Raw genomic sequence first — 213574 nt, forward strand, 5'->3', positions numbered from 1 at the left:
GACTGAAGAAAAAAACAAAAAAGGAAGTCTTCCGGCATACGGCATCATTTTACCAATATGCAAGGCACGTAAAACTCACAATAATTCCTTTATGCATTAAAAAGACGCTCACAGCATCAGCATGTCCTCACTACCTTACAGTGGGAGACTGTGCCTGAACATAATTTCTATCAAGATGAGAGTAATATGGATCACATTGTGTTGGTCATGATAGTTCATAAAAGTCTGGCTGCCTCCAACGCTACTAAAGCCTGCTTTATATCCTGGAACTAGCAATGTTGCAGAGAAGTATGTGAGGTTAAAAACTAAAATTGAGATTTGATTTTCTAATGAGCTGTTGATTTTCACAATAAAAGACTCCATAGTATTGATCTGTTTACGCTTTCTAAAAATCAAGATTTTTTTTGTATTGCTTATAGAAAATGTGCTAACAGTGGACTTTTCCATCTGCAAATTATACTGAATGACCAGAGGTGGCAGTGTTTCACAACCGAGTTTCTCTGAATTGCCGAGACTGAAGAAACAAAAAAAAGGAAGTCTTCCGGCATACGGCATCATTTTACCAATATGCAAGGCAAGTAAAACTCACAATAATTCCTTTATGCATTAAAAAGACGCTCACAGCATCAGCATGTCCTCACTACCTTATAGTGGGAGACTGTGCCTGAACATAATTTCTGTCAAGATGAGAGTAATATGGATCACATTGTGTTGGTCATGATAGTTCATAAAAGCCTGGCTGCCTCCAACGCTACTAAAGCCTGCTTTATATCCTGGAACTAGCAATGTTGCAGAGAAGTATGTGAGGTTAAAAACTAAAATTGAGATTTGAATTTCTAATGAGCTGTTGATTTTCACAATAAAAGACTCCATAGTATTGATCTGTTTACGCTTTCTAATCATCAAGATTTTTTTTGTATTGCTTATAGAAAATGTGCTAACAGTGGACTTTTCCATCTACAGATTATACTGAATGACCAGAGGTGGCAGTGTTTCACAACCGAGTTTCTCTGAATTGCCGAGACTGAAGAAAAAAACAAAAAAGGAAGTCTTCCGGCATACGGCATCATTGTACCAATATGCAAGGCACGTAAAACTCACAATAATTCCTTTATGCATTAAAAAGACGCTCACAGCATCAGCATGTCCTCACTACCTTACAGTGGGAGACTGTGCCTGAACATAATTTCTATCAAGATGAGAGTAATATGGATCACATTGTGTTGGTCATGATAGTTCATAAAAGTCTGGCTGCCTCCAACGCTACTAAAGCCTGCTTTATATCCTGGAACTAGCAATGTTGCAGAGAAGTATGTGAGGTTAAAAACTAAAATTGAGATTTGATTTTCTAATGAGCTGTTGATTTTCACAATAAAAGACTCCATAGTATTGATCTGTTTACGCTTTCTAAAAATCAAGATTTTTTTTGTATTGCTTATAGAAAATGTGCTAACAGTGGACTTTTCCATCTGCAAATTATACTGAATGACCAGAGGTGGCAGTGTTTCACAACCGAGTTTCTCTGAATTGCCGAGACTGAAGAAACAAAAAAAAGGAAGTCTTCCGGCATACGGCATCATTTTACCAATATGCAAGGCAAGTAAAACTCACAATAATTCCTTTATGCATTAAAAAGATGCTCACAGCATCAGCATGTCCTCACTACCTTATAGTGGGAGACTGTGCCTGAACATAATTTCTGTCAAGATGAGAGTAATATGGATCACATTGTGTTGGTCATGATAGTTCATAAAAGCCTGGCTGCCTCCAACGCTACTAAAGCCTGCTTTATATCCTGGAACTAGCAATGTTGCAGAGAAGTATGTGAGGTTAAAAACTAAAATTGAGATTTGAATTTCTAATGAGCTGTTGATTTTCACAATAAAAGACTCCATAGTATTGATCTGTTTACGCTTTCTAATCATCAAGATTTTTTTGTATTGCTTATAGAAAATGTGCTAACAGTGGACTTTTCCATCTACAGATTATACTGAATGACCAGAGGTGGCAGTGTTTCACAACCGAGTTTCTCTGAATTGCCGAGACTGAAGAAAAAAACAAAAAAGGAAGTCTTCCGGCATACGGCATCATTTTACCAATATGCAAGGCACGTAAAACTCACAATAATTCCTTTATGCATTAAAAAGACGCTCACAGCATCAGCATGTCCTCACTACCTTACAGTGGGAGACTGTGCCTGAACATAATTTCTATCAAGATGAGAGTAATATGGATCACATTGTGTTGGTCATGATAGTTCATAAAAGTCTGGCTGCCTCCAACGCTACTAAAGCCTGCTTTATATCCTGGAACTAGCAATGTTGCAGAGAAGTATGTGAGGTTAAAAACTAAAATTGAGATTTGATTTTCTAATGAGCTGTTGATTTTCACAATAAAAGACTCCATAGTATTGATCTGTTTACGCTTTCTAAAAATCAAGATTTTTTTTGTATTGCTTATAGAAAATGTGCTAACAGTGGACTTTTCCATCTGCAAATTATACTGAATGACCAGAGGTGGCAGTGTTTCACAACCGAGTTTCTCTGAATTGCCGAGACTGAAGAAACAAAAAAAAGGAAGTCTTCCGGCATACGGCATCATTTTACCAATATGCAAGGCAAGTAAAACTCACAATAATTCCTTTATGCATTAAAAAGACGCTCACAGCATCAGCATGTCCTCACTACCTTATAGTGGGAGACTGTGCCTGAACATAATTTCTGTCAAGATGAGAGTAATATGGATCACATTGTGTTGGTCATGATAGTTCATAAAAGCCTGGCTGCCTCCAACGCTACTAAAGCCTGCTTTATATCCTGGAACTAGCAATGTTGCAGAGAAGTATGTGAGGTTAAAAACTAAAATTGAGATTTGAATTTCTAATGAGCTGTTGATTTTCACAATAAAAGACTCCATAGTATTGATCTGTTTACGCTTTCTAATCATCAAGATTTTTTTTGTATTGCTTATAGAAAATGTGCTAACAGTGGACTTTTCCATCTGCAGATTATACTGAATGACCAGAGGTGGCAGTGTTTCACAACCTAGTTTCTCTGAATTGCCGAGACTGAAGAAAAAAAAAAGGAAGTCTTCCGGCATACGGGATCATTTTACCAATTTATAAGGCAAGTAAAACTCACAATAATTCCTTTATGCATTAAAAAGACGCTCACAGCATCAGCATGTCCTCACTACCTTACAGTGGGAGACTGTGCCTGAACATAATTTCTGTCAAGATGAAAGTAATATGGATCACATTGTGTTGGTCATGATAGCTCATAAAAGCCTGGCTGCCTCCAATGCTACTAAAGCCTGCTTTATATCCTGGAGCTAGCAATGTTGCAGAGAAGTATGTGAGGTTAAAAACTAAAATTGAGATTTGATTTTCTAATGAGCTGTTGATTTTCACAATAAAAGACTCCATAGTATTGATCTGTTTACGCTTTCTAAAAATCAAGATTTTTTTTGTATTGCTTATAGAAAATGTGCTAACAGTGGACTTTTCCATCTGCAAATTATACTGAATGACCAGAGGTGGCAGTGTTTCACAACCGAGTTTCTCTGAATTGCCGAGACTGAAGAAAAAAAAAAAAGGAAGTCTTCCGGCATACGGCATCATTTTACCAATATGCAAGGCAAGTAAAACTCACAATAATTCCTTTATGCATTAAAAAGACGCTCACAGCATCAGCATGTCCTCACTACCTTACAGTGGGAGACTGTGCCTGAACATAATTTCTGTCAAGATGAGAGTAATATGGATCACATTGTGTTGGTCATGATAGTTCATAAAAGTCTGGCTGCCTCCAACGCTACTAAAGCCTGCTTTATATCCTGGAACTAGCAATGTTGCAGAGAAGTATGTGAGGTTAAAAACTAAAATTGAGATTTGAATTTCTAATGAGCTGTTGATTTTCACAATAAAAGACTCCATAGTATTGATCTGTTTACGCTTTCTAAAAATCAAGATTTTTTTTGTATTGCTTATAGAAAATGTGCTAACAGTGGACTTTTCCATCTACAGATTATACTGAATGACCAGAGGTGGCAGTGTTTCACAACCGAGTTTCTCTGAATTGCCGAGACTGAAGAACAAAAAAAAAAGGAAGTCTTCCGGCATACGGCATCATTTTACCAATTTATAAGGCAAGTAAAACTCACAATAATTCCTTTATGCATTAAAAAGACGCTCACAGCATCAGCATGTCCTCACTACCTTACAGTGGGAGACTGTGCCTGAACATAATTTCTATCAAGATGAAAGTAATATGGATCACATTGTGTTGGTCATTATAGTTCATAAAAGCCTGGCTGCCTCCAACGCTACTAAAGCCTGCTTTATATCCTGGAGCTAGCAATGTTGCAGAGAAGTATGTGAGGTTAAAAACTAAAATTGAGATTTGATTTTCTAATGAGCTTTTGATTTTCACAATAAAAGACTCCATAGTATTGATCTGTTTACCCTTTCTAAAAATCAAGATTTTTTTGTATTGCTTATAGAAAATGTGCTAACAGTGGACTTTTCCATCTACAGATTATACTGAATGACCAGAGGTGGCAGTGTTTCACAACCGAGTTTCTCTGAATTGCCGAGACTGAAGAACAAAAAAAAAAAAGGAAGTCTTCCGGCATACGGCATCATTTTACCAATATACAAGGCAAGTTTAACTCACAATAATTCCTTTATGCATTAAAAAGACGCTCACAGCATCAGCATGTCCTCACTACCTTATAGTGGGAGACTGTGCCTGAACATATTTTCTGTCAAGATGAGAGTAATATGGATCACATTGTGTTGGTCATGATAGTTCATAAAAGCCTGGCTGCCTCCAACGCTACTAAACCCTGCTTTATATCCTGGAACTAGCAATGTTGCAGAGAAGTATGTGAGGTTAAAAACTAAAATTGAGATTTGATTTTCTAAAGAGCTTTCTGATTTTCACAATAAAAGACTCCATAGTATTGATCTGTTTACCCTTTCTAAAAATCAAGATTTTTTTGTATTGCTTATAGAAAATGTGCTAACAGTGGACTTTTCCATCTGCAGATTATACTGAATGACCAGAGGTGGCAGTGTTTCACAACCTAGTTTCTCTGAATTGCCGAGACTGAAGAAAAAAAAAAGGAAGTCTTCCGGCATACGGGATCATTTTACCAATTTATAAGGCAAGTAAAACTCACAATAATTCCTTTATGCATTAAAAAGACGCTCACAGCATCAGCATGTCCTCACTACCTTACAGTGGGAGACTGTGCCTGAACATAATTTCTATCAAGATGAAAGTAATATGGATCACATTGTGTTGGTCATTATAGTTCATAAAAGCCTGGCTGCCTCCAACGCTACTAAAGCCTGCTTTATATCCTGGAGCTAGCAATGTTGCAGAGAAGTATGTGAGGTTTAAAACTAAAATTGACATTTGATTTTCTAATGAGCTGTTGATTTTCACAATAAAAGACTCCATAGTATTGATCTGTTTACCCTTTCTAAAAATCAAGATTTTTTTGTATTGCTTATAGAAAATGTGCTAACAGTGGACTTTTCCATCTGCAGATTATACTGAATGACCAGAGGTGGCAGTGTTTCACAACCGAGTTTCTCTGAATTGCCGAGACTGAAGAAACAAAAAAAAGGAAGTCTTCCGGCATACGGCATCATTTTACCAATATGCAAGGCAAGTAAAACTCACAATAATTCCTTTATGCATTAAAAAGACGCTCACAGCATCAGCATGTCCTCACTACCTTATAGTGGGAGACTGTGCCTGAACATAATTTCTGTCAAGATGAAAGTAATATGGATCACATTGTGTTGGTCATGATAGCTCATAAAAGCCTGGCTGCCTCCAATGCTACTAAAGCCTGCTTTATATCCTGGAGCTAGCAATGTTGCAGAGAAGTATGTGAGCTTAAAAACTAAAATTGAGATTTGATTTTCTAATGAGCTGTTGATTTTCACAATAAAAGACTCCATAGTATTGATCTGTTTACGCTTTCTAAAAATCAAGATTTTTTTTGTATTGCTTATAGAAAATGTGCTAACAGTGGACTTTTCCATCTGCAGATTATACTGAATGACCAGAGGTGGCAGTGTTTCACAACCTAGTTTCTCTGAATTGCCGAGACTGAAGAAAAAAAAAAGGAAGTCTTCCGGCATACGGGATCATTTTACCAATTTATAAGGCAAGTAAAACTCACAATAATTCCTTTATGCATTAAAAAGACGCTCACAGCATCAGCATGTCCTCACTACCTTATAGTGGGAGACTGTGCCTGAACATAATTTCTGTCAAGATGAAAGTAATATGGATCACATTGTGTTGGTCATGATAGCTCATAAAAGCCTGGCTGCCTCCAATGCTACTAAAGCCTGCTTTATATCCTGGAGCTAGCAATGTTGCAGAGAAGTATGTGAGGTTAAAAACTAAAATTGAGATTTGATTTTCTAATGAGCTGTTGATTTTCACAATAAAAGACTCCATAGTATTGATCTGTTTACGCTTTCTAAAAATCAAGATTTTTTTTGTATTGCTTATAGAAAATGTGCTAACAGTGGACTTTTCCATCTGCAAATTATACTGAATGACCAGAGGTGGCAGTGTTTCACAACCGAGTTTCTCTGAATTGCCGAGACTGAAGAACAAAAAAAAAAAGGAAGTCTTCCGGCATACGGCATCATTTTACCAATTTATAAGGCAAGTAAAACTCACAATAATTCCTTTATGCATTAAAAAGACGCTCACAGCATCAGCATGTCCTCACTACCTTATAGTGGGAGACTGTGCCTGAACATAATTTCTGTCAAGATGAGAGTAATATGGATCACATTGTGTTGGTCATGATAGTTCATAAAAGCCTGGCTGCCTCCAACGCTACTAAAGCCTGCTTTATATCCTGGAACTAGCAATGTTGCAGAGAAGTATGTGAGGTTAAAAACTAAAATTGAGATTTGATTTTCTAATGAGCTGTTGATTTTCACAATAAAAGACTCCATAGTATTGATCTGTTTACCCTTTCTAAAAATCAAGATTTTTTTGTATTGCTTATAGAAAATGTGCTAACAGTGGACTTTTCCATCTACAGATTATACTGAATGACCAGAGGTGGCAGTGTTTCACAACCGAGTTTCTCTGAATTGCCGAGACTGAAGAAAAAAAAAAAAAAGGAAGTCTTCCGGCATACGGCATCATTTTACCAATATGCAAGGCAAGTAAAACTCACAATAATTCCTTTATGCATTAAAAAGACGCTCACAGCATCAGCATGTCCTCACTACCTTACAGTGGGAGACTGTGCCTGAACATAATTTCTATCAAGATGAGAGTAATATGGATCACATTGTGTTGGTCATGATAGTTCATAAAAGTCTGGCTGCCTCCAACGCTACTAAAGCCTGCTTTATATCCTGGAACTAGCAATGTTGCAGAGAAGTATGTGAGGTTAAAAACTAAAATTGAGATTTGATTTTCTAATGAGCTGTTGATTTTCACAATAAAAGACTCCATAGTATTGATCTGTTTACGCTTTCTAAAAATCAAGATTTTTTTTGTATTGCTTATAGAAAATGTGCTAACAGTGGACTTTTCCATCTACAGATTATACTGAATGACCAGAGGTGGCAGTGTTTCACAACCGAGTTTCTCTGAATTGCCGAGACTGAAGAACAAAAAAAAAAAGGAAGTCTTCCGGCATACGGCATCATTTTACCAATTTATAAGGCAAGTAAAACTCACAATAATTCCTTTATGCATTAAAAAGACGCTCACAGCATCAGCATGTCCTCACTACCTTACAGTGGGAGACTGTGCCTGAACATAATTTCTGTCAAGATGAAAGTAATATGGATCACATTGTGTTGGTCATGATAGCTCATAAAAGCCTGGCTGCCTCCAATGCTACTAAAGCCTGCTTTATATCCTGGAGCTAGCAATGTTGCAGAGAAGTATGTGAGGTTAAAAACTAAAATTGAGATTTGATTTTCTAATGAGCTGTTGATTTTCACAATAAAAGACTCCATAGTATTGATCTGTTTACCCTTTCTAAAAATCAAGATTTTTTTGTATTGCTTATAGAAAATGTGCTAACAGTGGACTTTTCCATCTACAGATTATACTGAATGACCAGAGGTGGCAGTGTTTCACAACCGAGTTTCTCTGAATTGCCGAGACTGAAGAACAAAAAAAAAAAAGGAAGTCTTCCGGCATACGGCATCATTTTACCAATTTATAAGGCAAGTAAAACTCACAATAATTCCTTTATGCATTAAAAAGACGCTCACAGCATCAGCATGTCCTCACTACCTTATAGTGGGAGACTGTGCCTGAACATAATTTCTGTCAAGATGAGAGTAATATGGATCACATTGTGTTGGTCATGATAGTTCATAAAAGCCTGGCTGCCTCCAACGCTACTAAAGCCTGCTTTATATCCTGGAACTAGCAATGTTGCAGAGAAGTATGTGAGGTTAAAAACTAAAATTGAGATTTGAATTTCTAATGAGCTGTTGATTTTCACAATAAAAGACTCCATAGTATTGATCTGTTTACGCTTTCTAATCATCAAGATTTTTTTTGTATTGCTTATAGAAAATGTGCTAACAGTGGACTTTTCCATCTGCAGATTATACTGAATGACCAGAGGTGGCAGTGTTTCACAACCTAGTTTCTCTGAATTGCCGAGACTGAAGAAAAAAAAAAGGAAGTCTTCCGGCATACGGGATCATTTTACCAATTTATAAGGCAAGTAAAACTCACAATAATTCCTTTATGCATTAAAAAGACGCTCACAGCATCAGCATGTCCTCACTACCTTACAGTGGGAGACTGTGCCTGAACATAATTTCTGTCAAGATGAAAGTAATATGGATCACATTGTGTTGGTCATGATAGCTCATAAAAGCCTGGCTGCCTCCAACGCTACTAAAGCCTGCTTTATATCCTGGAACTAGCAATGTTGCAGAGAAGTATGTGAGGTTAAAAACTAAAATTGAGATTTGATTTTCTAATGAGCTGTTGATTTTCACAATAAAAGGCTCCATAGTATTGATCTGTTTACGCTTTCTAAAAATCAAGATTTTTTTGTATTGCTTATAGAAAATGTGCTAACAGTGGACTTTTCCATCTACAGATTATACTGAATGACCAGAGGTGGCAGTGTTTCACAACCGAGTTTCTCTGAATTGCCGAGACTGAAGAAAAAAAAAAAAAAGGAAGTCTTCCGGCATACCGCATCATTTTACCAATTTATAAGGCAAGTAAAACTCACAATAATTCCTTTATGCATTAAAAAGACGCTCACAGCATCAGCATGTCCTCACTACCTTACAGTGGGAGACTGTGCCTGAACATAATTTCTATCAAGATGAGAGTAATATGGATCACATTGTGTTGGTCATGATAGTTCATAAAAGTCTGGCTGCCTCCAACGCTACTAAAGCCTGCTTTATATCCTGGAACTAGCAATGTTGCAGAGAAGTATGTGAGGTTAAAAACTAAAATTGAGATTTGATTTTCTAATGAGCTGTTGATTTTCACAATAAAAGACTCCATAGTATTGATCTGTTTACGCTTTCTAAAAATCAAGATTTTTTTTGTATTGCTTATAGAAAATGTGCTAACAGTGGACTTTTCCATCTACAGATTATACTGAATGACCAGAGGTGGCAGTGTTTCACAACCGAGTTTCTCTGAATTGCCGAGACTGAAGAACAAAAAAAAAAGGAAGTCTTCCGGCATACGGCATCATTTTACCAATTTATAAGGCAAGTAAAACTCACAATAATTCCTTTATGCATTAAAAAGACGCTCACAGCATCAGCATGTCCTCACTACCTTACAGTGGGAGACTGTGCCTGAACATAATTTCTGTCAAGATGAAAGTAATATGGATCACATTGTGTTGGTCATGATAGCTCATAAAAGCCTGGCTGCCTCCAATGCTACTAAAGCCTGCTTTATATCCTGGAGCTAGCAATGTTGCAGAGAAGTATGTGAGGTTAAAAACTAAAATTGAGATTTGATTTTCTAATGAGCTGTTGATTTTCACAATAAAAGACTCCATAGTATTGATCTGTTTACGCTTTCTAAAAATCAAGATTTTTTTTGTATTGCTTATAGAAAATGTGCTAACAGTGGACTTTTCCATCTACAGATTATACTGAATGACCAGAGGTGGCAGTGTTTCACAACCGAGTTTCTCTGAATTGCCGAGACTGAAGAACAAAAAAAAAAAAGGAAGTCTTCCGGCATACGGCATCATTTTACCAATATACAAGGCAAGTTTAACTCACAATAATTCCTTTATGCATTAAAAAGACGCTCACAGCATCAGCATGTCCTCACTACCTTACAGTGGGAGACTGTGCCTGAACATAATTTCTGTCAAGATGAAAGTAATATGGATCACATTGTGTTGGTCATGATAGTTCATAAAAGCCTGGCTGCCTCCAACGCTACTAAAGCCTGCTTTATATCCTGGAACTAGCAATGTTGCAGAGAAGTATGTGAGGTTAAAAACTAAAATTGAGATTTGATTTTCTAATGAGCTGTTGATTTTCACAATAAAAGGCTCCATAGTATTGATCTGTTTACGCTTTCTAAAAATCAAGATTTTTTTGTATTGCTTATAGAAAATGTGCTAACAGTGGACTTTTCCATCTACAGATTATACTGAATGACCAGAGGTGGCAGTGTTTCACAACCGAGTTTCTCTGAATTGCCGAGACTGAAGAAAAAAAAAAAAAAGGAAGTCTTCCGGCATACCGCATCATTTTACCAATTTATAAGGCAAGTAAAACTCACAATAATTCCTTTATGCATTAAAAAGACGCTCACAGCATCAGCATGTCCTCACTACCTTACAGTGGGAGACTGTGCCTGAACATAATTTCTATCAAGATGAAAGTAATATGGATCACATTGTGTTGGTCATGATAGTTCATAAAAGCCTGGCTGCCTCCAACGCTACTAAAGCCTGCTTTATATCCTGGAGCTAGCAATGTTCCAGAGAAGTATGTGAGGTTTAAAACTAAAATTGAGATTTGATTTTCTAATGAGCTGTTGATTTTCACAATAAAAGACTCCATAGTATTGATCTGTTTACCCTTTCTAAAAATCAAGATTTTTTTGTATTGCTTATAGAAAATGTGCTAACAGTGGACTTTTCCATCTACAGATTATACTGAATGACCAGAGGTGGCAGTGTTTCACAACCGAGTTTCTCTGAATTGCCGAGACTGAAGAAAAAAAAAAAAAGGAAGTCTTCCGGCATACGGCATCATTTTACCAATATGCAAGGCAAGTAAAACTCACAATAATTCCTTTATGCATTAAAAAGACGCTCACAGCATCAGCATGTCCTCACTACCTTACAGTGGGAGACTGTGCCTGAACATAATTTCTATCAAGATGAGAGTAATATGGATCACATTGTGTTGGTCATGATAGTTCATAAAAGTCTGGCTGCCTCCAACGCTACTAAAGCCTGCTTTATATCCTGGAACTAGCAATGTTGCAGAGAAGTATGTGAGGTTAAAAACTAAAATTGAGATTTGATTTTCTAATGAGCTGTTGATTTTCACAATAAAAGACTCCATAGTATTGATCTGTTTACGCTTTCTAAAAATCAAGATTTTTTTTGTATTGCTTATAGAAAATGTGCTAACAGTGGACTTTTCCATCTGCAAATTATACTGAATGACCAGAGGTGGCAGTGTTTCACAACCGAGTTTCTCTGAATTGCCGAGACTGAAGAAACAAAAAAAAGGAAGTCTTCCGGCATACGGCATCATTTTACCAATATGCAAGGCAAGTAAAACTCACAATAATTCCTTTATGCATTAAAAAGACGCTCACAGCATCAGCATGTCCTCACTACCTTATAGTGGGAGACTGTGCCTGAACATAATTTCTGTCAAGATGAAAGTAATATGGATCACATTGTGTTGGTCATGATAGTTCATAAAAGCCTGGCTGCCTCCAACGCTACTAAAGCCTGCTTTATATCCTGGAACTAGCAATGTTGCAGAGAAGTATGTGAGGTTAAAAACTAAAATTGAGATTTGAATTTCTAATGAGCTGTTGATTTTCACAATAAAAGACTCCATAGTATTGATCTGTTTACGCTTTCTAAAAATCAAGATTTTTTTTGTATTGCTTATAGAAAATGTGCTAACAGTGGACTTTTCCATCTACAGATTATACTGAATGACCAGAGGTGGCAGTGTTTCACAACCGAGTTTCTCTGAATTGCCGAGACTGAAGAACAAAAAAAAAAGGAAGTCTTCCGGCATACGGCATCATTTTACCAATTTATAAGGCAAGTAAAACTCACAATAATTCCTTTATGCATTAAAAAGACGCTCACAGCATCAGCATGTCCTCACTACCTTACAGTGGGAGACTGTGCCTGAACATAATTTCTGTCAAGATGAAAGTAATATGGATCACATTGTGTTGGTCATGATAGCTCATAAAAGCCTGGCTGCCTCCAATGCTACTAAAGCCTGCTTTATATCCTGGAGCTAGCAATGTTGCAGAGAAGTATGTGAGGTTAAAAACTAAAATTGAGATTTGATTTTCTAATGAGCTGTTGATTTTCACAATAAAAGACTCCATAGTATTGATCTGTTTACCCTTTCTAAAAATCAAGATTTTTTTGTATTGCTTATAGAAAATGTGCTAACAGTGGACTTTTCCATCTACAGATTATACTGAATGACCAGAGGTGGCAGTGTTTCACAACCGAGTTTCTCTGAATTGCCGAGACTGAAGAAAAAAACAAAAAAGGAAGTCTTCCGGCATACGGCATCATTGTACCAATATGCAAGGCACGTAAAACTCACAATAATTCCTTTATGCATTAAAAAGACGCTCACAGCATCAGCATGTCCTCACTACCTTACAGTGGGAGACTGTGCCTGAACATAATTTCTATCAAGATGAGAGTAATATGGATCACATTGTGTTGGTCATGATAGTTCATAAAAGTCTGGCTGCCTCCAACGCTACTAAAGCCTGCTTTATATCCTGGAACTAGCAATGTTGCAGAGAAGTATGTGAGGTTAAAAACTAAAATTGAGATTTGATTTTCTAATGAGCTGTTGATTTTCACAATAAAAGACTCCATAGTATTGATCTGTTTACGCTTTCTAAAAATCAAGATTTTTTTTGTATTGCTTATAGAAAATGTGCTAACAGTGGACTTTTCCATCTGCAAATTATACTGAATGACCAGAGGTGGCAGTGTTTCACAACCGAGTTTCTCTGAATTGCCGAGACTGAAGAAACAAAAAAAAGGAAGTCTTCCGGCATACGGCATCATTTTACCAATATGCAAGGCAAGTAAAACTCACAATAATTCCTTTATGCATTAAAAAGATGCTCACAGCATCAGCATGTCCTCACTACCTTATAGTGGGAGACTGTGCCTGAACATAATTTCTGTCAAGATGAGAGTAATATGGATCACATTGTGTTGGTCATGATAGTTCATAAAAGCCTGGCTGCCTCCAACGCTACTAAAGCCTGCTTTATATCCTGGAACTAGCAATGTTGCAGAGAAGTATGTGAGGTTAAAAACTAAAATTGAGATTTGAATTTCTAATGAGCTGTTGATTTTCACAATAAAAGACTCCATAGTATTGATCTGTTTACGCTTTCTAATCATCAAGATTTTTTTGTATTGCTTATAGAAAATGTGCTAACAGTGGACTTTTCCATCTACAGATTATACTGAATGACCAGAGGTGGCAGTGTTTCACAACCGAGTTTCTCTGAATTGCCGAGACTGAAGAAAAAAACAAAAAAGGAAGTCTTCCGGCATACGGCATCATTTTACCAATATGCAAGGCACGTAAAACTCACAATAATTCCTTTATGCATTAAAAAGACGCTCACAGCATCAGCATGTCCTCACTACCTTACAGTGGGAGACTGTGCCTGAACATAATTTCTATCAAGATGAGAGTAATATGGATCACATTGTGTTGGTCATGATAGTTCATAAAAGTCTGGCTGCCTCCAACGCTACTAAAGCCTGCTTTATATCCTGGAACTAGCAATGTTGCAGAGAAGTATGTGAGGTTAAAAACTAAAATTGAGATTTGATTTTCTAATGAGCTGTTGATTTTCACAATAAAAGACTCCATAGTATTGATCTGTTTACGCTTTCTAAAAATCAAGATTTTTTTTGTATTGCTTATAGAAAATGTGCTAACAGTGGACTTTTCCATCTGCAAATTATACTGAATGACCAGAGGTGGCAGTGTTTCACAACCGAGTTTCTCTGAATTGCCGAGACTGAAGAAACAAAAAAAAGGAAGTCTTCCGGCATACGGCATCATTTTACCAATATGCAAGGCAAGTAAAACTCACAATAATTCCTTTATGCATTAAAAAGACGCTCACAGCATCAGCATGTCCTCACTACCTTATAGTGGGAGACTGTGCCTGAACATAATTTCTGTCAAGATGAGAGTAATATGGATCACATTGTGTTGGTCATGATAGTTCATAAAAGCCTGGCTGCCTCCAACGCTACTAAAGCCTGCTTTATATCCTGGAACTAGCAATGTTGCAGAGAAGTATGTGAGGTTAAAAACTAAAATTGAGATTTGAATTTCTAATGAGCTGTTGATTTTCACAATAAAAGACTCCATAGTATTGATCTGTTTACGCTTTCTAATCATCAAGATTTTTTTTGTATTGCTTATAGAAAATGTGCTAACAGTGGACTTTTCCATCTGCAGATTATACTGAATGACCAGAGGTGGCAGTGTTTCACAACCTAGTTTCTCTGAATTGCCGAGACTGAAGAAAAAAAAAAGGAAGTCTTCCGGCATACGGGATCATTTTACCAATTTATAAGGCAAGTAAAACTCACAATAATTCCTTTATGCATTAAAAAGACGCTCACAGCATCAGCATGTCCTCACTACCTTACAGTGGGAGACTGTGCCTGAACATAATTTCTGTCAAGATGAAAGTAATATGGATCACATTGTGTTGGTCATGATAGCTCATAAAAGCCTGGCTGCCTCCAATGCTACTAAAGCCTGCTTTATATCCTGGAGCTAGCAATGTTGCAGAGAAGTATGTGAGGTTAAAAACTAAAATTGAGATTTGATTTTCTAATGAGCTGTTGATTTTCACAATAAAAGACTCCATAGTATTGATCTGTTTACGCTTTCTAAAAATCAAGATTTTTTTTGTATTGCTTATAGAAAATGTGCTAACAGTGGACTTTTCCATCTGCAAATTATACTGAATGACCAGAGGTGGCAGTGTTTCACAACCGAGTTTCTCTGAATTGCCGAGACTGAAGAAAAAAAAAAAAGGAAGTCTTCCGGCATACGGCATCATTTTACCAATATGCAAGGCAAGTAAAACTCACAATAATTCCTTTATGCATTAAAAAGACGCTCACAGCATCAGCATGTCCTCACTACCTTACAGTGGGAGACTGTGCCTGAACATAATTTCTGTCAAGATGAGAGTAATATGGATCACATTGTGTTGGTCATGATAGTTCATAAAAGTCTGGCTGCCTCCAACGCTACTAAAGCCTGCTTTATATCCTGGAACTAGCAATGTTGCAGAGAAGTATGTGAGGTTAAAAACTAAAATTGAGATTTGAATTTCTAATGAGCTGTTGATTTTCACAATAAAAGACTCCATAGTATTGATCTGTTTACGCTTTCTAAAAATCAAGATTTTTTTTGTATTGCTTATAGAAAATGTGCTAACAGTGGACTTTTCCATCTACAGATTATACTGAATGACCAGAGGTGGCAGTGTTTCACAACCGAGTTTCTCTGAATTGCCGAGACTGAAGAACAAAAAAAAAAGGAAGTCTTCCGGCATACGGCATCATTTTACCAATTTATAAGGCAAGTAAAACTCACAATAATTCCTTTATGCATTAAAAAGACGCTCACAGCATCAGCATGTCCTCACTACCTTACAGTGGGAGACTGTGCCTGAACATAATTTCTATCAAGATGAAAGTAATATGGATCACATTGTGTTGGTCATTATAGTTCATAAAAGCCTGGCTGCCTCCAACGCTACTAAAGCCTGCTTTATATCCTGGAGCTAGCAATGTTGCAGAGAAGTATGTGAGGTTAAAAACTAAAATTGAGATTTGATTTTCTAATGAGCTTTTGATTTTCACAATAAAAGACTCCATAGTATTGATCTGTTTACCCTTTCTAAAAATCAAGATTTTTTTGTATTGCTTATAGAAAATGTGCTAACAGTGGACTTTTCCATCTACAGATTATACTGAATGACCAGAGGTGGCAGTGTTTCACAACCGAGTTTCTCTGAATTGCCGAGACTGAAGAACAAAAAAAAAAAAGGAAGTCTTCCGGCATACGGCATCATTTTACCAATATACAAGGCAAGTTTAACTCACAATAATTCCTTTATGCATTAAAAAGACGCTCACAGCATCAGCATGTCCTCACTACCTTATAGTGGGAGACTGTGCCTGAACATATTTTCTGTCAAGATGAGAGTAATATGGATCACATTGTGTTGGTCATGATAGTTCATAAAAGCCTGGCTGCCTCCAACGCTACTAAACCCTGCTTTATATCCTGGAACTAGCAATGTTGCAGAGAAGTATGTGAGGTTAAAAACTAAAATTGAGATTTGATTTTCTAAAGAGCTTTCTGATTTTCACAATAAAAGACTCCATAGTATTGATCTGTTTACCCTTTCTAAAAATCAAGATTTTTTTGTATTGCTTATAGAAAATGTGCTAACAGTGGACTTTTCCATCTGCAGATTATACTGAATGACCAGAGGTGGCAGTGTTTCACAACCTAGTTTCTCTGAATTGCCGAGACTGAAGAAAAAAAAAAGGAAGTCTTCCGGCATACGGGATCATTTTACCAATTTATAAGGCAAGTAAAACTCACAATAATTCCTTTATGCATTAAAAAGACGCTCACAGCATCAGCATGTCCTCACTACCTTACAGTGGGAGACTGTGCCTGAACATAATTTCTATCAAGATGAAAGTAATATGGATCACATTGTGTTGGTCATTATAGTTCATAAAAGCCTGGCTGCCTCCAACGCTACTAAAGCCTGCTTTATATCCTGGAGCTAGCAATGTTGCAGAGAAGTATGTGAGGTTTAAAACTAAAATTGACATTTGATTTTCTAATGAGCTGTTGATTTTCACAATAAAAGACTCCATAGTATTGATCTGTTTACCCTTTCTAAAAATCAAGATTTTTTTGTATTGCTTATAGAAAATGTGCTAACAGTGGACTTTTCCATCTGCAGATTATACTGAATGACCAGAGGTGGCAGTGTTTCACAACCGAGTTTCTCTGAATTGCCGAGACTGAAGAAACAAAAAAAAGGAAGTCTTCCGGCATACGGCATCATTTTACCAATATGCAAGGCAAGTAAAACTCACAATAATTCCTTTATGCATTAAAAAGACGCTCACAGCATCAGCATGTCCTCACTACCTTATAGTGGGAGACTGTGCCTGAACATATTTTCTGTCAAGATGAGAGTAATATGGATCACATTGTGTTGGTCATGATAGTTCATAAAAGCCTGGCTGCCTCCAACGCTACTAAACCCTGCTTTATATCCTGGAACTAGCAATGTTGCAGAGAAGTATGTGAGGTTAAAAACTAAAATTGACATTTGATTTTCTAATGAGCTGTTGATTTTCACAATAAAAGACTCCATAGTATTGATCTGTTTACCCTTTCTAAAAATCAAGATTTTTTTGTATTGCTTATAGAAAATGTGCTAACAGTGGACTTTTCCATCTACAGATTATACTGAATGACCGGAGGTGGCAGTGTTTCACAACCGAGTTTCTCTGAATTGCCGAGACTGAAGACAAAAAAAAAAAAGGAAGTCTTCCGGCATACGGCATCATTTTACCAATTTATAAGGCAAGTAAAACTCACAATAATTCCTTTATGCATTAAAAAGACGCTCACAGCATCAGCATGTCCTCACTACCTTACAGTGGGAGACTGTGCCTGAACATAATTTCTGTCAAGATGAAAGTAATATGGATCACATTGTGTTGGTCATGATAGTTCATAAAAGCCTGGCTGCCTCCAACGCTACTAAAGCCTGCTTTATATCCTGGAGCTAGCAATGTTGCAGAGAAGTATGTGAGGTTAAAAACTAAAATTGAGATTTGATTTTCTAATGAGCTGTTGATTTTCACAATAAAAGACTCCATAGTATTGATCTGTTTACCCTTTCTAAAAATCAAGATTTTTTTGTATTGCTTATAGAAAATGTGCTAACAGTGGACTTTTCCATCTACAGATTATACTGAATGACCAGAGGTGGCAGTGTTTCACAACCGAGTTTCTCTGAATTGCCGAGACTGAAGAACAAAAAAAAAAAAGGAAGTCTTCCGGCATACGGCATCATTTTACCAATATACAAGGCAAGTTTAACTCACAATAATTCCTTTATGCATTAAAAAGACGCTCACAGCATCAGCATGTCCTCACTACCTTATAGTGGGAGACTGTGCCTGAACATAATTTCTGTCAAGATGAGAGTAATATGGATCACATTGTGTTGGTCATGATAGTTCATAAAAGCCTGGCTGCCTCCAACGCTACTAAACCCTGCTTTATATCCTGGAACTAGCAATGTTGCAGAGAAGTATGTGAGGTTAAAAACTAAAATTGAGATTTGATTTTCTAATGAGCTTTTGATTTTCACAATAAAAGACTCCATAGTATTGATCTGTTTACCCTTTCTAAAAATCAAGATTTTTTTGTATTGCTTATAGAAAATGTGCTAACAGTGGACTTTTCCATCTACAGATTATACTGAATGACCAGAGGTGGCAGTGTTTCACAACCGAGTTTCTCTGAATTGCCGAGACTGAAGAACAAAAAAAAAAAAGGAAGTCTTCCGGCATACGGCATCATTTTACCAATATACAAGGCAAGTTTAACTCACAATAATTCCTTTATGCATTAAAAAGACGCTCACAGCATCAGCATGTCCTCACTACCTTATAGTGGGAGACTGTGCCTGAACATAATTTCTGTCAAGATGAAAGTAATATGGATCACATTGTGTTGGTCATGATAGTTCATAAAAGCCTGGCTGCCTCCAACGCTACTAAAGCCTGCTTTATATCCTGGAACTAGCAATGTTCTAGAGAAGTATGTGAGGTTAAAAACTAAAATTGAGATTTGATTTTCTAATGAGCTGTTGATTTTCACAATAAAAGGCTCCATAGTATTGATCTGTTTACGCTTTCTAAAAATCAAGATTTTTTTGTATTGCTTATAGAAAATGTGCTAACAGTGGACTTTTCCATCTACAGATTATACTGAATGACCAGAGGTGGCAGTGTTTCACAACCGAGTTTCTCTGAATTGCCGAGACTGAAGAACAAAAAAAAAAAAGGAAGTCTTCCGGCATACGGCATCATTTTACCAATATACAAGGCAAGTTTAACTCACAATAATTCCTTTATGCATTAAAAAGACGCTCACAGCATCAGCATGTCCTCACTACCTTATAGTGGGAGACTGTGCCTGAACATATTTTCTGTCAAGATGAGAGTAATATGGATCACATTGTGTTGGTCATGATAGTTCATAAAAGCCTGGCTGCCTCCAACGCTACTAAACCCTGCTTTATATCCTGGAACTAGCAATGTTGCAGAGAAGTATGTGAGGTTAAAAACTAAAATTGAGATTTGATTTTCTAAAGAGCTTTCTGATTTTCACAATAAAAGACTCCATAGTATTGATCTGTTTACCCTTTCTAAAAATCAAGATTTTTTTGTATTGCTTATAGAAAATGTGCTAACAGTGGACTTTTCCATCTGCAGATTATACTGAATGACCAGAGGTGGCAGTGTTTCACAACCTAGTTTCTCTGAATTGCCGAGACTGAAGAAAAAAAAAAGGAAGTCTTCCGGCATACGGGATCATTTTACCAATTTATAAGGCAAGTAAAACTCACAATAATTCCTTTATGCATTAAAAAGACGCTCACAGCATCAGCATGTCCTCACTACCTTACAGTGGGAGACTGTGCCTGAACATAATTTCTATCAAGATGAAAGTAATATGGATCACATTGTGTTGGTCATTATAGTTCATAAAAGCCTGGCTGCCTCCAACGCTACTAAAGCCTGCTTTATATCCTGGAGCTAGCAATGTTGCAGAGAAGTATGTGAGGTTTAAAACTAAAATTGACATTTGATTTTCTAATGAGCTGTTGATTTTCACAATAAAAGACTCCATAGTATTGATCTGTTTACCCTTTCTAAAAATCAAGATTTTTTTGTATTGCTTATAGAAAATGTGCTAACAGTGGACTTTTCCATCTACAGATTATACTGAATGACCAGAGGTGGCAGTGTTTCACAACCGAGTTTCTCTGAATTGCCGAGACTGAAGAACAAAAAAAAAAAAGGAAGTCTTCCGGCATACGGCATCATTTTACCAATATACAAGGCAAGTTTAACTCACAATAATTCCTTTATGCATTAAAAAGACGCTCACAGCATCAGCATGTCCTCACTACCTTATAGTGGGAGACTGTGCCTGAACATATTTTCTGTCAAGATGAGAGTAATATGGATCACATTGTGTTGGTCATGATAGTTCATAAAAGCCTGGCTGCCTCCAACGCTACTAAACCCTGCTTTATATCCTGGAACTAGCAATGTTGCAGAGAAGTATGTGAGGTTAAAAACTAAAATTGACATTTGATTTTCTAATGAGCTGTTGATTTTCACAATAAAAGACTCCATAGTATTGATCTGTTTACCCTTTCTAAAAATCAAGATTTTTTTGTATTGCTTATAGAAAATGTGCTAACAGTGGACTTTTCCATCTACAGATTATACTGAATGACCGGAGGTGGCAGTGTTTCACAACCGAGTTTCTCTGAATTGCCGAGACTGAAGACAAAAAAAAAAAAGGAAGTCTTCCGGCATACGGCATCATTTTACCAATTTATAAGGCAAGTAAAACTCACAATAATTCCTTTATGCATTAAAAAGACGCTCACAGCATCAGCATGTCCTCACTACCTTACAGTGGGAGACTGTGCCTGAACATAATTTCTGTCAAGATGAAAGTAATATGGATCACATTGTGTTGGTCATGATAGTTCATAAAAGCCTGGCTGCCTCCAACGCTACTAAAGCCTGCTTTATATCCTGGAGCTAGCAATGTTGCAGAGAAGTATGTGAGGTTAAAAACTAAAATTGAGATTTGATTTTCTAATGAGCTGTTGATTTTCACAATAAAAGACTCCATAGTATTGATCTGTTTACCCTTTCTAAAAATCAAGATTTTTTTGTATTGCTTATAGAAAATGTGCTAACAGTGGACTTTTCCATCTACAGATTATACTGAATGACCAGAGGTGGCAGTGTTTCACAACCGAGTTTCTCTGAATTGCCGAGACTGAAGAACAAAAAAAAAAAAGGAAGTCTTCCGGCATACGGCATCATTTTACCAATATACAAGGCAAGTTTAACTCACAATAATTCCTTTATGCATTAAAAAGACGCTCACAGCATCAGCATGTCCTCACTACCTTATAGTGGGAGACTGTGCCTGAACATAATTTCTGTCAAGATGAGAGTAATATGGATCACATTGTGTTGGTCATGATAGTTCATAAAAGCCTGGCTGCCTCCAACGCTACTAAACCCTGCTTTATATCCTGGAACTAGCAATGTTGCAGAGAAGTATGTGAGGTTAAAAACTAAAATTGAGATTTGATTTTCTAATGAGCTTTTGATTTTCACAATAAAAGACTCCATAGTATTGATCTGTTTACCCTTTCTAAAAATCAAGATTTTTTTGTATTGCTTATAGAAAATGTGCTAACAGTGGACTTTTCCATCTACAGATTATACTGAATGACCAGAGGTGGCAGTGTTTCACAACCGAGTTTCTCTGAATTGCTGAGACTGAAGAACAAAAAAAAAAAAGGAAGTCTTCCGGCATACGGCATCATTTTACCAATATACAAGGCAAGTTTAACTCACAATAATTCCTTTATGCATTAAAAAGACGCTCACAGCATCAGCATGTCCTCACTACCTTATAGTGGGAGACTGTGCCTGAACATAATTTCTGTCAAGATGAAAGTAATATGGATCACATTGTGTTGGTCATGATAGTTCATAAAAGCCTGGCTGCCTCCAACGCTACTAAAGCCTGCTTTATATCCTGGAACTAGCAATGTTCTAGAGAAGTATGTGAGGTTAAAAACTAAAATTGAGATTTGATTTTCTAATGAGCTGTTGATTTTCACAATAAAAGGCTCCATAGTATTGATCTGTTTACGCTTTCTAAAAATCAAGATTTTTTTGTATTGCTTATAGAAAATGTGCTAACAGTGGACTTTTCCATCTACAGATTATACTGAATGACCAGAGGTGGCAGTGTTTCACAACCGAGTTTCTCTGAATTGCCGAGACTGAAGAACAAAAAAAAAAAAGGAAGTCTTCCGGCATACGGCATCATTTTACCAATATACAAGGCAAGTTTAACTCACAATAATTCCTTTATGCATTAAAAAGACGCTCACAGCATCAGCATGTCCTCACTACCTTATAGTGGGAGACTGTGCCTGAACATATTTTCTGTCAAGATGAGAGTAATATGGATCACATTGTGTTGGTCATGATAGTTCATAAAAGCCTGGCTGCCTCCAACGCTACTAAACCCTGCTTTATATCCTGGAACTAGCAATGTTGCAGAGAAGTATGTGAGGTTAAAAACTAAAATTGAGATTTGATTTTCTAAAGAGCTTTCTGATTTTCACAATAAAAGACTCCATAGTATTGATCTGTTTACCCTTTCTAAAAATCAAGATTTTTTTGTATTGCTTATAGAAAATGTGCTAACAGTGGACTTTTCCATCTGCAGATTATACTGAATGACCAGAGGTGGCAGTGTTTCACAACCGAGTTTCTCTGAATTGCCGAGACTGAAGAAACAAAAAAAAGGAAGTCTTCCGGCATACGGCATCATTTTACCAATATGCAAGGCAAGTAAAACTCACAATAATTCCTTTATGCATTAAAAAGACGCTCACAGCATCAGCATGTCCTCACTACCTTATAGTGGGAGACTGTGCCTGAACATATTTTCTGTCAAGATGAGAGTAATATGGATCACATTGTGTTGGTCATGATAGTTCATAAAAGCCTGGCTGCCTCCAACGCTACTAAACCCTGCTTTATATCCTGGAACTAGCAATGTTGCAGAGAAGTATGTGAGGTTAAAAACTAAAATTGACATTTGATTTTCTAATGAGCTGTTGATTTTCACAATAAAAGACTCCATAGTATTGATCTGTTTACCCTTTCTAAAAATCAAGATTTTTTTGTATTGCTTATAGAAAATGTGCTAACAGTGGACTTTTCCATCTACAGATTATACTGAATGACCGGAGGTGGCAGTGTTTCACAACCGAGTTTCTCTGAATTGCCGAGACTGAAGACAAAAAAAAAAAAGGAAGTCTTCCGGCATACGGCATCATTTTACCAATTTATAAGGCAAGTAAAACTCACAATAATTCCTTTATGCATTAAAAAGACGCTCACAGCATCAGCATGTCCTCACTACCTTACAGTGGGAGACTGTGCCTGAACATAATTTCTGTCAAGATGAAAGTAATATGGATCACATTGTGTTGGTCATGATAGTTCATAAAAGCCTGGCTGCCTCCAACGCTACTAAAGCCTGCTTTATATCCTGGAGCTAGCAATGTTGCAGAGAAGTATGTGAGGTTAAAAACTAAAATTGAGATTTGATTTTCTAATGAGCTGTTGATTTTCACAATAAAAGACTCCATAGTATTGATCTGTTTACCCTTTCTAAAAATCAAGATTTTTTTGTATTGCTTATAGAAAATGTGCTAACAGTGGACTTTTCCATCTACAGATTATACTGAATGACCAGAGGTGGCAGTGTTTCACAACCGAGTTTCTCTGAATTGCCGAGACTGAAGAACAAAAAAAAAAAAGGAAGTCTTCCGGCATACGGCATCATTTTACCAATATACAAGGCAAGTTTAACTCACAATAATTCCTTTATGCATTAAAAAGACGCTCGCAGCATCAGCATGTCCTCACTACCTTATAGTGGGAGACTGTGCCTGAACATAATTTCTGTCAAGATGAGAGTAATATGGATCACATTGTGTTGGTCATGATAGTTCATAAAAGCCTGGCTGCCTCCAACGCTACTAAACCCTGCTTTATATCCTGGAACTAGCAATGTTGCAGAGAAGTATGTGAGGTTAAAAACTAAAATTGAGATTTGATTTTCTAATGAGCTTTTGATTTTCACAATAAAAGACTCCATAGTATTGATCTGTTTACCCTTTCTAAAAATCAAGATTTTTTTGTATTGCTTATAGAAAATGTGCTAACAGTGGACTTTTCCATCTACAGATTATACTGAATGACCAGAGGTGGCAGTGTTTCACAACCGAGTTTCTCTGAATTGCCGAGACTGAAGAACAAAAAAAAAAAAGGAAGTCTTCCGGCATACGGCATCATTTTACCAATATACAAGGCAAGTTTAACTCACAATAATTCCTTTATGCATTAAAAAGACGCTCACAGCATCAGCATGTCCTCACTACCTTATAGTGGGAGACTGTGCCTGAACATAATTTCTGTCAAGATGAAAGTAATATGGATCACATTGTGTTGGTCATGATAGTTCATAAAAGCCTGGCTGCCTCCAACGCTACTAAAGCCTGCTTTATATCCTGGAACTAGCAATGTTCTAGAGAAGTATGTGAGGTTAAAAACTAAAATTGAGATTTGATTTTCTAATGAGCTGTTGATTTTCACAATAAAAGGCTCCATAGTATTGATCTGTTTACGCTTTCTAAAAATCAAGATTTTTTTGTATTGCTTATAGAAAATGTGCTAACAGTGGACTTTTCCATCTACAGATTATACTGAATGACCAGAGGTGGCAGTGTTTCACAACCGAGTTTCTCTGAATTGCCGAGACTGAAGAACAAAAAAAAAAAAGGAAGTCTTCCGGCATACGGCATCATTTTACCAATATACAAGGCAAGTTTAACTCACAATAATTCCTTTATGCATTAAAAAGACGCTCACAGCATCAGCATGTCCTCACTACCTTATAGTGGGAGACTGTGCCTGAACATATTTTCTGTCAAGATGAGAGTAATATGGATCACATTGTGTTGGTCATGATAGTTCATAAAAGCCTGGCTGCCTCCAACGCTACTAAACCCTGCTTTATATCCTGGAACTAGCAATGTTGCAGAGAAGTATGTGAGGTTAAAAACTAAAATTGAGATTTGATTTTCTAAAGAGCTTTCTGATTTTCACAATAAAAGACTCCATAGTATTGATCTGTTTACCCTTTCTAAAAATCAAGATTTTTTTGTATTGCTTATAGAAAATGTGCTAACAGTGGACTTTTCCATCTGCAGATTATACTGAATGACCAGAGGTGGCAGTGTTTCACAACCTAGTTTCTCTGAATTGCCGAGACTGAAGAAAAAAAAAAGGAAGTCTTCCGGCATACGGGATCATTTTACCAATTTATAAGGCAAGTAAAACTCACAATAATTCCTTTATGCATTAAAAAGACGCTCACAGCATCAGCATGTCCTCACTACCTTACAGTGGGAGACTGTGCCTGAACATAATTTCTATCAAGATGAAAGTAATATGGATCACATTGTGTTGGTCATTATAGTTCATAAAAGCCTGGCTGCCTCCAACGCTACTAAAGCCTGCTTTATATCCTGGAGCTAGCAATGTTGCAGAGAAGTATGTGAGGTTTAAAACTAAAATTGACATTTGATTTTCTAATGAGCTGTTGATTTTCACAATAAAAGACTCCATAGTATTGATCTGTTTACCCTTTCTAAAAATCAAGATTTTTTTGTATTGCTTATAGAAAATGTGCTAACAGTGGACTTTTCCATCTACAGATTATACTGAATGACCAGAGGTGGCAGTGTTTCACAACCGAGTTTCTCTGAATTGCCGAGACTGAAGAACAAAAAAAAAAAAGGAAGTCTTCCGGCATACGGCATCATTTTACCAATATACAAGGCAAGTTTAACTCACAATAATTCCTTTATGCATTAAAAAGACGCTCACAGCATCAGCATGTCCTCACTACCTTATAGTGGGAGACTGTGCCTGAACATATTTTCTGTCAAGATGAGAGTAATATGGATCACATTGTGTTGGTCATGATAGTTCATAAAAGCCTGGCTGCCTCCAACGCTACTAAACCCTGCTTTATATCCTGGAACTAGCAATGTTGCAGAGAAGTATGTGAGGTTAAAAACTAAAATTGACATTTGATTTTCTAATGAGCTGTTGATTTTCACAATAAAAGACTCCATAGTATTGATCTGTTTACCCTTTCTAAAAATCAAGATTTTTTTGTATTGCTTATAGAAAATGTGCTAACAGTGGACTTTTCCATCTACAGATTATACTGAATGACCGGAGGTGGCAGTGTTTCACAACCGAGTTTCTCTGAATTGCCGAGACTGAAGACAAAAAAAAAAAAGGAAGTCTTCCGGCATACGGCATCATTTTACCAATTTATAAGGCAAGTAAAACTCACAATAATTCCTTTATGCATTAAAAAGACGCTCACAGCATCAGCATGTCCTCACTACCTTACAGTGGGAGACTGTGCCTGAACATAATTTCTGTCAAGATGAAAGTAATATGGATCACATTGTGTTGGTCATGATAGTTCATAAAAGCCTGGCTGCCTCCAACGCTACTAAAGCCTGCTTTATATCCTGGAGCTAGCAATGTTGCAGAGAAGTATGTGAGGTTAAAAACTAAAATTGAGATTTGATTTTCTAATGAGCTGTTGATTTTCACAATAAAAGACTCCATAGTATTGATCTGTTTACCCTTTCTAAAAATCAAGATTTTTTTGTATTGCTTATAGAAAATGTGCTAACAGTGGACTTTTCCATCTACAGATTATACTGAATGACCAGAGGTGGCAGTGTTTCACAACCGAGTTTCTCTGAATTGCCGAGACTGAAGAACAAAAAAAAAAAAGGAAGTCTTCCGGCATACGGCATCATTTTACCAATATACAAGGCAAGTTTAACTCACAATAATTCCTTTATGCATTAAAAAGACGCTCACAGCATCAGCATGTCCTCACTACCTTATAGTGGGAGACTGTGCCTGAACATAATTTCTGTCAAGATGAGAGTAATATGGATCACATTGTGTTGGTCATGATAGTTCATAAAAGCCTGGCTGCCTCCAACGCTACTAAACCCTGCTTTATATCCTGGAACTAGCAATGTTGCAGAGAAGTATGTGAGGTTAAAAACTAAAATTGAGATTTGATTTTCTAATGAGCTTTTGATTTTCACAATAAAAGACTCCATAGTATTGATCTGTTTACCCTTTCTAAAAATCAAGATTTTTTTGTATTGCTTATAGAAAATGTGCTAACAGTGGACTTTTCCATCTACAGATTATACTGAATGACCAGAGGTGGCAGTGTTTCACAACCGAGTTTCTCTGAATTGCCGAGACTGAAGAACAAAAAAAAAAAAGGAAGTCTTCCGGCATACGGCATCATTTTACCAATATACAAGGCAAGTTTAACTCACAATAATTCCTTTATGCATTAAAAAGACGCTCACAGCATCAGCATGTCCTCACTACCTTATAGTGGGAGACTGTGCCTGAACATAATTTCTGTCAAGATGAAAGTAATATGGATCACATTGTGTTGGTCATGATAGTTCATAAAAGCCTGGCTGCCTCCAACGCTACTAAAGCCTGCTTTATATCCTGGAACTAGCAATGTTCTAGAGAAGTATGTGAGGTTAAAAACTAAAATTGAGATTTGATTTTCTAATGAGCTGTTGATTTTCACAATAAAAGGCTCCATAGTATTGATCTGTTTACGCTTTCTAAAAATCAAGATTTTTTTGTATTGCTTATAGAAAATGTGCTAACAGTGGACTTTTCCATCTACAGATTATACTGAATGACCAGAGGTGGCAGTGTTTCACAACCGAGTTTCTCTGAATTGCCGAGACTGAAGAACAAAAAAAAAAAAGGAAGTCTTCCGGCATACGGCATCATTTTACCAATATACAAGGCAAGTTTAACTCACAATAATTCCTTTATGCATTAAAAAGACGCTCACAGCATCAGCATGTCCTCACTACCTTATAGTGGGAGACTGTGCCTGAACATATTTTCTGTCAAGATGAGAGTAATATGGATCACATTGTGTTGGTCATGATAGTTCATAAAAGCCTGGCTGCCTCCAACGCTACTAAACCCTGCTTTATATCCTGGAACTAGCAATGTTGCAGAGAAGTATGTGAGGTTAAAAACTAAAATTGAGATTTGATTTTCTAAAGAGCTTTCTGATTTTCACAATAAAAGACTCCATAGTATTGATCTGTTTACCCTTTCTAAAAATCAAGATTTTTTTGTATTGCTTATAGAAAATGTGCTAACAGTGGACTTTTCCATCTGCAGATTATACTGAATGACCAGAGGTGGCAGTGTTTCACAACCGAGTTTCTCTGAATTGCCGAGACTGAAGAAACAAAAAAAAGGAAGTCTTCCGGCATACGGCATCATTTTACCAATATGCAAGGCAAGTAAAACTCACAATAATTCCTTTATGCATTAAAAAGACGCTCACAGCATCAGCATGTCCTCACTACCTTATAGTGGGAGACTGTGCCTGAACATATTTTCTGTCAAGATGAGAGTAATATGGATCACATTGTGTTGGTCATGATAGTTCATAAAAGCCTGGCTGCCTCCAACGCTACTAAACCCTGCTTTATATCCTGGAACTAGCAATGTTGCAGAGAAGTATGTGAGGTTAAAAACTAAAATTGACATTTGATTTTCTAATGAGCTGTTGATTTTCACAATAAAAGACTCCATAGTATTGATCTGTTTACCCTTTCTAAAAATCAAGATTTTTTTGTATTGCTTATAGAAAATGTGCTAACAGTGGACTTTTCCATCTACAGATTATACTGAATGACCGGAGGTGGCAGTGTTTCACAACCGAGTTTCTCTGAATTGCCGAGACTGAAGACAAAAAAAAAAAAGGAAGTCTTCCGGCATACGGCATCATTTTACCAATTTATAAGGCAAGTAAAACTCACAATAATTCCTTTATGCATTAAAAAGACGCTCACAGCATCAGCATGTCCTCACTACCTTACAGTGGGAGACTGTGCCTGAACATAATTTCTGTCAAGATGAAAGTAATATGGATCACATTGTGTTGGTCATGATAGTTCATAAAAGCCTGGCTGCCTCCAACGCTACTAAAGCCTGCTTTATATCCTGGAGCTAGCAATGTTGCAGAGAAGTATGTGAGGTTAAAAACTAAAATTGAGATTTGATTTTCTAATGAGCTGTTGATTTTCACAATAAAAGACTCCATAGTATTGATCTGTTTACCCTTTCTAAAAATCAAGATTTTTTTGTATTGCTTATAGAAAATGTGCTAACAGTGGACTTTTCCATCTACAGATTATACTGAATGACCAGAGGTGGCAGTGTTTCACAACCGAGTTTCTCTGAATTGCCGAGACTGAAGAACAAAAAAAAAAAAGGAAGTCTTCCGGCATACGGCATCATTTTACCAATATACAAGGCAAGTTTAACTCACAATAATTCCTTTATGCATTAAAAAGACGCTCACAGCATCAGCATGTCCTCACTACCTTATAGTGGGAGACTGTGCCTGAACATAATTTCTGTCAAGATGAGAGTAATATGGATCACATTGTGTTGGTCATGATAGTTCATAAAAGCCTGGCTGCCTCCAACGCTACTAAACCCTGCTTTATATCCTGGAACTAGCAATGTTGCAGAGAAGTATGTGAGGTTAAAAACTAAAATTGAGATTTGATTTTCTAATGAGCTTTTGATTTTCACAATAAAAGACTCCATAGTATTGATCTGTTTACCCTTTCTAAAAATCAAGATTTTTTTGTATTGCTTATAGAAAATGTGCTAACAGTGGACTTTTCCATCTACAGATTATACTGAATGACCAGAGGTGGCAGTGTTTCACAACCGAGTTTCTCTGAATTGCCGAGACTGAAGAACAAAAAAAAAAAAGGAAGTCTTCCGGCATACGGCATCATTTTACCAATATACAAGGCAAGTTTAACTCACAATAATTCCTTTATGCATTAAAAAGACGCTCACAGCATCAGCATGTCCTCACTACCTTATAGTGGGAGACTGTGCCTGAACATAATTTCTGTCAAGATGAAAGTAATATGGATCACATTGTGTTGGTCATGATAGTTCATAAAAGCCTGGCTGCCTCCAACGCTACTAAAGCCTGCTTTATATCCTGGAACTAGCAATGTTCTAGAGAAGTATGTGAGGTTAAAAACTAAAATTGAGATTTGATTTTCTAATGAGCTGTTGATTTTCACAATAAAAGGCTCCATAGTATTGATCTGTTTACGCTTTCTAAAAATCAAGATTTTTTTGTATTGCTTATAGAAAATGTGCTAACAGTGGACTTTTCCATCTACAGATTATACTGAATGACCAGAGGTGGCAGTGTTTCACAACCGAGTTTCTCTGAATTGCCGAGACTGAAGAACAAAAAAAAAAAAAGGAAGTCTTCCGGCATACGGCATCATTTTACCAATATACAAGGCAAGTTTAACTCACAATAATTCCTTTATGCATTAAAAAGACGCTCACAGCATCAGCATGTCCTCACTACCTTATAGTGGGAGACTGTGCCTGAACATATTTTCTGTCAAGATGAGAGTAATATGGATCACATTGTGTTGGTCATGATAGTTCATAAAAGCCTGGCTGCCTCCAACGCTACTAAACCCTGCTTTATATCCTGGAACTAGCAATGTTGCAGAGAAGTATGTGAGGTTAAAAACTAAAATTGAGATTTGATTTTCTAAAGAGCTTTCTGATTTTCACAATAAAAGACTCCATAGTATTGATCTGTTTACCCTTTCTAAAAATCAAGATTTTTTTGTATTGCTTATAGAAAATGTGCTAACAGTGGACTTTTCCATCTGCAGATTATACTGAATGACCAGAGGTGGCAGTGTTTCACAACCTAGTTTCTCTGAATTGCCGAGACTGAAGAAAAAAAAAAGGAAGTCTTCCGGCATACGGGATCATTTTACCAATTTATAAGGCAAGTAAAACTCACAATAATTCCTTTATGCATTAAAAAGACGCTCACAGCATCAGCATGTCCTCACTACCTTACAGTGGGAGACTGTGCCTGAACATAATTTCTATCAAGATGAAAGTAATATGGATCACATTGTGTTGGTCATTATAGTTCATAAAAGCCTGGCTGCCTCCAACGCTACTAAAGCCTGCTTTATATCCTGGAGCTAGCAATGTTGCAGAGAAGTATGTGAGGTTTAAAACTAAAATTGACATTTGATTTTCTAATGAGCTGTTGATTTTCACAATAAAAGACTCCATAGTATTGATCTGTTTACCCTTTCTAAAAATCAAGATTTTTTTGTATTGCTTATAGAAAATGTGCTAACAGTGGACTTTTCCATCTGCAGATTATACTGAATGACCAGAGGTGGCAGTGTTTCACAACCGAGTTTCTCTGAATTGCCGAGACTGAAGAAACAAAAAAAAGGAAGTCTTCCGGCATACGGCATCATTTTACCAATATGCAAGGCAAGTAAAACTCACAATAATTCCTTTATGCATTAAAAAGACGCTCACAGCATCAGCATGTCCTCACTACCTTATAGTGGGAGACTGTGCCTGAACATATTTTCTGTCAAGATGAGAGTAATATGGATCACATTGTGTTGGTCATGATAGTTCATAAAAGCCTGGCTGCCTCCAACGCTACTAAACCCTGCTTTATATCCTGGAACTAGCAATGTTGCAGAGAAGTATGTGAGGTTAAAAACTAAAATTGACATTTGATTTTCTAATGAGCTGTTGATTTTCACAATAAAAGACTCCATAGTATTGATCTGTTTACCCTTTCTAAAAATCAAGATTTTTTTGTATTGCTTATAGAAAATGTGCTAACAGTGGACTTTTCCATCTACAGATTATACTGAATGACCGGAGGTGGCAGTGTTTCACAACCGAGTTTCTCTGAATTGCCGAGACTGAAGACAAAAAAAAAAAAGGAAGTCTTCCGGCATACGGCATCATTTTACCAATTTATAAGGCAAGTAAAACTCACAATAATTCCTTTATGCATTAAAAAGACGCTCACAGCATCAGCATGTCCTCACTACCTTACAGTGGGAGACTGTGCCTGAACATAATTTCTGTCAAGATGAAAGTAATATGGATCACATTGTGTTGGTCATGATAGTTCATAAAAGCCTGGCTGCCTCCAACGCTACTAAAGCCTGCTTTATATCCTGGAGCTAGCAATGTTGCAGAGAAGTATGTGAGGTTAAAAACTAAAATTGAGATTTGATTTTCTAATGAGCTGTTGATTTTCACAATAAAAGACTCCATAGTATTGATCTGTTTACCCTTTCTAAAAATCAAGATTTTTTTGTATTGCTTATAGAAAATGTGCTAACAGTGGACTTTTCCATCTACAGATTATACTGAATGACCAGAGGTGGCAGTGTTTCACAACCGAGTTTCTCTGAATTGCCGAGACTGAAGAACAAAAAAAAAAAAGGAAGTCTTCCGGCATACGGCATCATTTTACCAATATACAAGGCAAGTTTAACTCACAATAATTCCTTTATGCATTAAAAAGACGCTCACAGCATCAGCATGTCCTCACTACCTTATAGTGGGAGACTGTGCCTGAACATAATTTCTGTCAAGATGAGAGTAATATGGATCACATTGTGTTGGTCATGATAGTTCATAAAAGCCTGGCTGCCTCCAACGCTACTAAACCCTGCTTTATATCCTGGAACTAGCAATGTTGCAGAGAAGTATGTGAGGTTAAAAACTAAAATTGAGATTTGATTTTCTAATGAGCTTTTGATTTTCACAATAAAAGACTCCATAGTATTGATCTGTTTACCCTTTCTAAAAATCAAGATTTTTTTGTATTGCTTATAGAAAATGTGCTAACAGTGGACTTTTCCATCTACAGATTATACTGAATGACCAGAGGTGGCAGTGTTTCACAACCGAGTTTCTCTGAATTGCCGAGACTGAAGAACAAAAAAAAAAAAGGAAGTCTTCCGGCATACGGCATCATTTTACCAATATACAAGGCAAGTTTAACTCACAATAATTCCTTTATGCATTAAAAAGACGCTCACAGCATCAGCATGTCCTCACTACCTTATAGTGGGAGACTGTGCCTGAACATAATTTCTGTCAAGATGAAAGTAATATGGATCACATTGTGTTGGTCATGATAGTTCATAAAAGCCTGGCTGCCTCCAACGCTACTAAAGCCTGCTTTATATCCTGGAACTAGCAATGTTCTAGAGAAGTATGTGAGGTTAAAAACTAAAATTGAGATTTGATTTTCTAATGAGCTGTTGATTTTCACAATAAAAGGCTCCATAGTATTGATCTGTTTACGCTTTCTAAAAATCAAGATTTTTTTGTATTGCTTATAGAAAATGTGCTAACAGTGGACTTTTCCATCTACAGATTATACTGAATGACCAGAGGTGGCAGTGTTTCACAACCGAGTTTCTCTGAATTGCCGAGACTGAAGAACAAAAAAAAAAAAAGGAAGTCTTCCGGCATACGGCATCATTTTACCAATATACAAGGCAAGTTTAACTCACAATAATTCCTTTATGCATTAAAAAGACGCTCACAGCATCAGCATGTCCTCACTACCTTATAGTGGGAGACTGTGCCTGAACATATTTTCTGTCAAGATGAGAGTAATATGGATCACATTGTGTTGGTCATGATAGTTCATAAAAGCCTGGCTGCCTCCAACGCTACTAAACCCTGCTTTATATCCTGGAACTAGCAATGTTGCAGAGAAGTATGTGAGGTTAAAAACTAAAATTGAGATTTGATTTTCTAAAGAGCTTTCTGATTTTCACAATAAAAGACTCCATAGTATTGATCTGTTTACCCTTTCTAAAAATCAAGATTTTTTTGTATTGCTTATAGAAAATGTGCTAACAGTGGACTTTTCCATCTGCAGATTATACTGAATGACCAGAGGTGGCAGTGTTTCACAACCTAGTTTCTCTGAATTGCCGAGACTGAAGAAAAAAAAAAGGAAGTCTTCCGGCATACGGGATCATTTTACCAATTTATAAGGCAAGTAAAACTCACAATAATTCCTTTATGCATTAAAAAGACGCTCACAGCATCAGCATGTCCTCACTACCTTACAGTGGGAGACTGTGCCTGAACATAATTTCTATCAAGATGAAAGTAATATGGATCACATTGTGTTGGTCATTATAGTTCATAAAAGCCTGGCTGCCTCCAACGCTACTAAAGCCTGCTTTATATCCTGGAGCTAGCAATGTTGCAGAGAAGTATGTGAGGTTTAAAACTAAAATTGACATTTGATTTTCTAATGAGCTGTTGATTTTCACAATAAAAGACTCCATAGTATTGATCTGTTTACCCTTTCTAAAAATCAAGATTTTTTTGTATTGCTTATAGAAAATGTGCTAACAGTGGACTTTTCCATCTGCAGATTATACTGAATGACCAGAGGTGGCAGTGTTTCACAACCGAGTTTCTCTGAATTGCCGAGACTGAAGAAACAAAAAAAAGGAAGTCTTCCGGCATACGGCATCATTTTACCAATATGCAAGGCAAGTAAAACTCACAATAATTCCTTTATGCATTAAAAAGACGCTCACAGCATCAGCATGTCCTCACTACCTTATAGTGGGAGACTGTGCCTGAACATATTTTCTGTCAAGATGAGAGTAATATGGATCACATTGTGTTGGTCATGATAGTTCATAAAAGCCTGGCTGCCTCCAACGCTACTAAACCCTGCTTTATATCCTGGAACTAGCAATGTTGCAGAGAAGTATGTGAGGTTAAAAACTAAAATTGACATTTGATTTTCTAATGAGCTGTTGATTTTCACAATAAAAGACTCCATAGTATTGATCTGTTTACCCTTTCTAAAAATCAAGATTTTTTTGTATTGCTTATAGAAAATGTGCTAACAGTGGACTTTTCCATCTACAGATTATACTGAATGACCGGAGGTGGCAGTGTTTCACAACCGAGTTTCTCTGAATTGCCGAGACTGAAGACAAAAAAAAAAAAGGAAGTCTTCCGGCATACGGCATCATTTTACCAATTTATAAGGCAAGTAAAACTCACAATAATTCCTTTATGCATTAAAAAGACGCTCACAGCATCAGCATGTCCTCACTACCTTACAGTGGGAGACTGTGCCTGAACATAATTTCTGTCAAGATGAAAGTAATATGGATCACATTGTGTTGGTCATGATAGTTCATAAAAGCCTGGCTGCCTCCAACGCTACTAAAGCCTGCTTTATATCCTGGAGCTAGCAATGTTGCAGAGAAGTATGTGAGGTTAAAAACTAAAATTGAGATTTGATTTTCTAATGAGCTGTTGATTTTCACAATAAAAGACTCCATAGTATTGATCTGTTTACCCTTTCTAAAAATCAAGATTTTTTTGTATTGCTTATAGAAAATGTGCTAACAGTGGACTTTTCCATCTACAGATTATACTGAATGACCAGAGGTGGCAGTGTTTCACAACCGAGTTTCTCTGAATTGCCGAGACTGAAGAACAAAAAAAAAAAAGGAAGTCTTCCGGCATACGGCATCATTTTACCAATATACAAGGCAAGTTTAACTCACAATAATTCCTTTATGCATTAAAAAGACGCTCACAGCATCAGCATGTCCTCACTACCTTATAGTGGGAGACTGTGCCTGAACATAATTTCTGTCAAGATGAGAGTAATATGGATCACATTGTGTTGGTCATGATAGTTCATAAAAGCCTGGCTGCCTCCAACGCTACTAAACCCTGCTTTATATCCTGGAACTAGCAATGTTGCAGAGAAGTATGTGAGGTTAAAAACTAAAATTGAGATTTGATTTTCTAATGAGCTTTTGATTTTCACAATAAAAGACTCCATAGTATTGATCTGTTTACCCTTTCTAAAAATCAAGATTTTTTTGTATTGCTTATAGAAAATGTGCTAACAGTGGACTTTTCCATCTACAGATTATACTGAATGACCAGAGGTGGCAGTGTTTCACAACCGAGTTTCTCTGAATTGCCGAGACTGAAGAACAAAAAAAAAAAAGGAAGTCTTCCGGCATACGGCATCATTTTACCAATATACAAGGCAAGTTTAACTCACAATAATTCCTTTATGCATTAAAAAGACGCTCACAGCATCAGCATGTCCTCACTACCTTATAGTGGGAGACTGTGCCTGAACATAATTTCTGTCAAGATGAAAGTAATATGGATCACATTGTGTTGGTCATGATAGTTCATAAAAGCCTGGCTGCCTCCAACGCTACTAAAGCCTGCTTTATATCCTGGAACTAGCAATGTTCTAAAGAAGTATGTGAGGTTAAAAACTAAAATTGAGATTTGATTTTCTAATGAGCTGTTGATTTTCACAATAAAAGGCTCCATAGTATTGATCTGTTTACGCTTTCTAAAAATCAAGATTTTTTTGTATTGCTTATAGAAAATGTGCTAACAGTGGACTTTTCCATCTGCAGATTATACTGAATGACCAGAGGTGGCAGTGTTTCACAACCTAGTTTCTCTGAATTGCCGAGACTGAAGAAAAAAAAAAGGAAGTCTTCCGGCATACGGCATCATTTTACCAATATGCAAGGCAAGTTTAACTCACAATAATTCCTTTATGCATTAAAAAGACGCTCACAGCATCAGTATGTCCTCACTACCTTATAGTTGGAGACTGTGCCTGAACATAATTTCTGTCAAGATGAGAGTAATATGGATCACATTGTGTTGGTCATGATAGTTCATAAAAGCCTGGCTGCCTCCAACGCTACTAAAGCCTGCTTTATATCCTGGAGCTAGCAATGTTGCAGAGAAGTATGTGAGGTTAAAAACTAAAATTGAGATTTGATTTTCTAATGAGCTGTTGATTTTCACAATAAAAGACTCCATAGTATTGATCTGTTTACCCTTTCTAAAAATCAAGATTTTTTTGTATTGCTTATAGAAAATGTGCTAACAGTGGACTTTTCCATCTACAGATTATACTGAATGACCAGAGGTGGCAGTGTTTCACAACCGAGTTTCTCTGAATTGCCGAGACTGAAGAACAAAAAAAAAAAAGGAAGTCTTCCGGCATACGGCATCATTTTACCAATATACAAGGCAAGTTTAACTCACAATAATTCCTTTATGCATTAAAAAGACGCTCACAGCATCAGCATGTCCTCACTACCTTATAGTGGGAGACTGTGCCTGAACATAATTTCTGTCAAGATGAGAGTAATATGGATCACATTGTGTTGGTCATGATAGTTCATAAAAGCCTGGCTGCCTCCAACGCTACTAAACCCTGCTTTATATCCTGGAACTAGCAATGTTGCAGAGAAGTATGTGAGGTTAAAAACTAAAATTGAGATTTGATTTTCTAAAGAGCTTTTGATTTTCACAATAAAAGACTCCATAGTATTGATCTGTTTACCCTTTCTAAAAATCAAGATTTTTTTGTATTGCTTATAGAAAATGTGCTAACAGTGGACTTTTCCATCTACAGATTATACTGAATGACCAGAGGTGGCAGTGTTTCACAACCGAGTTTCTCTGAATTGCCGAGACTGAAGAACAAAAAAAAAAAAGGAAGTCTTCCGGCATACGGCATCATTTTACCAATATACAAGGCAAGTTTAACTCACAATAATTCCTTTATGCATTAAAAAGACGCTCACAGCATCAGCATGTCCTCACTACCTTACAGTGGGAGACTGTGCCTGAACATAATTTCTGTCAAGATGAAAGTAATATGGATCACATTGTGTTGGTCATGATAGTTCATAAAAGCCTGGCTGCCTCCAACGCTACTAAAGCCTGCTTTATATCCTGGAGCTAGCAATGTTGCAGAGAAGTATGTGAGGTTAAAAACTAAAATTGAGATTTGATTTTCTAATGAGCTGTTGATTTTCACAATAAAAGACTCCATAGTATTGATCTGTTTACCCTTTCTAAAAATCAAGATTTTTTTGTATTGCTTATAGAAAATGTGCTAACAGTGGACTTTTCCATCTACAGATTATACTGAATGACCAGAGGTGGCAGTGTTTCACAACCGAGTTTCTCTGAATTGCCGAGACTGAAGAACAAAAAAAAAAAAGGAAGTCTTCCGGCATACGGCATCATTTTACCAATATACAAGGCAAGTTTAACTCACAATAATTCCTTTATGCATTAAAAAGACGCTCACAGCATCAGCATGTCCTCACTACCTTATAGTGGGAGACTGTGCCTGAACATAATTTCTGTCAAGATGAAAGTAATATGGATCACATTGTGTTGGTCATGATAGTTCATAAAAGCCTGGCTGCCTCCAACGCTACTAAAGCCTGCTTTATATCCTGGAACTAGCAATGTTCTAGAGAAGTATGTGAGGTTAAAAACTAAAATTGAGATTTGATTTTCTAATGAGCTGTTGATTTTCACAATAAAAGGCTCCATAGTATTGATCTGTTTACGCTTTCTAAAAATCAAGATTTTTTTGTATTGCTTATAGAAAATGTGCTAACAGTGGACTTTTCCATCTGCAGATTATACTGAATGACCAGAGGTGGCAGTGTTTCACAACCGAGTTTCTCTGAATTGCCGAGATTGAAGAACAAAAAAACAAAAAGGAAGTCTTCCGGCATACGGCATCATTTTACCAATATGCAAGGCAAGTAAAACTCACAATAATTCCTTTATGCATTAAAAAGACGCTCACAGCATCAGCATGTCCTCACTACCTTATAGTGGGAGACTGTGCCTGAACATAATTTCTGTCAAGATGAAAGTAATATGGATCACATTGTGTTGGTCATGATAGTTCATAAAAGCCTGGCTGCCTCCAACGCTACTAAAGCCTGCTTTATATCCTGGAGCTAGCAATGTTGCAGAGAAGTATGTGAGGTTAAAAACTAAAATTGAGATTTGATTTTCTAATGAGCTGTTGATTTTCACAATAAAAGACTCCATAGTATTGATCTGTTTACCCTTTCTAAAAATCAAGATTTTTTTTGTATTGCTTATAGAAAATGTGCTAACAGTGGACTTTTCCATCTACAGATTATACTGAATGACCAGAGGTGGCAGTGTTTCACAACCGAGTTTCTCTGAATTGCCGAGACTGAAGAAAAAAAAAAGGAAGTCTTCCGGCATACGGCATCATTTTACCAATATGCAAGGCAAGTTTAACTCACAATAATTCCTTTATGCATTAAAAAGACGCTCACAGCATCAGCATGTCCTCACTACCTTATAGTGGGAGACTGTGCCTGAACATAATTTCTGTCAAGATGAGAGTAATATGGATCACATTGTGTTGGTCATGATAGTTCATAAAAGCCTGGCTGCCTCCAACGCTACTAAAGCCTGCTTTATATCCTGGAACTAGCAATGTTGCAGAGAAGTATGTGAGGTTAAAAACTAAAATTGAGATTTGATTTTCTAATGAGCTTTTGATTTTCACAATAAAAGACTCCATAGTATTGATCTGTTTACCCTTTCTAAAAATCAAGATTTTTTTGTATTGCTTATAGAAAATGTGCTAACAGTGGACTTTTCCATCTACAGATTATACTGAATGACCAGAGGTGGCAGTGTTTCACAACCGAGTTTCTCTGAATTGCCGAGACTGAAGAAACAAAAAAAAGGAAGTCTTCCGGCATACGGCATCATTTTACCAATATGCAAGGCAAGTAAAACTCACAATAATTCCTTTATGCATTAAAAAGACGCTCACAGCATCAGCATGTCCTCTCTACCTTATAGTGGGAGACTGTGCCTGAACATAATTTCTGTCAAGATGAAAGTAATATGGATCACATTGTGTTGGTCATGATAGTTCATAAAAGTCTGGCTGCCTCCAACGCTACTAAAGCCTGCTTTATATCCTGGAACTAGCAATGTTGCAGAGAAGTATGTGAGGTTAAAAACTAAAATTGAGATTTGATTTTCTAAAGAGATTTTGATTTTCACAATAAAAGACTCCATAGTATTGATCTGTTTACCCTTTCTAAAAATCACGATTTTTTTGTATTGCTTATAGAAAATGTGCTAACAGTGGACTTTTCCATCTGCAGATTATACTGAATGACCAGAGGTGGCAGTGTTTCACAACCTAGTTTCTCTGAATTGCCGAGACTGAAGAAAAAAAAAAGGAAGTCTTCCGGCATACGGGATCATTTTACCAATTTCTAAGGCAAGTAAAACTCACAATAATTCCTTTATGCATTAAAAAGACGCTCACAGCATCAGCATGTCCTCACTACCTTACAGTGGGAGACTGTGCCTGAACATAATTTCTATCAAGATGAAAGTAATATGGATCACATTGTGTTGGTCATTATAGTTCATAAAAGCCTGGCTGCCTCCAACGCTACTAAAGCCTGCTTTATATCCTGGAGCTAGCAATGTTGCAGAGAAGTATGTGAGGTTAAAAACTAAAATTGAGATTTGATTTTCTAATGAGCTTTTGATTTTCACAATAAAAGACTCCATAGTATTGATCTGTTTACCCTTTCTAAAAATCAAGATTTTTTTGTATTGCTTATAGAAAATGTGCTAACAGTGGACTTTTCCATCTACAGATTATACTGAATGACCAGAGGTGGCAGTGTTTCACAACCGAGTTTCTCTGAATTGCCGAGACTGAAGAACAAAAAAAAAAAAGGAAGTCTTCCGGCATACGGCATCATTTTACCAATATACAAGGCAAGTTTAACTCACAATAATTCCTTTATGCATTAAAAAGACGCTCACAGCATCAGCATGTCCTCACTACCTTATAGTGGGAGACTGTGCCTGAACATATTTTCTGTCAAGATGAGAGTAATATGGATCACATTGTGTTGGTCATGATAGTTCATAAAAGCCTGGCTGCCTCCAACGCTACTAAACCCTGCTTTATATCCTGGAACTAGCAATGTTGCAGAGAAGTATGTGAGGTTAAAAACTAAAATTGAGATTTGATTTTCTAAAGAGCTTTCTGATTTTCACAATAAAAGACTCCATAGTATTGATCTGTTTACCCTTTCTAAAAATCAAGATTTTTTTGTATTGCTTATAGAAAATGTGCTAACAGTGGACTTTTCCATCTGCAGATTATACTGAATGACCAGAGGTGGCAGTGTTTCACAACCTAGTTTCTCTGAATTGCCGAGACTGAAGAAAAAAAAAAGGAAGTCTTCCGGCATACGGGATCATTTTACCAATTTATAAGGCAAGTAAAACTCACAATAATTCCTTTATGCATTAAAAAGACGCTCACAGCATCAGCATGTCCTCACTACCTTACAGTGGGAGACTGTGCCTGAACATAATTTCTATCAAGATGAAAGTAATATGGATCACATTGTGTTGGTCATTATAGTTCATAAAAGCCTGGCTGCCTCCAACGCTACTAAAGCCTGCTTTATATCCTGGAGCTAGCAATGTTGCAGAGAAGTATGTGAGGTTTAAAACTAAAATTGACATTTGATTTTCTAATGAGCTGTTGATTTTCACAATAAAAGACTCCATAGTATTGATCTGTTTACCCTTTCTAAAAATCAAGATTTTTTTGTATTGCTTATAGAAAATGTGCTAACAGTGGACTTTTCCATCTGCAGATTATACTGAATGACCAGAGGTGGCAGTGTTTCACAACCGAGTTTCTCTGAATTGCCGAGACTGAAGAAACAAAAAAAAGGAAGTCTTCCGGCATACGGCATCATTTTACCAATATGCAAGGCAAGTAAAACTCACAATAATTCCTTTATGCATTAAAAAGACGCTCACAGCATCAGCATGTCCTCACTACCTTATAGTGGGAGACTGTGCCTGAACATATTTTCTGTCAAGATGAGAGTAATATGGATCACATTGTGTTGGTCATGATAGTTCATAAAAGCCTGGCTGCCTCCAACGCTACTAAACCCTGCTTTATATCCTGGAACTAGCAATGTTGCAGAGAAGTATGTGAGGTTAAAAACTAAAATTGACATTTGATTTTCTAATGAGCTGTTGATTTTCACAATAAAAGACTCCATAGTATTGATCTGTTTACCCTTTCTAAAAATCAAGATTTTTTTGTATTGCTTATAGAAAATGTGCTAACAGTGGACTTTTCCATCTACAGATTATACTGAATGACCGGAGGTGGCAGTGTTTCACAACCGAGTTTCTCTGAATTGCCGAGACTGAAGACAAAAAAAAAAAAGGAAGTCTTCCGGCATACGGCATCATTTTACCAATTTATAAGGCAAGTAAAACTCACAATAATTCCTTTATGCATTAAAAAGACGCTCACAGCATCAGCATGTCCTCACTACCTTACAGTGGGAGACTGTGCCTGAACATAATTTCTGTCAAGATGAAAGTAATATGGATCACATTGTGTTGGTCATGATAGTTCATAAAAGCCTGGCTGCCTCCAACGCTACTAAAGCCTGCTTTATATCCTGGAGCTAGCAATGTTGCAGAGAAGTATGTGAGGTTAAAAACTAAAATTGAGATTTGATTTTCTAATGAGCTGTTGATTTTCACAATAAAAGACTCCATAGTATTGATCTGTTTACCCTTTCTAAAAATCAAGATTTTTTTGTATTGCTTATAGAAAATGTGCTAACAGTGGACTTTTCCATCTACAGATTATACTGAATGACCAGAGGTGGCAGTGTTTCACAACCGAGTTTCTCTGAATTGCCGAGACTGAAGAACAAAAAAAAAAAAGGAAGTCTTCCGGCATACGGCATCATTTTACCAATATACAAGGCAAGTTTAACTCACAATAATTCCTTTATGCATTAAAAAGACGCTCACAGCATCAGCATGTCCTCACTACCTTATAGTGGGAGACTGTGCCTGAACATAATTTCTGTCAAGATGAGAGTAATATGGATCACATTGTGTTGGTCATGATAGTTCATAAAAGCCTGGCTGCCTCCAACGCTACTAAACCCTGCTTTATATCCTGGAACTAGCAATGTTGCAGAGAAGTATGTGAGGTTAAAAACTAAAATTGAGATTTGATTTTCTAAAGAGCTTTTGATTTTCACAATAAAAGACTCCATAGTATTGATCTGTTTACCCTTTCTAAAAATCAAGATTTTTTTGTATTGCTTATAGAAAATGTGCTAACAGTGGACTTTTCCATCTACAGATTATACTGAATGACCAGAGGTGGCAGTGTTTCACAACCGAGTTTCTCTGAATTGCCGAGACTGAAGAACAAAAAAAAAAAAGGAAGTCTTCCGGCATACGGCATCATTTTACCAATATACAAGGCAAGTTTAACTCACAATAATTCCTTTATGCATTAAAAAGACGCTCACAGCATCAGCATGTCCTCACTACCTTACAGTGGGAGACTGTGCCTGAACATAATTTCTGTCAAGATGAAAGTAATATGGATCACATTGTGTTGGTCATGATAGTTCATAAAAGCCTGGCTGCCTCCAACGCTACTAAAGCCTGCTTTATATCCTGGAGCTAGCAATGTTGCAGAGAAGTATGTGAGGTTAAAAACTAAAATTGAGATTTGATTTTCTAATGAGCTTTTGATTTTCACAATAAAAGACTCCATAGTATTGATCTGTTTACCCTTTCTAAAAATCAAGATTTTTTTGTATTGCTTATAGAAAATGTGCTAACAGTGGACTTTTCCATCTACAGATTATACTGAATGACCAGAGGTGGCAGTGTTTCACAACTGAGTTTCTCTGAATTGCCGAGACTGAAGAACAAAAAAAAAAAAGGAAGTCTTCCGGCATACGGCATCATTTTACCAATATACAAGGCAAGTTTAACTCACAATAATTCCTTTATGCATTAAAAAGACGCTCACAGCATCAGCATGTCCTCACTACCTTATAGTGGGAGACTGTGCCTGAACATAATTTCTGTCAAGATGAAAGTAATATGGATCACATTGTGTTGGTCATGATAGTTCATAAAAGCCTGGCTGCCTCCAACGCTACTAAAGCCTGCTTTATATCCTGGAACTAGCAATGTTCTAGAGAAGTATGTGAGGTTAAAAACTAAAATTGAGATTTGATTTTCTAATGAGCTGTTGATTTTCACAATAAAAGGCTCCATAGTATTGATCTGTTTACGCTTTCTAAAAATCAAGATTTTTTTGTATTGCTTATAGAAAATGTGCTAACAGTGGACTTTTCCATCTGCAGATTATACTGAATGACCAGAGGTGGCAGTGTTTCACAACCGAGTTTCTCTGAATTGCCGAGATTGAAGAACAAAAAAACAAAAAGGAAGTCTTCCGGCATACGGCATCATTTTACCAATATACAAGGCAAGTTTAACTCACAATAATTCCTTTATGCATTAAAAAGACGCTCACAGCATCAGCATGTCCTCACTACCTTATAGTGAGAGACTGTGCCTGAACATAATTTCTGTCAAGATGAGAGTAATATGGATCACATTGTGTTGGTCATGATAGTTCATAAAAGCCTGGCTGCCTCCAACGCTACTAAACCCTGCTTTATATCCTGGAACTAGCAATGTTGCAGAGAAGTATGTGAGGTTAAAAACTAAAATTGAGATTTGATTTTCTAAAGAGCTTTTGATTTTCACAATAAAAGACTCCATAGTATTGATCTGTTTACCCTTTCTAAAAATCAAGATTTTTTTGTATTGCTTATAGAAAATGTGCTAACAGTGGACTTTTCCATCTACAGATTATACTGAATGACCAGAGGTGGCAGTGTTTCACAACCGAGTTTCTCTGAATTGCCGAGACTGAAGAACAAAAAAAAAAAAGGAAGTCTTCCGGCATACGGCATCATTTTACCAATATACAAGGCAAGTTTAACTCACAATAATTCCTTTATGCATTAAAAAGACGCTCACAGCATCAGCATGTCCTCACTACCTTATAGTGGGAGACTGTGCCTGAACATAATTTCTGTCAAGATGAGAGTAATATGGATCACATTGTGTTGGTCATGATAGTTCATAAAAGCCTGGCTGCCTCCAACGCTACTAAACCCTGCTTTATATCCTGGAACTAGCAATGTTGCAGAGAAGTATGTGAGGTTAAAAACTAAAATTGAGATTTGATTTTCTAAAGAGCTTTTGATTTTCACAATAAAAGACTCCATAGTATTGATCTGTTTACCCTTTCTAAAAATCAAGATTTTTTGGTATTGCTTATAGAAAATGTGCTAACAGTGGACTTTTCCATCTACAGATTATACTGAATGACCAGAGGTGGCAGTGTTTCACAACCGAGTTTCTCTGAATTGCCGAGACTGAAGAACCAAAAAAAAAAAGGAAGTCTTCCGGCATACGGCATCATTTTACCAAAATACAAGGCAAGTTTAACTCACAATAATTCCTTTATGCATTAAAAAGACGCTCACAGCATCAGCATGTCCTCACTACCTTACAGTGGGAGACTGTGCCTGAACATAATTTCTGTCAAGATGAAAGTAATATGGATCACATTGTGTTGGTCATGATAGTTCATAAAAGCCTGGCTGCCTCCAACGCTACTAAAGCCTGCTTTATATCCTGGAGCTAGCAATGTTGCAGAGAAGTATGTGAGGTTAAAAACTAAAATTGAGATTTGATTTTCTAATGAGCTTTTGATTTTCACAATAAAAGACTCCATAGTATTGATCTGTTTACCCTTTCTAAAAATCAAGATTTTTTTGTATTGCTTATAGAAAATGTGCTAACAGTGGACTTTTCCATCTACAGATTATACTGAATGACCAGAGGTGGCAGTGTTTCACAACCGAGTTTCTCTGAATTGCCGAGACTGAAGAACAAAAAAAAAAAAGGAAGTCTTCCGGCATACGGCATCATTTTACCAATATACAAGGCAAGTTTAACTCACAATAATTCCTTTATGCATTAAAAAGACGCTCACAGCATCAGCATGTCCTCACTACCTTATAGTGGGAGACTGTGCCTGAACATAATTTCTGTCAAGATGAAAGTAATATGGATCACATTGTGTTGGTCATGATAGTTCATAAAAGCCTGGCTGCCTCCAACGCTACTAAAGCCTGCTTTATATCCTGGAACTAGCAATGTTCTAGAGAAGTATGTGAGGTTAAAAACTAAAATTGAGATTTGATTTTCTAATGAGCTGTTGATTTTCACAATAAAAGGCTCCATAGTATTGATCTGTTTACGCTTTCTAAAAATCAAGATTTTTTTGTATGGCTTATAGAAAATGTGCTAACAGTGGACTTTTCCATCTGCAGATTATACTGAATGACCAGAGGTGGCAGTGTTTCACAACCGAGTTTCTCTGAATTGCCGAGATTGAAGAACAAAAAAACAAAAAGGAAGTCTTCCGGCATACGGCATCATTTTACCAATATACAAGGCAAGTTTAACTCACAATAATTCCTTTATGCATTAAAAAGACGCTCACAGCATCAGCATGTCCTCACTACCTTATAGTGAGAGACTGTGCCTGAACATAATTTCTGTCAAGATGAGAGTAATATGGATCACATTGTGTTGGTCATGATAGTTCATAAAAGCCTGGCTGCCTCCAACGCTACTAAACCCTGCTTTATATCCTGGAACTAGCAATGTTGCAGAGAAGTATGTGAGGTTAAAAACTAAAATTGAGATTTGATTTTCTAAAGAGCTTTTGATTTTCACAATAAAAGACTCCATAGTATTGATCTGTTTACCCTTTCTAAAAATCACGATTTTTTTGTATTGCTTATAGAAAATGTGCTAACAGTGGACTTTTCCATCTGCAGATTATACTGAATGACCAGAGGTGGCAGTGTTTCACAACCTAGTTTCTCTGAATTGCCGAGACTGAAGAAAAAAAAAAGGAAGTCTTCCGGCATACGGCATCATTTTACCAATATGCAAGGCAAGTTTAACTCACAATAATTCCTTTATGCATTAAAAAGACGCTCACAGCATCAGTATGTCCTCACTACCTTATAGTTGGAGACTGTGCCTGAACATAATTTCTGTCAAGATGAGAGTAATATGGATCACATTGTGTTGGTCATGATAGTTCATAAAAGCCTGGCTGCCTCCAACGCTACTAAAGCCTGCTTTATATCCTGGAGCTAGCAATGTTGCAGAGAAGTATGTGAGGTTAAAAACTAAAATTGAGATTTGATTTTCTAATGAGCTGTTGATTTTCACAATAAAAGACTCCATAGTATTGATCTGTTTACCCTTTCTAAAAATCAAGATTTTTTTGTATTGCTTATAGAAAATGTGCTAACAGTGGACTTTTCCATCTACAGATTATACTGAATGACCAGAGGTGGCAGTGTTTCACAACCGAGTTTCTCTGAATTGCCGAGACTGAAGAACAAAAAAAAAAAAGGAAGTCTTCCGGCATACGGCATCATTTTACCAATATACAAGGCAAGTTTAACTCACAATAATTCCTTTATGCATTAAAAAGACGCTCACAGCATCAGCATGTCCTCACTACCTTATAGTGGGAGACTGTGCCTGAACATAATTTCTGTCAAGATGAGAGTAATATGGATCACATTGTGTTGGTCATTATAATTCATAAAAGCCTGGCTGCCTCCAACGCTACTAAAGCCTGCTTTATATCCTGGAGCTAGCAATGTTGCAGAGAAGTATGTGAGGTTAAAAACTAAAATTGACATTTGATTTTCTAATGAGCTGTTGATTTTCACAATAAAAGACTCCATAGTATTGATCTGTTTACCCTTTCTAAAAATCAAGATTTTTTTTGTATTGCTTATAGAAAATGTGCTAACAGTGGACTTTTCCATCTACATATTATACTGAATGACCAGAGGTGGCAGTGTTTCACAACCGAGTTTCTCTGAATTGCCGAGACTGAAGAAAAAAAAAAGGAAGTCTTCCGGCATACGGGATCATTTTACCAATTTATAAGGCAAGTAAAACTCACAATAATTCCTTTATGCATTAAAAAGACGCTCACAGCATCAGCATGTCCTCACTACCTTACAGTGGGAGACTGTGCCTGAACATAATTTCTATCAAGATGAAAGTAATATGGATCACATTGTGTTGGTCATTATAGTTCATAAAAGCCTGGCTGCCTCCAACGCTACTAAAGCCTGCTTTATATCCTGGAGCTAGCAATGTTGCAGAGAAGTATGTGAGGTTTAAAACTAAAATTGACATTTGATTTTCTAATGAGCTGTTGATTTTCACAATAAAAGACTCCATAGTATTGATCTGTTTACCCTTTCTAAAAATCAAGATTTTTTTGTATTGCTTATAGAAAATGTGCTAACAGTGGACTTTTCCATCTACAGATTATACTGAATGACCAGAGGTGGCAGTGTTTCACAACAGAGTTTCTCTGAATTGCCGAGACTGAAGAACAAAAAAAAAAAAAGAAGTCTTCCGGCATACGGCATCATTTTACCAATATACAAGGCAAGTTTAACTCACAATAATTCCTTTATGCATTAAAAAGACGCTCACAGCATCAGCATGTCCTCACTACCTTATAGTGGGAGACTGTGCCTGAACATAATTTCTGTCAAGATGAAAGTAATATGGATCACATTGTGTTGGTCATGATAGTTCATAAAAGCCTGGCTGCCTCCAACGCTACTAAAGCCTGCTTTATATCCTGGAGCTAGCAATGTTGCAGAGAAGTATGTGAGGTTTAAAACTAAAATTGACATTTGATTTTCTAATGAGCTGTTGATTTTCACAATAAAAGACTCCATAGTATTGATCTGTTTACCCTTTCTAAAAATCAAGATTTTTTTGTATTGCTTATAGAAAATGTGCTAACAGTGGACTTTTCCATCTACAGATTATACTGAATGACCAGAGGTGGCAGTGTTTCACAACCGAGTTTCTCTGAATTGCCGAGACTGAAGAACAAAAAAAAAAAAGGAAGTCTTCCGGCATACGGCATCATTTTACCAATATACAAGGCAAGTTTAACTCACAATAATTCCTTTATGCATTAAAAAGACGCTCACAGCATCAGCATGTCCTCACTACCTTACAGTGGGAGACTGTGCCTGAACATAATTTCTGTCAAGATGAAAGTAATATGGATCACATTGTGTTGGTCATGATAGTTCATAAAAGCCTGGCTGCCTCCAACGCTACTAAAGCCTGCTTTATATCCTGGAGCTAGCAATGTTGCAGAGAAGTATGTGAGGTTAAAAACTAAAATTGAGATTTGATTTTCTAATGAGCTTTTGATTTTCACAATAAAAGACTCCATAGTATTGATCTGTTTACCCTTTCTAAAAATCAAGATTTTTTTGTATTGCTTATAGAAAATGTGCTAACAGTGGACTTTTCCATCTACAGATTATACTGAATGACCAGAGGTGGCAGTGTTTCACAACCGAGTTTCTCTGAATTGCCGAGACTGAAGAACAAAAAAAAAAAAGGAAGTCTTCCGGCATACGGCATCATTTTACCAATATACAAGGCAAGTTTAACTCACAATAATTCCTTTATGCATTAAAAAGACGCTCACAGCATCAGCATGTCCTCACTACCTTATAGTGGGAGACTGTGCCTGAACATAATTTCTGTCAAGATGAAAGTAATATGGATCACATTGTGTTGGTCATGATAGTTCATAAAAGCCTGGCTGCCTCCAACGCTACTAAAGCCTGCTTTATATCCTGGAGCTAGCAATGTTGCAGAGAAGTATGTGAGGTTAAAAACTAAAATTGAGATTTGATTTTCTAATGAGCTTTTGATTTTCACAATAAAAGACTCCATAGTATTGATCTGTTTACCCTTTCTAAAAATCAAGATTTTTTTGTATTGCTTATAGAAAATGTGCTAACAGTGGACTTTTCCATCTACAGATTATACTGAATGACCAGAGGTGGCAGTGTTTCACAACCGAGTTTCTCTGAATTGCCGAGACTGAAGAACAAAAAAAAAAAAGGAAGTCTTCCGGCATACGGCATCATTTTACCAATATACAAGGCAAGTTTAACTCACAATAATTCCTTTATGCATTAAAAAGACGCTCACAGCATCAGCATGTCCTCACTACCTTATAGTGGGAGACTGTGCCTGAACATAATTTCTGTCAAGATGAAAGTAATATGGATCACATTGTGTTGGTCATGATAGTTCATAAAAGCCTGGCTGCCTCCAACGCTACTAAAGCCTGCTTTATATCCTGGAACTAGCAATGTTGCAGAGAAGTATGTGAGGTTAAAAACTAAAATTGAGATTTGATTTTCTAAAGAGCTTTTGATTTTCACAATAAAAGACTCCATAGTATTGATCTGTTTACCCTTTCTAAAAATCAAGATTTTTTTGTATTGCTTATAGAAAATGTGCTAACAGTGGACTTTTCCATCTGCAGATTATACTGAATGACCAGAGGTGGCAGTGTTTCACAACCGAGTTTCTCTGAATTGCCGAGACTGAAGAAACAAAAAAAAGGAAGTCTTCCGGCATACGGCATCATTTTACCAATATGCAAGGCAAGTAAAACTCACAATAATTCCTTTATGCATTAAAAAGACGCTCACAGCATCAGCATGTCCTCACTACCTTATAGTGGGAGACTGTGCCTGAACATAATTTCTGTCAAGATGAAAGTAATATGGATCACATTGTGTTGGTCATGATAGTTCATAAAAGCCTGGCTGCCTCCAACGCTACTAAAGCCTGCTTTATATCCTGGAACTAGCAATGTTGCAGAGAAGTATGTGAGGTTAAAAACTAAAATTGAGATTTGATTTTCTAATGAGCTGTTGATTTTCACAATAAAAGACTCCATAGTATTGATCTGTTTACCCTTTCTAAAAATCAAATTTTTTTTTGTATTGCTTATAGAAAATGTGCTAACAGTGGACTTTTCCATCTACAGATTATACTGAATGACCAGAGGTGGCAGTGTTTCACAACCGAGTTTCTCTGAATTGCCGAGACTAAAGAAAAAAAAAAAAAAAGGAAGTCTTCCGGCATACGGCATCATTTTACCAATATGCAAGGCAAGTAAAACTCACAATAATTCCTTTATGCATTAAAAAGACGCTCACAGCATCAGCATGTCCTCACTACCTTATAGTGGGAGACTGTGCCTGAACATAATTTCTGTCAAGATGAGAGTAATATGGATCACATTGTGTTGGTCATTATAATTCATAAAAGCCTGGCTGCCTCCAACGCTACTAAAGCCTGCTTTATATCCTGGAGCTAGCAATGTTGCAGAGAAGTATGTGAGGTTAAAAACTAAAATTGAGATTTGATTTTCTAATGAGCTGTTGATTTTCACAATAAAAGACTCCATAGTATTGATCTGTTTACCCTTTCTAAAAATCAAGATTTTTTTTGTATTGCTTATAGAAAATGTGCTAACAGTGGACTTTTCCATCTACAGATTATACTGAATGACCAGAGGTGGCAGTGTTTCACAACCGAGTTTCTCTGAATTGCCGAGACTGAAGAAAAAAAAAAGGAAGTCTTCCGGCATACGGGATCATTTTACCAATTTATAAGGCAAGTAAAACTCACAATAATTCCTTTATGCATTAAAAAGACGCTCACAGCATCAGCATGTCCTCACTACCTTACAGTGGGAGACTGTGCCTGAACATAATTTCTGTCAAGATGAAAGTAATATGGATCACATTGTGTTGGTCATGATAGTTCATAAAAGCCTGGCTGCCTCCAACGCTACTAAAGCCTGCTTTATATCCTGGAGCTAGCAATGTTGCAGAGAAGTATGTGAGGTTAAAAACTAAAATTGAGATTTGATTTTCTAATGAGCTGTTGATTTTCACAATAAAAGACTCCATAGTATTGATCTGTTTACCCTTTCTAAAAATCAAGATTTTTTTGTATTGCTTATAGAAAATGTGCTAACAGTGGACTTTTCCATCTACAGATTATACTGAATGACCAGAGGTGGCAGTGTTTCACAACAGAGTTTCTCTGAATTGCCGAGACTGAAGAACAAAAAAAAAAAAAGAAGTCTTCCGGCATACGGCATCATTTTACCAATATACAAGGCAAGTTTAACTCACAATAATTCCTTTATGCATTAAAAAGACGCTCACAGCATCAGCATGTCCTCACTACCTTATAGTGGGAGACTGTGCCTGAACATAATTTCTGTCAAGATGAAAGTAATATGGATCACATTGTGTTGGTCATGATAGTTCATAAAAGCCTGGCTGCCTCCAACGCTACTAAAGCCTGCTTTATATCCTGGAGCTAGCAATGTTGCAGAGAAGTATGTGAGGTTTAAAACTAAAATTGACATTTGATTTTCTAATGAGCTGTTGATTTTCACAATAAAAGACTCCATAGTATTGATCTGTTTACCCTTTCTAAAAATCAAGATTTTTTTGTATTGCTTATAGAAAATGTGCTAACAGTGGACTTTTCCATCTACAGATTATACTGAATGACCAGAGGTGGCAGTGTTTCACAACCGAGTTTCTCTGAATTGCCGAGACTGAAGAACAAAAAAAAAAAAGGAAGTCTTCCGGCATACGGCATCATTTTACCAATATGCAAGGCAAGTTTAACTCACACTAATTCCTTTATGCATTAAAAAGACGCTCACAGCATCAGTATGTCCTCACTACCTTATAGTTGGAGACTGTGCCTGAACATAATTTCTGTCAAGATGAGAGTAATATGGATCACATTGTGTTGGTCATGATAGTTCATAAAAGCCTGGCTGCCTCCAACGCTACTAAAGCCTGCTTTATATCCTGGAACTAGCAATGTTGCAGAGAAGTATGTGAGGTTAAAAACTAAAATTGAGATTTGATTTTCTAATGAGCTTTTGATTTTCACAATAAAAGACTCCATAGTATTGATCTGTTTACCCTTTCTAAAAATCAAGATTTTTTGGTATTGCTTATAGAAAATGTGCTAACAGTGGACTTTTCCATCTGCAGATTATACTGAATGACCAGAGGTGGCAGTGTTTCACAACCGAGTTTCTCTGAATTGCCGAGACTGAAGAAACAAAAAAAAGGAAGTCTTCCGGCATACGGCATCATTTTACCAATATGCAAGGCAAGTAAAACTCACAATAATTCCTTTATGCATTAAAAAGACGCTCACAGCATCAGCATGTCCTCACTACCTTATAGTGGGAGACTGTGCCTGAACATAATTTCTGTCAAGATGAAAGTAATATGGATCACATTGTGTTGGTCATGATAGTTCATAAAAGCCTGGCTGCCTCCAACGCTACTAAAGCCTGCTTTATATCCTGGAACTAGCAATGTTGCAGAGAAGTATGTGAGGTTAAAAACTAAAATTGAGATTTGATTTTCTAATGAGCTGTTGATTTTCACAATAAAAGACTCCATAGTATTGATCTGTTTACCCTTTCTAAAAATCAAAATTTTTTTTGTATTGCTTATAGAAAATGTGCTAACAGTGGACTTTTCCATCTACAGATTATACTGAATGACCAGAGGTGGCAGTGTTTCACAACCGAGTTTCTCTGAATTGCCGAGACTAAAGAAAAAAAAAAAAAAAAGGAAGTCTTCCGGCATACGGCATCATTTTACCAATATGCAAGGCAAGTAAAACTCACAATAATTCCTTTATGCATTAAAAAGACGCTCACAGCATCAGCATGTCCTCACTACCTTATAGTGGGAGACTGTGCCTGAACATAATTTCTGTCAAGATGAGAGTAATATGGATCACATTGTGTTGGTCATTATAATTCATAAAAGCCTGGCTGCCTCCAACGCTACTAAAGCCTGCTTTATATCCTGGAGCTAGCAATGTTGCAGAGAAGTATGTGAGGTTAAAAACTAAAATTGACATTTGATTTTCTAATGAGCTGTTGATTTTCACAATAAAAGACTCCATAGTATTGATCTGTTTACCCTTTCTAAAAATCAAGATTTTTTTTGTATTGCTTATAGAAAATGTGCTAACAGTGGACTTTTCCATCTACATATTATACTGAATGACCAGAGGTGGCAGTGTTTCACAACCGAGTTTCTCTGAATTGCCGAGACTGAAGAAAAAAAAAAGGAAGTCTTCCGGCATACGGGATCATTTTACCAATTTATAAGGCAAGTAAAACTCACAATAATTCCTTTATGCATTAAAAAGACGCTCACAGCATCAGCATGTCCTCACTACCTTACAGTGGGAGACTGTGCCTGAACATAATTTCTATCAAGATGAAAGTAATATGGATCACATTGTGTTGGTCATTATAGTTCATAAAAGCCTGGCTGCCTCCAACGCTACTAAAGCCTGCTTTATATCCTGGAGCTAGCAATGTTGCAGAGAAGTATGTGAGGTTTAAAACTAAAATTGACATTTGATTTTCTAATGAGCTGTTGATTTTCACAATAAAAGACTCCATAGTATTGATCTGTTTACCCTTTCTAAAAATCAAGATTTTTTTGTATTGCTTATAGAAAATGTGCTAACAGTGGACTTTTCCATCTACAGATTATACTGAATGACCAGAGGTGGCAGTGTTTCACAACCGAGTTTCTCTGAATGGCCGAGACTGAAGAAACAAAAAAAAGGAAGTCTTCCGGCATACGGCATCATTTTACCAATATGCAAGGCAAGTTTAACTCACACTAATTCCTTTATGCATTAAAAAGACGCTCACAGCATCAGTATGTCCTCACTACCTTATAGTTGGAGACTGTGCCTGAACATAATTTCTGTCAAGATGAGAGTAATATGGATCACATTGTGTTGGTCATGATAGTTCATAAAAGCCTGGCTGCCTCCAACGCTACTAAAGCCTGCTTTATATCCTGGAGCTAGCAATGTTGCAGAGAAGTATGTGAGGTTTAAAACTAAAATTGACATTTGATTTTCTAATGAGCTGTTGATTTTCACAATAAAAGACTCCATAGTATTGATCTGTTTACCCTTTCTAAAAATCAAGATTTTTTTTGTATTGCTTATAGAAAATGTGCTAACAGTGGACTTTTCCATCTACAGATTATACTGAATGACCAGAGGTGGCAGTGTTTCACAACCGAGTTTCTCTGAATTGCCGAGACTAAAGAAACAAAAAAAAGGAAGTCTTCCGGCATACGGCATCATTTTACCAATATGCAAGGCAAGTAAAACTCACAATAATTCCTTTATGCATTAAAAAGACGCTCACAGCATCAGCATGTCCTCACTACCTTATAGTGGGAGACTGTGCCTGAACATAATTTCTGTCAAGATGAGAGTAATATGGATCACATTGTGTTGGTCATGATAGTTCATAAAAGCCTGGCTGCCTCCAACGCTACTAAACCCTGCTTTATATCCTGGAACTAGCAATGTTGCAGAGAAGTATGTGAGGTTAAAAACTAAAATTGAGATTTGATTTTCTAAAGAGCTTTTGATTTTCACAATAAAAGACTCCATAGTATTGATCTGTTTACCCTTTCTAAAAATCACGATTTTTTTGTATTGCTTATAGAAAATGTGCTAACAGTGGACTTTTCCATCTACAGATTATACTGAATGACCGGAGGTGGCAGTGTTTCACAACCGAGTTTCTCTGAATTGCCGAGACTGAAGACAAAAAAAAAAAAGGAAGTCTTCCGGCATACGGCATCTTTTTACCAATTTATAAGGCAAGTAAAACTCACAATAATTCCTTTATGCATTAAAAAGACGCTCACAGCATCAGCATGTCCTCACTACCTTACAGTGGGAGACTGTGCCTGAACATAATTTCTGTCAAGATGAAAGTAATATGGATCACATTGTGTTGGTCATGATAGTTCATAAAAGCCTGGCTGCCTCCAACGCTACTAAAGCCTGCTTTATATCCTGGAGCTAGCAATGTTGCAGAGAAGTATGTGAGGTTAAAAACTAAAATTGAGATTTGATTTTCTAATGAGCTTTTGATTTTCACAATAAAAGACTCCATAGTATTGATCTGTTTACCCTTTCTAAAAATCAAGATTTTTTTGTATTGCTTATAGAAAATGTGCTAACAGTGGACTTTTCCATCTTCAGATTATACTGAATGACCAGAGGTGGCAGTGTTTCACAACCGAGTTTCTCTGAATTGCCGAGACTGAAGAACAAAAAAAAAAAAGGAAGTCTTCCGGCATACGGCATCATTTTACCAATATACAAGGCAAGTAAAACTCACAATAATTCCTTTATGCATTAAAAAGACGCTCACAGCATCAGCATGTCCTCACTACCTTACAGTGGGAGACTGTGCCTGAACATAATTTCTATCAAGATGAAAGTAATATGGATCACATTGTGTTGGTCATGATAGTTCATAAAAGCCTGGCTGCCTCCAACGCTACTAAAGCCTGCTTTATATCCTGGAGCTAGCAATGTTGCAGAGAAGTATGTGAGGTTAAAAACTAAAATTGAGATTTGATTTTCTAATGAGCTGTTGATTTTCACAATAAAAGACTCCATAGTATTGATCTGTTTACCCTTTCTAAAAATCAAGATTTTTTTGTATTGCTTATAGAAAATGTGCTAACAGTGGACTTTTCCATCTGCAGATTATACTGAATGACCAGAGGTGGCAGTGTTTCACAACCGAGTTTCTCTGAATTGCTGAGACTGAAGAAACAAAAAAAAGGAAGTCTTCCGGCATACGGCATCATTTTACCAATATGCAAGGCAAGTTTAACTCACACTAATTCCTTTATGCATTAAAAAGACGCTCACAGCATCAGTATGTCCTCACTACCTTATAGTTGGAGACTGTGCCTGAACATAATTTCTGTCAAGATGAGAGTAATATGGATCACATTGTGTTGGTCATGATAGTTCATAAAAGCCTGGCTGCCTCCAACGCTACTAAAGCCTGCTTTATATCCTGGAACTAGCAATGTTGCAGAGAAGTATGTGAGGTTAAAAACTAAAATTGAGATTTGATTTTCTAATGAGCTTTTGATTTTCACAATAAAAGACTCCATAGTATTGATCTGTTTACCCTTTCTAAAAATCAAGATTTTTTGGTATTGCTTATAGAAAATGTGCTAACAGTGGACTTTTCCATCTGCAGATTATACTGAATGACCAGAGGTGGCAGTGTTTCACAACCGAGTTTCTCTGAATTGCCGAGACTGAAGAAACAAAAAAAAGGAAGTCTTCCGGCATACGGCATCATTTTACCAATATGCAAGGCAAGTAAAACTCACAATAATTCCTTTATGCATTAAAAAGACGCTCACAGCATCAGCATGTCCTCACTACCTTATAGTGGGAGACTGTGCCTGAACATAATTTCTGTCAAGATGAAAGTAATATGGATCACATTGTGTTGGTCATGATAGTTCATAAAAGCCTGGCTGCCTCCAACGCTACTAAAGCCTGCTTTATATCCTGGAACTAGCAATGTTGCAGAGAAGTATGTGAGGTTAAAAACTAAAATTGAGATTTGATTTTCTAATGAGCTGTTGATTTTCACAATAAAAGACTCCATAGTATTGATCTGTTTACCCTTTCTAAAAATCAAAATTTTTTTTGTATTGCTTATAGAAAATGTTCTAACAGTGGACTTTTCCATCTACATATTATACTGAATGACCAGAGGTGGCAGTGTTTCACAACCGAGTTTCTCTGAATTGCCGAGACTGAAGAAAAAAAAAAGGAAGTCTTCCGGCATACGGGATCATTTTACCAATTTATAAGGCAAGTAAAACTCACAATAATTCCTTTATGCATTAAAAAGACGCTCACAGCATCAGCATGTCCTCACTACCTTACAGTGGGAGACTGTGCCTGAACATAATTTCTATCAAGATGAAAGTAATATGGATCACATTGTGTTGGTCATTATAGTTCATAAAAGCCTGGCTGCCTCCAACGCTACTAAAGCCTGCTTTATATCCTGGAGCTAGCAATGTTGCAGAGAAGTATGTGAGGTTTAAAACTAAAATTGACATTTGATTTTCTAATGAGCTGTTGATTTTCACAATAAAAGACTCCATAGTATTGATCTGTTTACCCTTTCTAAAAATCAAGATTTTTTTGTATTGCTTATAGAAAATGTGCTAACAGTGGACTTTTCCATCTACAGATTATACTGAATGACCAGAGGTGGCAGTGTTTCACAACCGAGTTTCTCTGAATTGCCGAGACTGAAGAAACAAAAAAAAGGAAGTCTTCCGGCATACGGCATCATTTTACCAATATGCAAGGCAAGTTTAACTCACACTAATTCCTTTATGCATTAAAAAGACGCTCACAGCATCAGTATGTCCTCACTACCTTATAGTTGGAGACTGTGCCTGAACATAATTTCTGTCAAGATGAGAGTAATATGGATCACATTGTGTTGGTCATGATAGTTCATAAAAGCCTGGCTGCCTCCAACGGTACTAAAGCCTGCTTTATATCCTGGAGCTAGCAATGTTGCAGAGAAGTATGTGAGGTTTAAAACTAAAATTGACATTTGATTTTCTAATGAGCTGTTGATTTTCACAATAAAAGACTCCATAGTATTGATCTGTTTACCCTTTCTAAAAATCAAGATTTTTTTGTATTGCTTATAGAAAATGTGCTAACAGTGGACTTTTCCATCTACAGATTATACTGAATGACCAGAGGTGGCAGTGTTTCACAACCGAGTTTCTCTGAATTGCCGAGACTGAAGAAACAAAAAAAAGGAAGTCTTCCGGCATACGGCATCATTTTACCAATATGCAAGGCAAGTAAAACTCACAATAATTCCTTTATGCATTAAAAAGACGCTCACAGCATCAGCATGTCCTCACTACCTTATAGTGGGAGACTGTGCCTGAACATAATTTCTGTCAAGATGAGAGTAATATGGATCACATTGTGTTGGTCATGATAGTTCATAAAAGCCTGGCTGCCTCCAACGCTACTAAACCCTGCTTTATATCCTGGAACTAGCAATGTTGCAGAGAAGTATGTGAGGTTAAAAACTAAAATTGAGATTTGATTTTCTAAAGAGCTTTTGATTTTCACAATAAAAGACTCCATAGTATTGATCTGTTTACCCTTTCTAAAAATCACGATTTTTTTGTATTGCTTATAGAAAATGTGCTAACAGTGGACTTTTCCATCTACAGATTATACTGAATGACCGGAGGTGGCAGTGTTTCACAACCGAGTTTCTCTGAATTGCCGAGACTGAAGACAAAAAAAAAAAAGGAAGTCTTCCGGCATACGGCATCTTTTTACCAATTTATAAGGCAAGTAAAACTCACAATAATTCCTTTATGCATTAAAAAGACGCTCACAGCATCAGCATGTCCTCACTACCTTACAGTGGGAGACTGTGCCTGAACATAATTTCTGTCAAGATGAAAGTAATATGGATCACATTGTGTTGGTCATGATAGTTCATAAAAGCCTGGCTGCCTCCAACGCTACTAAAGCCTGCTTTATATCCTGGAGCTAGCAATGTTGCAGAGAAGTATGTGAGGTTAAAAACTAAAATTGAGATTTGATTTTCTAATGAGCTTTTGATTTTCACAATAAAAGACTCCATAGTATTGATCTGTTTACCCTTTCTAAAAATCAAGATTTTTTTGTATTGCTTATAGAAAATGTGCTAACAGTGGACTTTTCCATCTTCAGATTATACTGAATGACCAGAGGTGGCAGTGTTTCACAACCGAGTTTCTCTGAATTGCCGAGACTGAAGAACAAAAAAAAAAAAGGAAGTCTTCCGGCATACGGCATCATTTTACCAATATACAAGGCAAGTAAAACTCACAATAATTCCTTTATGCATTAAAAAGACGCTCACAGCATCAGCATGTCCTCACTACCTTACAGTGGGAGACTGTGCCTGAACATAATTTCTATCAAGATGAAAGTAATATGGATCACATTGTGTTGGTCATGATAGTTCATAAAAGCCTGGCTGCCTCCAACGCTACTAAAGCCTGCTTTATATCCTGGAGCTAGCAATGTTGCAGAGAAGTATGTGAGGTTAAAAACTAAAATTGAGATTTGATTTTCTAATGAGCTTTTGATTTTCACAATAAAAGACTCCATAGTATTGATCTGTTTACCCTTTCTAAAAATCAAGATTTTTTTGTATTGCTTATAGAAAATGTGCTAACAGTGGACTTTTCCATCTTCAGATTATACTGAATGACCAGAGGTGGCAGTGTTTCACAACCGAGTTTCTCTGAATTGCCGAGACTGAAGAACAAAAAAAAAAAAGGAAGTCTTCCGGCATACGGCATCATTTTACCAATATACAAGGCAAGTAAAACTCACAATAATTCCTTTATGCATTAAAAAGACGCTCACAGCATCAGCATGTCCTCACTACCTTACAGTGGGAGACTGTGCCTGAACATAATTTCTATCAAGATGAAAGTAATATGGATCACATTGTGTTGGTCATGATAGTTCATAAAAGCCTGGCTGCCTCCAACGCTACTAAAGCCTGCTTTATATCCTGGAACTAGCAATGTTGCAGAGAAGTATGTGAGGTTAAAAACTAAAATTGAGATTTGATTTTCTAAAGAGCTTTTGATTTTCACAATAAAAGACTCCATAGTATTGATCTGTTTACCCTTTCTAAAAATCAAGATTTTTTTGTATTGCTTATAGAAAATGTGCTAACAGTGGACTTTTCCATCTGCAGATTATACTGAATGACCAGAGGTGGCAGTGTTTCACAACCGAGTTTCTCTGAATTGCCGAGACTGAAGAAACAAAAAAAAGGAAGTCTTCCGGCATACGGGATCATTTTACCAATTTATAAGGCAAGTAAAACTCACAATAATTCCTTTATGCATTAAAAAGACGCTCACAGCATCAGCATGTCCTCACTACCTTATAGTGGGAGACTGTGCCTGAACATAATTTCTGTCAAGATGAGAGTAATATGGATCACATTGTGTTGGTCATGATAGTTCATAAAAGCCTGGCTGCCTCCAACGCTACTAAACCCTGCTTTATATCCTGGAACTAGCAATGTTGCAGAGAAGTATGTGAGGTTAAAAACTAAAATTGAGATTTGATTTTCTAAAGAGCTTTTGATTTTCACAATAAAAGACTCCATAGTATTGATCTGTTTACCCTTTCTAAAAATCACGATTTTTTTGTATTGCTTATAGAAAATGTGCTAACAGTGGACTTTTCCATCTACAGATTATACTGAATGACCGGAGGTGGCAGTGTTTCACAACCGAGTTTCTCTGAATTGCCGAGACTGAAGACAAAAAAAAAAAAGGAAGTCTTCCGGCATACGGCATCTTTTTACCAATTTATAAGGCAAGTAAAACTCACAATAATTCCTTTATGCATTAAAAAGACGCTCACAGCATCAGCATGTCCTCACTACCTTACAGTGGGAGACTGTGCCTGAACATAATTTCTGTCAAGATGAAAGTAATATGGATCACATTGTGTTGGTCATGATAGTTCATAAAAGCCTGGCTGCCTCCAACGCTACTAAAGCCTGCTTTATATCCTGGAGCTAGCAATGTTGCAGAGAAGTATGTGAGGTTAAAAACTAAAATTGAGATTTGATTTTCTAATGAGCTTTTGATTTTCACAATAAAAGACTCCATAGTATTGATCTGTTTACCCTTTCTAAAAATCAAGATTTTTTTGTATTGCTTATAGAAAATGTGCTAACAGTGGACTTTTCCATCTTCAGATTATACTGAATGACCAGAGGTGGCAGTGTTTCACAACCGAGTTTCTCTGAATTGCCGAGACTGAAGAACAAAAAAAAAAAAGGAAGTCTTCCGGCATACGGCATCATTTTACCAATATACAAGGCAAGTTTAACTCACAATAATTCCTTTATGCATTAAAAAGACGCTCACAGCATCAGCATGTCCTCACTACCTTATAGTGGGAGACTGTGCCTGAACATATTTTCTGTCAAGATGAGAGTAATATGGATCACATTGTGTTGGTCATGATAGTTCATAAAAGCCTGGCTGCCTCCAACGCTACTAAACCCTGCTTTATATCCTGGAACTAGCAATGTTGCAGAGAAGTATGTGAGGTTAAAAACTAAAATTGAGATTTGATTTTCTAAAGAGCTTTCTGATTTTCACAATAAAAGACTCCATAGTATTGATCTGTTTACCCTTTCTAAAAATCAAGATTTTTTTGTATTGCTTATAGAAAATGTGCTAACAGTGGACTTTTCCATCTACAGATTATACTGAATGACCGGAGGTGGCAGTGTTTCACAACCGAGTTTCTCTGAATTGCCGAGACTGAAGACAAAAAAAAAAAAGGAAGTCTTCCGGCATACGGCATCTTTTTACCAATTTATAAGGCAAGTAAAACTCACAATAATTCCTTTATGCATTAAAAAGACGCTCACAGCATCAGCATGTCCTCACTACCTTACAGTGGGAGACTGTGCCTGAACATAATTTCTGTCAAGATGAAAGTAATATGGATCACATTGTGTTGGTCATGATAGTTCATAAAAGCCTGGCTGCCTCCAACGCTACTAAAGCCTGCTTTATATCCTGGAACTAGCAATGTTGCAGAGAAGTATGTGAGGTTAAAAACTAAAATTGAGATTTGATTTTCTAATGAGCTGTTGATTTTCACAATAAAAGGCTCCATAGTATTGATCTGTTTACGCTTTCTAAAAATCAAGATTTTTTTGTATTGCTTATAGAAAATGTGCTAACAGTGGACTTTTCCATCTGCAGATTATACTGAATGACCAGAGGTGGCAGTGTTTCACAACCGAGTTTCTCTGAATTGCCGAGACTGAAGAAAAAAAAAAAAAAAAGGAAGTCTTCCGGCATACGGCATCATTTTACCAATATGCAAGGCAAGTAAAACTCACAATAATTCCTTTATGCATTAAAAAGACGCTCACAGCATCAGCATGTCCTCACTACCTTATAGTGGGAGACTGTGCCTGAACATAATTTCTGTCAAGATGAGAGTAATATGGATCACATTGTGTTGGTCATGATAGTTCATAAAAGTCTGGCTGCCTCCAACGCTACTAAAGCCTGCTTTATATCCTGGAACTAGCAATGTTGCAGAGAAGTATGTGAGGTTAAAAACTAAAATTGAGATTTGATTTTCTAATGAGCTGTTGATTTTCACAATAAAAGACTCCATAGTATTGATCTGTTTACGCTTTCTAAAAATCAAGATTTTTTTGTATTGCTTATAGAAAATGTGCTAACAGTGGACTTTTCCATCTACAGATTATACTGAATGACCAGAGGTGGCAGTGTTTCACAACCGAGTTTCTCTGAATTGCCGAGACTGAAGAACAAAAAAAAAAAAGGAAGTCTTCCGGCATACGGCATCATTTTACCAATATACAAGGCAAGTTTAACTCACAATAATTCCTTTATGCATTAAAAAGACGCTCACAGCATCAGCATGTCCTCACTACCTTATAGTGGGAGACTGTGCCTGAACATAATTTCTGTCAAGATGAGAGTAATATGGATCACATTGTGTTGGTCATGATAGTTCATAAAAGCCTGGCTGTCTCCAACGCTACTAAAGCCTGCTTTATATCCTGGAACTAGCAATGTTGCAGAGAAGTATGTGAGGTTAAAAACTAAAATTGACATTTGATTTTCTAATGAGCTGTTGATTTTCACAATAAAAGACTCCATAGTATTGATCTGTTTACCCTTTCTAAAAATCAAGATTTTTTTGTATTGCTTATAGAAAATGTGCTAACAGTGGACTTTTCCATCTACAGATTATACTGAATGACCGGAGGTGGCAGTGTTTCACAACCGAGTTTCTCTGAATTACCGAGACTGAAGACAAAAAAAAAAAAGGAAGTCTTCCGGCATACGGCATCATTTTACCAATTTATAAGGCAAGTAAAACTCACAATAATTCCTTTATGCATTAAAAAGACGCTCACAGCATCAGCATGTCCTCACTACCTTACAGTGGGAGACTGTGCCTGAACATAATTTCTGTCAAGATGAAAGTAATATGGATCACATTGTGTTGGTCATGATAGTTCATAAAAGCCTGGCTGCCTCCAACGCTACTAAAGCCTGCTTTATATCCTGGAGCTAGCAATGTTGCAGAGAAGTATGTGAGGTTAAAAACTAAAATTGAGATTTGATTTTCTAATGAGCTTTTGATTTTCACAATAAAAGACTCCATAGTATTGATCTGTTTACCCTTTCTAAAAATCAAGATTTTTTTGTATTGCTTATAGAAAATGTGCTAACAGTGGACTTTTCCATCTACAGATTATACTGAATGACCGGAGGTGGCAGTGTTTCACAACCGAGTTTCTCTGAATTGCCGAGACTGAAGACAAAAAAAAAAAAGGAAGTCTTCCGGCATACGGCATCATTTTACCAATTTATAAGGCAAGTAAAACTCACAATAATTCCTTTATGCATTAAAAAGACGCTCACAGCATCAGCATGTCCTCACTACCTTACAGTGGGAGACTGTGCCTGAACATAATTTCTGTCAAGATGAAAGTAATATGGATCACATTGTGTTGGTCATGATAGTTCATAAAAGCCTGGCTGCCTCCAACGCTACTAAAGCCTGCTTTATATCCTGGAGCTAGCAATGTTGCAGAGAAGTATGTGAGGTTAAAAACTAAAATTGAGATTTGATTTTCTAATGAGCTTTTGATTTTCACAATAAAAGACTCCATAGTATTGATCTGTTTACCCTTTCTAAAAATCAAGATTTTTTTGTATTGCTTATAGAAAATGTGCTAACAGTGGACTTTTCCATCTACAGATTATACTGAATGACCAGAGGTGGCAGTGTTTCACAACCGAGTTTCTCTGAATTGCCGAGACTGAAGAACAAAAAAAAAAAGGAAGTCTTCCGGCATACGGCATCATTTTACCAATATACAAGGCAAGTTTAACTCACAATAATTCCTTTATGCATTAAAAAGACGCTCACAGCATCAGCATGTCCTCACTACCTTATAGTGGGAGACTGTGCCTGAACATAATTTCTGTCAAGATGAAAGTAATATGGATCACATTGTGTTGGTCATGATAGTTCATAAAAGCCTGGCTGCCTCCAACGCTACTAAAGCCTGCTTTATATCCTGGAACTAGCAATGTTGCAGAGAAGTATGTGAGGTTAAAAACTAAAATTGAGATTTGATTTTCTAATGAGCTGTTGATTTTCACAATAAAAGGCTCCATAGTATTGATCTGTTTACGCTTTCTAAAAATCAAGATTTTTTTGTATTGCTTATAGAAAATGTGCTAACAGTGGACTTTTCCATCTGCAGATTATACTGAATGACCAGAGGTGGCAGTGTTTCACAACCGAGTTTCTCTGAATTGCCGAGACTGAAGAAAAAAAAAAAAAAAAGGAAGTCTTCCGGCATACGGCATCATTTTACCAATATACAAGGCAAGTTTAACTCACAATAATTCCTTTATGCATTAAAAAGACGCTCACAGCATCAGCATGTCCTCACTACCTTATAGTGGGAGACTGTGCCTGAACATAATTTCTGTCAAGATGAGAGTAATATGGATCACATTGTGTTGGTCATGATAGTTCATAAAAGCCTGGCTGCCTCCAACGCTACTAAAGCCTGCTTTATATCCTGGAACTAGCAATGTTGCAGAGAAGTATGTGAGGTTAAAAACTAAAATTGAGATTTGATTTTCTAATGAGCTGTTGATTTTCACAATAAAAGACTCCATAGTATTGATCTGTTTACCCTTTCTAAAAATCACGATTTTTTTGTATTGCTTATAGAAAATGTGCTAACAGTGGACTTTTCCATCTACAGATTATACTGAATGACCGGAGGTGGCAGTGTTTCACAACCGAGTTTCTCTGAATTGCCGAGACTGAAGACAAAAAAAAAAAAAGGAAGTCTTCCGGCATACGGCATCATTTTACCAATTTATAAGGCAAGTAAAACTCACAATAATTCCTTTATGCATTAAAAAGACGCTCACAGCATCAGCATGTCCTCACTACCTTACAGTGGGAGACTGTGCCTGAACATAATTTCTGTCAAGATGAAAGTAATATGGATCACATTGTGTTGGTCATGATAGTTCATAAAAGCCTGGCTGCCTCCAACGCTACTAAAGCCTGCTTTATATCCTGGAACTAGCAATGTTGCAGAGAAGTATGTGAGGTTAAAAACTAAAATTGAGATTTGATTTTCTAATGAGCTGTTGATTTTCACAATAAAAGGCTCCATAGTATTGATCTGTTTACGCTTTCTAAAAATCAAGATTTTTTTGTATTGCTTATAGAAAATGTGCTAACAGTGGACTTTTCCATCTGCAGATTATACTGAATGACCAGAGGTGGCAGTGTTTCACAACCGAGTTTCTCTGAATTGCCGAGACTGAAGAAAAAAAAAAAAAAAAGGAAGTCTTCCGGCATACGGCATCATTTTACCAATATACAAGGCAAGTTTAACTCACAATAATTCCTTTATGCATTAAAAAGACGCTCACAGCATCAGCATGTCCTCACTACCTTATAGTGGGAGACTGTGCCTGAACATAATTTCTGTCAAGATGAGAGTAATATGGATCACATTGTGTTGGTCATGATAGTTCATAAAAGCCTGGCTGCCTCCAACGCTACTAAAGCCTGCTTTATATCCTGGAACTAGCAATGTTGCAGAGAAGTATGTGAGGTTAAAAACTAAAATTGAGATTTGATTTTCTAATGAGCTGTTGATTTTCACAATAAAAGGCTCCATAGTATTGATCTGTTTACGCTTTCTAAAAATCAAGATTTTTTTGTATTGCTTATAGAAAATGTGCTAACAGTGGACTTTTCCATCTACAGATTATACTGAATGACCGGAGGTGGCAGTGTTTCACAACCGAGTTTCTCTGAATTGCCGAGACTGAAGACAAAAAAAAAAAGGAAGTCTTCCGGCATACGGCATCATTTTACCAATTTATAAGGCAAGTAAAACTCACAATAATTCCTTTATGCATTAAAAAGACGCTCACAGCATCAGCATGTCCTCACTACCTTACAGTGGGAGACTGTGCCTGAACATAATTTCTATCAAGATGAAAGTAATATGGATCACATTGTGTTGGTCATTATAGTTCATAAAAGCCTGGCTGCCTCCAACGCTACTAAAGCCTGCTTTATATCCTGGAGCTAGCAATGTTGCAGAGAAGTATGTGAGGTTTAAAACTAAAATTGACATTTGATTTTCTAATGAGCTGTTGATTTTCACAATAAAAGACTCCATAGTATTGATCTGTTTACCCTTTCTAAAAATCAAGATTTTTTTGTATTGCTTATAGAAAATGTGCTAACAGTGGACTTTTCCATCTACAGATTATACTGAATGACCAGAGGTGGCAGTGTTTCACAACTGAGTTTCTCTGAATTGCCGAGACTGAAGAACAAAAAAAAAAAAGGAAGTCTTCCGGCATACGGCATCATTTTACCAATATACAAGGCAAGTTTAACTCACAATAATTCCTTTATGCATTAAAAAGACGCTCACAGCCTCAGCATGTCCTCACTACCTTATAGTGGGAGACTGTGCCTGAACATAATTTCTGTCAAGATGAGAGTAATATGGATCACATTGTGTTGGTCATGATAGTTCATAAAAGCCTGGCTGCCTCCAACGCTACTAAAGCCTGCTTTATATCCTGGAGCTAGCAATGTTGCAGAGAAGTATGTGAGGTTTAAAACTAAAATTGACATTTGATTTTCTAATGAGCTGTTGATTTTCACAATAAAAGACTCCATAGTATTGATCTGTTTACCCTTTCTAAAAATCAAGATTTTTTTGTATTGCTTATAGAAAATGTGCTAACAGTGGACTTTTCCATCTACAGATTATACTGAATGACCAGAGGTGGCAGTGTTTCACAACTGAGTTTCTCTGAATTGCCGAGACTGAAGAACAAAAAAAAAAAAGGAAGTCTTCCGGCATACGGCATCATTTTACCAATATACAAGGCAAGTTTAACTCACAATAATTCCTTTATGCATTAAAAAGACGCTCACAGCCTCAGCATGTCCTCACTACCTTATAGTGGGAGACTGTGCCTGAACATAATTTCTGTCAAGATGAGAGTAATATGGATCACATTGTGTTGGTCATGATAGTTCATAAAAGCCTGGCTGCCTCCAACGCTACTAAACCCTGCTTTATATCCTGGAACTAGCAATGTTGCAGAGAAGTATGTGAGGTTAAAAACTAAAATTGAGATTTGATTTTCTAATGAGCTGTTGATTTTCACAATAAAAGACTCCATAGTATTGATCTGTTTACGCTTTCTAAAAATCAAGATTTTTTTTGTATTGCTTATAGAAAATGTGCTAACAGTGGACTTTTCCATCTACAGATTATACTGAATGACCAGAGGTGGCAGTGTTTCACAACCGAGTTTCTCTGAATTGCCGAGACTGAAGAACAAAAAAAAAAAGGAAGTCTTCCGGCATACGGCATCATTTTACCAATATACAAGGCAAGTTTAACTCACAATAATTCCTTTATGCATTAAAAAGACGCTCACAGCATCAGCATGTCCTCACTACCTTATAGTGGGAGACTGTGCCTGAACATAATTTCTGTCAAGATGAAAGTAATATGGATCACATTGTGTTGGTCATGATAGTTCATAAAAGCCTGGCTGCCTCCAACGCTACTAAAGCCTGCTTTATATCCTGGAGCTAGCAATGTTGCAGAGAAGTATGTGAGGTTAAAAACTAAAATTGAGATTTGATTTTCTAATGAGCTTTTGATTTTCACAATAAAAGACTCCATAGTATTGATCTGTTTACCCTTTCTAAAAATCAAGATTTTTTTGTATTGCTTATAGAAAATGTGCTAACAGTGGACTTTTCCATCTACAGATTATACTGAATGACCAGAGGTGGCAGTGTTTCACAACCGAGTTTCTCTGAATTGCCGAGACTGAAGAACAAAAAAAAAAAAGGAAGTCTTCCGGCATACGGCATCATTTTACCAATATACAAGGCAAGTTTAACTCACAATAATTCCTTTATGCATTAAAAAGACGCTCACAGCATCAGCATGTCCTCACTACCTTACAGTGGGAGACTGTGCCTGAACATAATTTCTGTCAAGATGAAAGTAATATGGATCACATTGTGTTGGTCATGATAGTTCATAAAAGCCTGGCTGCCTCCAACGCTACTAAAGCCTGCTTTATATCCTGGAACTAGCAATGTTGCAGAGAAGTATGTGAGGTTAAAAACTAAAATTGAGATTTGATTTTCTAATGAGCTGTTGATTTTCACAATAAAAGGCTCCATAGTATTGATCTGTTTACGCTTTCTAAAAATCAAGATTTTTTTGTATTGCTTATAGAAAATGTGCTAACAGTGGACTTTTCCATCTACAGATTATACTGAATGACCAGAGGTGGCAGTGTTTCACAACCGAGTTTCTCTGAATTGCCGAGACTGAAGAAAAAAAAAAAAAAGGAAGTCTTCCGGCATACCGCATCATTTTACCAATTTATAAGGCAAGTAAAACTCACAATAATTCCTTTATGCATTAAAAAGACGCTCACAGCATCAGCATGTCCTCACTACCTTACAGTGGGAGACTGTGCCTGAACATAATTTCTATCAAGATGAAAGTAATATGGATCACATTGTGTTGGTCATGATAGTTCATAAAAGCCTGGCTGCCTCCAACGCTACTAAAGCCTGCTTTATATCCTGGAGCTAGCAATGTTCCAGAGAAGTATGTGAGGTTTAAAACTAAAATTGAGATTTGATTTTCTAATGAGCTGTTGATTTTCACAATAAAAGACTCCATAGTATTGATCTGTTTACCCTTTCTAAAAATCAAGATTTTTTTGTATTGCTTATAGAAAATGTGCTAACAGTGGACTTTTCCATCTACAGATTATACTGAATGACCAGAGGTGGCAGTGTTTCACAACCGAGTTTCTCTGAATTGCCGAGACTGAAGAAAAAAAAAAAAAGGAAGTCTTCCGGCATACGGCATCATTTTACCAATATGCAAGGCAAGTAAAACTCACAATAATTCCTTTATGCATTAAAAAGACGCTCACAGCATCAGCATGTCCTCACTACCTTACAGTGGGAGACTGTGCCTGAACATAATTTCTATCAAGATGAGAGTAATATGGATCACATTGTGTTGGTCATGATAGTTCATAAAAGTCTGGCTGCCTCCAACGCTACTAAAGCCTGCTTTATATCCTGGAACTAGCAATGTTGCAGAGAAGTATGTGAGGTTAAAAACTAAAATTGAGATTTGATTTTCTAATGAGCTGTTGATTTTCACAATAAAAGACTCCATAGTATTGATCTGTTTACCCTTTCTAAAAATCAAGATTTTTTTGTATTGCTTATAGAAAATGTGCTAACAGTGGACTTTTCCATCTACAGATTATACTGAATGACCAGAGGTGGCAGTGTTTCACAACTGAGTTTCTCTGAATTGCCGAGACTGAAGAACAAAAAAAAAAAAGGAAGTCTTCCGGCATACGGCATCATTTTACCAATATACAAGGCAAGTTTAACTCACAATAATTCCTTTATGCATTAAAAAGACGCTCACAGCCTCAGCATGTCCTCACTACCTTATAGTGGGAGACTGTGCCTGAACATAATTTCTGTCAAGATGAGAGTAATATGGATCACATTGTGTTGGTCATGATAGTTCATAAAAGCCTGGCTGCCTCCAACGCTACTAAAGCCTGCTTTATATCCTGGAGCTAGCAATGTTGCAGAGAAGTATGTGAGGTTTAAAACTAAAATTGACATTTGATTTTCTAATGAGCTGTTGATTTTCACAATAAAAGACTCCATAGTATTGATCTGTTTACCCTTTCTAAAAATCAAGATTTTTTTGTATTGCTTATAGAAAATGTGCTAACAGTGGACTTTTCCATCTACAGATTATACTGAATGACCAGAGGTGGCAGTGTTTCACAACTGAGTTTCTCTGAATTGCCGAGACTGAAGAACAAAAAAAAAAAAGGAAGTCTTCCGGCATACGGCATCATTTTACCAATATACAAGGCAAGTTTAACTCACAATAATTCCTTTATGCATTAAAAAGACGCTCACAGCCTCAGCATGTCCTCACTACCTTATAGTGGGAGACTGTGCCTGAACATAATTTCTGTCAAGATGAGAGTAATATGGATCACATTGTGTTGGTCATGATAGTTCATAAAAGCCTGGCTGCCTCCAACGCTACTAAACCCTGCTTTATATCCTGGAACTAGCAATGTTGCAGAGAAGTATGTGAGGTTAAAAACTAAAATTGAGATTTGATTTTCTAATGAGCTGTTGATTTTCACAATAAAAGACTCCATAGTATTGATCTGTTTACGCTTTCTAAAAATCAAGATTTTTTTTGTATTGCTTATAGAAAATGTGCTAACAGTGGACTTTTCCATCTACAGATTATACTGAATGACCAGAGGTGGCAGTGTTTCACAACCGAGTTTCTCTGAATTGCCGAGACTGAAGAACAAAAAAAAAAAGGAAGTCTTCCGGCATACGGCATCATTTTACCAATATACAAGGCAAGTTTAACTCACAATAATTCCTTTATGCATTAAAAAGACGCTCACAGCATCAGCATGTCCTCACTACCTTATAGTGGGAGACTGTGCCTGAACATAATTTCTGTCAAGATGAAAGTAATATGGATCACATTGTGTTGGTCATGATAGTTCATAAAAGCCTGGCTGCCTCCAACGCTACTAAAGCCTGCTTTATATCCTGGAGCTAGCAATGTTGCAGAGAAGTATGTGAGGTTAAAAACTAAAATTGAGATTTGATTTTCTAATGAGCTTTTGATTTTCACAATAAAAGACTCCATAGTATTGATCTGTTTACCCTTTCTAAAAATCAAGATTTTTTTGTATTGCTTATAGAAAATGTGCTAACAGTGGACTTTTCCATCTACAGATTATACTGAATGACCAGAGGTGGCAGTGTTTCACAACCGAGTTTCTCTGAATTGCCGAGACTGAAGAACAAAAAAAAAAAGGAAGTCTTCCGGCATACGGCATCATTTTACCAATATACAAGGCAAGTTTAACTCACAATAATTCCTTTATGCATTAAAAAGACGCTCACAGCATCAGCATGTCCTCACTACCTTACAGTGGGAGACTGTGCCTGAACATAATTTCTGTCAAGATGAAAGTAATATGGATCACATTGTGTTGGTCATGATAGTTCATAAAAGCCTGGCTGCCTCCAACGCTACTAAAGCCTGCTTTATATCCTGGAACTAGCAATGTTGCAGAGAAGTATGTGAGGTTAAAAACTAAAATTGAGATTTGATTTTCTAATGAGCTGTTGATTTTCACAATAAAAGGCTCCATAGTATTGATCTGTTTACGCTTTCTAAAAATCAAGATTTTTTTGTATTGCTTATAGAAAATGTGCTAACAGTGGACTTTTCCATCTACAGATTATACTGAATGACCAGAGGTGGCAGTGTTTCACAACCGAGTTTCTCTGAATTGCCGAGACTGAAGAAAAAAAAAAAAAAGGAAGTCTTCCGGCATACCGCATCATTTTACCAATTTATAAGGCAAGTAAAACTCACAATAATTCCTTTATGCATTAAAAAGACGCTCACAGCATCAGCATGTCCTCACTACCTTACAGTGGGAGACTGTGCCTGAACATAATTTCTATCAAGATGAAAGTAATATGGATCACATTGTGTTGGTCATGATAGTTCATAAAAGCCTGGCTGCCTCCAACGCTACTAAAGCCTGCTTTATATCCTGGAGCTAGCAATGTTCCAGAGAAGTATGTGAGGTTTAAAACTAAAATTGAGATTTGATTTTCTAATGAGCTGTTGATTTTCACAATAAAAGACTCCATAGTATTGATCTGTTTACCCTTTCTAAAAATCAAGATTTTTTTGTATTGCTTATAGAAAATGTGCTAACAGTGGACTTTTCCATCTACAGATTATACTGAATGACCAGAGGTGGCAGTGTTTCACAACCGAGTTTCTCTGAATTGCCGAGACTGAAGAAAAAAAAAAAAAGGAAGTCTTCCGGCATACGGCATCATTTTACCAATATGCAAGGCAAGTAAAACTCACAATAATTCCTTTATGCATTAAAAAGACGCTCACAGCATCAGCATGTCCTCACTACCTTACAGTGGGAGACTGTGCCTGAACATAATTTCTATCAAGATGAGAGTAATATGGATCACATTGTGTTGGTCATGATAGTTCATAAAAGTCTGGCTGCCTCCAACGCTACTAAAGCCTGCTTTATATCCTGGAACTAGCAATGTTGCAGAGAAGTATGTGAGGTTAAAAACTAAAATTGAGATTTGATTTTCTAATGAGCTGTTGATTTTCACAATAAAAGACTCCATAGTATTGATCTGTTTACGCTTTCTAAAAATCAAGATTTTTTTTGTATTGCTTATAGAAAATGTGCTAACAGTGGACTTTTCCATCTGCAAATTATACTGAATGACCAGAGGTGGCAGTGTTTCACAACCGAGTTTCTCTGAATTGCCGAGACTGAAGAACAAAAAAAAAAGGAAGTCTTCCGGCATACGGCATCATTTTACCAATTTATAAGGCAAGTAAAACTCACAATAATTCCTTTATGCATTAAAAAGACGCTCACAGCATCAGCATGTCCTCACTACCTTACAGTGGGAGACTGTGCCTGAACATAATTTCTGTCAAGATGAAAGTAATATGGATCACATTGTGTTGGTCATGATAGCTCATAAAAGCCTGGCTGCCTCCAATGCTACTAAAGCCTGCTTTATATCCTGGAGCTAGCAATGTTGCAGAGAAGTATGTGAGGTTAAAAACTAAAATTGAGATTTGATTTTCTAATGAGCTGTTGATTTTCACAATAAAAGACTCCATAGTATTGATCTGTTTACCCTTTCTAAAAATCAAGATTTTTTTGTATTGCTTATAGAAAATGTGCTAACAGTGGACTTTTCCATCTACAGATTATACTGAATGACCAGAGGTGGCAGTGTTTCACAACCGAGTTTCTCTGAATTGCCGAGACTGAAGAAAAAAACAAAAAAGGAAGTCTTCCGGCATACGGCATCATTTTACCAATATGCAAGGCACGTAAAACTCACAATAATTCCTTTATGCATTAAAAAGACGCTCACAGCATCAGCATGTCCTCACTACCTTACAGTGGGAGACTGTGCCTGAACATAATTTCTATCAAGATGAGAGTAATATGGATCACATTGTGTTGGTCATGATAGTTCATAAAAGTCTGGCTGCCTCCAACGCTACTAAAGCCTGCTTTATATCCTGGAACTAGCAATGTTGCAGAGAAGTATGTGAGGTTAAAAACTAAAATTGAGATTTGATTTTCTAATGAGCTGTTGATTTTCACAATAAAAGACTCCATAGTATTGATCTGTTTACGCTTTCTAAAAATCAAGATTTTTTTTGTATTGCTTATAGAAAATGTGCTAACAGTGGACTTTTCCATCTACAGATTATACTGAATGACCAGAGGTGGCAGTGTTTCACAACCGAGTTTCTCTGAATTGCCGAGACTGAAGAACAAAAAAAAAAAGGAAGTCTTCCGGCATACGGCATCATTTTACCAATATACAAGGCAAGTTTAACTCACAATAATTCCTTTATGCATTAAAAAGACGCTCACAGCATCAGCATGTCCTCACTACCTTATAGTGGGAGACTGTGCCTGAACATAATTTCTGTCAAGATGAAAGTAATATGGATCACATTGTGTTGGTCATGATAGTTCATAAAAGCCTGGCTGCCTCCAACGCTACTAAAGCCTGCTTTATATCCTGGAGCTAGCAATGTTGCAGAGAAGTATGTGAGGTTAAAAACTAAAATTGAGATTTGATTTTCTAATGAGCTTTTGATTTTCACAATAAAAGACTCCATAGTATTGATCTGTTTACCCTTTCTAAAAATCAAGATTTTTTTGTATTGCTTATAGAAAATGTGCTAACAGTGGACTTTTCCATCTACAGATTATACTGAATGACCAGAGGTGGCAGTGTTTCACAACCGAGTTTCTCTGAATTGCCGAGACTGAAGAACAAAAAAAAAAAAGGAAGTCTTCCGGCATACGGCATCATTTTACCAATATACAAGGCAAGTTTAACTCACAATAATTCCTTTATGCATTAAAAAGACGCTCACAGCATCAGCATGTCCTCACTACCTTACAGTGGGAGACTGTGCCTGAACATAATTTCTGTCAAGATGAAAGTAATATGGATCACATTGTGTTGGTCATGATAGTTCATAAAAGCCTGGCTGCCTCCAACGCTACTAAAGCCTGCTTTATATCCTGGAACTAGCAATGTTGCAGAGAAGTATGTGAGGTTAAAAACTAAAATTGAGATTTGATTTTCTAATGAGCTGTTGATTTTCACAATAAAAGGCTCCATAGTATTGATCTGTTTACGCTTTCTAAAAATCAAGATTTTTTTGTATTGCTTATAGAAAATGTGCTAACAGTGGACTTTTCCATCTACAGATTATACTGAATGACCAGAGGTGGCAGTGTTTCACAACCGAGTTTCTCTGAATTGCCGAGACTGAAGAAAAAAAAAAAAAAGGAAGTCTTCCGGCATACCGCATCATTTTACCAATTTATAAGGCAAGTAAAACTCACAATAATTCCTTTATGCATTAAAAAGACGCTCACAGCATCAGCATGTCCTCACTACCTTACAGTGGGAGACTGTGCCTGAACATAATTTCTATCAAGATGAAAGTAATATGGATCACATTGTGTTGGTCATGATAGTTCATAAAAGCCTGGCTGCCTCCAACGCTACTAAAGCCTGCTTTATATCCTGGAGCTAGCAATGTTCCAGAGAAGTATGTGAGGTTTAAAACTAAAATTGAGATTTGATTTTCTAATGAGCTGTTGATTTTCACAATAAAAGACTCCATAGTATTGATCTGTTTACCCTTTCTAAAAATCAAGATTTTTTTGTATTGCTTATAGAAAATGTGCTAACAGTGGACTTTTCCATCTACAGATTATACTGAATGACCAGAGGTGGCAGTGTTTCACAACCGAGTTTCTCTGAATTGCCGAGACTGAAGAAAAAAAAAAAAAGGAAGTCTTCCGGCATACGGCATCATTTTACCAATATGCAAGGCAAGTAAAACTCACAATAATTCCTTTATGCATTAAAAAGACGCTCACAGCATCAGCATGTCCTCACTACCTTACAGTGGGAGACTGTGCCTGAACATAATTTCTATCAAGATGAGAGTAATATGGATCACATTGTGTTGGTCATGATAGTTCATAAAAGTCTGGCTGCCTCCAACGCTACTAAAGCCTGCTTTATATCCTGGAACTAGCAATGTTGCAGAGAAGTATGTGAGGTTAAAAACTAAAATTGAGATTTGATTTTCTAATGAGCTTTTGATTTTCACAATAAAAGACTCCATAGTATTGATCTGTTTACCCTTTCTAAAAATCAAGATTTTTTTGTATTGCTTATAGAAAATGTGCTAACAGTGGACTTTTCCATCTACAGATTATACTGAATGACCAGAGGTGGCAGTGTTTCACAACCGAGTTTCTCTGAATTGCCGAGACTGAAGAACAAAAAAAAAAAAGGAAGTCTTCCGGCATACGGCATCATTTTACCAATATACAAGGCAAGTTTAACTCACAATAATTCCTTTATGCATTAAAAAGACGCTCACAGCATCAGCATGTCCTCACTACCTTACAGTGGGAGACTGTGCCTGAACATAATTTCTGTCAAGATGAAAGTAATATGGATCACATTGTGTTGGTCATGATAGTTCATAAAAGCCTGGCTGCCTCCAACGCTACTAAAGCCTGCTTTATATCCTGGAACTAGCAATGTTGCAGAGAAGTATGTGAGGTTAAAAACTAAAATTGAGATTTGATTTTCTAATGAGCTGTTGATTTTCACAATAAAAGGCTCCATAGTATTGATCTGTTTACGCTTTCTAAAAATCAAGATTTTTTTGTATTGCTTATAGAAAATGTGCTAACAGTGGACTTTTCCATCTACAGATTATACTGAATGACCAGAGGTGGCAGTGTTTCACAACCGAGTTTCTCTGAATTGCCGAGACTGAAGAAAAAAAAAAAAAAGGAAGTCTTCCGGCATACCGCATCATTTTACCAATTTATAAGGCAAGTAAAACTCACAATAATTCCTTTATGCATTAAAAAGACGCTCACAGCATCAGCATGTCCTCACTACCTTACAGTGGGAGACTGTGCCTGAACATAATTTCTATCAAGATGAAAGTAATATGGATCACATTGTGTTGGTCATGATAGTTCATAAAAGCCTGGCTGCCTCCAACGCTACTAAAGCCTGCTTTATATCCTGGAGCTAGCAATGTTCCAGAGAAGTATGTGAGGTTTAAAACTAAAATTGAGATTTGATTTTCTAATGAGCTGTTGATTTTCACAATAAAAGACTCCATAGTATTGATCTGTTTACCCTTTCTAAAAATCAAGATTTTTTTGTATTGCTTATAGAAAATGTGCTAACAGTGGACTTTTCCATCTACAGATTATACTGAATGACCAGAGGTGGCAGTGTTTCACAACCGAGTTTCTCTGAATTGCCGAGACTGAAGAAAAAAAAAAAAAGGAAGTCTTCCGGCATACGGCATCATTTTACCAATATGCAAGGCAAGTAAAACTCACAATAATTCCTTTATGCATTAAAAAGACGCTCACAGCATCAGCATGTCCTCACTACCTTACAGTGGGAGACTGTGCCTGAACATAATTTCTATCAAGATGAGAGTAATATGGATCACATTGTGTTGGTCATGATAGTTCATAAAAGTCTGGCTGCCTCCAACGCTACTAAAGCCTGCTTTATATCCTGGAACTAGCAATGTTGCAGAGAAGTATGTGAGGTTAAAAACTAAAATTGAGATTTGATTTTCTAATGAGCTGTTGATTTTCACAATAAAAGACTCCATAGTATTGATCTGTTTACGCTTTCTAAAAATCAAGATTTTTTTTGTATTGCTTATAGAAAATGTGCTAACAGTGGACTTTTCCATCTGCAAATTATACTGAATGACCAGAGGTGGCAGTGTTTCACAACCGAGTTTCTCTGAATTGCCGAGACTGAAGAACAAAAAAAAAAGGAAGTCTTCCGGCATACGGCATCATTTTACCAATTTATAAGGCAAGTAAAACTCACAATAATTCCTTTATGCATTAAAAAGACGCTCACAGCATCAGCATGTCCTCACTACCTTACAGTGGGAGACTGTGCCTGAACATAATTTCTGTCAAGATGAAAGTAATATGGATCACATTGTGTTGGTCATGATAGCTCATAAAAGCCTGGCTGCCTCCAATGCTACTAAAGCCTGCTTTATATCCTGGAGCTAGCAATGTTGCAGAGAAGTATGTGAGGTTAAAAACTAAAATTGAGATTTGATTTTCTAATGAGCTGTTGATTTTCACAATAAAAGACTCCATAGTATTGATCTGTTTACCCTTTCTAAAAATCAAGATTTTTTTGTATTGCTTATAGAAAATGTGCTAACAGTGGACTTTTCCATCTACAGATTATACTGAATGACCAGAGGTGGCAGTGTTTCACAACCGAGTTTCTCTGAATTGCCGAGACTGAAGAAAAAAACAAAAAAGGAAGTCTTCCGGCATACGGCATCATTTTACCAATATGCAAGGCAAGTAAAACTCACAATAATTCCTTTATGCATTAAAAAGACGCTCACAGCATCAGCATGTCCTCACTACCTTATAGTGGGAGACTGTGCCTGAACATAATTTCTGTCAAGATGAGAGTAATATGGATCACATTGTGTTGGTCATGATAGTTCATAAAAGCCTGGCTGCCTCCAACGCTACTAAAGCCTGCTTTATATCCTGGAACTAGCAATGTTGCAGAGAAGTATGTGAGGTTAAAAACTAAAATTGAGATTTGAATTTCTAATGAGCTGTTGATTTTCACAATAAAAGACTCCATAGTATTGATCTGTTTACGCTTTCTAATCATCAAGATTTTTTTTGTATTGCTTATAGAAAATGTGCTAACAGTGGACTTTTCCATCTGCAGATTATACTGAATGACCAGAGGTGGCAGTGTTTCACAACCTAGTTTCTCTGAATTGCCGAGACTGAAGAAAAAAAAAAGGAAGTCTTCCGGCATACGGGATCATTTTACCAATTTATAAGGCAAGTAAAACTCACAATAATTCCTTTATGCATTAAAAAGACGCTCACAGCATCAGCATGTCCTCACTACCTTACAGTGGGAGACTGTGCCTGAACATAATTTCTGTCAAGATGAAAGTAATATGGATCACATTGTGTTGGTCATGATAGCTCATAAAAGCCTGGCTGCCTCCAATGCTACTAAAGCCTGCTTTATATCCTGGAGCTAGCAATGTTGCAGAGAAGTATGTGAGGTTAAAAACTAAAATTGAGATTTGATTTTCTAATGAGCTGTTGATTTTCACAATAAAAGACTCCATAGTATTGATCTGTTTACGCTTTCTAAAAATCAAGATTTTTTTTGTATTGCTTATAGAAAATGTGCTAACAGTGGACTTTTCCATCTGCAAATTATACTGAATGACCAGAGGTGGCAGTGTTTCACAACCGAGTTTCTCTGAATTGCCGAGACTGAAGAAAAAAAAAAAAGGAAGTCTTCCGGCATACGGCATCATTTTACCAATATGCAAGGCAAGTAAAACTCACAATAATTCCTTTATGCATTAAAAAGACGCTCACAGCATCAGCATGTCCTCACTACCTTACAGTGGGAGACTGTGCCTGAACATAATTTCTGTCAAGATGAGAGTAATATGGATCACATTGTGTTGGTCATGATAGTTCATAAAAGTCTGGCTGCCTCCAACGCTACTAAAGCCTGCTTTATATCCTGGAACTAGCAATGTTGCAGAGAAGTATGTGAGGTTAAAAACTAAAATTGAGATTTGAATTTCTAATGAGCTGTTGATTTTCACAATAAAAGACTCCATAGTATTGATCTGTTTACGCTTTCTAAAAATCAAGATTTTTTTTGTATTGCTTATAGAAAATGTGCTAACAGTGGACTTTTCCATCTACAGATTATACTGAATGACCAGAGGTGGCAGTGTTTCACAACCGAGTTTCTCTGAATTGCCGAGACTGAAGAACAAAAAAAAAAAAGGAAGTCTTCCGGCATACGGCATCATTTTACCAATATACAAGGCAAGTTTAACTCACAATAATTCCTTTATGCATTAAAAAGACGCTCACAGCATCAGCATGTCCTCACTACCTTACAGTGGGAGACTGTGCCTGAACATAATTTCTGTCAAGATGAAAGTAATATGGATCACATTGTGTTGGTCATGATAGTTCATAAAAGCCTGGCTGCCTCCAACGCTACTAAAGCCTGCTTTATATCCTGGAACTAGCAATGTTGCAGAGAAGTATGTGAGGTTAAAAACTAAAATTGAGATTTGATTTTCTAATGAGCTGTTGATTTTCACAATAAAAGGCTCCATAGTATTGATCTGTTTACGCTTTCTAAAAATCAAGATTTTTTTGTATTGCTTATAGAAAATGTGCTAACAGTGGACTTTTCCATCTACAGATTATACTGAATGACCAGAGGTGGCAGTGTTTCACAACCGAGTTTCTCTGAATTGCCGAGACTGAAGAAAAAAAAAAAAAAGGAAGTCTTCCGGCATACCGCATCATTTTACCAATTTATAAGGCAAGTAAAACTCACAATAATTCCTTTATGCATTAAAAAGACGCTCACAGCATCAGCATGTCCTCACTACCTTACAGTGGGAGACTGTGCCTGAACATAATTTCTATCAAGATGAAAGTAATATGGATCACATTGTGTTGGTCATGATAGTTCATAAAAGCCTGGCTGCCTCCAACGCTACTAAAGCCTGCTTTATATCCTGGAGCTAGCAATGTTCCAGAGAAGTATGTGAGGTTTAAAACTAAAATTGAGATTTGATTTTCTAATGAGCTGTTGATTTTCACTATAAAAGACTCCATAGTATTGATCTGTTTACCCTTTCTAAAAATCAAGATTTTTTTGTATTGCTTATAGAAAATGTGCTAACAGTGGACTTTTCCATCTACAGATTATACTGAATGACCAGAGGTGGCAGTGTTTCACAACCGAGTTTCTCTGAATTGCCGAGACTGAAGAAAAAAAAAAAAAGGAAGTCTTCCGGCATACGGCATCATTTTACCAATATGCAAGGCAAGTAAAACTCACAATAATTCCTTTATGCATTAAAAAGACGCTCACAGCATCAGCATGTCCTCACTACCTTACAGTGGGAGACTGTGCCTGAACATAATTTCTATCAAGATGAGAGTAATATGGATCACATTGTGTTGGTCATGATAGTTCATAAAAGTCTGGCTGCCTCCAACGCTACTAAAGCCTGCTTTATATCCTGGAACTAGCAATGTTGCAGAGAAGTATGTGAGGTTAAAAACTAAAATTGAGATTTGATTTTCTAATGAGCTGTTGATTTTCACAATAAAAGACTCCATAGTATTGATCTGTTTACGCTTTCTAAAAATCAAGATTTTTTTTGTATTGCTTATAGAAAATGTGCTAACAGTGGACTTTTCCATCTGCAAATTATACTGAATGACCAGAGGTGGCAGTGTTTCACAACCGAGTTTCTCTGAATTGCCGAGACTGAAGAAACAAAAAAAAGGAAGTCTTCCGGCATACGGCATCATTTTACCAATATGCAAGGCAAGTAAAACTCACAATAATTCCTTTATGCATTAAAAAGACGCTCACAGCATCAGCATGTCCTCACTACCTTATAGTGGGAGACTGTGCCTGAACATAATTTCTGTCAAGATGAAAGTAATATGGATCACATTGTGTTGGTCATGATAGTTCATAAAAGCCTGGCTGCCTCCAACGCTACTAAAGCCTGCTTTATATCCTGGAACTAGCAATGTTGCAGAGAAGTATGTGAGGTTAAAAACTAAAATTGAGATTTGAATTTCTAATGAGCTGTTGATTTTCACAATAAAAGACTCCATAGTATTGATCTGTTTACGCTTTCTAAAAATCAAGATTTTTTTTGTATTGCTTATAGAAAATGTGCTAACAGTGGACTTTTCCATCTACAGATTATACTGAATGACCAGAGGTGGCAGTGTTTCACAACCGAGTTTCTCTGAATTGCCGAGACTGAAGAACAAAAAAAAAAGGAAGTCTTCCGGCATACGGCATCATTTTACCAATTTATAAGGCAAGTAAAACTCACAATAATTCCTTTATGCATTAAAAAGACGCTCACAGCATCAGCATGTCCTCACTACCTTACAGTGGGAGACTGTGCCTGAACATAATTTCTGTCAAGATGAAAGTAATATGGATCACATTGTGTTGGCCATGATAGCTCATAAAAGCCTGGCTGCCTCCAATGCTACTAAAGCCTGCTTTATATCCTGGAGCTAGCAATGTTGCAGAGAAGTATGTGAGGTTAAAAACTAAAATTGAGATTTGATTTTCTAATGAGCTGTTGATTTTCACAATAAAAGACTCCATAGTATTGATCTGTTTACGCTTTCTAAAAATCAAGATTTTTTTTGTATTGCTTATAGAAAATGTGCTAACAGTGGACTTTTCCATCTACAGATTATACTGAATGACCAGAGGTGGCAGTGTTTCACAACCGAGTTTCTCTGAATTGCCGAGACTGAAGAACAAAAAAAAAAGGAAGTCTTCCGGCATACGGCATCATTTTACCAATTTATAAGGCAAGTAAAACTCACAATAATTCCTTTATGCATTAAAAAGACGCTCACAGCATCAGCATGTCCTCACTACCTTACAGTGGGAGACTGTGCCTGAACATAATTTCTGTCAAGATGAAAGTAATATGGATCACATTGTGTTGGTCATGATAGCTCATAAAAGCCTGGCTGCCTCCAATGCTACTAAAGCCTGCTTTATATCCTGGAGCTAGCAATGTTGCAGAGAAGTATGTGAGGTTAAAAACTAAAATTGAGATTTGATTTTCTAATGAGCTGTTGATTTTCACAATAAAAGACTCCATAGTATTGATCTGTTTACGCTTTCTAAAAATCAAGATTTTTTTTGTATTGCTTATAGAAAATGTGCTAACAGTGGACTTTTCCATCTACAGATTATACTGAATGACCAGAGGTGGCAGTGTTTCACAACCGAGTTTCTCTGAATTGCCGAGACTGAAGAACAAAAAAAAAAAAGGAAGTCTTCCGGCATACGGCATCATTTTACCAATATACAAGGCAAGTTTAACTCACAATAATTCCTTTATGCATTAAAAAGACGCTCACAGCATCAGCATGTCCTCACTACCTTACAGTGGGAGACTGTGCCTGAACATAATTTCTGTCAAGATGAAAGTAATATGGATCACATTGTGTTGGTCATGATAGTTCATAAAAGCCTGGCTGCCTCCAACGCTACTAAAGCCTGCTTTATATCCTGGAACTAGCAATGTTGCAGAGAAGTATGTGAGGTTAAAAACTAAAATTGAGATTTGATTTTCTAATGAGCTGTTGATTTTCACAATAAAAGGCTCCATAGTATTGATCTGTTTACGCTTTCTAAAAATCAAGATTTTTTTGTATTGCTTATAGAAAATGTGCTAACAGTGGACTTTTCCATCTACAGATTATACTGAATGACCAGAGGTGGCAGTGTTTCACAACCGAGTTTCTCTGAATTGCCGAGACTGAAGAAAAAAAAAAAAAAGGAAGTCTTCCGGCATACCGCATCATTTTACCAATTTATAAGGCAAGTAAAACTCACAATAATTCCTTTATGCATTAAAAAGACGCTCACAGCATCAGCATGTCCTCACTACCTTACAGTGGGAGACTGTGCCTGAACATAATTTCTATCAAGATGAGAGTAATATGGATCACATTGTGTTGGTCATGATAGTTCATAAAAGTCTGGCTGCCTCCAACGCTACTAAAGCCTGCTTTATATCCTGGAACTAGCAATGTTGCAGAGAAGTATGTGAGGTTAAAAACTAAAATTGAGATTTGATTTTCTAATGAGCTGTTGATTTTCACAATAAAAGACTCCATAGTATTGATCTGTTTACGCTTTCTAAAAATCAAGATTTTTTTTGTATTGCTTATAGAAAATGTGCTAACAGTGGACTTTTCCATCTACAGATTATACTGAATGACCAGAGGTGGCAGTGTTTCACAACCGAGTTTCTCTGAATTGCCGAGACTGAAGAACAAAAAAAAAAGGAAGTCTTCCGGCATACGGCATCATTTTACCAATTTATAAGGCAAGTAAAACTCACAATAATTCCTTTATGCATTAAAAAGACGCTCACAGCATCAGCATGTCCTCACTACCTTACAGTGGGAGACTGTGCCTGAACATAATTTCTGTCAAGATGAAAGTAATATGGATCACATTGTGTTGGTCATGATAGCTCATAAAAGCCTGGCTGCCTCCAATGCTACTAAAGCCTGCTTTATATCCTGGAGCTAGCAATGTTGCAGAGAAGTATGTGAGGTTAAAAACTAAAATTGAGATTTGATTTTCTAATGAGCTGTTGATTTTCACAATAAAAGACTCCATAGTATTGATCTGTTTACGCTTTCTAAAAATCAAGATTTTTTTTGTATTGCTTATAGAAAATGTGCTAACAGTGGACTTTTCCATCTACAGATTATACTGAATGACCAGAGGTGGCAGTGTTTCACAACCGAGTTTCTCTGAATTGCCGAGACTGAAGAACAAAAAAAAAAAAGGAAGTCTTCCGGCATACGGCATCATTTTACCAATATACAAGGCAAGTTTAACTCACAATAATTCCTTTATGCATTAAAAAGACGCTCACAGCATCAGCATGTCCTCACTACCTTACAGTGGGAGACTGTGCCTGAACATAATTTCTGTCAAGATGAAAGTAATATGGATCACATTGTGTTGGTCATGATAGTTCATAAAAGCCTGGCTGCCTCCAACGCTACTAAAGCCTGCTTTATATCCTGGAACTAGCAATGTTGCAGAGAAGTATGTGAGGTTAAAAACTAAAATTGAGATTTGATTTTCTAATGAGCTGTTGATTTTCACAATAAAAGGCTCCATAGTATTGATCTGTTTACGCTTTCTAAAAATCAAGATTTTTTTGTATTGCTTATAGAAAATGTGCTAACAGTGGACTTTTCCATCTACAGATTATACTGAATGACCAGAGGTGGCAGTGTTTCACAACCGAGTTTCTCTGAATTGCCGAGACTGAAGAAAAAAAAAAAAAGGAAGTCTTCCGGCATACGGCATCATTTTACCAATATGCAAGGCAAGTAAAACTCACAATAATTCCTTTATGCATTAAAAAGACGCTCACAGCATCAGCATGTCCTCACTACCTTACAGTGGGAGACTGTGCCTGAACATAATTTCTATCAAGATGAGAGTAATATGGATCACATTGTGTTGGTCATGATAGTTCATAAAAGTCTGGCTGCCTCCAACGCTACTAAAGCCTGCTTTATATCCTGGAACTAGCAATGTTGCAGAGAAGTATGTGAGGTTAAAAACTAAAATTGAGATTTGATTTTCTAATGAGCTGTTGATTTTCACAATAAAAGACTCCATAGTATTGATCTGTTTACGCTTTCTAAAAATCAAGATTTTTTTTGTATTGCTTATAGAAAATGTGCTAACAGTGGACTTTTCCATCTGCAAATTATACTGAATGACCAGAGGTGGCAGTGTTTCACAACCGAGTTTCTCTGAATTGCCGAGACTGAAGAAACAAAAAAAAGGAAGTCTTCCGGCATACGGCATCATTTTACCAATATGCAAGGCAAGTAAAACTCACAATAATTCCTTTATGCATTAAAAAGACGCTCACAGCATCAGCATGTCCTCACTACCTTATAGTGGGAGACTGTGCCTGAACATAATTTCTGTCAAGATGAAAGTAATATGGATCACATTGTGTTGGTCATGATAGTTCATAAAAGCCTGGCTGCCTCCAACGCTACTAAAGCCTGCTTTATATCCTGGAACTAGCAATGTTGCAGAGAAGTATGTGAGGTTAAAAACTAAAATTGAGATTTGAATTTCTAATGAGCTGTTGATTTTCACAATAAAAGACTCCATAGTATTGATCTGTTTACGCTTTCTAAAAATCAAGATTTTTTTTGTATTGCTTATAGAAAATGTGCTAACAGTGGACTTTTCCATCTACAGATTATACTGAATGACCAGAGGTGGCAGTGTTTCACAACCGAGTTTCTCTGAATTGCCGAGACTGAAGAACAAAAAAAAAAGGAAGTCTTCCGGCATACGGCATCATTTTACCAATTTATAAGGCAAGTAAAACTCACAATAATTCCTTTATGCATTAAAAAGACGCTCACAGCATCAGCATGTCCTCACTACCTTACAGTGGGAGACTGTGCCTGAACATAATTTCTGTCAAGATGAAAGTAATATGGATCACATTGTGTTGGTCATGATAGCTCATAAAAGCCTGGCTGCCTCCAATGCTACTAAAGCCTGCTTTATATCCTGGAGCTAGCAATGTTGCAGAGAAGTATGTGAGGTTAAAAACTAAAATTGAGATTTGATTTTCTAATGAGCTGTTGATTTTCACAATAAAAGACTCCATAGTATTGATCTGTTTACCCTTTCTAAAAATCAAGATTTTTTTGTATTGCTTATAGAAAATGTGCTAACAGTGGACTTTTCCATCTACAGATTATACTGAATGACCAGAGGTGGCAGTGTTTCACAACCGAGTTTCTCTGAATTGCCGAGACTGAAGAAAAAAACAAAAAAGGAAGTCTTCCGGCATACGGCATCATTTTACCAATATGCAAGGCACGTAAAACTCACAATAATTCCTTTATGCATTAAAAAGACGCTCACAGCATCAGCATGTCCTCACTACCTTACAGTGGGAGACTGTGCCTGAACATAATTTCTATCAAGATGAGAGTAATATGGATCACATTGTGTTGGTCATGATAGTTCATAAAAGTCTGGCTGCCTCCAACGCTACTAAAGCCTGCTTTATATCCTGGAACTAGCAATGTTGCAGAGAAGTATGTGAGGTTAAAAACTAAAATTGAGATTTGATTTTCTAATGAGCTGTTGATTTTCACAATAAAAGACTCCATAGTATTGATCTGTTTACGCTTTCTAAAAATCAAGATTTTTTTTGTATTGCTTATAGAAAATGTGCTAACAGTGGACTTTTCCATCTGCAAATTATACTGAATGACCAGAGGTGGCAGTGTTTCACAACCGAGTTTCTCTGAATTGCCGAGACTGAAGAAACAAAAAAAAGGAAGTCTTCCGGCATACGGCATCATTTTACCAATATGCAAGGCAAGTAAAACTCACAATAATTCCTTTATGCATTAAAAAGACGCTCACAGCATCAGCATGTCCTCACTACCTTATAGTGGGAGACTGTGCCTGAACATAATTTCTGTCAAGATGAGAGTAATATGGATCACATTGTGTTGGTCATGATAGTTCATAAAAGCCTGGCTGCCTCCAACGCTACTAAAGCCTGCTTTATATCCTGGAACTAGCAATGTTGCAGAGAAGTATGTGAGGTTAAAAACTAAAATTGAGATTTGAATTTCTAATGAGCTGTTGATTTTCACAATAAAAGACTCCATAGTATTGATCTGTTTACGCTTTCTAATCATCAAGATTTTTTTTGTATTGCTTATAGAAAATGTGCTAACAGTGGACTTTTCCATCTGCAGATTATACTGAATGACCAGAGGTGGCAGTGTTTCACAACCTAGTTTCTCTGAATTGCCGAGACTGAAGAAAAAAAAAAGGAAGTCTTCCGGCATACGGGATCATTTTACCAATTTATAAGGCAAGTAAAACTCACAATAATTCCTTTATGCATTAAAAAGACGCTCACAGCATCAGCATGTCCTCACTACCTTACAGTGGGAGACTGTGCCTGAACATAATTTCTGTCAAGATGAAAGTAATATGGATCACATTGTGTTGGTCATGATAGCTCATAAAAGCCTGGCTGCCTCCAATGCTACTAAAGCCTGCTTTATATCCTGGAGCTAGCAATGTTGCAGAGAAGTATGTGAGGTTAAAAACTAAAATTGAGATTTGATTTTCTAATGAGCTGTTGATTTTCACAATAAAAGACTCCATAGTATTGATCTGTTTACGCTTTCTAAAAATCAAGATTTTTTTTGTATTGCTTATAGAAAATGTGCTAACAGTGGACTTTTCCATCTGCAAATTATACTGAATGACCAGAGGTGGCAGTGTTTCACAACCGAGTTTCTCTGAATTGCCGAGACTGAAGAAAAAAAAAAAAGGAAGTCTTCCGGCATACGGCATCATTTTACCAATATGCAAGGCAAGTAAAACTCACAATAATTCCTTTATGCATTAAAAAGACGCTCACAGCATCAGCATGTCCTCACTACCTTACAGTGGGAGACTGTGCCTGAACATAATTTCTGTCAAGATGAGAGTAATATGGATCACATTGTGTTGGTCATGATAGTTCATAAAAGTCTGGCTGCCTCCAACGCTACTAAAGCCTGCTTTATATCCTGGAACTAGCAATGTTGCAGAGAAGTATGTGAGGTTAAAAACTAAAATTGAGATTTGAATTTCTAATGAGCTGTTGATTTTCACAATAAAAGACTCCATAGTATTGATCTGTTTACGCTTTCTAAAAATCAAGATTTTTTTTGTATTGCTTATAGAAAATGTGCTAACAGTGGACTTTTCCATCTACAGATTATACTGAATGACCAGAGGTGGCAGTGTTTCACAACTGAGTTTCTCTGAATTGCCGAGACTGAAGAAAAAAAAAAAAAGGAAGTCTTCCGGCATACGGCATCATTTTACCAATATGCAAGGCAAGTAAAACTCACAATAATTCCTTTATGCATTAAAAAGACGCTCACAGCATCAGCATGTCCTCACTACCTTACAGTGGGAGACTGTGCCTGAACATAATTTCTATCAAGATGAGAGTAATATGGATCACATTGTGTTGGTCATGATAGTTCATAAAAGTCTGGCTGCCTCCAACGCTACTAAAGCCTGCTTTATATCCTGGAACTAGCAATGTTGCAGAGAAGTATGTGAGGTTAAAAACTAAAATTGAGATTTGATTTTCTAATGAGCTGTTGATTTTCACAATAAAAGACTCCATAGTATTGATCTGTTTACGCTTTCTAAAAATCAAGATTTTTTTTGTATTGCTTATAGAAAATGTGCTAACAGTGGACTTTTCCATCTGCAAATTATACTGAATGACCAGAGGTGGCAGTGTTTCACAACCGAGTTTCTCTGAATTGCCGAGACTGAAGAAACAAAAAAAAGGAAGTCTTCCGGCATACGGCATCATTTTACCAATATGCAAGGCAAGTAAAACTCACAATAATTCCTTTATGCATTAAAAAGACGCTCACAGCATCAGCATGTCCTCACTACCTTATAGTGGGAGACTGTGCCTGAACATAATTTCTGTCAAGATGAAAGTAATATGGATCACATTGTGTTGGTCATGATAGTTCATAAAAGCCTGGCTGCCTCCAACGCTACTAAAGCCTGCTTTATATCCTGGAACTAGCAATGTTGCAGAGAAGTATGTGAGGTTAAAAACTAAAATTGAGATTTGAATTTCTAATGAGCTGTTGATTTTCACAATAAAAGACTCCATAGTATTGATCTGTTTACGCTTTCTAAAAATCAAGATTTTTTTTGTATTGCTTATAGAAAATGTGCTAACAGTGGACTTTTCCATCTACAGATTATACTGAATGACCAGAGGTGGCAGTGTTTCACAACCGAGTTTCTCTGAATTGCCGAGACTGAAGAACAAAAAAAAAAGGAAGTCTTCCGGCATACGGCATCATTTTACCAATTTATAAGGCAAGTAAAACTCACAATAATTCCTTTATGCATTAAAAAGACGCTCACAGCATCAGCATGTCCTCACTACCTTACAGTGGGAGACTGTGCCTGAACATAATTTCTGTCAAGATGAAAGTAATATGGATCACATTGTGTTGGTCATGATAGCTCATAAAAGCCTGGCTGCCTCCAATGCTACTAAAGCCTGCTTTTTATCCTGGAGCTAGCAATGTTGCAGAGAAGTATGTGAGGTTAAAAACTAAAATTGAGATTTGATTTTCTAATGAGCTGTTGATTTTCACAATAAAAGACTCCATAGTATTGATCTGTTTACCCTTTCTAAAAATCAAGATTTTTTTGTATTGCTTATAGAAAATGTGCTAACAGTGGACTTTTCCATCTACAGATTATACTGAATGACCAGAGGTGGCAGTGTTTCACAACCGAGTTTCTCTGAATTGCCGAGACTGAAGAAAAAAACAAAAAAGGAAGTCTTCCGGCATACGGCATCATTTTACCAATATGCAAGGCACGTAAAACTCACAATAATTCCTTTATGCATTAAAAAGACGCTCACAGCATCAGCATGTCCTCACTACCTTACAGTGGGAGACTGTGCCTGAACATAATTTCTATCAAGATGAGAGTAATATGGATCACATTGTGTTGGTCATGATAGTTCATAAAAGTCTGGCTGCCTCCAACGCTACTAAAGCCTGCTTTATATCCTGGAACTAGCAATGTTGCAGAGAAGTATGTGAGGTTAAAAACTAAAATTGAGATTTGATTTTCTAATGAGCTGTTGATTTTCACAATAAAAGACTCCATAGTATTGATCTGTTTACGCTTTCTAAAAATCAAGATTTTTTTTGTATTGCTTATAGAAAATGTGCTAACAGTGGACTTTTCCATCTGCAAATTATACTGAATGACCAGAGGTGGCAGTGTTTCACAACCGAGTTTCTCTGAATTGCCGAGACTGAAGAACAAAAAAAAAAAAGGAAGTCTTCCGGCATACGGCATCATTTTACCAATATGCAAGGCAAGTAAAACTCACAATAATTCCTTTATGCATTAAAAAGACGCTCACAGCATCAGCATGTCCTCACTACCTTACAGTGGGAGACTGTGCCTGAACATAATTTCTGTCAAGATGAGAGTAATATGGATCACATTGTGTTGGTCATGATAGTTCATAAAAGTCTGGCTGCCTCCAACGCTACTAAAGCCTGCTTTATATCCTGGAACTAGCAATGTTGCAGAGAAGTATGTGAGGTTAAAAACTAAAATTGAGATTTGAATTTCTAATGAGCTGTTGATTTTCACAATAAAAGACTCCATAGTATTGATCTGTTTACGCTTTCTAAAAATCAAGATTTTTTTTGTATTGCTTATAGAAAATGTGCTAACAGTGGACTTTTCCATCTACAGATTATACTGAATGACCAGAGGTGGCAGTGTTTCACAACCGAGTTTCTCTGAATTGCCGAGACTGAAGAACAAAAAAAAAAGGAAGTCTTCCGGCATACGGCATCATTTTACCAATTTATAAGGCAAGTAAAACTCACAATAATTCCTTTATGCATTAAAAAGACGCTCACAGCATCAGCATGTCCTCACTACCTTATAGTGGGAGACTGTGCCTGAACATAATTTCTGTCAAGATGAAAGTAATATGGATCACATTGTGTTGGTCATGATAGTTCATAAAAGCCTGGCTGCCTCCAACGCTACTAAAGCCTGCTTTATATCCTGGAACTAGCAATGTTGCAGAGAAGTATGTGAGGTTAAAAACTAAAATTGAGATTTGAATTTCTAATGAGCTGTTGATTTTCACAATAAAAGACTCCATAGTATTGATCTGTTTACGCTTTCTAAAAATCAAGATTTTTTTTGTATTGCTTATAGAAAATGTGCTAACAGTGGACTTTTCCATCTACAGATTATACTGGATGACCAGAGGTGGCAGTGTTTCACAACCGAGTTTCTCTGAATTGCCGAGACTGAAGAACAAAAAAAAAAGGAAGTCTTCCGGCATACGGCATCATTTTACCAATTTATAAGGCAAGTAAAACTCACAATAATTCCTTTATGCATTAAAAAGACGCTCACAGCATCAGCATGTCCTCACTACCTTTCAGTGGGAGACTGTGCCTGAACATAATTTCTGTCAAGATGAAAGTAATATGGATCACATTGTGTTGGTCATGATAGCTCATAAAAGCCTGGCTGCCTCCAATGCTACTAAAGCCTGCTTTATATCCTGGAGCTAGCAATGTTGCAGAGAAGTATGTGAGGTTAAAAACTAAAATTGAGATTTGATTTTCTAATGAGCTGTTGATTTTCACAATAAAAGACTCCATAGTATTGATCTGTTTACGCTTTCTAAAAATCAAGATTTTTTTTGTATTGCTTATAGAAAATGTGCTAACAGTGGACTTTTCCATCTGCAAATTATACTGAATGACCAGAGGTGGCAGTGTTTCACAACCGAGTTTCTCTGAATTGACGAGACTGAAGAAAAAAAAAAAGGAAGTCTTCCGGCATACGGCATCATTTTACCAATATGCAAGGCAAGTAAAACTCACAATAATTCCTTTATGCATTAAAAAGACGCTCACAGCATCAGCATGTCCTCACTACCTTACAGTGGGAGACTGTGCCTGAACATAATTTCTGTCAAGATGAGAGTAATATGGATCACATTGTGTTGGTCATGATAGTTCATAAAAGTCTGGCTGCCTCCAACGCTACTAAAGCCTGCTTTATATCCTGGAACTAGCAATGTTGCAGAGAAGTATGTGAGGTTAAAAACTAAAATTGAGATTTGAATTTCTAATGAGCTGTTGATTTTCACAATAAAAGACTCCATAGTATTGATCTGTTTACGCTTTCTAAAAATCAAGATTTTTTTTGTATTGCTTATAGAAAATGTGCTAACAGTGGACTTTTCCATCTACAGATTATACTGAATGACCAGAGGTGGCAGTGTTTCACAACCGAGTTTCTCTGAATTGCCGAGACTGAAGAACAAAAAAAAAAAGGAAGTCTTCCGGCATACGGCATCATTTTACCAATTTATAAGGCAAGTAAAACTCACAATAATTCCTTTATGCATTAAAAAGACGCTCACAGCATCAGCATGTCCTCACTACCTTATAGTGGGAGACTGTGCCTGAACATAATTTCTGTCAAGATGAGAGTAATATGGATCACATTGTGTTGGTCATGATAGTTCATAAAAGCCTGGCTGCCTCCAACGCTACTAAAGCCTGCTTTATATCCTGGAACTAGCAATGTTGCAGAGAAGTATGTGAGGTTAAAAACTAAAATTGAGATTTGATTTTCTAATGAGCTGTTGATTTTCACAATAAAAGACTCCATAGTATTGATCTGTTTACCCTTTCTAAAAATCAAGATTTTTTTGTATTGCTTATAGAAAATGTGCTAACAGTGGACTTTTCCATCTACAGATTATACTGAATGACCAGAGGTGGCAGTGTTTCACAACCGAGTTTCTCTGAATTGCCGAGACTGAAGAAAAAAAAAAAAAAGGAAGTCTTCCGGCATACGGCATCATTTTACCAATATGCAAGGCAAGTAAAACTCACAATAATTCCTTTATGCATTAAAAAGACGCTCACAGCATCAGCATGTCCTCACTACCTTACAGTGGGAGACTGTGCCTGAACATAATTTCTATCAAGATGAGAGTAATATGGATCACATTGTGTTGGTCATGATAGTTCATAAAAGTCTGGCTGCCTCCAACGCTACTAAAGCCTGCTTTATATCCTGGAACTAGCAATGTTGCAGAGAAGTATGTGAGGTTAAAAACTAAAATTGAGATTTGATTTTCTAATGAGCTGTTGATTTTCACAATAAAAGACTCCATAGTATTGATCTGTTTACGCTTTCTAAAAATCAAGATTTTTTTTGTATTGCTTATAGAAAATGTGCTAACAGTGGACTTTTCCATCTACAGATTATACTGAATGACCAGAGGTGGCAGTGTTTCACAACCGAGTTTCTCTGAATTGCCGAGACTGAAGAACAAAAAAAAAAAGGAAGTCTTCCGGCATACGGCATCATTTTACCAATTTATAAGGCAAGTAAAACTCACAATAATTCCTTTATGCATTAAAAAGACGCTCACAGCATCAGCATGTCCTCACTACCTTACAGTGGGAGACTGTGCCTGAACATAATTTCTGTCAAGATGAAAGTAATATGGATCACATTGTGTTGGTCATGATAGCTCATAAAAGCCTGGCTGCCTCCAATGCTGCTAAAGCCTGCTTTATATCCTGGAGCTAGCAATGTTGCAGAGAAGTATGTGAGGTTAAAAACTAAAATTGAGATTTGATTTTCTAATGAGCTGTTGATTTTCACAATAAAAGACTCCATAGTATTGATCTGTTTACCCTTTCTAAAAATCAAGATTTTTTTGTATTGCTTATAGAAAATGTGCTAACAGTGGACTTTTCCATCTACAGATTATACTGAATGACCAGAGGTGGCAGTGTTTCACAACCGAGTTTCTCTGAATTGCCGAGACTGAAGAACAAAAAAAAAAAAGGAAGTCTTCCGGCATACGGCATCATTTTACCAATTTATAAGGCAAGTAAAACTCACAATAATTCCTTTATGCATTAAAAAGACGCTCACAGCATCAGCATGTCCTCACTACCTTACAGTGGGAGACTGTGCCTGAACATAATTTCTGTCAAGATGAAAGTAATATGGATCACATTGTGTTGGTCATGATAGTTCATAAAAGCCTGGCTGCCTCCAACGCTACTAAAGCCTGCTTTATATCCTGGAGCTAGCAATGTTGCAGAGAAGTATGTGAGGTTAAAAACTAAAATTGAGATTTGATTTTCTAATGAGCTGTTGATTTTCACAATAAAAGACTCCATAGTATTGATCTGTTTACGCTTTCTAAAAATCAAGATTTTTTTTGTATTGCTTATAGAAAATGTGCTAACAGTGGACTTTTCCATCTGCAGATTATACTGAATGACCAGAGGTGGCAGTGTTTCACAACCTAGTTTCTCTGAATTGCCGAGACTGAAGAAAAAAAAAAGGAAGTCTTCCGGCATACGGGATCATTTTACCAATTTATAAGGCAAGTAAAACTCACAATAATTCCTTTATGCATTAAAAAGACGCTCACAGCATCAGCATGTCCTCACTACCTTATAGTGGGAGACTGTGCCTGAACATAATTTCTGTCAAGATGAGAGTAATATGGATCACATTGTGTTGGTCATGATAGTTCATAAAAGCCTGGCTGCCTCCAACGCTACTAAAGCCTGCTTTATATCCTGGAACTAGCAATGTTGCAGAGAAGTATGTGAGGTTAAAAACTAAAATTGAGATTTGAATTTCTAATGAGCTGTTGATTTTCACAATAAAAGACTCCATAGTATTGATCTGTTTACGCTTTCTAAAAATCAAGATTTTTTTTGTATTGCTTATAGAAAATGTGCTAACAGTGGACTTTTCCATCTACAGATTATACTGAATGACCAGAGGTGGCAGTGTTTCACAACCGAGTTTCTCTGAATTGCCGAGACTGAAGAACAAAAAAAAAAAGGAAGTCTTCCGGCATACGGCATCATTTTACCAATTTATAAGGCAAGTAAAACTCACAATAATTCCTTTATGCATTAAAAAGACGCTCACAGCATCAGCATGTCCTCACTACCTTACAGTGGGAGACTGTGCCTGAACATAATTTCTGTCAAGATGAAAGTAATATGGATCACATTGTGTTGGTCATGATAGCTCATAAAAGCCTGGCTGCCTCCAATGCTGCTAAAGCCTGCTTTATATCCTGGAGCTAGCAATGTTGCAGAGAAGTATGTGAGGTTAAAAACTAAAATTGAGATTTGATTTTCTAATGAGCTGTTGATTTTCACAATAAAAGACTCCATAGTATTGATCTGTTTACCCTTTCTAAAAATCAAGATTTTTTTGTATTGCTTATAGAAAATGTGCTAACAGTGGACTTTTCCATCTACAGATTATACTGAATGACCAGAGGTGGCAGTGTTTCACAACCGAGTTTCTCTGAATTGCCGAGACTGAAGAACAAAAAAAAAAAAGGAAGTCTTCCGGCATACGGCATCATTTTACCAATTTATAAGGCAAGTAAAACTCACAATAATTCCTTTATGCATTAAAAAGACGCTCACAGCATCAGCATGTCCTCACTACCTTACAGTGGGAGACTGTGCCTGAACATAATTTCTGTCAAGATGAAAGTAATATGGATCACATTGTGTTGGTCATGATAGTTCATAAAAGCCTGGCTGCCTCCAACGCTACTAAAGCCTGCTTTATATCCTGGAGCTAGCAATGTTGCAGAGAAGTATGTGAGGTTAAAAACTAAAATTGAGATTTGATTTTCTAATGAGCTGTTGATTTTCACAATAAAAGACTCCATAGTATTGATCTGTTTACGCTTTCTAAAAATCAAGATTTTTTTTGTATTGCTTATAGAAAATGTGCTAACAGTGGACTTTTCCATCTGCAGATTATACTGAATGACCAGAGGTGGCAGTGTTTCACAACCTAGTTTCTCTGAATTGCCGAGACTGAAGAAAAAAAAAAGGAAGTCTTCCGGCATACGGGATCATTTTACCAATTTATAAGGCAAGTAAAACTCACAATAATTCCTTTATGCATTAAAAAGACGCTCACAGCATCAGCATGTCCTCAGTACCTTATAGTGGGAGACTGTGCCTGAACATAATTTCTGTCAAGATGAGAGTAATATGGATCACATTGTGTTGGTCATGATAGTTCATAAAAGCCTGGCTGCCTCCAACGCTACTAAAGCCTGCTTTATATCCTGGAACTAGCAATGTTGCAGAGAAGTATGTGAGGTTAAAAACTAAAATTGAGATTTGAATTTCTAATGAGCTGTTGATTTTCACAATAAAAGACTCCATAGTATTGATCTGTTTACGCTTTCTAATCATCAAGATTTTTTTTGTATTGCTTATAGAAAATGTGCTAACAGTGGACTTTTCCATCTGCAGATTATACTGAATGACCAGAGGTGGCAGTGTTTCACAACCTAGTTTCTCTGAATTGCCGAGACTGAAGAAAAAAAAAAGGAAGTCTTCCGGCATACGGGATCATTTTACCAATTTATAAGGCAAGTAAAACTCACAATAATTCCTTTATGCATTAAAAAGACGCTCACAGCATCAGCATGTCCTCACTACCTTACAGTGGGAGACTGTGCCTGAACATAATTTCTGTCAAGATGACAGTAATATGGATCACATTGTGTTGGTCATGATAGCTCATAAAAGCCTGGCTGCCTCCAATGCTACTAAAGCCTGCTTTATATCCTGGAGCTAGCAATGTTGCAGAGAAGTATGTGAGGTTAAAAACTAAAATTGAGATTTGATTTTCTAATGAGCTGTTGATTTTCACAATAAAAGACTCCATAGTATTGATCTGTTTACGCTTTCTAAAAATCAAGATTTTTTTTGTATTGCTTATAGAAAATGTGCTAACAGTGGACTTTTCCATCTGCAGATTATACTGAATGACCAGAGGTGGCAGTGTTTCACAACCTAGTTTCTCTGAATTGCCGAGACTGAAGAAAAAAAAAAGGAAGTCTTCCGGCATACGGGATCATTTTACCAATTTATAAGGCAAGTAAAACTCACAATAATTCCTTTATGCATTAAAAAGACGCTCACAGCATCAGCATGTCCTCACTACCTTATAGTGGGAGACTGTGCCTGAACATAATTTCTGTCAAGATGAGAGTAATATGGATCACATTGTGTTGGTCATGATAGTTCATAAAAGCCTGGCTGCCTCCAACGCTACTAAAGCCTGCTTTATATCCTGGAACTAGCAATGTTGCAGAGAAGTATGTGAGGTTAAAAACTAAAATTGAGATTTGAATTTCTAATGAGCTGTTGATTTTCACAATAAAAGACTCCATAGTATTGATCTGTTTACGCTTTCTAATCATCAAGATTTTTTTTGTATTGCTTATAGAAAATGTGCTAACAGTGGACTTTTCCATCTGCAGATTATACTGAATGACCAGAGGTGGCAGTGTTTCACAACCTAGTTTCTCTGAATTGCCGAGACTGAAGAAAAAAAAAAGGAAGTCTTCCGGCATACGGGATCATTTTACCAATTTATAAGGCAAGTAAAACTCACAATAATTCCTTTATGCATTAAAAAGACGCTCACAGCATCAGCATGTCCTCACTACCTTACAGTGGGAGACTGAGCCTGAACATAATTTCTGTCAAGATGAAAGTAATATGGATCACATTGTGTTGGTCATGATAGCTCATAAAAGCCTGGCTGCCTCCAATGCTACTAAAGCCTGCTTTATATCCTGGAGCTAGCAATGTTGCAGAGAAGTATGTGAGGTTAAAAACTAAAATTGAGATTTGATTTTCTAATGAGCTGTTGATTTTCACAATAAAAGACTCCATAGTATTGATCTGTTTACGCTTTCTAAAAATCAAGATTTTTTTTGTATTGCTTATAGAAAATGTGCTAACAGTGGACTTTTCCATCTGCAGATTATACTGAATGACCAGAGGTGGCAGTGTTTCACAACCTAGTTTCTCTGAATTGCCGAGACTGAAGAAAAAAAAAAGGAAGTCTTCCGGCATACGGGATCATTTTACCAATTTATAAGGCAAGTAAAACTCACAATAATTCCTTTATGCATTAAAAAGACGCTCACAGCATCAGCATGTCCTCACTACCTTATAGTGGGAGACTGTGCCTGAACATAATTTCTGTCAAGATGAGAGTAATATGGATCACATTGTGTTGGTCATGATAGTTCATAAAAGCCTGGCTGCCTCCAACGCTACTAAAGCCTGCTTTATATCCTGGAACTAGCAATGTTGCAGAGAAGTATGTGAGGTTAAAAACTAAAATTGAGATTTGAATTTCTAATGAGCTGTTGATTTTCACAATAAAAGACTCCATAGTATTGATCTGTTTACGCTTTCTAAAAATCAAGATTTTTTTTGTATTGCTTATAGAAAATGTGCTAACAGTGGACTTTTCCATCTGCAAATTATACTGAATGACCAGAGGTGGCAGTGTTTCACAACCGAGTTTCTCTGAATTGACGAGACTGAAGAAAAAAAAAAAGGAAGTCTTCCGGCATACGGCATCATTTTACCAATATGCAAGGCAAGTAAAACTCACAATAATTCCTTTATGCATTAAAAAGACGCTCACAGCATCAGCATGTCCTCACTACCTTACAGTGGGAGACTGTGCCTGAACATAATTTCTGTCAAGATGAGAGTAATATGGATCACATTGTGTTGGTCATGATAGTTCATAAAAGTCTGGCTGCCTCCAACGCTACTAAAGCCTGCTTTATATCCTGGAACTAGCAATGTTGCAGAGAAGTATGTGAGGTTAAAAACTAAAATTGAGATTTGAATTTCTAATGAGCTGTTGATTTTCACAATAAAAGACTCCATAGTATTGATCTGTTTACGCTTTCTAATCATCAAGATTTTTTTTGTATTGCTTATAGAAAATGTGCTAACAGTGGACTTTTCCATCTGCAGATTATACTGAATGACCAGAGGTGGCAGTGTTTCACAACCTAGTTTCTCTGAATTGCCGAGACTGAAGAAAAAAAAAAGGAAGTCTTCCGGCATACGGGATCATTTTACCAATTTATAAGGCAAGTAAAACTCACAATAATTCCTTTATGCATTAAAAAGACGCTCACAGCATCAGCATGTCCTCACTACCTTATAGTGGGAGACTGTGCCTGAACATAATTTCTGTCAAGATGAGAGTAATATGGATCACATTGTGTTGGTCATGATAGTTCATAAAAGCCTGGCTGCCTCCAACGCTACTAAAGCCTGCTTTATATCCTGGAACTAGCAATGTTGCAGAGAAGTATGTGAGGTTAAAAACTAAAATTGAGATTTGATTTTCTAATGAGCTGTTGATTTTCACAATAAAAGACTCCATAGTATTGATCTGTTTACCCTTTCTAAAAATCAAGATTTTTTTGTATTGCTTATAGAAAATGTGCTAACAGTGGACTTTTCCATCTACAGATTATACTGAATGACCAGAGGTGGCAGTGTTTCACAACCGAGTTTCTCTGAATTGCCGAGACTGAAGAAAAAAAAAAAAAAGGAAGTCTTCCGGCATACGGCATCATTTTACCAATATGCAAGGCAAGTAAAACTCACAATAATTCCTTTATGCATTAAAAAGACGCTCACAGCATCAGCATGTCCTCACTACCTTACAGTGGGAGACTGTGCCTGAACATAATTTCTATCAAGATGAGAGTAATATGGATCACATTGTGTTGGTCATGATAGTTCATAAAAGTCTGGCTGCCTCCAACGCTACTAAAGCCTGCTTTATATCCTGGAACTAGCAATGTTGCAGAGAAGTATGTGAGGTTAAAAACTAAAATTGAGATTTGATTTTCTAATGAGCTGTTGATTTGCACAATAAAAGACTCCATAGTATTGATCTGTTTACGCTTTCTAAAAATCAAGATTTTTTTTGTATTGCTTATAGAAAATGTGCTAACAGTGGACTTTTCCATCTACAGATTATACTGAATGACCAGAGGTGGCAGTGTTTCACAACCGAGTTTCTCTGAATTGCCGAGACTGAAGAACAAAAAAAAAAAGGAAGTCTTCCGGCATACGGCATCATTTTACCAATTTATAAGGCAAGTAAAACTCACAATAATTCCTTTATGCATTAAAAAGACGCTCACAGCATCAGCATGTCCTCACTACCTTACAGTGGGAGACTGTGCCTGAACATAATTTCTGTCAAGATGAAAGTAATATGGATCACATTGTGTTGGTCATGATAGCTCATAAAAGCCTGGCTGCCTCCAATGCTGCTAAAGCCTGCTTTATATCCTGGAGCTAGCAATGTTGCAGAGAAGTATGTGAGGTTAAAAACTAAAATTGAGATTTGATTTTCTAATGAGCTGTTGATTTTCACAATAAAAGACTCCATAGTATTGATCTGTTTACCCTTTCTAAAAATCAAGATTTTTTTGTATTGCTTATAGAAAATGTGCTAACAGTGGACTTTTCCATCTACAGATTATACTGAATGACCAGAGGTGGCAGTGTTTCACAACCGAGTTTCTCTGAATTGCCGAGACTGAAGAACAAAAAAAAAAAAGGAAGTCTTCCGGCATACGGCATCATTTTACCAATTTATAAGGCAAGTAAAACTCACAATAATTCCTTTATGCATTAAAAAGACGCTCACAGCATCAGCATGTCCTCACTACCTTACAGTGGGAGACTGTGCCTGAACATAATTTCTGTCAAGATGAAAGTAATATGGATCACATTGTGTTGGTCATGATAGTTCATAAAAGCCTGGCTGCCTCCAACGCTACTAAAGCCTGCTTTATATCCTGGAGCTAGCAATGTTGCAGAGAAGTATGTGAGGTTAAAAACTAAAATTGAGATTTGATTTTCTAATGAGCTGTTGATTTTCACAATAAAAGACTCCATAGTATTGATCTGTTTACGCTTTCTAAAAATCAAGATTTTTTTTGTATTGCTTATAGAAAATGTGCTAACAGTGGACTTTTCCATCTGCAGATTATACTGAATGACCAGAGGTGGCAGTGTTTCACAACCTAGTTTCTCTGAATTGCCGAGACTGAAGAAAAAAAAAAGGAAGTCTTCCGGCATACGGGATCATTTTACCAATTTATAAGGCAAGTAAAACTCACAATAATTCCTTTATGCATTAAAAAGACGCTCACAGCATCAGCATGTCCTCACTACCTTATAGTGGGAGACTGTGCCTGAACATAATTTCTGTCAAGATGAGAGTAATATGGATCACATTGTGTTGGTCATGATAGTTCATAAAAGCCTGGCTGCCTCCAACGCTACTAAAGCCTGCTTTATATCCTGGAACTAGCAATGTTGCAGAGAAGTATGTGAGGTTAAAAACTAAAATTGAGATTTGAATTTCTAATGAGCTGTTGATTTTCACAATAAAAGACTCCATAGTATTGATCTGTTTACGCTTTCTAAAAATCAAGATTTTTTTTGTATTGCTTATAGAAAATGTGCTAACAGTGGACTTTTCCATCTGCAAATTATACTGAATGACCAGAGGTGGCAGTGTTTCACAACCGAGTTTCTCTGAATTGCCGAGACTGAAGAAACAAAAAAAAGGAAGTCTTCCGGCATACGGCATCATTTTACCAATATGCAAGGCAAGTAAAACTCACAATAATTCCTTTATGCATTAAAAAGACGCTCACAGCATCAGCATGTCCTCACTACCTTATAGTGGGAGACTGTGCCTGAACATAATTTCTGTCAAGATGAAAGTAATATGGATCACATTGTGTTGGTCATGATAGTTCATAAAAGCCTGGCTGCCTCCAACGCTACTAAAGCCTGCTTTATATCCTGGAACTAGCAATGTTGCAGAGAAGTATGTGAGGTTAAAAACTAAAATTGAGATTTGAATTTCTAATGAGCTGTTGATTTTCACAATAAAAGACTCCATAGTATTGATCTGTTTACGCTTTCTAAAAATCAAGATTTTTTTTGTATTGCTTATAGAAAATGTGCTAACAGTGGACTTTTCCATCTACAGATTATACTGAATGACCAGAGGTGGCAGTGTTTCACAACCGAGTTTCTCTGAATTGCCGAGACTGAAGAACAAAAAAAAAAGGAAGTCTTCCGGCATACGGCATCATTTTACCAATTTATAAGGCAAGTAAAACTCACAATAATTCCTTTATGCATTAAAAAGACGCTCACAGCATCAGCATGTCCTCACTACCTTACAGTGGGAGACTGTGCCTGAACATAATTTCTGTCAAGATGAAAGTAATATGGATCACATTGTGTTGGTCATGATAGCTCATAAAAGCCTGGCTGCCTCCAATGCTACTAAAGCCTGCTTTATATCCTGGAGCTAGCAATGTTGCAGAGAAGTATGTGAGGTTAAAAACTAAAATTGAGATTTGATTTTCTAATGAGCTGTTGATTTTCACAATAAAAGACTCCATAGTATTGATCTGTTTACCCTTTCTAAAAATCAAGATTTTTTTGTATTGCTTATAGAAAATGTGCTAACAGTGGACTTTTCCATCTACAGATTATACTGAATGACCAGAGGTGGCAGTGTTTCACAACCGAGTTTCTCTGAATTGCCGAGACTGAAGAAAAAAACAAAAAAGGAAGTCTTCCGGCATACGGCATCATTTTACCAATATGCAAGGCACGTAAAACTCACAATAATTCCTTTATGCATTAAAAAGACGCTCACAGCATCAGCATGTCCTCACTACCTTACAGTGGGAGACTGTGCCTGAACATAATTTCTATCAAGATGAGAGTAATATGGATCACATTGTGTTGGTCATGATAGTTCATAAAAGTCTGGCTGCCTCCAACGCTACTAAAGCCTGCTTTATATCCTGGAACTAGCAATGTTGCAGAGAAGTATGTGAGGTTAAAAACTAAAATTGAGATTTGATTTTCTAATGAGCTGTTGATTTTCACAATAAAAGACTCCATAGTATTGATCTGTTTACGCTTTCTAAAAATCAAGATTTTTTTTGTATTGCTTATAGAAAATGTGCTAACAGTGGACTTTTCCATCTGCAAATTATACTGAATGACCAGAGGTGGCAGTGTTTCACAACCGAGTTTCTCTGAATTGCCGAGACTGAAGAAACAAAAAAAAGGAAGTCTTCCGGCATACGGCATCATTTTACCAATATGCAAGGCAAGTAAAACTCACAATAATTCCTTTATGCATTAAAAAGACGCTCACAGCATCAGCATGTCCTCACTACCTTATAGTGGGAGACTGTGCCTGAACATAATTTCTGTCAAGATGAGAGTAATATGGATCACATTGTGTTGGTCATGATAGTTCATAAAAGCCTGGCTGCCTCCAACGCTACTAAAGCCTGCTTTATATCCTGGAACTAGCAATGTTGCAGAGAAGTATGTGAGGTTAAAAACTAAAATTGAGATTTGAATTTCTAATGAGCTGTTGATTTTCACAATAAAAGACTCCATAGTATTGATCTGTTTACGCTTTCTAATCATCAAGATTTTTTTTGTATTGCTTATAGAAAATGTGCTAACAGTGGACTTTTCCATCTACAGATTATACTGAATGACCAGAGGTGGCAGTGTTTCACAACCGAGTTTCTCTGAATTGCCGAGACTGAAGAACAAAAAAAAAAAGGAAGTCTTCCGGCATACGGCATCATTTTACCAATTTATAAGGCAAGTAAAACTCACAATAATTCCTTTATGCATTAAAAAGACGCTCACAGCATCAGCATGTCCTCACTACCTTACAGTGGGAGACTGTGCCTGAACATAATTTCTGTCAAGATGAAAGTAATATGGATCACATTGTGTTGGTCATGATAGCTCATAAAAGCCTGGCTGCCTCCAATGCTGCTAAAGCCTGCTTTATATCCTGGAGCTAGCAATGTTGCAGAGAAGTATGTGAGGTTAAAAACTAAAATTGAGATTTGATTTTCTAATGAGCTGTTGATTTTCACAATAAAAGACTCCATAGTATTGATCTGTTTACCCTTTCTAAAAATCAAGATTTTTTTGTATTGCTTATAGAAAATGTGCTAACAGTGGACTTTTCCATCTACAGATTATACTGAATGACCAGAGGTGGCAGTGTTTCACAACCGAGTTTCTCTGAATTGCCGAGACTGAAGAACAAAAAAAAAAAAGGAAGTCTTCCGGCATACGGCATCATTTTACCAATTTATAAGGCAAGTAAAACTCACAATAATTCCTTTATGCATTAAAAAGACGCTCACAGCATCAGCATGTCCTCACTACCTTACAGTGGGAGACTGTGCCTGAACATAATTTCTGTCAAGATGAAAGTAATATGGATCACATTGTGTTGGTCATGATAGTTCATAAAAGCCTGGCTGCCTCCAACGCTACTAAAGCCTGCTTTATATCCTGGAGCTAGCAATGTTGCAGAGAAGTATGTGAGGTTAAAAACTAAAATTGAGATTTGATTTTCTAATGAGCTGTTGATTTTCACAATAAAAGACTCCATAGTATTGATCTGTTTACGCTTTCTAAAAATCAAGATTTTTTTTGTATTGCTTATAGAAAATGTGCTAACAGTGGACTTTTCCATCTGCAGATTATACTGAATGACCAGAGGTGGCAGTGTTTCACAACCTAGTTTCTCTGAATTGCCGAGACTGAAGAAAAAAAAAAGGAAGTCTTCCGGCATACGGGATCATTTTACCAATTTATAAGGCAAGTAAAACTCACAATAATTCCTTTATGCATTAAAAAGACGCTCACAGCATCAGCATGTCCTCACTACCTTATAGTGGGAGACTGTGCCTGAACATAATTTCTGTCAAGATGAGAGTAATATGGATCACATTGTGTTGGTCATGATAGTTCATAAAAGCCTGGCTGCCTCCAACGCTACTAAAGCCTGCTTTATATCCTGGAACTAGCAATGTTGCAGAGAAGTATGTGAGGTTAAAAACTAAAATTGAGATTTGAATTTCTAATGAGCTGTTGATTTTCACAATAAAAGACTCCATAGTATTGATCTGTTTACGCTTTCTAATCATCAAGATTTTTTTTGTATTGCTTATAGAAAATGTGCTAACAGTGGACTTTTCCATCTGCAGATTATACTGAATGACCAGAGGTGGCAGTGTTTCACAACCTAGTTTCTCTGAATTGCCGAGACTGAAGAAAAAAAAAAGGAAGTCTTCCGGCATACGGGATCATTTTACCAATTTATAAGGCAAGTAAAACTCACAATAATTCCTTTATGCATTAAAAAGACGCTCACAGCATCAGCATGTCCTCACTACCTTACAGTGGGAGACTGTGCCTGAACATAATTTCTGTCAAGATGAAAGTAATATGGATCACATTGTGTTGGTCATGATAGCTCATAAAAGCCTGGCTGCCTCCAATGCTACTAAAGCCTGCTTTATATCCTGGAGCTAGCAATGTTGCAGAGAAGTATGTGAGGTTAAAAACTAAAATTGAGATTTGATTTTCTAATGAGCTGTTGATTTTCACAATAAAAGACTCCATAGTATTGATCTGTTTACGCTTTCTAAAAATCAAGATTTTTTTTGTATTGCTTATAGAAAATGTGCTAACAGTGGACTTTTCCATCTACAGATTATACTGAATGACCAGAGGTGGCAGTGTTTCACAACCGAGTTTCTCTGAATTGCCGAGACTGAAGAACAAAAAAAAAAAAGGAAGTCTTCCGGCATACGGCATCATTTTACCAATATACAAGGCAAGTTTAACTCACAATAATTCCTTTATGCATTAAAAAGACGCTCACAGCATCAGCATGTCCTCACTACCTTACAGTGGGAGACTGTGCCTGAACATAATTTCTGTCAAGATGAAAGTAATATGGATCACATTGTGTTGGTCATGATAGTTCATAAAAGCCTGGCTGCCTCCAACGCTACTAAAGCCTGCTTTATATCCTGGAACTAGCAATGTTGCAGAGAAGTATGTGAGGTTAAAAACTAAAATTGAGATTTGAATTTCTAATGAGCTGTTGATTTTCACAATAAAAGACTCCATAGTATTGATCTGTTTACGCTTTCTAAAAATCAAGATTTTTTTTGTATTGCTTATAGAAAATGTGCTAACAGTGGACTTTTCCATCTACAGATTATACTGAATGACCAGAGGTGGCAGTGTTTCACAACCGAGTTTCTCTGAATTGCCGAGACTGAAGAACAAAAAAAAAAGGAAGTCTTCCGGCATACGGCATCATTTTACCAATTTATAAGGCAAGTAAAACTCACAATAATTCCTTTATGCATTAAAAAGACGCTCACAGCATCAGCATGTCCTCACTACCTTACAGTGGGAGACTGTGCCTGAACATAATTTCTGTCAAGATGAAAGTAATATGGATCACATTGTGTTGGTCATGATAGCTCATAAAAGCCTGGCTGCCTCCAATGCTACTAAAGCCTGCTTTATATCCTGGAGCTAGCAATGTTGCAGAGAAGTATGTGAGGTTAAAAACTAAAATTGAGATTTGATTTTCTAATGAGCTGTTGATTTTCACAATAAAAGACCCCATAGTATTGATCTGTTTACGCTTTCTAAAAATCAAGATTTTTTTTGTATTGCTTATAGAAAATGTGCTAACAGTGGACTTTTCCATCTGCAAATTATACTGAATGACCAGAGGTGGCAGTGTTTCACAACCGAGTTTCTCTGAATTGCCGAGACTGAAGAAACAAAAAAAAGGAAGTCTTCCGGCATACGGCATCATTTTACCAATATGCAAGGCAAGTAAAACTCACAATAATTCCTTTATGCATTAAAAAGACGCTCACAGCATCAGCATGTCCTCACTACCTTATAGTGGGAGACTGTGCCTGAACATAATTTCTGTCAAGATGAGAGTAATATGGATCACATTGTGTTGGTCATGATAGTTCATAAAAGCCTGGCTGCCTCCAACGCTACTAAAGCCTGCTTTATATCCTGGAACTAGCAATGTTGCAGAGAAGTATGTGAGGTTAAAAACTAAAATTGAGATTTGAATTTCTAATGAGCTGTTGATTTTCACAATAAAAGACTCCATAGTATTGATCTGTTTACGCTTTCTAATCATCAAGATTTTTTTTGTATTGCTTATAGAAAATGTGCTAACAGTGGACTTTTCCATCTACAGATTATACTGAATGACCAGAGGTGGCAGTGTTTCACAACCGAGTTTCTCTGAATTGCCGAGACTGAAGAACAAAAAAAAAAAGGAAGTCTTCCGGCATACGGCATCATTTTACCAATTTATAAGGCAAGTAAAACTCACAATAATTCCTTTATGCATTAAAAAGACGCTCACAGCATCAGCATGTCCTCACTACCTTACAGTGGGAGACTGTGCCTGAACATAATTTCTGTCAAGATGAAAGTAATATGGATCACATTGTGTTGGTCATGATAGCTCATAAAAGCCTGGCTGCCTCCAATGCTGCTAAAGCCTGCTTTATATCCTGGAGCTAGCAATGTTGCAGAGAAGTATGTGAGGTTAAAAACTAAAATTGAGATTTGATTTTCTAATGAGCTGTTGATTTTCACAATAAAAGACTCCATAGTATTGATCTGTTTACCCTTTCTAAAAATCAAGATTTTTTTGTATTGCTTATAGAAAATGTGCTAACAGTGGACTTTTCCATCTACAGATTATACTGAATGACCAGAGGTGGCAGTGTTTCACAACCGAGTTTCTCTGAATTGCCGAGACTGAAGAACAAAAAAAAAAAAGGAAGTCTTCCGGCATACGGCATCATTTTACCAATTTATAAGGCAAGTAAAACTCACAATAATTCCTTTATGCATTAAAAAGACGCTCACAGCATCAGCATGTCCTCACTACCTTACAGTGGGAGACTGTGCCTGAACATAATTTCTGTCAAGATGAAAGTAATATGGATCACATTGTGTTGGTCATGATAGTTCATAAAAGCCTGGCTGCCTCCAACGCTACTAAAGCCTGCTTTATATCCTGGAGCTAGCAATGTTGCAGAGAAGTATGTGAGGTTAAAAACTAAAATTGAGATTTGATTTTCTAATGAGCTGTTGATTTTCACAATAAAAGACTCCATAGTATTGATCTGTTTACGCTTTCTAAAAATCAAGATTTTTTTTGTATTGCTTATAGAAAATGTGCTAACAGTGGACTTTTCCATCTGCAGATTATACTGAATGACCAGAGGTGGCAGTGTTTCACAACCTAGTTTCTCTGAATTGCCGAGACTGAAGAAAAAAAAAAGGAAGTCTTCCGGCATACGGGATCATTTTACCAATTTATAAGGCAAGTAAAACTCACAATAATTCCTTTATGCATTAAAAAGACGCTCACAGCATCAGCATGTCCTCACTACCTTATAGTGGGAGACTGTGCCTGAACATAATTTCTGTCAAGATGAGAGTAATATGGATCACATTGTGTTGGTCATGATAGTTCATAAAAGCCTGGCTGCCTCCAACGCTACTAAAGCCTGCTTTATATCCTGGAACTAGCAATGTTGCAGAGAAGTATGTGAGGTTAAAAACTAAAATTGAGATTTGAATTTCTAATGAGCTGTTGATTTTCACAATAAAAGACTCCATAGTATTGATCTGTTTACGCTTTCTAATCATCAAGATTTTTTTTGTATTGCTTATAGAAAATGTGCTAACAGTGGACTTTTCCATCTGCAGATTATACTGAATGACCAGAGGTGGCAGTGTTTCACAACCTAGTTTCTCTGAATTGCCGAGACTGAAGAAAAAAAAAAGGAAGTCTTCCGGCATACGGGATCATTTTACCAATTTATAAGGCAAGTAAAACTCACAATAATTCCTTTATGCATTAAAAAGACGCTCACAGCATCAGCATGTCCTCACTACCTTACAGTGGGAGACTGTGCCTGAACATAATTTCTGTCAAGATGAAAGTAATATGGATCACATTGTGTTGGTCATGATAGCTCATAAAAGCCTGGCTGCCTCCAATGCTACTAAAGCCTGCTTTATATCCTGGAGCTAGCAATGTTGCAGAGAAGTATGTGAGGTTAAAAACTAAAATTGAGATTTGATTTTCTAATGAGCTGTTGATTTTCACAATAAAAGACTCCATAGTATTGATCTGTTTACGCTTTCTAAAAATCAAGATTTTTTTTGTATTGCTTATAGAAAATGTGCTAACAGTGGACTTTTCCATCTACAGATTATACTGAATGACCAGAGGTGGCAGTGTTTCACAACCGAGTTTCTCTGAATTGCCGAGACTGAAGAACAAAAAAAAAAAAGGAAGTCTTCCGGCATACGGCATCATTTTACCAATATACAAGGCAAGTTTAACTCACAATAATTCCTTTATGCATTAAAAAGACGCTCACAGCATCAGCATGTCCTCACTACCTTACAGTGGGAGACTGTGCCTGAACATAATTTCTGTCAAGATGAAAGTAATATGGATCACATTGTGTTGGTCATGATAGTTCATAAAAGCCTGGCTGCCTCCAACGCTACTAAAGCCTGCTTTATATCCTGGAACTAGCAATGTTGCAGAGAAGTATGTGAGGTTAAAAACTAAAATTGAGATTTGATTTTCTAATGAGCTGTTGATTTTCACAATAAAAGGCTCCATAGTATTGATCTGTTTACGCTTTCTAAAAATCAAGATTTTTTTGTATTGCTTATAGAAAATGTGCTAACAGTGGACTTTTCCATCTACAGATTATACTGAATGACCAGAGGTGGCAGTGTTTCACAACCGAGTTTCTCTGAATTGCCGAGACTGAAGAAAAAAAAAAAAAGGAAGTCTTCCGGCATACGGCATCATTTTACCAATATGCAAGGCAAGTAAAACTCACAATAATTCCTTTATGCATTAAAAAGACGCTCACAGCATCAGCATGTCCTCACTACCTTACAGTGGGAGACTGTGCCTGAACATAATTTCTATCAAGATGAGAGTAATATGGATCACATTGTGTTGGTCATGATAGTTCATAAAAGTCTGGCTGCCTCCAACGCTACTAAAGCCTGCTTTATATCCTGGAACTAGCAATGTTGCAGAGAAGTATGTGAGGTTAAAAACTAAAATTGAGATTTGATTTTCTAATGAGCTGTTGATTTTCACAATAAAAGACTCCATAGTATTGATCTGTTTACGCTTTCTAAAAATCAAGATTTTTTTTGTATTGCTTATAGAAAATGTGCTAACAGTGGACTTTTCCATCTGCAAATTATACTGAATGACCAGAGGTGGCAGTGTTTCACAACCGAGTTTCTCTGAATTGCCGAGACTGAAGAAACAAAAAAAAGGAAGTCTTCCGGCATACGGCATCATTTTACCAATATGCAAGGCAAGTAAAACTCACAATAATTCCTTTATGCATTAAAAAGACGCTCACAGCATCAGCATGTCCTCACTACCTTATAGTGGGAGACTGTGCCTGAACATAATTTCTGTCAAGATGAAAGTAATATGGATCACATTGTGTTGGTCATGATAGTTCATAAAAGCCTGGCTGCCTCCAACGCTACTAAAGCCTGCTTTATATCCTGGAACTAGCAATGTTGCAGAGAAGTATGTGAGGTTAAAAACTAAAATTGAGATTTGAATTTCTAATGAGCTGTTGATTTTCACAATAAAAGACTCCATAGTATTGATCTGTTTACGCTTTCTAAAAATCAAGATTTTTTTTGTATTGCTTATAGAAAATGTGCTAACAGTGGACTTTTCCATCTACAGATTATACTGAATGACCAGAGGTGGCAGTGTTTCACAACCGAGTTTCTCTGAATTGCCGAGACTGAAGAACAAAAAAAAAAGGAAGTCTTCCGGCATACGGCATCATTTTACCAATTTATAAGGCAAGTAAAACTCACAATAATTCCTTTATGCATTAAAAAGACGCTCACAGCATCAGCATGTCCTCACTACCTTACAGTGGGAGACTGTGCCTGAACATAATTTCTGTCAAGATGAAAGTAATATGGATCACATTGTGTTGGTCATGATAGCTCATAAAAGCCTGGCTGCCTCCAATGCTACTAAAGCCTGCTTTATATCCTGGAGCTAGCAATGTTGCAGAGAAGTATGTGAGGTTAAAAACTAAAATTGAGATTTGATTTTCTAATGAGCTGTTGATTTTCACAATAAAAGACTCCATAGTATTGATCTGTTTACCCTTTCTAAAAATCAAGATTTTTTTGTATTGCTTATAGAAAATGTGCTAACAGTGGACTTTTCCATCTACAGATTATACTGAATGACCAGAGGTGGCAGTGTTTCACAACCGAGTTTCTCTGAATTGCCGAGACTGAAGAAAAAAACAAAAAAGGAAGTCTTCCGGCATACGGCATCATTTTACCAATATGCAAGGCACGTAAAACTCACAATAATTCCTTTATGCATTAAAAAGACGCTCACAGCATCAGCATGTCCTCACTACCTTACAGTGGGAGACTGTGCCTGAACATAATTTCTATCAAGATGAGAGTAATATGGATCACATTGTGTTGGTCATGATAGTTCATAAAAGTCTGGCTGCCTCCAACGCTACTAAAGCCTGCTTTATATCCTGGAACTAGCAATGTTGCAGAGAAGTATGTGAGGTTAAAAACTAAAATTGAGATTTGATTTTCTAATGAGCTGTTGATTTTCACAATAAAAGACTCCATAGTATTGATCTGTTTACGCTTTCTAAAAATCAAGATTTTTTTTGTATTGCTTATAGAAAATGTGCTAACAGTGGACTTTTCCATCTGCAAATTATACTGAATGACCAGAGGTGGCAGTGTTTCACAACCGAGTTTCTCTGAATTGCCGAGACTGAAGAAACAAAAAAAAGGAAGTCTTCCGGCATACGGCATCATTTTACCAATATGCAAGGCAAGTAAAACTCACAATAATTCCTTTATGCATTAAAAAGACGCTCACAGCATCAGCATGTCCTCACTACCTTATAGTGGGAGACTGTGCCTGAACATAATTTCTGTCAAGATGAGAGTAATATGGATCACATTGTGTTGGTCATGATAGTTCATAAAAGCCTGGCTGCCTCCAACGCTACTAAAGCCTGCTTTATATCCTGGAACTAGCAATGTTGCAGAGAAGTATGTGAGGTTAAAAACTAAAATTGAGATTTGAATTTCTAATGAGCTGTTGATTTTCACAATAAAAGACTCCATAGTATTGATCTGTTTACGCTTTCTAATCATCAAGATTTTTTTTGTATTGCTTATAGAAAATGTGCTAACAGTGGACTTTTCCATCTGCAGATTATACTGAATGACCAGAGGTGGCAGTGTTTCACAACCTAGTTTCTCTGAATTGCCGAGACTGAAGAAAAAAAAAAGGAAGTCTTCCGGCATACGGGATCATTTTACCAATTTATAAGGCAAGTAAAACTCACAATAATTCCTTTATGCATTAAAAAGACGCTCACAGCATCAGCATGTCCTCACTACCTTACAGTGGGAGACTGTGCCTGAACATAATTTCTGTCAAGATGAAAGTAATATGGATCACATTGTGTTGGTCATGATAGCTCATAAAAGCCTGGCTGCCTCCAATGCTACTAAAGCCTGCTTTATATCCTGGAGCTAGCAATGTTGCAGAGAAGTATGTGAGGTTAAAAACTAAAATTGAGATTTGATTTTCTAATGAGCTGTTGATTTTCACAATAAAAGACCCCATAGTATTGATCTGTTTACGCTTTCTAAAAATCAAGATTTTTTTTGTATTGCTTATAGAAAATGTGCTAACAGTGGACTTTTCCATCTGCAAATTATACTGAATGACCAGAGGTGGCAGTGTTTCACAACCGAGTTTCTCTGAATTGCCGAGACTGAAGAAAAAAAAAAAAGGAAGTCTTCCGGCATACGGCATCATTTTACCAATATGCAAGGCAAGTAAAACTCACAATAATTCCTTTATGCATTAAAAAGACGCTCACAGCATCAGCATGTCCTCACTACCTTACAGTGGGAGACTGTGCCTGAACATAATTTCTGTCAAGATGAGAGTAATATGGATCACATTGTGTTGGTCATGATAGTTCATAAAAGTCTGGCTGCCTCCAACGCTACTAAAGCCTGCTTTATATCCTGGAACTAGCAATGTTGCAGAGAAGTATGTGAGGTTAAAAACTAAAATTGAGATTTGAATTTCTAATGAGCTGTTGATTTTCACAATAAAAGACTCCATAGTATTGATCTGTTTACGCTTTCTAAAAATCAAGATTTTTTTTGTATTGCTTATAGAAAATGTGCTAACAGTGGACTTTTCCATCTACAGATTATACTGAATGACCAGAGGTGGCAGTGTTTCACAACCGAGTTTCTCTGAATTGCCGAGACTGAAGAAAAAAAAAAAAAGGAAGTCTTCCGGCATACGGCATCATTTTACCAATATGCAAGGCAAGTAAAACTCACAATAATTCCTTTATGCATTAAAAAGACGCTCACAGCATCAGCATGTCCTCACTACCTTACAGTGGGAGACTGTGCCTGAACATAATTTCTATCAAGATGAGAGTAATATGGATCACATTGTGTTGGTCATGATAGTTCATAAAAGCCTGGCTGCCTCCAATGCTACTAAAGCCTGCTTTATATCCTGGAGCTAGCAATGTTGCAGAGAAGTATGTGAGGTTAAAAACTAAAATTGAGATTTGATTTTCTAATGAGCTGTTGATTTTCACAATAAAAGACTCCATAGTATTGATCTGTTTACCCTTTCTAAAAATCAAGATTTTTTTGTATTGCTTATAGAAAATGTGCTAACAGTGGACTTTTCCATCTACAGATTATACTGAATGACCAGAGGTGGCAGTGTTTCACAACCGAGTTTCTCTGAATTGCCGAGACTGAAGAAAAAAACAAAAAAGGAAGTCTTCCGGCATACGGCATCATTTTACCAATATGCAAGGCACGTAAAACTCACAATAATTCCTTTATGCATTAAAAAGACGCTCACAGCATCAGCATGTCCTCACTACCTTACAGTGGGAGACTGTGCCTGAACATAATTTCTATCAAGATGAGAGTAATATGGATCACATTGTGTTGGTCATGATAGTTCATAAAAGTCTGGCTGCCTCCAACGCTACTAAAGCCTGCTTTATATCCTGGAACTAGCAATGTTGCAGAGAAGTATGTGAGGTTAAAAACTAAAATTGAGATTTGATTTTCTAATGAGCTGTTGATTTTCACAATAAAAGACTCCATAGTATTGATCTGTTTACGCTTTCTAAAAATCAAGATTTTTTTTGTATTGCTTATAGAAAATGTGCTAACAGTGGACTTTTCCATCTGCAAATTATACTGAATGACCAGAGGTGGCAGTGTTTCACAACCGAGTTTCTCTGAATTGCCGAGACTGAAGAAACAAAAAAAAGGAAGTCTTCCGGCATACGGCATCATTTTACCAATATGCAAGGCAAGTAAAACTCACAATAATTCCTTTATGCATTAAAAAGACGCTCACAGCATCAGCATGTCCTCACTACCTTATAGTGGGAGACTGTGCCTGAACATAATTTCTGTCAAGATGAGAGTAATATGGATCACATTGTGTTGGTCATGATAGTTCATAAAAGCCTGGCTGCCTCCAACGCTACTAAAGCCTGCTTTATATCCTGGAACTAGCAATGTTGCAGAGAAGTATGTGAGGTTAAAAACTAAAATTGAGATTTGAATTTCTAATGAGCTGTTGATTTTCACAATAAAAGACTCCATAGTATTGATCTGTTTACGCTTTCTAATCATCAAGATTTTTTTTGTATTGCTTATAGAAAATGTGCTAACAGTGGACTTTTCCATCTGCAGATTATACTGAATGACCAGAGGTGGCAGTGTTTCACAACCTAGTTTCTCTGAATTGCCGAGACTGAAGAAAAAAAAAAGGAAGTCTTCCGGCATACGGGATCATTTTACCAATTTATAAGGCAAGTAAAACTCACAATAATTCCTTTATGCATTAAAAAGACGCTCACAGCATCAGCATGTCCTCACTACCTTACAGTGGGAGACTGTGCCTGAACATAATTTCTGTCAAGATGAAAGTAATATGGATCACATTGTGTTGGTCATGATAGCTCATAAAAGCCTGGCTGCCTCCAATGCTACTAAAGCCTGCTTTATATCCTGGAGCTAGCAATGTTGCAGAGAAGTATGTGAGGTTAAAAACTAAAATTGAGATTTGATTTTCTAATGAGCTGTTGATTTTCACAATAAAAGACTCCATAGTATTGATCTGTTTACGCTTTCTAAAAATCAAGATTTTTTTTGTATTGCTTATAGAAAATGTGCTAACAGTGGACTTTTCCATCTGCAAATTATACTGAATGACCAGAGGTGGCAGTGTTTCACAACCGAGTTTCTCTGAATTGCCGAGACTGAAGAAAAAAAAAAAAGGAAGTCTTCCGGCATACGGCATCATTTTACCAATATGCAAGGCAAGTAAAACTCACAATAATTCCTTTATGCATTAAAAAGACGCTCACAGCATCAGCATGTCCTCACTACCTTACAGTGGGAGACTGTGCCTGAACATAATTTCTGTCAAGATGAGAGTAATATGGATCACATTGTGTTGGTCATGATAGTTCATAAAAGTCTGGCTGCCTCCAACGCTACTAAAGCCTGCTTTATATCCTGGAACTAGCAATGTTGCAGAGAAGTATGTGAGGTTAAAAACTAAAATTGAGATTTGAATTTCTAATGAGCTGTTGATTTTCACAATAAAAGACTCCATAGTATTGATCTGTTTACGCTTTCTAAAAATCAAGATTTTTTTTGTATTGCTTATAGAAAATGTGCTAACAGTGGACTTTTCCATCTACAGATTATACTGAATGACCAGAGGTGGCAGTGTTTCACAACCGAGTTTCTCTGAATTGCCGAGACTGAAGAAAAAAAAAAAAAGGAAGTCTTCCGGCATACGGCATCATTTTACCAATATGCAAGGCAAGTAAAACTCACAATAATTCCTTTATGCATTAAAAAGACGCTCACAGCATCAGCATGTCCTCACTACCTTACAGTGGGAGACTGTGCCTGAACATAATTTCTATCAAGATGAGAGTAATATGGATCACATTGTGTTGGTCATGATAGTTCATAAAAGTCTGGCTGCCTCCAACGCTACTAAAGCCTGCTTTATATCCTGGAACTAGCAATGTTGCAGAGAAGTATGTGAGGTTAAAAACTAAAATTGAGATTTGATTTTCTAATGAGCTGTTGATTTTCACAATAAAAGACTCCATAGTATTGATCTGTTTACGCTTTCTAAAAATCAAGATTTTTTTTGTATTGCTTATAGAAAATGTGCTAACAGTGGACTTTTCCATCTGCAAATTATACTGAATGACCAGAGGTGGCAGTGTTTCACAACCGAGTTTCTCTGAATTGCCGAGACTGAAGAAACAAAAAAAAGGAAGTCTTCCGGCATACGGCATCATTTTACCAATATGCAAGGCAAGTAAAACTCACAATAATTCCTTTATGCATTAAAAAGACGCTCACAGCATCAGCATGTCCTCACTACCTTATAGTGGGAGACTGTGCCTGAACATAATTTCTGTCAAGATGAAAGTAATATGGATCACATTGTGTTGGTCATGATAGTTCATAAAAGCCTGGCTGCCTCCAACGCTACTAAAGCCTGCTTTATATCCTGGAACTAGCAATGTTGCAGAGAAGTATGTGAGGTTAAAAACTAAAATTGAGATTTGAATTTCTAATGAGCTGTTGATTTTCACAATAAAAGACTCCATAGTATTGATCTGTTTACGCTTTCTAAAAATCAAGATTTTTTTTGTATTGCTTATAGAAAATGTGCTAACAGTGGACTTTTCCATCTACAGATTATACTGAATGACCAGAGGTGGCAGTGTTTCACAACCGAGTTTCTCTGAATTGCCGAGACTGAAGAACAAAAAAAAAAGGAAGTCTTCCGGCATACGGCATCATTTTACCAATTTATAAGGCAAGTAAAACTCACAATAATTCCTTTATGCATTAAAAAGACGCTCACAGCATCAGCATGTCCTCACTACCTTACAGTGGGAGACTGTGCCTGAACATAATTTCTGTCAAGATGAAAGTAATATGGATCACATTGTGTTGGTCATGATAGCTCATAAAAGCCTGGCTGCCTCCAATGCTACTAAAGCCTGCTTTTTATCCTGGAGCTAGCAATGTTGCAGAGAAGTATGTGAGGTTAAAAACTAAAATTGAGATTTGATTTTCTAATGAGCTGTTGATTTTCACAATAAAAGACTCCATAGTATTGATCTGTTTACCCTTTCTAAAAATCAAGATTTTTTTGTATTGCTTATAGAAAATGTGCTAACAGTGGACTTTTCCATCTACAGATTATACTGAATGACCAGAGGTGGCAGTGTTTCACAACCGAGTTTCTCTGAATTGCCGAGACTGAAGAAAAAAACAAAAAAGGAAGTCTTCCGGCATACGGCATCATTTTACCAATATGCAAGGCACGTAAAACTCACAATAATTCCTTTATGCATTAAAAAGACGCTCACAGCATCAGCATGTCCTCACTACCTTACAGTGGGAGACTGTGCCTGAACATAATTTCTATCAAGATGAGAGTAATATGGATCACATTGTGTTGGTCATGATAGTTCATAAAAGTCTGGCTGCCTCCAACGCTACTAAAGCCTGCTTTATATCCTGGAACTAGCAATGTTGCAGAGAAGTATGTGAGGTTAAAAACTAAAATTGAGATTTGATTTTCTAATGAGCTGTTGATTTTCACAATAAAAGACTCCATAGTATTGATCTGTTTACGCTTTCTAAAAATCAAGATTTTTTTTGTATTGCTTATAGAAAATGTGCTAACAGTGGACTTTTCCATCTGCAAATTATACTGAATGACCAGAGGTGGCAGTGTTTCACAACCGAGTTTCTCTGAATTGCCGAGACTGAAGAACAAAAAAAAAAAAGGAAGTCTTCCGGCATACGGCATCATTTTACCAATATGCAAGGCAAGTAAAACTCACAATAATTCCTTTATGCATTAAAAAGACGCTCACAGCATCAGCATGTCCTCACTACCTTACAGTGGGAGACTGTGCCTGAACATAATTTCTGTCAAGATGAGAGTAATATGGATCACATTGTGTTGGTCATGATAGTTCATAAAAGTCTGGCTGCCTCCAACGCTACTAAAGCCTGCTTTATATCCTGGAACTAGCAATGTTGCAGAGAAGTATGTGAGGTTAAAAACTAAAATTGAGATTTGAATTTCTAATGAGCTGTTGATTTTCACAATAAAAGACTCCATAGTATTGATCTGTTTACGCTTTCTAAAAATCAAGATTTTTTTTGTATTGCTTATAGAAAATGTGCTAACAGTGGACTTTTCCATCTACAGATTATACTGAATGACCAGAGGTGGCAGTGTTTCACAACCGAGTTTCTCTGAATTGCCGAGACTGAAGAACAAAAAAAAAAGGAAGTCTTCCGGCATACGGCATCATTTTACCAATTTATAAGGCAAGTAAAACTCACAATAATTCCTTTATGCATTAAAAAGACGCTCACAGCATCAGCATGTCCTCACTACCTTATAGTGGGAGACTGTGCCTGAACATAATTTCTGTCAAGATGAAAGTAATATGGATCACATTGTGTTGGTCATGATAGTTCATAAAAGCCTGGCTGCCTCCAACGCTACTAAAGCCTGCTTTATATCCTGGAACTAGCAATGTTGCAGAGAAGTATGTGAGGTTAAAAACTAAAATTGAGATTTGAATTTCTAATGAGCTGTTGATTTTCACAATAAAAGACTCCATAGTATTGATCTGTTTACGCTTTCTAAAAATCAAGATTTTTTTTGTATTGCTTATAGAAAATGTGCTAACAGTGGACTTTTCCATCTACAGATTATACTGAATGACCAGAGGTGGCAGTGTTTCACAACCGAGTTTCTCTGAATTGCCGAGACTGAAGAACAAAAAAAAAAGGAAGTCTTCCGGCATACGGCATCATTTTACCAATTTATAAGGCAAGTAAAACTCACAATAATTCCTTTATGCATTAAAAAGACGCTCACAGCATCAGCATGTCCTCACTACCTTTCAGTGGGAGACTGTGCCTGAACATAATTTCTGTCAAGATGAAAGTAATATGGATCACATTGTGTTGGTCATGATAGCTCATAAAAGCCTGGCTGCCTCCAATGCTACTAAAGCCTGCTTTATATCCTGGAGCTAGCAATGTTGCAGAGAAGTATGTGAGGTTAAAAACTAAAATTGAGATTTGATTTTCTAATGAGCTGTTGATTTTCACAATAAAAGACTCCATAGTATTGATCTGTTTACCCTTTCTAAAAATCAAGATTTTTTTGTATTGCTTATAGAAAATGTGCTAACAGTGGACTTTTCCATCTACAGATTATACTGAATGACCAGAGGTGGCAGTGTTTCACAACCGAGTTTCTCTGAATTGCCGAGACTGAAGAAAAAAACAAAAAAGGAAGTCTTCCGGCATACGGCATCATTTTACCAATATGCAAGGCACGTAAAACTCACAATAATTCCTTTATGCATTAAAAAGACGCTCACAGCATCAGCATGTCCTCACTACCTTACAGTGGGAGACTGTGCCTGAACATAATTTCTATCAAGATGAGAGTAATATGGATCACATTGTGTTGGTCATGATAGTTCATAAAAGCCTGGCTGCCTCCAACGCTACTAAAGCCTGCTTTATATCCTGGAACTAGCAATGTTGCAGAGAAGTATGTGAGGTTAAAAACTAAAATTGAGATTTGAATTTCTAATGAGCTGTTGATTTTCACAATAAAAGACTCCATAGTATTGATCTGTTTACGCTTTCTAATCATCAAGATTTTTTTTGTATTGCTTATAGAAAATGTGCTAACAGTGGACTTTTCCATCTGCAGATTATACTGAATGACCAGAGGTGGCAGTGTTTCACAACCTAGTTTCTCTGAATTGCCGAGACTGAAGAAAAAAAAAAGGAAGTCTTCCGGCATACGGGATCATTTTACCAATTTATAAGGCAAGTAAAACTCACAATAATTCCTTTATGCATTAAAAAGACGCTCACAGCATCAGCATGTCCTCACTACCTTACAGTGGGAGACTGTGCCTGAACATAATTTCTGTCAAGATGAAAGTAATATGGATCACATTGTGTTGGTCATGATAGCTCATAAAAGCCTGGCTGCCTCCAATGCTACTAAAGCCTGCTTTATATCCTGGAGCTAGCAATGTTGCAGAGAAGTATGTGAGGTTAAAAACTAAAATTGAGATTTGATTTTCTAATGAGCTGTTGATTTTCACAATAAAAGACTCCATAGTATTGATCTGTTTACGCTTTCTAAAAATCAAGATTTTTTTTGTATTGCTTATAGAAAATGTGCTAACAGTGGACTTTTCCATCTGCAAATTATACTGAATGACCAGAGGTGGCAGTGTTTCACAACCGAGTTTCTCTGAATTGCCGAGACTGAAGAAAAAAAAAAAGGAAGTCTTCCGGCATACGGCATCATTTTACCAATATGCAAGGCAAGTAAAACTCACAATAATTCCTTTATGCATTAAAAAGACGCTCACAGCATCAGCATGTCCTCACTACCTTACAGTGGGAGACTGTGCCTGAACATAATTTCTGTCAAGATGAGAGTAATATGGATCACATTGTGTTGGTCATGATAGTTCATAAAAGTCTGGCTGCCTCCAACGCTACTAAAGCCTGCTTTATATCCTGGAACTAGCAATGTTGCAGAGAAGTATGTGAGGTTAAAAACTAAAATTGAGATTTGAATTTCTAATGAGCTGTTGATTTTCACAATAAAAGACTCCATAGTATTGATCTGTTTACGCTTTCTAAAAATCAAGATTTTTTTTGTATTGCTTATAGAAAATGTGCTAACAGTGGACTTTTCCATCTACAGATTATACTGAATGACCAGAGGTGGCAGTGTTTCACAACCGAGTTTCTCTGAATTGCCGAGACTGAAGAAAAAAAAAAAAAGGAAGTCTTCCGGCATACGGCATCATTTTACCAATATGCAAGGCAAGTAAAACTCACAATAATTCCTTTATGCATTAAAAAGACGCTCACAGCATCAGCATGTCCTCACTACCTTACAGTGGGAGACTGTGCCTGAACATAATTTCTATCAAGATGAGAGTAATATGGATCACATTGTGTTGGTCATGATAGTTCATAAAAGTCTGGCTGCCTCCAACGCTACTAAAGCCTGCTTTATATCCTGGAACTAGCAATGTTGCAGAGAAGTATGTGAGGTTAAAAACTAAAATTGAGATTTGATTTTCTAATGAGCTGTTGATTTTCACAATAAAAGACTCCATAGTATTGATCTGTTTACGCTTTCTAAAAATCAAGATTTTTTTTGTATTGCTTATAGAAAATGTGCTAACAGTGGACTTTTCCATCTGCAAATTATACTGAATGACCAGAGGTGGCAGTGTTTCACAACCGAGTTTCTCTGAATTGCCGAGACTGAAGAACAAAAAAAAAAAAGGAAGTCTTCCGGCATACGGCATCATTTTACCAATATGCAAGGCAAGTAAAACTCACAATAATTCCTTTATGCATTAAAAAGACGCTCACAGCATCAGCATGTCCTCACTACCTTACAGTGGGAGACTGTGCCTGAACATAATTTCTGTCAAGATGAGAGTAATATGGATCACATTGTGTTGGTCATGATAGTTCATAAAAGTCTGGCTGCCTCCAACGCTACTAAAGCCTGCTTTATATCCTGGAACTAGCAATGTTGCAGAGAAGTATGTGAGGTTAAAAACTAAAATTGAGATTTGAATTTCTAATGAGCTGTTGATTTTCACAATAAAAGACTCCATAGTATTGATCTGTTTACGCTTTCTAAAAATCAAGATTTTTTTTGTATTGCTTATAGAAAATGTGCTAACAGTGGACTTTTCCATCTACAGATTATACTGAATGACCAGAGGTGGCAGTGTTTCACAACCGAGTTTCTCTGAATTGCCGAGACTGAAGAACAAAAAAAAAAGGAAGTCTTCCGGCATACGGCATCATTTTACCAATTTATAAGGCAAGTAAAACTCACAATAATTCCTTTATGCATTAAAAAGACGCTCACAGCATCAGCATGTCCTCACTACCTTATAGTGGGAGACTGTGCCTGAACATAATTTCTGTCAAGATGAAAGTAATATGGATCACATTGTGTTGGTCATGATAGTTCATAAAAGCCTGGCTGCCTCCAACGCTACTAAAGCCTGCTTTATATCCTGGAACTAGCAATGTTGCAGAGAAGTATGTGAGGTTAAAAACTAAAATTGAGATTTGAATTTCTAATGAGCTGTTGATTTTCACAATAAAAGACTCCATAGTATTGATCTGTTTACGCTTTCTAAAAATCAAGATTTTTTTTGTATTGCTTATAGAAAATGTGCTAACAGTGGACTTTTCCATCTACAGATTATACTGAATGACAAGAGGTGGCAGTGTTTCACAACCGAGTTTCTCTGAATTGCCGAGACTGAAGAACAAAAAAAAAAGGAAGTCTTCCGGCATACGGCATCATTTTACCAATTTATAAGGCAAGTAAAACTCACAATAATTCCTTTATGCATTAAAAAGACGCTCACAGCATCAGCATGTCCTCACTACCTTTCAGTGGGAGACTGTGCCTGAACATAATTTCTGTCAAGATGAAAGTAATATGGATCACATTGTGTTGGTCATGATAGCTCATAAAAGCCTGGCTGCCTCCAATGCTACTAAAGCCTGCTTTATATCCTGGAGCTAGCAATGTTGCAGAGAAGTATGTGAGGTTAAAAACTAAAATTGAGATTTGATTTTCTAATGAGCTGTTGATTTTCACAATAAAAGACTCCATAGTATTGATCTGTTTACCCTTTCTAAAAATCAAGATTTTTTTGTATTGCTTATAGAAAATGTGCTAACAGTGGACTTTTCCATCTACAGATTATACTGAATGACCAGAGGTGGCAGTGTTTCACAACCGAGTTTCTCTGAATTGCCGAGACTGAAGAAAAAAACAAAAAAGGAAGTCTTCCGGCATACGGCATCATTTTACCAATATGCAAGGCACGTAAAACTCACAATAATTCCTTTATGCATTAAAAAGACGCTCACAGCATCAGCATGTCCTCACTACCTTACAGTGGGAGACTGTGCCTGAACATAATTTCTATCAAGATGAGAGTAATATGGATCACATTGTGTTGGTCATGATAGTTCATAAAAGCCTGGCTGCCTCCAACGCTACTAAAGCCTGCTTTATATCCTGGAACTAGCAATGTTGCAGAGAAGTATGTGAGGTTAAAAACTAAAATTGAGATTTGAATTTCTAATGAGCTGTTGATTTTCACAATAAAAGACTCCATAGTATTGATCTGTTTACGCTTTCTAATCATCAAGATTTTTTTTGTATTGCTTATAGAAAATGTGCTAACAGTGGACTTTTCCATCTGCAGATTATACTGAATGACCAGAGGTGGCAGTGTTTCACAACCTAGTTTCTCTGAATTGCCGAGACTGAAGAAAAAAAAAAGGAAGTCTTCCGGCATACGGGATCATTTTACCAATTTATAAGGCAAGTAAAACTCACAATAATTCCTTTATGCATTAAAAAGACGCTCACAGCATCAGCATGTCCTCACTACCTTACAGTGGGAGACTGTGCCTGAACATAATTTCTGTCAAGATGAAAGTAATATGGATCACATTGTGTTGGTCATGATAGCTCATAAAAGCCTGGCTGCCTCCAATGCTACTAAAGCCTGCTTTATATCCTGGAGCTAGCAATGTTGCAGAGAAGTATGTGAGGTTAAAAACTAAAATTGAGATTTGATTTTCTAATGAGCTGTTGATTTTCACAATAAAAGACTCCATAGTATTGATCTGTTTACGCTTTCTAAAAATCAAGATTTTTTTTGTATTGCTTATAGAAAATGTGCTAACAGTGGACTTTTCCATCTGCAAATTATACTCAATGACCAGAGGTGGCAGTGTTTCACAACCGAGTTTCTCTGAATTGCCGAGACTGAAGAAAAAAAAAAAAGGAAGTCTTCCGGCATACGGCATCATTTTACCAATATGCAAGGCAAGTAAAACTCACAATAATTCCTTTATGCATTAAAAAGACGCTCACAGCATCAGCATGTCCTCACTACCTTACAGTGGGAGACTGTGCCTGAACATAATTTCTGTCAAGATGAGAGTAATATGGATCACATTGTGTTGGTCATGATAGTTCATAAAAGTCTGGCTGCCTCCAACGCTACTAAAGCCTGCTTTATATCCTGGAACTAGCAATGTTGCAGAGAAGTATGTGAGGTTAAAAACTAAAATTGAGATTTGAATTTCTAATGAGCTGTTGATTTTCACAATAAAAGACTCCATAGTATTGATCTGTTTACGCTTTCTAAAAATCAAGATTTTTTTTGTATTGCTTATAGAAAATGTGCTAACAGTGGACTTTTCCATCTACAGATTATACTGAATGACCAGAGGTGGCAGTGTTTCACAACCGAGTTTCTCTGAATTGCCGAGACTGAAGAAAAAAAAAAAAAGGAAGTCTTCCGGCATACGGCATCATTTTACCAATATGCAAGGCAAGTAAAACTCACAATAATTCCTTTATGCATTAAAAAGACGCTCACAGCATCAGCATGTCCTCACTACCTTACAGTGGGAGACTGTGCCTGAACATAATTTCTATCAAGATGAGAGTAATATGGATCACATTGTGTTGGTCATGATAGTTCATAAAAGTCTGGCTGCCTCCAACGCTACTAAAGCCTGCTTTATATCCTGGAACTAGCAATGTTGCAGAGAAGTATGTGAGGTTAAAAACTAAAATTGAGATTTGATTTTCTAATGAGCTGTTGATTTTCACAATAAAAGACTCCATAGTATTGATCTGTTTACGCTTTCTAAAAATCAAGATTTTTTTTGTATTGCTTATAGAAAATGTGCTAACAGTGGACTTTTCCATCTGCAAATTATACTGAATGACCAGAGGTGGCAGTGTTTCACAACCGAGTTTCTCTGAATTGCCGAGACTGAAGAAACAAAAAAAAGGAAGTCTTCCGGCATACGGCATCATTTTACCAATATGCAAGGCAAGTAAAACTCACAATAATTCCTTTATGCATTAAAAAGACGCTCACAGCATCAGCATGTCCTCACTACCTTATAGTGGGAGACTGTGCCTGAACATAATTTCTGTCAAGATGAAAGTAATATGGATCACATTGTGTTGGTCATGATAGTTCATAAAAGCCTGGCTGCCTCCAACGCTACTAAAGCCTGCTTTATATCCTGGAACTAGCAATGTTGCAGAGAAGTATGTGAGGTTAAAAACTAAAATTGAGATTTGAATTTCTAATGAGCTGTTGATTTTCACAATAAAAGACTCCATAGTATTGATCTGTTTACGCTTTCTAAAAATCAAGATTTTTTTTGTATTGCTTATAGAAAATGTGCTAACAGTGGACTTTTCCATCTACAGATTATACTGAATGACCAGAGGTGGCAGTGTTTCACAACCGAGTTTCTCTGAATTGCCGAGACTGAAGAACAAAAAAAAAAGGAAGTCTTCCGGCATACGGCATCATTTTACCAATTTATAAGGCAAGTAAAACTCACAATAATTCCTTTATGCATTAAAAAGACGCTCACAGCATCAGCATGTCCTCACTACCTTACAGTGGGAGACTGTGCCTGAACATAATTTCTGTCAAGATGAAAGTAATATGGATCACATTGTGTTGGTCATGATAGCTCATAAAAGCCTGGCTGCCTCCAATGCTACTAAAGCCTGCTTTTTATCCTGGAGCTAGCAATGTTGCAGAGAAGTATGTGAGGTTAAAAACTAAAATTGAGATTTGATTTTCTAATGAGCTGTTGATTTTCACAATAAAAGACTCCATAGTATTGATCTGTTTACCCTTTCTAAAAATCAAGATTTTTTTGTATTGCTTATAGAAAATGTGCTAACAGTGGACTTTTCCATCTACAGATTATACTGAATGACCAGAGGTGGCAGTGTTTCACAACCGAGTTTCTCTGAATTGCCGAGACTGAAGAAAAAAACAAAAAAGGAAGTCTTCCGGCATACGGCATCATTTTACCAATATGCAAGGCACGTAAAACTCACAATAATTCCTTTATGCATTAAAAAGACGCTCACAGCATCAGCATGTCCTCACTACCTTACAGTGGGAGACTGTGCCTGAACATAATTTCTATCAAGATGAGAGTAATATGGATCACATTGTGTTGGTCATGATAGTTCATAAAAGTCTGGCTGCCTCCAACGCTACTAAAGCCTGCTTTATATCCTGGAACTAGCAATGTTGCAGAGAAGTATGTGAGGTTAAAAACTAAAATTGAGATTTGATTTTCTAATGAGCTGTTGATTTTCACAATAAAAGACTCCATAGTATTGATCTGTTTACGCTTTCTAAAAATCAAGATTTTTTTTGTATTGCTTATAGAAAATGTGCTAACAGTGGACTTTTCCATCTACAGATTATACTGAATGACCAGAGGTGGCAGTGTTTCACAACCGAGTTTCTCTGAATTGCCGAGACTGAAGAACAAAAAAAAAAAAAGGAAGTCTTCCGGCATACGGCATCATTTTACCAATATACAAGGCAAGTTTAACTCACAATAATTCCTTTATGCATTAAAAAGACGCTCACAGCATCAGCATGTCCTCACTACCTTATAGTGGGAGACTGTGCCTGAACATAATTTCTGTCAAGATGAGAGTAATATGGATCACATTGTGTTGGTCATGATAGTTCATAAAAGCCTGGCTGCCTCCAACGCTACTAAAGCCTGCTTTATATCCTGGAACTAGCAATGTTGCAGAGAAGTATGTGAGGTTAAAAACTAAAATTGAGATTTGAATTTCTAATGAGCTGTTGATTTTCACAATAAAAGACTCCATAGTATTGATCTGTTTACGCTTTCTAATCATCAAGATTTTTTTTGTATTGCTTATAGAAAATGTGCTAACAGTGGACTTTTCCATCTACAGATTATACTGAATGACCAGAGGTGGCAGTGTTTCACAACCGAGTTTCTCTGAATTGCCGAGACTGAAGAACAAAAAAAAAAAGGAAGTCTTCCGGCATACGGCATCATTTTACCAATTTATAAGGCAAGTAAAACTCACAATAATTCCTTTATGCATTAAAAAGACGCTCACAGCATCAGCATGTCCTCACTACCTTACAGTGGGAGACTGTGCCTGAACATAATTTCTGTCAAGATGAAAGTAATATGGATCACATTGTGTTGGTCATGATAGCTCATAAAAGCCTGGCTGCCTCCAATGCTGCTAAAGCCTGCTTTATATCCTGGAGCTAGCAATGTTGCAGAGAAGTATGTGAGGTTAAAAACTAAAATTGAGATTTGATTTTCTAATGAGCTGTTGATTTTCACAATAAAAGACTCCATAGTATTGATCTGTTTACCCTTTCTAAAAATCAAGATTTTTTTGTATTGCTTATAGAAAATGTGCTAACAGTGGACTTTTCCATCTACAGATTATACTGAATGACCAGAGGTGGCAGTGTTTCACAACCGAGTTTCTCTGAATTGCCGAGACTGAAGAACAAAAAAAAAAAAGGAAGTCTTCCGGCATACGGCATCATTTTACCAATTTATAAGGCAAGTAAAACTCACAATAATTCCTTTATGCATTAAAAAGACGCTCACAGCATCAGCATGTCCTCACTACCTTACAGTGGGAGACTGTGCCTGAACATAATTTCTGTCAAGATGAAAGTAATATGGATCACATTGTGTTGGTCATGATAGTTCATAAAAGCCTGGCTGCCTCCAACGCTACTAAAGCCTGCTTTATATCCTGGAGCTAGCAATGTTGCAGAGAAGTATGTGAGGTTAAAAACTAAAATTGAGATTTGATTTTCTAATGAGCTGTTGATTTTCACAATAAAAGACTCCATAGTATTGATCTGTTTACGCTTTCTAAAAATCAAGATTTTTTTTGTATTGCTTATAGAAAATGTGCTAACAGTGGACTTTTCCATCTGCAGATTATACTGAATGACCAGAGGTGGCAGTGTTTCACAACCTAGTTTCTCTGAATTGCCGAGACTGAAGAAAAAAAAAAGGAAGTCTTCCGGCATACGGGATCATTTTACCAATTTATAAGGCAAGTAAAACTCACAATAATTCCTTTATGCATTAAAAAGACGCTCACAGCATCAGCATGTCCTCACTACCTTATAGTGGGAGACTGTGCCTGAACATAATTTCTGTCAAGATGAGAGTAATATGGATCACATTGTGTTGGTCATGATAGTTCATAAAAGCCTGGCTGCCTCCAACGCTACTAAAGCCTGCTTTATATCCTGGAACTAGCAATGTTGCAGAGAAGTATGTGAGGTTAAAAACTAAAATTGAGATTTGAATTTCTAATGAGCTGTTGATTTTCACAATAAAAGACTCCATAGTATTGATCTGTTTACGCTTTCTAATCATCAAGATTTTTTTTGTATTGCTTATAGAAAATGTGCTAACAGTGGACTTTTCCATCTGCAGATTATACTGAATGACCAGAGGTGGCAGTGTTTCACAACCTAGTTTCTCTGAATTGCCGAGACTGAAGAAAAAAAAAAGGAAGTCTTCCGGCATACGGGATCATTTTACCAATTTATAAGGCAAGTAAAACTCACAATAATTCCTTTATGCATTAAAAAGACGCTCACAGCATCAGCATGTCCTCACTACCTTACAGTGGGAGACTGTGCCTGAACATAATTTCTGTCAAGATGAAAGTAATATGGATCACATTGTGTTGGTCATGATAGCTCATAAAAGCCTGGCTGCCTCCAATGCTACTAAAGCCTGCTTTATATCCTGGAGCTAGCAATGTTGCAGAGAAGTATGTGAGGTTAAAAACTAAAATTGAGATTTGATTTTCTAATGAGCTGTTGATTTTCACAATAAAAGACTCCATAGTATTGATCTGTTTACGCTTTCTAAAAATCAAGATTTTTTTTGTATTGCTTATAGAAAATGTGCTAACAGTGGACTTTTCCATCTACAGATTATACTGAATGACCAGAGGTGGCAGTGTTTCACAACCGAGTTTCTCTGAATTGCCGAGACTGAAGAACAAAAAAAAAAAAGGAAGTCTTCCGGCATACGGCATCATTTTACCAATATACAAGGCAAGTTTAACTCACAATAATTCCTTTATGCATTAAAAAGACGCTCACAGCATCAGCATGTCCTCACTACCTTACAGTGGGAGACTGTGCCTGAACATAATTTCTGTCAAGATGAAAGTAATATGGATCACATTGTGTTGGTCATGATAGTTCATAAAAGCCTGGCTGCCTCCAACGCTACTAAAGCCTGCTTTATATCCTGGAACTAGCAATGTTGCAGAGAAGTATGTGAGGTTAAAAACTAAAATTGAGATTTGAATTTCTAATGAGCTGTTGATTTTCACAATAAAAGACTCCATAGTATTGATCTGTTTACGCTTTCTAAAAATCAAGATTTTTTTTGTATTGCTTATAGAAAATGTGCTAACAGTGGACTTTTCCATCTACAGATTATACTGAATGACCAGAGGTGGCAGTGTTTCACAACCGAGTTTCTCTGAATTGCCGAGACTGAAGAACAAAAAAAAAAGGAAGTCTTCCGGCATACGGCATCATTTTACCAATTTATAAGGCAAGTAAAACTCACAATAATTCCTTTATGCATTAAAAAGACGCTCACAGCATCAGCATGTCCTCACTACCTTACAGTGGGAGACTGTGCCTGAACATAATTTCTGTCAAGATGAAAGTAATATGGATCACATTGTGTTGGTCATGATAGCTCATAAAAGCCTGGCTGCCTCCAATGCTACTAAAGCCTGCTTTATATCCTGGAGCTAGCAATGTTGCAGAGAAGTATGTGAGGTTAAAAACTAAAATTGAGATTTGATTTTCTAATGAGCTGTTGATTTTCACAATAAAAGACCCCATAGTATTGATCTGTTTACGCTTTCTAAAAATCAAGATTTTTTTTGTATTGCTTATAGAAAATGTGCTAACAGTGGACTTTTCCATCTGCAAATTATACTGAATGACCAGAGGTGGCAGTGTTTCACAACCGAGTTTCTCTGAATTGCCGAGACTGAAGAAACAAAAAAAAGGAAGTCTTCCGGCATACGGCATCATTTTACCAATATGCAAGGCAAGTAAAACTCACAATAATTCCTTTATGCATTAAAAAGACGCTCACAGCATCAGCATGTCCTCACTACCTTATAGTGGGAGACTGTGCCTGAACATAATTTCTGTCAAGATGAGAGTAATATGGATCACATTGTGTTGGTCATGATAGTTCATAAAAGCCTGGCTGCCTCCAACGCTACTAAAGCCTGCTTTATATCCTGGAACTAGCAATGTTGCAGAGAAGTATGTGAGGTTAAAAACTAAAATTGAGATTTGAATTTCTAATGAGCTGTTGATTTTCACAATAAAAGACTCCATAGTATTGATCTGTTTACGCTTTCTAATCATCAAGATTTTTTTTGTATTGCTTATAGAAAATGTGCTAACAGTGGACTTTTCCATCTACAGATTATACTGAATGACCAGAGGTGGCAGTGTTTCACAACCGAGTTTCTCTGAATTGCCGAGACTGAAGAACAAAAAAAAAAAGGAAGTCTTCCGGCATACGGCATCATTTTACCAATTTATAAGGCAAGTAAAACTCACAATAATTCCTTTATGCATTAAAAAGACGCTCACAGCATCAGCATGTCCTCACTACCTTACAGTGGGAGACTGTGCCTGAACATAATTTCTGTCAAGATGAAAGTAATATGGATCACATTGTGTTGGTCATGATAGCTCATAAAAGCCTGGCTGCCTCCAATGCTGCTAAAGCCTGCTTTATATCCTGGAGCTAGCAATGTTGCAGAGAAGTATGTGAGGTTAAAAACTAAAATTGAGATTTGATTTTCTAATGAGCTGTTGATTTTCACAATAAAAGACTCCATAGTATTGATCTGTTTACCCTTTCTAAAAATCAAGATTTTTTTGTATTGCTTATAGAAAATGTGCTAACAGTGGACTTTTCCATCTACAGATTATACTGAATGACCAGAGGTGGCAGTGTTTCACAACCGAGTTTCTCTGAATTGCCGAGACTGAAGAACAAAAAAAAAAAAGGAAGTCTTCCGGCATACGGCATCATTTTACCAATTTATAAGGCAAGTAAAACTCACAATAATTCCTTTATGCATTAAAAAGACGCTCACAGCATCAGCATGTCCTCACTACCTTACAGTGGGAGACTGTGCCTGAACATAATTTCTGTCAAGATGAAAGTAATATGGATCACATTGTGTTGGTCATGATAGTTCATAAAAGCCTGGCTGCCTCCAACGCTACTAAAGCCTGCTTTATATCCTGGAGCTAGCAATGTTGCAGAGAAGTATGTGAGGTTAAAAACTAAAATTGAGATTTGATTTTCTAATGAGCTGTTGATTTTCACAATAAAAGACTCCATAGTATTGATCTGTTTACGCTTTCTAAAAATCAAGATTTTTTTTGTATTGCTTATAGAAAATGTGCTAACAGTGGACTTTTCCATCTGCAGATTATACTGAATGACCAGAGGTGGCAGTGTTTCACAACCTAGTTTCTCTGAATTGCCGAGACTGAAGAAAAAAAAAAGGAAGTCTTCCGGCATACGGGATCATTTTACCAATTTATAAGGCAAGTAAAACTCACAATAATTCCTTTATGCATTAAAAAGACGCTCACAGCATCAGCATGTCCTCACTACCTTATAGTGGGAGACTGTGCCTGAACATAATTTCTGTCAAGATGAGAGTAATATGGATCACATTGTGTTGGTCATGATAGTTCATAAAAGCCTGGCTGCCTCCAACGCTACTAAAGCCTGCTTTATATCCTGGAACTAGCAATGTTGCAGAGAAGTATGTGAGGTTAAAAACTAAAATTGAGATTTGAATTTCTAATGAGCTGTTGATTTTCACAATAAAAGACTCCATAGTATTGATCTGTTTACGCTTTCTAATCATCAAGATTTTTTTTGTATTGCTTATAGAAAATGTGCTAACAGTGGACTTTTCCATCTGCAGATTATACTGAATGACCAGAGGTGGCAGTGTTTCACAACCTAGTTTCTCTGAATTGCCGAGACTGAAGAAAAAAAAAAGGAAGTCTTCCGGCATACGGGATCATTTTACCAATTTATAAGGCAAGTAAAACTCACAATAATTCCTTTATGCATTAAAAAGACGCTCACAGCATCAGCATGTCCTCACTACCTTACAGTGGGAGACTGTGCCTGAACATAATTTCTGTCAAGATGAAAGTAATATGGATCACATTGTGTTGGTCATGATAGCTCATAAAAGCCTGGCTGCCTCCAATGCTACTAAAGCCTGCTTTATATCCTGGAGCTAGCAATGTTGCAGAGAAGTATGTGAGGTTAAAAACTAAAATTGAGATTTGATTTTCTAATGAGCTGTTGATTTTCACAATAAAAGACTCCATAGTATTGATCTGTTTACGCTTTCTAAAAATCAAGATTTTTTTTGTATTGCTTATAGAAAATGTGCTAACAGTGGACTTTTCCATCTACAGATTATACTGAATGACCAGAGGTGGCAGTGTTTCACAACCGAGTTTCTCTGAATTGCCGAGACTGAAGAACAAAAAAAAAAAAGGAAGTCTTCCGGCATACGGCATCATTTTACCAATATACAAGGCAAGTTTAACTCACAATAATTCCTTTATGCATTAAAAAGACGCTCACAGCATCAGCATGTCCTCACTACCTTACAGTGGGAGACTGTGCCTGAACATAATTTCTGTCAAGATGAAAGTAATATGGATCACATTGTGTTGGTCATGATAGTTCATAAAAGCCTGGCTGCCTCCAACGCTACTAAAGCCTGCTTTATATCCTGGAACTAGCAATGTTGCAGAGAAGTATGTGAGGTTAAAAACTAAAATTGAGATTTGATTTTCTAATGAGCTGTTGATTTTCACAATAAAAGGCTCCATAGTATTGATCTGTTTACGCTTTCTAAAAATCAAGATTTTTTTGTATTGCTTATAGAAAATGTGCTAACAGTGGACTTTTCCATCTACAGATTATACTGAATGACCAGAGGTGGCAGTGTTTCACAACCGAGTTTCTCTGAATTGCCGAGACTGAAGAAAAAAAAAAAAAGGAAGTCTTCCGGCATACGGCATCATTTTACCAATATGCAAGGCAAGTAAAACTCACAATAATTCCTTTATGCATTAAAAAGACGCTCACAGCATCAGCATGTCCTCACTACCTTACAGTGGGAGACTGTGCCTGAACATAATTTCTATCAAGATGAGAGTAATATGGATCACATTGTGTTGGTCATGATAGTTCATAAAAGTCTGGCTGCCTCCAACGCTACTAAAGCCTGCTTTATATCCTGGAACTAGCAATGTTGCAGAGAAGTATGTGAGGTTAAAAACTAAAATTGAGATTTGATTTTCTAATGAGCTGTTGATTTTCACAATAAAAGACTCCATAGTATTGATCTGTTTACGCTTTCTAAAAATCAAGATTTTTTTTGTATTGCTTATAGAAAATGTGCTAACAGTGGACTTTTCCATCTGCAAATTATACTGAATGACCAGAGGTGGCAGTGTTTCACAACCGAGTTTCTCTGAATTGCCGAGACTGAAGAAACAAAAAAAAGGAAGTCTTCCGGCATACGGCATCATTTTACCAATATGCAAGGCAAGTAAAACTCACAATAATTCCTTTATGCATTAAAAAGACGCTCACAGCATCAGCATGTCCTCACTACCTTATAGTGGGAGACTGTGCCTGAACATAATTTCTGTCAAGATGAAAGTAATATGGATCACATTGTGTTGGTCATGATAGTTCATAAAAGCCTGGCTGCCTCCAACGCTACTAAAGCCTGCTTTATATCCTGGAACTAGCAATGTTGCAGAGAAGTATGTGAGGTTAAAAACTAAAATTGAGATTTGAATTTCTAATGAGCTGTTGATTTTCACAATAAAAGACTCCATAGTATTGATCTGTTTACGCTTTCTAAAAATCAAGATTTTTTTTGTATTGCTTATAGAAAATGTGCTAACAGTGGACTTTTCCATCTACAGATTATACTGAATGACCAGAGGTGGCAGTGTTTCACAACCGAGTTTCTCTGAATTGCCGAGACTGAAGAACAAAAAAAAAAGGAAGTCTTCCGGCATACGGCATCATTTTACCAATTTATAAGGCAAGTAAAACTCACAATAATTCCTTTATGCATTAAAAAGACGCTCACAGCATCAGCATGTCCTCACTACCTTACAGTGGGAGACTGTGCCTGAACATAATTTCTGTCAAGATGAAAGTAATATGGATCACATTGTGTTGGTCATGATAGCTCATAAAAGCCTGGCTGCCTCCAATGCTACTAAAGCCTGCTTTATATCCTGGAGCTAGCAATGTTGCAGAGAAGTATGTGAGGTTAAAAACTAAAATTGAGATTTGATTTTCTAATGAGCTGTTGATTTTCACAATAAAAGACTCCATAGTATTGATCTGTTTACCCTTTCTAAAAATCAAGATTTTTTTGGATTGCTTATAGAAAATGTGCTAACAGTGGACTTTTCCATCTACAGATTATACTGAATGACCAGAGGTGGCAGTGTTTCACAACCGAGTTTCTCTGAATTGCCGAGACTGAAGAAAAAAAAAAAAAGGAAGTCTTCCGGCATACGGCATCATTTTACCAATATGCAAGGCAAGTAAAACTCACAATAATTCCTTTATGCATTAAAAAGACGCTCACAGCATCAGCATGTCCTCACTACCTTACAGTGGGAGACTGTGCCTGAACATAATTTCTATCAAGATGAGAGTAATATGGATCACATTGTGTTGGTCATGATAGTTCATAAAAGTCTGGCTGCCTCCAACGCTACTAAAGCCTGCTTTATATCCTGGAACTAGCAATGTTGCAGAGAAGTATGTGAGGTTAAAAACTAAAATTGAGATTTGATTTTCTAATGAGCTGTTGATTTTCACAATAAAAGACTCCATAGTATTGATCTGTTTACGCTTTCTAAAAATCAAGATTTTTTTTGTATTGCTTATAGAAAATGTGCTAACAGTGGACTTTTCCATCTACAGATTATACTGAATGACCAGAGGTGGCAGTGTTTCACAACCGAGTTTCTCTGAATTGCCGAGACTGAAGAACAAAAAAAAAAAGGAAGTCTTCCGGCATACGGCATCATTTTACCAATTTATAAGGCAAGTAAAACTCACAATAATTCCTTTATGCATTAAAAAGACGCTCACAGCATCAGCATGTCCTCACTACCTTACAGTGGGAGACTGTGCCTGAACATAATTTCTGTCAAGATGAAAGTAATATGGATCACATTGTGTTGGTCATGATAGCTCATAAAAGCCTGGCTGCCTCCAATGCTGCTAAAGCCTGCTTTATATCCTGGAGCTAGCAATGTTGCAGAGAAGTATGTGAGGTTAAAAACTAAAATTGAGATTTGATTTTCTAATGAGCTGTTGATTTTCACAATAAAAGACTCCATAGTATTGATCTGTTTACCCTTTCTAAAAATCAAGATTTTTTTGTATTGCTTATAGAAAATGTGCTAACAGTGGACTTTTCCATCTACAGATTATACTGAATGACCAGAGGTGGCAGTGTTTCACAACCGAGTTTCTCTGAATTGCCGAGACTGAAGAACAAAAAAAAAAAAGGAAGTCTTCCGGCATACGGCATCATTTTACCAATTTATAAGGCAAGTAAAACTCACAATAATTCCTTTATGCATTAAAAAGACGCTCACAGCATCAGCATGTCCTCACTACCTTACAGTGGGAGACTGTGCCTGAACATAATTTCTGTCAAGATGAAAGTAATATGGATCACATTGTGTTGGTCATGATAGTTCATAAAAGCCTGGCTGCCTCCAACGCTACTAAAGCCTGCTTTATATCCTGGAGCTAGCAATGTTGCAGAGAAGTATGTGAGGTTAAAAACTAAAATTGAGATTTGATTTTCTAATGAGCTGTTGATTTTCACAATAAAAGACTCCATAGTATTGATCTGTTTACGCTTTCTAAAAATCAAGATTTTTTTTGTATTGCTTATAGAAAATGTGCTAACAGTGGACTTTTCCATCTGCAGATTATACTGAATGACCAGAGGTGGCAGTGTTTCACAACCTAGTTTCTCTGAATTGCCGAGACTGAAGAAAAAAAAAAAGAAGTCTTCCGGCATACGGGATCATTTTACCAATTTATAAGGCAAGTAAAACTCACAATAATTCCTTTATGCATTAAAAAGACGCTCACAGCATCAGCATGTCCTCACTACCTTATAGTGGGAGACTGTGCCTGAACATAATTTCTGTCAAGATGAGAGTAATATGGATCACATTGTGTTGGTCATGATAGTTCATAAAAGCCTGGCTGCCTCCAACGCTACTAAAGCCTGCTTTATATCCTGGAACTAGCAATGTTGCAGAGAAGTATGTGAGGTTAAAAACTAAAATTGAGATTTGAATTTCTAATGAGCTGTTGATTTTCACAATAAAAGACTCCATAGTATTGATCTGTTTACGCTTTCTAAAAATCAAGATTTTTTTTGTATTGCTTATAGAAAATGTGCTAACAGTGGACTTTTCCATCTACAGATTATACTGAATGACCAGAGGTGGCAGTGTTTCACAACCGAGTTTCTCTGAATTGCCGAGACTGAAGAACAAAAAAAAAAAGGAAGTCTTCCGGCATACGGCATCATTTTACCAATTTATAAGGCAAGTAAAACTCACAATAATTCCTTTATGCATTAAAAAGACGCTCACAGCATCAGCATGTCCTCACTACCTTACAGTGGGAGACTGTGCCTGAACATAATTTCTGTCAAGATGAAAGTAATATGGATCACATTGTGTTGGTCATGATAGCTCATAAAAGCCTGGCTGCCTCCAATGCTGCTAAAGCCTGCTTTATATCCTGGAGCTAGCAATGTTGCAGAGAAGTATGTGAGGTTAAAAACTAAAATTGAGATTTGATTTTCTAATGAGCTGTTGATTTTCACAATAAAAGACTCCATAGTATTGATCTGTTTACCCTTTCTAAAAATCAAGATTTTTTTGTATTGCTTATAGAAAATGTGCTAACAGTGGACTTTTCCATCTACAGATTATACTGAATGACCAGAGGTGGCAGTGTTTCACAACCGAGTTTCTCTGAATTGCCGAGACTGAAGAACAAAAAAAAAAAAGGAAGTCTTCCGGCATACGGCATCATTTTACCAATTTATAAGGCAAGTAAAACTCACAATAATTCCTTTATGCATTAAAAAGACGCTCACAGCATCAGCATGTCCTCACTACCTTACAGTGGGAGACTGTGCCTGAACATAATTTCTGTCAAGATGAAAGTAATATGGATCACATTGTGTTGGTCATGATAGTTCATAAAAGCCTGGCTGCCTCCAACGCTACTAAAGCCTGCTTTATATCCTGGAGCTAGCAATGTTGCAGAGAAGTATGTGAGGTTAAAAACTAAAATTGAGATTTGATTTTCTAATGAGCTGTTGATTTTCACAATAAAAGACTCCATAGTATTGATCTGTTTACGCTTTCTAAAAATCAAGATTTTTTTTGTATTGCTTATAGAAAATGTGCTAACAGTGGACTTTTCCATCTGCAGATTATACTGAATGACCAGAGGTGGCAGTGTTTCACAACCTAGTTTCTCTGAATTGCCGAGACTGAAGAAAAAAAAAAGGAAGTCTTCCGGCATACGGGATCATTTTACCAATTTATAAGGCAAGTAAAACTCACAATAATTCCTTTATGCATTAAAAAGACGCTCACAGCATCAGCATGTCCTCACTACCTTATAGTGGGAGACTGTGCCTGAACATAATTTCTGTCAAGATGAGAGTAATATGGATCACATTGTGTTGGTCATGATAGTTCATAAAAGCCTGGCTGCCTCCAACGCTACTAAAGCCTGCTTTATATCCTGGAACTAGCAATGTTGCAGAGAAGTATGTGAGGTTAAAAACTAAAATTGAGATTTGAATTTCTAATGAGCTGTTGATTTTCACAATAAAAGACTCCATAGTATTGATCTGTTTACGCTTTCTAAAAATCAAGATTTTTTTTGTATTGCTTATAGAAAATGTGCTAACAGTGGACTTTTCCATCTACAGATTATACTGAATGACCAGAGGTGGCAGTGTTTCACAACCGAGTTTCTCTGAATTGCCGAGACTGAAGAACAAAAAAAAAAAGGAAGTCTTCCGGCATACGGCATCATTTTACCAATTTATAAGGCAAGTAAAACTCACAATAATTCCTTTATGCATTAAAAAGACGCTCACAGCATCAGCATGTCCTCACTACCTTACAGTGGGAGACTGTGCCTGAACATAATTTCTGTCAAGATGAAAGTAATATGGATCACATTGTGTTGGTCATGATAGCTCATAAAAGCCTGGCTGCCTCCAATGCTGCTAAAGCCTGCTTTATATCCTGGAGCTAGCAATGTTGCAGAGAAGTATGTGAGGTTAAAAACTAAAATTGAGATTTGATTTTCTAATGAGCTGTTGATTTTCACAATAAAAGACTCCATAGTATTGATCTGTTTACCCTTTCTAAAAATCAAGATTTTTTTGTATTGCTTATAGAAAATGTGCTAACAGTGGACTTTTCCATCTACAGATTATACTGAATGACCAGAGGTGGCAGTGTTTCACAACCGAGTTTCTCTGAATTGCCGAGACTGAAGAACAAAAAAAAAAAAGGAAGTCTTCCGGCATACGGCATCATTTTACCAATTTATAAGGCAAGTAAAACTCACAATAATTCCTTTATGCATTAAAAAGACGCTCACAGCATCAGCATGTCCTCACTACCTTACAGTGGGAGACTGTGCCTGAACATAATTTCTGTCAAGATGAAAGTAATATGGATCACATTGTGTTGGTCATGATAGTTCATAAAAGCCTGGCTGCCTCCAACGCTACTAAAGCCTGCTTTATATCCTGGAGCTAGCAATGTTGCAGAGAAGTATGTGAGGTTAAAAACTAAAATTGAGATTTGATTTTCTAATGAGCTGTTGATTTTCACAATAAAAGACTCCATAGTATTGATCTGTTTACGCTTTCTAAAAATCAAGATTTTTTTTGTATTGCTTATAGAAAATGTGCTAACAGTGGACTTTTCCATCTGCAGATTATACTGAATGACCAGAGGTGGCAGTGTTTCACAACCTAGTTTCTCTGAATTGCCGAGACTGAAGAAAAAAAAAAGGAAGTCTTCCGGCATACGGGATCATTTTACCAATTTATAAGGCAAGTAAAACTCACAATAATTCCTTTATGCATTAAAAAGACGCTCACAGCATCAGCATGTCCTCAGTACCTTATAGTGGGAGACTGTGCCTGAACATAATTTCTGTCAAGATGAGAGTAATATGGATCACATTGTGTTGGTCATGATAGTTCATAAAAGCCTGGCTGCCTCCAACGCTACTAAAGCCTGCTTTATATCCTGGAACTAGCAATGTTGCAGAGAAGTATGTGAGGTTAAAAACTAAAATTGAGATTTGAATTTCTAATGAGCTGTTGATTTTCACAATAAAAGACTCCATAGTATTGATCTGTTTACGCTTTCTAATCATCAAGATTTTTTTTGTATTGCTTATAGAAAATGTGCTAACAGTGGACTTTTCCATCTGCAGATTATACTGAATGACCAGAGGTGGCAGTGTTTCACAACCTAGTTTCTCTGAATTGCCGAGACTGAAGAAAAAAAAAAGGAAGTCTTCCGGCATACGGGATCATTTTACCAATTTATAAGGCAAGTAAAACTCACAATAATTCCTTTATGCATTAAAAAGACGCTCACAGCATCAGCATGTCCTCACTACCTTACAGTGGGAGACTGTGCCTGAACATAATTTCTGTCAAGATGACAGTAATATGGATCACATTGTGTTGGTCATGATAGCTCATAAAAGCCTGGCTGCCTCCAATGCTACTAAAGCCTGCTTTATATCCTGGAGCTAGCAATGTTGCAGAGAAGTATGTGAGGTTAAAAACTAAAATTGAGATTTGATTTTCTAATGAGCTGTTGATTTTCACAATAAAAGACTCCATAGTATTGATCTGTTTACGCTTTCTAAAAATCAAGATTTTTTTTGTATTGCTTATAGAAAATGTGCTAACAGTGGACTTTTCCATCTGCAGATTATACTGAATGACCAGAGGTGGCAGTGTTTCACAACCTAGTTTCTCTGAATTGCCGAGACTGAAGAAAAAAAAAAGGAAGTCTTCCGGCATACGGGATCATTTTACCAATTTATAAGGCAAGTAAAACTCACAATAATTCCTTTATGCATTAAAAAGACGCTCACAGCATCAGCATGTCCTCACTACCTTATAGTGGGAGACTGTGCCTGAACATAATTTCTGTCAAGATGAGAGTAATATGGATCACATTGTGTTGGTCATGATAGTTCATAAAAGCCTGGCTGCCTCCAACGCTACTAAAGCCTGCTTTATATCCTGGAACTAGCAATGTTGCAGAGAAGTATGTGAGGTTAAAAACTAAAATTGAGATTTGAATTTCTAATGAGCTGTTGATTTTCACAATAAAAGACTCCATAGTATTGATCTGTTTACGCTTTCTAATCATCAAGATTTTTTTTGTATTGCTTATAGAAAATGTGCTAACAGTGGACTTTTCCATCTGCAGATTATACTGAATGACCAGAGGTGGCAGTGTTTCACAACCTAGTTTCTCTGAATTGCCGAGACTGAAGAAAAAAAAAAGGAAGTCTTCCGGCATACGGGATCATTTTACCAATTTATAAGGCAAGTAAAACTCACAATAATTCCTTTATGCATTAAAAAGACGCTCACAGCATCAGCATGTCCTCACTACCTTACAGTGGGAGACTGAGCCTGAACATAATTTCTGTCAAGATGAAAGTAATATGGATCACATTGTGTTGGTCATGATAGCTCATAAAAGCCTGGCTGCCTCCAATGCTACTAAAGCCTGCTTTATATCCTGGAGCTAGCAATGTTGCAGAGAAGTATGTGAGGTTAAAAACTAAAATTGAGATTTGATTTTCTAATGAGCTGTTGATTTTCACAATAAAAGACTCCATAGTATTGATCTGTTTACGCTTTCTAAAAATCAAGATTTTTTTTGTATTGCTTATAGAAAATGTGCTAACAGTGGACTTTTCCATCTGCAGATTATACTGAATGACCAGAGGTGGCAGTGTTTCACAACCTAGTTTCTCTGAATTGCCGAGACTGAAGAAAAAAAAAAGGAAGTCTTCCGGCATACGGGATCATTTTACCAATTTATAAGGCAAGTAAAACTCACAATAATTCCTTTATGCATTAAAAAGACGCTCACAGCATCAGCATGTCCTCACTACCTTATAGTGGGAGACTGTGCCTGAACATAATTTCTGTCAAGATGAGAGTAATATGGATCACATTGTGTTGGTCATGATAGTTCATAAAAGCCTGGCTGCCTCCAATGCTGCTAAAGCCTGCTTTATATCCTGGAGCTAGCAATGTTGCAGAGAAGTATGTGAGGTTAAAAACTAAAATTGAGATTTGATTTTCTAATGAGCTGTTGATTTTCACAATAAAAGACTCCATAGTATTGATCTGTTTACCCTTTCTAAAAATCAAGATTTTTTTGTATTGCTTATAGAAAATGTGCTAACAGTGGACTTTTCCATCTACAGATTATACTGAATGACCAGAGGTGGCAGTGTTTCACAACCGAGTTTCTCTGAATTGCCGAGACTGAAGAACAAAAAAAAAAAAGGAAGTCTTCCGGCATACGGCATCATTTTACCAATTTATAAGGCAAGTAAAACTCACAATAATTCCTTTATGCATTAAAAAGACGCTCACAGCATCAGCATGTCCTCACTACCTTACAGTGGGAGACTGTGCCTGAACATAATTTCTGTCAAGATGAAAGTAATATGGATCACATTGTGTTGGTCATGATAGTTCATAAAAGCCTGGCTGCCTCCAACGCTACTAAAGCCTGCTTTATATCCTGGAGCTAGCAATGTTGCAGAGAAGTATGTGAGGTTAAAAACTAAAATTGAGATTTGATTTTCTAATGAGCTGTTGATTTTCACAATAAAAGACTCCATAGTATTGATCTGTTTACGCTTTCTAAAAATCAAGATTTTTTTTGTATTGCTTATAGAAAATGTGCTAACAGTGGACTTTTCCATCTGCAGATTATACTGAATGACCAGAGGTGGCAGTGTTTCACAACCTAGTTTCTCTGAATTGCCGAGACTGAAGAAAAAAAAAAGGAAGTCTTCCGGCATACGGGATCATTTTACCAATTTATAAGGCAAGTAAAACTCACAATAATTCCTTTATGCATTAAAAAGACGCTCACAGCATCAGCATGTCCTCAGTACCTTATAGTGGGAGACTGTGCCTGAACATAATTTCTGTCAAGATGAGAGTAATATGGATCACATTGTGTTGGTCATGATAGTTCATAAAAGCCTGGCTGCCTCCAACGCTACTAAAGCCTGCTTTATATCCTGGAACTAGCAATGTTGCAGAGAAGTATGTGAGGTTAAAAACTAAAATTGAGATTTGAATTTCTAATGAGCTGTTGATTTTCACAATAAAAGACTCCATAGTATTGATCTGTTTACGCTTTCTAATCATCAAGATTTTTTTTGTATTGCTTATAGAAAATGTGCTAACAGTGGACTTTTCCATCTGCAGATTATACTGAATGACCAGAGGTGGCAGTGTTTCACAACCTAGTTTCTCTGAATTGCCGAGACTGAAGAAAAAAAAAAGGAAGTCTTCCGGCATACGGGATCATTTTACCAATTTATAAGGCAAGTAAAACTCACAATAATTCCTTTATGCATTAAAAAGACGCTCACAGCATCAGCATGTCCTCACTACCTTACAGTGGGAGACTGTGCCTGAACATAATTTCTGTCAAGATGACAGTAATATGGATCACATTGTGTTGGTCATGATAGCTCATAAAAGCCTGGCTGCCTCCAATGCTACTAAAGCCTGCTTTATATCCTGGAGCTAGCAATGTTGCAGAGAAGTATGTGAGGTTAAAAACTAAAATTGAGATTTGATTTTCTAATGAGCTGTTGATTTTCACAATAAAAGACTCCATAGTATTGATCTGTTTACGCTTTCTAAAAATCAAGATTTTTTTTGTATTGCTTATAGAAAATGTGCTAACAGTGGACTTTTCCATCTGCAGATTATACTGAATGACCAGAGGTGGCAGTGTTTCACAACCTAGTTTCTCTGAATTGCCGAGACTGAAGAAAAAAAAAAGGAAGTCTTCCGGCATACGGGATCATTTTACCAATTTATAAGGCAAGTAAAACTCACAATAATTCCTTTATGCATTAAAAAGACGCTCACAGCATCAGCATGTCCTCACTACCTTATAGTGGGAGACTGTGCCTGAACATAATTTCTGTCAAGATGAGAGTAATATGGATCACATTGTGTTGGTCATGATAGTTCATAAAAGCCTGGCTGCCTCCAACGCTACTAAAGCCTGCTTTATATCCTGGAACTAGCAATGTTGCAGAGAAGTATGTGAGGTTAAAAACTAAAATTGAGATTTGAATTTCTAATGAGCTGTTGATTTTCACAATAAAAGACTCCATAGTATTGATCTGTTTACGCTTTCTAATCATCAAGATTTTTTTTGTATTGCTTATAGAAAATGTGCTAACAGTGGACTTTTCCATCTGCAGATTATACTGAATGACCAGAGGTGGCAGTGTTTCACAACCTAGTTTCTCTGAATTGCCGAGACTGAAGAAAAAAAAAAGGAAGTCTTCCGGCATACGGGATCATTTTACCAATTTATAAGGCAAGTAAAACTCACAATAATTCCTTTATGCATTAAAAAGACGCTCACAGCATCAGCATGTCCTCACTACCTTACAGTGGGAGACTGAGCCTGAACATAATTTCTGTCAAGATGAAAGTAATATGGATCACATTGTGTTGGTCATGATAGCTCATAAAAGCCTGGCTGCCTCCAATGCTACTAAAGCCTGCTTTATATCCTGGAGCTAGCAATGTTGCAGAGAAGTATGTGAGGTTAAAAACTAAAATTGAGATTTGATTTTCTAATGAGCTGTTGATTTTCACAATAAAAGACTCCATAGTATTGATCTGTTTACGCTTTCTAATCATCAAGATTTTTTTTGTATTGCTTATAGAAAATGTGCTAACAGTGGACTTTTCCATCTGCAGATTATACTGAATGACCAGAGGTGGCAGTGTTTCACAACCTAGTTTCTCTGAATTGCCGAGACTGAAGAAAAAAAAAAGGAAGTCTTCCGGCATACGGGATCATTTTACCAATTTATAAGGCAAGTAAAACTCACAATAATTCCTTTATGCATTAAAAAGACGCTCACAGCATCAGCATGTCCTCACTACCTTATAGTGGGAGACTGTGCCTGAACATAATTTCTGTCAAGATGAGAGTAATATGGATCACATTGTGTTGGTCATGATAGTTCATAAAAGCCTGGCTGCCTCCAACGCTACTAAAGCCTGCTTTATATCCTGGAACTAGCAATGTTGCAGAGAAGTATGTGAGGTTAAAAACTAAAATTGAGATTTGAATTTCTAATGAGCTGTTGATTTTCACAATAAAAGACTCCATAGTATTGATCTGTTTACGCTTTCTAAAAATCAAGATTTTTTTTGTATTGCTTATAGAAAATGTGCTAACAGTGGACTTTTCCATCTGCAAATTATACTGAATGACCAGAGGTGGCAGTGTTTCACAACCGAGTTTCTCTGAATTGACGAGACTGAAGAAAAAAAAAAAGGAAGTCTTCCGGCATACGGCATCATTTTACCAATATGCAAGGCAAGTAAAACTCACAATAATTCCTTTATGCATTAAAAAGACGCTCACAGCATCAGCATGTCCTCACTACCTTACAGTGGGAGACTGTGCCTGAACATAATTTCTGTCAAGATGAGAGTAATATGGATCACATTGTGTTGGTCATGATAGTTCATAAAAGTCTGGCTGCCTCCAACGCTACTAAAGCCTGCTTTATATCCTGGAACTAGCAATGTTGCAGAGAAGTATGTGAGGTTAAAAACTAAAATTGAGATTTGATTTTCTAATGAGCTGTTGATTTTCACAATAAAAGACTCCATAGTATTGATCTGTTTACGCTTTCTAAAAATCAAGATTTTTTTTGTATTGCTTATAGAAAATGTGCTAACAGTGGACTTTTCCATCTACAGATTATACTGAATGACCAGAGGTGGCAGTGTTTCACAACCGAGTTTCTCTGAATTGCCGAGACTGAAGAACAAAAAAAAAAAGGAAGTCTTCCGGCATACGGCATCATTTTACCAATTTATAAGGCAAGTAAAACTCACAATAATTCCTTTATGCATTAAAAAGACGCTCACAGCATCAGCATGTCCTCACTACCTTACAGTGGGAGACTGTGCCTGAACATAATTTCTGTCAAGATGAAAGTAATATGGATCACATTGTGTTGGTCATGATAGCTCATAAAAGCCTGGCTGCCTCCAATGCTGCTAAAGCCTGCTTTATATCCTGGAGCTAGCAATGTTGCAGAGAAGTATGTGAGGTTAAAAACTAAAATTGAGATTTGATTTTCTAATGAGCTGTTGATTTTCACAATAAAAGACTCCATAGTATTGATCTGTTTACCCTTTCTAAAAATCAAGATTTTTTTGTATTGCTTATAGAAAATGTGCTAACAGTGGACTTTTCCATCTACAGATTATACTGAATGACCAGAGGTGGCAGTGTTTCACAACCGAGTTTCTCTGAATTGCCGAGACTGAAGAACAAAAAAAAAAAAGGAAGTCTTCCGGCATACGGCATCATTTTACCAATTTATAAGGCAAGTAAAACTCACAATAATTCCTTTATGCATTAAAAAGACGCTCACAGCATCAGCATGTCCTCACTACCTTACAGTGGGAGACTGTGCCTGAACATAATTTCTGTCAAGATGAAAGTAATATGGATCACATTGTGTTGGTCATGATAGTTCATAAAAGCCTGGCTGCCTCCAACGCTACTAAAGCCTGCTTTATATCCTGGAGCTAGCAATGTTGCAGAGAAGTATGTGAGGTTAAAAACTAAAATTGAGATTTGATTTTCTAATGAGCTGTTGATTTTCACAATAAAAGACTCCATAGTATTGATCTGTTTACGCTTTCTAAAAATCAAGATTTTTTTTGTATTGCTTATAGAAAATGTGCTAACAGTGGACTTTTCCATCTGCAGATTATACTGAATGACCAGAGGTGGCAGTGTTTCACAACCTAGTTTCTCTGAATTGCCGAGACTGAAGAAAAAAAAAAGGAAGTCTTCCGGCATACGGGATCATTTTACCAATTTATAAGGCAAGTAAAACTCACAATAATTCCTTTATGCATTAAAAAGACGCTCACAGCATCAGCATGTCCTCACTACCTTATAGTGGGAGACTGTGCCTGAACATAATTTCTGTCAAGATGAGAGTAATATGGATCACATTGTGTTGGTCATGATAGTTCATAAAAGCCTGGCTGCCTCCAACGCTACTAAAGCCTGCTTTATATCCTGGAACTAGCAATGTTGCAGAGAAGTATGTGAGGTTAAAAACTAAAATTGAGATTTGAATTTCTAATGAGCTGTTGATTTTCACAATAAAAGACTCCATAGTATTGATCTGTTTACGCTTTCTAAAAATCAAGATTTTTTTTGTATTGCTTATAGAAAATGTGCTAACAGTGGACTTTTCCATCTGCAAATTATACTGAATGACCAGAGGTGGCAGTGTTTCACAACCGAGTTTCTCTGAATTGCCGAGACTGAAGAAACAAAAAAAAGGAAGTCTTCCGGCATACGGCATCATTTTACCAATATGCAAGGCAAGTAAAACTCACAATAATTCCTTTATGCATTAAAAAGACGCTCACAGCATCAGCATGTCCTCACTACCTTATAGTGGGAGACTGTGCCTGAACATAATTTCTGTCAAGATGAAAGTAATATGGATCACATTGTGTTGGTCATGATAGTTCATAAAAGCCTGGCTGCCTCCAACGCTACTAAAGCCTGCTTTATATCCTGGAACTAGCAATGTTGCAGAGAAGTATGTGAGGTTAAAAACTAAAATTGAGATTTGAATTTCTAATGAGCTGTTGATTTTCACAATAAAAGACTCCATAGTATTGATCTGTTTACGCTTTCTAAAAATCAAGATTTTTTTTGTATTGCTTATAGAAAATGTGCTAACAGTGGACTTTTCCATCTACAGATTATACTGAATGACCAGAGGTGGCAGTGTTTCACAACCGAGTTTCTCTGAATTGCCGAGACTGAAGAACAAAAAAAAAAGGAAGTCTTCCGGCATACGGCATCATTTTACCAATTTATAAGGCAAGTAAAACTCACAATAATTCCTTTATGCATTAAAAAGACGCTCACAGCATCAGCATGTCCTCACTACCTTACAGTGGGAGACTGTGCCTGAACATAATTTCTGTCAAGATGAAAGTAATATGGATCACATTGTGTTGGTCATGATAGCTCATAAAAGCCTGGCTGCCTCCAATGCTACTAAAGCCTGCTTTATATCCTGGAGCTAGCAATGTTGCAGAGAAGTATGTGAGGTTAAAAACTAAAATTGAGATTTGATTTTCTAATGAGCTGTTGATTTTCACAATAAAAGACTCCATAGTATTGATCTGTTTACCCTTTCTAAAAATCAAGATTTTTTTGTATTGCTTATAGAAAATGTGCTAACAGTGGACTTTTCCATCTACAGATTATACTGAATGACCAGAGGTGGCAGTGTTTCACAACCGAGTTTCTCTGAATTGCCGAGACTGAAGAAAAAAACAAAAAAGGAAGTCTTCCGGCATACGGCATCATTTTACCAATATGCAAGGCACGTAAAACTCACAATAATTCCTTTATGCATTAAAAAGACGCTCACAGCATCAGCATGTCCTCACTACCTTACAGTGGGAGACTGTGCCTGAACATAATTTCTATCAAGATGAGAGTAATATGGATCACATTGTGTTGGTCATGATAGTTCATAAAAGTCTGGCTGCCTCCAACGCTACTAAAGCCTGCTTTATATCCTGGAACTAGCAATGTTGCAGAGAAGTATGTGAGGTTAAAAACTAAAATTGAGATTTGATTTTCTAATGAGCTGTTGATTTTCACAATAAAAGACTCCATAGTATTGATCTGTTTACGCTTTCTAAAAATCAAGATTTTTTTTGTATTGCTTATAGAAAATGTGCTAACAGTGGACTTTTCCATCTGCAAATTATACTGAATGACCAGAGGTGGCAGTGTTTCACAACCGAGTTTCTCTGAATTGCCGAGACTGAAGAAACAAAAAAAAGGAAGTCTTCCGGCATACGGCATCATTTTACCAATATGCAAGGCAAGTAAAACTCACAATAATTCCTTTATGCATTAAAAAGACGCTCACAGCATCAGCATGTCCTCACTACCTTATAGTGGGAGACTGTGCCTGAACATAATTTCTGTCAAGATGAGAGTAATATGGATCACATTGTGTTGGTCATGATAGTTCATAAAAGCCTGGCTGCCTCCAACGCTACTAAAGCCTGCTTTATATCCTGGAACTAGCAATGTTGCAGAGAAGTATGTGAGGTTAAAAACTAAAATTGAGATTTGAATTTCTAATGAGCTGTTGATTTTCACAATAAAAGACTCCATAGTATTGATCTGTTTACGCTTTCTAATCATCAAGATTTTTTTTGTATTGCTTATAGAAAATGTGCTAACAGTGGACTTTTCCATCTACAGATTATACTGAATGACCAGAGGTGGCAGTGTTTCACAACCGAGTTTCTCTGAATTGCCGAGACTGAAGAACAAAAAAAAAAAGGAAGTCTTCCGGCATACGGCATCATTTTACCAATTTATAAGGCAAGTAAAACTCACAATAATTCCTTTATGCATTAAAAAGACGCTCACAGCATCAGCATGTCCTCACTACCTTACAGTGGGAGACTGTGCCTGAACATAATTTCTGTCAAGATGAAAGTAATATGGATCACATTGTGTTGGTCATGATAGCTCATAAAAGCCTGGCTGCCTCCAATGCTGCTAAAGCCTGCTTTATATCCTGGAGCTAGCAATGTTGCAGAGAAGTATGTGAGGTTAAAAACTAAAATTGAGATTTGATTTTCTAATGAGCTGTTGATTTTCACAATAAAAGACTCCATAGTATTGATCTGTTTACCCTTTCTAAAAATCAAGATTTTTTTGTATTGCTTATAGAAAATGTGCTAACAGTGGACTTTTCCATCTACAGATTATACTGAATGACCAGAGGTGGCAGTGTTTCACAACCGAGTTTCTCTGAATTGCCGAGACTGAAGAACAAAAAAAAAAAAGGAAGTCTTCCGGCATACGGCATCATTTTACCAATTTATAAGGCAAGTAAAACTCACAATAATTCCTTTATGCATTAAAAAGACGCTCACAGCATCAGCATGTCCTCACTACCTTACAGTGGGAGACTGTGCCTGAACATAATTTCTGTCAAGATGAAAGTAATATGGATCACATTGTGTTGGTCATGATAGTTCATAAAAGCCTGGCTGCCTCCAACGCTACTAAAGCCTGCTTTATATCCTGGAGCTAGCAATGTTGCAGAGAAGTATGTGAGGTTAAAAACTAAAATTGAGATTTGATTTTCTAATGAGCTGTTGATTTTCACAATAAAAGACTCCATAGTATTGATCTGTTTACGCTTTCTAAAAATCAAGATTTTTTTTGTATTGCTTATAGAAAATGTGCTAACAGTGGACTTTTCCATCTGCAGATTATACTGAATGACCAGAGGTGGCAGTGTTTCACAACCTAGTTTCTCTGAATTGCCGAGACTGAAGAAAAAAAAAAGGAAGTCTTCCGGCATACGGGATCATTTTACCAATTTATAAGGCAAGTAAAACTCACAATAATTCCTTTATGCATTAAAAAGACGCTCACAGCATCAGCATGTCCTCACTACCTTATAGTGGGAGACTGTGCCTGAACATAATTTCTGTCAAGATGAGAGTAATATGGATCACATTGTGTTGGTCATGATAGTTCATAAAAGCCTGGCTGCCTCCAACGCTACTAAAGCCTGCTTTATATCCTGGAACTAGCAATGTTGCAGAGAAGTATGTGAGGTTAAAAACTAAAATTGAGATTTGAATTTCTAATGAGCTGTTGATTTTCACAATAAAAGACTCCATAGTATTGATCTGTTTACGCTTTCTAATCATCAAGATTTTTTTTGTATTGCTTATAGAAAATGTGCTAACAGTGGACTTTTCCATCTGCAGATTATACTGAATGACCAGAGGTGGCAGTGTTTCACAACCTAGTTTCTCTGAATTGCCGAGACTGAAGAAAAAAAAAAGGAAGTCTTCCGGCATACGGGATCATTTTACCAATTTATAAGGCAAGTAAAACTCACAATAATTCCTTTATGCATTAAAAAGACGCTCACAGCATCAGCATGTCCTCACTACCTTACAGTGGGAGACTGTGCCTGAACATAATTTCTGTCAAGATGAAAGTAATATGGATCACATTGTGTTGGTCATGATAGCTCATAAAAGCCTGGCTGCCTCCAATGCTACTAAAGCCTGCTTTATATCCTGGAGCTAGCAATGTTGCAGAGAAGTATGTGAGGTTAAAAACTAAAATTGAGATTTGATTTTCTAATGAGCTGTTGATTTTCACAATAAAAGACTCCATAGTATTGATCTGTTTACGCTTTCTAAAAATCAAGATTTTTTTTGTATTGCTTATAGAAAATGTGCTAACAGTGGACTTTTCCATCTACAGATTATACTGAATGACCAGAGGTGGCAGTGTTTCACAACCGAGTTTCTCTGAATTGCCGAGACTGAAGAACAAAAAAAAAAAAGGAAGTCTTCCGGCATACGGCATCATTTTACCAATATACAAGGCAAGTTTAACTCACAATAATTCCTTTATGCATTAAAAAGACGCTCACAGCATCAGCATGTCCTCACTACCTTACAGTGGGAGACTGTGCCTGAACATAATTTCTGTCAAGATGAAAGTAATATGGATCACATTGTGTTGGTCATGATAGTTCATAAAAGCCTGGCTGCCTCCAACGCTACTAAAGCCTGCTTTATATCCTGGAACTAGCAATGTTGCAGAGAAGTATGTGAGGTTAAAAACTAAAATTGAGATTTGATTTTCTAATGAGCTGTTGATTTTCACAATAAAAGGCTCCATAGTATTGATCTGTTTACGCTTTCTAAAAATCAAGATTTTTTTGTATTGCTTATAGAAAATGTGCTAACAGTGGACTTTTCCATCTACAGATTATACTGAATGACCAGAGGTGGCAGTGTTTCACAACCGAGTTTCTCTGAATTGCCGAGACTGAAGAAAAAAAAAAAAAGGAAGTCTTCCGGCATACGGCATCATTTTACCAATATGCAAGGCAAGTAAAACTCACAATAATTCCTTTATGCATTAAAAAGACGCTCACAGCATCAGCATGTCCTCACTACCTTACAGTGGGAGACTGTGCCTGAACATAATTTCTATCAAGATGAGAGTAATATGGATCACATTGTGTTGGTCATGATAGTTCATAAAAGTCTGGCTGCCTCCAACGCTACTAAAGCCTGCTTTATATCCTGGAACTAGCAATGTTGCAGAGAAGTATGTGAGGTTAAAAACTAAAATTGAGATTTGATTTTCTAATGAGCTGTTGATTTTCACAATAAAAGACTCCATAGTATTGATCTGTTTACGCTTTCTAAAAATCAAGATTTTTTTTGTATTGCTTATAGAAAATGTGCTAACAGTGGACTTTTCCATCTGCAAATTATACTGAATGACCAGAGGTGGCAGTGTTTCACAACCGAGTTTCTCTGAATTGCCGAGACTGAAGAAACAAAAAAAAGGAAGTCTTCCGGCATACGGCATCATTTTACCAATATGCAAGGCAAGTAAAACTCACAATAATTCCTTTATGCATTAAAAAGACGCTCACAGCATCAGCATGTCCTCACTACCTTATAGTGGGAGACTGTGCCTGAACATAATTTCTGTCAAGATGAAAGTAATATGGATCACATTGTGTTGGTCATGATAGTTCATAAAAGCCTGGCTGCCTCCAACGCTACTAAAGCCTGCTTTATATCCTGGAACTAGCAATGTTGCAGAGAAGTATGTGAGGTTAAAAACTAAAATTGAGATTTGAATTTCTAATGAGCTGTTGATTTTCACAATAAAAGACTCCATAGTATTGATCTGTTTACGCTTTCTAAAAATCAAGATTTTTTTTGTATTGCTTATAGAAAATGTGCTAACAGTGGACTTTTCCATCTACAGATTATACTGAATGACCAGAGGTGGCAGTGTTTCACAACCGAGTTTCTCTGAATTGCCGAGACTGAAGAACAAAAAAAAAAGGAAGTCTTCCGGCATACGGCATCATTTTACCAATTTATAAGGCAAGTAAAACTCACAATAATTCCTTTATGCATTAAAAAGACGCTCACAGCATCAGCATGTCCTCACTACCTTACAGTGGGAGACTGTGCCTGAACATAATTTCTGTCAAGATGAAAGTAATATGGATCACATTGTGTTGGTCATGATAGCTCATAAAAGCCTGGCTGCCTCCAATGCTACTAAAGCCTGCTTTATATCCTGGAGCTAGCAATGTTGCAGAGAAGTATGTGAGGTTAAAAACTAAAATTGAGATTTGATTTTCTAATGAGCTGTTGATTTTCACAATAAAAGACTCCATAGTATTGATCTGTTTACCCTTTCTAAAAATCAAGATTTTTTTGTATTGCTTATAGAAAATGTGCTAACAGTGGACTTTTCCATCTACAGATTATACTGAATGACCAGAGGTGGCAGTGTTTCACAACCGAGTTTCTCTGAATTGCCGAGACTGAAGAAAAAAACAAAAAAGGAAGTCTTCCGGCATACGGCATCATTTTACCAATATGCAAGGCACGTAAAACTCACAATAATTCCTTTATGCATTAAAAAGACGCTCACAGCATCAGCATGTCCTCACTACCTTACAGTGGGAGACTGTGCCTGAACATAATTTCTATCAAGATGAGAGTAATATGGATCACATTGTGTTGGTCATGATAGTTCATAAAAGTCTGGCTGCCTCCAACGCTACTAAAGCCTGCTTTATATCCTGGAACTAGCAATGTTGCAGAGAAGTATGTGAGGTTAAAAACTAAAATTGAGATTTGATTTTCTAATGAGCTGTTGATTTTCACAATAAAAGACTCCATAGTATTGATCTGTTTACGCTTTCTAAAAATCAAGATTTTTTTTGTATTGCTTATAGAAAATGTGCTAACAGTGGACTTTTCCATCTGCAAATTATACTGAATGACCAGAGGTGGCAGTGTTTCACAACCGAGTTTCTCTGAATTGCCGAGACTGAAGAAACAAAAAAAAGGAAGTCTTCCGGCATACGGCATCATTTTACCAATATGCAAGGCAAGTAAAACTCACAATAATTCCTTTATGCATTAAAAAGACGCTCACAGCATCAGCATGTCCTCACTACCTTATAGTGGGAGACTGTGCCTGAACATAATTTCTGTCAAGATGAGAGTAATATGGATCACATTGTGTTGGTCATGATAGTTCATAAAAGCCTGGCTGCCTCCAACGCTACTAAAGCCTGCTTTATATCCTGGAACTAGCAATGTTGCAGAGAAGTATGTGAGGTTAAAAACTAAAATTGAGATTTGAATTTCTAATGAGCTGTTGATTTTCACAATAAAAGACTCCATAGTATTGATCTGTTTACGCTTTCTAATCATCAAGATTTTTTTTGTATTGCTTATAGAAAATGTGCTAACAGTGGACTTTTCCATCTGCAGATTATACTGAATGACCAGAGGTGGCAGTGTTTCACAACCTAGTTTCTCTGAATTGCCGAGACTGAAGAAAAAAAAAAGGAAGTCTTCCGGCATACGGGATCATTTTACCAATTTATAAGGCAAGTAAAACTCACAATAATTCCTTTATGCATTAAAAAGACGCTCACAGCATCAGCATGTCCTCACTACCTTACAGTGGGAGACTGTGCCTGAACATAATTTCTGTCAAGATGAAAGTAATATGGATCACATTGTGTTGGTCATGATAGCTCATAAAAGCCTGGCTGCCTCCAATGCTACTAAAGCCTGCTTTATATCCTGGAGCTAGCAATGTTGCAGAGAAGTATGTGAGGTTAAAAACTAAAATTGAGATTTGATTTTCTAATGAGCTGTTGATTTTCACAATAAAAGACTCCATAGTATTGATCTGTTTACGCTTTCTAAAAATCAAGATTTTTTTTGTATTGCTTATAGAAAATGTGCTAACAGTGGACTTTTCCATCTGCAAATTATACTGAATGACCAGAGGTGGCAGTGTTTCACAACCGAGTTTCTCTGAATTGCCGAGACTGAAGAAAAAAAAAAAAGGAAGTCTTCCGGCATACGGCATCATTTTACCAATATGCAAGGCAAGTAAAACTCACAATAATTCCTTTATGCATTAAAAAGACGCTCACAGCATCAGCATGTCCTCACTACCTTACAGTGGGAGACTGTGCCTGAACATAATTTCTGTCAAGATGAGAGTAATATGGATCACATTGTGTTGGTCATGATAGTTCATAAAAGTCTGGCTGCCTCCAACGCTACTAAAGCCTGCTTTATATCCTGGAACTAGCAATGTTGCAGAGAAGTATGTGAGGTTAAAAACTAAAATTGAGATTTGAATTTCTAATGAGCTGTTGATTTTCACAATAAAAGACTCCATAGTATTGATCTGTTTACGCTTTCTAAAAATCAAGATTTTTTTTGTATTGCTTATAGAAAATGTGCTAACAGTGGACTTTTCCATCTACAGATTATACTGAATGACCAGAGGTGGCAGTGTTTCACAACCGAGTTTCTCTGAATTGCCGAGACTGAAGAAAAAAAAAAAAAGGAAGTCTTCCGGCATACGGCATCATTTTACCAATATGCAAGGCAAGTAAAACTCACAATAATTCCTTTATGCATTAAAAAGACGCTCACAGCATCAGCATGTCCTCACTACCTTACAGTGGGAGACTGTGCCTGAACATAATTTCTATCAAGATGAGAGTAATATGGATCACATTGTGTTGGTCATGATAGTTCATAAAAGCCTGGCTGCCTCCAATGCTACTAAAGCCTGCTTTATATCCTGGAGCTAGCAATGTTGCAGAGAAGTATGTGAGGTTAAAAACTAAAATTGAGATTTGATTTTCTAATGAGCTGTTGATTTTCACAATAAAAGACTCCATAGTATTGATCTGTTTACCCTTTCTAAAAATCAAGATTTTTTTGTATTGCTTATAGAAAATGTGCTAACAGTGGACTTTTCCATCTACAGATTATACTGAATGACCAGAGGTGGCAGTGTTTCACAACCGAGTTTCTCTGAATTGCCGAGACTGAAGAAAAAAACAAAAAAGGAAGTCTTCCGGCATACGGCATCATTTTACCAATATGCAAGGCACGTAAAACTCACAATAATTCCTTTATGCATTAAAAAGACGCTCACAGCATCAGCATGTCCTCACTACCTTACAGTGGGAGACTGTGCCTGAACATAATTTCTATCAAGATGAGAGTAATATGGATCACATTGTGTTGGTCATGATAGTTCATAAAAGTCTGGCTGCCTCCAACGCTACTAAAGCCTGCTTTATATCCTGGAACTAGCAATGTTGCAGAGAAGTATGTGAGGTTAAAAACTAAAATTGAGATTTGATTTTCTAATGAGCTGTTGATTTTCACAATAAAAGACTCCATAGTATTGATCTGTTTACGCTTTCTAAAAATCAAGATTTTTTTTGTATTGCTTATAGAAAATGTGCTAACAGTGGACTTTTCCATCTGCAAATTATACTGAATGACCAGAGGTGGCAGTGTTTCACAACCGAGTTTCTCTGAATTGCCGAGACTGAAGAAACAAAAAAAAGGAAGTCTTCCGGCATACGGCATCATTTTACCAATATGCAAGGCAAGTAAAACTCACAATAATTCCTTTATGCATTAAAAAGACGCTCACAGCATCAGCATGTCCTCACTACCTTATAGTGGGAGACTGTGCCTGAACATAATTTCTGTCAAGATGAGAGTAATATGGATCACATTGTGTTGGTCATGATAGTTCATAAAAGCCTGGCTGCCTCCAACGCTACTAAAGCCTGCTTTATATCCTGGAACTAGCAATGTTGCAGAGAAGTATGTGAGGTTAAAAACTAAAATTGAGATTTGAATTTCTAATGAGCTGTTGATTTTCACAATAAAAGACTCCATAGTATTGATCTGTTTACGCTTTCTAATCATCAAGATTTTTTTTGTATTGCTTATAGAAAATGTGCTAACAGTGGACTTTTCCATCTGCAGATTATACTGAATGACCAGAGGTGGCAGTGTTTCACAACCTAGTTTCTCTGAATTGCCGAGACTGAAGAAAAAAAAAAGGAAGTCTTCCGGCATACGGGATCATTTTACCAATTTATAAGGCAAGTAAAACTCACAATAATTCCTTTATGCATTAAAAAGACGCTCACAGCATCAGCATGTCCTCACTACCTTACAGTGGGAGACTGTGCCTGAACATAATTTCTGTCAAGATGAAAGTAATATGGATCACATTGTGTTGGTCATGATAGCTCATAAAAGCCTGGCTGCCTCCAATGCTACTAAAGCCTGCTTTATATCCTGGAGCTAGCAATGTTGCAGAGAAGTATGTGAGGTTAAAAACTAAAATTGAGATTTGATTTTCTAATGAGCTGTTGATTTTCACAATAAAAGACTCCATAGTATTGATCTGTTTACGCTTTCTAAAAATCAAGATTTTTTTTGTATTGCTTATAGAAAATGTGCTAACAGTGGACTTTTCCATCTGCAAATTATACTGAATGACCAGAGGTGGCAGTGTTTCACAACCGAGTTTCTCTGAATTGCCGAGACTGAAGAAAAAAAAAAAAGGAAGTCTTCCGGCATACGGCATCATTTTACCAATATGCAAGGCAAGTAAAACTCACAATAATTCCTTTATGCATTAAAAAGACGCTCACAGCATCAGCATGTCCTCACTACCTTACAGTGGGAGACTGTGCCTGAACATAATTTCTGTCAAGATGAGAGTAATATGGATCACATTGTGTTGGTCATGATAGTTCATAAAAGTCTGGCTGCCTCCAACGCTACTAAAGCCTGCTTTATATCCTGGAACTAGCAATGTTGCAGAGAAGTATGTGAGGTTAAAAACTAAAATTGAGATTTGAATTTCTAATGAGCTGTTGATTTTCACAATAAAAGACTCCATAGTATTGATCTGTTTACGCTTTCTAAAAATCAAGATTTTTTTTGTATTGCTTATAGAAAATGTGCTAACAGTGGACTTTTCCATCTACAGATTATACTGAATGACCAGAGGTGGCAGTGTTTCACAACCGAGTTTCTCTGAATTGCCGAGACTGAAGAAAAAAAAAAAAAGGAAGTCTTCCGGCATACGGCATCATTTTACCAATATGCAAGGCAAGTAAAACTCACAATAATTCCTTTATGCATTAAAAAGACGCTCACAGCATCAGCATGTCCTCACTACCTTACAGTGGGAGACTGTGCCTGAACATAATTTCTATCAAGATGAGAGTAATATGGATCACATTGTGTTGGTCATGATAGTTCATAAAAGTCTGGCTGCCTCCAACGCTACTAAAGCCTGCTTTATATCCTGGAACTAGCAATGTTGCAGAGAAGTATGTGAGGTTAAAAACTAAAATTGAGATTTGATTTTCTAATGAGCTGTTGATTTTCACAATAAAAGACTCCATAGTATTGATCTGTTTACGCTTTCTAAAAATCAAGATTTTTTTTGTATTGCTTATAGAAAATGTGCTAACAGTGGACTTTTCCATCTGCAAATTATACTGAATGACCAGAGGTGGCAGTGTTTCACAACCGAGTTTCTCTGAATTGCCGAGACTGAAGAAACAAAAAAAAGGAAGTCTTCCGGCATACGGCATCATTTTACCAATATGCAAGGCAAGTAAAACTCACAATAATTCCTTTATGCATTAAAAAGACGCTCACAGCATCAGCATGTCCTCACTACCTTATAGTGGGAGACTGTGCCTGAACATAATTTCTGTCAAGATGAAAGTAATATGGATCACATTGTGTTGGTCATGATAGTTCATAAAAGCCTGGCTGCCTCCAACGCTACTAAAGCCTGCTTTATATCCTGGAACTAGCAATGTTGCAGAGAAGTATGTGAGGTTAAAAACTAAAATTGAGATTTGAATTTCTAATGAGCTGTTGATTTTCACAATAAAAGACTCCATAGTATTGATCTGTTTACGCTTTCTAAAAATCAAGATTTTTTTTGTATTGCTTATAGAAAATGTGCTAACAGTGGACTTTTCCATCTACAGATTATACTGAATGACCAGAGGTGGCAGTGTTTCACAACCGAGTTTCTCTGAATTGCCGAGACTGAAGAACAAAAAAAAAAGGAAGTCTTCCGGCATACGGCATCATTTTACCAATTTATAAGGCAAGTAAAACTCACAATAATTCCTTTATGCATTAAAAAGACGCTCACAGCATCAGCATGTCCTCACTACCTTACAGTGGGAGACTGTGCCTGAACATAATTTCTGTCAAGATGAAAGTAATATGGATCACATTGTGTTGGTCATGATAGCTCATAAAAGCCTGGCTGCCTCCAATGCTACTAAAGCCTGCTTTTTATCCTGGAGCTAGCAATGTTGCAGAGAAGTATGTGAGGTTAAAAACTAAAATTGAGATTTGATTTTCTAATGAGCTGTTGATTTTCACAATAAAAGACTCCATAGTATTGATCTGTTTACCCTTTCTAAAAATCAAGATTTTTTTGTATTGCTTATAGAAAATGTGCTAACAGTGGACTTTTCCATCTACAGATTATACTGAATGACCAGAGGTGGCAGTGTTTCACAACCGAGTTTCTCTGAATTGCCGAGACTGAAGAAAAAAACAAAAAAGGAAGTCTTCCGGCATACGGCATCATTTTACCAATATGCAAGGCACGTAAAACTCACAATAATTCCTTTATGCATTAAAAAGACGCTCACAGCATCAGCATGTCCTCACTACCTTACAGTGGGAGACTGTGCCTGAACATAATTTCTATCAAGATGAGAGTAATATGGATCACATTGTGTTGGTCATGATAGTTCATAAAAGTCTGGCTGCCTCCAACGCTACTAAAGCCTGCTTTATATCCTGGAACTAGCAATGTTGCAGAGAAGTATGTGAGGTTAAAAACTAAAATTGAGATTTGATTTTCTAATGAGCTGTTGATTTTCACAATAAAAGACTCCATAGTATTGATCTGTTTACGCTTTCTAAAAATCAAGATTTTTTTTGTATTGCTTATAGAAAATGTGCTAACAGTGGACTTTTCCATCTGCAAATTATACTGAATGACCAGAGGTGGCAGTGTTTCACAACCGAGTTTCTCTGAATTGCCGAGACTGAAGAACAAAAAAAAAAAAGGAAGTCTTCCGGCATACGGCATCATTTTACCAATATGCAAGGCAAGTAAAACTCACAATAATTCCTTTATGCATTAAAAAGACGCTCACAGCATCAGCATGTCCTCACTACCTTACAGTGGGAGACTGTGCCTGAACATAATTTCTGTCAAGATGAGAGTAATATGGATCACATTGTGTTGGTCATGATAGTTCATAAAAGTCTGGCTGCCTCCAACGCTACTAAAGCCTGCTTTATATCCTGGAACTAGCAATGTTGCAGAGAAGTATGTGAGGTTAAAAACTAAAATTGAGATTTGAATTTCTAATGAGCTGTTGATTTTCACAATAAAAGACTCCATAGTATTGATCTGTTTACGCTTTCTAAAAATCAAGATTTTTTTTGTATTGCTTATAGAAAATGTGCTAACAGTGGACTTTTCCATCTACAGATTATACTGAATGACCAGAGGTGGCAGTGTTTCACAACCGAGTTTCTCTGAATTGCCGAGACTGAAGAACAAAAAAAAAAGGAAGTCTTCCGGCATACGGCATCATTTTACCAATTTATAAGGCAAGTAAAACTCACAATAATTCCTTTATGCATTAAAAAGACGCTCACAGCATCAGCATGTCCTCACTACCTTATAGTGGGAGACTGTGCCTGAACATAATTTCTGTCAAGATGAAAGTAATATGGATCACATTGTGTTGGTCATGATAGTTCATAAAAGCCTGGCTGCCTCCAACGCTACTAAAGCCTGCTTTATATCCTGGAACTAGCAATGTTGCAGAGAAGTATGTGAGGTTAAAAACTAAAATTGAGATTTGAATTTCTAATGAGCTGTTGATTTTCACAATAAAAGACTCCATAGTATTGATCTGTTTACGCTTTCTAAAAATCAAGATTTTTTTTGTATTGCTTATAGAAAATGTGCTAACAGTGGACTTTTCCATCTACAGATTATACTGAATGACCAGAGGTGGCAGTGTTTCACAACCGAGTTTCTCTGAATTGCCGAGACTGAAGAACAAAAAAAAAAGGAAGTCTTCCGGCATACGGCATCATTTTACCAATTTATAAGGCAAGTAAAACTCACAATAATTCCTTTATGCATTAAAAAGACGCTCACAGCATCAGCATGTCCTCACTACCTTTCAGTGGGAGACTGTGCCTGAACATAATTTCTGTCAAGATGAAAGTAATATGGATCACATTGTGTTGGTCATGATAGCTCATAAAAGCCTGGCTGCCTCCAATGCTACTAAAGCCTGCTTTATATCCTGGAGCTAGCAATGTTGCAGAGAAGTATGTGAGGTTAAAAACTAAAATTGAGATTTGATTTTCTAATGAGCTGTTGATTTTCACAATAAAAGACTCCATAGTATTGATCTGTTTACCCTTTCTAAAAATCAAGATTTTTTTGTATTGCTTATAGAAAATGTGCTAACAGTGGACTTTTCCATCTACAGATTATACTGAATGACCAGAGGTGGCAGTGTTTCACAACCGAGTTTCTCTGAATTGCCGAGACTGAAGAAAAAAACAAAAAAGGAAGTCTTCCGGCATACGGCATCATTTTACCAATATGCAAGGCACGTAAAACTCACAATAATTCCTTTATGCATTAAAAAGACGCTCACAGCATCAGCATGTCCTCACTACCTTACAGTGGGAGACTGTGCCTGAACATAATTTCTATCAAGATGAGAGTAATATGGATCACATTGTGTTGGTCATGATAGTTCATAAAAGCCTGGCTGCCTCCAACGCTACTAAAGCCTGCTTTATATCCTGGAACTAGCAATGTTGCAGAGAAGTATGTGAGGTTAAAAACTAAAATTGAGATTTGAATTTCTAATGAGCTGTTGATTTTCACAATAAAAGACTCCATAGTATTGATCTGTTTACGCTTTCTAATCATCAAGATTTTTTTTGTATTGCTTATAGAAAATGTGCTAACAGTGGACTTTTCCATCTGCAGATTATACTGAATGACCAGAGGTGGCAGTGTTTCACAACCTAGTTTCTCTGAATTGCCGAGACTGAAGAAAAAAAAAAGGAAGTCTTCCGGCATACGGGATCATTTTACCAATTTATAAGGCAAGTAAAACTCACAATAATTCCTTTATGCATTAAAAAGACGCTCACAGCATCAGCATGTCCTCACTACCTTACAGTGGGAGACTGTGCCTGAACATAATTTCTGTCAAGATGAAAGTAATATGGATCACATTGTGTTGGTCATGATAGCTCATAAAAGCCTGGCTGCCTCCAATGCTACTAAAGCCTGCTTTATATCCTGGAGCTAGCAATGTTGCAGAGAAGTATGTGAGGTTAAAAACTAAAATTGAGATTTGATTTTCTAATGAGCTGTTGATTTTCACAATAAAAGACTCCATAGTATTGATCTGTTTACGCTTTCTAAAAATCAAGATTTTTTTTGTATTGCTTATAGAAAATGTGCTAACAGTGGACTTTTCCATCTGCAAATTATACTGAATGACCAGAGGTGGCAGTGTTTCACAACCGAGTTTCTCTGAATTGCCGAGACTGAAGAAAAAAAAAAAAGGAAGTCTTCCGGCATACGGCATCATTTTACCAATATGCAAGGCAAGTAAAACTCACAATAATTCCTTTATGCATTAAAAAGACGCTCACAGCATCAGCATGTCCTCACTACCTTACAGTGGGAGACTGTGCCTGAACATAATTTCTGTCAAGATGAGAGTAATATGGATCACATTGTGTTGGTCATGATAGTTCATAAAAGTCTGGCTGCCTCCAACGCTACTAAAGCCTGCTTTATATCCTGGAACTAGCAATGTTGCAGAGAAGTATGTGAGGTTAAAAACTAAAATTGAGATTTGAATTTCTAATGAGCTGTTGATTTTCACAATAAAAGACTCCATAGTATTGATCTGTTTACGCTTTCTAAAAATCAAGATTTTTTTTGTATTGCTTATAGAAAATGTGCTAACAGTGGACTTTTCCATCTACAGATTATACTGAATGACCAGAGGTGGCAGTGTTTCACAACCGAGTTTCTCTGAATTGCCGAGACTGAAGAAAAAAAAAAAAAGGAAGTCTTCCGGCATACGGCATCATTTTACCAATATGCAAGGCAAGTAAAACTCACAATAATTCCTTTATGCATTAAAAAGACGCTCACAGCATCAGCATGTCCTCACTACCTTACAGTGGGAGACTGTGCCTGAACATAATTTCTATCAAGATGAGAGTAATATGGATCACATTGTGTTGGTCATGATAGTTCATAAAAGTCTGGCTGCCTCCAACGCTACTAAAGCCTGCTTTATATCCTGGAACTAGCAATGTTGCAGAGAAGTATGTGAGGTTAAAAACTAAAATTGAGATTTGATTTTCTAATGAGCTGTTGATTTTCACAATAAAAGACTCCATAGTATTGATCTGTTTACGCTTTCTAAAAATCAAGATTTTTTTTGTATTGCTTATAGAAAATGTGCTAACAGTGGACTTTTCCATCTGCAAATTATACTGAATGACCAGAGGTGGCAGTGTTTCACAACCGAGTTTCTCTGAATTGCCGAGACTGAAGAAACAAAAAAAAGGAAGTCTTCCGGCATACGGCATCATTTTACCAATATGCAAGGCAAGTAAAACTCACAATAATTCCTTTATGCATTAAAAAGACGCTCACAGCATCAGCATGTCCTCACTACCTTATAGTGGGAGACTGTGCCTGAACATAATTTCTGTCAAGATGAAAGTAATATGGATCACATTGTGTTGGTCATGATAGTTCATAAAAGCCTGGCTGCCTCCAACGCTACTAAAGCCTGCTTTATATCCTGGAACTAGCAATGTTGCAGAGAAGTATGTGAGGTTAAAAACTAAAATTGAGATTTGAATTTCTAATGAGCTGTTGATTTTCACAATAAAAGACTCCATAGTATTGATCTGTTTACGCTTTCTAAAAATCAAGATTTTTTTTGTATTGCTTATAGAAAATGTGCTAACAGTGGACTTTTCCATCTACAGATTATACTGAATGACCAGAGGTGGCAGTGTTTCACAACCGAGTTTCTCTGAATTGCCGAGACTGAAGAACAAAAAAAAAAGGAAGTCTTCCGGCATACGGCATCATTTTACCAATTTATAAGGCAAGTAAAACTCACAATAATTCCTTTATGCATTAAAAAGACGCTCACAGCATCAGCATGTCCTCACTACCTTACAGTGGGAGACTGTGCCTGAACATAATTTCTGTCAAGATGAAAGTAATATGGATCACATTGTGTTGGTCATGATAGCTCATAAAAGCCTGGCTGCCTCCAATGCTACTAAAGCCTGCTTTTTATCCTGGAGCTAGCAATGTTGCAGAGAAGTATGTGAGGTTAAAAACTAAAATTGAGATTTGATTTTCTAATGAGCTGTTGATTTTCACAATAAAAGACTCCATAGTATTGATCTGTTTACCCTTTCTAAAAATCAAGATTTTTTTGTATTGCTTATAGAAAATGTGCTAACAGTGGACTTTTCCATCTACAGATTATACTGAATGACCAGAGGTGGCAGTGTTTCACAACCGAGTTTCTCTGAATTGCCGAGACTGAAGAAAAAAACAAAAAAGGAAGTCTTCCGGCATACGGCATCATTTTACCAATATGCAAGGCACGTAAAACTCACAATAATTCCTTTATGCATTAAAAAGACGCTCACAGCATCAGCATGTCCTCACTACCTTACAGTGGGAGACTGTGCCTGAACATAATTTCTATCAAGATGAGAGTAATATGGATCACATTGTGTTGGTCATGATAGTTCATAAAAGTCTGGCTGCCTCCAACGCTACTAAAGCCTGCTTTATATCCTGGAACTAGCAATGTTGCAGAGAAGTATGTGAGGTTAAAAACTAAAATTGAGATTTGATTTTCTAATGAGCTGTTGATTTTCACAATAAAAGACTCCATAGTATTGATCTGTTTACGCTTTCTAAAAATCAAGATTTTTTTTGTATTGCTTATAGAAAATGTGCTAACAGTGGACTTTTCCATCTGCAAATTATACTGAATGACCAGAGGTGGCAGTGTTTCACAACCGAGTTTCTCTGAATTGCCGAGACTGAAGAACAAAAAAAAAAAAGGAAGTCTTCCGGCATACGGCATCATTTTACCAATATGCAAGGCAAGTAAAACTCACAATAATTCCTTTATGCATTAAAAAGACGCTCACAGCATCAGCATGTCCTCACTACCTTACAGTGGGAGACTGTGCCTGAACATAATTTCTGTCAAGATGAGAGTAATATGGATCACATTGTGTTGGTCATGATAGTTCATAAAAGTCTGGCTGCCTCCAACGCTACTAAAGCCTGCTTTATATCCTGGAACTAGCAATGTTGCAGAGAAGTATGTGAGGTTAAAAACTAAAATTGAGATTTGAATTTCTAATGAGCTGTTGATTTTCACAATAAAAGACTCCATAGTATTGATCTGTTTACGCTTTCTAAAAATCAAGATTTTTTTTGTATTGCTTATAGAAAATGTGCTAACAGTGGACTTTTCCATCTACAGATTATACTGAATGACCAGAGGTGGCAGTGTTTCACAACCGAGTTTCTCTGAATTGCCGAGACTGAAGAACAAAAAAAAAAGGAAGTCTTCCGGCATACGGCATCATTTTACCAATTTATAAGGCAAGTAAAACTCACAATAATTCCTTTATGCATTAAAAAGACGCTCACAGCATCAGCATGTCCTCACTACCTTATAGTGGGAGACTGTGCCTGAACATAATTTCTGTCAAGATGAAAGTAATATGGATCACATTGTGTTGGTCATGATAGTTCATAAAAGCCTGGCTGCCTCCAACGCTACTAAAGCCTGCTTTATATCCTGGAACTAGCAATGTTGCAGAGAAGTATGTGAGGTTAAAAACTAAAATTGAGATTTGAATTTCTAATGAGCTGTTGATTTTCACAATAAAAGACTCCATAGTATTGATCTGTTTACGCTTTCTAAAAATCAAGATTTTTTTTGTATTGCTTATAGAAAATGTGCTAACAGTGGACTTTTCCATCTACAGATTATACTGAATGACCAGAGGTGGCAGTGTTTCACAACCGAGTTTCTCTGAATTGCCGAGACTGAAGAACAAAAAAAAAAGGAAGTCTTCCGGCATACGGCATCATTTTACCAATTTATAAGGCAAGTAAAACTCACAATAATTCCTTTATGCATTAAAAAGACGCTCACAGCATCAGCATGTCCTCACTACCTTATAGTGGGAGACTGTGCCTGAACATAATTTCTGTCAAGATGAAAGTAATATGGATCACATTGTGTTGGTCATGATAGTTCATAAAAGCCTGGCTGCCTCCAACGCTACTAAAGCCTGCTTTATATCCTGGAACTAGCAATGTTGCAGAGAAGTATGTGAGGTTAAAAACTAAAATTGAGATTTGAATTTCTAATGAGCTGTTGATTTTCACAATAAAAGACTCCATAGTATTGATCTGTTTACGCTTTCTAAAAATCAAGATTTTTTTTGTATTGCTTATAGAAAATGTGCTAACAGTGGACTTTTCCATCTACAGATTATACTGAATGACCAGAGGTGGCAGTGTTTCACAACCGAGTTTCTCTGAATTGCCGAGACTGAAGAACAAAAAAAAAAGGAAGTCTTCCGGCATACGGCATCATTTTACCAATTTATAAGGCAAGTAAAACTCACAATAATTCCTTTATGCATTAAAAAGACGCTCACAGCATCAGCATGTCCTCACTACCTTTCAGTGGGAGACTGTGCCTGAACATAATTTCTGTCAAGATGAAAGTAATATGGATCACATTGTGTTGGTCATGATAGCTCATAAAAGCCTGGCTGCCTCCAATGCTACTAAAGCCTGCTTTATATCCTGGAGCTAGCAATGTTGCAGAGAAGTATGTGAGGTTAAAAACTAAAATTGAGATTTGATTTTCTAATGAGCTGTTGATTTTCACAATAAAAGACTCCATAGTATTGATCTGTTTACCCTTTCTAAAAATCAAGATTTTTTTGTATTGCTTATAGAAAATGTGCTAACAGTGGACTTTTCCATCTACAGATTATACTGAATGACCAGAGGTGGCAGTGTTTCACAACCGAGTTTCTCTGAATTGCCGAGACTGAAGAAAAAAACAAAAAAGGAAGTCTTCCGGCATACGGCATCATTTTACCAATATGCAAGGCACGTAAAACTCACAATAATTCCTTTATGCATTAAAAAGACGCTCACAGCATCAGCATGTCCTCACTACCTTACAGTGGGAGACTGTGCCTGAACATAATTTCTATCAAGATGAGAGTAATATGGATCACATTGTGTTGGTCATGATAGTTCATAAAAGCCTGGCTGCCTCCAACGCTACTAAAGCCTGCTTTATATCCTGGAACTAGCAATGTTGCAGAGAAGTATGTGAGGTTAAAAACTAAAATTGAGATTTGAATTTCTAATGAGCTGTTGATTTTCACAATAAAAGACTCCATAGTATTGATCTGTTTACGCTTTCTAATCATCAAGATTTTTTTTGTATTGCTTATAGAAAATGTGCTAACAGTGGACTTTTCCATCTGCAGATTATACTGAATGACCAGAGGTGGCAGTGTTTCACAACCTAGTTTCTCTGAATTGCCGAGACTGAAGAAAAAAAAAAGGAAGTCTTCCGGCATACGGGATCATTTTACCAATTTATAAGGCAAGTAAAACTCACAATAATTCCTTTATGCATTAAAAAGACGCTCACAGCATCAGCATGTCCTCACTACCTTACAGTGGGAGACTGTGCCTGAACATAATTTCTGTCAAGATGAAAGTAATATGGATCACATTGTGTTGGTCATGATAGCTCATAAAAGCCTGGCTGCCTCCAATGCTACTAAAGCCTGCTTTATATCCTGGAGCTAGCAATGTTGCAGAGAAGTATGTGAGGTTAAAAACTAAAATTGAGATTTGATTTTCTAATGAGCTGTTGATTTTCACAATAAAAGACTCCATAGTATTGATCTGTTTACGCTTTCTAAAAATCAAGATTTTTTTTGTATTGCTTATAGAAAATGTGCTAACAGTGGACTTTTCCATCTGCAAATTATACTGAATGACCAGAGGTGGCAGTGTTTCACAACCGAGTTTCTCTGAATTGCCGAGACTGAAGAAAAAAAAAAAAGGAAGTCTTCCGGCATACGGCATCATTTTACCAATATGCAAGGCAAGTAAAACTCACAATAATTCCTTTATGCATTAAAAAGACGCTCACAGCATCAGCATGTCCTCACTACCTTACAGTGGGAGACTGTGCCTGAACATAATTTCTGTCAAGATGAGAGTAATATGGATCACATTGTGTTGGTCATGATAGTTCATAAAAGTCTGGCTGCCTCCAACGCTACTAAAGCCTGCTTTATATCCTGGAACTAGCAATGTTGCAGAGAAGTATGTGAGGTTAAAAACTAAAATTGAGATTTGAATTTCTAATGAGCTGTTGATTTTCACAATAAAAGACTCCATAGTATTGATCTGTTTACGCTTTCTAAAAATCAAGATTTTTTTTGTATTGCTTATAGAAAATGTGCTAACAGTGGACTTTTCCATCTACAGATTATACTGAATGACCAGAGGTGGCAGTGTTTCACAACCGAGTTTCTCTGAATTGCCGAGACTGAAGAAAAAAAAAAAAAGGAAGTCTTCCGGCATACGGCATCATTTTACCAATATGCAAGGCAAGTAAAACTCACAATAATTCCTTTATGCATTAAAAAGACGCTCACAGCATCAGCATGTCCTCACTACCTTACAGTGGGAGACTGTGCCTGAACATAATTTCTATCAAGATGAGAGTAATATGGATCACATTGTGTTGGTCATGATAGTTCATAAAAGTCTGGCTGCCTCCAACGCTACTAAAGCCTGCTTTATATCCTGGAACTAGCAATGTTGCAGAGAAGTATGTGAGGTTAAAAACTAAAATTGAGATTTGATTTTCTAATGAGCTGTTGATTTTCACAATAAAAGACTCCATAGTATTGATCTGTTTACGCTTTCTAAAAATCAAGATTTTTTTTGTATTGCTTATAGAAAATGTGCTAACAGTGGACTTTTCCATCTGCAAATTATACTGAATGACCAGAGGTGGCAGTGTTTCACAACCGAGTTTCTCTGAATTGCCGAGACTGAAGAAACAAAAAAAAGGAAGTCTTCCGGCATACGGCATCATTTTACCAATATGCAAGGCAAGTAAAACTCACAATAATTCCTTTATGCATTAAAAAGACGCTCACAGCATCAGCATGTCCTCACTACCTTATAGTGGGAGACTGTGCCTGAACATAATTTCTGTCAAGATGAAAGTAATATGGATCACATTGTGTTGGTCATGATAGTTCATAAAAGCCTGGCTGCCTCCAACGCTACTAAAGCCTGCTTTATATCCTGGAACTAGCAATGTTGCAGAGAAGTATGTGAGGTTAAAAACTAAAATTGAGATTTGAATTTCTAATGAGCTGTTGATTTTCACAATAAAAGACTCCATAGTATTGATCTGTTTACGCTTTCTAAAAATCAAGATTTTTTTTGTATTGCTTATAGAAAATGTGCTAACAGTGGACTTTTCCATCTACAGATTATACTGAATGACCAGAGGTGGCAGTGTTTCACAACCGAGTTTCTCTGAATTGCCGAGACTGAAGAACAAAAAAAAAAGGAAGTCTTCCGGCATACGGCATCATTTTACCAATTTATAAGGCAAGTAAAACTCACAATAATTCCTTTATGCATTAAAAAGACGCTCACAGCATCAGCATGTCCTCACTACCTTACAGTGGGAGACTGTGCCTGAACATAATTTCTGTCAAGATGAAAGTAATATGGATCACATTGTGTTGGTCATGATAGCTCATAAAAGCCTGGCTGCCTCCAATGCTACTAAAGCCTGCTTTTTATCCTGGAGCTAGCAATGTTGCAGAGAAGTATGTGAGGTTAAAAACTAAAATTGAGATTTGATTTTCTAATGAGCTGTTGATTTTCACAATAAAAGACTCCATAGTATTGATCTGTTTACCCTTTCTAAAAATCAAGATTTTTTTGTATTGCTTATAGAAAATGTGCTAACAGTGGACTTTTCCATCTACAGATTATACTGAATGACCAGAGGTGGCAGTGTTTCACAACCGAGTTTCTCTGAATTGCCGAGACTGAAGAAAAAAACAAAAAAGGAAGTCTTCCGGCATACGGCATCATTTTACCAATATGCAAGGCACGTAAAACTCACAATAATTCCTTTATGCATTAAAAAGACGCTCACAGCATCAGCATGTCCTCACTACCTTACAGTGGGAGACTGTGCCTGAACATAATTTCTATCAAGATGAGAGTAATATGGATCACATTGTGTTGGTCATGATAGTTCATAAAAGTCTGGCTGCCTCCAACGCTACTAAAGCCTGCTTTATATCCTGGAACTAGCAATGTTGCAGAGAAGTATGTGAGGTTAAAAACTAAAATTGAGATTTGATTTTCTAATGAGCTGTTGATTTTCACAATAAAAGACTCCATAGTATTGATCTGTTTACGCTTTCTAAAAATCAAGATTTTTTTTGTATTGCTTATAGAAAATGTGCTAACAGTGGACTTTTCCATCTGCAAATTATACTGAATGACCAGAGGTGGCAGTGTTTCACAACCGAGTTTCTCTGAATTGCCGAGACTGAAGAACAAAAAAAAAAAAGGAAGTCTTCCGGCATACGGCATCATTTTACCAATATGCAAGGCAAGTAAAACTCACAATAATTCCTTTATGCATTAAAAAGACGCTCACAGCATCAGCATGTCCTCACTACCTTACAGTGGGAGACTGTGCCTGAACATAATTTCTGTCAAGATGAGAGTAATATGGATCACATTGTGTTGGTCATGATAGTTCATAAAAGTCTGGCTGCCTCCAACGCTACTAAAGCCTGCTTTATATCCTGGAACTAGCAATGTTGCAGAGAAGTATGTGAGGTTAAAAACTAAAATTGAGATTTGAATTTCTAATGAGCTGTTGATTTTCACAATAAAAGACTCCATAGTATTGATCTGTTTACGCTTTCTAAAAATCAAGATTTTTTTTGTATTGCTTATAGAAAATGTGCTAACAGTGGACTTTTCCATCTACAGATTATACTGAATGACCAGAGGTGGCAGTGTTTCACAACCGAGTTTCTCTGAATTGCCGAGACTGAAGAACAAAAAAAAAAGGAAGTCTTCCGGCATACGGCATCATTTTACCAATTTATAAGGCAAGTAAAACTCACAATAATTCCTTTATGCATTAAAAAGACGCTCACAGCATCAGCATGTCCTCACTACCTTATAGTGGGAGACTGTGCCTGAACATAATTTCTGTCAAGATGAAAGTAATATGGATCACATTGTGTTGGTCATGATAGTTCATAAAAGCCTGGCTGCCTCCAACGCTACTAAAGCCTGCTTTATATCCTGGAACTAGCAATGTTGCAGAGAAGTATGTGAGGTTAAAAACTAAAATTGAGATTTGAATTTCTAATGAGCTGTTGATTTTCACAATAAAAGACTCCATAGTATTGATCTGTTTACGCTTTCTAAAAATCAAGATTTTTTTTGTATTGCTTATAGAAAATGTGCTAACAGTGGACTTTTCCATCTACAGATTATACTGAATGACCAGAGGTGGCAGTGTTTCACAACCGAGTTTCTCTGAATTGCCGAGACTGAAGAACAAAAAAAAAAGGAAGTCTTCCGGCATACGGCATCATTTTACCAATTTATAAGGCAAGTAAAACTCACAATAATTCCTTTATGCATTAAAAAGACGCTCACAGCATCAGCATGTCCTCACTACCTTTCAGTGGGAGACTGTGCCTGAACATAATTTCTGTCAAGATGAAAGTAATATGGATCACATTGTGTTGGTCATGATAGCTCATAAAAGCCTGGCTGCCTCCAATGCTACTAAAGCCTGCTTTATATCCTGGAGCTAGCAATGTTGCAGAGAAGTATGTGAGGTTAAAAACTAAAATTGAGATTTGATTTTCTAATGAGCTGTTGATTTTCACAATAAAAGACTCCATAGTATTGATCTGTTTACGCTTTCTAAAAATCAAGATTTTTTTTGTATTGCTTATAGAAAATGTGCTAACAGTGGACTTTTCCATCTGCAAATTATACTGAATGACCAGAGGTGGCAGTGTTTCACAACCGAGTTTCTCTGAATTGACGAGACTGAAGAAAAAAAAAAAGGAAGTCTTCCGGCATACGGCATCATTTTACCAATATGCAAGGCAAGTAAAACTCACAATAATTCCTTTATGCATTAAAAAGACGCTCACAGCATCAGCATGTCCTCACTACCTTACAGTGGGAGACTGTGCCTGAACATAATTTCTGTCAAGATGAGAGTAATATGGATCACATTGTGTTGGTCATGATAGTTCATAAAAGTCTGGCTGCCTCCAACGCTACTAAAGCCTGCTTTATATCCTGGAACTAGCAATGTTGCAGAGAAGTATGTGAGGTTAAAAACTAAAATTGAGATTTGAATTTCTAATGAGCTGTTGATTTTCACAATAAAAGACTCCATAGTATTGATCTGTTTACGCTTTCTAAAAATCAAGATTTTTTTTGTATTGCTTATAGAAAATGTGCTAACAGTGGACTTTTCCATCTACAGATTATACTGAATGACCAGAGGTGGCAGTGTTTCACAACCGAGTTTCTCTGAATTGCCGAGACTGAAGAACAAAAAAAAAAAGGAAGTCTTCCGGCATACGGCATCATTTTACCAATTTATAAGGCAAGTAAAACTCACAATAATTCCTTTATGCATTAAAAAGACGCTCACAGCATCAGCATGTCCTCACTACCTTATAGTGGGAGACTGTGCCTGAACATAATTTCTGTCAAGATGAGAGTAATATGGATCACATTGTGTTGGTCATGATAGTTCATAAAAGCCTGGCTGCCTCCAACGCTACTAAAGCCTGCTTTATATCCTGGAACTAGCAATGTTGCAGAGAAGTATGTGAGGTTAAAAACTAAAATTGAGATTTGATTTTCTAATGAGCTGTTGATTTTCACAATAAAAGACTCCATAGTATTGATCTGTTTACCCTTTCTAAAAATCAAGATTTTTTTGGATTGCTTATAGAAAATGTGCTAACAGTGGACTTTTCCATCTACAGATTATACTGAATGACCAGAGGTGGCAGTGTTTCACAACCGAGTTTCTCTGAATTGCCGAGACTGAAGAAAAAAAAAAAAAGGAAGTCTTCCGGCATACGGCATCATTTTACCAATATGCAAGGCAAGTAAAACTCACAATAATTCCTTTATGCATTAAAAAGACGCTCACAGCATCAGCATGTCCTCACTACCTTACAGTGGGAGACTGTGCCTGAACATAATTTCTATCAAGATGAGAGTAATATGGATCACATTGTGTTGGTCATGATAGTTCATAAAAGTCTGGCTGCCTCCAACGCTACTAAAGCCTGCTTTATATCCTGGAACTAGCAATGTTGCAGAGAAGTATGTGAGGTTAAAAACTAAAATTGAGATTTGATTTTCTAATGAGCTGTTGATTTTCACAATAAAAGACTCCATAGTATTGATCTGTTTACGCTTTCTAAAAATCAAGATTTTTTTTGTATTGCTTATAGAAAATGTGCTAACAGTGGACTTTTCCATCTACAGATTATACTGAATGACCAGAGGTGGCAGTGTTTCACAACCGAGTTTCTCTGAATTGCCGAGACTGAAGAACAAAAAAAAAAAGGAAGTCTTCCGGCATACGGCATCATTTTACCAATTTATAAGGCAAGTAAAACTCACAATAATTCCTTTATGCATTAAAAAGACGCTCACAGCATCAGCATGTCCTCACTACCTTACAGTGGGAGACTGTGCCTGAACATAATTTCTGTCAAGATGAAAGTAATATGGATCACATTGTGTTGGTCATGATAGCTCATAAAAGCCTGGCTGCCTCCAATGCTGCTAAAGCCTGCTTTATATCCTGGAGCTAGCAATGTTGCAGAGAAGTATGTGAGGTTAAAAACTAAAATTGAGATTTGATTTTCTAATGAGCTGTTGATTTTCACAATAAAAGACTCCATAGTATTGATCTGTTTACCCTTTCTAAAAATCAAGATTTTTTTGTATTGCTTATAGAAAATGTGCTAACAGTGGACTTTTCCATCTACAGATTATACTGAATGACCAGAGGTGGCAGTGTTTCACAACCGAGTTTCTCTGAATTGCCGAGACTGAAGAACAAAAAAAAAAAAGGAAGTCTTCCGGCATACGGCATCATTTTACCAATTTATAAGGCAAGTAAAACTCACAATAATTCCTTTATGCATTAAAAAGACGCTCACAGCATCAGCATGTCCTCACTACCTTATAGTGGGAGACTGTGCCTGAACATAATTTCTGTCAAGATGAGAGTAATATGGATCACATTGTGTTGGTCATGATAGTTCATAAAAGCCTGGCTGCCTCCAACGCTACTAAAGCCTGCTTTATATCCTGGAACTAGCAATGTTGCAGAGAAGTATGTGAGGTTAAAAACTAAAATTGAGATTTGAATTTCTAATGAGCTGTTGATTTTCACAATAAAAGACTCCATAGTATTGATCTGTTTACGCTTTCTAAAAATCAAGATTTTTTTTGTATTGCTTATAGAAAATGTGCTAACAGTGGACTTTTCCATCTACAGATTATACTGAATGACCAGAGGTGGCAGTGTTTCACAACCGAGTTTCTCTGAATTGCCGAGACTGAAGAACAAAAAAAAAAAGGAAGTCTTCCGGCATACGGCATCATTTTACCAATTTATAAGGCAAGTAAAACTCACAATAATTCCTTTATGCATTAAAAAGACGCTCACAGCATCAGCATGTCCTCACTACCTTACAGTGGGAGACTGTGCCTGAACATAATTTCTGTCAAGATGAAAGTAATATGGATCACATTGTGTTGGTCATGATAGCTCATAAAAGCCTGGCTGCCTCCAATGCTGCTAAAGCCTGCTTTATATCCTGGAGCTAGCAATGTTGCAGAGAAGTATGTGAGGTTAAAAACTAAAATTGAGATTTGATTTTCTAATGAGCTGTTGATTTTCACAATAAAAGACTCCATAGTATTGATCTGTTTACCCTTTCTAAAAATCAAGATTTTTTTGTATTGCTTATAGAAAATGTGCTAACAGTGGACTTTTCCATCTACAGATTATACTGAATGACCAGAGGTGGCAGTGTTTCACAACCGAGTTTCTCTGAATTGCCGAGACTGAAGAACAAAAAAAAAAAAGGAAGTCTTCCGGCATACGGCATCATTTTACCAATTTATAAGGCAAGTAAAACTCACAATAATTCCTTTATGCATTAAAAAGACGCTCACAGCATCAGCATGTCCTCACTACCTTACAGTGGGAGACTGTGCCTGAACATAATTTCTGTCAAGATGAAAGTAATATGGATCACATTGTGTTGGTCATGATAGTTCATAAAAGCCTGGCTGCCTCCAACGCTACTAAAGCCTGCTTTATATCCTGGAGCTAGCAATGTTGCAGAGAAGTATGTGAGGTTAAAAACTAAAATTGAGATTTGATTTTCTAATGAGCTGTTGATTTTCACAATAAAAGACTCCATAGTATTGATCTGTTTACGCTTTCTAAAAATCAAGATTTTTTTTGTATTGCTTATAGAAAATGTGCTAACAGTGGACTTTTCCATCTGCAGATTATACTGAATGACCAGAGGTGGCAGTGTTTCACAACCTAGTTTCTCTGAATTGCCGAGACTGAAGAAAAAAAAAAGGAAGTCTTCCGGCATACGGGATCATTTTACCAATTTATAAGGCAAGTAAAACTCACAATAATTCCTTTATGCATTAAAAAGACGCTCACAGCATCAGCATGTCCTCAGTACCTTATAGTGGGAGACTGTGCCTGAACATAATTTCTGTCAAGATGAGAGTAATATGGATCACATTGTGTTGGTCATGATAGTTCATAAAAGCCTGGCTGCCTCCAACGCTACTAAAGCCTGCTTTATATCCTGGAACTAGCAATGTTGCAGAGAAGTATGTGAGGTTAAAAACTAAAATTGAGATTTGAATTTCTAATGAGCTGTTGATTTTCACAATAAAAGACTCCATAGTATTGATCTGTTTACGCTTTCTAATCATCAAGATTTTTTTTGTATTGCTTATAGAAAATGTGCTAACAGTGGACTTTTCCATCTGCAGATTATACTGAATGACCAGAGGTGGCAGTGTTTCACAACCTAGTTTCTCTGAATTGCCGAGACTGAAGAAAAAAAAAAGGAAGTCTTCCGGCATACGGGATCATTTTACCAATTTATAAGGCAAGTAAAACTCACAATAATTCCTTTATGCATTAAAAAGACGCTCACAGCATCAGCATGTCCTCACTACCTTACAGTGGGAGACTGTGCCTGAACATAATTTCTGTCAAGATGACAGTAATATGGATCACATTGTGTTGGTCATGATAGCTCATAAAAGCCTGGCTGCCTCCAATGCTACTAAAGCCTGCTTTATATCCTGGAGCTAGCAATGTTGCAGAGAAGTATGTGAGGTTAAAAACTAAAATTGAGATTTGATTTTCTAATGAGCTGTTGATTTTCACAATAAAAGACTCCATAGTATTGATCTGTTTACGCTTTCTAAAAATCAAGATTTTTTTTGTATTGCTTATAGAAAATGTGCTAACAGTGGACTTTTCCATCTGCAGATTATACTGAATGACCAGAGGTGGCAGTGTTTCACAACCTAGTTTCTCTGAATTGCCGAGACTGAAGAAAAAAAAAAGGAAGTCTTCCGGCATACGGGATCATTTTACCAATTTATAAGGCAAGTAAAACTCACAATAATTCCTTTATGCATTAAAAAGACGCTCACAGCATCAGCATGTCCTCACTACCTTATAGTGGGAGACTGTGCCTGAACATAATTTCTGTCAAGATGAGAGTAATATGGATCACATTGTGTTGGTCATGATAGTTCATAAAAGCCTGGCTGCCTCCAACGCTACTAAAGCCTGCTTTATATCCTGGAACTAGCAATGTTGCAGAGAAGTATGTGAGGTTAAAAACTAAAATTGAGATTTGAATTTCTAATGAGCTGTTGATTTTCACAATAAAAGACTCCATAGTATTGATCTGTTTACGCTTTCTAATCATCAAGATTTTTTTTGTATTGCTTATAGAAAATGTGCTAACAGTGGACTTTTCCATCTGCAGATTATACTGAATGACCAGAGGTGGCAGTGTTTCACAACCTAGTTTCTCTGAATTGCCGAGACTGAAGAAAAAAAAAAGGAAGTCTTCCGGCATACGGGATCATTTTACCAATTTATAAGGCAAGTAAAACTCACAATAATTCCTTTATGCATTAAAAAGACGCTCACAGCATCAGCATGTCCTCACTACCTTACAGTGGGAGACTGAGCCTGAACATAATTTCTGTCAAGATGAAAGTAATATGGATCACATTGTGTTGGTCATGATAGCTCATAAAAGCCTGGCTGCCTCCAATGCTACTAAAGCCTGCTTTATATCCTGGAGCTAGCAATGTTGCAGAGAAGTATGTGAGGTTAAAAACTAAAATTGAGATTTGATTTTCTAATGAGCTGTTGATTTTCACAATAAAAGACTCCATAGTATTGATCTGTTTACGCTTTCTAAAAATCAAGATTTTTTTTGTATTGCTTATAGAAAATGTGCTAACAGTGGACTTTTCCATCTGCAGATTATACTGAATGACCAGAGGTGGCAGTGTTTCACAACCTAGTTTCTCTGAATTGCCGAGACTGAAGAAAAAAAAAAGGAAGTCTTCCGGCATACGGGATCATTTTACCAATTTATAAGGCAAGTAAAACTCACAATAATTCCTTTATGCATTAAAAAGACGCTCACAGCATCAGCATGTCCTCACTACCTTATAGTGGGAGACTGTGCCTGAACATAATTTCTGTCAAGATGAGAGTAATATGGATCACATTGTGTTGGTCATGATAGTTCATAAAAGCCTGGCTGCCTCCAATGCTGCTAAAGCCTGCTTTATATCCTGGAGCTAGCAATGTTGCAGAGAAGTATGTGAGGTTAAAAACTAAAATTGAGATTTGATTTTCTAATGAGCTGTTGATTTTCACAATAAAAGACTCCATAGTATTGATCTGTTTACCCTTTCTAAAAATCAAGATTTTTTTGTATTGCTTATAGAAAATGTGCTAACAGTGGACTTTTCCATCTACAGATTATACTGAATGACCAGAGGTGGCAGTGTTTCACAACCGAGTTTCTCTGAATTGCCGAGACTGAAGAACAAAAAAAAAAAAGGAAGTCTTCCGGCATACGGCATCATTTTACCAATTTATAAGGCAAGTAAAACTCACAATAATTCCTTTATGCATTAAAAAGACGCTCACAGCATCAGCATGTCCTCACTACCTTACAGTGGGAGACTGTGCCTGAACATAATTTCTGTCAAGATGAAAGTAATATGGATCACATTGTGTTGGTCATGATAGTTCATAAAAGCCTGGCTGCCTCCAACGCTACTAAAGCCTGCTTTATATCCTGGAGCTAGCAATGTTGCAGAGAAGTATGTGAGGTTAAAAACTAAAATTGAGATTTGATTTTCTAATGAGCTGTTGATTTTCACAATAAAAGACTCCATAGTATTGATCTGTTTACGCTTTCTAAAAATCAAGATTTTTTTTGTATTGCTTATAGAAAATGTGCTAACAGTGGACTTTTCCATCTGCAGATTATACTGAATGACCAGAGGTGGCAGTGTTTCACAACCTAGTTTCTCTGAATTGCCGAGACTGAAGAAAAAAAAAAGGAAGTCTTCCGGCATACGGGATCATTTTACCAATTTATAAGGCAAGTAAAACTCACAATAATTCCTTTATGCATTAAAAAGACGCTCACAGCATCAGCATGTCCTCAGTACCTTATAGTGGGAGACTGTGCCTGAACATAATTTCTGTCAAGATGAGAGTAATATGGATCACATTGTGTTGGTCATGATAGTTCATAAAAGCCTGGCTGCCTCCAACGCTACTAAAGCCTGCTTTATATCCTGGAACTAGCAATGTTGCAGAGAAGTATGTGAGGTTAAAAACTAAAATTGAGATTTGAATTTCTAATGAGCTGTTGATTTTCACAATAAAAGACTCCATAGTATTGATCTGTTTACGCTTTCTAATCATCAAGATTTTTTTTGTATTGCTTATAGAAAATGTGCTAACAGTGGACTTTTCCATCTGCAGATTATACTGAATGACCAGAGGTGGCAGTGTTTCACAACCTAGTTTCTCTGAATTGCCGAGACTGAAGAAAAAAAAAAGGAAGTCTTCCGGCATACGGGATCATTTTACCAATTTATAAGGCAAGTAAAACTCACAATAATTCCTTTATGCATTAAAAAGACGCTCACAGCATCAGCATGTCCTCACTACCTTACAGTGGGAGACTGTGCCTGAACATAATTTCTGTCAAGATGACAGTAATATGGATCACATTGTGTTGGTCATGATAGCTCATAAAAGCCTGGCTGCCTCCAATGCTACTAAAGCCTGCTTTATATCCTGGAGCTAGCAATGTTGCAGAGAAGTATGTGAGGTTAAAAACTAAAATTGAGATTTGATTTTCTAATGAGCTGTTGATTTTCACAATAAAAGACTCCATAGTATTGATCTGTTTACGCTTTCTAAAAATCAAGATTTTTTTTGTATTGCTTATAGAAAATGTGCTAACAGTGGACTTTTCCATCTGCAGATTATACTGAATGACCAGAGGTGGCAGTGTTTCACAACCTAGTTTCTCTGAATTGCCGAGACTGAAGAAAAAAAAAAGGAAGTCTTCCGGCATACGGGATCATTTTACCAATTTATAAGGCAAGTAAAACTCACAATAATTCCTTTATGCATTAAAAAGACGCTCACAGCATCAGCATGTCCTCACTACCTTATAGTGGGAGACTGTGCCTGAACATAATTTCTGTCAAGATGAGAGTAATATGGATCACATTGTGTTGGTCATGATAGTTCATAAAAGCCTGGCTGCCTCCAACGCTACTAAAGCCTGCTTTATATCCTGGAACTAGCAATGTTGCAGAGAAGTATGTGAGGTTAAAAACTAAAATTGAGATTTGAATTTCTAATGAGCTGTTGATTTTCACAATAAAAGACTCCATAGTATTGATCTGTTTACGCTTTCTAATCATCAAGATTTTTTTTGTATTGCTTATAGAAAATGTGCTAACAGTGGACTTTTCCATCTGCAGATTATACTGAATGACCAGAGGTGGCAGTGTTTCACAACCTAGTTTCTCTGAATTGCCGAGACTGAAGAAAAAAAAAAGGAAGTCTTCCGGCATACGGGATCATTTTACCAATTTATAAGGCAAGTAAAACTCACAATAATTCCTTTATGCATTAAAAAGACGCTCACAGCATCAGCATGTCCTCACTACCTTACAGTGGGAGACTGAGCCTGAACATAATTTCTGTCAAGATGAAAGTAATATGGATCACATTGTGTTGGTCATGATAGCTCATAAAAGCCTGGCTGCCTCCAATGCTACTAAAGCCTGCTTTATATCCTGGAGCTAGCAATGTTGCAGAGAAGTATGTGAGGTTAAAAACTAAAATTGAGATTTGATTTTCTAATGAGCTGTTGATTTTCACAATAAAAGACTCCATAGTATTGATCTGTTTACGCTTTCTAAAAATCAAGATTTTTTTTGTATTGCTTATAGAAAATGTGCTAACAGTGGACTTTTCCATCTGCAGATTATACTGAATGACCAGAGGTGGCAGTGTTTCACAACCTAGTTTCTCTGAATTGCCGAGACTGAAGAAAAAAAAAAGGAAGTCTTCCGGCATACGGGATCATTTTACCAATTTATAAGGCAAGTAAAACTCACAATAATTCCTTTATGCATTAAAAAGACGCTCACAGCATCAGCATGTCCTCACTACCTTATAGTGGGAGACTGTGCCTGAACATAATTTCTGTCAAGATGAGAGTAATATGGATCACATTGTGTTGGTCATGATAGTTCATAAAAGCCTGGCTGCCTCCAACGCTACTAAAGCCTGCTTTATATCCTGGAACTAGCAATGTTGCAGAGAAGTATGTGAGGTTAAAAACTAAAATTGAGATTTGAATTTCTAATGAGCTGTTGATTTTCACAATAAAAGACTCCATAGTATTGATCTGTTTACGCTTTCTAAAAATCAAGATTTTTTTTGTATTGCTTATAGAAAATGTGCTAACAGTGGACTTTTCCATCTGCAAATTATACTGAATGACCAGAGGTGGCAGTGTTTCACAACCGAGTTTCTCTGAATTGACGAGACTGAAGAAAAAAAAAAAGGAAGTCTTCCGGCATACGGCATCATTTTACCAATATGCAAGGCAAGTAAAACTCACAATAATTCCTTTATGCATTAAAAAGACGCTCACAGCATCAGCATGTCCTCACTACCTTACAGTGGGAGACTGTGCCTGAACATAATTTCTGTCAAGATGAGAGTAATATGGATCACATTGTGTTGGTCATGATAGTTCATAAAAGTCTGGCTGCCTCCAACGCTACTAAAGCCTGCTTTATATCCTGGAACTAGCAATGTTGCAGAGAAGTATGTGAGGTTAAAAACTAAAATTGAGATTTGAATTTCTAATGAGCTGTTGATTTTCACAATAAAAGACTCCATAGTATTGATCTGTTTACGCTTTCTAATCATCAAGATTTTTTTTGTATTGCTTATAGAAAATGTGCTAACAGTGGACTTTTCCATCTGCAGATTATACTGAATGACCAGAGGTGGCAGTGTTTCACAACCTAGTTTCTCTGAATTGCCGAGACTGAAGAAAAAAAAAAGGAAGTCTTCCGGCATACGGGATCATTTTACCAATTTATAAGGCAAGTAAAACTCACAATAATTCCTTTATGCATTAAAAAGACGCTCACAGCATCAGCATGTCCTCACTACCTTATAGTGGGAGACTGTGCCTGAACATAATTTCTGTCAAGATGAGAGTAATATGGATCACATTGTGTTGGTCATGATAGTTCATAAAAGCCTGGCTGCCTCCAACGCTACTAAAGCCTGCTTTATATCCTGGAACTAGCAATGTTGCAGAGAAGTATGTGAGGTTAAAAACTAAAATTGAGATTTGATTTTCTAATGAGCTGTTGATTTTCACAATAAAAGACTCCATAGTATTGATCTGTTTACCCTTTCTAAAAATCAAGATTTTTTTGTATTGCTTATAGAAAATGTGCTAACAGTGGACTTTTCCATCTACAGATTATACTGAATGACCAGAGGTGGCAGTGTTTCACAACCGAGTTTCTCTGAATTGCCGAGACTGAAGAAAAAAAAAAAAAAGGAAGTCTTCCGGCATACGGCATCATTTTACCAATATGCAAGGCAAGTAAAACTCACAATAATTCCTTTATGCATTAAAAAGACGCTCACAGCATCAGCATGTCCTCACTACCTTACAGTGGGAGACTGTGCCTGAACATAATTTCTATCAAGATGAGAGTAATATGGATCACATTGTGTTGGTCATGATAGTTCATAAAAGTCTGGCTGCCTCCAACGCTACTAAAGCCTGCTTTATATCCTGGAACTAGCAATGTTGCAGAGAAGTATGTGAGGTTAAAAACTAAAATTGAGATTTGATTTTCTAATGAGCTGTTGATTTTCACAATAAAAGACTCCATAGTATTGATCTGTTTACGCTTTCTAAAAATCAAGATTTTTTTTGTATTGCTTATAGAAAATGTGCTAACAGTGGACTTTTCCATCTACAGATTATACTGAATGACCAGAGGTGGCAGTGTTTCACAACCGAGTTTCTCTGAATTGCCGAGACTGAAGAACAAAAAAAAAAAGGAAGTCTTCCGGCATACGGCATCATTTTACCAATTTATAAGGCAAGTAAAACTCACAATAATTCCTTTATGCATTAAAAAGACGCTCACAGCATCAGCATGTCCTCACTACCTTACAGTGGGAGACTGTGCCTGAACATAATTTCTGTCAAGATGAAAGTAATATGGATCACATTGTGTTGGTCATGATAGCTCATAAAAGCCTGGCTGCCTCCAATGCTGCTAAAGCCTGCTTTATATCCTGGAGCTAGCAATGTTGCAGAGAAGTATGTGAGGTTAAAAACTAAAATTGAGATTTGATTTTCTAATGAGCTGTTGATTTTCACAATAAAAGACTCCATAGTATTGATCTGTTTACCCTTTCTAAAAATCAAGATTTTTTTGTATTGCTTATAGAAAATGTGCTAACAGTGGACTTTTCCATCTACAGATTATACTGAATGACCAGAGGTGGCAGTGTTTCACAACCGAGTTTCTCTGAATTGCCGAGACTGAAGAACAAAAAAAAAAAAGGAAGTCTTCCGGCATACGGCATCATTTTACCAATTTATAAGGCAAGTAAAACTCACAATAATTCCTTTATGCATTAAAAAGACGCTCACAGCATCAGCATGTCCTCACTACCTTACAGTGGGAGACTGTGCCTGAACATAATTTCTGTCAAGATGAAAGTAATATGGATCACATTGTGTTGGTCATGATAGTTCATAAAAGCCTGGCTGCCTCCAACGCTACTAAAGCCTGCTTTATATCCTGGAGCTAGCAATGTTGCAGAGAAGTATGTGAGGTTAAAAACTAAAATTGAGATTTGATTTTCTAATGAGCTGTTGATTTTCACAATAAAAGACTCCATAGTATTGATCTGTTTACGCTTTCTAAAAATCAAGATTTTTTTTGTATTGCTTATAGAAAATGTGCTAACAGTGGACTTTTCCATCTGCAGATTATACTGAATGACCAGAGGTGGCAGTGTTTCACAACCTAGTTTCTCTGAATTGCCGAGACTGAAGAAAAAAAAAAGGAAGTCTTCCGGCATACGGGATCATTTTACCAATTTATAAGGCAAGTAAAACTCACAATAATTCCTTTATGCATTAAAAAGACGCTCACAGCATCAGCATGTCCTCACTACCTTATAGTGGGAGACTGTGCCTGAACATAATTTCTGTCAAGATGAGAGTAATATGGATCACATTGTGTTGGTCATGATAGTTCATAAAAGCCTGGCTGCCTCCAACGCTACTAAAGCCTGCTTTATATCCTGGAACTAGCAATGTTGCAGAGAAGTATGTGAGGTTAAAAACTAAAATTGAGATTTGAATTTCTAATGAGCTGTTGATTTTCACAATAAAAGACTCCATAGTATTGATCTGTTTACGCTTTCTAAAAATCAAGATTTTTTTTGTATTGCTTATAGAAAATGTGCTAACAGTGGACTTTTCCATCTACAGATTATACTGAATGACCAGAGGTGGCAGTGTTTCACAACCGAGTTTCTCTGAATTGCCGAGACTGAAGAACAAAAAAAAAAAGGAAGTCTTCCGGCATACGGCATCATTTTACCAATTTATAAGGCAAGTAAAACTCACAATAATTCCTTTATGCATTAAAAAGACGCTCACAGCATCAGCATGTCCTCACTACCTTATAGTGGGAGACTGTGCCTGAACATAATTTCTGTCAAGATGAGAGTAATATGGATCACATTGTGTTGGTCATGATAGTTCATAAAAGCCTGGCTGCCTCCAACGCTACTAAAGCCTGCTTTATATCCTGGAACTAGCAATGTTGCAGAGAAGTATGTGAGGTTAAAAACTAAAATTGAGATTTGATTTTCTAATGAGCTGTTGATTTTCACAATAAAAGACTCCATAGTATTGATCTGTTTACCCTTTCTAAAAATCAAGATTTTTTTGTATTGCTTATAGAAAATGTGCTAACAGTGGACTTTTCCATCTACAGATTATACTGAATGACCAGAGGTGGCAGTGTTTCACAACCGAGTTTCTCTGAATTGCCGAGACTGAAGAACAAAAAAAAAAAGGAAGTCTTCCGGCATACGGCATCATTTTACCAATTTATAAGGCAAGTAAAACTCACAATAATTCCTTTATGCATTAAAAAGACGCTCACAGCATCAGCATGTCCTCACTACCTTACAGTGGGAGACTGTGCCTGAACATAATTTCTGTCAAGATGAAAGTAATATGGATCACATTGTGTTGGTCATGATAGCTCATAAAAGCCTGGCTGCCTCCAATGCTGCTAAAGCCTGCTTTATATCCTGGAGCTAGCAATGTTGCAGAGAAGTATGTGAGGTTAAAAACTAAAATTGAGATTTGATTTTCTAATGAGCTGTTGATTTTCACAATAAAAGACTCCATAGTATTGATCTGTTTACCCTTTCTAAAAATCAAGATTTTTTTGTATTGCTTATAGAAAATGTGCTAACAGTGGACTTTTCCATCTACAGATTATACTGAATGACCAGAGGTGGCAGTGTTTCACAACCGAGTTTCTCTGAATTGCCGAGACTGAAGAACAAAAAAAAAAAAGGAAGTCTTCCGGCATACGGCATCATTTTACCAATTTATAAGGCAAGTAAAACTCACAATAATTCCTTTATGCATTAAAAAGACGCTCACAGCATCAGCATGTCCTCACTACCTTACAGTGGGAGACTGTGCCTGAACATAATTTCTGTCAAGATGAAAGTAATATGGATCACATTGTGTTGGTCATGATAGTTCATAAAAGCCTGGCTGCCTCCAACGCTACTAAAGCCTGCTTTATATCCTGGAGCTAGCAATGTTGCAGAGAAGTATGTGAGGTTAAAAACTAAAATTGAGATTTGATTTTCTAATGAGCTGTTGATTTTCACAATAAAAGACTCCATAGTATTGATCTGTTTACGCTTTCTAAAAATCAAGATTTTTTTTGTATTGCTTATAGAAAATGTGCTAACAGTGGACTTTTCCATCTGCAGATTATACTGAATGACCAGAGGTGGCAGTGTTTCACAACCTAGTTTCTCTGAATTGCCGAGACTGAAGAAAAAAAAAAGGAAGTCTTCCGGCATACGGGATCATTTTACCAATTTATAAGGCAAGTAAAACTCACAATAATTCCTTTATGCATTAAAAAGACGCTCACAGCATCAGCATGTCCTCACTACCTTATAGTGGGAGACTGTGCCTGAACATAATTTCTGTCAAGATGAGAGTAATATGGATCACATTGTGTTGGTCATGATAGTTCATAAAAGCCTGGCTGCCTCCAACGCTACTAAAGCCTGCTTTATATCCTGGAACTAGCAATGTTGCAGAGAAGTATGTGAGGTTAAAAACTAAAATTGAGATTTGAATTTCTAATGAGCTGTTGATTTTCACAATAAAAGACTCCATAGTATTGATCTGTTTACGCTTTCTAATCATCAAGATTTTTTTTGTATTGCTTATAGAAAATGTGCTAACAGTGGACTTTTCCATCTGCAGATTATACTGAATGACCAGAGGTGGCAGTGTTTCACAACCTAGTTTCTCTGAATTGCCGAGACTGAAGAAAAAAAAAAGGAAGTCTTCCGGCATACGGGATCATTTTACCAATTTATAAGGCAAGTAAAACTCACAATAATTCCTTTATGCATTAAAAAGACGCTCACAGCATCAGCATGTCCTCACTACCTTACAGTGGGAGACTGTGCCTGAACATAATTTCTGTCAAGATGAAAGTAATATGGATCACATTGTGTTGGTCATGATAGCTCATAAAAGCCTGGCTGCCTCCAATGCTACTAAAGCCTGCTTTATATCCTGGAGCTAGCAATGTTGCAGAGAAGTATGTGAGGTTAAAAACTAAAATTGAGATTTGATTTTCTAATGAGCTGTTGATTTTCACAATAAAAGACTCCATAGTATTGATCTGTTTACGCTTTCTAAAAATCAAGATTTTTTTTGTATTGCTTATAGAAAATGTGCTAACAGTGGACTTTTCCATCTGCAGATTATACTGAATGACCAGAGGTGGCAGTGTTTCACAACCTAGTTTCTCTGAATTGCCGAGACTGAAGAAAAAAAAAAGGAAGTCTTCCGGCATACGGGATCATTTTACCAATTTATAAGGCAAGTAAAACTCACAATAATTCCTTTATGCATTAAAAAGACGCTCACAGCATCAGCATGTCCTCACTACCTTATAGTGGGAGACTGTGCCTGAACATAATTTCTGTCAAGATGAGAGTAATATGGATCACATTGTGTTGGTCATGATAGTTCATAAAAGCCTGGCTGCCTCCAACGCTACTAAAGCCTGCTTTATATCCTGGAACTAGCAATGTTGCAGAGAAGTATGTGAGGTTAAAAACTAAAATTGAGATTTGAATTTCTAATGAGCTGTTGATTTTCACAATAAAAGACTCCATAGTATTGATCTGTTTACGCTTTCTAATCATCAAGATTTTTTTTGTATTGCTTATAGAAAATGTGCTAACAGTGGACTTTTCCATCTGCAGATTATACTGAATGACCAGAGGTGGCAGTGTTTCACAACCTAGTTTCTCTGAATTGCCGAGACTGAAGAAAAAAAAAAGGAAGTCTTCCGGCATACGGGATCATTTTACCAATTTATAAGGCAAGTAAAACTCACAATAATTCCTTTATGCATTAAAAAGACGCTCACAGCATCAGCATGTCCTCACTACCTTACAGTGGGAGACTGAGCCTGAACATAATTTCTGTCAAGATGAAAGTAATATGGATCACATTGTGTTGGTCATGATAGCTCATAAAAGCCTGGCTGCCTCCAATGCTACTAAAGCCTGCTTTATATCCTGGAGCTAGCAATGTTGCAGAGAAGTATGTGAGGTTAAAAACTAAAATTGAGATTTGATTTTCTAATGAGCTGTTGATTTTCACAATAAAAGACTCCATAGTATTGATCTGTTTACGCTTTCTAAAAATCAAGATTTTTTTTGTATTGCTTATAGAAAATGTGCTAACAGTGGACTTTTCCATCTGCAGATTATACTGAATGACCAGAGGTGGCAGTGTTTCACAACCTAGTTTCTCTGAATTGCCGAGACTGAAGAAAAAAAAAAGGAAGTCTTCCGGCATACGGGATCATTTTACCAATTTATAAGGCAAGTAAAACTCACAATAATTCCTTTATGCATTAAAAAGACGCTCACAGCATCAGCATGTCCTCACTACCTTACAGTGGGAGACTGTGCCTGAACATAATTTCTGTCAAGATGAAAGTAATATGGATCACATTGTGTTGGTCATGATAGCTCATAAAAGCCTGGCTGCCTCCAATGCTACTAAAGCCTGCTTTATATCCTGGAGCTAGCAATGTTGCAGAGAAGTATGTGAGGTTAAAAACTAAAATTGAGATTTGATTTTCTAATGAGCTGTTGATTTTCACAATAAAAGACTCCATAGTATTGATCTGTTTACGCTTTCTAAAAATCAAGATTTTTTTTGTATTGCTTATAGAAAATGTGCTAACAGTGGACTTTTCCATCTGCAGATTATACTGAATGACCAGAGGTGGCAGTGTTTCACAACCTAGTTTCTCTGAATTGCCGAGACTGAAGAAAAAAAAAAGGAAGTCTTCCGGCATACGGGATCATTTTACCAATTTATAAGGCAAGTAAAACTCACAATAATTCCTTTATGCATTAAAAAGACGCTCACAGCATCAGCATGTCCTCACTACCTTATAGTGGGAGACTGTGCCTGAACATAATTTCTGTCAAGATGAGAGTAATATGGATCACATTGTGTTGGTCATGATAGTTCATAAAAGCCTGGCTGCCTCCAACGCTACTAAAGCCTGCTTTATATCCTGGAACTAGCAATGTTGCAGAGAAGTATGTGAGGTTAAAAACTAAAATTGAGATTTGAATTTCTAATGAGCTGTTGATTTTCACAATAAAAGACTCCATAGTATTGATCTGTTTACGCTTTCTAATCATCAAGATTTTTTTTGTATTGCTTATAGAAAATGTGCTAACAGTGGACTTTTCCATCTGCAGATTATACTGAATGACCAGAGGTGGCAGTGTTTCACAACCTAGTTTCTCTGAATTGCCGAGACTGAAGAAAAAAAAAAGGAAGTCTTCCGGCATACGGGATCATTTTACCAATTTATAAGGCAAGTAAAACTCACAATAATTCCTTTATGCATTAAAAAGACGCTCACAGCATCAGCATGTCCTCACTACCTTACAGTGGGAGACTGAGCCTGAACATAATTTCTGTCAAGATGAAAGTAATATGGATCACATTGTGTTGGTCATGATAGCTCATAAAAGCCTGGCTGCCTCCAATGCTACTAAAGCCTGCTTTATATCCTGGAGCTAGCAATGTTGCAGAGAAGTATGTGAGGTTAAAAACTAAAATTGAGATTTGATTTTCTAATGAGCTGTTGATTTTCACAATAAAAGACTCCATAGTATTGATCTGTTTACGCTTTCTAAAAATCAAGATTTTTTTTGTATTGCTTATAGAAAATGTGCTAACAGTGGACTTTTCCATCTGCAGATTATACTGAATGACCAGAGGTGGCAGTGTTTCACAACCTAGTTTCTCTGAATTGCCGAGACTGAAGAAAAAAAAAAGGAAGTCTTCCGGCATACGGGATCATTTTACCAATTTATAAGGCAAGTAAAACTCACAATAATTCCTTTATGCATTAAAAAGACGCTCACAGCATCAGCATGTCCTCACTACCTTATAGTGGGAGACTGTGCCTGAACATAATTTCTGTCAAGATGAGAGTAATATGGATCACATTGTGTTGGTCATGATAGTTCATAAAAGCCTGGCTGCCTCCAACGCTACTAAAGCCTGCTTTATATCCTGGAACTAGCAATGTTGCAGAGAAGTATGTGAGGTTAAAAACTAAAATTGAGATTTGAATTTCTAATGAGCTGTTGATTTTCACAATAAAAGACTCCATAGTATTGATCTGTTTACGCTTTCTAAAAATCAAGATTTTTTTTGTATTGCTTATAGAAAATGTGCTAACAGTGGACTTTTCCATCTGCAAATTATACTGAATGACCAGAGGTGGCAGTGTTTCACAACCGAGTTTCTCTGAATTGACGAGACTGAAGAAAAAAAAAAAGGAAGTCTTCCGGCATACGGCATCATTTTACCAATATGCAAGGCAAGTAAAACTCACAATAATTCCTTTATGCATTAAAAAGACGCTCACAGCATCAGCATGTCCTCACTACCTTACAGTGGGAGACTGTGCCTGAACATAATTTCTGTCAAGATGAGAGTAATATGGATCACATTGTGTTGGTCATGATAGTTCATAAAAGTCTGGCTGCCTCCAACGCTACTAAAGCCTGCTTTATATCCTGGAACTAGCAATGTTGCAGAGAAGTATGTGAGGTTAAAAACTAAAATTGAGATTTGAATTTCTAATGAGCTGTTGATTTTCACAATAAAAGACTCCATAGTATTGATCTGTTTACGCTTTCTAATCATCAAGATTTTTTTTGTATTGCTTATAGAAAATGTGCTAACAGTGGACTTTTCCATCTGCAGATTATACTGAATGACCAGAGGTGGCAGTGTTTCACAACCTAGTTTCTCTGAATTGCCGAGACTGAAGAAAAAAAAAAGGAAGTCTTCCGGCATACGGGATCATTTTACCAATTTATAAGGCAAGTAAAACTCACAATAATTCCTTTATGCATTAAAAAGACGCTCACAGCATCAGCATGTCCTCACTACCTTACAGTGGGAGACTGTGCCTGAACATAATTTCTGTCAAGATGAAAGTAATATGGATCACATTGTGTTGGTCATGATAGCTCATAAAAGCCTGGCTGCCTCCAATGCTACTAAAGCCTGCTTTATATCCTGGAGCTAGCAATGTTGCAGAGAAGTATGTGAGGTTAAAAACTAAAATTGAGATTTGATTTTCTAATGAGCTGTTGATTTTCACAATAAAAGACTCCATAGTATTGATCTGTTTACGCTTTCTAATCATCAAGATTTTTTTTGTATTGCTTATAGAAAATGTGCTAACAGTGGACTTTTCCATCTGCAGATTATACTGAATGACCAGAGGTGGCAGTGTTTCACAACCTAGTTTCTCTGAATTGCCGAGACTGAAGAAAAAAAAAAGGAAGTCTTCCGGCATACGGGATCATTTTACCAATTTATAAGGCAAGTAAAACTCACAATAATTCCTTTATGCATTAAAAAGACGCTCACAGCATCAGCATGTCCTCACTACCTTACAGTGGGAGACTGTGCCTGAACATAATTTCTGTCAAGATGAAAGTAATATGGATCACATTGTGTTGGTCATGATAGCTCATAAAAGCCTGGCTGCCTCCAATGCTACTAAAGCCTGCTTTATATCCTGGAGCTAGCAATGTTGCAGAGAAGTATGTGAGGTTAAAAACTAAAATTGAGATTTGATTTTCTAATGAGCTGTTGATTTTCACAATAAAAGACTCCATAGTATTGATCTGTTTACGCTTTCTAATCATCAAGATTTTTTTTGTATTGCTTATAGAAAATGTGCTAACAGTGGACTTTTCCATCTGCAGATTATACTGAATGACCAGAGGTGGCAGTGTTTCACAACCTAGTTTCTCTGAATTGCCGAGACTGAAGAAAAAAAAAAGGAAGTCTTCCGGCATACGGGATCATTTTACCAATTTATAAGGCAAGTAAAACTCACAATAATTCCTTTATGCATTAAAAAGACGCTCACAGCATCAGCATGTCCTCACTACCTTACAGTGGGAGACTGTGCCTGAACATAATTTCTGTCAAGATGAAAGTAATATGGATCACATTGTGTTGGTCATGATAGCTCATAAAAGCCTGGCTGCCTCCAATGCTACTAAAGCCTGCTTTATATCCTGGAGCTAGCAATGTTGCAGAGAAGTATGTGAGGTTAAAAACTAAAATTGAGATTTGATTTTCTAATGAGCTGTTGATTTTCACAATAAAAGACTCCATAGTATTGATCTGTTTACGCTTTCTAAAAATCAAGATTTTTTTTGTATTGCTTATAGAAAATGTGCTAACAGTGGACTTTTCCATCTGCAGATTATACTGAATGACCAGAGGTGGCAGTGTTTCACAACCTAGTTTCTCTGAATTGCCGAGACTGAAGAAAAAAAAAAGGAAGTCTTCCGGCATACGGGATCATTTTACCAATTTATAAGGCAAGTAAAACTCACAATAATTCCTTTATGCATTAAAAAGACGCTCACAGCATCAGCATGTCCTCACTACCTTATAGTGGGAGACTGTGCCTGAACATAATTTCTGTCAAGATGAGAGTAATATGGATCACATTGTGTTGGTCATGATAGTTCATAAAAGTCTGGCTGCCTCCAACGCTACTAAAGCCTGCTTTATATCCTGGAACTAGCAATGTTGCAGAGAAGTATGTGAGGTTAAAAACTAAAATTGAGATTTGATTTTCTAATGAGCTGTTGATTTTCACAATAAAAGACTCCATAGTATTGATCTGTTTACGCTTTCTAAAAATCAAGATTTTTTTTGTATTGCTTATAGAAAATGTGCTAACAGTGGACTTTTCCATCTACAGATTATACTGAATGACCAGAGGTGGCAGTGTTTCACAACCGAGTTTCTCTGAATTGCCGAGACTGAAGAACAAAAAAAAAAAGGAAGTCTTCCGGCATACGGCATCATTTTACCAATTTATAAGGCAAGTAAAACTCACAATAATTCCTTTATGCATTAAAAAGACGCTCACAGCATCAGCATGTCCTCACTACCTTACAGTGGGAGACTGTGCCTGAACATAATTTCTGTCAAGATGAAAGTAATATGGATCACATTGTGTTGGTCATGATAGCTCATAAAAGCCTGGCTGCCTCCAATGCTGCTAAAGCCTGCTTTATATCCTGGAGCTAGCAATGTTGCAGAGAAGTATGTGAGGTTAAAAACTAAAATTGAGATTTGATTTTCTAATGAGCTGTTGATTTTCACAATAAAAGACTCCATAGTATTGATCTGTTTACCCTTTCTAAAAATCAAGATTTTTTTGTATTGCTTATAGAAAATGTGCTAACAGTGGACTTTTCCATCTACAGATTATACTGAATGACCAGAGGTGGCAGTGTTTCACAACCGAGTTTCTCTGAATTGCCGAGACTGAAGAACAAAAAAAAAAAAGGAAGTCTTCCGGCATACGGCATCATTTTACCAATTTATAAGGCAAGTAAAACTCACAATAATTCCTTTATGCATTAAAAAGACGCTCACAGCATCAGCATGTCCTCACTACCTTACAGTGGGAGACTGTGCCTGAACATAATTTCTGTCAAGATGAAAGTAATATGGATCACATTGTGTTGGTCATGATAGTTCATAAAAGCCTGGCTGCCTCCAACGCTACTAAAGCCTGCTTTATATCCTGGAGCTAGCAATGTTGCAGAGAAGTATGTGAGGTTAAAAACTAAAATTGAGATTTGATTTTCTAATGAGCTGTTGATTTTCACAATAAAAGACTCCATAGTATTGATCTGTTTACGCTTTCTAAAAATCAAGATTTTTTTTGTATTGCTTATAGAAAATGTGCTAACAGTGGACTTTTCCATCTGCAGATTATACTGAATGACCAGAGGTGGCAGTGTTTCACAACCTAGTTTCTCTGAATTGCCGAGACTGAAGAAAAAAAAAAGGAAGTCTTCCGGCATACGGGATCATTTTACCAATTTATAAGGCAAGTAAAACTCACAATAATTCCTTTATGCATTAAAAAGACGCTCACAGCATCAGCATGTCCTCACTACCTTATAGTGGGAGACTGTGCCTGAACATAATTTCTGTCAAGATGAGAGTAATATGGATCACATTGTGTTGGTCATGATAGTTCATAAAAGCCTGGCTGCCTCCAACGCTACTAAAGCCTGCTTTATATCCTGGAACTAGCAATGTTGCAGAGAAGTATGTGAGGTTAAAAACTAAAATTGAGATTTGAATTTCTAATGAGCTGTTGATTTTCACAATAAAAGACTCCATAGTATTGATCTGTTTACGCTTTCTAAAAATCAAGATTTTTTTTGTATTGCTTATAGAAAATGTGCTAACAGTGGACTTTTCCATCTACAGATTATACTGAATGACCAGAGGTGGCAGTGTTTCACAACCGAGTTTCTCTGAATTGCCGAGACTGAAGAACAAAAAAAAAAAGGAAGTCTTCCGGCATACGGCATCATTTTACCAATTTATAAGGCAAGTAAAACTCACAATAATTCCTTTATGCATTAAAAAGACGCTCACAGCATCAGCATGTCCTCACTACCTTATAGTGGGAGACTGTGCCTGAACATAATTTCTGTCAAGATGAGAGTAATATGGATCACATTGTGTTGGTCATGATAGTTCATAAAAGCCTGGCTGCCTCCAACGCTACTAAAGCCTGCTTTATATCCTGGAACTAGCAATGTTGCAGAGAAGTATGTGAGGTTAAAAACTAAAATTGAGATTTGATTTTCTAATGAGCTGTTGATTTTCACAATAAAAGACTCCATAGTATTGATCTGTTTACCCTTTCTAAAAATCAAGATTTTTTTGTATTGCTTATAGAAAATGTGCTAACAGTGGACTTTTCCATCTACAGATTATACTGAATGACCAGAGGTGGCAGTGTTTCACAACCGAGTTTCTCTGAATTGCCGAGACTGAAGAACAAAAAAAAAAAGGAAGTCTTCCGGCATACGGCATCATTTTACCAATTTATAAGGCAAGTAAAACTCACAATAATTCCTTTATGCATTAAAAAGACGCTCACAGCATCAGCATGTCCTCACTACCTTACAGTGGGAGACTGTGCCTGAACATAATTTCTGTCAAGATGAAAGTAATATGGATCACATTGTGTTGGTCATGATAGCTCATAAAAGCCTGGCTGCCTCCAATGCTGCTAAAGCCTGCTTTATATCCTGGAGCTAGCAATGTTGCAGAGAAGTATGTGAGGTTAAAAACTAAAATTGAGATTTGATTTTCTAATGAGCTGTTGATTTTCACAATAAAAGACTCCATAGTATTGATCTGTTTACCCTTTCTAAAAATCAAGATTTTTTTGTATTGCTTATAGAAAATGTGCTAACAGTGGACTTTTCCATCTACAGATTATACTGAATGACCAGAGGTGGCAGTGTTTCACAACCGAGTTTCTCTGAATTGCCGAGACTGAAGAACAAAAAAAAAAAAGGAAGTCTTCCGGCATACGGCATCATTTTACCAATTTATAAGGCAAGTAAAACTCACAATAATTCCTTTATGCATTAAAAAGACGCTCACAGCATCAGCATGTCCTCACTACCTTATAGTGGGAGACTGTGCCTGAACATAATTTCTGTCAAGATGAGAGTAATATGGATCACATTGTGTTGGTCATGATAGTTCATAAAAGCCTGGCTGCCTCCAACGCTACTAAAGCCTGCTTTATATCCTGGAACTAGCAATGTTGCAGAGAAGTATGTGAGGTTAAAAACTAAAATTGAGATTTGAATTTCTAATGAGCTGTTGATTTTCACAATAAAAGACTCCATAGTATTGATCTGTTTACGCTTTCTAATCATCAAGATTTTTTTTGTATTGCTTATAGAAAATGTGCTAACAGTGGACTTTTCCATCTGCAGATTATACTGAATGACCAGAGGTGGCAGTGTTTCACAACCTAGTTTCTCTGAATTGCCGAGACTGAAGAAAAAAAAAAGGAAGTCTTCCGGCATACGGGATCATTTTACCAATTTATAAGGCAAGTAAAACTCACAATAATTCCTTTATGCATTAAAAAGACGCTCACAGCATCAGCATGTCCTCACTACCTTACAGTGGGAGACTGTGCCTGAACATAATTTCTGTCAAGATGAAAGTAATATGGATCACATTGTGTTGGTCATGATAGCTCATAAAAGCCTGGCTGCCTCCAATGCTACTAAAGCCTGCTTTATATCCTGGAGCTAGCAATGTTGCAGAGAAGTATGTGAGGTTAAAAACTAAAATTGAGATTTGATTTTCTAATGAGCTGTTGATTTTCACAATAAAAGACTCCATAGTATTGATCTGTTTACGCTTTCTAAAAATCAAGATTTTTTTTGTATTGCTTATAGAAAATGTGCTAACAGTGGACTTTTCCATCTGCAGATTATACTGAATGACCAGAGGTGGCAGTGTTTCACAACCTAGTTTCTCTGAATTGCCGAGACTGAAGAAAAAAAAAAGGAAGTCTTCCGGCATACGGGATCATTTTACCAATTTATAAGGCAAGTAAAACTCACAATAATTCCTTTATGCATTAAAAAGACGCTCACAGCATCAGCATGTCCTCACTACCTTATAGTGGGAGACTGTGCCTGAACATAATTTCTGTCAAGATGAGAGTAATATGGATCACATTGTGTTGGTCATGATAGTTCATAAAAGCCTGGCTGCCTCCAACGCTACTAAAGCCTGCTTTATATCCTGGAACTAGCAATGTTGCAGAGAAGTATGTGAGGTTAAAAACTAAAATTGAGATTTGAATTTCTAATGAGCTGTTGATTTTCACAATAAAAGACTCCATAGTATTGATCTGTTTACGCTTTCTAATCATCAAGATTTTTTTTGTATTGCTTATAGAAAATGTGCTAACAGTGGACTTTTCCATCTGCAGATTATACTGAATGACCAGAGGTGGCAGTGTTTCACAACCTAGTTTCTCTGAATTGCCGAGACTGAAGAAAAAAAAAAGGAAGTCTTCCGGCATACGGGATCATTTTACCAATTTATAAGGCAAGTAAAACTCACAATAATTCCTTTATGCATTAAAAAGACGCTCACAGCATCAGCATGTCCTCACTACCTTACAGTGGGAGACTGAGCCTGAACATAATTTCTGTCAAGATGAAAGTAATATGGATCACATTGTGTTGGTCATGATAGCTCATAAAAGCCTGGCTGCCTCCAATGCTACTAAAGCCTGCTTTATATCCTGGAGCTAGCAATGTTGCAGAGAAGTATGTGAGGTTAAAAACTAAAATTGAGATTTGATTTTCTAATGAGCTGTTGATTTTCACAATAAAAGACTCCATAGTATTGATCTGTTTACGCTTTCTAAAAATCAAGATTTTTTTTGTATTGCTTATAGAAAATGTGCTAACAGTGGACTTTTCCATCTGCAGATTATACTGAATGACCAGAGGTGGCAGTGTTTCACAACCTAGTTTCTCTGAATTGCCGAGACTGAAGAAAAAAAAAAGGAAGTCTTCCGGCATACGGGATCATTTTACCAATTTATAAGGCAAGTAAAACTCACAATAATTCCTTTATGCATTAAAAAGACGCTCACAGCATCAGCATGTCCTCACTACCTTATAGTGGGAGACTGTGCCTGAACATAATTTCTGTCAAGATGAGAGTAATATGGATCACATTGTGTTGGTCATGATAGTTCATAAAAGCCTGGCTGCCTCCAACGCTACTAAAGCCTGCTTTATATCCTGGAACTAGCAATGTTGCAGAGAAGTATGTGAGGTTAAAAACTAAAATTGAGATTTGAATTTCTAATGAGCTGTTGATTTTCACAATAAAAGACTCCATAGTATTGATCTGTTTACGCTTTCTAAAAATCAAGATTTTTTTTGTATTGCTTATAGAAAATGTGCTAACAGTGGACTTTTCCATCTGCAAATTATACTGAATGACCAGAGGTGGCAGTGTTTCACAACCGAGTTTCTCTGAATTGACGAGACTGAAGAAAAAAAAAAAGGAAGTCTTCCGGCATACGGCATCATTTTACCAATATGCAAGGCAAGTAAAACTCACAATAATTCCTTTATGCATTAAAAAGACGCTCACAGCATCAGCATGTCCTCACTACCTTACAGTGGGAGACTGTGCCTGAACATAATTTCTGTCAAGATGAGAGTAATATGGATCACATTGTGTTGGTCATGATAGTTCATAAAAGTCTGGCTGCCTCCAACGCTACTAAAGCCTGCTTTATATCCTGGAACTAGCAATGTTGCAGAGAAGTATGTGAGGTTAAAAACTAAAATTGAGATTTGAATTTCTAATGAGCTGTTGATTTTCACAATAAAAGACTCCATAGTATTGATCTGTTTACGCTTTCTAATCATCAAGATTTTTTTTGTATTGCTTATAGAAAATGTGCTAACAGTGGACTTTTCCATCTGCAGATTATACTGAATGACCAGAGGTGGCAGTGTTTCACAACCTAGTTTCTCTGAATTGCCGAGACTGAAGAAAAAAAAAAGGAAGTCTTCCGGCATACGGGATCATTTTACCAATTTATAAGGCAAGTAAAACTCACAATAATTCCTTTATGCATTAAAAAGACGCTCACAGCATCAGCATGTCCTCACTACCTTACAGTGGGAGACTGTGCCTGAACATAATTTCTGTCAAGATGAAAGTAATATGGATCACATTGTGTTGGTCATGATAGCTCATAAAAGCCTGGCTGCCTCCAATGCTACTAAAGCCTGCTTTATATCCTGGAGCTAGCAATGTTGCAGAGAAGTATGTGAGGTTAAAAACTAAAATTGAGATTTGATTTTCTAATGAGCTGTTGATTTTCACAATAAAAGACTCCATAGTATTGATCTGTTTACGCTTTCTAATCATCAAGATTTTTTTTGTATTGCTTATAGAAAATGTGCTAACAGTGGACTTTTCCATCTGCAGATTATACTGAATGACCAGAGGTGGCAGTGTTTCACAACCTAGTTTCTCTGAATTGCCGAGACTGAAGAAAAAAAAAAGGAAGTCTTCCGGCATACGGGATCATTTTACCAATTTATAAGGCAAGTAAAACTCACAATAATTCCTTTATGCATTAAAAAGACGCTCACAGCATCAGCATGTCCTCACTACCTTACAGTGGGAGACTGTGCCTGAACATAATTTCTGTCAAGATGAAAGTAATATGGATCACATTGTGTTGGTCATGATAGCTCATAAAAGCCTGGCTGCCTCCAATGCTACTAAAGCCTGCTTTATATCCTGGAGCTAGCAATGTTGCAGAGAAGTATGTGAGGTTAAAAACTAAAATTGAGATTTGATTTTCTAATGAGCTGTTGATTTTCACAATAAAAGACTCCATAGTATTGATCTGTTTACGCTTTCTAAAAATCAAGATTTTTTTTGTATTGCTTATAGAAAATGTGCTAACAGTGGACTTTTCCATCTGCAGATTATACTGAATGACCAGAGGTGGCAGTGTTTCACAACCTAGTTTCTCTGAATTGCCGAGACTGAAGAAAAAAAAAAGGAAGTCTTCCGGCATACGGGATCATTTTACCAATTTATAAGGCAAGTAAAACTCACAATAATTCCTTTATGCATTAAAAAGACGCTCACAGCATCAGCATGTCCTCACTACCTTATAGTGGGAGACTGTGCCTGAACATAATTTCTGTCAAGATGAGAGTAATATGGATCACATTGTGTTGGTCATGATAGTTCATAAAAGCCTGGCTGCCTCCAACGCTACTAAAGCCTGCTTTATATCCTGGAACTAGCAATGTTGCAGAGAAGTATGTGAGGTTAAAAACTAAAATTGAGATTTGAATTTCTAATGAGCTGTTGATTTTCACAATAAAAGACTCCATAGTATTGATCTGTTTACGCTTTCTAATCATCAAGATTTTTTTTGTATTGCTTATAGAAAATGTGCTAACAGTGGACTTTTCCATCTGCAGATTATACTGAATGACCAGAGGTGGCAGTGTTTCACAACCTAGTTTCTCTGAATTGCCGAGACTGAAGAAAAAAAAAAGGAAGTCTTCCGGCATACGGGATCATTTTACCAATTTATAAGGCAAGTAAAACTCACAATAATTCCTTTATGCATTAAAAAGACGCTCACAGCATCAGCATGTCCTCACTACCTTACAGTGGGAGACTGTGCCTGAACATAATTTCTGTCAAGATGAAAGTAATATGGATCACATTGTGTTGGTCATGATAGCTCATAAAAGCCTGGCTGCCTCCAATGCTACTAAAGCCTGCTTTATATCCTGGAGCTAGCAATGTTGCAGAGAAGTATGTGAGGTTAAAAACTAAAATTGAGATTTGATTTTCTAATGAGCTGTTGATTTTCACAATAAAAGACTCCATAGTATTGATCTGTTTACGCTTTCTAAAAATCAAGATTTTTTTTGTATTGCTTATAGAAAATGTGCTAACAGTGGACTTTTCCATCTGCAGATTATACTGAATGACCAGAGGTGGCAGTGTTTCACAACCTAGTTTCTCTGAATTGCCGAGACTGAAGAAAAAAAAAAGGAAGTCTTCCGGCATACGGGATCATTTTACCAATTTATAAGGCAAGTAAAACTCACAATAATTCCTTTATGCATTAAAAAGACGCTCACAGCATCAGCATGTCCTCACTACCTTATAGTGGGAGACTGTGCCTGAACATAATTTCTGTCAAGATGAGAGTAATATGGATCACATTGTGTTGGTCATGATAGTTCATAAAAGCCTGGCTGCCTCCAACGCTACTAAAGCCTGCTTTATATCCTGGAACTAGCAATGTTGCAGAGAAGTATGTGAGGTTAAAAACTAAAATTGAGATTTGAATTTCTAATGAGCTGTTGATTTTCACAATAAAAGACTCCATAGTATTGATCTGTTTACGCTTTCTAATCATCAAGATTTTTTTTGTATTGCTTATAGAAAATGTGCTAACAGTGGACTTTTCCATCTGCAGATTATACTGAATGACCAGAGGTGGCAGTGTTTCACAACCTAGTTTCTCTGAATTGCCGAGACTGAAGAAAAAAAAAAGGAAGTCTTCCGGCATACGGGATCATTTTACCAATTTATAAGGCAAGTAAAACTCACAATAATTCCTTTATGCATTAAAAAGACGCTCACAGCATCAGCATGTCCTCACTACCTTACAGTGGGAGACTGAGCCTGAACATAATTTCTGTCAAGATGAAAGTAATATGGATCACATTGTGTTGGTCATGATAGCTCATAAAAGCCTGGCTGCCTCCAATGCTACTAAAGCCTGCTTTATATCCTGGAGCTAGCAATGTTGCAGAGAAGTATGTGAGGTTAAAAACTAAAATTGAGATTTGATTTTCTAATGAGCTGTTGATTTTCACAATAAAAGACTCCATAGTATTGATCTGTTTACGCTTTCTAAAAATCAAGATTTTTTTTGTATTGCTTATAGAAAATGTGCTAACAGTGGACTTTTCCATCTGCAGATTATACTGAATGACCAGAGGTGGCAGTGTTTCACAACCTAGTTTCTCTGAATTGCCGAGACTGAAGAAAAAAAAAAGGAAGTCTTCCGGCATACGGGATCATTTTACCAATTTATAAGGCAAGTAAAACTCACAATAATTCCTTTATGCATTAAAAAGACGCTCACAGCATCAGCATGTCCTCACTACCTTATAGTGGGAGACTGTGCCTGAACATAATTTCTGTCAAGATGAGAGTAATATGGATCACATTGTGTTGGTCATGATAGTTCATAAAAGCCTGGCTGCCTCCAACGCTACTAAAGCCTGCTTTATATCCTGGAACTAGCAATGTTGCAGAGAAGTATGTGAGGTTAAAAACTAAAATTGAGATTTGAATTTCTAATGAGCTGTTGATTTTCACAATAAAAGACTCCATAGTATTGATCTGTTTACGCTTTCTAAAAATCAAGATTTTTTTTGTATTGCTTATAGAAAATGTGCTAACAGTGGACTTTTCCATCTGCAAATTATACTGAATGACCAGAGGTGGCAGTGTTTCACAACCGAGTTTCTCTGAATTGACGAGACTGAAGAAAAAAAAAAAGGAAGTCTTCCGGCATACGGCATCATTTTACCAATATGCAAGGCAAGTAAAACTCACAATAATTCCTTTATGCATTAAAAAGACGCTCACAGCATCAGCATGTCCTCACTACCTTACAGTGGGAGACTGTGCCTGAACATAATTTCTGTCAAGATGAGAGTAATATGGATCACATTGTGTTGGTCATGATAGTTCATAAAAGTCTGGCTGCCTCCAACGCTACTAAAGCCTGCTTTATATCCTGGAACTAGCAATGTTGCAGAGAAGTATGTGAGGTTAAAAACTAAAATTGAGATTTGATTTTCTAATGAGCTGTTGATTTTCACAATAAAAGACTCCATAGTATTGATCTGTTTACGCTTTCTAAAAATCAAGATTTTTTTTGTATTGCTTATAGAAAATGTGCTAACAGTGGACTTTTCCATCTGCAGATTATACTGAATGACCAGAGGTGGCAGTGTTTCACAACCTAGTTTCTCTGAATTGCCGAGACTGAAGAAAAAAAAAAGGAAGTCTTCCGGCATACGGGATCATTTTACCAATTTATAAGGCAAGTAAAACTCACAATAATTCCTTTATGCATTAAAAAGACGCTCACAGCATCAGCATGTCCTCACTACCTTATAGTGGGAGACTGTGCCTGAACATAATTTCTGTCAAGATGAAAGTAATATGGATCACATTGTGTTGGTCATGATAGCTCATAAAAGCCTGGCTGCCTCCAATGCTACTAAAGCCTGCTTTATATCCTGGAGCTAGCAATGTTGCAGAGAAGTATGTGAGGTTAAAAACTAAAATTGAGATTTGATTTTCTAATGAGCTGTTGATTTTCACAATAAAAGACTCCATAGTATTGATCTGTTTACGCTTTCTAAAAATCAAGATTTTTTTTGTATTGCTTATAGAAAATGTGCTAACAGTGGACTTTTCCATCTGCAAATTATACTGAATGACCAGAGGTGGCAGTGTTTCACAACCGAGTTTCTCTGAATTGACGAGACTGAAGAAAAAAAAAAAGGAAGTCTTCCGGCATACGGCATCATTTTACCAATATGCAAGGCAAGTAAAACTCACAATAATTCCTTTATGCATTAAAAAGACGCTCACAGCATCAGCATGTCCTCACTACCTTACAGTGGGAGACTGTGCCTGAACATAATTTCTGTCAAGATGAGAGTAATATGGATCACATTGTGTTGGTCATGATAGTTCATAAAAGTCTGGCTGCCTCCAACGCTACTAAAGCCTGCTTTATATCCTGGAACTAGCAATGTTGCAGAGAAGTATGTGAGGTTAAAAACTAAAATTGAGATTTGAATTTCTAATGAGCTGTTGATTTTCACAATAAAAGACTCCATAGTATTGATCTGTTTACGCTTTCTAAAAATCAAGATTTTTTTTGTATTGCTTATAGAAAATGTGCTAACAGTGGACTTTTCCATCTGCAGATTATACTGAATGACCAGAGGTGGCAGTGTTTCACAACCTAGTTTCTCTGAATTGCCGAGACTGAAGAAAAAAAAAGGAAGTCTTCCGGCATACGGGATCATTTTACCAATTTATAAGGCAAGTAAAACTCACAATAATTCCTTTATGCATTAAAAAGACGCTCACAGCATCAGCATGTCCTCACTACCTTATAGTGGGAGACTGTGCCTGAACATAATTTCTGTCAAGATGAGAGTAATATGGATCACATTGTGTTGGTCATGATAGTTCATAAAAGCCTGGCTGCCTCCAACGCTACTAAAGCCTGCTTTATATCCTGGAACTAGCAATGTTGCAGAGAAGTATGTGAGGTTAAAAACTAAAATTGAGATTTGAATTTCTAATGAGCTGTTGATTTTCACAATAAAAGACTCCATAGTATTGATCTGTTTACGCTTTCTAAAAATCAAGATTTTTTTTGTATTGCTTATAGAAAATGTGCTAACAGTGGACTTTTCCATCTGCAAATTATACTGAATGACCAGAGGTGGCAGTGTTTCACAACCGAGTTTCTCTGAATTGACGAGACTGAAGAAAAAAAAAAAGGAAGTCTTCCGGCATACGGCATCATTTTACCAATATGCAAGGCAAGTAAAACTCACAATAATTCCTTTATGCATTAAAAAGACGCTCACAGCATCAGCATGTCCTCACTACCTTACAGTGGGAGACTGTGCCTGAACATAATTTCTGTCAAGATGAGAGTAATATGGATCACATTGTGTTGGTCATGATAGTTCATAAAAGTCTGGCTGCCTCCAACGCTACTAAAGCCTGCTTTATATCCTGGAACTAGCAATGTTGCAGAGAAGTATGTGAGGTTAAAAACTAAAATTGAGATTTGAATTTCTAATGAGCTGTTGATTTTCACAATAAAAGACTCCATAGTATTGATCTGTTTACGCTTTCTAAAAATCAAGATTTTTTTTGTATTGCTTATAGAAAATGTGCTAACAGTGGACTTTTCCATCTGCAGATTATACTGAATGACCAGAGGTGGCAGTGTTTCACAACCTAGTTTCTCTGAATTGCCGAGACTGAAGAAAAAAAAAAGGAAGTCTTCCGGCATACGGGATCATTTTACCAATTTATAAGGCAAGTAAAACTCACAATAATTCCTTTATGCATTAAAAAGACGCTCACAGCATCAGCATGTCCTCACTACCTTATAGTGGGAGACTGTGCCTGAACATAATTTCTGTCAAGATGAGAGTAATATGGATCACATTGTGTTGGTCATGATAGTTCATAAAAGCCTGGCTGCCTCCAACGCTACTAAAGCCTGCTTTATATCCTGGAACTAGCAATGTTGCAGAGAAGTATGTGAGGTTAAAAACTAAAATTGAGATTTGAATTTCTAATGAGCTGTTGATTTTCACAATAAAAGACTCCATAGTATTGATCTGTTTACGCTTTCTAATCATCAAGATTTTTTTTGTATTGCTTATAGAAAATGTGCTAACAGTGGACTTTTCCATCTGCAGATTATACTGAATGACCAGAGGTGGCAGTGTTTCACAACCTAGTTTCTCTGAATTGCCGAGACTGAAGAAAAAAAAAAGGAAGTCTTCCGGCATACGGGATCATTTTACCAATTTATAAGGCAAGTAAAACTCACAATAATTCCTTTATGCATTAAAAAGACGCTCACAGCATCAGCATGTCCTCACTACCTTACAGTGGGAGACTGTGCCTGAACATAATTTCTGTCAAGATGAAAGTAATATGGATCACATTGTGTTGGTCATGATAGCTCATAAAAGCCTGGCTGCCTCCAATGCTACTAAAGCCTGCTTTATATCCTGGAGCTAGCAATGTTGCAGAGAAGTATGTGAGCTTAAAAACTAAAATTGAGATTTGATTTTCTAATGAGCTGTTGATTTTCACAATAAAAGACTCCATAGTATTGATCTGTTTACGCTTTCTAAAAATCAAGATTTTTTTTGTATTGCTTATAGAAAATGTGCTAACAGTGGACTTTTCCATCTGCAAATTATACTGAATGACCAGAGGTGGCAGTGTTTCACAACCGAGTTTCTCTGAATTGACGAGACTGAAGAAAAAAAAAAAGGAAGTCTTCCGGCATACGGCATCATTTTACCAATATGCAAGGCAAGTAAAACTCACAATAATTCCTTTATGCATTAAAAAGACGCTCACAGCATCAGCATGTCCTCACTACCTTACAGTGGGAGACTGTGCCTGAACATAATTTCTGTCAAGATGAGAGTAATATGGATCACATTGTGTTGGTCATGATAGTTCATAAAAGTCTGGCTGCCTCCAACGCTACTAAAGCCTGCTTTATATCCTGGAACTAGCAATGTTGCAGAGAAGTATGTGAGGTTAAAAACTAAAATTGAGATTTGAATTTCTAATGAGCTGTTGATTTTCACAATAAAAGACTCCATAGTATTGATCTGTTTACGCTTTCTAAAAATCAAGATTTTTTTTGTATTGCTTATAGAAAATGTGCTAACAGTGGACTTTTCCATCTACAGATTATACTGAATGACCAGAGGTGGCAGTGTTTCACAACCGAGTTTCTCTGAATTGCCGAGACTGAAGAACAAAAAAAAAAAGGAAGTCTTCCGGCATACGGCATCATTTTACCAATTTATAAGGCAAGTAAAACTCACAATAATTCCTTTATGCATTAAAAAGACGCTCACAGCATCAGCATGTCCTCACTACCTTATAGTGGGAGACTGTGCCTGAACATAATTTCTGTCAAGATGCGAGTAATATGGATCACATTGTGTTGGTCATGATAGTTCATAAAAGCCTGGCTGCCTCCAACGCTACTAAAGCCTGCTTTATATCCTGGAACTAGCAATGTTGCAGAGAAGTATGTGAGGTTAAAAACTAAAATTGAGATTTGAATTTCTAATGAGCTGTTGATTTTCACAATAAAAGACTCCATAGTATTGATCTGTTTACGCTTTCTAATCATCAAGATTTTTTTTGTATTGCTTATAGAAAATGTGCTAACAGTGGACTTTTCCATCTGCAGATTATACTGAATGACCAGAGGTGGCAGTGTTTCACAACCTAGTTTCTCTGAATTGCCGAGACTGAAGAAAAAAAAAAGGAAGTCTTCCGGCATACGGGATCATTTTACCAATTTATAAGGCAAGTAAAACTCACAATAATTCCTTTATGCATTAAAAAGACGCTCACAGCATCAGCATGTCCTCACTACCTTATAGTGGGAGACTGTGCCTGAACATAATTTCTGTCAAGATGAAAGTAATATGGATCACATTGTGTTGGTCATGATAGCTCATAAAAGCCTGGCTGCCTCCAATGCTACTAAAGCCTGCTTTATATCCTGGAGCTAGCAATGTTGCAGAGAAGTATGTGAGGTTAAAAACTAAAATTGAGATTTGATTTTCTAATGAGCTGTTGATTTTCACAATAAAAGACTCCATAGTATTGATCTGTTTACGCTTTCTAAAAATCAAGATTTTTTTTGTATTGCTTATAGAAAATGTGCTAACAGTGGACTTTTCCATCTGCAAATTATACTGAATGACCAGAGGTGGCAGTGTTTCACAACCGAGTTTCTCTGAATTGACGAGACTGAAGAAAAAAAAAAAGGAAGTCTTCCGGCATACGGCATCATTTTACCAATATGCAAGGCAAGTAAAACTCACAATAATTCCTTTATGCATTAAAAAGACGCTCACAGCATCAGCATGTCCTCACTACCTTACAGTGGGAGACTGTGCCTGAACATAATTTCTGTCAAGATGAGAGTAATATGGATCACATTGTGTTGGTCATGATAGTTCATAAAAGTCTGGCTGCCTCCAACGCTACTAAAGCCTGCTTTATATCCTGGAACTAGCAATGTTGCAGAGAAGTATGTGAGGTTAAAAACTAAAATTGAGATTTGAATTTCTAATGAGCTGTTGATTTTCACAATAAAAGACTCCATAGTATTGATCTGTTTACGCTTTCTAAAAATCAAGATTTTTTTTGTATTGCTTATAGAAAATGTGCTAACAGTGGACTTTTCCATCTACAGATTATACTGAATGACCAGAGGTGGCAGTGTTTCACAACCGAGTTTCTCTGAATTGCCGAGACTGAAGAACAAAAAAAAAAAGGAAGTCTTCCGGCATACGGCATCATTTTACCAATTTATAAGGCAAGTAAAACTCACAATAATTCCTTTATGCATTAAAAAGACGCTCACAGCATCAGCATGTCCTCACTACCTTATAGTGGGAGACTGTGCCTGAACATAATTTCTGTCAAGATGAGAGTAATATGGATCACATTGTGTTGGTCATGATAGTTCATAAAAGCCTGGCTGCCTCCAACGCTACTAAAGCCTGCTTTATATCCTGGAACTAGCAATGTTGCAGAGAAGTATGTGAGGTTAAAAACTAAAATTGAGATTTGATTTTCTAATGAGCTGTTGATTTTCACAATAAAAGACTCCATAGTATTGATCTGTTTACCCTTTCTAAAAATCAAGATTTTTTTGTATTGCTTATAGAAAATGTGCTAACAGTGGACTTTTCCATCTACAGATTATACTGAATGACCAGAGGTGGCAGTGTTTCACAACCGAGTTTCTCTGAATTGCCGAGACTGAAGAAAAAAAAAAAAAAGGAAGTCTTCCGGCATACGGCATCATTTTACCAATATGCAAGGCAAGTAAAACTCACAATAATTCCTTTATGCATTAAAAAGACGCTCACAGCATCAGCATGTCCTCACTACCTTACAGTGGGAGACTGTGCCTGAACATAATTTCTATCAAGATGAGAGTAATATGGATCACATTGTGTTGGTCATGATAGTTCATAAAAGTCTGGCTGCCTCCAACGCTACTAAAGCCTGCTTTATATCCTGGAACTAGCAATGTTGCAGAGAAGTATGTGAGGTTAAAAACTAAAATTGAGATTTGATTTTCTAATGAGCTGTTGATTTTCACAATAAAAGACTCCATAGTATTGATCTGTTTACGCTTTCTAAAAATCAAGATTTTTTTTGTATTGCTTATAGAAAATGTGCTAACAGTGGACTTTTCCATCTACAGATTATACTGAATGACCAGAGGTGGCAGTGTTTCACAACCGAGTTTCTCTGAATTGCCGAGACTGAAGAACAAAAAAAAAAAGGAAGTCTTCCGGCATACGGCATCATTTTACCAATTTATAAGGCAAGTAAAACTCACAATAATTCCTTTATGCATTAAAAAGACGCTCACAGCATCAGCATGTCCTCACTACCTTACAGTGGGAGACTGTGCCTGAACATAATTTCTGTCAAGATGAAAGTAATATGGATCACATTGTGTTGGTCATGATAGCTCATAAAAGCCTGGCTGCCTCCAATGCTACTAAAGCCTGCTTTATATCCTGGAGCTAGCAATGTTGCAGAGAAGTATGTGAGGTTAAAAACTAAAATTGAGATTTGATTTTCTAATGAGCTGTTGATTTTCACAATAAAAGACTCCATAGTATTGATCTGTTTACCCTTTCTAAAAATCAAGATTTTTTTGTATTGCTTATAGAAAATGTGCTAACAGTGGACTTTTCCATCTACAGATTATACTGAATGACCAGAGGTGGCAGTGTTTCACAACCGAGTTTCTCTGAATTGCCGAGACTGAAGAACAAAAAAAAAAAAGGAAGTCTTCCGGCATACGGCATCATTTTACCAATTTATAAGGCAAGTAAAACTCACAATAATTCCTTTATGCATTAAAAAGACGCTCACAGCATCAGCATGTCCTCACTACCTTACAGTGGGAGACTGTGCCTGAACATAATTTCTGTCAAGATGAAAGTAATATGGATCACATTGTGTTGGTCATGATAGTTCATAAAAGCCTGGCTGCCTCCAACGCTACTAAAGCCTGCTTTATATCCTGGAGCTAGCAATGTTGCAGAGAAGTATGTGAGGTTAAAAACTAAAATTGAGATTTGATTTTCTAATGAGCTGTTGATTTTCACAATAAAAGACTCCATAGTATTGATCTGTTTACGCTTTCTAAAAATCAAGATTTTTTTTGTATTGCTTATAGAAAATGTGCTAACAGTGGACTTTTCCATCTGCAGATTATACTGAATGACCAGAGGTGGCAGTGTTTCACAACCTAGTTTCTCTGAATTGCCGAGACTGAAGAAAAAAAAAAGGAAGTCTTCCGGCATACGGGATCATTTTACCAATTTATAAGGCAAGTAAAACTCACAATAATTCCTTTATGCATTAAAAAGACGCTCACAGCATCAGCATGTCCTCACTACCTTATAGTGGGAGACTGTGCCTGAACATAATTTCTGTCAAGATGAGAGTAATATGGATCACATTGTGTTGGTCATGATAGTTCATAAAAGCCTGGCTGCCTCCAACGCTACTAAAGCCTGCTTTATATCCTGGAACTAGCAATGTTGCAGAGAAGTATGTGAGGTTAAAAACTAAAATTGAGATTTGAATTTCTAATGAGCTGTTGATTTTCACAATAAAAGACTCCATAGTATTGATCTGTTTACGCTTTCTAATCATCAAGATTTTTTTTGTATTGCTTATAGAAAATGTGCTAACAGTGGACTTTTCCATCTGCAGATTATACTGAATGACCAGAGGTGGCAGTGTTTCACAACCTAGTTTCTCTGAATTGCCGAGACTGAAGAAAAAAAAAAGGAAGTCTTCCGGCATACGGGATCATTTTACCAATTTATAAGGCAAGTAAAACTCACAATAATTCCTTTATGCATTAAAAAGACGCTCACAGCATCAGCATGTCCTCACTACCTTACAGTGGGAGACTGTGCCTGAACATAATTTCTGTCAAGATGAAAGTAATATGGATCACATTGTGTTGGTCATGATAGCTCATAAAAGCCTGGCTGCCTCCAACGCTACTAAAGCCTGCTTTATATCCTGGAACTAGCAATGTTGCAGAGAAGTATGTGAGGTTAAAAACTAAAATTGAGATTTGATTTTCTAATGAGCTGTTGATTTTCACAATAAAAGGCTCCATAGTATTGATCTGTTTACGCTTTCTAAAAATCAAGATTTTTTTGTATTGCTTATAGAAAATGTGCTAACAGTGGACTTTTCCATCTACAGATTATACTGAATGACCAGAGGTGGCAGTGTTTCACAACCGAGTTTCTCTGAATTGCCGAGACTGAAGAAAAAAAAAAAAAAGGAAGTCTTCCGGCATACCGCATCATTTTACCAATTTATAAGGCAAGTAAAACTCACAATAATTCCTTTATGCATTAAAAAGACGCTCACAGCATCAGCATGTCCTCACTACCTTACAGTGGGAGACTGTGCCTGAACATAATTTCTATCAAGATGAGAGTAATATGGATCACATTGTGTTGGTCATGATAGTTCATAAAAGTCTGGCTGCCTCCAACGCTACTAAAGCCTGCTTTATATCCTGGAACTAGCAATGTTGCAGAGAAGTATGTGAGGTTAAAAACTAAAATTGAGATTTGATTTTCTAATGAGCTGTTGATTTTCACAATAAAAGACTCCATAGTATTGATCTGTTTACGCTTTCTAAAAATCAAGATTTTTTTTGTATTGCTTATAGAAAATGTGCTAACAGTGGACTTTTCCATCTACAGATTATACTGAATGACCAGAGGTGGCAGTGTTTCACAACCGAGTTTCTCTGAATTGCCGAGACTGAAGAACAAAAAAAAAAGGAAGTCTTCCGGCATACGGCATCATTTTACCAATTTATAAGGCAAGTAAAACTCACAATAATTCCTTTATGCATTAAAAAGACGCTCACAGCATCAGCATGTCCTCACTACCTTACAGTGGGAGACTGTGCCTGAACATAATTTCTGTCATGATGAAAGTAATATGGATCACATTGTGTTGGTCATGATAGCTCATAAAAGCCTGGCTGCCTCCAATGCTACTAAAGCCTGCTTTATATCCTGGAGCTAGCAATGTTGCAGAGAAGTATGTGAGGTTAAAAACTAAAATTGAGATTTGATTTTCTAATGAGCTGTTGATTTTCACAATAAAAGACTCCATAGTATTGATCTGTTTACGCTTTCTAAAAATCAAGATTTTTTTTGTATTGCTTATAGAAAATGTGCTAACAGTGGACTTTTCCATCTACAGATTATACTGAATGACCAGAGGTGGCAGTGTTTCACAACCGAGTTTCTCTGAATTGCCGAGACTGAAGAACAAAAAAAAAAAAGGAAGTCTTCCGGCATACGGCATCATTTTACCAATATACAAGGCAAGTTTAACTCACAATAATTCCTTTATGCATTAAAAAGACGCTCACAGCATCAGCATGTCCTCACTACCTTACAGTGGGAGACTGTGCCTGAACATAATTTCTGTCAAGATGAAAGTAATATGGATCACATTGTGTTGGTCATGATAGTTCATAAAAGCCTGGCTGCCTCCAACGCTACTAAAGCCTGCTTTATATCCTGGAACTAGCAATGTTGCAGAGAAGTATGTGAGGTTAAAAACTAAAATTGAGATTTGATTTTCTAATGAGCTGTTGATTTTCACAATAAAAGGCTCCATAGTATTGATCTGTTTACGCTTTCTAAAAATCAAGATTTTTTTGTATTGCTTATAGAAAATGTGCTAACAGTGGACTTTTCCATCTACAGATTATACTGAATGACCAGAGGTGGCAGTGTTTCACAACCGAGTTTCTCTGAATTGCCGAGACTGAAGAAAAAAAAAAAAAAGGAAGTCTTCCGGCATACCGCATCATTTTACCAATTTATAAGGCAAGTAAAACTCACAATAATTCCTTTATGCATTAAAAAGACGCTCACAGCATCAGCATGTCCTCACTACCTTACAGTGGGAGACTGTGCCTGAACATAATTTCTATCAAGATGAAAGTAATATGGATCACATTGTGTTGGTCATGATAGTTCATAAAAGCCTGGCTGCCTCCAACGCTACTAAAGCCTGCTTTATATCCTGGAGCTAGCAATGTTCCAGAGAAGTATGTGAGGTTTAAAACTAAAATTGAGATTTGATTTTCTAATGAGCTGTTGATTTTCACAATAAAAGACTCCATAGTATTGATCTGTTTACCCTTTCTAAAAATCAAGATTTTTTTGTATTGCTTATAGAAAATGTGCTAACAGTGGACTTTTCCATCTACAGATTATACTGAATGACCAGAGGTGGCAGTGTTTCACAACCGAGTTTCTCTGAATTGCCGAGACTGAAGAAAAAAAAAAAAAGGAAGTCTTCCGGCATACGGCATCATTTTACCAATATGCAAGGCAAGTAAAACTCACAATAATTCCTTTATGCATTAAAAAGACGCTCACAGCATCAGCATGTCCTCACTACCTTACAGTGGGAGACTGTGCCTGAACATAATTTCTATCAAGATGAGAGTAATATGGATCACATTGTGTTGGTCATGATAGTTCATAAAAGTCTGGCTGCCTCCAACGCTACTAAAGCCTGCTTTATATCCTGGAACTAGCAATGTTGCAGAGAAGTATGTGAGGTTAAAAACTAAAATTGAGATTTGATTTTCTAATGAGCTGTTGATTTTCACAATAAAAGACTCCATAGTATTGATCTGTTTACGCTTTCTAAAAATCAAGATTTTTTTTGTATTGCTTATAGAAAATGTGCTAACAGTGGACTTTTCCATCTACAGATTATACTGAATGACCAGAGGTGGCAGTGTTTCACAACCGAGTTTCTCTGAATTGCCGAGACTGAAGAACAAAAAAAAAAGGAAGTCTTCCGGCATACGGCATCATTTTACCAATTTATAAGGCAAGTAAAACTCACAATAATTCCTTTATGCATTAAAAAGACGCTCACAGCATCAGCATGTCCTCACTACCTTACAGTGGGAGACTGTGCCTGAACATAATTTCTGTCAAGATGAAAGTAATATGGATCACATTGTGTTGGTCATGATAGTTCATAAAAGCCTGGCTGCCTCCAA

General features: G+C 36.8%; 8 long non-coding RNA genes across 8 annotated transcripts; all 8 read left to right on the top strand.

The window, feature by feature from the left end:
• The first annotated feature begins 963 nt into the window (after window positions 1–963).
• LOC146785658 (uncharacterized) lies at window positions 964–51082 on the top strand. The gene is made up of 95 exons (XR_014970732.1): window positions 964–1086; window positions 1442–1596; window positions 1985–2107; window positions 2463–2617; window positions 3007–3125; window positions 3481–3635; window positions 4025–4146; window positions 4535–4658; window positions 5048–5166; window positions 5555–5675; window positions 6065–6183; window positions 6539–6695; window positions 7084–7206; window positions 7596–7718; window positions 8107–8230; window positions 8620–8738; window positions 9127–9249; window positions 9639–9760; window positions 10150–10273; window positions 10662–10784; window positions 11173–11294; window positions 11650–11804; window positions 12194–12315; window positions 12704–12826; window positions 13182–13336; window positions 13725–13847; window positions 14203–14357; window positions 14747–14865; window positions 15221–15375; window positions 15765–15886; window positions 16275–16398; window positions 16788–16906; window positions 17295–17415; window positions 17804–17926; window positions 18315–18438; window positions 18827–18950; window positions 19339–19462; window positions 20359–20482; window positions 21382–21505; window positions 22406–22529; window positions 22919–23039; window positions 23428–23550; window positions 23939–24062; window positions 24451–24574; window positions 24963–25086; window positions 25476–25594; window positions 25983–26106; window positions 26495–26617; window positions 27006–27129; window positions 27518–27641; window positions 28030–28153; window positions 28543–28663; window positions 29052–29174; window positions 29563–29686; window positions 30075–30198; window positions 30587–30711; window positions 31608–31728; window positions 32117–32239; window positions 32628–32751; window positions 33140–33263; window positions 33652–33776; window positions 34166–34284; window positions 34673–34793; window positions 35182–35304; window positions 35693–35816; window positions 36205–36328; window positions 36717–36835; window positions 37224–37347; window positions 37736–37859; window positions 38248–38371; window positions 38760–38884; window positions 39274–39392; window positions 39781–39901; window positions 40290–40408; window positions 40797–40920; window positions 41310–41428; window positions 41817–41937; window positions 42326–42448; window positions 42837–42960; window positions 43349–43472; window positions 43861–43984; window positions 44373–44497; window positions 44886–45009; window positions 45398–45521; window positions 45910–46033; window positions 46422–46546; window positions 46935–47053; window positions 47442–47565; window positions 47921–48073; window positions 48462–48585; window positions 48974–49097; window positions 49486–49609; window positions 49998–50121; window positions 50510–50630; window positions 51020–51082. It is a non-coding gene; the product is annotated as an uncharacterized LOC146785658 (long non-coding RNA).
• A 5554-nt stretch (window positions 51083–56636) lies between these two features.
• On the top strand, window positions 56637–67489 carry LOC146785659 (uncharacterized). The gene is made up of 22 exons (XR_014970733.1): window positions 56637–56757; window positions 57146–57266; window positions 57622–57774; window positions 58163–58283; window positions 58672–58792; window positions 59181–59303; window positions 59692–59815; window positions 60204–60327; window positions 60716–60836; window positions 61225–61347; window positions 61736–61859; window positions 62249–62371; window positions 62760–62884; window positions 63273–63396; window positions 63785–63907; window positions 64296–64418; window positions 64807–64929; window positions 65318–65442; window positions 65831–65954; window positions 66343–66467; window positions 66856–66977; window positions 67366–67489. It is a non-coding gene; the product is annotated as an uncharacterized LOC146785659 (long non-coding RNA).
• Window positions 67490–71481: 3992 nt separating this feature from the next.
• On the top strand, window positions 71482–104710 carry LOC146785660 (uncharacterized). The gene is made up of 66 exons (XR_014970735.1): window positions 71482–71582; window positions 71971–72093; window positions 72482–72604; window positions 72993–73114; window positions 73470–73625; window positions 74014–74136; window positions 74526–74648; window positions 75037–75160; window positions 75549–75671; window positions 76060–76181; window positions 76570–76693; window positions 77082–77204; window positions 77593–77714; window positions 78070–78225; window positions 78614–78736; window positions 79126–79244; window positions 79600–79754; window positions 80144–80267; window positions 80656–80778; window positions 81167–81288; window positions 81644–81798; window positions 82188–82309; window positions 82699–82820; window positions 83210–83333; window positions 83722–83844; window positions 84234–84355; window positions 84745–84868; window positions 85257–85378; window positions 85734–85888; window positions 86278–86399; window positions 86788–86910; window positions 87266–87420; window positions 87810–87928; window positions 88284–88438; window positions 88828–88949; window positions 89305–89459; window positions 89849–89970; window positions 90359–90481; window positions 90837–90994; window positions 91384–91505; window positions 91895–92016; window positions 92372–92525; window positions 92915–93037; window positions 93426–93548; window positions 93938–94060; window positions 94449–94572; window positions 94962–95080; window positions 95470–95592; window positions 95981–96104; window positions 96494–96612; window positions 97002–97120; window positions 97510–97628; window positions 98018–98136; window positions 98526–98644; window positions 99000–99153; window positions 99543–99661; window positions 100050–100172; window positions 100562–100684; window positions 101073–101196; window positions 101586–101704; window positions 102060–102214; window positions 102604–102725; window positions 103114–103236; window positions 103592–103746; window positions 104136–104258; window positions 104647–104710. It is a non-coding gene; the product is annotated as an uncharacterized LOC146785660 (long non-coding RNA).
• Window positions 104711–107709: 2999 nt separating this feature from the next.
• Window positions 107710–122575, top strand: LOC146785661 (uncharacterized). Its single transcript, XR_014970738.1, has 30 exons — window positions 107710–107832; window positions 108221–108344; window positions 108734–108852; window positions 109242–109360; window positions 109750–109873; window positions 110262–110383; window positions 110739–110893; window positions 111283–111404; window positions 111793–111915; window positions 112271–112425; window positions 112815–112933; window positions 113289–113443; window positions 113833–113954; window positions 114343–114465; window positions 114821–114975; window positions 115365–115483; window positions 115839–115993; window positions 116383–116504; window positions 116860–117014; window positions 117404–117525; window positions 117914–118036; window positions 118392–118549; window positions 118939–119060; window positions 119450–119571; window positions 119960–120082; window positions 120472–120590; window positions 120946–121099; window positions 121489–121610; window positions 121966–122123; window positions 122513–122575. It is a non-coding gene; the product is annotated as an uncharacterized LOC146785661 (long non-coding RNA).
• A 5045-nt stretch (window positions 122576–127620) lies between these two features.
• LOC146785662 (uncharacterized) lies at window positions 127621–129784 on the top strand. The gene is made up of 5 exons (XR_014970744.1): window positions 127621–127743; window positions 128132–128255; window positions 128645–128763; window positions 129153–129271; window positions 129661–129784. It is a non-coding gene; the product is annotated as an uncharacterized LOC146785662 (long non-coding RNA).
• Window positions 129785–131194: 1410 nt separating this feature from the next.
• On the top strand, window positions 131195–136423 carry LOC146785663 (uncharacterized). Its single transcript, XR_014970742.1, has 11 exons — window positions 131195–131317; window positions 131706–131829; window positions 132219–132337; window positions 132727–132845; window positions 133235–133358; window positions 133747–133868; window positions 134224–134378; window positions 134768–134889; window positions 135278–135399; window positions 135789–135911; window positions 136300–136423. It is a non-coding gene; the product is annotated as an uncharacterized LOC146785663 (long non-coding RNA).
• A 1949-nt stretch (window positions 136424–138372) lies between these two features.
• On the top strand, window positions 138373–192962 carry LOC146785664 (uncharacterized). Its single transcript, XR_014970734.1, has 106 exons — window positions 138373–138463; window positions 138853–138975; window positions 139364–139487; window positions 139877–139995; window positions 140385–140503; window positions 140893–141011; window positions 141401–141519; window positions 141909–142027; window positions 142416–142539; window positions 142929–143047; window positions 143437–143555; window positions 143945–144063; window positions 144453–144571; window positions 144961–145079; window positions 145435–145588; window positions 145978–146100; window positions 146489–146612; window positions 147002–147120; window positions 147476–147630; window positions 148020–148141; window positions 148530–148652; window positions 149008–149162; window positions 149552–149674; window positions 150063–150186; window positions 150576–150694; window positions 151084–151202; window positions 151592–151715; window positions 152104–152225; window positions 152581–152735; window positions 153125–153246; window positions 153635–153757; window positions 154113–154267; window positions 154657–154775; window positions 155131–155285; window positions 155675–155796; window positions 156185–156307; window positions 156663–156817; window positions 157207–157325; window positions 157681–157835; window positions 158225–158346; window positions 158702–158856; window positions 159246–159367; window positions 159756–159878; window positions 160234–160391; window positions 160781–160902; window positions 161292–161413; window positions 161802–161924; window positions 162314–162432; window positions 162788–162942; window positions 163332–163453; window positions 163809–163963; window positions 164353–164474; window positions 164863–164985; window positions 165341–165498; window positions 165888–166009; window positions 166399–166520; window positions 166910–167031; window positions 167420–167542; window positions 167932–168050; window positions 168406–168560; window positions 168950–169071; window positions 169427–169581; window positions 169971–170092; window positions 170481–170603; window positions 170959–171116; window positions 171506–171627; window positions 172017–172138; window positions 172494–172647; window positions 173037–173159; window positions 173548–173669; window positions 175083–175205; window positions 175594–175717; window positions 176107–176225; window positions 176615–176733; window positions 177123–177241; window positions 177631–177749; window positions 178139–178257; window positions 178646–178769; window positions 179159–179277; window positions 179667–179785; window positions 180175–180293; window positions 180683–180801; window positions 181191–181309; window positions 181665–181818; window positions 182208–182326; window positions 182715–182837; window positions 183227–183349; window positions 183738–183861; window positions 184251–184369; window positions 184759–184881; window positions 185270–185392; window positions 185781–185904; window positions 186294–186412; window positions 186802–186920; window positions 187310–187428; window positions 187818–187936; window positions 188326–188444; window positions 188834–188952; window positions 189342–189460; window positions 189850–189968; window positions 190324–190477; window positions 190867–190985; window positions 191375–191493; window positions 191883–192001; window positions 192391–192509; window positions 192899–192962. It is a non-coding gene; the product is annotated as an uncharacterized LOC146785664 (long non-coding RNA).
• A 7576-nt stretch (window positions 192963–200538) lies between these two features.
• On the top strand, window positions 200539–213341 carry LOC146785665 (uncharacterized). Its single transcript, XR_014970740.1, has 24 exons — window positions 200539–200657; window positions 201047–201165; window positions 201555–201673; window positions 202572–202690; window positions 203589–203706; window positions 204062–204215; window positions 204605–204723; window positions 205113–205231; window positions 205587–205740; window positions 206130–206252; window positions 206642–206760; window positions 207116–207269; window positions 207659–207781; window positions 208170–208292; window positions 208682–208804; window positions 209193–209316; window positions 209706–209824; window positions 210214–210332; window positions 210721–210843; window positions 211233–211354; window positions 211744–211867; window positions 212256–212378; window positions 212767–212888; window positions 213278–213341. It is a non-coding gene; the product is annotated as an uncharacterized LOC146785665 (long non-coding RNA).
• The last annotated feature ends 233 nt before the right edge of the window (window positions 213342–213574 follow it).

This window comes from Triturus cristatus, chromosome 11, assembly GCF_964204655.1.
Source record: "Triturus cristatus chromosome 11, aTriCri1.1, whole genome shotgun sequence".
Classification (NCBI taxonomy): Eukaryota; Metazoa; Chordata; class Amphibia; order Caudata; family Salamandridae; genus Triturus; species Triturus cristatus.